The sequence below is a fragment of the Mesoplodon mirus genome (assembly GCF_964341445.2).
Source record: "Mesoplodon mirus genome assembly, chromosome: 3".
Taxonomy (NCBI): domain Eukaryota; kingdom Metazoa; phylum Chordata; class Mammalia; order Artiodactyla; family Ziphiidae; genus Mesoplodon; species Mesoplodon mirus.
In genome coordinates, this window is record NC_138978.1 from 7,327,748 (window position 1) to 7,613,002 (window position 285,255).

Genomic DNA, 285,255 nt, shown 5'->3' on the forward strand with positions numbered 1-285,255 from the left:
AGAACATCACATGACATTTCGTTGTCATGTCACCTTAGGCTGCTCTTGGCTGCAACAGTTTCTCAGATTTTCCTCGTCTTTGATAATCTTGACAGTTATGAGGAGGACTGGTCAGGTATTTTTGTAGACCGTTCCCCCATTTGGGTTTGCATGGTGGGTTTGGGTTTTTTTTTTTTTTTTTCTCATGACTAGACTGGTGTTTATGGGCTCTTAGGGGGAAGACCACAGAGCAAAGTGTCATTCTCATCACATCACATCAAGGGTGCCTGCTGTCAACACAATTACCACTGATGATGGGAACCTTGATCACCTGGCTATGGCGGTGGCTGCCAGGTGTCTCCACTGGGAAGTCCATCTTTGTCCCCCCTTCCCTTGAGTCCTCTTTGGAAGAAGTCACAAGCCTACACTGAAGGGGTCATGAGTTCAGCTCCTCCTCCGTGAGGGCAGGTGAAGCCTCTTCCCAAATTATCTGGTGTTCGGGGCTTCCCTGGTGGCGCAGTGGTTGAGGGTCCGCCTGCTGATGCAGGGTACACGGGTTCGTGCCCCGGTCTGGGAGGATCCCACATGCCGCGGAGCGGCTGGGCCCGTGAGCCATGGCGCATCCGGAGCCTGTGTTCCGCAACGGGAGAGGTCACAACGGTGAGAGGCCCGCGTACCGCAAAAAAAAAAAAAAAAAAAAAAAAAATTACCTGGTGTTCTTCTGTGCAGGAGATTAGTCTCCCTTGTTTATTTATTTATTCAATCATTTACTTATATCAGTCTGGACTCACAGATATTTATTTTATACCTTAGGCTCTTTTTTTTTTTGTCATTCACTTTAAAAATAATTTATTGAATTAAATATAATGACAACTGTTCTGATAGTAAAGATAAATAAAAAATGATCTCTGCCTTCAAAGAATTTAAATTCTCAATCTTTCCTGCTTATTATGATTTAAATACTATTCGTTTTAAATTTAATTTCCTAATTTCTCCTCCCAGATTTATTTTGTAGAAGTATTCATTTGTTTCTTAGAAGTTCACAGCTGTAGTATGAATAATATGGGAGATGTGAATTCATCTTTGAAGGTGGCAACACTCCAGGCAAATGGCTGTAGCTCTGCGGGAGAGTCACACTCTCCTGAGGGCTGTGGTCTCATGGCTGATTATTAACACCCTATAATATGTCCATAAGGAAAGAGCTGGGTACAGATTTTATACCTTGGGTTCTAATCCAATAATGCTTTATTTTGTTGCTCAAACTGTCCCCTCATTGGCCATTAGAAGCCTGTTCAGTTCACTGCCGTGTCCCTAACCCCATCACTGTGGCGTTTTGTTTTGTTGTTTTTGCTGTGTTCTCTTTCTGACACTGTAAGGTGCTCCAGGCTCATCTTGTCTATTTCCTGTCCTCATCAAAGAATCAGCCATTTCTCCAAGGAGTCCTGGTCTTTTTTATTGAGCAGAGTGGGATCAGAGACCCAGATCTGGGTGCTGGCTGTGTGCTCGATGCTTCTTGGGGGTAACTGTTTCTAGAACTTTAGGGTTGGCAGAGCAAGGAAGTATATACGTGTATATTGTAGACTTTTTAACATGTAAATCACAGCCCGCCCTTCCCCCGCTCAGCTGAGAACCCTCCCTCTGCTTCTCATCACTCTTTCAGCCAAATCCCCTCCCCAGACCCTTCCCTTTGCTGTTTGCACCCACCTCACCTCCAGCCTCCCTGGCCTCCTTCCTGGTCCTCCAAGGTGCTCAGCACCTTTGCACTGGCCTGTTTCCTCCGCCCGGGATGCCCTTCCCTCAGGGCCTTCCCTCCCCTCATTCAGATCCTCGCTCTGCTGGAAGGTCCTGGCCGCCAGTGTCCCCTCCCCCACCCCTCTCCCCTCCTAACCTGATGAATATTTCTTTGCAGCATTTAGTACTTCATGACACTGTATCCTATTTTCATTCTTCATAGTTTCTCTTCTCACTGGAGTGTAAGCCCCAGGAGGGCAGGTCTTTGGCTCGTACAGTACTAGATCCCAAAGCCCAGAACTTGCCAAATGAATCAGTGTTGCAAAACCTGGGTCACCCCCAGTGTATGGAGGTGTGGGGGCGGGGGCTGGATCCAGCCTCATGACCCCAAACCCCGCTACTCCCTCCGTCCCCTTTCCACATTTCCCCCACACCCTAGACTAGGAAGAGCTTTAGAGGATTTGTTTAAAGCCAACTGCTGTTTCTGGAACATTGACTGTGCTAGGGGCAGGGTCATCCACTCAGGGAACCCTCCCCAGCGCAGGGTCAGGAGGTGCTGAAGTGACTATCCCAGGGTTGCACGGCTGGGATTTGAACCCAGGCAGCCTGGGTTTTGAGTGTGAGTGGGTTTTTTTTCTTAGATTTAATTTTTAATTTATTTTTGGCTGTGTTGGGTTTTCGTCGCTGCGCGCGGGCTTTCTCTAGTTGCAGAGAGCGGGGGCTACTCTTCGTTGTGGTGCATGGGCTTCTCATTGCGGTGGCTTCTCTTGTTGCGGAGCACGGGCTCTAGGCGCGTGGGCTTCAGTAGTTGTGGCGCACGGGCTTACTTGCTCCGCGGCGCGGCATGTAGGATCTTCCTGGACCAGGGCTCGAACCCGTGTCCCCTGAATTGGCAGGCGGATTCTTAACCACTGCGCCACTGGGGAATTCCCGAGTATGCGTGTTTTACAAAAAGGATAACTCGATTTGTGTTTGGAGCTCCCATCCAGGTGGGTCCAGAAACTCAGTCCCCATCAGTTCAGCCCTGGTCCCACGGGAGCCAGGTTCATCTGGGCCACCTCTGAGTTGTCTGGGTCTTCCTGGGCCCTTCAGTCCAGCTCTGACCTGAGGTGAATGAAGTGTGAGGGCACAAACCATCCACCCCTGGGTCATTCCCCACATGGCAGGCACAGTCTGGAGCCACAGCTTCTCTTCCTCGGGTATTCCCCCCGGCCATCTCTCTGCACTCGCTGCAGCCTGTGTCCTCAGAAGTCAGACTTTCCAGGAATCAAGCCTGACCTTGGCCGAGTTCTCTACCCATCTGCACTTCCCTTCCATTGCCACCACCATTATGTTGTTGTCCCCAGAAGGCAGCAGCTTTCTCGTGGTGTTGACAGGGACCTGCAGTGAGGAGGCATTTTGCATCTTGACTTAATGGTCACCCACACATACTTATAAATGGGGCAAAGAGCCTCAGGGAGGGATACCACCCTTACTATGTGGAATACAATCTGGTATTGTTTCTTCTGTTGCATTTTTATAAACTTGACCTGCTGAATGGAGTTCCAGTACACTAATGTGTTAATATGTCACAACCTGCTGTTACTGCTATTGAAAAATATTGTCCTAGAGCAGAAACATCCAATCCCACAAAGCACAAAGATGCTGTTCTGGAATAACTCAATAACTACCATTTTCTGGGGGTTCCCGCTGTGTCAGGTATTCTTAGGAGCACTTTACATGTATTAACTCATTTAATCCTAAGACCAATTCTAGATGTTGAAAGCCATTATCACCATCCTTGTTTTTCAGATGAGGAAATGGAGGCACAGAGAGCTTAAGCCACTCACCTGAGGTCACACAGCTCCACAGTGGCAGTGCCAGGCACTTTGGCTGCAGGGAAGGTGCTCTTAACTGTGAATCTTCACCACACTTTCCTTGGCCAAGGCAAATGGGCAAGGGTTTGAGCTGGATAATTTTTGCCCTGCTTTGAAGGAAAGGCCCCTCGGCAAAGTGGGCTTCGTGCCAGGATGGGGCGTGGAGGCAGGTGTCTGGAGCCCTATGTGGAGGGGCTGAGGAAGTGAGCCCCTCACTTGTACCCCTGCAGCTGGGTGCTCATCTTGGCTCTGGCTGCGCTGAGTTAACCCCACTGCGGGAATGTGTGGGTGGCGGTGGTGAAAGCACTCAAGGTAGAACAGAGCAAAGACGCTTACTGCACCCGTGAGAAGCTGTGGAGGATGACTTGGCTTTTGGAGGGGGAACTTCTGCAGGACGAGGTGGCCGGCCCAGAAGGAAACTGGTCTGGAGGGCTCTGTGTGCTCCTCTGAGAGGCCCGCGGGGTGACTCCTGTCCATCCGAGCTGTTCTCCACCGACCAGCTGCCCCCTTAATACCCAAGATCTCTTTTCCCTTCCATAAAATGGGGCCAAAGTCTTTCCCAGTCAGGAGGTCATGGGAGTAACACGTGTTGACTTCCTTACAGCCCAAGTGCCACTTTTCTTCTAGGACTGCTATAAATTCTCCACCTTGGCGGGTCCATTTCACTTACAATTCAAAAGGAACTTGAAGTAGCTTCCTCCAAAACACACATGACAACAGTTAAAAATAAAGTGAGAAAGAGAGATCAGAAATCGTAGAGAGGAAAGCAGAAGTCTACCGGGAACTTGAGGGGCCATATTGACTGTACTTGATGCCACAGTTAGCTTGACTTTCCTGGTACCCCAGGCAAAAGATGGGGATAAGTCCTACGGTTTGGTCTCTAAAAGGAAGTGCATTGGGGTTTCAGGAAAGTGAAACTTATTCTTGGACTGGGGCATAAGCAGTGTGACATGGGCAAAGAGTCGAGGATCTGGAAGCAGTTAGACACTGACTGTGTGGCCCCTCAAAAGGATTCAACCTTCCTGAGCCTCAGTTTTTGTATCTGTCAAGTGGGGATGATAAGATTTCTCTTGGGAGGCTATTGTCGAGATCAGAGATAATAGCGTGTGAAGCACATCTGAGCACTTGGCAGGTCTCCCGTCTTGCATATTACAAAGCATGATCTGACTGGCTGTCAGCAAACACGTATTCAACGAAGAGTTCCTTTGGATGATGCAAAAGCGTTCCTGATCTGACTGCTTCTTACAACCAGCTCTGAAAACTAGCAAGCAGTGTTTAAATTACAACCAGGCAAAAGCAGTGCTAGGACAGATGTTCGGAAACATCCACACCTGCCATCAGATTTTCTCTCTGAAATGTCCATTTCTCTTCCAGCTTTTGACAGTATCGCCCTGGAGTGGTCCTGGCCTGGGGTAGGAGTGAGGCTGTGAGCCTCAGATGTTCTGTTGGGAAGGATGTACACTCCTGGGGACAGACCCAACATTCTCTGCCAAAGAGACCCATGGTCCCTCCGGTTCCTCCACAGGTATCATCCAGTTGAGAGATCAGAGCCTGCATCCTAGATCTTAGAAAACTGGGACCACTTAGCAACCCACTCATCTTGCCCCAATTCTCTCCTCTTTCCTGTCTAGACACAGAACCGCCTGCCCTTCCGTTGCTGTAGCCAGCACTGAGCCCAAGATGGTCCTGAGAGGCCAGGGAATCTCTTGGATAGAAAGAGACCCTCCCCAAGCCTCAGTGTCCTCATCTGTCCAAGGGAACCAAACAGGTGTTTTACCTCCCAGGCTGGGTTGGGGAGGGTCCTTTAAGTCATTTGATTAAGCTATTGACTGGCTCATCCCCCCATCACATCCTAGAAGGATCTGAAGCCACTACTGTAATCTGGGGCGGGGCGGGGCGGGGTGGGGGGTCGCGCTGGCCCCCAACCCCCATGCTCTCTACCCATCAAAGCCTGGAGGCCACCGTTTCCCTCCAGGGCTGAGCGGAGTGGGACTCTGAGCTCCAAGCTCCGCCCCACTTACCCTCCCTCCTGCTCAGTTCCCTGCACTTGGCTTTGGGGGCGCTCCTGGCTGCCTCCCGCTTTTCTCCGGCCACTGTTGAAATTCTTTAGTGTGTGAATGTGGAAGGCGTGGGACTCTTATGGGCTCTTAGGACCTTTATTTGTCTTCTTTTATATATAAATACATATAAACTTGTTTTGAAGAAGGTCAAGGTGCAGCTTCCAGAGGCCCTGGAATGATGCCCCTCCACCCGCAGACGGGGTGGGGACTTGGACGGGAGGGGAGGGCGCAGCGGCAGAAGAAGCCGCAGGAGGACCTGTTGTTTTTCCTGTTGCAAGTAAAAAGGAAACAAAGTGGGAAGTGGAGTGTGCGGGCTGTCAGCAGGCGGGGCGCCCCTACCGCGCCCCGCCTCCCTGCCTCGAGGCTCACTCGCGCCCAGCGCCGTCGCTCCCAGCGGCCGCCGGCCCGAGCCGCCCCAGCCCCTGCCAGCCGCGCCGGGACCGGTAAGCGCTCGCCTCTGGCTGCGTCTGGGAGGTGGGGGAGAGGACCGGGGCCGGGGACTTCGGGGGACCTCGGGGAGCCGCGGGACCGGCTTGCGGACTTCTCCCGGCGCGTACAGCCCGTGCGCTCCGGCTCTGTGCGCCCGCCTGCGTCCGGCGAGCCCGGGACCTGGGCCAAGGCTGTGCGCGGGGTCGGGGCCGCCCCCTGAGCGTCCGCCGAGAGGGGTGCGCACAGCTCCCCTGCGCCTGGACTGCTTGCCCCCCGGAGCGGGACGGGGGAGCTCCCGGGCCCGGCGGCGGGGTACGGGCTGCGCTCCCGGCGGCTTTGCGGCCTCGCGTGCACCCACCGAGGCGCGGGGAGACGGACAGCGCTCAGCCGCGTGCGCTCTGTCCCGGGTGCTGGCGAGCGGCACCCCAGGGCGCCCCGGCCGCGCCGCGGGGTGCAGGCTACTCTCCTTAACGGCGGTGCCGCCCCCCTGCTCCCGTCGAGCGGTGGGGAGAGGGGTGTGCACACGTCCCCGGCGCCCTGGCCCGGCGCGCCCTCCCCAGCTCTGGTGAGCGGGGCCCTGGGCTGGAGAGCGGCCGGCTAGGACGTTGCCGGGCGCGTGGACGCGCGGCCGGTCCCTCTCCGGCCCACCCCGGCCGGGCTCCGGCCGCGGGCGCCGCTCACCGCGTGTTTACTGCAGCCGCGCGACGGAGATCAGCCCCCGGATCTGCGGCCGGGCCTGGGTTACGGCGGCAAAGCCGCCTTCAGCTTTGCATTTCCGGACTCTTTTTTTCTTTCTTCTTTTAAATACTCTTACCCGTAATTCAGCCTGAATGAGGCTGCTGCTTCTTCTTTTTTTTTTTTTAAATCGAGTTTCCTGTTTTTATTTAGGCTTTGTCTTCTGCACCCGTTTCTTTGAGATCGAGGAGAGGGGAACAGGGAGAACTTTCTTGGGGACCAGGATGGGGGGCACTGCTTTGCGTCTGCACCCTGCTCTGGTGGGGAGTGATAGGAGGCCCCGAAAAGCGCGCTCCGGAGGGGAAGCGGGTGGGGATGGGATTTCCGGGGTCGGAGTGTGGGGCGGCCTGGGGCGGCCCACGTACCAGGTTCTCGCGCAGCACCCTTGGGATCCCCCCAGTTTGCAGATGGAGCGCTCTGGCGCCCTCGGATGATTGAGCAGCTTTCACTTCGTTCTGGTGTCCCCTGGAAGGAGGGACCTGCGGGGTCTCGAACCCCACCGTACCATCAAGTGGGGCTTCTTCCCCCGGGCTCCTGCAGAGCCCCAGTGGACGCCACCCTCAGAAATGTCCTGCACGGTCACGCGTGTGTGCGGGGCGGTTGTGCCTTGGGGCCGGGAGCGGGTTCCTTCCCCAGGAATCTCGGAGGGAAAGGTTCACTGCTCCAAAGGGACTTTGAAACCGAGGACTGATTCCACTGAGCACTTCCCGAAGGGGTGCACACCGCTGGAGTGACTGACAGTGCCTTGGTGTTCTTGTCAAGTGAATGGTACCACAGGGGACTCTTCCCTTCCAAAGAATTGACTGTTTTTACAGATGGTTTTCGGTTAACCATAGGAGCTGAATGATGTCTCCATTTTCTCCTGACCCACACGTTTACAATTAGCTGATCCAGAATCCCGGTTCCTTCAGATGCCAAAGCGTTTAATCATCTGATGGTGTAGCTGCTTGCAGATGAAGGAGAATGTTTGCTAGTAGTTATCTTGTTGTGGGGACGGGGGACTCCGGGTGTCCTTTCAGAGCCACCTGGATACTCTCCTGTAAAACCCTACTACCGTTACCCACCCGGTTTGATTGATGTGACAAGTGGGGACGAAGATTCTTCTGATTTAGCAGGCCGTCCCCAAACCCAAGGAGACTGCTCTCTCTAGAGCAGAAATTGCCAACCCTTTAGCCTTTCCATGCCCTGCTGTGGCTTGATTTCTTGACTTTGAGATTTTGTCCATCCTGGCTCATGAGAGCACTGCCTAGCACATGCTGAGGTTGATTCTCTTTTGGTGCTTTCACCAAAGTAATGGAAGACACCCTGGAGTGGGGGGATTGGGTGGGAGGATGGGGTGTGCTCTCAAAACCTAGTTGGCAGTTGCCAGCTCTAAAGACAGCCAAGCTTACCTCCTTCTGAGCTCCACTCCCCTCACCTTCTCCACCCATGTTTGGAAACAACGCTGGCCACTCTGCGAATATAGCTGTTTCTGGAATTAGAGCAACTGCCGCAGAGGCCCTCCCGGCCATGCCGATGCCCCTTTCCAGCAGGATAAGCTGCATTTCTGCAGCCTTGGTCCATGCCCGGGGAGCGCACATAAAGCATATATTTGCATGATGCTGCGGGCTCCATCCTTTCTCTTGCTTTATTACTGTTTAGCAAGTGTTTACCGTGATCCCCCGGGGCGGGTTGGGGGGTGGGCCAAGGGGCTGTGCTAACAACAAGGCAGGCAGGCAGGGCGGGTACCAGCCCCAGGGGGAGCTTACAGGGCACCGACGATCCACAAATAGAGACCAGCTTCAGACCCGGTTAGCCTTTGTGCCTGGTCAAGGGAAATAGTGGGGGGTGGGGGTGGTGAATGGGGGGATGTGAGGGGTTAGTTCCTGCTTCACCTTGTTTTTCTTCAATTGCACAGTTAAAGGGAGAAGTGAATGTGCAACTTATGAAGCAATTCCCCTTTGGCTGGCTTATTTTTTCAAAACCATTTTTGTTTAGAGAGCAGTTTCCTCCCTCCAGCTGCTTCTGTGGGTCTGACCGTGGGGCTTGGGGCCCCATCAAATGTTTCCTTACCGTGGGACCTCAGAAGAGCTCTTTCAGTCACTCTCCAGGGGACCAACACGTTTCCCAGCCAAGCTGTCTAAGGGGCAGGTCCGGAGGGCAGTGCTCTGGGCGGGTCAGGGAGTGTCAGTGCCCTGCTGTCTGGGAGTGAGACGCGTGTGGTAATTAACCACCAGCCAAGGATGGCTGGAGCCTGACTGGTTGAGAGGGAGGAAAACATTCTCGTCTTGGTGCCACTGCCAGCGTTTCATAAATGACAAAGGTTGCAAAACTCCTCTCTCCTTACAGCGAACGCTAAAACTGGATTTTCTATTTGGTTGGTGGAAATCCCCTGCAATCATATCAGAAATGCTGCCAATTTCAAGATGGAAAAAAAAAATTTTGAAAGCCCAGGAACCTTCCCTCCTCACTCTCTCCTTGCAGACAAACACTGACTTTCTTTGGGTCCTTCCAAAATATGGCCCACTCTCCCCTCCCTTGGGGTCGGCCCGGTCCCTGGGGCCTGAGGTTGGCGCTGCACCAGCTTGGTGTGCAGGTGTGCAACCCTCCACTCCTGCCCCAGACGTGGTGACCTCACCCATTTAGAGAAGGCTTTCAGAGCTTCTCCTAGAAATGGGTGCTTTCCAAGCCCACCTACTTTCTGAGCCGAGAGGGAGAGTGTTGGGAGTGATGGGTGTGGCTGTTTCTAAAGTGGTATTTCAGTTCGCTTCTGTTTCCCTCTCTTTGGGGGAAATTGCAAGCCTCAGAATCCCCAGTTGTAACATTGAAATAGCAATATTACCGCCAGTCTTAAAGATTTCATATATTCATGTGTAAAGTGCCAGGCACACAGTGAAACACATAACGTCTGTAAAGGAGCTGGTGTGTAGAAGGTGATCTGTAAGTGATTTATTATTTTCCCACTATCCCAACGTAGCCACTGCCAATTTGGGTATCTTTTCCTTTTTTAAAATGTGCATTTTAAATTGTGACTAGTAGGCATGTGCTTTTTTATCTTAATTTTTATGTTTCAATTGTGGTAAAATATACATAAAATTTACTATTTTGACGTACATTCACCTTGTTATGAACCGTCACTACCATCCACCTCCAGAATTTTCTTGTCTTGCCAAATTGAAACTCTTTACCCCTTAAACCCTAATTCCCTATAGCCTTTTCCACCCACCCCCTGGCAACCACCATTCAACTTCCTGTCTCTGAATTTGACTACTCTTGGTATCTAAGTGGAATTGCACAGTATTTGTCTTTTTGTGACTGGCTTATTTCACGTAGCATAATGGCCTCTAGATTCATCCACATTGCAGCATGTGTCAGGATCCCCTTCTTTTTTAGGGCTGAATAATATTCCATTGTATGGATGGACCACATTTTGCTCATCCAGTCATCTATCAATGAACACTTGGGTTGCTTCCACTTTGGGGTTATTGTGAATAATGCCACTTTGAACGTGGATATACAGATATCTGTTTGGGTCCTTGCTTTGAATTCTTTTGCATATATAACCAGAAGTGTAATTGCTGGCTCATATGGTAAGGTAATCCTATACTTAATTTTTTGAGGGGCAAAGCATGTGCTTTTGTAACTTGCTTTTTCACTTAACATGGGCACATTAGCATTTTTCCACATTGCTTCATCACCTGGCGTCCTTTTATTGGTAGTATAAGTGTCGTAATGCAGGGACACCATCATTTTCTTGGTCATCCTCCATTGTGGGACATTTATGTTGCTTCCAGACACACACACACACACACACACACACACACCCCACTTTTGAAATACTATAAGGGATATTTTCAGGTATCTGAGTTTTCACAAATTATCACATTAAAGGCATTGACCATTTTTATGGCTCCTGAAGCTAAATGTTTTTCCAAGAAAGATGGGACCAGTTTATCCCAGTGATATACAATAGTTTCATGACACTCTTGCTGGCATTTAAAATAATATTGGAAAAAATGTTTTACTAATAGGCCTAAAAGGTAGTCATTTTTTTTTTTTTTTTTTGTGGTACGCGGGCCTCTCACTGTGGTGGCCTCTCCAGTTGCGGAGCACAGGCTCCGGACACGCAGGCTCAGCGGCCATGGCTCACGGGCCCAGCTGCTCCGCGGCATGTGGGATCCTCCCAGACCGGGGCACGAACGTGTGTCCCCTGCATCAGCAGGTGGACTCTCAACCACTGCGCCACCAGGGAAGCCCCAAGGTAGTCATCTTAAATGTGCTTTGTTTTCTTTCTGTTTTTTTGTTTGCTTGTTTGTTTTTGCAATGAGACTAAATAGCTTTCTTTTTGGTTGCTAGCTGCATGTACAGCATGAGGTTTGCTGCAGTGTAATACAGTAGTTAAACCCTGAACTCTGGGATCGGATGGAACTCTGGAATTTAAACTGTTGTTTCTCCACAACCCTGCTGTGTGACCTTGAGCAGATTACTTACCTTCTCTGATCCTCAGTTTCCTCTTCTATAAAGTGAAGCTAAAGGGACCTATTCTTAGGGTTGTGTTAAGGATTAAGTGAGATAAACTATGTAATGAACACCACCTAGCACATAGCTGATACTCAGTAAACACTAGCTGTTTTCGTTATTATCGTTATTTTAATTTAACAAGTCCCCATTCACTCTCACGATTCACCTTGTTTCTGCAAGGAGAGATGGTTTACACTTAAGCCAAAGGGATCCATTTTTCTGCTGTAAAGGTAGCCGATCCTAGGAGGAAGCTGACAGCCCCTCTCTGTGGAAATGGATCCTTTCCGCCGGCTGTCTGGCTGGCTGGCTGCATTTGGGTGTGAGCCTCCCTGGGGCAAATACATGAACCGATGCCAGGTGATGCTTAACCCCGCTGAAAGGCAGGGCTGTGAGGGGCTGCAGGACCCCGTGCCTCCATAGCGTGGAAGTGGGGGTAAAGACTTACAAATGGTGGAGTCCAGAATTCATCTTGGTGACTGTTCTGCGTCCACATCCTGATGCTCCTTCATGCAGTTTGGGAAACTGAGGCAGGTGTTTCAGGTGTGGGACTCTGGGGGCTTTGGCACCAGCTTGGGTTGCTGCCCATGAAGCAGGCTTTTGCAGCCCCTTGGAGTAAAGAGGCCTCCATGCTCCTCTCAAGTGGGCATCAGGTAGCCTCAGGTGAGGGGGGGATGTATGTCCATCACACAGATTATTTATCCATGCTTAATGCATGCATTTTCCTCTTTGCTGCTGATCTGTGTCTGAGGAGGAAGTTAATAAAACCAGGGTCGTGGTCTCAAATAAACAGCTTCATGAGAAATTTCTTCTAAGGGGAAAAAACACACAAAAACCCCTAACTTTCCCCTTTATCTGCCCCTCTCAAAAACCTCCATTAAAAAACACTTCTCATGTTCAGGGCCAATGAATAGGTGAGCAAAACCACACCTCCTGTTTCTGATGGCTCTTGGGTCCAAAAGCCGACTCACTGGGTCATGAATCTTTTTTCCCTATTGTGTGGTGTGATGAATATTTGAATACTACAGGTCATCTACTGTCATTGGGAAACCAGTGATGAAGCGTGGTCTATTTTTAAATTAAGTGCAGCAGCACATCTAATATGTGGCAGCTTCGTAAGATGTGTGTGGCTTTATATTTCCAGTGGGAAGCACAGTGGGAGGCACAGTGTTTAGAGAATGGGTAGAAAGGAAGCCTTATGTTCGTGTTTAAAGCAAGAACTTTGGGACTTCCCTGGCGGTCCAGTGGTTAAGGCTCGGTGCTTCCACTGCAGGGGGCACCGGTTCGATCCCTGGTCAGGGAACTAAGGTCCCACGTGCCACTCAGCCAATTAAAAAAAAAAAAAAAAAAAAGAGCCGAGCTTTAAAATTGGACAGAAGTTCAGATCTTGGCTTTGTCCCCTAACATGTCGTGACCTGGACGAGTTGCTAACCTCTCTGAGCCTCCAGGTTTTCACCTGAAAACTGGGATAACAGTAGCTCTTTTACTGGATTGTTGTGAGGATTAGAAATAAGGAAAAACCTGTAGTTGGTAATGGGCATCCAAAAGTTGCTGTTTTTGCCAGTGGATGAATGAATCTTTGCAGCCCATGCTGTAGGAGTGAATGGATTTTAAATGACAGGTATCTTTGTCCTAAGTCATTGAGCTTTGCTTGCATGCTAAGGTTTATTCAACCACTGTCTTATGTGACCCTCCCATGAATGATCTTTTTGGAATGCACAGGGTGTGTATTAATAAATACCACCATTTTACAGATAAAGGTTGGAATCGCTTTGTCCTTTGTTATCAGCCTGCTCCTCTCAGATGTGCCAAAACCAGAAGGTTTAGTTTTTTCAGCTTTTTCTAACCCTTCAAGGTCTGAAGGAGCTTGGAGGACAGGGGCTGAGGAGAGTGGAGGTGAGGTCTTCTAGTGAGGTCTGCCATCAAGTGGCCTTGGCCTGGGCAGTGGGCTCTGGCTTGGCCCTGTCACCTGCAAGCTGCAGCAGCGAGACGGGGATGCCCAAGTGGGCAAGCTGCTCTGGAGACAGCTGTCCCAGAAGCCCTTGTGCTGCAGGTTTGTGGGAAAGTGGTTGGGAGATGGCTGGGCAGCTGGCAGTGACCTTGACCCTCACGGACTGTGCTTCTCCAACTTTCCCACCCGCTCTTCCTGCCAGAGGAGATGGGATTCCGACCCTAGCCTGCAGCAACCCACCCCAACCGTGACCTTGCTTTGAAGCTTCAAGTTTTATTTTTAACACTAACATTAATTTTACATTCTATTCCATGATAATCCATGTTTGTTTTGCTATGAGGACTATTCCTCCCTTACTTGAGGCAGATGGATGCTCTGGGAAGATGTTTATGTTTTCCCTGTGGCTTCCCCTACTCCCAGCCCAGTGCCTTCAACTATAGCTTGAAAAACATAGATTAAGGCAAAATAGCGATTAGATTAGACGCAACTGTGACAAGAAATGTCTAGCTTCATAAAAGCCCTTTTATCCTCTGTGATTCATTGGTTGAGTAACTGAAACTTTGGTTTACGTAGCTAATTAACATGCTATACCTCGCATCTAAGCATTTTATTTTAACTTAAAACATCGATGTACGTTGATGTACTGATGTAAGGCCAAGAGCTTTTGTTTGATCGGTTCATCATTCTTACGTAAGGTGTATCGACCTTGTCAATTTTTATTCTTCTCCCCTATCTCTCTTTTTTAAAATATTGATTTATTTGTCTGCACTGGGTCTTCGTTGTGGCACACGGGATCTAGTTCCCTGAGCAGGGATCGAACCTGGGCCCCCTGTATTGGGAGTGTGGAGTCTTAACCACTGGACCACCAGGGAAGTCCCTTTCCACTATCTTTTACAGTTTCTTTGCTCAGTCTCGTTCAACGGAAACTTTTGTTTCAGTGGCTTGTCTTTATTATTTCTAAAGCAGTCAGTTCCGTCTTCATGGAAACAGCTCTTTCTTTTTTCACACCCGGATTTCTTCCACTTATCCACTTACCACGTTGTGTCATTACAAAGGTGAACAGCTGGTGTGGGTGTATCTGGGCACAATCACAGCCAGCTCTTGCAGAGACCAGAACCTGGCAGCCTGGCACCCCGCGTGGTCAGCATGAGTGGTCAGGATGTCTTCAAGAGCAAATGCAGGGCTTCCCTGATGGCGCAGTGGTTGGGAGTCTGCCTGCCGTTGCAGGGGACACGGGTTCGTGCCCCGGTCCGGGAAGATCCCACATGCCGCGGAGCGGCTGGGCCCATGAGCCATGGCTGCTGAGCCTGCGCGTCCGGAGTCTGTGCTCCACAACGGGAGAGGCCACAACACTGAGAGGCCCGCGTACCGCAAAAAAAAAAAAAAAAAAGAGCAAATGCAGAGCACGGTTCCCCCATTTTTGCTAGGGAGAAGTCAGGTAAGACGTCGGAATCACAGAGCCTGGGCGAGAGGCGGGGTTTGACTCAGAACTCCCATCTCAACGACACCAGCCCCTCTGAGATGAGCACAACAAGCTCTAGAAGGGAGGCCTTTCACACCAGTTTCTTTTTCTGCAGATCCAATCAGCAGCATTTGTACTAATGAACCTTGCTATTGGCCAGCTCTGAATTGCCACCTTCATTGCTCTAACTTGCTCTGTCTTCGTCTCATAAGAATAACAACACAGACACTTCTGTAGCTCCCCCCCACTCTGCTAGGCAGTGTTCTGGGCACTTTGAAAATACTGATTTATTCTTTTAAGCACTATTGCGATCTCTGTTTTACAGAAGGGGGAACTGAGGCGCAGAAAGGTTTAGTAACTTCCGTAGGTATGACTCAGGAAGTGCTTAGGTATTACCTAGGCACTTCCTGGGTATTGCCCGAGGAAGTGGCAGGGCCTGTTCCTAACCTCTGTCCTGTACTGTCTCCAAATGTGGCCACCTATTTCCCAGGAGGAAGCATTTATTTGGGGCAGGGGAATCTGGGTCCCAGGTGGGAGGAGGGCTGAGGCCTCTGGGAGTCCCCTGGCTGTGCAGAGGGGCTGGGGTCCAGGCAGCCTTTCTTTTCTTGCTGGTCCTTTGTCTCTGGTGGAGTGTCTTCCTGGGATCTGTTCCTCTACAGAGAAGTGCCAGGAGGATGCAGCTTCCGGTACCCAGCGTGGCCCCAGCCTGCCCAGGTGGTGCCCATTCTCCCCCTCTGTCCAGAGGAAGCAGGGCCTGGCCTCTGAAATCTCAACTGCTTCCTTTCCCAACTCTTGAACCTTTTTTTTTTTGCGGTACGCGGGCCTCTCACTGCTGTGGCCCCTCCCGTTGCGGAGCACAGGCTCCGGACGTGCAGGCTCAGCGGCCATGGCTCACAGGCCCATCCGCTCCGCGGCATGTGGGATCCTCCCGGACCGGGGCACGAACCCGTGTCCCCCGAATCAGCAGGCGGACTCTCAACCACTGCGCCACCAGGGAAGCCCTCTTGAACCTTTTGTGGGAAGTCCACCTAAGGGTCCTCAAGCTAATGAGTGACACAATCAGGGCATCGGTACTCAGGTGTCTTCTTGACCAGTGGCCCCAGTCTGGTTCCTTTGCCCTGACCCAGGAAAGGCAGTGTGGTACACTGGTAAGAGCAGGGCTCTGGAGTCAACCTGGTTCAGATCTGCCTCTCCCATCACTAGCTGTGCAGCGTAACCTCCTTGAGCCTCACCCTCATCCTTTGTGAAACAGAGGGCCTGCCTTCAGGGCTACTTGTGATCATTAAATTCGAAAATGGACCTAAGGCACCTAAAATGTGCCTTATCGTGGTAGGTGCTCAGTGATGGGAGCTGCTTGCTGTAGCCCCAAAGACGGGCCTGATAACTGATGAAGAGGCTGTTGTTCTGAACTTATCCCAGAGGCTCCCAGGGCAGGAGCAGCCTGGAGACCTGGGAGTGGAAGGAGGAGGCATGGGGGCACCTGCCAAGGAGAGATGGACCAGGCGATGGCTGATGGAATGAGATGTTCAGAGTTCTCTGTCATCCCCAAGGCCTACAGGTTGTCTGCAGATCTAGGGTTTCATGACAACAGGAGAGAAGGACACGTAAGCCCATGGCTGGGTGGAGAAGGAGGCTGGGGGCTGAGCCTGGGGAGGGGGTACCCAGGAGAATGGAGTAAACTGCCAAGTAGCTGGCACCCTTATGAGGGGCACCCAACTCCATTGCCATCCTGAATGTGTGTGGGGGGGTGTGTGTGTGACTTGTTTGGGATCAGGAGAGAAGAGAGGAAGTTGAGTTTGTAGCTTTAAAAGATATTAATTTCTTGGGGGTCTTGAGATTGGGGGGGTCTACATCTTCCAGGTATCATAGGTTGTGATTTTCCTAGATTATGCATGCACGTTTTTAATATATGTGCTCTATGTTTTATAAGTGTGTGTGTGTGTATACTATATAGATTTAATTGTACAGAATCAATACAAGCTAGTTATGAAAAGTTTGTTAAAAATACAGATTTGCCAAAGGAAGAAAAAAAAATCTATCATCCACCTGCCCTAGAAATCCACCACTCAATCGTTTCTAACCTTTTTCAGATTTTAAATCCTTTTGAAAATCTGCTGGGACTTCCCTGGTGGTCCAGTGGCTAAGGCTCCGTGCTCCCAATGCAGGGGGCCCAGGTTCGATCCCGGGTCAGGGAACTAGATCTCTCATGCTGCAACTAAAGAGTTCACATGTCGCAACTAAAGATCCCACGTGCCACAATTTAAAAAAGAAAAGAAAAGAAAGGAAAATCCACTGAAAAATCTCAGACCTTCTCCCCAGAAAATGTTCCTAGGAGAACATTTGTGTGTATACTTTCATTAGGTTCCCCAGGCCCCCAGGCTCACCCTAGACTCTGGGAGGGTGCAGTGAAGAGCTGTTTAGGTCCGACCGCTGGCTTCTTCACATTGTGAGACTCTGACTCTGAAACCAACCTCAGAGGCCAGAGAGAGACGGAAGATTCTGACCACCCCAAGGCCTCTGTGAGACACACTTGTTCAAAGTCTGCTTTGAAGCTGTTTCTGTTTCCAGTCTTGACCACCTCTTAGATACGATGTACAAGTGTGCTCTGTGTCATTTAAGTCCTTTTCTTTGCCCTAAATTCACTGCTCCTTTTGGGGGCTTTCAGCCAGGACCGGCTTTCCTGCATCATTGGGTGACTCCCCTGTAGGATCGGTTCATTTGCGGAGCCTGCCTGTCCTTTGGGACAGTTGCAGCTTGTGGGTTTGTGGCCCACCCCACTTCTGCGTGAAGGGCCTTGGCTTGGGCAGGTGGAAAAGCCAGCCCAGGAGAGCTGGGTGTCGACCATGGGTGGGTGGAATGGTCTCTGGGGGATGGGAAGTCAGGGACATGTCCAGGCCTTGCATGTTGGGCTCCAGGCGGCTTGAGACCCCGTATGATGAGCACACAGACCCCCTTTCACTGAGTGGGTGGGCTGGTGTAGACCACCCCACCCCATGGTGCCTGAGGCATTGGTTAGCCTCCCTGAGACCTTAGCATGTTCTCTGCTCCAGGCATTGGGGGGGCCCCTCCACTTTTGAGAATCCCAAGGCTTTTCCTAGTCCTGTGGGGAACCAGCCTCCCTTGGTGCCACTTCCCATTTTGGACAGTGACCTCACCTGGTTTCCTCTCACCCTTTTTTTTAAAAAATTATTTATTATTTATTTATTTATTTTTGGCTGGTCTTCGTTGCTGCGCGCAGGCTTTCTCTGGTTGCGGCGAGTGGGGGCTACTCTTCCTTGCGGTGCACGGGCTTCTCATTGCAGTGGCTTCTCTTGTTGTGGAGCACGGGCTCTAGGCACGGGGGCTTCAGTAGTTGTAGCACACAGGCTTCAGTAGTTGTGGCTCGTGGGCTCTAGAACGCAGGCTCAGTAGTTGTGGTGCACGGGCTTAGTTGCTCTGCGGCATGTGGGATCTTCCTGGACCAGGGCTCGAACCCGTGTCCCCTCCGTTGGCAGGCGGATTCTTAACCACTGCACCACCAAGGAAGCCCTTCTCTCCCCTTTTTCTAATACAACAAGCTTTATTGAGATATAATTTACATGCCATAAAATTCATTTAAGGTACACAACTCAGTGGTTTCTTAATATACCCACAGAATTGTGCAACCATCACCATAATCTTTTTTAGAACATGTTCCTCACTCAAAAAAGAAACCTTGTACTCACTAGCAGTCACTCCCCAGTTCTCCTCAACCCCCCCGCCCTAGGCAACCACTGGTCTACTTTCTGTTTCTATGGACTTGCCTGTTCTGGACATTTCATACACATGGAATCATACAGGATGTGGTCTTCTGTGGCTGGCTTCTTTCACTCGGCCTGTTGCTGATTCTTTAGGAACGTGTCTGACTCATAATTACAGTGGAGGAGTTGTTTGTACTGACTGTTTATTCAGTCACAGGTATCGGATGGAACCTCTGCTATACTAAGCCTGGAGCAGGTGCTGGGCCACGCAGCAAGGAACACGGCAGCCATTAGTGTATTAGTTATCTCTTGCTATGTAACAAGTTATCACAAAACTTAGCTTAAGCAACAAACACTTACCATCTCGGTTTCTTTGGGTCAGAATCTGGGAGCAGCTGGGGCTGCAGGTGTATGTGGCTGGAGGTACCTGCCAAGGTTTTGATGTGTCAGTTCCTTGCCATGTGGGCTTCTTCCTAGGGCAGCTTGAGTGTCCTTACAACATGGCTGCTGGCTTAGCCCAGAGTTAAAGATGAGAGAAAGAGAAAAGAGAAAAAAAATAGATGAGAGAAAGACACAAAGATTGCCCAAGACCGAAGCCCTATGGTCTTTTATAAGCTAATCTAGAAGGTGACATGGCATCACTCTGCCATATTCTTTTGGTCACAACCCTGCTATAATGTGGCGGGGGGGGGGAGCTGCACAAAGGTGTGACTACCAGGAAGGGCAAGTACCTGGATGTAGTTTCATATAGAGAATGGTCCTTATGAGATCCAGGACCCAGCGGGCTCATTCATGAAGGGCTTACATTGCTGCCTCTGAATGAGCTTTGGGTCAGCTCTGAGTTCTCTGGGCTCCATGCTCTATTGAGGCGTCTTCCCTCTCCCCCTACTCTGTATTTGTAATTAGGGAGATTGACATGTAATTATATATAGACTTGAACTTGGTTCTACCAGATTTACCCACTTCTGTTAGAATAATTTTTACAGATTCTTTCTCCAGGTATTTGTGAATTCTGTTTGCATTTCTGTCAAATGGGTGAGCCAGTTTTTGAATTTCCTTTCAATCCCGTCATCAAGAAGGGTATTGACTAGAACAGGCCCAGGACTCATCCTGGTGGTTTTGACCACTTCCCACCAGGGCACTGGGTCACGTCATCTAACAGAGTCTCTGGAGGCCCCTCCTTTTCCAAGTGGTCCATAAGATTGTCTTGAGGGGCAGGACCGGGTCATGATGAAACGGGCATATATCATGCATAAAAAAATCGACCCTTGTGCCCTATAGGAGGTGGACGATTCATTGTTAGAAGCAGTTTTAGCTGTTGGTAGGTGTGGGTTCTGATCCCTGCTCTGCCACTTATTGTGTAACTTTGGGTACGTCTTGGGCCTCAGTTTCTTTAAGGAGATGATAATACCTACTTTGTGGGGTTGTTTTGACGATTTGATGAGATAAAGTCCCAGGTATGTACTGCTGTGCAAACCACACCAAACTTCGAGATATAAAGTAACAAGTGTTTTTATTATGGGCATGGATTCCGTGGGCCAGGAACTCAGACAGGGCTGGACAGGACAGCTTGGCTGTGTCCTGTGATGTCTGGAGTCAGCAGGGAAGACTCTCAAAGGGCTGCGGATTACTTGAACATCGGGTTGGGGGGGTGCTGGAATCACCTGGAAGTTTCTTCACTAGTCTAGTTGCCTGGGCAGGGATGACTCAAAGGCTGGGCTCAGATGGGACTGTCAACCTGAGTGCTTACACTGGCTTCTCTTTCTGGCTTGGGCTTCCTCACAGCATGGCGGCTCTGGGTCACACTTTCTTGATGCCAGAACTCCAATAACAAGCATTGGTGCTTGGTTCCAAACCAAAGTGGAAGCTGTATGACCTTTTATGACCTAAACTCTCAAGCCACTTAGCACCACTCCTGCTATACTCTCTTAGTCAAGGAAGTCAAAAACCCACCCAGATTTAAGGGGAGGAGACATAGATGCCTTTTCTATGAGAATTGGCCACCATGTTTTATTTTTTTTTTTTATTTTTATTTATTTATTTATTTATTTATTTATTTATTTATTTATTTTTTTTGCGTTACGCAGGCCTCTCACTGTTGTGGCAGCACAGGCTCTGGACGCACAGGCTCAGCGGCCATGGCTCACGGGCCCAGCCGCTCCGCGGCATGTGGGATCTTCCCAGACCGGGGCACGAACCCGTGTCCCCTGCATCGGCAGGCGGACTCTCAACCACTGCGCCACCAGGGAAGCCTGGCCACCTTGTTTTAAAGCCTTCATGATAAATGTAAAAACATTTAGCATGATGACTGCCATGTCGTATGGGCCAGAACATGTTAGCTGCTGTTCCCTCTGCTGCTGCCCACTTTTTTGTTTTCACATCTTTATTGGAGTATAAATGCTTTACAATGTTGTGTTAGTTTCTGCTGTACAACAAAGTGTACAGCTAGGGCCTCCCTGGTGGCGCAGTGGTTGAGAGTCCGCCTGCCGATGCAGGGGATACGGGTTCGTGCCCCGGTCTGGGAGGATCCCATATGCCGCGGAGCGGCTGGGCCCGTGAGCCACGGCCGCTGGGCCGGCGCGTCCGGAGCCTGTGCTCCGCAACGGGAGAGGCCACAACAGTGAGAGGCCCGCATACCGCAAAAAGAAAAAAAAAAAAAAAAAAAAAAGTGTACAGCTATATGTATTCATATATCCCCATATCCTCCGTCTTGAGCCTCCCTCCCACCCTCCCTATCCCACCCCTCTAGGTGGTCACAAAGCACTGAGCTGATCTCCCTGTGCAATGCAGCAGCTTCCCACTAGCCATCCATTTTACATTTGGTAGTGTATATATGTCAGTGCCACTCTCTCACTTCATCCCAGCTTCCCCTCCCGCCCCGCCCCGTGTCCTCAAGTCCATTCTCTACGTCTGCGTCTTTATTCCTGCCCTGCCACTAGGTGCTGTCCACTTTGGTATCTCCCAGGTACTGACTGCTGTGGATCTGATTGTGTGACTTACGTAAGCCCCCTGCCCCCCGTCTTAACTAAATGATCTTTAAGCTGCAGCTCAGTAAATATGTTTAGTCTAATATTTCCAGATTCATTCTTTTTACCTTCTTCAAGTTTGGACCCAACTTTTAAAAATTTCCTAGCCCTTAGTTGAATTTCCTTACCCTCAACGGCTTCTCAAACACATCTAGAGGTTTTCACAAGGAGATTCTAGAAGGTCAGTTTCCTGAGTCCCCCGGGGTATCTTTCGTGAGCTTTGATGTGTGATTCACACAGTCCCCTGATGTTCCAGGCACCCTTTTTATCCCCTTACTCTAATTTTCTCAGAATAAAAATTAACAATTGACCTTTTCCAGAAACAGAGGAATAGCTTTTCTTCTCTAAAATGTATAAAAAAGTCTAAGACCTCATGTCCTCCCACAAGGATCACATGCTAGAATTGGAAACCTAAGACTCACAGGAAACCGTGGTGGAATGCAGGATATAACCAGGTGCCCCACCGCGAGGCCGGGCTGGAAGCCCCCTACCTGTGCTGTCCCATTGCTCCTTACCTCTACTGGCCAAGTCTGGTGGCTCCTCTTTTACAGGGGAGGATATGGCTCTGGAGAGATTAGGACAGTCATCCAAAGGCAGATCTAACTCCAGGGCTGGTGCTCCTACCTTTCTTGGGGAGATTCCCTGCAACCACGCACGGTTTTGGGTTGACATGTTGCATTGCAGACATGAGCATCACTTTTTAAATCTGTGCCTCCCCTCCCCCACCCCCAGATCACAAACTCTGGAAGCCTCAGTTCAGACAGACTTTTTTGGTCTAAGCTTGGGGAATTAGCAAAAGAAAGAAGGAAGCTCCAGATTCTAATTAACTTTGCTTTTTAACTACAGATGAGCCACTTTTTGAGTTACCTGGGGGTGAGAGTCTCAAAGATAATGAAAATATGTAAAGATGACAGGCACGCAGGAGCCAGACACTCCTGTAATTAGGTTCCCTCACCCTTGGGCCTTGAGAGTAAAAAGATCAAGGGAACAAAAGGACAGGGGAATTATGTGAATAACTGTGGTAACTATCTTCCGCCTTTGAGGAGGATTATTTTTCAGAGTCTTCCTGTTTTTCCCAATAGAACTTAAAACAAACATTTAACTGTTTTTTTGTTTTTTGGTTGTTGTTAGTTTCATCTTTTTTTTTTTTTTCAACTGTAGCCTTTTTAGTCTTGTCCCTACTCAGCTTTCTTATCTGACCACACCTAAAAATGCTATAGAGAAAGAAAAATGGTTTTCCCTCTACCCTTCTAAGTTCTTGGCTGAGGCCTCCCCACACCTGCCCTGTAATAAAAAGACAGATTAACAGGAGAATAACAAATTTAAACACATACATATGTATGGAAGCCCCCCAAAGATATGAGACTCAAAAGAAGTCACCAGAGCAGAAAGCTTTTGTATCTTTTAGACAAACAATTAATTTGTGAAGAATTGACAAGACAAGGGGTTTGGGCTAGGGGTAGTAGATGGTGAAGAAGTTAACAAGGTTTGGGACTTCCCTGGTGGTGCAGTGGTTGAGAGTCTGCCTGCCAATGCAGGGGACACCGGTTCGAGCCCTGGTCTGGGAAGATCCCACGTGCCGCGGCGCAACTGAGCCTGTGAGCCACAACTACTGAACCTGTGCTCTAGAGCCCGTGAGCCACAACTATTGAAGCCTACGTGCCTAGAGCCCGTGCTCCACAAGAGAAGCCACCGCAATGAGAAGCCCGCGCACCGCAAGGAAGAGTAGCCCCTGCTCGCTGCAACTAGAGAAAGCCCTGAGAGCAGCAACGAAGACCCAACGCAGCCAAAAATAAATAAATAAATTAATTAATCTAAAAAAAAAATAAAAGAAAGTTAACCAGGTTTGTTTGCACAGCCTCCTTGGCCCTAAACTCCCTGTCTCTGGTGGTTAGGGATGCCTTCTACCTCCTGGAACAGGGAAGATCCCTTTCACATGGGAGATTTACTTCCTGCTTTTAGGGGATAAAGAAGGTTCAGAGTGTCCTTTGTGCACTGGCTGTTTATCAACTCCTTTTAATTCAAAATAATCAATATGCCAAAGTGGCGTATTTAGGGTTGACACATTCTGACCCCCTGCAATGCTGAGTGCCAGGTTTGAACAGGAAGAGCCAAGCAGAGTTCCAGGAATGGAGCCTGGGATATCGGTGGGCAGCAGAGAGAAGCTGACATTTCATCACAGCAAGCTCACGTGGAAGTATCAGGATGGGGAGAAGAAGGAGTGCCTCATGGAGCAGATCAACTCCCCTATTTTTTTTTTTTTTTTGCGGTACACGGGCCTCTCACTGTTGTGGCCTCTCCCGTTGAGGAGCACAGGCTCCGGACGCGCAGGCTCAGCGGCCATGGCTCACGGGCCCAGCCGCTTCGTGGCATGTGGGATCCTCCCGGGCCGGGGCACGAACCCGCGTCCCCTGCATCGGCAGGCGGACTCTCAACCACTGCGCCACCAGGGAAGCCCCTCAACTCCCCTCTTACAGGTCTGTTGAATGTACCAAGCGTTCTCATGGGTGCGAGCAGAGGCTCTTCGGATTTCTTGCCTCAAGCTCGGGAGCTTATAAAGAGGATCCACTCCTTCTGGCAGTCGCTAGTAGAGGACTGGGAATCGAATTTCCCTATTCTTTCTAACAATGGTGAAACGAATTTATTTATCCACTAAACTAATTTCTTTATACCCTCACTAGTATTTCAAAAAGGACTTAAGATCCCTTAGCTTGGAGCGAGGAGATCAGGAGACTTTGATTTTTCTTCCCTCTCTGCCAGGTTGCTGCATCTCTTTGTGTCTGTTTCCCATCTGTGAGAGCCAACACTTCTGAGTGGTTAGTGTACACACCGGGCACTGTTATAGAGACTTTCCATGTGTCTGTATTAGTTCACTTAATTCTCTCCCAAACAACTGATTACATTATGTATCTTTTGGGAATTTGTCAGTGCAGTTCCAGTACATCTGTGAATACACGCAGGATGACTTCTGTGGCTTTTGCCATTTCAAAGAATCTTGGGTTTTTCTCTTGGCTCCAGAGGAAAATAATACCCCAATTTGAACAGTGCTAATGGGGACCTTGTCTTTGAGCTTGACTTTCAACCAGACCCAGGCTGGAGAGAAAGGAAGTCTTCAGGATAGGGGGCCTGGGGCCGCCTATGGAGATGGGAACAGCCAAAGCCTGTCTGCCCCTTGGAAAATCTCTTTGGTGGCCCGGCCCTGTGGGGTCGTTATCCCTTCCTGGTTGGGGGTTGTTAGGGATACAACCCCTCCCCAGTCAGGATGGCAGTCAGAGAACCCCTCCCAGCCTCTGTCTGCCCATCCAAGGTACAGCTGTGACCCTGAGGCTTATTTTTCATCCTGGGAAACCCCCTTCCTGTGGGTCAAGGGCGGTCCTGCCTCCCCCCACCCCCACGAGGTACCCCTCCCTACCCGGGCTGAGTCGGGGTTCGAGCCGCCAGCGTCCCCGGGAGTGAAGGTGGAGGTGGAGGAAGACAGCCGTTGGAGCCCTAGGTTGGGTGCGGAGCGGTTCCCACCCAGTGGCCAGGCTCCGCCTTCTCCAGAGATGGTCGGCAAAGTGCACAGCCCGCTGCGCTGTGCGGGTAGAGAGTGAGATTGAGTGTGAATGCGCACGAGTGCGTCTGTGTCATTGTGTGTTTACATAGAGTAATTGTGTGTGTGTGTCTTCGGTCTCTGTGTCTGAGTACTTGTGCGGGAGTGTGTGACTTCGTGCGTCATTGTGTGTGTTGATTTACGTAACTGCCCGAGTGCGTGTGTGTGAACGTGCATGCTAGTGTATGTTTTTGTGAGTGTGTCTGTGTGTGACATCCGGGGACGGGATACGGAGGGGGATCCTCCCATCCTGAACCCCCTCTCTCTTCTCCTCGAGGTGGCCGGGGCGCCCGGAACCCCGGCCCTGACAGGGGTGCTGGGGTTGGCGACGCAGAGCTCACAGAGGGTCCCGGGACCTCCCACGGCCGGGCCGCCTGGTCTGCGCATCCCAGGCTTCTTCAACATTCCCGGGAGCTCCTGGCCGAGTTTTTCTCCTGCCCTCTTCGCAGGCTCTAGGCGACGCTGGGGCGGAGGGAGGCTCTTTGGGCTCGGATGGGCGGGCCCTGCCTTGGGCGCCTCACCTGGAACACTGGCTGGAGGCGGAGGCGGAGACGGCGGAGCAATTGGGACCACCGCGGGCTGTGCCTCAGGCCACTTTGTTCTGCCCCACGTCTGCCCCGCCCGGGTGGGACACCCTGGGGTCGCTCTGAACCTCGCACTCCCCCTCCTCCTCTTGCGCTCCACTGTGACATGGGTTGAAGTCCAGCTGTGGACCCGAAAGAACATTCGAGGGGACCTGGGACTTTGCAGGGCAAGAAGGGTGTGGGCCCGGTACCGGTCCAAAATGCTTCCAACGCTAGCTCTGCTGCTAAGAGGCTGTGGGATTGGGTGCGGACGTGTGTGTGTCTGTGTGTGTGAGAGTTCCCTGCCCTCTGAGCTTCGGCTTCATTTACAACCCAAGGGAGAACAGTACCCACTTTACAGTGTGATGCCTGGATAAGGATAAAAACTGGAGCAAAGTGCAGGGGGATGACCGCGCTATTGCACGCACGCTATGCCGGCACGCATAGTTCGTTGTAATGAATAGGTGTGTCGTGAAAGTCCCGGGTTAACCCATTTATTTTCTAAATCCGACATGTGAGGGGAACTCCGACGGAGAGGGAGGCCCAGCGGCTGGGGAACAGCCCGCACACTGGATTTGAGCACAGAGCCAGGGTTGGCCAGTTTCTCGGGTGACTCCGGCTCCCCACAAGTGACACTGGTCCCTGGCCCCGCCCTTTCTGGTGATTCCCTGGGAACCCGGGAGGGGAAAGCAGTTTGGCGGACGACCGGCCCTGGCTCACTTGGCAGGTGGCATTTTCTATCCTCTGGTTACAAGGCAAAAGGGGGGCCAGGGCCAGCGTGCGCAAGCCGTCCGGGGTCCACGGGCGACTGAGGTTCCCGACTCCAGGCGCAACCCCACCCGCCAGCAGGGAGCAGCGGGGGTCCAGGAGAATTTGCAGCGGCGTCCACGAGGCGCGCAGCGGACGCCTGCTCTCCAGAGCTTCGCCTGGCTGGGGCTGTGAGAATTTGCCGACGGTGCCCGCGCCGCCGCTGGCCCCGCCCCAGCCCCGGGGACGCCCCGCCCCCTGGCCCTGCCCGCGTCCGCCCGTTGTCTGGGCCCCGCCCAGGACCGCGCCCCTCCGCGGATGCCCCGCTCACCCGCTCCGCACCGCGGGCCTGCCCTCAGGCCCCCGCGGGCTCCGCGCCGCCGCCCAGAGGCTCGCGCCCTCCCGTCGCTCCGGGACCCGCCCGCCGCGTCCCTTGGGCAACCGTCTCCAGGGAGACCGGGCCCCGCCCCCGGCACCGACACCCGGTACGGAGCCCACCTGTGCGGGCGTCTGCGGGGTCCCAGTGCCCCCCCACACCGCTCACGCCCCGCCACGCCCCGCCCAGCGCCAGGCTTTGTCCGCCTGGGGAGATCCGGGGCCCGGGGGCGCGTGGGGTCTGGAGGAGGAGGCGCGTTCCCAGGGCGGACCGGACCCCGCTGGGGAGGCAGAGGCAGCGGGCCGCTCTCGCGCTGTGATTCTCTGGTGTGGGCTGGTTCATACTCTCCTTTTCTGATCTCATTGCATCCCTTTTATGCCTCCCGGGGGCCGGGAATCCGGGGTGTCCCGCTACCGCCCTAGATGGGAATGAGCAGGGCCCTCAGCCGGGCTCCGGACGAGGACGCACGCCTGTTCGGGGGCAAGCTGTTTACTTGTCAGGGACCGAGCAGTTGCCGCGCGAGCCCTCCCCTCCCCCTGCCCCCGATTCGGGACCGAGCATCCTGCGCTCTGGCCATTCCTAGCGTTGCCTCCCAAAGCTTTGCCCTTGAACCCAGAGGGCTAGAGGGCGGTAGACCCAGCTCTTGAGGTCCCGGCCAGCGTGAGGGCCAGAGCAAAAGACGTCCTCCCTGGCCCCCTCTTGTGAATTCTGTCCCGGCTCCCTATTTCCTGACCTGAATTCCTAAGGACTAATTTTTCTCTTATCTTTCATTCTCTCGGCTCCATCATTCTTTTTGCTTCCTCTTTCCTCGTTTCGAAAGTGCTTTCTCTACGATCCTGTCTCATTTCCCTGTGACTGAGCTGTTGTTTTTTGTTCTCTTGTTAATTAACTCCCTTGGTCAGAATGGAAGTTCTTTCTTTCTTAGCTCTTGTCGCTGACCTCCCTTTTCTCTGGTGACAGTGCTTTGGGAAGTGCCTTGCCATCCTCACCTGGATGCTAAATGGAGAGACCATCCAAGCCCATGTTCCTGGGCTCCTGCAGCAGGGTCCATGGGGTATCCTTCCAGGGATTAGGCTGGCAGCCGGGAGAATTCCAGCTTGGACCTTGGGAAATGTCTTCTTGGAATGACACCTTTTCCAACGGCTTCCTAGGACTGGGCTTTTTGTCTCATGGAGAAACCGGTGGTTTAGGTTTCCTGCTCTTCAGGAGCCCAGTGGGTTCCAGGCAGGAGAATCCTGCTGTGCAGGTAGCTGGGGGAAAGGGGCGGGGGGCAGGTCCTGCTGCTGGAACCCAGCCGCCTGGGCTTCCAGAACTCAGGTGTCTTTCTGTCTCTGGGGTCAGACTATTTCCAGGAGCCGCCCACAGTAGCGAAAGAAGCACCACAGATGCAGTGAGTGGGCCGACCCCTCCCCACACACCCTTCCTTTTCATCTCCAGCAAGCAGGGATGAATCTTCCTTTATGATGCAATTTGGGTCTTGAATGGGGACCTCAAGTTCACAGACCTGATTTTGCAGCCACTGAATGGAACTTGAACCCAGGCTTGACTCAGATCACTTACTTTGCTTTTAAAAACCAAACAAAACAACAAACAACTCTAAAAATGATCTGAGTCATCTGTACGTATATGAATTCCTGCTTCAGGCACTGGAAATGTTCCTGTGGTTTGCTTCAGTACCACCAAAGGGAGCTGGGGGTGGCATTGACACAGATGGTGAAAAAGGCCCATCAAGCACAATGTGACTGGTTTGCAAAAAGGAAACCTTGGTGAAACAGTTGCTTTTGAGCTAAAGTCCTCTAAGAGAATGCACAGAAGTTTTCTGAGACTTTCTCTTCTTAAAGATTTCTTTCTTTCTCTTTCTCTTTCTTTTCTTTTTTTTCAGACAGATAAGGAGCTCAGAGTCAGGCAAGGGCGGAATGACGCTCATTGATCCCAAAGCATCTTTAATCTGCCAGGCAGAGGGACCTTTGCTGCTGGTCTTTCTTGGAACATTCCAGAGAGGTAGGTTGGGCAAAGGAAACAAGTGTGGGGGGGGAAGAAGAGATGTTATTTTGTAGATAGGTTAAGAATTTGAATGGAATCCACCCTCCCTGACTAGCCAAAGGAGAACTTCGCTTAAGGACTAGAATGCTAAAAGGAAGAGAGTGACCCAAATTGGTGCTCAGAGCCTATGAAGGGGGATGTGAACTAGACCCCAGCCAGCTTCCCAAGAGAGGGATGCTGCTACCTGGGAAGGAAGGGATGGCTGTGCTCCCAGGAGCCCTGGAGCCCATTATTAAACTGCAGCATTTGGTATTTGACTTGCTGCGTTCATGATAGAGCTGGGCTGACCTATTTGATGAGAGAAAAATTAAAACCTTCTTCCGAAGGAAGTGGATTGGATTTTCATAACTTGATATTGCTTCTCAAGGAGTCCTTAGTTGGGGACATTCTGTTTCTCTAGAGAGCTGGCAGTCACTGTGTCAGTAAGAGGATGCTCCTTGGAACTTCTGGGACATTAGCTTGGAAGCTGAATGTAGTCCCTTCATTGTGCAAATGAAGAAATTGAGGTCAGAGACTGACACTGACCGAGCCTTGGCTGAACACCTGCCTTTGGTATCTGGGGGTAGCTGGGTATGATTAGCAAGTGTGCAGATTTGTCCCATTTGCAAGCTGTGTGGGTACATATGTATTCTGTGGGTGCACAGCACCATCTTCCTTATACGGTTGCTCGAGCAGCTACTGTCATTTCTGATGGTTCAGGTAGGGCACGAGGTTACATGATGTCATCCTTGGAGGCTTTTCCCCACCCCACCTCATTTTTTCTAGGTCTTCCTCGGTACTTTCCACACTTCTTTGTTAGTGTGGACCTCTTTAAAAAGATCAAAATATTAAGCAGAATTTTAACCTATAAAGCAGATTAAAAGAGTGCCACTGTGGTACAAGTAGAGACTGGCCCAGAACTCCCCCCACTGCGCACCTGTCCTACTCCTGCCACCCTCTGAAGGCCTTGGGGTGCTTCTGTGGAGCCCCAGGACTCCCTGGCACATAGGTGAAAACCATGGATTATGTAGACCTGTGTAGAGGAATTAGTTTCTTTTTCTGCTACACACCTGTTTACACTATCTTGATTTGTGTTTCAGAAGATGCCTTTAAATAATGATTTTTAACCCTCCTACTTTTTGATTTGTAAAGGATACCTATTTACTGTCGAAAGTTTACAGAATACAAAAAAATTACAAGCATCACTCTTCTATAATCCTACCCCCCTCCCGAAAGAACCATTGTTTCCTTGTTGGAGTATCCTCCCTGGAGAGTCTTCTGTGTGTGTATCTTTGGAAACTTGATTTTTATTTCTTGGTAAATATTATCATGAACTTCCACAAAAACATAACTGAATGCATATGTTTATCTCTGCGCTGTTTCAAAAGTCCACTAAAATGAGAGTAGAGGAAGAAAAAGGTATAAATCCTTAAGAAAACAGAAAATGATGATAGAGGGGGAGGGATATGAGCAAAACTTTTGAAAGATGGGAAGCAGGTGGGTGAAAGAAAAGCAAAGCTTAGAATGTTGAATGTCCTGGCTGTGAGGGAAGCAAGCTGGCTTGTACACACGACCCACCAAAGGCTAGAGAATAGGGGCCACAGAGTGTTCCCAACGATGGGGGCGGGGAGCGGGGCTGGAAGCAGGAATATTGGTTTAAAGTGTGTGTTAGAGCCATAGACCCCTCTCTCAGCCCAACGTAGCCAGGCAGCTCCCTCCTCCACCAGCAGAAGATGGCTAGTTTCCTGCAGGCAGTATTGAACCAGAGCAGCAGAAGGCAGGGGAGGCTCTATATTGAGAACTGGAAGATTCAGTGCAAGTTTGCATGCTGAATAGACAGACCCTCTCCTAGCTGGTTCCCGGAACATGGCAGCCTGGCTTCTACCCATCCTCTAGGCAGGGGCCTTGAACTTCTCTCTAAGGAACCCAACCTCATATGAAAAAACGCTACTTCTCAGTGACACCTACCAAGCAACCGGCCCTGCACAAGCACCTTTCAGTGCCTCTCTCTTAAATTTGAATGGGCAGCCTGGATCGTCACATGCCGAATGAGTCCTCTAACATGAAAGACAGAGACCCAGAAGTCATAAACATGGTTTTTTTTTTTTTTAAAAAGGCATATTTATAAAACAATAATAAGCTCTTGGATATCAAAACTAGGATAGTAGAAGTAGAAATTTCAATAGAATAGAGTTAGAAGATTGAACAATGAATTTCTAGAAAGTAAGACAGAAAGACTTGAGGGACGGAAAATAAGAAAGAGAAGATAAGAAAATTAGAGCAGTTTGGGAGGCCCAGTATCCACCTTATAGGAGCTCAAGGGAGAGAAATGGAGAAGGAAAAGTTATTAAACTCCAAGAAAAAAAAAATCTAGAACTCAAGAGTTTGCATTAAGAATCTCTGTGTAGGGCTTCCCTGGTGGCGCAGCGGTTGAGAGTCCGCCTGCCGATGCAGGGGATGCGGGTTTGTGCCCCGGTCCGGGAAGATCCCACATGCCGCAGAGCGGCGGGGCCCGTGAGCCATGGCCGTTGAGCCTGTGCTCCACAACGGGAGAGGCCACAACAGTGAGAGGCCTGCATACCGCAAAAAAAAAAAAAAAAAAAAAAGCATCTCTTTGTAGCACTCAGCCCAACGAATAATAAGATACAGTACATCAGGGACTTCCCCGCTGGTCGAGTGGTAAAGAATCTGCCTTCCAATACAGGGGACGCGGGTTCAATCCCTGGTCAGGGAACTAAGATCCCACATGCCGCGGGGCAACTAAGCACACGCACCACAACTACTGAGCCCGTGCGCTTCAACTAGAGTGCCCGCATGCTGCAACTACAGAGCCCACACGTTCTGGAGCCCACGCGCCACAACTAGAGAGAGAAAACCCACACGCTACAACTAGAGAGAAGCCCATGCACCACAACGAGGAGCCCACGCACCGCAACAAAAAGATTCTGCGTGCCTCAATGAAGACCCAATGCAGCCAAAAATAAAAATAAATAAATAAATATATTTTAAAAAGATACACTACATCAAAGTAAAAGATGTTCTGTGGGACATCAACATGAACTTCCAAAAGTCCAGAGACAGAGAGAAGTTACTAAAAGCCAGCGCAGGGAAAAGGGGACACATATAGAAGATCAGAGCACAGAATGGCATTGGACTTTACAAAATTGACACCAGAAGCTACAAGACAGTGGAGCAACTCTTTCAAATTTCTGAGGGAAATTAATTCCCAACCCAGAATTCTGTAATCATCATTCAAGCAAAATAATAGGATGAAGACATTTTTCAGACATGTAATTTTTCAAAAACTTCACACACACACACACACCCTTTGTATCCTTTTTCAAGGAAGCTACTAGAGGATGTGCTCTACTAAAATGAGCCAGTAAACCAAGAAAGAGGAACAAGTGGCACAATATGCAGTTGTCTCTTGTTTCTCATTTGGTTCAGCCACCAAATGACTTTCTGTATTTCAGCTGTTGTCTTACTTTGAGCCTTGGGAATGGGGAGGGAAAAAAACACCTACCCCACCATGGGAACTGAAAAGTACTCTCTTCCAAGCCTCCCCTGCAGCCAGCACCTGTGATATGGGCTCCACTGATGAAATGTACCTATGTTATATTTTGACAGAGAAGAGAGGGATGAAACGTGTGTTGTTTCCATGGTTATGGTGGTGATAGCGGGGATGGGCTTCAAGGTTGAGTTCTTGGCACAGAAGTGGCAGGGGTACAAAGTAGCACCCAGTACTCAGTGGCAATACCAGCAATTTTGCCATCAGACATGATTCTGTATCATGGAGTCCACATAGTATACTACAGTTATATTTCCTTTCTTGTTCAACTTTTTGTTTTTCCTGGAGTTGATAGTTGCCTCATATTTTTATTTGCTTTGTTTTCAATGTACTAATCACGAATTCTTCCTCAAACTCTCCAACAGAACTATTAAACCCCTCACAATGCACCAAATATGTCAGACAACCTGTCAGCTCCTTCCCTGCTCAATCAGTGAGAGTCAGCTTCTTTACTTGCAACCAAGAACCCTGACTGGTGGAGAGAAGGGAATTCCAATAATGATAGTGAAGAGAAGTTCCAATATCACAGTTGTGCAGCTGGTCTAGAGAGCAACCAGCCCAATTTGGAGCAAGATGGCTGAGGGCCCCAGGAGGAATCTCTAAGAAAAAAATGGAGCTGATGGATTATCTGACATATTTGCCATATTATAAGGATTTTGTAGTGCTGTTAGAGAGTTTGAGGAAGAATTACATATTCACACACAGAAAACAAAGAAAATTAAAAACAAGGCAACTGTAGGAGTAGCAAAAAGTTGAACGAGAAAGGAAACCATAGTATAGTATGTGGCTTAGCTTTGAACAATATTTACATAGTTATAATAATGGAAGAACTAAAGTTTGATTCACAGAAAGTGATCACATAACTATATCCAGGAAATGGGCGAGAGGATCCATGCATGTGTGTATGTGAAGGAAAGCACAAACTCATCTTCTCAGGTAAGAAGTTAAAAGTTGAAGATCAAGAAATATCAGTGTTGGGCTTCCCTGGTGGCGCAGTGGTTGAGAGTCCGCCTGCCGATGCAGGGGATACGGGTTCATGCCCCGTCTGGGAAGATCCCACATGCCGCGGAGCGGCTGGGCCCGTGAGCCATGGCCGCTGAGCCTGCGCGGCCGGAGCCTGTGCTCTGCAACGGGAGAGGCCACAACAGTGAGAGGCCTGCATACCGCAAAAAAAAAAAAAAAAAAAAAAGAAATATCAGTGTAAACCTGTTATTTAGAAATGCAGAGATAAATACCAAAAGATACAACTGAAATTGGGGGTGGTTTGTTTGGATATGGAGGTCAAGGGACTGCTCATTTTTTGCTGCAAGCATTTTAGTTTTAATTAATTTTTAAAATTATGTGCTTGCATAACTTTCACAAATATTAAAATTTAAAAGTCATGAGTATGATGGCCACATCCACCCATAATATAGCTGTTTTCATTTTCTCTATGCTTTCTGAGATGTTTTGTCCACAAACACATGTTGCCATGATAAATATATGTGCATTATTGGTTTCATTTAAGGTGGGGGGTATTTGCAGTGCCGTGTCATTCTAATGACTACATTCACTCTTGTTGTTTGTGTTATCATTTCCTTAGACATTTCTTTATTATTTTTGATTTATGGGTTTCACAGACAATACTACAATCAATATCTTTGTGCATATAGCTTTTTCTTTTTCACTTTTGAATTGCTTCCTTAAGACAGTTTCCAGATTCCCCAAATTACCAGATATGAGACCATGGATCTTTCTCTTGACTTTGCTGTGTAGTATTGAGGGACCCTGCATGGTTGCAGGCCCAAGGCCCCCCTGGGTGCACCATGAACTGAGCATCATAGGAGATCATTGGGATAGAACTTTTGTAGGGTAGTTGGCTCATTTTTTTTTTCTGATGGCAGTAGCAGGAGTCAGTCTCTCTCTCTCTCTTTTTTTCCCATATAGAACAGAATTTCCAAAGACCTACACGTCTCCTTCTCTGATGTCTGTCTTGGTTTTCCCCCACTGAGGATTTTTTTCCTTTTTAAAATATTCAAATTAGAAGTTACTGTCCTATTGAATAATATGGACTCAAAGGAGACACATTTAAAATGGGAGAGAGTGAAAAAAAAAAAGAAGAAGGAAAAAAAAAGAAGAAATGAGGGAGGCAGAAGTGGGTAGACTAGGAAACCAGGGAATAAGGTAGTTCATGTCCTCAGCTTACCTTCCAAGCAGATATTGGGATGCCTTCTTCTGCACGGTGTCACATGACTTTGTTATTTTGTCCAATCCCATCCTTCACCCCTCTGACCTCTTTTTCTCCAGGTGGCAGGAGCTGGGGTGTCAGACAGCCCTCCAAACAAGCCCATCCCTCCTCTTCCTGGGATGGTCTTCAGGATGTCCTACTTGCCTGGACTAAAAAAAAAAACAAACAAAAAAAAGAAAGAAAAAGAAAGCATTTGTATCTTGGAAGAATAGCACATCTATCCTAAAACTGTACCTGTTGAGGGCCCTGGGCCATGCAGTTCCCTCTGGCCTATGGCTTCATTCTCTTCAAGAAGGTGAAGGCTGCAGGCTTCAAGGCTGGGCTGCTGGGATGCCCGTTCCTCAGCTCCTTAAGAGCAGAGGATTGGGGTGTTTCGTGGCCTGTAGGGCCCAACCCCTTCCCTCATTCATCTGCTCTGCCAGCTCTGACCTGGGGCCCTGGCCTCATCGCTTTCCCCGCTCCATTCTTGCCTCCCTTCCTTCCATTTTCCTCACAGCAGCCAAAGCGGTCTTCTTCGTAAAGTGTAAAATCAGGCCATCTCCGTCCCCTGCTTAAAACCCCCCAGTGACTTCCCACTGCAGTGGTGACAAAGCCTGGCTCCTCACCGAGGCTCCAAGGCCCTGCAGGATCAGCCACATTGTCTCTCCCCAGTCTCCCCTTCTGCTGTGACTCCCATTACCTGGTCTTCTGCCTCAGGGCCTTTGCACTTCCCGTTCCAGCTGCCTGGAACCCTATTTCATAGATCTTTCCTGGATCCTTCTCGTCATTTGGGCCTCATCTGCCATATCTCACCTGAGGACCCTTACCTGACCTGCCCTCCAAAGGAGGTGCTCCCTGCAAACCTGTTTTATCACATTCTAATCCTATACTCTCTGAAATCATCTTGTTTATTCAGTTGTTTCTTATTTTATTTTTTTTGTCTTTTCCCGTTAGACTAAAAACTCTGTAAGAGCGGGGATGGTGCCTGTCCCATTCCCTGATGGACACATAGAAGGCGATCAAATAAATATTTGCTGAATGAATGAATGAGCGAGTGAATGAATGAATAGGACTTGGGACCTTCAGCCATCTGGGTCAAGGAAGGGCCCCTCATTCTTTTTCCTGAGGGTCTCCAGGAGGATGTGGTGGTTGAAGGATCTCCTGGCAGCCAGAGCAGAGTGGTGGTTTCTGGAAAGCTCCTTCGGGGTAAACATCCAGGAGATTCACCAGGTGGTGGCCCCTCCAGGTAAAGCATCTTCCACTCTGCTTCTGAAGCGCTCACTTGCTCTCACTTTCCACCTAAGTTGGGCAACAGGAAAAGTGTCCATTTCATTCTCCGTGGGAGACTGACTGGAAACAACACTTGATTAGAAGGACTTTTTGAGGCTGAGAAGTCCTGAAAATAAACCCAGGTCAAGAGGCCCAGTGTGAACTCTGCTCTGTTCAGCGTGATGTGGAAGGCCGGCCCCTGTGGCCCCCTGCCCCTTGTCACGTGGCTGCTGGGCTCGCATCCTCCCAGCCTGGGTGGACGGTAGATACTTAGACTGTGTGCGTAACTACCTTCTACAACTTTCTGTGACTGAGGCTCCTTCCCTTGGGCTAACTAGGTTGTAACTTTGGGCTCTGAGATCCAGGCATTTTGTCCTCAGGTTGAGGACGTGAACATCTCTCTCTCTATGCAGGTTCATAGGAGCCGTCCAGGGGGACCTCTAGACTCTTGCTTTAGAACACCATCTGAAGGTACAGGGCATGTTTTGCCCAGGGCATCCCCTCAGGGAGGAGGATGTTTATCGCTCAGACAAGCAAGACACAACTTCCCTTCTTTTCCCACTGCCTGTCCCCTGCTGAGAGTGACTCATGTGTTCCCTTGGGAAGCTGTTCCCCAGGATATGTGATGGTTCCCCAGGCACCAAAAAGCCTGTCTTTACATTGACAAAGGCTGGGCAGCATCTCCCGGTCAGTGTGTCAACCACATTTGTGACGGCCACTGGAAAGAGGCAGAAGTCTAACAGACTCGGGAGACGCCAGCTCAGAGCTCCCAAATGGTGGAGTTTCAACAGGAATGAAAGGGAGCCTTCGGCAGTCCCAAGCTTGGGACAAGCCATCAGCCAGCTGGTCTGCCAGCCCAGGGGGACTATATGGGCTGCAAGGTCACTCCTAGTCCCGAAGAAGCATTTGTGGGATTCTACATCTGGGATTCTACACCCCTTGCTTGCCCTTTTCCCTTAGAAATAACTTGGGGCCCCCTGAGGCGTTCCCTGCTGCCAGTGGGGGAGGATGGTGGCGGCAGATGTCCTTTTATCAAAATCTTTAGAGAAACTCCTCTGCCGGCCGCTCAGGACTCAGGAGGTCAGACCCCTCAGACCTTCACAGCTGAGAAACTGTTCTTCAACCTCAGGCCAGAGAAGGTGCATCTACCTGGGAATGTCTAGGAACAGCTCGCAGAGGGCTGGTGACAGAGACACACACACACACACACACACACACACCCCAGCCAGGATGACTCTGCTGCCGCGCAGCTGTTCTGTGGATTGTGCGGGCCGGAAGTGGGAAGATGAAAGGAGGAAAGCTCCTTGCCCAGTTTTCTTGACTATTTTATTAACGATTCAGACGTGGACGGACAGAGGAAGCCTCTCTCGAGATTCTGGATGACAGTGAGAAGGATTGTTCATGGTTCTTCTTTGGTCCATCCCACTTCAGTGCCTTGAGGGTGGTCGTGCCCCTTACTTACCTTCCTGGCCCCGTGGCTCCACATCTGTGTGCAGTCTACTGATCCCAAGTGATATCTCTGTGGCCCCTAAGAGCTCTCCCCTGAGCTCCAAACTGGGACGTTGCCCCTTGGCTCTCTCCGTTGGGATGTTCAGTAAGCAGCTCAGATCCAGTATGTCTGAAATGGAGCTCCTGCTGTTTCAATTCCCTGCCAATCTGTTTCTCCCTTCCACTTTCCCATCTCAGTAAATATCCACCAGCCGTGCAGTCTCCCAAGCCCAAACCGGCCTGTCATCCTTGCTCCTTCCCTCACTGTCCCCCATCTGACCCCCCCACCCCGCACCACGCACCCCGCCACCAGCTCGTAGATATACCTTGATTCCCTCCCTCTCCAGTTCCATCTCCTCCTCCTGGGTCAAGCCACAGTCATCCGTGGCACGAGCTGCCCTACATTCTCGCCTGCGTGCTTGCAACCCTCCAGCATCATTTCAGATGCAAATAGGATCTGGTGGCTCCCTTTCCTAAAACGCTCTAGGGCTGTGCGCTCACTGCATCGCTCCTAGAGTGAAAGCCAGGTGCGTCCCCTGTAAAGGCTCTGCGGGCCTGGTCCCTGCTGACCTCCTCAGCCCATCTCATCCCCCACCCTCCCCTACGCTCCAGCGGCAAGGGCCCGCCGTCTGTCGGCTCAGGACGTGATGGCTCACCCTGGCCCTCTGCCCCAGTGTCCTCCCCTCAGAGGGGCCTTTCTCGGCCTCCCTATATGCAGTAGCGCCTCCTGCTGTCCTCCATCACGTGGTCACTAGACACTGTCCTTCACCGCATTGATACAGCGCGGGAGCATCCCTCTCGTCTACTGTGTCTCCCCTACTCCCTTCTGGGGAGGGACCTTCTGTCTCATTCACCACTGTGTTCACAGCGCCTCGCACGATTCCTGGCACTTAATAAATACTAGTCGAATAAACTAAAATATCTCAGGCTAAGTGATACATACACAATGTCAAATCCAATAATACATGAGTGCTGATTATTTCCATGAGATGAAACTACCAAGAATAATTGTGAGTTCCTACATTTAGATTCAGGAAGTTAGTGTCCCTGTACAGACTGGGAGATCCTGGCTTACTGTGAGAAATATCTGGAGGGTTGGCAGCCAGCAAACTTGGTGATGTGGCCACCAAAGAACTTTCGGTGGGAAGGGGAGGCGGGGGAGGGGAGCCTGATACACTTTTAGGCCAAACAAATGGGAGTTTGGTGACTAGAACATTCTTCTACAGTTGGCCTGCTGGGCCCCATCTGGAGCATCTTGTTTTCTTGGAGTGCCAAACTTTGGCAAAAGAGTCTAAATCTGTTCTGTAGGGAGAACAGGTGTTGGGGCCACCATCCTGCAGGAGAACCATCAGATAACAACTCCATGTGCCTCTAGGTGGCAGCACAAAGGACGGGGCTGGCTCTTCGGGGTGGGCCAGTGTCCAAGGGAAGAAATTTCTAACACTAGAAGCTTCCAAAAATGGAATGTGCTGCTCTATTAATGGAGATAAATACTTTCAGCTGCAAGTGACAGAAAATCCAACTCAAACTGCTCTAAGTTAACAACAAAAAGGCGGGGCTGGGGCGGATTTTTTGGCTGATAGGACTGAAATTTCTAGGGGTAGAGTGTAGCTTCAGGCATGGCTGGATCCAGGGAGTCAAAGGCTGTCCTCAGGATCCTGCTTCACTTTCCATACTGAGCTCTGCTTTCCTCCACGTTGGTCCTTTCTCAGGTTCCACCCCTCAGAGCAGCGGGTGGTCACCAGCAGCTCTTGGTAGATATTCTATCTTTTCTGTTCTCCCAGGAGAAAGTCCCCAAAGAAGTCCAGATGTCAAAACCCATGGGATTGACTAGATAGTCACATGTCCATCCTAGAATCACTGTAGCCAGAGAAGTACGGCAATTGGCTGGGGCTACATCCCGTTCCTGCTTCCAACCCAGTCCCTGTGGCCAGGGGAAATGCAGGGCTCTGATAGGCTGGGCCTGGGTCTCAGGCCACTCAGGGAGCCAGGAGAGAAGTCAACCCATCTGAGCCACTTGGACTGAGGGTGGAATGAGTTTGTGGAAGGTCCCCAGCTCCCAGATCAAGAAACCGAAAGTTACCAGCACCCCTGTGCCGCTTTCCCCCAGGGTAAACTGCCTTCCACCCGAGGTAACCCCTATCTCTTCTTCTGCCAGTGCTTGTTCTCCATATAAATGGGATCTTGAGCACATACTCTTTTGTGCCTGACCTCTTTCTCTCAGCTTTATATGTGTGAGATTCATTAATATTGTTGAATTTATAGATCATCCACTCTCACTGCTAATACAACATTCCATCGGGAGAGGAAACCACAGTTTATTTTTCCATTCTACTGCTGATGAGCACTTGGGAAGTTTGGGGACTATTATGAATAGCGATGCTATACTCTTTTATGCTGCTTCTGGCGCACCTGTGCTGGCATTTCTGGTGAGTGTATCCCTAGAAGTGGAATTAATTGCTGGGTCATAGGGCATATGTGTTCACCTTTAGTAGATACTGCTAAACAGTTTTCCAAAGTGGTTGTACCAATCCGCATTCTTGGAGCAGTTCTAAAGCCTCGGGATTAGCTGACATCTGTGTCCCATACATACTGAGAGTGACAGGTCTGGGCTTCACGGAGAGTTGGGGCTTGTTAGCAGCTGCATCCTGGGTCCTGGGCCCACAAAGAGGGAAGGAGTTCCCATCTTTCTCCTGTCCCCTCTCTGGCATTTGATTCTGTCTTGCCCACACTATCCTGAGTCTTCCTCTTTTAGGAATGAGTTTTTAACATCAAAGTGTTTCCCTGCATCCCAGATGGATGAGTGTAGTCGAAGGCTTCATTTCCACAGCGCTGAGGTAGCCCCATCCACCCCTTTGGCTAGAGTCCTGGGGAGTTCCTGCTGCATGTGCTCATCTTAGCCTCAGGACTGAGTGGCCAAAGATGCCTTCCTGAGCTTGGCCAAAGCATTGTAAATGGATTTTCCAGAATTCCTGACTGTCCTCCACATTTTGAGTCAAAAAAAAAAGCCTTTGGCCTGGCCATTCTCAGAAAGAGGAACCCAAAGTAGGATGTGGTTTTATAATCAGAGGAAGTGGATCCCAGCAGTGGTAACATGGTAGCACAGGGTAACATGCTGCCCTGCTGCTCAGAGCAGCTTCTGCATCTAACTAAGGGTGAGGCCTGGAGCCAGCTGGCAGAGCCACCAGAAGAACATCTCTCTTAAACTAAACACTTCCTTTCAACTATTTTTAAAAGTCACTTAAATCTCGGAGGATGTGACCCTAGGGTAAGGAAGTATTTGTCTAAAGAATAAAAATGATAAAACATGAAGGAAAAAGATTTGCCTACATCAACATTCAAAACTTCTGCTCCTTAAAAAGACACATAAAAAAAGTGAAAAGATAACTCAAATCAGATATCACCAACTCACTCAAGCAACAAAAGAACTGAATCTAGAGAATGTAAGAAACCCTGCAAAGCAGTAAGAAAAAGACAGCCCCACAGAAAAAAAATGGGCAAAGTTTATAAGCTGGATATTTGCAGAAGGTAAACATTTTATGGATAATCAGAGAAATGCAAGTTAAAACGAGAGCATTTTGCGCCCACCAGATTGGTAGAAATGAGTAAATTTGACAGTACCAAGTGCTGGCAAAGATGCGGAGATTAAAAAGTTAAGGATGTGGTTATATCTGTTGTAGGTTATACTTATGATCTGACAATGCCACTCTTAGGCATATACCCTCCACCTGCACTGCCCAGTATTGCAGCCACCAGCCACATGTATTTCTTGAGCACTTGAAATGTGGACAGTATGATTGAGGAATGGGATTTTTAAACATTTAATTTAATTTTAATTCATTTAAATGTAAGAATTCATACTCGATTTGGTTATTGGAAAACTTTTAAGTATATTTGGAACAACTTGAGTCTGTGAACCTACTTTTTTAACATGTTAATTGTATGAAATCTACATAAGATGAAATACTTCTGATGAATACCTAGCGTCCGAATTGTCCTGTAAGTGTAAAATACACACCAGATTTCAAAGACTTAACACCAAAAAAATGTAAAATATCTTGTAATTTTTCTGTACTGACAACATTGAAATGACCATAGTTTGGATCTATTGAATTAAATAAAATAGATTACTAACTGAATTTTATCTGTGTCTTTTTACTTTTTAAAAATGTGGCTACTGGTAACTTTGACATGACACGTGTGGCTCACATTATATTTCTCTTAGACAGTGTTCACCAAGACTCTCACTTGTACACAAGGAGATGTGTGCAAGAATATACGTTGCAGCATCATTTGTAATAACCAAAATGAGTAGACACAAACCTTGAGGTTCCTTAACAAGAGAGGGGGGTAAATAAATTGTGGTTTATTTACACAGTGAAATATCTCCGAAGAGTTAAAATGAATGAACTAGAGCTACGTGTATCAGCATGGATAAATCTAGATTGCAGCGTTGAGTGGCAAAAACAAGTGCAGAAGACCCACTAATCATACAATGCTTTAAAGCATAGAAAAATATTAGGAGTTGTTTGTGGACACATTTTAGTATAATAAAAGGATAAAAACATGCATGGAAACTATAAACAACCAGAATCCAGGTGGTGGTAACCCTGAGTGGGAGAGAGACTCAAAGACCTCTTATTGTGTCTGTAACATTTTGTTACTTACCGGGCAGTGGGTTTGGTATGGCTGAGATATTTCAACAGCTTGTTTGATGGCTAAAGCCATTTTCAAGCCATTTGGTTTCTGGTCAAAAAGTTTCAAAGAACTTCAGCCTTCGATCCCTCTCCAGTCTGGGGTTGTCTGCCCAGTGATCCTGCCATTTTCCATCTTTGCTGGCTGGTGGCCATGGTGAGGTCTCCCACGTGTGTGTGTTCCTGAGAAAAAATGATTTGGCATGGGTTTGTTGGTGGTTTAAACTGGGGGCACCGCCATGAATGGTGCAGACGGAGTGCCTGCAGCTCAGCCTAGACAGTGACCTGGGCAGCAGGAGCCACAAGCCACCTCCCGGCTGGGACTCCATCCCAAGCTCCCTGCTGACAAAAGTCCTGAAATCCTGTTTTCCAAAGGATCCTATGAAAGGACTCACCCAGCACACCTTAGGGCCTCACTTTGCCTTTGCTTCCTTTTCAGGACGATTGGTATCCGAGAATTAAAAGAGCAGGATGCCCCCCGGGGTTGACTGCCCCATGGAATTCTGGACCAAGGAGGAGAATCAGAGCGTGGCCGTTGATTTCTTGCTGCCCACGGGGGTCTATCTGAACTTCCCTGTGTCCCGAAATGCCAACCTCAGCACCATCAAGAAGGTACGATCTTGACCTTAAAACTAGTTCTCAGAGCTTGGAACTCAGAGAAGCAGACAGATGGGCTCTTGCAACTCTCAGATTTGAGATCCTCAGCTATGAATTTTAAAAGATATGGTGGGGGGGGGCTTCCCTAGTGGCACAGTGGTTAAGAATCCGCCTGCCAATGCAGGGGACATGGGTTCGAGCCCTGGTCCAGGAAGATCCCACATGCCGTGGAGCAGCTAAGCCCGTGCGCACAACTACTGAGCCTGAGCTCTAGAGCCTGCGAGTCACAACTACTGAAGCCTGCGCACCTAGAGCCCGTGCTCCGCAACAAGAGAAGCCACCGCAATGAGAAGCATGCGCACCGCAACGAAGAGTAGCCCCCACTCGTGGCAACTAGAGAAAGCCCGCACACAGCAACGAAGACCCAACACAGCCAAAAACCTTAAAGAATAAAATATATAATAAACCAAGTAAATTAAAAAAAAAAAAGATATGGGAATTCCCTGGAAGTTCAGTGGTTAGGACTCCACGCTTTCACTGCCCGGGCCCCAGGTTCAAGCCCTGGTCAGGGAACTAAGATCCCGCAAGCAGTGTGGTGTGGCCAAAAAAAAAAAAAAAAAATTAAAAGATAAAAATAATGTCCAAGAATTGTTTAAAAACTCACAGTTGAAATCCACCTAGTTTTCCAAATTCAGCTCCCGCCTTTATCATGGCACGTTTACCCTCCCTAGATTCCTGTGAAGGCTTCAGGGTGCTGGTTCCCATGGTGGCCTTTCATTCTCTCCATGACTGTGCCATCACGTTTGAAACCACACCCCATCCATGGCCGCTTGAGTTTTACCGGTCTTTTGTCTTCAGAGCTGTCATCATAGTCAACATCATCTTTGGAAATGGTTTTTGGCTTTGTTGAATAATTTTCAGCGTGGATTACTGAGTCAAAGGATGAAATATCTGGATGGTATTTGGTAGATCTTGTCTTGTGACCTTTCAAAGGGCTTATCCCGCTTGCAAAGTGTGGGATTTAATGGGTCATGGCAGAGGACAAGGCCTTAGCCCTGAATTTGAAAAGCTATACTTGGAAGCAGAAAAAAAGGAGAGAAGCAATGGACCATCCTTGAGTTTTGTTTTGTTTTGTTTTGTGTTTTAATCTTCCCTTCCTGGGTGTTTCTTTAAAAATGAAATTTCTTTTTTTCCATTTCAAAAGTACTATGGACACATTGAAATTTAGGAGAATAAGAAAAAGTAGAAGGAAAAAATTACCCATGATCCAGCCATATGAGACAACCACGGTTAACACTTTGGCTGTTTCTTATTTTCTTTTCTATGTAGTGTTTTTTTTGTGATAGTTCTGATTATGAATTTTTATATCTTTTTTCTGAGTTAACATTATAACATCCTTTTCATGTTATTAACCTTGTGTAAATATCATTTTAATCTTTTTTTTTTTGCTTACAGGGCTCTACATGCATATTATTAAAATTCCAAATACCACAGAAATATAAAACACATTGGTCTTAGCAGTCTCACCTCATATCCCAGTTCAATTGCAATTTCTTTTTTTTTTTTAAGATTTCTTTTTCTTTTTTCTGATGTGGACCATTTTTAAAGTCTTTGTTGAATTTGTTACAGTATTGCTTCTGTTTTTATGTTTTTTGTTTTTTGGTCAAGAGGCATGTGGGATCTTAGTTCCCCGACCAGGGATCGAACCCACCCCCTGCATCAGAAGGCCAAGTGTTAACCACTGGACCGTCAGGGAAGTCCCCAGTTTCAATTTCTTAATACTTTAATTTATACCAGGGACCAGACAGTTAATATTCTAGGCTTTGCTGGTCATATGGTGTTTGTCACAACTACTCAACTCTGCCCTTGTAGGGCTGAAGCAGCCATAGACGGTGTGTAAGTGAATGGGTGTGTCTGTCTTCCAGTAACTTGGCAGACTGTAGCTTGCAGTAGTTAATACGTTTATCATCGTTTTTATGGGAATGGGCTTGAATTACAACTGCTGTTCTACAGCTTGGGGTCTTTTCCCACTTAATGCTGTATCTGGGAGCCCTGTGTGCATTGGTACAGGTATCCTTAGATTCTGGGTCACACGCCCGTGCTATCCCTTTGCATTGATGGACCGTAATTATCCATCCCCCGTGGAAGAAAAATAGAGCTGTTCTCTCCTTTTCCATCTTCTCTGTGACTCAGCAGTGAGCACCTTGGCACTAACACTTGGCGCCCCCGTGGCGCTCCTGTGATCCCTGGGGACTCCTCACCCCGAGGCCACACACTGGACGCAGCCCACAGAGGCGTTTATGTCCCCCTCGGTGTGTGAAACTTTTCTGAATTACTTGCCACCATTTAAAGACCAGGGTGATGAACCAGGAACGATTAGCTGGGTGCCTGGAGGTCAAGTCTGGCTGGCCATCTCTCAGGGTAGCCTACAGGGGAGACGGTAGGACCCACCGCTCCGCTCCAGATTTAGCGCCTACCTGGCCCCCTTCATAGAAGGGCAGGACGGAGACTGCCGGTGACCCTGTGGTCAATGCTCAAGGGATGGAGAGTGTAGTGGTCCCCTGCCTTTGCCGCCTTGTCAGGGTCGTGAGACCAGCCTCCACCCGCCTCCCGGCTCCCTGTGGCCCCGCCCACCTTAGGGAAGGAGCTGACCGGCCACTTTCCCTCCCAGGTGTTGTGGCACCGAGCCCAGTATGAGCCGCTCTTCCACATGCTCAGTGACCCCGAGGCCTACGTGTTCACCTGCGTCAACCAGACCGCGGAGCAGCAGGAGCTGGAGGACGAGCAGCGGCGGCTGTGCGACATCCAGCCCTTCCTGCCCGTCCTGCGCCTGGTGGCCCGCGAGGGTGACCGGGTGAAGAAGCTCATCAACTCGCAGATCAGCTTGCTCATCGGCAAAGGTGCCCTGCTGAGGCCAGGCCGTCCTACCTCCTGCTGGGCCTGCCCCCTGCCCCCGCCCCGCCCCGCCCCCGAGCCCCACGCTGACCCGGCTCCCCTCCCCCTCAGGCCTCCACGAGTTTGACTCCTTGCAAGACCCGGAGGTGAATGACTTCCGAGCCAAGATGCGCCAGTTCTGCGAGGAGGTGGCCGCGCACCGGCAGCAGCTGGGCTGGGAGGCCTGGCTGCAGTACAGCTTCCCCCTGCAGCTGGAGCCCTCGGCGCGGAGCTGGGGGCCGGGCACCCTGCGCGTCCCCAACCGGGCCCTGCTCGTCAACGTCAAGTTCGAGGGCAGCGAGGTGAGCGGTGGCTCACGCCGGCCCGTGTGCTGCATGCAGGCTGCCGTGTCCACGGGGGACACTTCCCCTGAGAGACTCCCGGTCACCCACCAGCCTCCCCAGTTGATCCTCCTCCCAGCAACATCGGGTGGTATTTGTAGGGTATCCATTGCATACGAGGGGCTTGGCCAAACGTCCCACCAGACGAGTTCCACAAGGCAGAGTGACCAAGAGGCTTTGGTCCTTGGTCCACTCACGCATCCAACAGGTATTTCCTGGTGTCGGCCATGTGCCGTCATCAGAGCCTGCCGTCGTGGAGCTCACGTTCAAGGGGCAGGGGGCGCCTAATACTTGCAGATGGGCCAGCCCACCCCCTGTGCCACAGAACCCCGTGGGCTCTTCGCAGGCATGGAGGGCTGACCCTCCCTCCTCCCCCTAGGAGAGCTTCACCTTCCAGGTGTCCACCAAGGATGTGCCCCTGGCACTGATGGCCTGCGCGCTCCGGAAGAAGGCCACGGTGTTCCGGCAGCCACTGGTGGAGCAGCCCGAGGACTACACGCTGCAGGTGAACGGGAAGCACGAGTACCTGTACGGCAGCTACCCCCTCTGCCAGTTCCAGGTGAGGGCTGCGGTCCGGGAGGGGCTCCTGGGTTCCCTGCAGTCCTGGCCTGGGGCCTGGGTTGCGGCAGGGGGAGAGGGGGGAGCTGGTCCTCAGCCCCTCTCGAGCCCGACAAGCCAGACCTTGGGGGTCACGGTGAGAGTGCGCCCTTGCTGGGCTGGCTCTCCCCGTGAGCACAGGGAGGTGGGTGGGGGCAGTAAGGGCCAGCAGGAGAGGCCCCAGAAGGCCTGGCGTGGGCAGGGGCCAGCGTGGGGCATCCCTGGGTAGCCGGTCATCCAGGGAGCAGTGGAGCCGCTCACCCCGCCCCCCATCTCAGTACGTCTGCAGCTGCCTGCACAGCGGGCTGACCCCCCACCTGACCATGGTGCACTCCTCTTCCATCCTCGCCATGCGGGACGAGCAGAGCAACCCCTCCCCCCAAGTCCAAAAGCCGCGCGCCAAACCGCCCCCCATTCCTCTGAAGAAGGTGAGCGGCGCCCTGCGCTTACCTCCCTGCAGCCCTCCTTCCCACCTGAGGTCCAGCCCTGGCGCCTACTGGGCATCGCCCTGGACCAGCCATAGGTCCAGGGGCCCCTTGTCTCATGCCTTCTGGTTGCTCGGGGTTGAGAGTTGGGCCTCTGGGCTGGGGTGGACTCCTGTCTGGACTCCCGGGGCAGCCTCTAGGCCTGGCGCTCGGGCCGCCTGCCCCTCCTGTCTCCCGTGCTGTAGGCAGAACTCCATGCCCTGCAGCGCTCGGGGGTCTTGGGCCCCCTGGGGCGCCCGCGCGGCAGGTTTTCTGGTAAAGGATGGCGTTGCGGGCAGGAACCTGCAACACCCTTGCTGCCACGGTGGCCACGCGCCCTGGCAGAGGCCGGGAGCGCAAGCCTCCCCTCAATTCCCCTGCTTTAACGCCCCCGCTTCTCCCCTCCACCCCGCTCAGCCCGCCTCGCTGTCCCTGTGGTCCCTGGAGCAGCCTTTCTGCATCGAGCTGATCCAGGGCAGCAAAGTGAATGCCGATGAGCGGATGAAGGTAGGGGCTCCTGGGCCGGGAAGGGCCCGGGGAGTGCGTGTTTTTTGCACAAACACGGTGGCTGTGGCCTGGAGGGGTGGCGGAGGAAGAAGCGGGGGGGGGGGTCACACGAAAGCCACCTGACCACATTACCCAGCATCCCTGCCGGGGGTGGTGATGAGCTGCTTCAAAACAGGAAGGGGGGAGGGGAGCAGGCCGGCCGGCCAGAGAGGACAATTCGGAGAAACCGGGCCCAGCGAGTTCTGGGTATTGACTTTGGTGGAGGTAGTGGGGCCAGGCCCAGCCCAGGGATAGAGGAACTGCAGAGCCTGGGAGGTGACAGGCGCAGAAGGGGAGCCGCTCCAGCTGGGCTGGGGCCAAGGCCACGGCCACCTCTGGGTCGTTCACACGCCCACCTCCTCTGGCCTCAGGCCTGCCCTGTACGGCCCTGTGAGGTGCAGGTTTCCTCGTCCCATTTGCAGGACGGGAAACCCGGGTCCAAGGAGGTCGGGGCTCTTTGGGGAGCATTTTTTGGTTGGGGTAATTTCACAAGCAGGGCAGGCGTGGGCTCCCGTGGATGAATCCTGGAGGGCTGGATGGGGCAGCTTTCTGGCCGGGCGATGAGGAGGCAGGACAAGATGTGCAGGCGGCATTAAGTCCTCCCCTGCCTACAGGGGCTCACACCATTCTGAGCAGTGGGGGCACCCTTGGGTGCTTGAGCTAGAAGGGCCCCTGGAGTTCCCGAGCCCCGATGGGGAAACTGAGGCCCAGAGCAGGGAACCAACACGCCCCAGGGTCCCGCAGTCAGTGGGGAGCACAGCCCACGCTGCCCTCCCCTTCCCCGCAGGACCACTCCTCCCCCTCAGGCGGCCAGCCCTCCCTTTTCCAGACCACTTTCAAGCACCTGGCGGGGGAGGGTTCAGACCCACGTGAAATGAGGACCTTTCAGGAGGAGATTCGAGCCTTAGGTGGGAGGGACACCCGGGCGGCAGAGGGAGGCTGGGCCTCTGCCGCCTGCCACCCGCACCGTGCCTTCCCCAGCTGGTGGTGCAGGCCGGCCTCTTCCACGGCAACGAGACGCTGTGCAAGACGGTGTCCAGCTCGGAGGTGAGCGTGTGCTCGGAGCCTGTGTGGAAGCAGCGGCTGGAGTTCGACATCAACATCTGCGACCTACCGCGCATGGCCCGCCTCTGCTTTGCGCTCTATGCCGTGATCGAGAAGGCCAAGAAGGCTCGCTCCACCAAGAAGAAGTCCAAGAAGGCGGTGGGTGGGGCCGGTCGGGAGGCACTCTGTGATGGGCCCAGTCCAGTCCTGCAGCCCGCCCTGGGGCCACTGCTCTCCCGTTCCCAGCGTCCCAGCTGGCACGCAGCCTGGGGATGCGGTCCAGGAGGGCCTGTGAACCCCAGCCTCTCCACACCACGCGCGCGCACACACAACACACGCACGCACGCACGCACGCTGGCCACCACCCCTGCCTGCCATGTGATGGTGCTGGGTTCCTGGGCTTAGGAGCACAGTGACTCGGAATATCTGGGCCTGGGCCTTTGGTCCTTGCGGGAACCCGGAGGGAGCTCCCTGCCCTAGAAGGACAAATGCAGTGTCCTTGCAGGGAGCGGGGTGGCCTGAATCAGCAGCCAGTTGGAGACAGAGTGGTGGTCGAGCACTGAGTCACTGGGCCCAGGATGTGACTGACCACCGAGCCACCCTGACTCACTCGTAGCTGAGCTGGGCCAGCTCCCTGGGGCCTATGTGGTTTGTTTGAGGCTTTCTCAAGAAGCCGAGAGTGGGATGCGTCCGGGAGCAGAAGGGAGCCGAGGGGTGACTGACTCTGCCAGCTGCTTCAAAGGGAGTCTGGGCGAGGGTGGGAAGCATGGTCTGGCTGGGCCCATCCTGCAGATGAGCAAACGGAGGCTTTTTGGCGACTGGCTGTGACCTGCCTGGTTTCTCTCCCAGGACTGCCCCATCGCCTGGGCCAACCTCATGCTGTTTGATTACAAGGACCAGCTCAAGACCGGCGAGCGCTGCCTCTACATGTGGCCCTCCGTCCCAGGTTGGCCCAGGCCAAGAGGGAGAGGCAGAGGCCGGGGGGTTGGGGAGGTGGGTCCCACACGTGATGACATCCCCCTTGCATCTCCGTCTGTCCTTGTATCCAGACGAGAAAGGGGAGCTACTGAACCCCTGTGGGACCGTGCAGAGTAACCCCAACACTGAGAGCACAGCCGCGCTGGTCATCTTTCTCCCTGAGGTGGCCCCCCACCCTGTATACTACCCTGCCCTGGACAAGGTCAGTGAGGGGGCCCTCGCCATTTGGGGTCCAGGACCCACCCTGCCCAGAAACCTCGAAGCTAAAGGTTAACTGTCCTGACCCTGCCTCCGGGGCTCCCCAGGACGTGGTCCCTGCACCCCGTGAGTTGCCCGGGGCTGGGAGCTGGGTGCCCACACACGCTTGGGGGCTTCCTTGACTCTCTGGAATCCTCATGTGTCCTAGAGCAGTGATTCTCAACCGGGGGGCCACTTTGCCCCCCAGGGGACTTTGGGCAATGTCCAAAGACATTTTTGGTTGTCACAACTAGTGGGAGAGATGCGCCTGGCATCTCATGGGTGGAGGTCAGGGATGCTGCTAAACGCCCTACAGCATGCGGGAGAGCACCCACCACTGAGAGTCACTGGCACACAAAGTCAGCAGTGCCGAGGTGTTGACGCCCGCCCCGGGGGCCCCCCCGGCCAGGCTGGCCCAGGCCCCGGGGTTGCCGCTGACAGCAGGGTCGCTCTTGCAGATCCTAGAGCTGGGGCGGCATGGGGAGCACGGGCGCTTCACGGAGGAGGAGGTGAGCTGGGGGCCATGGGCGGTGGGGCGTGGACCTGGCTGCAGCCCTCACCACCCGCCCACCTCCACCTGTGCCCCTCAGCAACTGCAGCTGCGGGAGATCCTGGAGCGCCGGGGGTCGGGGGAGCTATACGAGCACGAGAAGGACCTGGTGTGGAAGATGCGGCACGAGATCCAGGAGCACTTCCCCGAGGCGCTGGCCCGGTTGCTGCTGGTCACCAAGTGGAACAAGCATGAGGACGTGGCCCAGGTGGGCGGCAGGGCCAGGGCCGGGGGAGAGGCCAGAGTCTGGAGCCAGACCGCAGCCTGCGCCCCCTGCCCTGACCACCGGCACCCCCCAGATGCTCTACCTGCTGTGCTCCTGGCCCGAGCTGCCCGTCCTGAGCGCCCTGGAGCTGCTGGACTTCAGCTTCCCTGACCGCCACGTGGGCTCCTTTGCCATCAAGTCCCTGCGGAAACTGACGTGAGTCCCGCGGGCTTCCTCATCTTCAGAGGGCGGCTTTGCCCCAATGGCCCGGGCCTAGGCGCTGGCTGGGGACCTCTCCTGGGGGCCTGCTCAGGTGAGGCTGGCCTCCCGCCCCTACCCTGCCCCCTCGCCAGCTGCAGGCCCTCTCCCGAGCTGTGACGCTCCGGGCCCCAGCCAGCCTCCCTCCTCTGCAGGGACGACGAGCTTTTCCAGTACCTGCTGCAGCTGGTGCAGGTGCTCAAGTACGAGTCCTACCTCGACTGCGAGCTGACCAAATTCCTGCTGGACCGGGCCCTGGCCAATCGCAAGATCGGCCACTTCCTCTTCTGGCACCTGCGGTAGCTGGACTCACCTGGAAGGCCACGGGGAGGAGGGGCCTCTTGCCTGCGGGCCTCGCGTTTCCCGCCGCCCAGCCCGGGTGTCCTCGGTGGCTGGGTCCTGCCGGGCTGGGAGGGGCTGTGCGGCCCCGCCTGGCGAGGCGAGGCTCAGCGCCTTCTTCCTCCCTCCAGCTCCGAGATGCACGTGCCCTCGGTGGCCCTGCGCTTCGGCCTCATCATGGAGGCCTACTGCAGGGGCAGCACCCATCACATGAAGGTGCTGATGAAGCAGGTGAGGCTCGGGGCCCCCGCACCCCTGCCTGGGCTCTGCTTTGGGGCAGAGTTGCCCCGGCCCCTGTAGAACCGTGTGGGCCAGGCTGAGGCTCGGAGCCTGCCCCTCCTGGCCTGCCCACGCTGCCCTCCCATCCTGGCCAGGGGGAAGCGCTGAGCAAGCTGAAGGCCCTGAACGACGTCGTCAAAGTGAGCTCCCAGAAGACCACCAAGCCCCAGACCAAGGAGCTGATGCACCTGTGCATGCGCCAGGAGACCTACCTGGAGGCCCTCTCCCACCTGCAGTCCCCGCTCGACCCCAGCACCCTGCTGGCTGAAGTCTGGTGAGCCCCAGGCCCCAGCCGGGGCCTCCCCACCTCCTCCCCTCCCCCCAGGCCCTGAGGAGGGCCCGCTGCTGACTGCTCTCTGGTCCGGCAGCGTGGAGCAGTGCACCTTCATGGACTCCAAGATGAAACCCCTGTGGGTCATGTACAGCAATGAGGAGGCGGGCAGCGATGGCACCGTGGGCATCATCTTTAAGAACGGGGACGGTGAGCAGGCTGGGCCCCGGGGAGGGACCCGCTGAGGCCTTGGCTTCCCCTCGCCCTGCCATACTACCCTCGGTGGGGGCACCTTGCAGTGGGGGCCAGGGGTGGATCTCCTGGAGGGCGAGCTGACCAAAAGACAGAGTCTTGGGACTCTGGGGCCTGGGCGTGGCTGGGATTGGAGAACCCACCAGAAACTCATGCCTTTCCTCCCTGGGGGCGGCTGCGCAGACCTCCGCCAGGACATGCTGACCCTGCAGATGATCCAGCTGATGGACGTTCTGTGGAAGCAGGAAGGCTTGGACCTGAGGTGAGAGGCCCTCCCGTCATCCACTTGTGCCTGCACCAGGCCTAGGACCGTGCCCCGTTGGAGGGGTCCCCGTCAAAGCTGACATTACCACCTCAGCTGGAAAAAAGACTGGCTCTTCTAAGAAGAGCAGGGACCAGTTTGAAACTTGGGGTCAGGGAGGTGATAGGGCCGCAGGATGAGGGTGGAGAAGGCCAGCCCCGGCCCTTTGCCTCAAGCAGCCCTGGCTTCCTGCCCCATCTTCTTCCGAGCCACCTGGATTTTTCTCTCTGAGCAAACATGAGTTCAGCCAAGGTGCTGACTCTTCCTCTCTGCATCTTGGGTGCTGGTGTGACCTCTCCAAGGAACCTTCCCTGGAGCCCTGGGAGTCAAGGGCTCGCCCCCAGTACCTGCCTCCTCTTTTCAGCAACTTGAGTAGCATCTCCTGCAGCCTTTTTGGGTTAAGCTCCTCGGGGTCAAGAAGCCCCTGGGACAGCCCTTGACCACTGTGTCCACCTGCCCCTCCTCCCACCTGGCTAGGATGACCCCTTACGGCTGCCTCTCCACCGGGGACCACACAGGCCTCATCGAGGTGGTGCTTCACTCAGACACCATCGCCAACATCCAGCTGAACAAGAGCAACATGGCGGCCACGGCTGCCTTCAACAAGGATGCTCTGCTCAACTGGCTCAAGTCCAAGAACCCTGGGTAGGTTTCGGGCCCAAGGGACAGGTGCCCTCTCCTTCCCAAGAGGCAGACCTCGGGAATCAAAGGCAAGGAGGAGGGACTTTGACAGTCTCTGTGGCTTCTTGGCTCAGCCGAGGACCATCCCATAGATGCTGTGGGGTGGGGGGTGGGGGAGTGGGTCAGGTCTCTGTTCCCACGTGTATCAGTTAGTTATTGCTGCCTAACAACCACCCCGAACTCACAAACCTGCACCTTGAGCTGGCTCAGCTGAGTGGCTCTTCTGCTTTAACCACTCATGCAACTGCTCTCATCTGGTAGTTTGACTGGGCCTGGAGGGTTGCACGTCTGGGGCTTGTCTCCATGTGGCCTCTCATTCTAGCCTCAGCTTCCTTCCATGGCAGTAGGGAAGGTTCAGGAACTGCAAGGTGTCTTAAGGCCCAGGCTCTGGAAGGAGCCCAGCATCACTTCCTCCACGTTCTGTTGGTCCAAGCAAGTCACAAGGCCAGATTCAAGGGCAGGGGACATAGACACCACCTCTTGGTAGAAGAAGCTGCAAAACGGTGTGGCCGTGGTTTCCATCCCTGCCCCCCAGGGAGACCCTGGATCGAGCCATTGAGGAGTTCACCCTCTCCTGCGCTGGCTACTGTGTGGCCACATATGTGCTGGGCATCGGCGATCGGCACAGCGACAACATCATGATCCGAGAGAACGGGCAGGTAGGGGTGGTGTGGAGCTGCCATGAGCATGGTGCCTGCCGCCCGGCGCTGACCTGCTGGCCGTTCTGCTCTGCACGAGGCTGCTGGCAGAGCCCCCTATCCAAGCCCTTCCAGCTCCCTCTCCCTCCCCAGGCTCCTCTGGGTGAGGCACCCTCCTTTTTGACTCCTTTTGGGTCTCTGCTCTTCCCTCCCCTCAGCTGTTCCACATTGATTTCGGCCACTTTCTGGGGAATTTCAAGACCAAGTTTGGAATCAACCGTGAGCGAGTCCCGTTCATCCTCACCTATGACTTTGTCCACGTGATCCAGCAGGGGAAGACGAATAATAGTGAGAAATTTGAAAGGTGAGGGTGCCTCAGACCCCCGAGATGCCCCTTGGTGTTGGGGGCCCCAGGCGGGGTGCACTGGGGGCGGTCAGTCAGAGGACGCTGGGGCTTTGTGGGCACGGCTCCTTCCAGGGTGAAGGCGGGCTGGCCGGCTGGCTGGGGTGCGGGTGGGCGGGAGGACCCAGGCCCCCCTCCCTGACCTCCCACTACAGGTTCCGGGGCTACTGTGAAAGGGCCTACAGCATCCTGCGGCGCCACGGGCTGCTCTTTCTCCACCTCTTTGCCCTGATGCGGGCGGCAGGCCTGCCCGAGCTCAGCTGCTCCAAAGACATCCAGTACCTCAAGGTAAACGGAGACCAGGGAGCCCCCGACTCCAACCGCCGAGCATGGTGGACCCACAGGGCCCTCCTGACTCGTGTGTGCTCACACCGGCCTGGGACCCGGGTCTGGCGGGAAGCCACCGGCTCTGACCCACCCTCCCGTCCTCCGCAGGCTGCGGGTGTTCCCACTTGTACAAGAGGGTTCCCTCCATGGTTAAAAACTGTCTTTTCTTCCTGCGTCTTTTCAGTTTATGGGACGCTGGGGCGGGGACTGAGGGGGGGGCCATGGCCCCCGAGTTCCTGGGAAGAAGCTGCTCCCCCTCTTCTTCCTCCTGCCAGCTTCCAGTGGAGAAGGCCAGGCCGCCTGCCTTTGGGGCCAAGACCTCCGGGCTCGAGTTGGCATCTTATTTTGAGGATGGGGCGGGGCGGGGGCCGCCTTGGTTGGGGTCGGAACGAAGAGCTCTTCCCAGGGGAGGTGTTGGGTGGCGCCCTCCTGGCTCCCTTGGTGCGGTTCTCTTAGGAGGGAGCGTTACCTGCCCAGAGAGGGTGGAGGTGCAGGGAGACGGGGCTCCCTCCGTGGGATGCCCATTGCTTCCATCTTGCCTCAGGATTCTCTGGCATTGGGGAAGACGGAGGAGGAGGCTCTAAAGCACTTCCGGGTGAAGTTTAACGAAGCCCTCCGGGAGAGCTGGAAAACCAAAGTGAACTGGCTGGCCCACAACGTGTCCAAAGATAACAGGCAGTAGCAGCCCGTCCAAGCCCTTGGCCTGGAGACAACCGAGCTGTCAGTCTTGGGAGCTGGGCGCCCTCGGCCACCCTCCGGGGCCTGAAAGGCTGGATGGCATCCTTGGGAAAGAACCTACACAACTGCCTTTTGTTTACACTGGTTATTTATTTATGACTTGAAATGTTTCGGGAACTAAACAGCCATACGTGGAAATGCACCCTAATGCGGGGAGGGGCACTGTCCTCCCGCTTCCCCATCCGAGCCCTGGGCTTTGATGGGAAGACACTGTGAACCCGGCACCTCGAGGCCGCATCTCGCCAAGGATCTGTGACCTCAAGTCTTCCAGCTGGTGGGTCTGGAGCCGGCAGAGACGATTCTCCCGTGCGGGAGCTGCCTCCTCCCCAGGCTCCCGCCGTGCTGCACTGGTCTTGGTGCCTGGCAGTGACCCGGTGCCTGCTGTCCAGGCGGGGCACCCACGCCCGGTCACCCCCTCCACCTGCGTGCCCTCCATTGAGTTCTGGGCAGCCCCCAGAGGAGGCCTGGGTACCCTCTAGATTCAGGGATGATTGCTTTCCACCTTTAAAGCGACTCCTGGGTACGGGAATTCTCTCATCTCTGCTGTAAAGTGATTCTGTTTGCGGGTGAGAAAAAAAATAGCCAAACTACTTTACTGAACCTCTACGGCTCGGGAGAAAGGCCCCAGTGCCCATCACGTATAGCGCACGCTGGTCCTCGAGACACATTAAAAAGGCCTGAGCTTGATTTAGCTCATCCTGGCCATGGATCAAGACGCAAGCAGGTGCGAGTACTTTGTGCAATTGTATGTAACCTCCCTCCTCCTAAAGCAGGTTTTAGGTCACGAAGGTCCTGATCTCCTCCAGAACACTCACCTTTGAGAACCTGCTCCCAGTACCCAGGCAGCAGAAGCGTGAGGGTTAGGGGTGTGGTGGCATCTTTTCCTCTGACGGTACTTAGCTTGAAATGATTCAGGCTCAGCCTTAGGTGCATCTGAGGAGCTCCAGAAATGCAGGTTCCCGGGCCTCCCTCAGCCTTCTGGAGCCAACTCTGGAGATGGGGCTAAGAATCTGGGCTTCTGGAAGCCCGCAGGTGGGCTTCATGTATTAGCAGCCGACTCGGGACCCACAGGGGCGACACCACTTACCTCTCAAAAGGCTTTGCACGGCTCAGCAGAGCCAGAAGTAGCTGCCCTCTCAGCAGCCCAGGTGCACGGCTTCCAGAAGAGTCCAGGTGCCAACTCTGTTTCTTGGTTCACGAGAGGTGGCCGAGAGGCACTGCCCATAGCAATCCATGCCACCCACAGAGCCCCACTGACCAGACTCTGGTTCCCAACTAAGTGCTGAATTCATCAGACCCACCCACCTGTTTGGAAACAGAAAAAGCCGAGTGTATGTCTACCTGTTATTTATTTGAACGAGTCTGTGCTTCCTGGTGTGGGCAGCACACTGCATATACACAGCAATAGCTGGTTGGGTGCACGGCCTGTGTGCCTGACGAGAAGAGTATTTTCTATTTTTTTTAAACCCTTTGCTGTTTCTGTATGGGGAAGATGAGTTCAGCGTTAACTGATGTAGGTTCAACAGTCTGAACCCTTGAAATGAGGTAAAAACAGATTAAAATAAATAAAAGCCTTGGTATGTCATGTTCTTGGCTCAGAAAGAAACAAGAGAATGCAGGATTAAGACAAAAGACCAAAAACAACCCACTCTCCCACTGGAGTTAGAACAGACTTTATTGTATGTATACACTTTCTGACCTATCATCAATATACACATCTGAAAAGTGATACCACGGCGGCTACAGACAGCGCGGAGGGTCCCGTCTACGCGTTAGCGTCTATCCACGGTCTAAACAGAGCAGCAACGGTGACAGTACATGGAGGGGTGGCCACACACGACACAGGACAGCTGGCAGTGTCCTCGAAACTAGCAGTTATGATCACAGAACAGTGTTCAGAATTATTTTCCCCCAGTTTTAGAAATCTAAAAATTTACATGTAAATTAAAAACCACATGCTGTAGGGAGGGGTTTTCGCTCCTGAGTGAGGTTCTCTCCCTTCACCACCTACTGGGCATGGGTTTCACCCCCGGGGGCTCTGGGGAGGAGGGGCGCAGGTGCTCGGGGAATCGAGCACTGCCTTCAGGCCACTGGGCGTCATTTCCGCCAGGTTCTGGGCACGGATCCCCCAGGCCTGTTGCTGTCTCCAGACCAAGTGGTCAGAGGGTCTGCACCATCCACGTGATCGAAACATATACTCTCACCAGCAAGGAAACCTGCATCTATTCAGTATGGACCCCAAGGCTGCACCTAAGTCCAGGTTCCTGCGCGAGGAGCTGCCGGTCCTTGGAGAAGGGAGCAAACATGGCCAGGGACCCCAGGTCCCCGCAGCCCTCAATGGGTAGAATCCCAAAGAGAAGACCTGGCCGTTTCCAGCCTCCAAAGAGGGGTCCCTGATCCGGTCCCCTCCTGCCGGGCAACAGAGCAATGTCTGTGCTCCTTTCTCTTCATCTTGGGGTGGGGTGGGGCGGGGCGGGGGGGGCAGGATGGGCAGGGTCTCCGTTCCCTCCCCTCCCACGCTCAGTGTCTCCGCTCCACTTTGCATCTAGCCCCGGATTATGCTAGCACAAAAGACACGAGGAATCCCAATTTATTTACAAAATATTAAAAAGTCAGTTCATCATCTACATATTAACCCCATTCTGCCATTTTATACATGCACTAGTTTGGAAAAAATAAAAACTTTTTTTTTTAAAAAAAAAAGAAAGAGGACTACCAGGTAGGAGTGAGCAACTCTAACCCTCTGTCAAGGAGTCCAGTCACTGCAGCTTTTCTGGAGTTGACGTCAGCCACAGAGCGAGCGTCAGCTCCTCACATAACTTAAGAGCGAGCAGGGCGGACAAAGGGAGGGAGCGAGGGGGGGCCTATGGTCCTATACACCAAGCGTGGGCAGAGGTCGGCGACTGGGGGGCTCTGCAGACCTACCGGCCAGAGTGACTCTGTACGTCGTGGACCCTCGGGGCGGGCACAGGGATGACAGCAGAGCCTCCCGAAGTAGGAGAGAAGGCGATGGCGGCGCGGCCGCGGCTCAGTAGCTGAGGGTGGAGTCGTCCCACTCCAGCTGCTGCTGCCGGTTCGCAGTCTGCCGCTCTCCGTGCTCCCCACCCTCCTCCTCGCTGCTCTCCGACTCGGCGCTGGTGATGTCATCCTCCTCGTCCCCGTCCTCGCTCTCCTCCTCCTCCTCTTCCTCCTCCTCCTCGCTGCTGTGCTGGTCCTCATACGTCTGACAGAGACACGGCCCCACCAGGCGATGAATCCAGCCCCTTCCCCCGCCCCAGCTGTGACCCAGGGTTTGTCCACCTGCTGGAAGCCACATCCCACGACCCAGCAAGAGGGGCTTGACTAGGTTCCTCACCAAAGACGAAGGGAAACAAAGCTCCGGTCAGCAGCCACAGCAGGACCGTGACCCTAAAGCACGCCCCCCCAGGCCTCAGTTTACCCAGGCGGGGTCATGGTGCGGACCACGCGAAGCACGTGAGCGCGAAGGTGAGCTGAGCCTCCCCGGGGCCCTGGCCTGCGGGGGTCCTCAGTTGGGGCGTCACCGCCCTCGCCTACCTCCATGGGGTTCACGGTGATGGTCAGGGCAGAGTCGTCCCAGTCCATCTCGTTCTCTTTGCCGCCGTCCTGGTCCCGCATGGTTCTCTGGTGAGCAGCCCGGATCCGGAACACTCCCAGGATGATCATGAAAACCAGGAAGCTGACGCACACCACGATGACGACGGTTGCGGTGCTGGGGACGACTGCGGGAAAGAGGAGACGGGTCCCGGCTGTGATGACGAGACCCGACCCGGCCCGCCGTGTGCCCTCGGCCTCCACTGCTCGCTCCGTCCGCCCCCAGAGAACGGGCGGAGCTCCGAGAAAAGGCTCAGCAGGGGTTCAAGTCTGGGTTCGGGCCCTCGCTGCCCCGTCCGTGCTCCGCTTTCCTCGTGTGACGTGGAGTAACAGCCAGGCCGCCGGCGGCTGTTCTGAGCGGCGGTGAGGGAAGAGGGGGGCTGAGCTCACGGCAGGAGTCGGGGAGGGGCGTCCCAGGCCTACCTGCGAACGGGTGGGGGTTGGCCAGGTTGTGACCCGAGAGGTCAATGAAGGCGCGGTGCTCGGGGTGGACGAACTGCGGCTGCGCGGCCATGTGGCTGGCGTGCTCCACGGGGCTGGCCGTGTGGATGACGCTCACCTGCAGCGGAGACACAAGGGCAGCCTGAATGTGTCCGTGGATGGGACGGACACGCACTTGACCAGCACCACCGAAGTGCGCCCTGGACCGGTGCTGGTGGGCGGAGAGAAGAACAGAAGCGGCCAAGGAGGCTGCTGTAACCACGTCATGCCGTCACACAGCCAAGCACACCCTGCTGTTGGAACCACTCACTTTTACTGTTTCTAATAAACTAATTCATCCACCACAGAATGGAGAAGGCGGCACCACCAGCGGCCCTTCACCACGGGTGGCTCGAGAAGCCCGGGCACACAACATTGCCCCTCTTTTCCCAAAGCTACAGCCATGTGAAAGAGAGCACAAATCAGAGCCCTTATTTCCTTTCAAATCTGCTACCCTTTGGCTCACAGAAAACACTCACGGGCTCTTCAGCCCTGTGAGTTTAATTCTGCTGCTACGGGGTCACAACGGAAGCGTTCAATTGCTGAGAGTAACTTTGGGTCCATTTCTCCAGGGCACAGAAGCTCTGAGTGATATGAAAGGTGTCCGAGCAGGACGAGTGCCCACGACCACGTTCGGTGGAGAGCAGCCCTGCCGGTGCTGGCGGCAACCCTCGCCCTGGGCCAAGGATCCGTTCACGGCAGGGCCAGCCATCTGCAAAGAAGCCCTGGCTCCCCCGGCGAAAGCAGTGTCAGATCTCAAGAAACCACCTCGCCCCTCAGCCCGGGGCCCGGACCGCCACTCGGTCCTGACCACCTCCCTGAAGAGGCCCCTCCGACTCTCGGGCTAAGGCAGCCTGTGAAGGGGGGCACCGTGCTGTGCCCCAGCCCACCCCGTGTATAACCTGTCCCCCCAAACCTCTGCAGGTCTAATGGGGAGCAGCCCCCCGGCTGGGAAAGGCGACCGACCCCAGGATGAACCCAAGCAGTTGCCACCACGAACGCTCTAAAAATGGGCATTTGCAAACATCAGGGCCGTGAGCGAGGCACCCGGTCACCACGCTGCTGGCCCTGCTCAGCAGAGCCCGGCACCCACCTCCACCTGGAACGCGTTGCTGACGTAGCGACCGTTCAGCTCAGAGCAGACGAGCTTGAACTTCCGGTCAAGCAAGGACCTGCTGTGCCAGTTCCGATAGCGCAGGAGGTGCAAGACCTCCTCGTAGCTGGCCATGGTGTCGACCCCTGCGGGGAAGACAGCGGTGGCTGAGCTTGGGGACATGGGCCGAGGGCAAAGGCAGGCTGCAGGCGGGCCCCAGAGCCACCCGGCCGCGCGCCTGGCTCGCCAACTGCAGGGGCGTCGTCCCCTGCTGAGGGGCAGGTGCCACACGCGCCCAAACCTCCACCCGTTTCGAGGACGGGGCACCAGGCAGAGCTGTGCTTCCGTTCCCGCCTGGGAGAAGGTGTGTGGCCACCACTCATCCTTTCCCACCTCCTCCAGGACCCGCTCCAACCGCTGAGCTGGGAGGAGGTGGGCGCTGAGCTCTGAGCCTTCACTCTCCCAGTCTTCTGGGGTGTGGCCTCTCACCTGTGAAGACCACGCCCAGGTCAGAGCTGCTCACTTCGATGCCCTTCTGCTGCAGGCGGGCTGCATCCACTTCCAGGCTCTCCTGCTCTCGGTTCAGTTCCTCTCCCTCCACCGTGACCTCGCAGGTGTCTAGGTCGTGGACAATCTCCTCCGACACCAGTGACTCTTGAACTGCAAAAATGGCCCAACCGGAAATAGCAGAGGCTGTGGAGCCCAGGGAGGTGCTCACAGCGACAGCCTGTCTGCTCATCCTCAAACTCACAGAGGCCTTTTAGGGACCACGGACGGAGGTACGGGACAGTCATTTTCAAGAATTGGGGGTGCTTTATGTGTCTAGGAGGACTGGCCACCAGGAAGGCCCGAGAATGGGGGGCCAGCCAGCAGGAGCGCCCCTACAGCAGCACCCCCTGCCCTCTCAACCCACAAGAGCCATCCCGGATACTGACGTCAAGCTGGAAAAAAGATGAAAGGACCCTCCAGGTGGGTTTCCAAAGATCATAATGAGCTCTAGCCCACGGGCCAGATTCCAGAAGCAGACCCAAGAACAGCACTAAAACATTCAAGTCTACAAAATCAGAGGAAAAGGGCCAAGAAATAAGTAGCAGCAGTGGGGTTTCAGCCGCCCACTTGTGGGCGACTGGCCTAGGCTGTCACCTGTGGGGTCCTCGTCCCCTTCTCCTTCGGGCTCCACCTCTCTCGTGATGGTGCTAATGATCCGGAGCTCGGGGAAAAGGAAAACCCCCTCCGAACTTTCAAATTCGGAAGCCGCTCGAGCAAAATGGTGGATGCCGCTCAGACTGATCTTGGGCTCTTCTGGCTGCAAAACCATCACGTAGCCATCCAACGGGGGGACTGAGAGGCAGGTGGCCTCGTTAAAACACCTGCCAACAAGGAAGGGGATGGAAGGGTCAGGGCTTTAAGAGGCGGCTTCTCAAACCACACAGACAAAGGCGCCCGGAGGTGGACCACAGGACTCCACAACCACCTAGGGGACAAGACGCCGGCCACTCCCGGAACGTGCTTCCAAGCATCACTCAAACTTTCTGGTAACGAGGGACGGATCGCCTTTCCTTACAGAAGGGAGGCTGGGTTGACTTAAAAACCTAAATACACACATTTTCTTCTCAAGGGTCACTGAGCAAAGACAGGTTTATTGTTAAAAGTCAGCACATACTTGACCACGCTGGTGATTCTGAGTCTTCGGATCCCGGGTGTGGGGAACTGTCGTGAATTCAGGTAGGAAATGTGCTGCATGGCCTTATCCAACTCCCCTACATCCTCTCCCTCCAAGGTCAACACCGACTGACTGGGGTTGGCTTGGATCTGAAACGGCACCAAAACAGAGAGGCAGGAACAGAATAAGGCTCTAACTGCAAGAAGATGAAACCAAGAACACTTTGACAAAGAGGATTAGCTTGGGATTGATTTGAACGGGTGACGTGGAGAAGAAAAGCTCACATAATTCCAGTGACCGTGATCCTATTATATGATGGTAAATATCTAAGGCACAGACAGACCTGTGATATAGTAAGAAATATATATTTGGTCTTTGTCCCTGGTTTCTGGCACAGAGCTCCTAAAATTTTTGGAATTTCCTGATGGATAGGGGCATCTTTTTTTTATTCCTAATAAGTCCCTTTCAGCCACCCCAGAATTTACCTTAATGAGGTGACTCTTGGATGCGGGCTGGTTGCCAAAGAAACCAACCACGTGATTACACTGGACCTTCAGCCTCACCTCTAAACTCTGGGGAGGGGAGAGAGACTGGAGATTGAGTTAATTAATCAACAGTCGTCAATGATTTGACCAATCGTACCTACATAACAGACCCTCCACAGAAACTTCTAAACGACAGGGTCTGGAGAGCTTCTGGGCTGGCGGACACAGCGAGGTGCCGGGAGGGTGGTGCACCTGGAGGGGGCGTGGAAGGCCCGTGCACCCTCCTCCACTCCTGGTCCTGGGCCTCTCTTCCACCTGCTTGTTCCTGAGTTGTATCCTTCATAATAAACCAGTAATAGTAAGTGAACTGTTTTCTGAGCAGTTCTAGCAAATTATTGAACCTGAAAAGGGCGAGGGATTGTGGGAACCGTCGACTTTTTTCAGCCGAGTGTGGGTACCGGAGGCCCAGATCCTTGCAGCTGGCACCAGAGGAGCAGGCATGTGGGGGGCAGTGGGGCCTGGTGCCCAGTTAGTGTCAGGACTGAACTGGATTACAGGACGCCTGGGGAGTTGGGGCCCAGGAGCTGGAGAATTGGTGTGAGAAGGACACCCCACATGTGTGGTGTCGGAGATGCTGTGAGTAAAAGCAGCTCAGGACCAATCACCGATCAATCCTTATGCCAACAGCCTCCGCACTTGTGCTTGAGGAAGTCGTGGGTGCCGTGCAGGTGGGTGCTGGTGTTACCTTGACACCGCTGCCGCTGCCTTCGGGGATGTGCAGGTCTAGCCCCTCTTTGCAGGTGTACAGACAGTCAATCACTTTCTTATCTGTGAGCTTCCCGGAACGGATCGTCAGGCCAGCCAGATCACCTCGGAGAAACTGAGTCATGTGCAGGTCACCACCTGCAGAACACGGGGGCGGAAAAGCAGAAGTTGTGAGTGCAGCCCAGGGCCTCCTGCTTCACTTTTCAATGTGATGTTACCGGCGGTGGCAGCCTGATGGGTGGACATGCGGGTTAGTTCCTACCAGATCCTGTTAGCCTTGCAATCGACATGGAAGCACAATGAGGAAATTAAATGGTTTATGATCATGCATGTGGCCCGGTGAAGAGAGGAGCTGGGGGTCCCTCCCCTGAAGCCCAGAAGCCAAGAGGTCCCATGAGTGTCCCCACACATGCGGCCACTTCCTGGTAAGGGTGGCCCTCGCTGCACCCGTCATCATGGTACGCAAGTGATGTCCTACCAGCGCCAGCCTCTTCAACCACTGCCTTCTCAATCAGCTGGATCAGGCGCTGGGTTTCTTTTTTTTTTTTTTTTTTTGGCTGTGCCGCGACCAGGGATCAAACCCCGGTCCCTGCACTGAAAGCGCCCAGTCCTAACCACTGGACCGCCAGGTAATTCCCCTGGGTTGCTTTCTCTAACTGAGCATACTCAGGGAATACGTACAAACTTGGGGATGAGCGTACACAGGCAGGAGTAGAAAGATAGAAGGAATGCTAAACTCCCACCCTGCACAAAGCCTAGTGTCAAGGCCGCCTACACGGCTGTGTTGTTAAGTCCCAGTGTGCCTGTCTCCTACTACTGAGGATAACTGGGGAGAGGGAAGACGTTACAAGAAAAAGCCAGAAGGTGGCCCTTGACAGACTGTAACAAAGAGCCAAAACCAGGAGGTACTGAACCCTGTTCTTACACTGGAGGGGGAGGAGAGGCCAATTGTCAGCAGCACGCCTCACTCCGGATAAGGGACGTTAGACACTAAATCGTCACTAGGGATTGAGATTTCTAAGAAACATTATTTAAAACTTAGTATCAGTCAGGACAGAATATCTAGCCATGAGTCTTTTCCTGTCTCCCGGTTCAGACACACGAGAAGCAGGAGGTGGCCTCCCAACCAAACTTAGCCTGTGAGATTTCAGCAGGGCGCCTCACGCAGTGGGATGGGGTAAAATTGGATGAGGAAAAAAAAATTCCCATTAGTACATTGCATTAATGAGTCATTTGCTCTCACTTCAACTGGGATCAGAACGGGCAGAAAAGGGAAATGCCATGATGCAGTGGGGTAGCATAAGGCAAAGCAGCAGCTCAAATAGTGTCTGGGACCAAAATGCAACTTGGGTGTCTCATGCGAAATGCACAATGAATGGATGTCTCGTCTTTAAATGAAACACAATAGTGAACCGTAGGCAAGTAAGTCCAGCAACCTGCAGAGGCCATAGGCACAGGCTCAGTTTCATTGTCATTTTCAACTCCTGAATACTCTGTAGAAAAGCAAGACAGACAATAGAAAAGGACCAAGAGGTTAGGCTCTTCAAACTGGACCTTGAAAATTAGTTTTGAAAAGCTACCAAACACAAACACCAAGAGAAAAATTCCCCTTCCATCCCTCTTGGGGACACACTCCACACTGGATGAAAGCTGTACTTGGTCACCTTTTCCCAAAGGGATATTTACCACCCCCGTGCTTCTTTCCATTCTTTTTTTTTAAATTTATTTAAGTATAGTTGATTTACAATATTGTGTTAATTTTACAGCAAAGCAATTCAATTATACATATATATTCTTTTCCATTATGGTTTATCACATGATATTGAATATATTGTAGCTCCCTGTGCTACACAGTAGGACCTTGTTGTTTATCTCTTTCCTCTTTTATTCCACCTTCCCGCAGCCTCCTTGCCAAAACACAGGTCGGACTCAAAATGAGATGAGTAACAGCTGTGCACTGAATTCACTCATCTCCTCAACCTGTCCAGGCAGGACGCTGCGAGGTGGCAGCTGGCGCTGACGGCAGAGATATACCTGGTGCAAAAGGCACCCACCCTGGACCACAGCGCCGGCCTTTTTAACGGGGAAGACACGTGTCACCGTCCAAAGCCTGGTATGTAGTGAACATGTATGTCTTTTTTGAAAGCTCAAAAGGAGTTCACATCGGTTTAGACTTTGACTTCCAACTGACAGAGGAAAGAAGGCATTTTTAACCAGTTTTTCTGAACAGAAAGGGAGAGTCAGAGGTTAAGGAACTCACCCAGAGAAACGTAATCGGTGACGGGCCTGGGGACGGTGGCTGTGGTTCCCGACCAGTGTTCTGGGTCGAGGCACCCGCCCAGCGATGGAGGACAGAATTTCCACTCTCCAGACCACGCGGTGGCTGCACGGCTTCCCTCTCCCCGCCCCACCCCACGGTGCAGGCCTCACCACCTTTCCTGCTGCGGCCACACGGGGACGAGGCCAGGTGTGCACAGGTGAGCCCCGGAGCCCACACAGCTCCTACATCCCCCTAACACACAGTTACAACTGACGTTTCTGTTGATCCCATGAAGCGGGCCTCCAGCCCAGGCTCCCCACAGTGAACTTGAAGGGAAAGGGACTTCAAATCCCCTGAAAGGAAGAAAGGAGATCTTCTTCCCCCATTAACTAAAATTTTTAAAACTTGTGTTTGGTTTGGAAATTTAGGCAGATTCTTCTGGCTGAGGATGCTGAGAGGGCTGAGGTAGAAAGAGATGAGAAAGGATGAAAACTGATTGCCATCTGATGGCAGAGACACCGTGACATGAAGAGGAAGGCAGGGTGGGATGGGGGGGTGGGGTGGGGTATTTTAACCCATGTAACAAAGTTTCCAGAATAACATTTAGGTTCACACTTATATTCTTTTTTTTTAATATGTAAATATCACGCCTCTTTAAAATTTTTATCTACCTATCTATTTATTTATGGCTGCATTGGGTTTTCGTTGCTGCGCACAGGCTTTCTCTAGTTGTGGCGAGTGGGGGCTACTCTTGGTTGCGGTGCGCAGGCTTCTCACTGTGGTGGCTTCTTTTGCTGCAGAGCACGGGCTCTAGGCGCGCAGACTTCAGTAGTTGTGGCACGCAGGCTCAGGAGTTGTGGCTTGCAGGCTCTAGAGCGCAGGCTCAGTAGTTGTGGCGCACGGGCTTACTTGCTCCATGGCATGTGGGATCTTCCCAGACCAGGGCTCGAACCCGTTTCCCCTGCACTAGCAGGAGGATTCTTAACCACTGCGCCACCAGGGAAGTCCCCACACCTGTGTTCTTATTCTTTGTTTTTTTTGGCCACGCCATGCAGCATGTGGGATCTTACTTAGTTCCCTGACCAGGGATCAAACCCGTGCCCCCTGCAGTGGAAGCGCAGAGTCTTAACCACTGGACATCCAGGGAAGTCCCTTGTATTCTTATTCTTATTTTTAAAATCATTACTCAGAAATTATTGTTTAATTTGGGAAGGAAGTTTGAACTAAAATTTTAAGGGTAACAACTAAAAACTTTCTAATAACTTATTCCTCATTCCTTGGTCTCACGTTCTACTTTCTCACAGATGGACTGTCACCAGTAATAAATCTGGGAATTTGCTGAAGAAGTTCACTGTGAAATACTGTCTTATTCTTTTTCATCTGAAAGGATCTGCAGGAAAATTATGAAATTCAAATTCTCCTAAAAGCAGCAAAACTGTCTTGGCAGTTAGGCTCTTTCATAAATTTCTAACCTAACTCAAGGTATAATGTTTCCAAAGGGAAGGAAAAAGAAGGCCTATTTAGCAAGTACATGTAGTGATGATGACACCCTGAAGTGACACAACACAGAGTCAAGGGCAAAGTTGGAGGCGGTGCCCATGAACCTTGAGGACAGACCAAGGGGTCTGGGAAAAATCACGTGCTTAATTTTTACTAACTTCTAAAATTTAGTTTTCCCTTTGGTTATACATGTCAGCTACAAATCACAGGAATATTAGAAGAAACTATGACTGTGCCGACAGGTCTCCTGTCCTGCCGGCTGCTCCGCTGTCGGTTCACAGCACGTTACAAAGCCCCTCCCGCTCTGCCTCCTGGGAGTTAACGGAGGTGCCTGAGCTTCATGAGTTAATAAAGCGGCACAGGCGTTACTGCTTTACAAAGTTATCCTTTTAGTACTTTGATAACTATTTCAGTTTAATTGGTCACCTTTGAAATCCTATGTATTTTGTTTTGTTTCATAGACTAATAAGAAATCACCCTGAGAAAGGTCCACAGGCTTCACAGACCACCAGAGGACTCCGTGGCACAGAAAAGCTTAGCACCCCTGGTTTGGTGGGTCAGAACGCGGGGCCTGAGTGCACCGGCTCCAGTGGTTCAAATCCTAGCACCATGTAACCAGCTGGTAACACAGCTCACTACTTCTCTGAGCCCCTGTTTTTCAGCTATGAAATAGGGATAAAAAGAGTTGCTGCCCCGCAAATGTATTATTAGGATCAATGAGATAATGTATGTGAAGCCACCGGCACACAGCCTGCCACTCAGAAAACAAGAATAAAAGGTATCGTCTCGCTGGTGGCTGTCATCACATCCCGACCCGGTCTTCCAGCAGAGACGGCCACGGACTCTCCCCCAATCCTCGCTGAAGATGCTCCCGCCAGGTTATCAAGTGCTAATCACTCTGACGAGCCCTCCTGGCCAAAGCAACTCACATATCTGTGCCTGATGGCTGCCTCTCTGTTTTTGTAAACTTTCCAACGAACAGGTTAATTCATAAATAATTTATAAACAAGGTCCTCAATGACACTCTCTCTCCCTCTGCATATCTCCTCCTGGACCCCCGGGAAAGGAGTTCCCATCCTTTAACGCCTTCATCAAACATCGTAAATAGAGCCCTCCTGGAGCCTGGCAGCAGCCGTGCCCCCCAGAAAGGCTACACCGGGCAAAGGAACGAAAAGAGAAAGGAGAAGACAGTAAGGGATGTGAGACTCTGAGAGGAGCCTGTTTCCACCAACAGAGCAGAGAAGAAGTACTGAATTCTCGAAGCCTGGAGGGGACGGGGTGCCGATGACCGTTACCTTGCCAGCAAGCTCCCACCATGAGCTGGGTTTCGATCTTGGATGCATGAAGTGGGTAGTCTTCCATCACAGAGAAGGGCTTGTGAGAGACGCCGTCCACATAAAGAGTCACATTTGGGATTTCCACGTTGAGGACATAGTGATGCCATTCCTCGTCACAGACCTACAAGGCCAAGAGGGTGAGTGGTTAAGTGTGAAACGTCCACCTTCCCTCTCACCCAAAGACGCAGCCATGAGAGTGACATAACTGGACACGAGAACAAGTCACCCAGAATGAACCTCTGTCTTCCTAAAAAGGAAAAGACTTAAAATGACAACAACAAAATACGTCTCATCCCACCGCATCTCACCTCAAAAGGTCAAGGTGACACTACCATCTCTAGGACACTTCAGACTTGGGGGCGCTACTCATTCATCATGTGACAGGACCCCAGACAGGGAGCTGCCTGATTCCCTTCTGCCAACAGCATGACACCAGGAAATTCTAGTATCGGCAGGATGGACACCACCCAGGGGGCTGGCCATTCCTTTTCTGGATCGAAATGAAAAATGTGGCACTTCCCTGGTGGCGCAGTGGTTGAAAATCCGCCTGCCAATGCAGAGGCCACGGGTTCGAGCCCTGGTCTGGAAAGATCCCACATGCCACGGAGCAACTAAGCCCGTGCGCCACAACTACTGAGCCTGCGCTCTAGAGCCCACGTGCTGCAAGTACTGAAGCCTGCGCACCTAGAGCCCGTGCTCTGCAACAAGAGAAGCCACCGCAATGAGAAGCCTGTGCACCACAACGAAGAGTAGCCCCTGCTCGCTGCAACTAGAGAAAGCCCGCGTGCAGCAACAAGGACCCAACACAGCCAAAAATAAATCAATAAAAATCTTTTTAAAAAATGAAAAATGCCTCCAGTTTCTGAACGAGGCCCACTACAGCACACGTGCTTTCCTTTTCAGTTCAAAGGTGATGGTCTAATAAATACGAACATACAGCTCAGACGGCCAAATTCAACTGAGCTCCTCTCCTACCGTGAAGGAGCAGCTCCCCAGTATCTCCCCTGCTGTCATGTGGGGTGCTGGCCTGCTGTCTCCAAGGCCTGGCTGCTCTGGCATTCCCCGATTTCTGGCTTTAGAGGAAGAGGCAGACATGCAAGAACAGGGACAGGCAGAGAAGGAGGCGCTATGGGATGAAATTTCTAAAACTGTATTTTTAAAAAGCCTGCCCAGGGCTTCCCTGGTGGCGCAGTGGTTGAGAACCTGCCTGCCAATGCAGGGGACACGGGTTCAAGCCCTGGTCTGGGAAGATCCCACATACCGCGGAGCAACTAGGCCCGTGGACCACAACTACTGAGCGTGCACGTCTGGAGCCTGTGCTCCACAACAAGAGGCCACAATAGTGAGAGGCCCGTGCCCCGTGATGAAGAGTGGCCCCTGCTCACCGCAACTGGAGAGGGCCCTCGCACAGAAACAAAGGCCCAACACAGCCATAAACAAACAAATAAATTAAAAAAAAAAAAAAAAAGCCTGCCCAGGGACTTCCCTGTGTGGTCCAGTGGTTAAGAAATCTGCCTTCCCTGGTGGCGCAGTGGTAGAGAGTCTGCCTGCCGATGCAGGGGACACGGGTTCGTGCCCCGGTCCGGGAAGATCCCACGTGCCGTGGAGCGACTGGAGCCATGGCCACTGAGCCTGCGCATCCGGAGCCTGTGCTCCGCAACGGGAGAGGCCACAACAGTGAGAGGCCCGCGTACCGCAAAAAAAAAAAAAAAAGAAATCTGCCTTCCAATGCAGGGGATGTGAGTTTGATCCCTGGTTGGGGAACTAAGATCCCACATGCAGCAGGGCAACTAAGCCCGCACACCACAACTACTGAGCCAGTGCACTTCAACTAGAGAGAAGCCCCTGCGTCACAACTAGAGAGAAGCCCATGTGCCGCAACGAATAGCCCGCGTGCCGCAACTAAGACCCAACGCAGCCAAAAATGAATATTTAGAAATAATAAATAAATAAATAGCTTGCCCAATTTACCTTTAAACTCTAAGAAACTGAACCAAGGAGAAATCAAGAGCTAAAACAGACCAGAAACATCAAAATAAATGAAGAAATTACCAAAGATTACCCCCAAAAGAAAAGCAGCTGCTCTTGATAAGTCTGAGGAAAAAATTGAAATCTCTAATATTGTATATATGTTTATTATATATGCATAATGTATGTGTGTATAAATGTATACGCACATGTTTCTAAATAAAGAAATTGCACAGTAATTCACTTTTGAGACAGATACGATCTTAATTTTAGTTTCTTTATTTAAAACAAGTTCTGTAATATATGCTGCTTCAGAAAGTGATTTATATTACACCCCCAGTTTTTAAAATAGTACAGGTTTCTTGGGAAATACCAGGAGCATATTCTGAGAAGAGAGTAGGAGAATTAGTATAATTTTTTAATTTCCTTAAAAACACGGTGATTAGGGTAGTAAAACCCCAAACCACAGACAACACCCACGACAATACTGGTGACAAAGTAACTACATGAATGAATGCTGAAACAAGTCGGGTGGAGGAAAGCAACAGGGCTTCTGACCCAGGTGATTCCAGAGTGTGTGAAGCCACATTTTTAAAAAAATACTTTATGAAAACAACAGAAGGGAGAGATCAAACCCTAAAGCTAGGGAAAAAAAAAAAAGTCATGTTTTTCAAAGTGTAGGAAAGCTAATTTCATGTAAAATCGAGGGGGGGAAAATGATCACGACTCAATCCCCAAAAGTTTTTAAAAGAAAAAAAAAAAGACAACCAAAGGGAATAACCTCCCTTCAGATAATGAAACCATACCTGAAAGACATACCTAACAAAAGAGATGAAAATGATAATCTGTTATTTCAAAACACACTAAAAGACATGAGGAAAATGACAAAACAGAAGAACATAGTTTGTAATTAGAGCAACTCAGAAATGAGGTGACAAAGCACAGGAGTGATTTAAACAAAAGGGAAAGATACAGAAAACAGGTAAAGGATATCAACAAAAGATAAGAGGAGTCCCCAGAGCGGAAAACCAAAGCAATAGAAGAGAATACTAAAAACTATAACAAAAACTTTCCTGAAATACCAAAACGTTTGAAACTAGATACTAAAAAGCATACCGCATATTTGGGAAAACAGACCTAAAACAACCAAGACATATTCGTAAAATTAAATGACCTTAAAAAAAAGAAGGAAAAAAAAAACACAACACATCCCATGGTCATCCAAACAAAAAGACTGAGTGTTTTATAAAGGAAAGAAAATCAGGTTGTTGTCAGATTTTAACAGCAACATTTTACATCAGAACTCAATGGAGAGACATTTTCTGTTCTTGGAAATCTTACATCGGAGCCAGAGATGTTATATCTAGCCAAAGTGACCTTCAGTATAAAGGCCACAGACAAACTATTAAAACAACATGTAAGAACTCAGGAATGAACTGTTCCCATGAGCCCTTCCTGAGAAACACTTCCTACGACCCAAGTGACCAGAGATCAAGTGCCACAGGGTGGTGACACTGACCACTGACGGCTGCTTAAATCTCAAAGAGAAACAGCTCGAGGGAGCTTAAACAGATCAGAAACATGCAAACCCCATTCTGATCAAGCCTTTACAGCCCAGTCCCAATTTACAGGGTCTAAGGAAGAGAGAGGAGCGTGTTAAATGACACCACAGAGAGAGGAGCATGTTTTGTCACCAAAGAAATTCCAAGAGAGAAGAGGAAAATCTATAGATTAAAATAAACTCAAAAGGTCTATCAGCCAATCCCACTGTATGGTGCCTTATTTGGATCCTGATTCAAACAAACAAATTTGTAAACACGAAAACATCTATGAGACAATTTGAACAAAAATTATTAATAGTGGAGGTTAACAATGAAACAAGGTTGACCAAGAGCTGACAATTATTGAAGCCAGGGTGTGTAGAGTTGTTCCTTACACTAATCTGTCCACTTTTACCTATGTGTGAAATTTTCCATGATAAAGTTTCTAAAACATGTAATCAGAAGAAACTGAATATATAAGTGTAGACTGTGGTTACTAAAAACAAAACTATACCTAAAATGTCTACCTACACTGCAAAATTTTTTTCTGGATGATACCTTTCTTAGTTTCTTGAAAAAACTGATGACAAAAGTTTCCGAGAAAGAAAGATCTATGTAAATAAAAATTACAACAGTAAGAGATGAACGCTGCCAACTGGACAGTCACTTCATCTTTCCACCGTCACATACTTTTTTCCTTTCTCATATGTGCTCTTATATCTATCTATCTATCTTGTAACTGTTTCAGACAATGTTATATTTTACCAACTACAGGCACATATAACACTATGTCAGCTCTTATCCACAAACTCCATGAGGCAAATAAACTAAGCTCAGGTTTCCTTCTTGTCCCAACTCTAAATCACAAGAGGAAACGACCTGCTGTGATTTTAATGCAAAGGCTTTCTCAGTTTACAGCATCTCCTCATTTCCTGTAACACATTGATTCTTTGCACATGACACTTGATTTTTATCTCAGCAACTGTTAGGAAATCAGCTTTGCAAAGATATGACACCATCACAAGAAGTATAATGTGCTCTAATGTTGAAACTATAAATTCCCACGAGCTAAATAATAGTTCATGTGATGTCTGAAAGGTGTCAAGATTGCTGGTTCCTTGAATATTTAAAATATCCCATTGCACCCCCGAATTTGCTGAGGCACCCAGGGTCCTTGGCACAATTTGGGAGCCAAGGCCTTAAATAATAAACAAATACAAGGACCTCAATCCCAATTTTTAAGCAAGTGCTGCTTATCTCAATAAATTATAACACGATTTTTGGGATTTAAAACATATCATTTCTTTATACAGGCAGACCTTGGAGACATCACAGGTTTGGTTCCAGACCACACCAATAAATCGAGTATCACAATAAAGCGAGTCTTACGAATTTATTTTGGTTTCCCAGTGCATATAAATTTATGTTTACACTATACTGTGGTCTATTAAGTGTGCAACTAACTGCATTATGTCTAAAAAATAACAGTGTACATACCTTCATTAAAAAATACTGCTAAAAATGCTAACATTATCTGACAATGCAGGGTTGCCACAAGCCTTCAATTTATAAAAACTGCAATATCTGTGAAGCGCAATAAAATGAGGTATGCCTGTATTAATACTTTATGTATAAAACACATACATGTAAAAAAACAAACTTAGGCTTTCAGTAAAAAGGAGTTCAGTGGATTTAATTTGCTGTCCTATTACCCACAGACACAGAAATCATAAAATCTTAAATAAACCCTGCCCATAAACAGCTGGTCCTGTTCACGGTCGCAGTGCCCATTTAATCTCTCTGAAAAACATCCATAGCAGTGAGTTTTCCATGCACTCACCTGATTCAACTTCCAGTGGAATTCTGCAGGTTTGTATTTCTTCTCTTCTGAAGGATCCTGACGGAGGAGGAAAATAAGCCGGCAGCCGTGGACATAGAGTGAATAATGGTGTCGGTTCATATCTGCGAAGAGTAATTCTACTAGTAAACTGCCGACTTAAGACCCAAAGGAGAAATAAAAGCTATTTCTTTAATGGATCTTGAAGACACAGTTTTATCAGCACGGATGAACTCTCCATGGTGGGCCAAGGCAGGGTTTAGAAAAAATACGCTTGGGCTTTACTGAGAAGAGGGGCCCAATCCACTGAGTAAAGCTAACAAACGCCCAGAGTCCAGTGCTGTGTCTCGAGCACAGAACAACGTGTGTCACCAAGAGCGTGTGGGAGCCTTTAGGGTTAGAATAAGGTGCCCGCCTCCAGGCACCACTGCAGCAGACGCCCCTTACAGCGAAGCTCACCCACCTGTTTTGTCTGAGCTGCAAAGGACCGTCTCCTTCTTCCTGCCAAACGGCCCATGCCTCATCCACACAGAGATCGTAAAAGGCTCCTTGGGGTTGACAGAAACGACGCCATCTGGGACCCTCACCCCTTGAGTGCCATTGAACTCGAAGATCTGGTCGCTGTCGTGGCCGTTGTCAGTGGGGAGGCCGATGGTCCAGTTCAAGGAGCCGCCCGGCGAAGGGAGCAGCTCAGCTGTGCCAGATGCAGCGCCTAAGCAACATGGAGACACTCGCTATGCATCATGTGACGAACTCAAAAGGGATAAGCATTTCAAAGCCACACTAAGTACCGTCTTTGTTTTTTTGTCTTTTTTTTCATTGAACTAGAGTTGATTTACAATGTTGTGTGAATTTCAGGTGTACAGCAAAGTGATTCAGTTATACGTACATATATAAATATATATACTTTTTTTTACATTCTCTTCTGTTATAGGTTAGTACAGGATATTGAGTATAGTTCCCTGTGCTATACAGTAGGTCCTTGTTTATCTATTTTATATATGGTAGTGTGTATATATTTATCCCAAAGTCCTAATTTATCCCTCCCCTCCCCCCCTTTGGTAACCATAAGTTTGTTTTCTATGTCTGTGAGTCTATTTCTGTTTTATAAATAAGTTCATTTGTATAATTTTTTTAGATTCCACATATAAGCGATAGCATATGATATCTGTCTTTGTCTGACTTTCTTCACTTAATATGATAATCTCTAGGTCCACCCATGTTGCTGCAAATGGCAATATTTCATTCTTTTTTATGGCTGAGTAATATTCCACTGTGTGTGTGTATACATATACACACACACATATATATACATAACTTCTTTACCCATTCATCTGTCAATGGACAGTTAGGTGACTTCCATGTCTTGGTTATTATAAACAGTGCTGCTATGAACACTGGGGTGCATGTATTAAGGTACCACGTTTATCTTAATGGTTATACAGTTTGCTAGTTTCAGTTTACTTCTCCTCAAAAATAAGGGGTTTTATTATTTAAAAGATTCATAAATAATAACCATGGACTTTTTTTAAAAGGAAGAAAAAAAGAGGAGTATAACCTTTAAAAACTTTGAATCACTATGTTGTACAGCAACTATACCTCAATAAGAAAATAAAGAAAAGAGAAAAAAAGAAGAAGCATTACTTGTGATCCCACCCCAATATATCCACTATTAACATTTGGGTATAAACACTTCCAGTCCTTTCTTTATGAATGTACACATATTATTAAAATATGTAGGGCCTCCCTGGTGGCGCAGTGGTTGAGAGTCCGCCTGCCGATGCAGGGGATATGGGTTCGTGCCCCGGTCTGGGAGGATCCCATATGCCGCGGAGCGGCTGGGCCCGTGAGCCATGGCCACTGGGCCTGCGCATCCGGAGCCTGTGCTCCGCAACGGGAGAGGCCACAACAGTGAGAGGCCCGCATACCGCAAAAAGAAAAAAAAAAATGTATAATATGTATGAATATATGTTATAAAATATGTATAATATGAATATATTATAAAAACGGAGTCCTGCTATGTACATACCGACATATATTCCCAGTAATATTCTTTACAGCATAATTTAAAATGTCTGAATAGCATTTCATTGTATAGAATTTGTGCTGTGATATATTTAACAGATCTGTCCTGTGCACACGGAGTTGTCCCTATTTTTTCTCTGTGACAAACCTTGCCTTGACTTCTGTGTGTCTGTCTCCGTGATTATCCCCTTAGGATAAACTCTTAGAAATGGGATACTAAGCCAAAGAACATGAAACATTTTCACAACTTTTGTTACACATTGCCAGCCTCGATTTTCTTTTAAATTCATCCACAGAGGATTTTGCAACCTTTCACAGCCACTGGGCCCTTGACTTCTCTATTCCTAGGGGCAGCATGACTTGGCTGGGACAGCTTGGTCTTTTGAGTATCATACGATCTTGGTCCAAATCCCAGCTCGGCTACTTCCTAAAAGTGTGACCTTGGGCAAGCGACTCAGCCTCCCTCGGTCTCAACTAATTCTTCTGTAAAGACGAGGCCAATGCTACCACCTTTGTAGGCCTGATGGGAAGATTAAATGAAATAACACATGTGGAAGGACCTAGCGTACAATAAGCACTCAAATAGAAAATTCTTTCTACCTTTAAACTGTTCTGCTGAGAGAATGTTCACTTAATACCATAAAAAACAATGGCATTACGAGAAAGTACGTTTTTTACACTATACTACATAGTATAAAATAGAAAATGTTCCAGACCTCTTCACTTACATACATTTAGGTACATGATTATGAGTATTTGGATTCAGAATCAGGATGAGCCAGCAGAGAATATACTTTTTCCCTTTTGCTTCTTCTTCATATGACAATTTCCAATTATGAAAGAAAACTGGTTGCCTAAATCTGTCATTATCACTTAGTGGAAAGACAGATGAGTACTGGAAAACGCTCCCTACAAAAGGCCCTTCCGAGCATCAAGAGGCCACTGAAGTTACCGGTGTTTTACCACTGGCCAAGTGGAACATTCCTCCTCAGCATTTTCGCCAAGAGGCATCCATACCTCACCTTTACCTCATTCAGACAAACCAGAAAAATATCCAAACTGACGGTGAAGATGGAGAACTAGCCTTGGGTCAGATGCGCGATCATTCTGTCTCTCAGCTGCTCCACACCTTGTTTGTGGGACATAAAGACTATAAATTCGATGCAGGTTTCCTTAGTTTCCATCTTCTACTTCATGTTTCCCAAAAGCTACTGCATTACCTATAGCTTTTTTTTTCCTTCAGTCCTTACATAAACGTCTCATTTCATTTAAAGCTCACTCCTCTTGTAGAATGCCTATCTTGATGATTCTCAATGCATGTTAGAGAAATACTTGCTTCAAATCAGTGGTTCTTAAAATGCACAGACACACACACACACACACGCACACACACTTCTGAACAGACTTTTAGGGGTTCAGGGTCCCTCTCTTGCCTCCTTACCACAGAGCCGGTGAAGGGACTTCTCGGAGTAGGTGTCGCGGTCACAGCCCTTCCCTATGTGGCTGGTCTCCAGCTCCACCGTCACCTGCACCGAGGCCACCGATTCATCACACGTCTCCAGGTGGACGTTTGGGAAGAGCGCCAAAGCACCGGTGCCAGGCTCATACTCGACCCTGTTGTTCCATCCTGTGTGGGTCCACACACGGGCGGCGGGCGGGAAGAAAACTCCTGTTAGGTCTCCGTGGGGAACAAATTTTCAGAGCAGGTGTGACAGCAGAGAGACAGTGAGGCTCACCTTGCCACCCAGGGGTGCAGGTGGGCTTGATGCTGATCTTCACCAAAACATCTTCTGTTGCCCTCTTCTTCCCGCAGTCGTAGGCCGTGACCGTCAGCTTGTACTGCTGTTCTTTCCTGTAGTTCAGCTTCTCTGTGTTTTTTATATAACCTTCCAAGAGGAAAAACAACAGTGAGAACCCAAACCCATTCTGCTTCTCGCTTCTGACTTTTTTTTTTTAGTATAGTTTTTTGAAGTATAGTTGATTGTGTCAGTTTCAGGTGTACAGCAAAGTGATTCATATATATATATATATATATTTTTTTTTTTTTTTTCCCGATTATTTTCAAACCCACTGTTTTTGACTTCTGTTGTCCTGTGCTGAAACACAAAATGCACGTGTTTCAGCCCTGGCAACACTGACACAGAAATAAACTGATGCTTGAGATAATTAACATTCATGCTCTCCAGAGCTTGAACACACACTAAATCCACCTTGAAGGACTGTTTAAGCAGAGGAATGAGTCTACAGAATTCAGCCTCCATTTATTCTTATAGTTGTATTTGGTTTTATATTTAAGATTTAATAGTTAACATGTAAGAGAATAAAAGAGACAAAATAATTCAAGTATTTCAAATATTAAATACAAGATGGAGGGCTTCCCTGGTGGCACAGTGGTTAAGAATCCGCCTGCCGATGCAGCGGACACAGGTTCAAGCTCTGGTCCAAGAAGATCCCACATGTCGCGGAGCAACTAAGCCCATGCGCCACAACTACTGAGCCTGCACTCTATAGCCCATGAGCCACAACTACTGAAGCCCGCGCGCCTAGAGCCTGTGCTCTGCAACAAGAGAAGCCACCGCAATGAGAAGCCTGCGCACCACAATGAAGAGTAGCCCCCGCTCGCCAAGACTAGAGAAAGCCCGCGCGCAGCAACGAAGACCCAACAGAGCCAAAAATGAAAACAAATAAATAAATAAATTTATAAAAATACAAGATGGAGCTGCATTAAATACTTCTTGCTATAAGATTTACTTTGTTAGAGAGAGATTTCCTACCCTCAGCCAGTAGAACAGAAGCCTGCTTTTTGAACATGAGTGCAAATATGTCTGCAAAGCGTTTGCAATGTCCATCATTTCATCGAAGATTCTGGACTGTGCATTAACAATGGAGACACGACAGCATCATCAAGAAGCCGTAACCTAATAAAGAAGCTGTGCTCCAGAATAAGTTAATTCTAGTCAATTACTAAGGATGGTGGGGTGTCTGGCAGCGAGGTATGACCTTCATCTTCAAGACGAGGCAGAAAAGCCAAATCTGATGGAGAACAGAAAACGAAACTGACTAAGAGGCAGTCTCATTCGGACGCACACTGACTGAAAGGTAGGGAGATGAAAAAATAAAAACACCTTGGGCGGGGGATTTTTATTAGATTTTGGTGGGAAAGGAAAAAAGAGGATCACCCTATAAGAGAACACAAGATTTAGTGCCAGAAAAGAGGCTTTCAGGGGACAGAGTAAAAACTTAAACGTGACCTAAATAGACATTTCTCCAAAGACATAGGTGGCCAAAAGGTACATGCATGAAAAGATGCTCAAAATTGCTAATTATTAGAGAAATGCAAATCAAAACTACAATGAGGTATCACCTCACACCAGTCAGAATGGCCATCATCAAAAAGTCTACAAATAATAAATGCTGGAGAGGGTGTGGAGAAAAGGGAACCCTCCTACACTGTTGCTGGGAATGTAAATTGGTGCAGCCACTATGGAGAACAGTAATGGAGGGTCCTTAAAAAACTACAAACAGAGCTACCAAATGATCCAGCAATCCCACTCCTGGGCATATATCTGGAGAACACCACAATTCAAAAAGATACAGTGCAATGCACCCCAATGTTCACTGCAACACTGTTTACAATAGCCAGGACATGGAAGCAACCTAAATGTCCATCGACAGATGAATGGATAAAGATGTGGTATATGTATACAATGGAATATTACTCAGCCATAAAAAAGAATGAAATAATGCCATTTGCAGCAACATGGATGGACCTAGCAGTTATCATACTAAGTGAAGTAAGCCAGACAGAGAAAGACAAACATCATGATGTGCCTTAAATGTGGAATGTTTAAAAAAATTATACAAATGAACTTACATACAAAACAGAAATAGACCCATAGACATAGAAAACAAACTTATGGTTACCAAAGGGGAAGGGGGGGAAATAAATTAGGAGATTGGGATAAACATACACACACTACTATATATAAAATAGGGCTTCCCTGGTAGCGCAGTGGTTAAGAATCAGCCTGCCAGTGCAGGGGGCAAGGGTTTAAGCCCTGGTCCAGGAAGATCCCACGTGCCACGGAGCAACTAAGCCCGTGCACCACAACTACTGAGCCTGAGCTCTAGAGCCCATAAGCCACAACTACTGAGCCCACGTGCCACAAATACTGAAGCCCGCGCTCCACAACAAGAGAAGCCACTGCAATGAGAAGCCTGCGCACTGCAATGAACAGTAGCCCCTGCTCACCACAACTAGAGAAAGCCCACACGCAGCAACAAAGACCCAGTGCAGCCAAAAATAAATGAATTAATTTTTTAAAAAAGTTAAAAAAAAATAGATAACCAACAAGGACCTACTGTATATGTATAGCACAGGGATCTATAGTCAATATTTTGTAATAACATATAAGGGAAAAGAATCTGAAAAAAATATATATATATAAAACTGAATCACTTTGCAGTATGCCTGAAACTAACACAACACTGTAAATCAACTACACTTTAACTAAAAAACAAAAAAACTTAAATGTGACACAGACACACACCAAGTTAGGTCTTGCTATGGACTGAATGTGTGTGTTCCCCAAAATTCTTATGTTGAACTCTTGACCCTCAATGTGATGGTAGTAGGAGGTGGGGCCTCTGGGAGGTGAGGAGGTTTAGTCAAGGTCTTGAGGGTGGAGCCCTCATGACGGGACTAGTGTCCTTACAAGAGAAAGAGACTAGAGCTTTCTCCCTGCCACGAGAGGACACAGCAAGAAGCAGGTCCTCACTGACGTTCGGCACCTTGATCTTGGACTTCTCAGCCTCCAGAACTGTGAAAAGTAAGTGTCTGCTGTTTTGGCCCCCTAGGTTTATGGTATTTTGTTAGAGCAGCCTGAGCGGACTAACTGTGAGTTTCACCGAAGTGCAGACAAAGTTTGGGTTTGCAGCCGATTGGCACAGAGGGGCTGCCTACCCCATCTCCCCCGCAGTGAGGAAAGTACGCTCCCAGGTGCTCACCATCTTTGTCGACAGCAAATGGCACATCCGGGGTGACAATTTCATAGCTGCAGATCTGGCTGAACTGGGGGGAGCAGTCTGCGTCCACCGCCTCCACCCTCAGGATGCTGCCATACTGCTTGCCCTCCACCACCGTGGCTTTGTAGGACTTCTCCTTGAATACAGGTGCGTACTCGTTCACGTCGTTCACCTGAATATGGACAGTTGCTCTGGAAGAAGGGGGAGGGGAAAGGCTGTGTGTTTTGCTTGTTTTTTTTACCCCAAGAATAAAATTCCGCCCTATTCTTAAATTTCCTTTAACTTTTAAAGTTAATATAGGAATCTGGTTGATTCTTTCAAGTCCTAGCGAGTAAGAGAGCTGGCAGTAATATGAAATAAGAGACTTGGGGGCTTCCCTGGTGGCGCAGTGGTTGGGAGTCCGCCTGCCGATGCAGGGGACATGGGTTCGTGCCCCGGTCCGGGAAGATCCCACATGCCGTGGAGCAGCTGGGCCCGTGAGCCATGGCCGCTGAGCCTGCGCGTCGGAGCCTGTGCTCCGCAACGGGAGAGGCCGCAACAGTGAGAGGCCCGCGTACCGCAAAAAAAAAAAAAAAAAGAGAGAGAGAGAGACTTGGGATTTTCTTGACAATGTGTGGCAGGGCTGGCAGAAGGGAGATAAACTATATCAGACATCTGTTTGCTCTCCCATCGAAAAGTTAAAAATATTTTGTTGCAAAATCCGGAAAAAAATTAGGAAGAAGGGTTAACAAGTACAGATAGAAGATGGGAAATTATGAGCATTAAAACCAGTTCTGCCCTGCTTCTAAGGAATAGAGACCATCCGGAACCCACTGCTGGGACAGCATCCACTGCTGACCCAACTCATGAAGGACCTCGACTTGCCCTTCCTGGTTCCATGTTCCGTCTCCCCGGCCTGGGCACAAGAAAACTAGGGCATCATCAGACCAGGCTACAAACAGAAAACTGTCAGTCTCATGTGCTACTTACTGACCAGGGCATGTTTCTGAATCAGACAAGGTCCCTGACTGAAATGAGGTCTTTTTCAAGGAAAATGATAATATCACATTTTGTAAAAAGGATGAGGCAGGATTCACTGGCAGGCAGCACTCCCACTGTTCACCAAGACCCTCCACATCCCAGTGCTACCCATCCATCCTGACCCTCACAATGGGTTACGCGACCTCACCTCACCTATGTATCCTCCTTCCTTAGCCAATACACTAAGGAGAAACTGAGACACGACAAAGTTAAATTTGCCTAATGTCGAAGGGCTAGTAAGTGGCGGAGAAAAGACTGGAAAAGGGCTAAATCCAAGTCTTGTTCCATCTTCTCCGTGACACCAGCAGTTCTCAACTGGCAGGAGCGATGTGAGCACACCCAGGACGGGGTGCAGAAGTCAGCTTTCTTCCACCAGCTCAAAAGCGTTTCATGCCCTTTAAATTTGCAGGAAAAAAAAAAAAAGATACACATAACAACAAAATATCTTCCTCTGGGAAAAAGTAGGCTTTTTGAATTTTCAATGTAAGGCCCTAGTTTCTTTACTAGGGTATCTGGTGGGATAAAATTACTCATTTGTTCATTTATTCAACACCTACTGTGTGCCAGGCACTTGCTGGGAGCCATACACAAGGGTAAACAGGATACCTGCCCTCAAAGAGCTTACAATCTCACTGGGGACGACTGGGAACTAGCCTCTACCTCATGTTTCAAAAACAAGAAGTCTTGGGGCAGCGGCAACTGTCACCACTTTCCTCACACACACACGCTCTCTGTCCAGCTCACTTACTTATGAGACTTTTTCACGTTGGCCCCATCAGGCCCCTTCCCGCAGTCGTAGGCCTGGATGGTGAATGTGTAGTCCTTCTGGAGTTCACAGTCCAGTTTCTCTTTTGAGCGAATGATTCCCTCGCCGGTGGATTTATCCACCACTACTGCATCGAAGGGGACATTCTGCCCATGAATCTTAAATCCACAAATCTCACCTAGGGAGTCAAAACAGCGTGGGTTAGAATTTCCACCACACAAACCCAGGGCACACTCCCCTCCTCCCCCAAAGAAAATAAACAACCACAATTTGGCAGCCAGGGGTTTAGGGAGTCTGTGAACAAAGCAAGGGCACTTGTGCTTGGACAGGGGGTAAGTTCTGGGGCTTTAGTAAAAAGAAGCATGTTCTGGCTTTCCAAGCAACTTGTTTAAACTTTGCATCCATTCATGCAGGAATACAAAAGAGAAAGAGAAAAAATATAGACAGGCATTTCACAGGAGTACTTAAGAGAGCTCCAGGGCAAAGTAGTTTCATTAGCAAACAGCCAAGGCCTTGATAACACGGAGGAACTGCCCAGCTACCTGGGAGGGCTGGGCAGCTATTTTGATTTGGACCAGAGAAGGGGCTAGAAGGCACAGTTAAGTGTTGAGAGAGGAAGAAGCGTGAGGCATAGGTTCAGCACCGTTATTACAGAAAGTCTGTCAAAAAAAAAAAAAAAATCGAAGAAACAAGTCTTCCTGTGCAATGAGCCTGGCTAAAATTAGGGAATCAAAACAAACTACTGAATGAGAAAAAGGTAGAAATACCAACTTTTCAGGCATCCATTTCAACAGCTATCAGCTACAATTAAGATACAGTTTCCATTCTCGGGAGGGATTTGCTAGACTTGCCTTCGTTTCGGACTTTATCCTATCAGACCTGAAAAAGAAGCCTGCCTGGGAACGTAAGCACATCCAAGTTGGTCTACAAGCTTATTTAGGAGTTAAAATCTAGGTTTCCATTCTGGCCCACAGGAGAATACATATAAATACTTTGATGTATGTATAAAACTTCACAGAGTATATTTCACATAAAAATAAAACTGAACTCTTCCAAAATTACAACTAGTAGAAAATGGTTACAAAGTGAATCTCTTAAATCCAATTTTAAAAAAAGGAACAGGATTATCCATATAGTTCAAATGGATGTCTGATTTCCAGATATTTCTAACCAAGGGTCTGGTTACATACAATTTCCATCAATATACTTAAAAATAGAAACAAAGTAGGAGAATAAATAGGGATAAGAGAACATGACAGTTTCTTCTGTTTAAGGGCTGATTCCCAATTTTATAAACAAAGTTAGTGGGTTAATGTTCGTAAGAGGCATAGAAAGAACCCTTTATCACCTTCTTTGGTGACTGTCACCTCAAAACTCTCTAAAGGGAGAAAAGATAAACCCATGTCAGTAATACAGGAAAGAAGGAAGCCGAAACAATAAGGAAAAAAAAAAGTCAAAGATGCACATATTACACAGAAAAGCTTGACATAATTTAACAACAAATTCAGTAGCCAGCTTTAGCAAAACTGTATCTTCAGTAACAAAACATCTCTATGAATCCAACTTACCACAGATTACACTAGCTTAGTGATGAAATACTGCTATAAAGTCTCCTCACACCCTCAGGTGTCATGAGGATTTTTCTCTTCATGACTGCTTTGATGATAACGGTTTCTAAGTAAGTCTACTTGTTATTTTACAGTTTTCGGATTTTCATTTTCAAGCGAAGTTCTCAGTGGCTGGATTCTGGTAACTTTCAAGTCGTCGTTAGATTTAGCAAAACAGTTGGAGGAAAGGATTTCACTTTAACCCTTTGTTCTTGAGCTGAATAATAATCTGTTCTCACCTAAAGTACCCAACCAAGGCAACAAATACAAAGCCCTCTTCTAATGGAACATATACTTAAATGCGAACTGAAACCAGATTCGGTACTAACTGTAGCGATGCTACAGCGATCATGGCTTTTATTCTGTGAAAACAGCTGTTCTCCCAAGTCAATATAAATCCTGCTCACCTCACCCTGCGACCCCTACAGAGTAGAAGTCCCTTTCCCCGGACTCAGCGTGGCCTCGCCGGGGAAACCGTCCCTCCCCCAAGAGGTTACTCAGCCTCAATTCCCTGCCTTTTTTTTTTTTTTTAATGGTTTTACCACATATTTGCATATCCCTCAACAGTGTTGTTTCATTTTGTTTATTTTTGAGTTTCAAAACATGGCCATCCTACGGTGTGCAATTGTTGTGACTTGCTTTTTCACTTGACCTTTTCCAACCGTGTGTGTCTGAGAGGCCTTCGTCCCTGTTGGCATATGCAGTCACATAGTTCACTCACTCTCACTAGCACGCACAGGGAGAACCCAATGAGTTAAAACATAAGGGCTTAAAACATTGCCCGGCACAAAGAAAGCGCTCCGCGAACGTCTGCCGTCACTGTAATTATTTCCCATTGTGTGAACACACCGTAACTCCAGTGGTTTGCTGTGTATGAACAAGGCTACGGTGGGTCCTTCTGTCCTGCTTCCTGGGCACATACACAGGCTCTCTCCAGATCTGTGCTGCCCGGTACAGGAGCCGCTAGCCACGTGGGGCTGCTAAAAATTGAACTAAAACTCATATTTTAGTGCGCGATATTAAAAACTCAGTTCCTCGGTCGCAGTGGCTGCATTTCAAGGGCTCAACGGCCACACGTGACTAGTAACTACTGAATGGAGACGTGGACAGGGAATCCCACCACCATCACAAGCTCTACGGGACAGCACTGCTCAGAGTGGTGGGGGCAAACCTGCAGGTCAAGTCCAGCCAGGGCATGATTTTGAACGGCCTGCGAGCTGAAAATGGCTTCTGTGTATCACTTCGTGACATAAGAAAATTACATGAAATTGAAACTTCAGTGTCCATAAGTAATATTTTATCAGGACACAGACCTACTAATGTCTTGTCTAGGGCTGCTTTCCCCTCCCCCGATAGTGGCACAGTTGGGTCACTGCCAAAGAGACCCTGTGGGCTGCAAAGCCTCAATCTCTCACTACCAGCTTTTAACAGAAAGGTTGGCTGATCACTGCTCTAGAATCCACCATGAGCAGAACTGCTGGGTACCAGCTGTGTCCAACTGTTTTCCAGAATGCTAAGTCACTAGATGACATTCACACTTTTCGGGTGTATACTAATACAGCATAGTACATGTTAAGATAAATCAAGTTGCCCTGCTTTAATTCAGAGGTAACGTCTCGGTTTTTGACTTGGAGTTTGCTGTTCTGAAGAGAAAATGGTGAGGCCGTCCCATATCACTCACCGTGACAGCATGTGCTTTCCCGACAAGGCGGCTGTGTAGGGAAGTAAGATTTAAGACCCTGGGATGAAGCGTCTGACCTGGGTGATGCCACCTACTTGGTGCATTGCTGAGTAAGAGTTTAAAGACACTCATCATTCAGGCAATGTCCTTGAGACTGTTTCTGAGGTTATGAGGAAAGTGGAACTGTTTGCCAAAAGCTGAAACTCCCTCAGTCACTCCTTCGGGCTATCAGGCTAGGAGGAGGGGGAGGGAGGATTCCGAGGGTAGGAAGGCACTGGGGTGTTTCCAGTCTATACTTCAGGTGTCCGGGGAAGGCTGCATTGATAAGGTAACGTCAGAGTAGAAACCAGAGGAAACTAAGGGAGCAAACCACAGGCTCATCTGGGGAAGAGTTCCACACAGAGGGAACAGTGAGTGCAAAGGTCCTGAGGCAGACCTGGGCCTGGCCCAGCTCAGGAACAAGGAGGCGTGTGCTGCTCAGTGGCTGAGCACAGGGGAGGACAAAAGACGAGGTGAGACACAGACAAGCAACCTGAAGCTACGGCAGCTACTACACAATTGCAGCTTCTCCCCCAAGTGAGGAGGGCGTTGACTGGAGAGTTCTGAGCAGAGAAATAAATAAATACGGCTCATAGTCTGAAAGAATCCATCTGACTGCTGTGCTGAAAATAAGTCTGTCAGAGGGCAAAGGTGGATACTGGAGTGACCCCGGCAGAGATGCTGAAGGACAGAGCAGGGAGGACATGGGACGGTGGGAAGTGGTCAGATGGGCTTTGAAAGTAAGGCCAAGGCCGAGGGATTCCGAGTGAGAAACTGCAAAGGATGAAGTTGCCCTCAGCCGACATGGGAGAAGCCATGGAAGGAAGGTCTGGAGGGAGGAATGGGGGTCTGTACTTCTGCTTTGAACACGTGCCTCTACCAAGATGTGTTACGGAATAACACCTCAAACGGATGATTATCAAATCTAAGAATAGATGTTATTTTGAAACTCATGTATTTCCAGGCTGTTCTCTAGAAGACAGGATCTATTTACAATGAGAAGAGCAAAAACGTACACGTGTTATCTTCCCCACATACCCCACCGATTGTACCTAAGTCACTACTCAAATGGGCTACATCATTAGGATCTGGTGCCTCAGATCCACGGTGCTCATTACACAGCTAGGTCAACTGGGTCCTTTTGCCTGGAATGACTTAAAAGCCATCTCGCCGGCTGGCAGCCTGATGCAGCAGGAGCAGCACGAAGTTCACCCCGGGCAGACCTGCGCTTTCCGCACCACCTGCGTGGCCTTCGTGTCTCTGCTGGGTCTGCTAAGCCAGCGTCCGCACACTGGCCAGTCCACGCACTTCTCGGGGTCCATCTACTCGTCCAACCGGGGACCCCGATTCTAATGAGGAAGACGGATCCGACTGGAGCAGGCGAGGGGCGAGTGAATGAGTTAAAGCGACTGCAGTATTTCAGATGAGATCTGCTGAGGGCTAGACTAAGGCGGTGTCAGCAGGAAATATTTAAGGGATTTTAGGAGGATGGACAGGGCTTTCCAGCCCACTAGGCAGAGAGAGTGAAAGGGTTGGGAGGAACGCCCGGGTCTTCAGCTGATGGTGCCCTTTAGGGAACTGAGGGGCAGAGAAAAGAGGAAAAGATTCACAAGAAAGGTGTTTGGCCTGTTTATCCCAAGCAAACTGCTCGCTTGTTTGTTTGCTGGAGGATTTTAAAGCCCCACATTCATCTCTTTCATCCATACAAACTCCACTGGATGCAGATAAAGACCTTTCTCTTTAACAGAACCACAGTCACATCTCACAGCCAACAAAGTGAACAACAAGCCCTTGGATATTCTCATAGGGGGTATCCTACTGCTTCTCATTCGGTTCATGATTTTCCTCCTCCAAACCAGGGACCAATTTCTGTCAATAATTCTCCTGGGAGCTGACCTTTCTAAACTTTCAAGTGGTCATTGATTCATTCTTCTCCCGTCTCCTTCACACCTGTGTGTACAGTTCTCCTAGTGACATACATACGACCGTTACATACACGTGGTTACGCAGGAGCCGCATGTATCAGGTGGAGCTGCACCACGGTGATGACACAGAAAGTGCACCTCTGCCCTTTGCATCCTCAGGCTGCTCTCCCAGACTCAGCCCTCTCCCACCCTCAAAATCACCCTCGCATTCTGTTTTCTTTCTGTCCTGTTCCTTCGCACTCAATCCAGACCACGTACCATTGCTCCGCTAGATAAATCTACCTACAACCCCGCTCCCGTCACATCTGAAATGCCCCACCAGGTTTCCTGGACGACCCCTCTAGCTGTGATGGCCTCAGAATGGACCAAACCCTCCCCTGTCTCTCTCCACTCTTCATTCCCTTAAGATCATCTAAAATAGTCAAAAGAATTTTTTAAAAGCAAAACATAAAAATATAACAATGGATGAACCCAGCAAAGCAGAGACAGGACTTCTCGCTATCCAGCTGCATCCAGGTTCTTGGCTGACAGTGTTTTCTCTTCTGTCCCTGTGGTTTCTGGCTGGCCTGGCATTCTTTCTCCGTCTTCTTCCAAAACTTAATTTGGTCTCAGACTCTTCCCCAAATGAGAGGGGTGTCTCTAGAGCCTCTCCTGCAGCCGCAGCAGCTCTGGTGCTGTCCTGCCCTCACACCACACTGCTAGTGGAGATCATGGGCGCCAGCTCCAACACTTAGGGCTCAGGGAAGTCCCTGGAGGTCCAGTGGTTAGGACTCCATGCTTTCACTGCAGGGGAAAACAGGTTTGGTCCCTGGTCAGGGAACTAAGATCCCACAAGCTGTGACGCGGGGGGGAAAAAAAAAAAACCACTTAGGGTCCTCTGGTGGCAACAGATATCCATTCCAGCTAACTCAGCGAAAGGACCTTCACTGAAGAGCCACTGGGAACTCATGGAATTGACTGCAGGCCAGAGAAAGGGACTTAGGAAACTGTCAGAAACCAAGGCAGCTTGAGAGACCAGCAAAGAAAGAGGAGCCACAACAGTCCCAGAGCAAAATGGTCTGGACAGGAATGAACGTGACACCTGGTATCAGCACCTTTGTCCCTCTGCTGGATATTCACATCCCAAGAGGGAGCATCTGGTCGGCCCTGCTAGGGTCATGCATGTGCCTGGCTGGGGAAACCAGGGTAATGGGTTGTAGAGCCACCCATCTGGACCCAACAGGAAAGAGACCAGGGGCTGTTAAGAGAAAATGGACATTTCCTGAGCAGCAAGTGTCCACTACAACGTCCCCGCTAATCCAACTCTCCTCCCTAACCCACTTCTCTCTCCTTGGCGTCTCTCCACACCCACCCGCTGGACATCCAGGCTGACTCTTATTTATGGTGACTTTTGACTTCCTTGTTTACTGGTCCAGGCTTGCTTCTAGAACAAGCTCACGTGTGGCTCTAATCAGAACAGGTTTTCAAGATACCTTAAAAGTACAACAAGCATACACCCAAGGGTTACGTCCTCCAAGCTCCTCAGACTACCGCAACGGCTCTCAGATTTCAGTGTGCCAAGAACTGCGTGAGGAGCTCGCTGACAGTGTAGTCTGCCAAGCCCCAGGCCCAGAACTTCTGACTCAGCAGCTCTGAGGCAGGGCTCAGTAATCTCACAAGCGCTGCCAGGTGGCTCCAGTGCAGATGGGCTGCGGTGCGTACGTGAGAGACTGGCCCATCAGGGGTTTCCTAACCTCACGGGCTGGTTACAGATTTCTAAACTGTGCTCCTGCAAGTACAGACTCACGCAGGCAAGAGTAGAACAGAGGAACCTGCACTCAACGGATGGGCCCCAGGCCCATCTGGAGGAATGTATTAGGTTATGCCATATGAAAATGCCATTTTTGTATGCTGAAAATGTTGAAAATGTCAAAATATTTGAAAAAATGGAATGTCAGAAATTTTATGTGATTCAGCCTAGTATAAGGCAGTAATCAGCTGAGCAGCCGTTTTAAATAAGTAAGGATCCGGATGTCAGGACAGAAACTTGATTAGAAAACCAGGTGCAAGGTAACACCCCGTCCATTCAGCTTAACAACAGAAACCGTGCAGCCCTGAGCTCACTTCCAACCCTCTGCTCCTCCACAAGCCACACGAGCTAGTCCCACCTCTTTGGAAGCCCTGCCAGCTCCCACCTCTGCCCCAGCCTCCCCTCCGCCCTTCACTGCCCTTGCACTTCCTTCCCATCCTTGACAGGAGCTCAAGCCTGCCTTTGGAAATCACCTCCTTTCCTTTTTTTTTTTTTTTTTTTAATTAATTTATTTATTTTTGGCTGTGTTGAGTCTTTCGTTTCTGTGCGAGGGCTTTTGCTAGTTGCGGCGAGCGGGGGCCACTCTTCATCGCAGAGCGCAGGCCTCTCACTATCGCGGCCTCTCTTGTTGCAGAGCACAGGCTCCAGACGCGCAGGCTCAGTAGTTGTGGCTCATGGGCCCAGCTGCTCTGCGGCATTTGGGATCCGCCCAGACCAGGGCTCGAACCCGTGTCCCCTGCGTTGGCAGGCAGATTCTCAACCACTGCGCCACCGGGGAAGCCCCCCTTTCCTTTTTTAACCCCCATCACCTTGCCTTTTCATGAACTCCAGTCCACACCGCGCTGCCTCTCTCACCTGACACTGAACTATAAACATCCTGGCAACCCTGCTTAACTCTCTGACAATGCTGGTTTTGCCTTCCCACCTAGGTGATCAGTGTTTTGAGAAATGCTTTTTTGCATTCTCTGGAAGACTTAGCAAAGCTACCTCACATTTAATGATTATTGATCTCAAACCTTTCCTGGAGGCAAATGCATCCAACATGAGTTCACTCAGTAACTGTTAATAGGAAGTTTCTGTCCTGACATCCGGATCCTTACCTATTTAAAACGGCTACTCAACTGATTAATGCCTTAGGCTAGGCTGAATCACATAAAATTTCTGACATTCCATTTTTTCAAATATTTTGACATTTTCAACATACAAAAATGGCATTTTCATGTGGCTTAACCTAATACACCCAACTCATTGCTGCAAACACAATGCCAGCCCAGTTGCACATGCTGAAAAAGCAAAACTGGGCAGAGATGTGTGGTAGTGAAGCCCTATGGAGAAAAGGAGCACAGATCTGAGTTGGTTCTAATATCAACAAAAGTAAAGTTCCCGTTCTTGCCCTGAAATTTCTTTTGGATTCCATTCGTATCATAATTGTTTTAACTAATCTTCTGGAATGTCTGTACTCAGTCTAGGAAGGCAGGAAAAAGAATGCTTCTGGAAACACCTACTAAAGGGAAGAGCTTCAAAAAGGGGGCCAGGGGGCTTCCCTGTGGCGCAGTGGTTGAGAGTCCGCCTGCCGATGCAGGGGACACGGGTTCGTGCCCCGGTCTGGGAAGACCCCACATGCCGCGGAGCGGCTGGGCCCGTGAGCCATGGCCGCTGAGCCTGCGCGTCCGGAGCCTGTGCTCCGCAATGGGAGAGGCCACAACAGTGAGAGGCCCGCATACCGCAAAAAAAAAAAAAAGGAATGAAGGACATGCCACAACATGGGTGAACCTTCAAATCATCATGCTAAGTGAAAGATGCTAGTCACAAAAAGCCACATATGTATTTATATGAAATATCCAGAATAGGCAAATCCATAAACAAGTAGTAGACTAGTGGTTGCCAAGGGGAGTGACTGCTAGCAGGTGCAAGGGTTTCTTTTTGGGGAGACGAAATGTTGTGGAACTAGACAGTGGCCGATGGTTGGACAATCTTATGAATATACTAAAAACCAGTGAACTGTATACTTTAAAAACTATATATTATGGTACATGAATTGTATTTTTAAAAAAAGAATACAAGAGCAACTGTGCTCCCCTGTGAAAATCTCCAGAAGGAAAATACTTACTTTTTCTGGCCACTATGGCAAATACAATCAAGTTACCACTATACTTGGCTCTAAAGTGCTTCTCTACATAGTTTTTTAAAATCCCAATATATAACTTTGGCACATCAATAAAAAAATACCTGAGGATCTCTAAAAACATAAAACTTTATAAGTATTATTTCATTCACAATAATACATTAAGTTTTGATAAATGACCCAATAAAATTAAATCCAACGAGAAAGAAAAAATAAGTAACTTTATTAATATGACTTCAAAGTTAGTATTCAATGTACATTTCATTTCCTACTTCCCTTCCTTTGTACCTTCCTGGTGCCATATACAGCATCACAGTGAAGAGCCATCCCGCCTGGGCTGGAATCTGGCCTCTGCCACATACTAGCTGTGACCCAGAGCAAAGTTAGCTGCTCTGTGCCTCGGCTTCCTCTTTTTAAAGCAGGGGTGGCAGGAAGCGTACTTACCTCAAAAGGTTGCTGTGGATTAAACACAAATGCGTATTTGTAAAGCACTTACAACAATGCCTGGGACACGAAATGCTTTGTAAGTGTTATGTATCACGAGTGATGTAATGGGACAGAGCTCCACCAGCAACAGGACTGGACACAGATGAGAATTCATAGAGAGCGGCCGGGGGGAGTAAATACAAAACTCCTGACTGCAATCACTTCTCAGAATGCATGAGATGTCAGAGATGTCCAAGTCCCCTCAGAAACATGAGCTAGATAACCCCATTAAGGTTATTTACAAGGCACTGAAACGTCACACCCATAAGGAGGAACTGCATATAATAACCAAAGGTGTTGCATGCAAAGTGTGTGTATATATGTATATGCAAACACTCAAGAATCTAGCTATTCACAGAGGAAACCACTAGGTAATGCTAAAAATGATTTTAAATCGGGGGCGGGGGGGGGACAAACAAACAAAAAAATCCCCTTGGCTACCAGACAGATACTGTACGCCTAGCACAGAGTGCTTCCTCTACCATCCATCTAACTGGATTTCTGTCTAAAAACCAATAAACAAGTAAAACTAACTGGAAAGGTCTGTCTCTACCACTGACTCCAACACCATAAGCTGCTTCTCGGGTTACTTTCCTGGAAATGGGATGTGGCACTTGAACAGAAAGAACAAATTCATGTTTTAAATAGCTCTTCAGAGGCAGCCTCACATTCACTGCCGCCACTTACCACACTAAATTTAATGTATGGAATGATCTACCAGAGCTACTGAATTTTTCTCATTTGTCCCAAGGCAAACAGAACAAACAGAAATTTTGTTCTGGAAAAACATCATGCAGAAACCACTCTTTGAAAATTAACTTCGCGATGTCAATTCTGACGATCATAATTGATAGTCAATTCTGACAAAGAAAGGGTGAAGCAGCCCGTTCCTCCACCAGTTAAGGAAGTTACTATGGCCCCGACGTAAAGCAAGGACAGTTCTGATTTGCGAAGTGCTACTGAATGCTAGCAAAGCAGCAAATCTCCAAAGCAACCCTAGAGATTTGTCCCTATAAACAGTTAGCTGACAATCTTACGAAGTAACTCAAGTTAAAAATTTACTGAAAGTAAAACCTAAGCCAAAAGAATTCATTTATAAAAGATTGCTCAATGTTTTTAAATAAGTCTTTTCAGGTAAGGGCAAGGAAAATCTTGAGCCGTAATTACCTAGATCCTCGCCGTGCATGGACCAGTAGCACCAGGGAACAGGTTAGAAAGGCAGAATCCCAGGTCCTCCCAGACCCACTGTATCTAAGCTTGCATTTTTTTTTTTAAGGTTGCATTTTAACACGATCCCTGTGCTCTGCATGAATGCTAAAGTTTGAGATGCAATGGTCTAGATGCTCTCTCTCTGGTTACATCCAGACAAGGAACGCAGTGATGCAATTAAATATTTTGCTTTTCAACAAGTACAGGCTTTTGGGGGGGTGAGGTACCCCAACTCTTAAAATTAAAAGGAAAAAAAATGGTATGTGGGGGCCACACACAACCCTTCGCTATCAAGACATTCTCAGAAAGGCTCAGAAACAACCCAAAGGGGATGTGTGAAATGCTTCCCACAAGCCCAGACTCATGGGGAGTAAACAAAGACACACTGGTACCTGCAAAGCGCAGAGGTGCATCTTTGTCCAGGGCAATCAGTGGTGGGTCGAGGAGCACGGTGTTGTCACTCTCCGTAACTAAGCCGTGATATGTGGGCTCCAGCCATGGCTTGTGCTTGTTGACTGTGTTCAAAAACAGAAAAAGGAGAAAGGACATAGGCCACGTTAGAATTATTATTTTCAACTCGACTGCTTTTGAAGACACACATCCATTATTAAAACAATAAAACTCGGGCTTCCCTGGTGGCGCAGTGGTTGGGAGTCCGCCTGCCGATGCGGGGGGCGCGGGCTCGTGACCTGGTCCAGGAGGATCCCACATGCCGCGGAGCGGCTGGGCCCGTGAGCCATGACCGCTGGGCCTGTGCATCCGGAGCCTGTGCTCCGCAACAGTGAGAGGCCCGCGTACCGCAAAAAAAAAAAAAAAAAAAAACACAAAAAAACCAACAACAAAACTCTCATGAGTTTGGAAGGCCATGCTGCTATTTTTTGTGGCAAAGTTTGGTATCAACGTCCAAATGGGATGAAATCCTAAATTCTAAAGTGATGTATAAATTATCTGAGGCCATGAAGCAACCAAAAATAAGAAATAAATTGCTCTAGAAATTGAAAGAAAGAAGAAAGACTCATGGTTATGGACGGTATCATATATTACTACCTCTGTTTTCAGCCTATCTTAGAAAAGTTACAAATAAAATATGTTGTTTCTTGGATTAAGAGATACAAACTAAACAAGGTCCTACTGCATAGCACAGGGAACTATACATTCAATATCTTCTAATAAACTATAATGGAAAAGAATCTGAGAAAGAATAATATATTTGGTTGGCCAAGAAGTTTGTATGGATTTTTCTGTAAGATGTTACGGAAAAACCCAAATGAACTTTTTGGCCAACCTAATATATAAAGAATATATATATAAAAGAATATATATATATATATATATATATATATATACACATATACACATATATATATAAAGACAGACTCACTTTGCTGTATACCAGAAACTAACACATTGTAAATCAACCATACTTCAAAAAAAATTTTTTTAAGACATACAAACTACTACGTATAAAATAGATACGCAACAAGAATATATTGTACGGCACAGAGAAATATAGCCATTATTAGGTAGTAACTTTATTTTTTTTAATTAATTTATTTATCTTTGGCTGCTTTGGGGTCTTCGTTGTTGTGCGCGGGCTCTCTCTAGTTGCGGCAAGCAGGGGCTATTCTTCGTTGCGGTGCATAGTCTTCTCACTGCGGTGGCTTCTCGTTGTGGAGCACGGGCTCAGCAGTTGTGGCTCACGGGCTCTAGAGCACAGGCTCAGCAGTTGCGGCACACGGGCTTAGTTGCTCCGCAGCATGTGGGATCTTCCCAGACCAGGGCTCAAACCCGTGTCCCCTGCATTGGCAGGCGTATTCTTAACCACTGCACCATCAGGGAAGTCCCTAGGTAATAACTTTAAAGGAGTGTAATCTAAAAAATACTGAACCACTATGTTGTACACCTGAAACTAATATTGTAAATCAACTACACTTCAATTTTAAAATGTTATTTCTTTATGATGATAATACATTATTTATTTAAAATTAGCATTACAAACAAAAACATAAAAGAGGTATAACAAGACTTATGAATATAAAATTACAAATATGAGGTATTAAAAGAAAATGAAATGCAAAATTTCTGAAAAACTTGACTGAAAACGCAGTGTTCAAGAAAAAAACCCTTTCGGGATTTCCCTGGTGGCACAGTGGTTAAGAATCCACGTGCCAATGCAGGAAACACCGGTTCGAGCCCTGCTCCGGGAAGATCCCACATGCTGTGGAGCAACTAACCCCGTGCGCCACAACTACTGAGCCTGCGCTCCAGAGCCCGCGAGCCACAACTACAGAGCCGTCGTGCTACAACTACTGAAGTCCCCGCGCCTAGAGCCCGTGCACCGCAACGAAGAGTAGCCCCCGCTCGCCACAACTAGAGAAAGCCCGCGCGCAGCAACGAACACCCAGCGCAGCCAAAAAGAAGAAAAAAAAAACCCCTTTGGGATCGGGCCAGCCTGGACTCAGAGTCCAGCTCTCCTCTGTTATTTACTGCGTGACCTGGAGCATATAACTGACCTCCCCTGATCTCAATTTCCTCTTTTATGAACCAGGGACACCCCAAAACCCACAGGGCTGGGGTGGATAATTGGAGAAGTGGTGTTTTTCCTACTCAATTAGGCACCTAGCACTGTTACTTCTGCTTTTAAGGTAAGAACTTCTGCTCTGGCAGTCCGCTTACCTGGGAAAATGAATTTGTAGTTTCTGTCCATTTCGTTCTGCCCCGGGCTTTGCCCCCGGGGGGTCTGTGCTGCGACTTTCCCTGGTTGTGGCCACCAAGCCCCTCCCCGGGTTCCTATCTCCACCAGCTTGTTTGGGCTCATCTCACAGTTGGAACCTTTCCATTTTCCTTTTACTTTCACCTTCTGAATGTTCACATTATAACCTCAGGATACGTAATTAACCACAGAACGACTCCTGAAGCTGATATGACTAAAAGGAATGTTATGAAACTTTATTTCCACATAGTTGGTGCCTATTTCTTGAATTAACTACCCAGATTCTCTTCCGTAAGTTTAAGTCAACCCAGAAGTAACTGAAAATAAATTTAAATGTTTAACCATCTTTAATCTTTAATACAATGTGACCATGATGTGATATTACTTTTTTTGCTATTATGTGATGATGGGAGAAGGTGAGGGTCAGAAGCACCTGAGCCTCACCTGCACTTAACTCCCTCGTGACCTACTGGAGGAGCAGTGCGCTCACATGTGAAATTCCAAACGAGTAGGCATGTGTGGGCCTAGGTCTGCAAGGGGGAAAAAAAAGCTACCATCTCTCTACTTAATGACGCATCCACCAGACATTTTACACATGCCGCATCCAAACCAAGAGCAAATCCTTCTGCCTTCATTTTCAAAGTAAACCCAGACCCACGGGGAGTTGGTTAAAGGGTACAGAGTTTCGGTTTTGCAAGATGAAAAGAGTTCCAGGGGTTGGTTGCACAACAGTATGAAAGAACAAGCTCAACACTACTGACTTGCACACTTAAAAATGGTTATAATGGGAAATTTTATGTTACGGGTATTTTTCCACATTCTTTAAAAATCCACACCCACAAAATAAACCCAGACGCAGCCATTTCTCATCCTCTCTGCTACCCACTTAGATCCACTACAGAAGCCAAGTAACCGCTTCAGCCTTGCCTCCTGCACTGACTCTTCCTTCCCACGGTGGCCGGGGGACCGCTTCTCACACGGGGGTGGCTCAAGGCATGTGCTCTCAGAACCTGTCTACACCAAAGGTACTGAGGACATCAAACAGCTTTGCCTTAGGTGGGGCCCATCTATCTATCAGTATTTACTGTGCTGGAAGTTAAAACTAAGAAAAATGTTAGTATTTATTAAGTCATAAATTGACCACTGTAAGTTATCATAAATAATATTTTAATGAAAATAACTATTTTTTTAGAAGAGTTTACTAAGAAGACTGGCAATGTTTTATACTTTTACAAACCCTTTCACCTTCTGGCTTAGTAGAAGACAGCTGGGTTCTCACCGCCACTCCTGCAGCCAATATGCTGCTTATGACACGTCATGCAGCCTCTAGAGAACTCCGCTGCGCACTCGTGAGAAAATGAGGAAAAGGCAAGTCATATCTTAATATAATTAAAATAGCTTTGAGGGCTTCCCTGGTGGCGCAGTGGTTGGGAGTCTGCCTGCCGATGCAGGGGACACGGGCTCGTGCCCTGGCCTGGGAGGGTCCCACATGCCGCGGAGCGGCTGGGCCCGTGAGCCATGGCCGCTGGGCCTGCGCGTCCGGAGCCTGTGTTCCGCAACGGGAGAGGCCACAACAGTGAGAGGCCCGCGTACCGCAAAAAAAAAAAAAAAAATTAAAATAAATAAATAAATAAATAAATAAATAAATAAATAAAAAATAAAATAAAATAAAATAGCTTTGACCTCTCAAATGCCCTGACAAGGTCCCTCGCTTCAGGCCTCTGTTCAAATGTTTCCTCCTCCAATTACAACTGCATCTGCTGCTCTGCCCTCTAGCCCCCCACTTCCTTCTTCTTTTCTCTGCTACTCCTCCCGACCACAGGCAGTCAGCCTGGGACGTGGGGCAGATTACCTGGATTCCCTTGGCCTCAGTTTCCTCACCCGTAAACTGGGGACAGCAACAGTACCCACCTGGTAGGTTCCTGTGTGATCAAACCAGTCATGTGTAAAATGCTCAGGACACTGCCAGGCAGTAGATGCCACAAAGGGGTTGTGTTGTTGTTACTTCTCTTGCACACGTACCAGTACAAAACCAGAGATTCCAGGAGGGCGTGCCCTTTGTTCTCTGCTAATTCCCAGTACCTCGGGCCACAATAGCATCTCACTCCTCAGGAACTAGTTGGTAAGTGAGTATATAAGGAACTCCATGTACAGTACAAATAAAATCAGTGCCCTGGTTTATAAATTCTCTCATAGAGAAGAAAGTTTTGGTGCTGAGGATTTTTTTAAAAAAAGGTACGATTTGGTGTTTTAGACATTGGGAAGATGTTTTTTATTTTTTGTTTCTGGAAGGTGGAGGTTCTAAGCAAAGGAGACGAGAATCCGGAGGCATCGCATACATCAAAATACCGAGGGGTCTGCCTGGAAAGTAAGCTGAGCCCAAATCCAGGTCACAAAGGCCAGAAGTTTACAGTGTCTCTGGAAAACATCTCCCCTCACAAGAGCTGCTCCCGGGACAAGGGATTTGGTGGAGAGAGTTCAGCTGGTTGTGGTACACCTGCCCTTCTCCTCCAGAAATACCGCCCAGGACAGTGGTGAGTTAACTGGCACAGTGCTCCGCGCAGGCCACACAGCTGGCTGCAGCCTTTGAGCTGAGAGGGCTGCAGTGACCACAGAAAAGAGTCTCGCTTTGCAATCAGGTGGAATGTTTTCCCTAACTGCTGCAAGTCCCCGTCCTCTCCAGGCCTTGTTAAACTATCCTACGAGAGAGGCTGGAACACTGCCTGGAGTTATGGACCTAATACAGATAAACAGGCCATTTTAAAGAAAGTACTCCAAAAGCAAAGGAGCTGTTACAGAGGAGGATTCCTGGACTGAATGTCAATATTATGACACAGTGTGAGTGTGTTTCGTGTTTGGTAATTGCAATCATTGCTGCTTTTGTTGTGGTCATCCATTTGCAATGCTTGGTGTCAGTTTATTTATCTCGTAAAAATAAAATACAGTGTGTGGGGGGGGAGGGGTTGTGGAAAAAAAAAAAAAAAGACCATCAAAGAAAACTCCAAAACCTCCGTCGTTTGTCACTAATTTTGAAACAGAGAGGCTATTAGTTCAAATCACTACTGATAATGTACTATTTACAGCAATATTCAATTCCAATTTATTTTCACATTTAAGATTTTATTAATAAAATTATAAGCACAGCAAATACAACTGAAGAAGACTATTCCAATATGTGAGTCCATAAAACCCCTGAGACTTAAACTAAGTGGATTTATTTGGCCTAGGAGGAAAGTAAAAATACTAGGCAAAGCAAACTGCAGAAAACCTGTGATGCATTTCTGCCTACCCTAATGGAAAGGCCTGTAGCTGAAAATGGCTAAAGGTTCAAGGGGAATAATAATTGAATAGCTGGTCCCCATCCTTTTATTTTTCCCCACTATTCTAATTTTATAACTCAAAATTTCCAAATTGCTCCTTGAGCTGACAGTAGAATGAAGAGATTTGGCCAGTTCCATTGACTGAGCTTTTAAATATTTAATAAATGATATTTTTAATATTTCATCACATTCAATTGGCATTATAAAACATTTATGGAAACAAATGACTGATGTTTCTGTAACCATCCAAAAAAAGTCATAAAGAAAGACATGAGACTACCAGCCATAAGTCTAGGAGCAGGTCACCCATGTTCAGAGCCTTTACCCAATTCGTTTCATTACATTCTAGATCATAAAAAAGCCAACTAAATTTTGAATGGCATAGCATTAACCAAAATCACAGAATAGCAAGGCTAAACCATATGATCATCTCAGTAGATGCAGACAAAGCTTTTGATAAAATTCAACACACATTTATGATAAAACTCTCCAGAGGGCTTCCCTGGTGGTGCAGTGGTTAAGAATCTGCCTGCCAATGCAGGGGGACGTGGGTTCGAGCCCTGGTCCGGGAAGATCCCACATGCCGCGGAGCAACTAAGCCTATGCGCCACAACTACTGAGCCTGCGCTCTAGAGCCTGTGAGCCACAACTACTGAGCCTGCGTGCCACAACTACTGAAGCCTGCACACCTAGAGCCCGTGCTCCGCAACAAAAGAAGCCACCACAATGAAGCCTGTGCACCGCAACAAAAAGTAGCCCCCACTCGCCACAACTAGAGAAAGCCCGCACACAGCAGTGAAGACCCAACACAGCCAAAAATAAATAAAAATAAAAATAAATTTAAAAAAAAAAACACCTCTCCAGAAAGTGGGCATAGAGGGAACCTACCGCCACATAATAAAGGTCATATATGACAAACCCACAGCAAACATCGTACTCAATGGTGAAAAACTGAAAGCATTTCCACTAAGATCAGGAACAAGACAAGTATGTCCACTCTCACCACTATCATTCAACATAGCTTTGGAAGTCCTAGCCTCGGCAATCAAAGAAGAAAAAGTAATAAAAGGAATCCAAATTGGAAAAGAAGTAACACTGTCACTGTTTGCAGATGACATGATACTACACATAGAAAATCCTGAAGACGCTACCAGAAAACTACTAGAGCTCACCAATGAATTTGGTAAAGTTGCTGGATACAAAATTAATACACAGAAATCTGTTGCATTTCTATACACTAACAACAAAAGAACAGAAAGAGAAATTAAGGAAACACTCCCATTTACCATTGCAACAAAAAGAATAAAATACCTAGGAATAAACCTACCTAAGGAGGCAAAAGACCTGTACTCAGAAAACTAAAAGACACTGATGAAAGAAATTGAAGATGACACAAACAAGATGGAGAGACATACCACGTTCTTGGATTGGAGGATTCAATATTGTCAAAATGACTCTACTATCCAAGGCAGTCTACAGATTCATTGCATCCCTGTCAAATTAACAAGGCTAGCAATCAACCCTATAAATGTAGGCTATACCTGGGGAACACACCTATCATTTTAAGACACGGCTAGTTTCGGTGGCTGTGGTAGACTTTAATCATTAGAAATTGTCACCAATTTAAAAATCAAAATGAAAAGAACATGAGTCAATTTCAGGATTAACTTGAAATATAAAACTTTCATCTCCCTAAGTACATCCCAACTCTCTGGACTAAAGAGAGGATGGCCCCTTACCCAGGACACACAAATCATAGACTCAGGCAAGGTGGTTCCAAAGCCTGTGTGCAGTGGCGTTGACATCAATCCAGTTTGCCCCTCCGCATTCCAGAACACTTAGCTTGGTCATATCGGGACAATATTTATATCATAATAAATAATGACAGGTGATTTCGTTTTAAGGGATTATAGGCATTTTGCTGGTATATCTTAGATGCTGTTCCATGTTTTGTTTGCAGATTCAGTGTTTAACCTCAATCTGCAATTAAGGAACACTGACACTAGGTGGCGACAGGTGCCTCCGATTCCATGCTGCAAATTACCGGACTTTGATCAAAAATCTAGCTCTTTACTTACCAAAGGAGCAGAATGTAATCTGAGTTAGCAGGCCCTTTGTTAAAGATGATATGTATAGAAAAGTGTCTTAAATTATATACATATAAAATCTCCAGCCTATTTTTTTCTCGAAAACTATAATAAAATATTCATAGGGCGCAAAAGCAAAATATAAAAAGGCATACATTCTCTGGGACTCTCTCAGTACTGTCCCGGTTGAATACTCTTATTTAGATCAGACCATCCCTGATTTTTCAAAGCAGCTTAACATCAAAGGTCCTTTCAGTTTCACATCACCACTGCCTTGGAGTTTGTTCCAAGAGATCTTCCCTGAACACCTGCTATGCATAAGCACACGCAAAGGTGCTGGGCTCTTGGGGAATCAAGGCACAATCTTTGGAGAACACAAACATGTCAAAGACCGTCTACGTTCTAAATGATGTGGCTACAACTAAGGGGTTATGAGGTGTGCCAGGAACTTCATCAATCAGCAGGGACCAAGATGACCAAGGAGCCACCATCCCAAATGTGGCCACGCCCCTTGCCAGAGGGAAAGAGAGCTCTGGAGGGTCTCCCAGTGGGAGCTGAACCTTCCACCCAAAAGGGACACAAGTCACTTTTGCTCCTAATTCATGGCCAGAACTAGTCACACGGCCTCACCCAAATTCCCCAGAGTGGGGAAGTGCCATTCTATGTGTCTGGAAAGAGCGCTGGAAATTTCTGAGGTCAACTCTAGGGACTGCCGCAAGTCCAAGTGGAGACAGCCCCAGGGACATCCCTAAAAGGGTAAGTGAGGTTTCTCAGCTGTGAGGGAGTATTTTAAACAGAATAAGAATACATATAAGCGTTTCTTAAAAAGCTAAAAGGAGAGTTGCCATATGATCCAGCAATCCCACTCCTGGGCATATATCCGGAGAAAACTGTAATCCGAAAAGATACAGGCATATCGATGTTCACAGGGCCACTATTTACAATAGCCAAGATATGGAAGCAACCTAAATGTCCATGGATATGTGAATGGATAAAGAAGATGTGGTGTATATATACAATGGAATATTACTCAGCCATAAAAAAGAATGAAATAATGCCAATTGCAGCAACATAGATGAACCTAGAGATTATCATATTAAGTGAAGGAAGTCAGACAAAGACAAGTATCATATGCTATCGCTTATATGTGGAATCTTAAAAAACTATACAAATGAACTTATTTATAAAACAGAAATAGACTCACAGACATAGAAAACAAGCTTATGGTTACACCAAAGGGGAAAGAGGGGAGGGATAAATTAGGAGCTTGGGATTAACAGATACACACTACTATATATAAAATAGATAAACAACAAGGACCTACTATATAGCACAGGGAACTATATTCAATATCTTGTAATAACTTATAATGGAAAAGAATCTGAAAAAGAACATACACATATATATATATACACACACACATATATATGTATATATAACTGAATCACTTTGCTGTATACCTGAAACTAACACAACATTGTAAATTAACTAAACTTCGATTTAAAAATAGTTATAAAAAATACATATAAAGGGCTTCCCTGGTGGTGCAGTGGTTGAGAGTCCGCCTGCCAATGCAGGGGACGCGGGTTCGTGCCCCGGTCCGGGAGGATCCCACATGCCGCGGCGCGGCTGGGCCCATGAGCCATGGCCGCTGGACCTGTGCGTCCGGAGCCTGTGCTCCGCAACGGGAGAGGCCACAACAATGAGAGGCCCGCGTACCGCAAAAAAAAAAAAAAAAAAAAATACATATAAGGTAGAAAGGTAGAGAAAGATGTGGCTCATTCTGGGACTAGCAAGACTGTGATGAACGCATGGCTCTAAGCGTATAAGGAGGTGCAGCTGGACGGGGGCTTGGTCTGTGATTTTAGGGTAACATGGGGAGCATCCCTCTTCTGTGCTACACCAATGAGCTCTCTCAATTCTTTAGACAGTAAGAAGCTGTTAAAAGCTATAAACAATGTGGTCTAGTAGAAAAGGCAGGAACTTTGGGATCAGACGGAACTTAGTTAATGAATAAATTCTGTTTCTCACTCCCTCTGTAACTAGGGGCAGATTATTTAACCATCCTGTGCCTACTTCTTCATCCTAAATAGGGGATGAGACCACCTTCCATAACCTTGTTTGGAGGATTATAAATGAGGTAAGCAAAGGGCCCACTCTATGCTTGACACATGGGCGTTCAACAAATACTTGTTGTTAAGTTAATCATAAGCAATAGCTATGTTTTAGAAATAACTGTGAGGGCAGAAAGACCAGAGTTTAGGAGACTCAGGAGGTGTTTCCATGACGACCTCCCTATCATCATCTTCCTGAATACAACCTACAGCAAAAGGAAATCCCTACAGCCTCAGACCCTGCATTGGCCTCATTTTATCCTCTTTATTTGGCAGAAGAAAAGAGAGAAGTAGCATTATACAGAGTGATACTGTTAAGTGTAAAACAAAAAGCAAACCAAAAAAACCTGGCTTTTTTTTTAACCAAAAAAGGAAACTTTTTAATCAACCAAAGTTACACTACATGAAATTTATACACAGCTCTCCTTTTCATCTGAGGTTATTCCTGGTAATGGTTTTAGCTAATACAGCATTAGTTTCCTCTGACTTTGTAAAATATATTTTGTATTACTCTTAATTTTTTCTAAAACTGAATACATCCCTGGAGAAAACCGTAATCTGAAAAGATACATGCACCCCAATGTTCATTGCAGCACTATTTACAATAGCCAGGACATGGAAGCAACCTAAATGTCCACTGAAAGAATGAATAAAGAAGATGTGGTGTATATATACAATGGAATATTACTCAGCCATAAAAAAAGAACGAAATAATGCCATTTACAGCAACATGGATGGACCCAGAGACTGTCATGCTGAGTGAAGTAAGTCAAAGACAAATATCTTGTCTTTGACATATTTGACATGTCTTTGACATGATATTTGACATGTCTTTGACATGTACTTATATGTGGAATCTAAAAAAATGGTACAAATGAACTTATTTACAAAACAGAAATAGAGTCACAGATGTAAAAACAAACTTATGGTTACCGGGGGGAAATGGGGGAGGGGAATAAATTGGAAGATTGGGATTGACATATGCACACTACTATATATAAAATAGATAATAAGGACCTACTGTATAGCACAGGGAACTCTACTCAATACTCTGTAATGACCTATGTGGGAAAAGAATTTTAAAAAGAGCGGATATATGGGGCTTCCCTGGTGGCGCAGTGGTTGAGAGTCCGCCTGCCAATGCAGGGGACACGGGTTCATGCCCCGGTCCGGGAAGATCCCACATGCTGCGGAGCAGCTGGTCCCGTGAGCCATGGCCGCTGAGCCTGCGCGTCCGGAGCCTGTGCTCCGCAACGGGAGAGGCCACAACAGTGAGAGGCCCGCGTACCGCAAAAAAAAAAAAAAAAAGAGCGGATATATGTATAACTGATTTACTTTGCTGTACAACAGAAACACAACAGTGTAAATCAACTATACTCCAATAAAATATTTTTTAAATAAATAAATAATTAAAACTGAACATGTCCAAAGAATCTCTAGACAAATTCTGTCAGCAGTCTTAAGGGCCTCTTCATCACAATCCCAAATAAATTTAATGTCAAAGTGTTGGAAAAATCTATACGCATTAGATATTGTTTAGATCAGGGTTTCTCAACCTCAGCACTGCTGATATTCTGAGCCAGATAATTTTTAGGTGTGGCCCATCCTGTGCACTGTAGGATGGTTAGCAGAATCCCTGGTCTCTATCCACTAGATGCCAGTAGCACCTCCCCAGCTGTGACAACCAAAAATGTCTCCAGACTCTGCCAAGACTCCACTGGGGGCAAACACCCTCTCCAGCTGCCCTAGAGCCACTGACTTAGATCCACCACCTTAAGGAAAACCAAGATATTCCACATTAAAATCATTTGAGGACTTCAAAAATCATTTTGAGGGCTTCCCTGGTGGCGCAGTGGTTGAGAGTCCGCCTGCCGATGCAGGGGACACGGGTTCGTGCCCCGGTCTGGGAGGATCCCACATACCGCGGAGCGACTGGGCCCGTGAGCCATGGCCGCTGGGCCTGCGCGTCCGGAGCCTGTGCTCCGCAATGGGAGGGGCCACGGCAGTGAGAGGCCCGCGTACCGCAAAAAAAAAAAAAAAAAAAAAAAAAAAAAATCATTTTGAATTATTTTTTATAATTTGTGTATTACATCAATATGAAATTCATTTTTAAAATAAAATCACATTTCAGTGTAAAATAAATCCTTAAATTAAGCAAACGAACAACCTTTTTAATGGTACAGTGAAACGTTGCTTGTGTTTATTCACATTTCACCTACCATGAACATGCAGCCCTACGTGCTAAGCGGTGCCATTTTACGAGAGGAGGCTGGTGACCTGCCCGTGGTACCCGCAGTTCCACGTGTCAGGGAACAGGATGCGTGTCACTAGGTGAGACCAAAGAGTAAGGAAGAGTGAACAGGGAGGAGCCTGGGTGCCCTTCTCCCAAGTTCAAAATGCAAACGCCCTCCCCAGCTGCCCCGGAGCCACAGACTTAGACCCACCACCTTAAGGAAAACCAAGGTCTTCCACATTAAAATCATTTGAGGACTTCAAAAATAATCTGAATTATTTTTTATAATTTGTGTATTTTATAATTTTATAATGTATGCGTATTACATCAATGTGAACGGGGGGAGCCAATGCAGATGGAAGCAAAGGAGAGACCTCATGGGGCGCCTGAGGGAAGACCGCCTGCCTCAGGGTGGAGGTGACAGGAGGGGGCAAGAATGGAATCAGAGAAATCAGTAAAAGACGTCAGGACAAGATAAGAAACAGTAAATGGCTGAAGGGGCTGACCCCAGACTGTGGTTTGGTGTCTAGGCTTCCATAGCACATGGCTGATGGGACAGCTCTTCCCATCCTGGACTGAGAGACGACAGGCTGGGGAGAATCCAGCAAAAGGCGCTTCTTTCTTTTCCCTTCCTTCTATCCACAGTCCATCCATCCATCACCCACCCATCCACCACCCATCTGTCCACAGTCCACCCATCCATCATCCATCCATCCATAGTCCATCCATCCACCATCCATCCATCGTTCATCCATTCAACCATCCATCCATCCATCATCCATCCATCCACCGTCCATCCATCCATCATCCATCCATCCACCGTCCATCCATCCATCACCCATCTGTCCACCGTCCACCCATCCATCATCCATCCATCCACTGTTCATCCATCCATAGTCCATCCATCCACCATCCATCCATCATCCATCCATCCACCGTCCATCCATCCATCATCCACCCATCCACAATCCATCCATCCATCATCCAGCTATGCACCATCCATCTATCCATTATCCCATCCATCCATCTTTATTGAACCCCAGGTAGTCTTCTAAGTGCTGAGGATATAATAGCGAAGAGAACACTCCCTGCCCCCCGTAGAGTTTATGTTATGGTTGATACGTTTTAAGTACATGCTGCAAAAGAATTCATTCACAGGGAGCAAAATTACATTTTCTACAATTCCAACTTTCCAAGCTGAAAAGGAGCCTTCTATTTATTCCTCCAAATTCCAAATTTTTAAAATTGCCGTAAAGTACACAACTTAAAATTTACCATCTTAACCTTTTTAAGTGTACCGCTCGATGGCATTAAGTACATTCATCTCCAGAACTGTTTTCGTCCTGCAAAACTGGAACTCTGCCCCCATTAAACAATGGTTCTCCATCCTCCTCATTCCAGCCCCCAGCAAACACCAGCCTACTGTCTGTCTCTTATGAACCTGACTACTCTAGGGATCTCACATAATCAGATATCTGTCCTTTTATGACTGATTTATTTCAATCAGCATAATGTCCTCGAGGTTCACGAATGTTACGGCACGTGTCAGAATTCCCTTCCTTTTTAAGGCTGGATAATATTCCACTGGATGTACAGACCACATTTTGTTTATCCATTCATCCATCAGTGGACACGTGGGTTGCTGCCATCTTTTGGCTACTGTGAATAATGCTGTCATGAACATGTGTGTACAAGTATCGAGACCCAGCTTTCAATTTTTCTGGCTACATACTCGGAAGTGGGATTGATGGATCATACAGTAATTCTGTTTTTAACTTTTTGAGGAACTGCCATCCTGTTTTCCATAGTAGCTGCTGCATCATTTCACATTCCCACCAGCAGTGCACAGGTTCCAATTTCTCCACATACTCACCAACACTTGTTACTTTCTGGTTTTTGATAGCAGCCATCCTAACGGGTGAGGCGAAACAAGTTCTATATCATGTAATTTTATCTTTTTACATTATGTAAGATATAAAAGTAGACAGACTAGAATAATGAGCTCCATGGAACCATGATTCAACCACTACAATTATCAACAAAGGGCCAATCTCGTTTGATTTATACATTCCCATTCCTATCACCAATTTCAAAAATTCTGACACATATCCCAGACATGATATAACTTCACCCCTCAATACTTCAACATACATCTCTAAAAGATGACTCTTTTGGAAACCAACCATAATGGCACTATCACCTAAAAATTCACAGTAATTACTTAGTATCATCAAATATCCAGTCAGGATTCATACTAATCTGTTTTCGTATATCAAATAATTTAACTCAATACATCTCTCTGTCTGTGATGTTTCATCATGAATTTGACTGCTATGAAAGAAAAAAACTTTAAACCATTGATCACCCTCAAACAATAAAGCTTTAATGGTTTCCACAACCTCCCAATTTTTGTTTCACCATTAAGTATGTTTATTAAGTAGGTTTTTTTGTAGATGTTATCAGGTTGAGAGAGTTCCCCTCTATTCCTCACTTGCTGGAGTTTTTACCATGAACGAGTGTTGGATTTTGTCAAATGCTATTTCTGCATTGATTTATATGATCATGATTTTTTTTAACCTGTTGATATGGTGGATTACTGATTTTTTAATGCTGAAACAGCCTTGTGCACATTTGGTCATGGTGTATAATTTTTTTTGTATTGATATATTGTTGGATTTGATTTGCTGATGTTGTACAGAGGAATTTTACTGTGTATTTGTAGATGTTTACTGAGTCTGTCATTAAAAATTTTTTTCATCAATATATTTCAATTTGCTTCTGTTTTGACCTGAAAATTCTACTGGCTTGAATATATCTAGTTTTGTAGATTCAACATCAAATACAACACTTATTTCCTGAGCACTGACTATGTGCCGGGCACTGTATATGCTCAATTTTACTCACCACTGAGACTGATTTCCTAAAAGATGTAGCTACACAATGGGGCAGGAGACAGCAACAGTCACAATGCTGTTTTTGAGCAATCAGGGTGTGATGATCTCAAATGTGCTTTTAAAAAATTAGGATTAAAAATAGCCAAGTGGAATTTCTGATATTAAATCTGGCTTAAACATAGCATCCCCACACACCTAAGAGACAAATAACTGAAGGTCTGTTAGTAAAGAGCAGGTCCTCCTAAAACAACGTTCAGGACCTTTTCAGATCATGGACTTTTTTGAGAATCTAATGAAAGCCACGAACCCCCTCCCAAGGTAAAAATGCGAAAACACACGTGGCACATGGCAGGAGGTTTTAGGGGCTTCATACGACTGCTGACACCAGTCCAGGTAAGAATCACTATTCCCAAACACAGTGAAATCTCTATTAGCTGACCCTCGGAAACCTGGTGTCTTCACCTAGCACCTTGATGTAACTGGAAATCCAACCATAAAACTACATTTCTTTTATGCTTGTGGTTCTCAAATTGTACTTGTATTTCACAGTCTTCAGCAGTAATATCTTAATAGCTCATGGAGACATCCCCACATGACCTCAGGAGAGAACCAAGGAAGAAACACAAATTAGGAAAGACACTTGCCGCATTTCTAAAGAAAGTAAAGGCTAGTGACACAGAGAGGCTGAGTGTAATAAAGAAGTTAATTTGAAGCTGAAATGATAGAGTATGCTTTGAATAATGGTGAAAAGCCCAAGTGATAAAGACAGAAGCCTTACGCTTTTATTGAGAATAATAAAAAAAATAACTTCCAAGAGGGCTGCTTCCATCTTGTTCCCCTAATTAATTTTACAGAAGAGCATCTTTGTTACACTAGTCAGGAGGTTACATAATTAAACATTCTTACTTCACTGTTATGAGAAAGATGAAAAGGAAACTGGGTGGGTGGACGGGCAGATGGGCAGATGGATGGATAGGCAATAGAATAAGGATATCCTTCTTTAAACAAGTTCCAGGTCTGCTCTCTAAATGGGTCCACGAAGATCTACATGTACCATCCGCAACACAGTATAATAACCGATCCGAAGCCATTAAGGGAGGTATTTAGCATATTTTACTCACAATTATCAGGAAAATGTGAATATTTTAAAGCAGCCTCCAACAATTTTTTTTTAACATTTAAATAGGCTACCTAGGGACTTCCCTGGTGGTCCAGTGGTTAAGACTCCACGCTTCCAATGCAGGGAGCACAAGTTTGATCCCAGGTCAGGGAACTAATAAGATCCCACATGCTGCACGGCGTGGCCAAATAAATAAATAAATAAATATGAGGCTACCTACCCTTCAGTTGCCCATTATCTCATTTTTCTAGCACTCTGATTCTCATAGTAAGTTGGAGTTAACACTCCAAAGTAACAATATCACATTCACAGATTTTCTAGTAAGCAAATGGAAACACTTCCCTAACAAGAAGTGAAATCGATTACTTTTCTAATCAAATTCTGTTTTACTCAATATTGAGATTTACCCCATCCCATGAACAGGCCAGGTACCAACCTAAAACATAACCCGCAGGTCTAACTGTAATGCCTGTGTTCCATTGTTGTCTCCTGAGCTTCATGGACAACTATCCCACGTGCTGAGAGCCTCTCCTGAATGTCACAAACATGATGCGGCAGCCACTCCAGCGTGGGAGCCTCGTGTTCAGCTGCAACACAATTTCCAACGGCAAAAGCTCTTGCCCGACTCCTCCAGAAGTTCCAGGTGATGGGCAACATACACAGGGAAGACAGTCCTCAAACTTCTGGGAGGTCAGGGGTCTCCCTCAGTGTTTGCATTGGGAGGGGTCCAGGCGGAAGTGCTCTGGGCTCACAGGATTCCTCCGGGGTCCTGGTCATGAATACTCTGCAGCCCCTTGTGCGGGGAGCCCTGCCTTCAGCTGCAGCATCCCTGGGAATGGAGGAGGCACCTGGCCCGAGTCCCACAATACCCCACAGGTGGGCGGTCTGCAGGCTGACATCCCCAGGGAACCTGGGGAATCTTCTCTGACCAGCGAGGTGGGTGCTCGGGTTAGGTTCAGGGGGCCCTATGAGCTTTTCTCATGCTCTGTTCCCGCTGGTGGTGACTATTCATGCATGATTATTGAGATATCTCAGAATGCGGCTTTGTGACGGGAAGAAGAAGTGGGAAACTGGAGGTACTTCTTAAAATCTGTATCCTAACAGACGAGGGGAGCTCAAACCACAGAGGGCAAGGAATACACTGACTTCATGCACCACAGCAGTGCTCCATAACCAGGGCGCGGGCCACATCTTCCAGACCTTGTCTCCTGGGCTGCACCCTGGAATCTGAGCCAGTCAGACTGACCTGGGGTTGGGCAGGTTTGGAACGGGACGTTCTCCGGAGATTCTGCTGCACTCCCCAACAATGAACGAACGTATCATACGAGGCTCATGAATAGAGGCATTCGGAGAGTTCTCTTAAAGAGAAACTGGGCAATTTCCACTTTTGCTCTCTTAAATGCTTTCCTGCCCTCTGTACGCACCCCTACGCCACCCAAACCCCACCCCCAGAGAGCTATTTTGGGAGGCAGCTGTCTTTGGATTCACTCTTCTAGGATCCTTACAACTGGTACCACCTATGGCCACTGGTTTTGTCTTAGCACAAGAGTCCTCCTTAAGCAAAAGCATCTCATGCATGACTTCATTCGCTGAGATGTAATAGACAGCATTTTTCACAGGTGATGCCATGCAAAACTGGGAACTTTATCTTCGGGTCACTCCACTGCCTTTCTGCACATGCAGGGTTCCAACGTACACACCTGCCTCCCTCCCCACCCCGCAGCCACCCCCGTCAGTGTGTGCTTCCAGCTTTTCCCGACCCCTTCATTTGTACCAAATCTAAACTCACCTGCTCCAGCTTCCCACTTCCTCACAATCCTGCGAGGACCGGCCTGCTAGTCTGAGAAACTCGTTTGAGTTGGGTGCAAATGAAGGATGACGAGATACCCACACCCGCACTGTGCCAAGGATTTCAATGATTTAATACAAAAGTAGAAACTGAGGTAAGAAACGCAGGCGCCCTGCCAGCTGGTGGAGGAAAATATTTTTGGAACAGAGCCCTTTAACACCTCTCAGTTCACACCTTAAGTGCATGGAAGTTATTCAGAGGACATATATTTTTATGCAGTTTCCTACAGAATTAAATATGCAGCATGACAGGAACAAATCTACTGTCAAACCACTGTTAGAGCATTTCAAGTTGGTGATTTGTACACATCCATTTTTCAATTAACGCTTACAATGCAAGTCAATCAGAAATCTAGTTGTGCAAAAAAGCACCTGTCATGATTTCCTTAAACTTCCTTTTTTTGCTATGTTACCAGAAAATACAGGCTGGGTTTGCCCTTTTCTTTCCTCTTATCGTTATCGCATTTGTCTTGAATTAAAATAGGACAGGGCGCTGTCCTGAATCGTAACATAATAGTCCGGTGGCAATTTCCAAGTTCTGTTGTGTTTTTTTAGTCTCCTGACCTTCATATACAATGGAAAATTTTATCATATATAGTTCAGAAAAGGCCACACAGTGTTCAAGGCCTTCTGACATTCACTATCAATACAACATCCTTAACAGCTGTTACCCAAAGTACTGTCATTAAGTTGACGAGAATTGCCTAAAAAACCCATGACAGCTGACCGCAAAAATATAAAAATCCTGTTCTTGCTCCCCGATTTTTTGCTCCTTTATTAACTTACATTCCTACAATACCAACGATAATAAGATAAATGCTTCTCCACAGAATTCTTACCCTATTTAAAATAAATGTAAAGGTTTTGTGATCAACACAGAAAATGAAACAGCTCAATCTTATTTTGCCACCAAGTCTCTCAAGAAGCACATTTACATGAAGAAGAGCAGAATCGGGACGTCCCTGGTGGTCCAGTGATTAAGACTCTGTGCTCCCAATGCAGGGGGCCTGGGTTTGAGCCCTGCTCAGGGAACTCGATCCCACGTGCCACAACTAAAAGATCCCGAGGGCCACGGCTAAGACCTGGCGCAGCGTAATAAATAAATAAAATAAATAAATATTTTTTAAAAAAAGAAGAGCAGAATCAATATAATCATGAGACAGTTAAAGTCCAAGACTGGGGAAGACATGAAGGAAGACGACAAGGACATAATTCCCCTAAGTTGTTCTGGGTGTTTCAAACCCCAGGACATTGAGAAAACTTATAGATAGAATTGCGGGGGTGGTGGGGGGGGGGAGAATTTCGAACCTACACTGTGGCTGACCTTTTTTTTTTTTTTTTTTGATTTTTGGCCGTGCCACATGGTTTGTGGGATCCTAGTTCCCCGACCAGGGATCAAACCCAGGCCCCCTGCAGTGGAAGCGCAGAGTCCTAACCACTGGCCCGCCAGGGAACTCCCATACTATGGTTGATATTTAAGGAATCTGTGAAAGATGATAACCTGGTTCAAGAAAGGGAAGAAGATGGACATTTTTAGGTATACTTCCATGAGTCTGGCACTGACCATGGAAAAAATTCTAGATTGGTTTCTGTGCCTTTAGAGAAGGAAAGAAAAATCACAAAGAGCTGGTGACATTATTCACAAGAACAAGGTATTAAACATTTTCTCTTTTCAGAGGGTTATTAGGAAAGTCACAGGAAAGCTGGAAAAATAACATCGGCTTCTATTTCCAAAGTGCCTTGATAAAAACTTTACTTACCAAGACCCATTTGAAACTCTAGCAATAGTGTATTAAACCTTGAAAAGGCATTTGAGGAGGCCTCTCCTCATTTCCTTTTGAGTGGCAAGATGGAAACTGAATGGAAATAAAAGTGGGTGGATTTACAATGGCCATCCCGAACGGTCACTGAATAATTCACCCAGGAAACCTGGACCAGACTCCGGTCATCTTTCAAAGGCTCATTCTTGGTTGCTGCTCTTCATCCTTTATATCAAAGTTGAAAATCACAAGAAGCTAGAATGGACAGAGAGAAACTGTGGCGTCAGGATTCAAAACTACCTGACAGCATGGAGAGGCGGGTCACGTGCAGCAAGAAGAAATGTAATGAAGACGAATGTGAACACCTGCACCAGTGCAGAGCATCCGGTTAGGGTTCAGCACCAAAGTGGGGGGTCCTGGGGTTCAGGTTAATAAAGTCGGTGCGAGGGGGGCAGCTGAGCGGCTTGGACAAGGGGTACTAGCTACACGCCACCCCAACTCTGCTGCTGTGTGCGGAACTCTATTAAACCTTCCACCCTGTCTGAAAGGTGGTGTCTACACCATGGAGCACCCAAGGACAAAGAAACCAGGCAGGCTGGCAGAGAGATTTTGGAAATACATCACATGAAGAACAAGTTGGTATATAAAAAGTTGGTGTCGCGAGGGGAGGGGATGGTAACTCCCCTTGTGGGCGGGGATGCAAAACGGTTCAGCCACTGTTTGGTGGTTCCTCAATAAATTAAACAGAATTACCATATGACCCAATAATCCCACTCCTAGGTATAAACCCCTAAGAATTTAAAACAGGTACTCAAAAATTACCCATGTGTGCATATTCATAACAGTGCTATTCATGACAGCTAATAGGTGGAAACAATCCAAAATGTCCATCAACAGATGAATGGATAAACAAAATGTGGTATATACATACGAGGAATATTATTCACCCATAAAAAGGAATGGAGTACTGATACATGCTGCGATGGGGATGAACCTCAAAAACATTACGTTACGTGTAAGAAGTCATACATAAAAGGTCTCATGAAATATTCATAATAATTAAATCCACTTACATGAAATATTCATAATAATTAAATCCACAGAGACAGAAAGCAGAGGAGTGGCTGCCAGGGACTGGGGGGAGAGGTGAATGGGGAGTGACTGTTTAAAGGATATAAGGTTTTCTTTGGGGTGATGAAATGTTTTGGAACTACCCAGGGGTGGTGGCTACACAACACTGTGAATATACTATATGCCACTGAATTACCTACACACTTTAAAATGTTACGTTGAGAATTCGCGGTTTCTGGTCCAACACGTAAGGAGCTTAGAAGTCACCACTCTGGGGCTTCCCTGGTGGCGCAGTGGTTAAGAATCTGCCCACCAATGCAGGGGACACGGGTTCGATCCCTGGTCCAGGAAGATCCCACATTCCGTGGAGCAACTAAGCCCGTACGCCACAACTACTGAGCCTGCGCGCTAGAGCCCGTGCGCCACAACTACTGAGCCCATGTGCCACAACTACTGAAGCCCGCGCACCTAGAGCCCGTGCTCTGCAACAAGAGAAGGCACCACAGTGAGAAGCCCACACACCGCAACAAAGAGTAGCCCCCACTCGCCGCAACTAGAGAAAGCCCATGCGCAGCAACAAAGACCCAATGCAGCGAAAAATAAATAAAACTTTTAAAATGTTTAATATATTAAGAAAAAAAAGTCATCACTCCGTGCTACCAAGGGAAAAGCTGAACTGAAACATCAACAACTCTTCTTAGATCCATCAGAGAAGGGAGGTCCCAGGGCAAACTGCTGCCCCCAAAATGGCAGAGACAGACAGCAGAACTACACAGAGAATCACAACTTACCAGAGCAGAAACCCATGGGCAGAAACCTCCAGCAAACCAGTGCCAGGGGAGGAAAATGCAAACTGTAAACTGATGAATTGCTGGAGGCTACCATGGACAACTCTGAGGGCTAAAACCTCCAGAGGGACCCAGTCATCCAGGGTCCCCCACACTTTTGTTTTACCTCCAGGAGCCCTGCCAGGTCCTTATAGTGAATGTCAGGGGAAAAGTCCCCTTGTGCCTCCAGCAGAGGGAGGGGAAAAGGAACCATTCTGAAATAAGCCAGAGCATTCTGTTCTTCTTAACAGGTTAGCTATATAACCAGAGCCTAACTAACCTGCTGGGGTTGTATCAGAGCCTAACCTACTTGGGGGAAGGGAAATACACAAATCCACTCTAGCTATCCTGTCCCACTTAAGGATGGGAGGGGGCCTGAGAAGCCCTGGTGAAGTTCACAGACCAAGGGCACAGGTTCACTGAAAGCCCAGGACCTAATCACAGGACTCTAGAACACTGACTCTCCCACAGCTTTACTGCTGTATCACTGAAGGCCGCTTTACCACAGTTCCTTCCACCCAGTACATCATGTCCACCTTGCAACAAAAAATTACAAGGCAGGGGATCCCTGGCAGTCCAGTGGTTAGGACTCAGTGCTTTCATTGCCATGGCCTGGGTTCAATCCCTGGTTGGGGAACTAAGATCCCACAAGCCACAAGGCAAAACAAGCCAAAAAAAAAATTACAAGGCATACCAAAAAGCAAAAACACACTTTTAAGAGACTGAACAAGCATCAGAACCAGAGTCACATATGGTAGGAAAGTAGGAATTATCAGACCAGGAATTAAAAAAAAAAACAAAACTATGATTAATATGATAAGAGCTTTAATGGAAAAACTAACATGCAAGAACAGAGGGATAATGTAAACAGATGAAAGTTCTAAGAAAGAATAAAAAAGAAATGCCAGAGATCAAGAACTCTAACAGAAATGAAGAATGCCTCTGATGGGCTCATTAGGAGACTGAACACAGCTGAGGAAACACTCTTTGAACTTGAGCATATGACAACAGAAACTCCCAAAACTGAAAAGCAAAGAGAGAAGAGACTGAAAAACAAAACAAAACAAAAAACCCAGAACAGAAAATCCAAGAACTGTGGGAACTTATACAACTACAAGAGGTATAACATATGCATAAATGAGAATACCTGAAGGAGAAGGAAGGAACAGAGTGAAGCAACAATGAAAGAACTGCCCTCAAAGGAACGTCAGACACCAAACCACAGATCTAAGAAGCTCAGAGAACACCTACCAGGATAAATGCAAAACAAACAAAAACTACACCTAGGCATATCACAGTCAAACTGCAGAAAATCAAAGTTAAAGAAAAAATCTTGAAAGAAGCCAGAGTGGGGAAAAATACCTTACCTACCAAGGAGCAAATATCAGAATTACATCTGACTTCTCAGAATCCATACAAGCAAGAAGAGAACGAAGTGAAATATTTAAAGTGTTGAGGAAAAAAAAAAAAGCCAGCCTAGAATTCTGTACCCTGCAAAATTATCCTTCAAAATTGAGGAAGAATTAAAGACTTTCTCTAACAAACATTGAGGGAATCTGTTGCCAGTAAGAAGGAACATCATGTCAGAAACTCCGATCTACATAAAGAAGAGCGCTGGAGTATGAATAAGTGAGGGTAAAATATTTTTCTTATTTTTATTTTTTCTTATTCTTAATTGATCCAACAGATAAGTTTGTTCAAAATAATAACAGCAACAATGTACTTGATACTGTATACTTATGTGCATAGATATGTTCTTGAAGGCTTATGTATATAACTGACTCAATGACAACAATGATACAAGGGACAGGAGGGAAGAATCAGGAATATTTTGTCATTAAAAGGTACTTGCCGTACCTGTGAAGCAGTAATAGTGTTATCTGAAAGTGGACTTAGATTAGTTGTAAATGTCCAGTGGAAACTCCAGGGTAACCATGAAAAAGAGTAAGAAAAAGAAGTATAATTGATATGCTAAGAAAAGAGAGAAAATGGAGTCATATAAAATACTCACTAACACCACAAAAAAAGGCAAAAAAACATGGAAAACATGAAGAGGAACAAAGAGCAAGCGCAACAAACAGCAAACAGTAACAAATATGATAGATGTTAAACCAACTATATCAACAATTGCCTTAAACATCAAAGGTCTAAATATACCAATTAAAAGAGATTGCCAGATTAGAAAAAGAAAAAAAAAAAAGACCCAACTATGTGTTTTCTACAAGAAACCCACTTTACATATAAAGACACATATAGATTAAAAGTAAAGGGATGCTTTCCGGACCTGGCTAAGGAGGAGGCACCATCATGGGAGTTGACAGCCGCCACAACAAGGACCGAGACGTTCGACGCAAGGAGCCCAAGAGCCAAGACACCGACTTAAAGCTGCTGGTCAAGCTGTACAGGTTTCTGGCCAGACGAACCAACTTGACCTTCAATCAAATTGTACTGAAGAGGTTGTTCATGAGCCACACCAACCGGCCACCTCTGTCCCCTTCCCAGATGATCCAGATGAAGCTTCCTGGCCGGGAAGGCAAAACAGCTGTGGTGGTGGGGACTACAACCGATGATGTGTGTGTCCAGGAGGTGCCCAAACCGAAGGTGTGTTCTCTTCGAGTGAGCAGCTGTGCCCAGAGCCTCATCCTCAAGGCCAGGGGCAAGATCCTCACCTTCGACCAGTTGGCCCTGGACTCCCCCAAGGGCTGTGGCACTGTCCTCCTCTCTGGTCCTTGGAAGGACCGAGAGGTGTACAGGCATTTTGGCAAGGCCCCAGGAACCCCGCATAGCCACACCAAACCCTACGTACGCTCCAAGGGCCGGAAGTTCGAGCACGCCAGAGGCAGACTGGCCAGCCGTGGCTACAAGAACTAACCCCAGATCCTACCTTGTTATTAAAAAGATGTTGGATGCTTAAAAAAAAAAAAAAGTAGGGGGCTTCTCTGGTGGCACAGTGGTTGAGAGTCCGCCTGCCAATGCAGGGGACACGGGTTCGTGCCCCGGTCCGGGAAGATCCCACATGCCGTGGAGCGGCTGGGCCCGTGAGCCGTGGCCGCTGAGCCTGTGCGTCCGGAGCCTGTGCTCCACAGCGGGAGGGGCCACAGCAGTGAGAGGCCCGCGTACCGCAAAAAAAAAAAAAAAAAGTAAAGGGATGGAGAAAGATATACTGTTAACACTAATTAAAAGAAAATATTTGCAAAAGACACGTCTGATAGGGGCTCCCCTGGTGGCGCAGTGGTTGAGAGTCTGCCTGCCAATGCAGGGCACACGGGTTCGAGCCCTGGTCTGGGAGGATCCCACATGCCGCGGAGCAACTGGCCCCGTGAGCCACAATTACTGAGCCTGTGCGTCTGGAGCCTGTGCTCCGCAACAAGAGAGGCCGCGATAGTGAGAGGCCCGCGCACCGCGATGAGGAGTGGCCCCCACTTGCCGCAACTAGAGAAAGCCCTCGCACAGAAACGAAGACCCAACATAGCCATGAATAAATAAATAAAAATTAAAAAAAAAAAAAAGACACGTCTGATAAAGGGCTGTTATCCGAAATACACCAAAAAAACCTCTTAAAACTCAACAATAAGAAAACAAACAATACAATTTTTTAAATGGGCAAAAGATGTGAACATATACCTCATCAATAAAGACATACAGACGGAAAGAAAGTAATGAAAAGATGTTCAACATCATATGTCATTAAGGAATTGCAAATTAAAACAACCATGATACACCACACACCTATTAGAATGGCCAAATTCCAAAACACTGGTAACACCAAATGCGGGTAAGAATGTAAAACAACATAACTGTCATTCACTGCCGGAGGGAATGCAAAATGGTACAGACACTTTGGAAGACAGTTTGGCAGCTTCTTATAAAACTAAACATAGGCTTATCATGTGATCCAGCAATCGTGCTCCTTGGTATTTACCCAAATGAGTGGAAAACTTAGGTCCACACAAAAACCTGCACACGGATGTTTACGGCAGCTTTATCCATAACTGCCCAAAACCTGGAAGTAACCAAGATGTGCTTCAGTAGGTGAATGGATAAATAAACTGTGGTGCATCCAGACAATGGAATATTACTCAGCACTGAACACAAATGAGCTACCAAGCCATGAAAAGACACGGAGGAAACTTAAATGCATTACTGAGTGACAGAAGCCAATATGAAAAGGCTACATGCTGTACGATTCCAACTATAGGACATTCTGGAAAAAGCAAAGCTAAGGATGGGACTTCCCTGGTGGTCCAGTGGTTAGGGCTCTGAGCTTCCACTGTGGGAGGCACGGGTTTGATCCCTGGTGGGGGAATTACATCCCACATGCATGCTGCAATTAAGAGTTTGCGTGCTGCAACTAAGGAGCTGGTGAGCCGCAACTAAGGAGCCCACGGGCCTCAACTAAGATGCAACGCAAATAAATAAATAAATAAATAAATAAATAAGCAAAACTACGGAGACAGTAAAAGGATCGGTGGTCACTAGGAGTTCAAGGGGATGGAGGGATGAACAGATGAGCACAGAAGATTTAGGGCAGTGAAATTACTTTGTATGATATTACAATGGTAGACACATGTCATTATACATTTGTCAAAAACTACAGAATGCACAACACTAAGAGTGAACCTTAAACTATGGACATGGACACTGTGTCAATGTTCCTCAATTGAAATAAACATACCCTCTGGTGCAGGATATTAATAATGGGGGAGGTTGTACGTGTGTGGGGACAGGGGTATAAGGAAACTCTCTGTACTTTCCATTCAATTTTGCTATGAACCTAAAACTGTTCTAAAAAATATAGTTTATTAATTTTTATTATTTTTTTTGAATGCAGTGGATTCTCGAAGCATCTTAGCATTTAATTAATTCTGTGCTTCTAAGCAGATCCATGTTCCCTAAACTTATGCACCAAGGCGTCCCTGCAAACGTACAGGGGAGACATAGGATATTTTAAATTTGAAGGAAACAAGTGATACTTTGAGTCTGTCAGGTACCAGACAAACTGCTAGCTCAAGGTAGTTCACAGCTCAACATTAGACTGCAATGCATTCCTTTTTATGGTGTCACAGCTTTGCAAGGCTGAGTTTTTAGCAGTTGCTGTGACCCAAGGAAGTGGCCTGTGAAAATCAACACGGAATAGGAAAGAGGGCATCCATGTCCGATCTTACTTCAAGCTTTGAGAAGTCGTTGCTGTGCTCAACAGGGGCACATATCCCATGAGTAAGTTCCTGTGATTATTTTAAGATGAATTAAAAGTATTATTATATTATTTTTTCTTTCAACTTCTTTGTGTTTTTTTAAACAGCTACTAAGTTATTAGGATATAAATATTAAGATGTTAGGATATAAATATTAAGCTGTTTGGACCTAAGGAGTTAATTAAACAGAATTGCTGGGCATTTCTTTTAGCTTGAAGGCTCTGTGAAAAGATTACTGAGGCACCCAAGGTACTGTGAACAAAGAAAGTTCAAGAAGCTCTGGAGCAGACAATGAATAGAGATACATTCATGATGTGAGTTAAGGCTAAAAGGGAAGCGTTCCAGACTCAAACATTCAGGCAGAAGAGACTTTCTGGCTCAACTGAAGGCTAATGAGATGCAGTAATAATAAGCACTTAGGTTGGGTCAATACTGAAGAAGGCTGACTTCATTTATTTTATATCAAATGCTATTCAGGTTGGAGTTCAGGGTGACAAAAACCTCTAGGCTTATCTGCAAGGCCACTGTTAACTCTCCACATGGCACACTTGTTATACATTCTCTTTGAGTCCATTAAAATATAACCATAAAAGTTTATTAATGTTTAAAAATGCTATGTTCATTTTATGCTATGGGAATTTCACCTCAAATTTTAAAAAGGGAGGGGAGAGTTCTATGGATTTGAGTTAATAAAACAGCAAACACATAAGGTATACTCTAGTGTTCTAAACACTGACAAAATCTGTTTAATCTTATAGGGTTAAACATATAAACACCAACAGGCTCCTTAATCTCTGTGTGTGAGTTTCTTCCTCTGTACAAGGCAAATAAGGGAATAGCAGAGCTGGGATGTGAACCAGAGTTGGCTAGAGAGTCCATGTTCTTCACCATTCCACGACACTCCTAGGGTGCCAGCACTTATTCTGTGGGGATCCAGAGGCAGAACCAATACCAAGGTCTTTCTGACAATGAAGGCTGCCCTCCAAAATGGAAGGAGTTCCCCGATTAGATGAGTTCCAGCGGGGACTGGTCAACTGACGGCAGTGCTCAGACAGAGAGGATCACATCCAAAGCTGCACGAGATCATTTCTAAAGCTCCTTTCAAATCCAAAACTGATTCCAGCACAGATTTCTGAGCTATTTGCATAAAAAAGTGATACAAAATTTAAAAATGTAACTCTGTCAATACAATGTACCCTTTCTTCAGAATTTTTAAACCTCTACTCCAATTTTATCATCTACCCTGACTCAACTGCACATGAAGGGTTCATAACAAATCACCCAAATGTATGCTTTCTGAATATTATTTATTATAGAAAGAAACAGGGTTGAAGGTACTCTTGGCTGGTCTCCACTATGTTTCCTACTTTTCATATTCTGAGCTATAAAAATATCATACTCACAATAACAATAACAACTTTCACTCGTTTCCTCTATGGTAAAATGGGTGGATTAAACTAAATGAAATTAGATTTCTAAAATACCTTCCTTTCTAGAATTCTAGCCATATTAATGCAGAAACTGATTTTTGAAGATAGATTAGGAGATTTTTTTAAATTTAGTGGTTTAAAAGTACTTAACGTTCTAATGCAATGATATTCAAGTAACCAGACATTATTTAAGTGGGAAGACAAACTGCCAGATTTTAAAAGTAAAGGACTTTATCATACTTGATCATAAAAGGGGAGACGACCTCTCAAGAGGAAACTGAATTTATGGAATGTAGTCTAGCTGAGAACTAGCTCACCGGTCACCGAGGGAAATGCAAAAACAAACCATTCCCCACCAAGACAAACAGGACACGTACATGCCCATGCACAAATTACTCCAGATTCTGAGAAACCACCAAAAGATTTTTCAGGAAAATAAATCAGACTTCTTCTATTGTGGTAGTTATAAAAAACATTTTTACAATAAAATCAGCCATTTAAAGGTCTCAAAAGGGCCATATCATGTGAGGAAAAACAAAGAGAGTAATCTCTTTAAGTACTGAATTTTTTTTAAAAAGACTTTTTCCCAGATCTCATCCTACAGAAAATACTAATGAGTAATTGTACACTACCAAAGAAAAAGCCCAAATAAATCTGATTTTAACATCTACTTATACTTTGTCACCTATTCTTGCCTTCTCCCTCATTAAAAACGTGTCCCAGTGAAATTAAAAAGAAAACCAACATAATAATCCACAAGCACACAAGATGCTGACTCAGTACTGACTCTGCCCACTTACAAGAGTCCCTCGCTGGCTGCGGAATGTGCTGCACACAACAGGCAAGTCCAGGTCTATAATGAGGGCTGTAACTCCAATCCCATCTTCTGCACTCAAGAAAGCAAGTGATAATGTAAATAAGAGACAGGATTATAGGAATTAGTGAATTAACTCTAATTACTCTCTTTTTTTAAGTACATCATTTGCAAGCTTTGCTTTGCTGCTTCAAATATTATTTAGAAGCAAAATACTGTTGGCATATTCCCCAACTGTATTTTGACATTGACATCAACCACTGCCCTAGAGAAGCAGTTATCAGAATGTGGTCTGAAGACTCCTGCGGAGGGTCCCCAAGCCTCCCTTTTCCAGCTACATGTCTTTGTGAGGCCAGATTTTCTTCACCTACTTCAACCAATCATCAGGCAGCAACAGGTTGAATGCAGAATCCCACTGCCTGTGGTTAAGAATCCACCTGCCAATGCAGGGCACACGGGTTCAATCCCTGGTCCAAGAAGATCCCACATGCCGCGGAGCAACTAAGCCCGTGCGCCACAACTACTTAGCCTGTGCTCTAGAGCCCGCGAGCCACAACTACTGAGCCCACGTGCTGCAACTACTGAAGCCCGGGCGCCTAGATCGGGTGCTCTGCAACAAGAGAAGCCACCGCAATGAGAAGCCCGTGCACCACAAGGAAGAGTAGCCCCCGCTCGCCACAAATACAGAAAAGCCCCTGCGCAGCTACGCAGACCCAACACAGCTCTCGCCAAAAAAAAAAAAAAAAAAAAAAAAAGAATCCCACTGCCTTCTCTTAAACCCACATTAAGAGGTAACAAAAATGTAAAGCAATGCCAATCTTCTTACTAAATTGTTTTTTGTTTTGGAATATGTTGTTATTTTTAATCAAAAATATGTTGTTACCATCTAATGAGTTATTAACTGCTATTTTAAATTAATAATTAAATATTTTAATAGGTTCTCAGTTTAATTTCTAATAGAGTAACATTAATAGATATAACCCACATAAACACAAGCTCTTTGAGGTCCTCAGTAATTTCTGAGAGCATGGGGGTCCTCAGTCTAAACAGTCTGGAAATCCTAAAGGACTAGTTAAATAGATCGCACTATATCCCTCTAACGTATCATTATACCCACCACACCTAGGACAAATGTTTAATGAATGACACTGAGAGAGTTATGAAACACTCTGAATAAAATAAACTCATTTTGTTTAAAACTTTGGCTATGTAGATAAATTTTTACAAGGGGGAAAGAAAACTAGAGATATGTACAAAAGTGTCAAGACTAAGGATCTCAAAGGCAGTATTTTCGGTCATTTTAACTTTTTCTTTTTTGTACTGAAATGTATTACAGTGGGGGGGGGGGACAATCTGGAGCAGCATTTCCCAAAGTGTGTTCTATGGAACACCAGTGCCACAACACGCTCCAGGAAGGGCCCATGGTCAAGTCACCTGGATAAGTGTGGATTATATCCCCGCGCGGCGATTCCTCAACACGCACGACTACACTAAAGGTTCTGAGAAGCCCTACAGTAATGAAACCTGTTTAACAGCATTTCCCAAACTTAGGTGACCAACAGACACCTTTTACCAAGTAACACCTATCCATGTAACATCCTTAGGGAAACACTGTCTTAGCAATCAACGTATCCTATATAACAGTCTGAAGAGGAAGCCTACAACTGATCCTTTATCATTACTGTTAGAAATCACCATGTCACCATTATTTAGAAAGGATGACCTCTAGTAAATGACACCTACAAATCCACTTGAGAATTTGGGGGGTTATGTCAAATACATTTTTTTACATTTGCTTTAGTAAAATAATTCTACAAAGGTATAAATTTAATTCATATAGATTCAGGGACTTGAAAAATTCAAGGAAAGGTTTTATTATTATTTTTTTTTTTTGGCCACACTGCATAGCACGCGGGATCTTAATTCCCCAATCAGGGATTGAACCTGTACCCCCTGCAGTGGAAGCACGGAGTCCTAACCACTGGAACGCCAGGGAAGTCCCAAGGAAAGGTTTTATTTACTTTTTAAAAATACTTATGTATTTGGCTGCACTGGGTCTTAGCTGCAGCATGCATGTGGGATCTAGTTCCCTGACCAGGGATCGAACCATGGGCCCCCTGCACTGGGAGTGTGGAGTCTTAACCACTGGACCACCAGGGAAGTCCCCCAAGGAAAGTTTTTTTTTTTTTTTTTTCAAAGGAACCCAACCATTACAATTCCACTCATTCATTCATTCATTCATTCATTTATGGCTGCATTGGGTCTTCACGGCTGCGTGCAAGCTTTCTCTAGTTGCAGCGAGTGGGGGCTACTCTTTGTTGCGGTGCACTGGCTGCTCACTGCAGTGGCTTCTCTTGTTGCAGAGCACAGGCTCTAGGCACGCGGGCTTCAGTAGTCGTAGCAGGCGGGCTCAGTAGTTGTGGCTCGCAGGCTCTAGAGCACAGGCTCAGTAGTTGTGGCGCAGGGGCTTCGTTGCTCCGCGGCATGTGGGATCTTCCCGGACCGGGGCACGAACCAGTGTCCCCTGCATCGGCAGGCGGACTCTCAACCACTGCGCCAACAGGGAAGCCCTTAAATAGCAATTCTTAAGTAAAATTTTCTTTGATGAAAAACATTCAGTACATCGGACCATAAGTCGTTCGTTTAAACGATGCACATCAGTGAGTATTCTCTTGAAGGGGCGACCTGCACATACAGGCAGCTCCTGGCGTGGCTGACACTCCGCCTGCTGAGGGCCTGCTACACCCCTACCTCTCTTCCGCCCCGGCCACCCCAGGCAGTGCTGTCACCTGGGCACCAGGGGGCTTGCTGGCCCGGGTCTCCTCTCTTCCGCTGCCTCTCTTTCTTTGTTGGGGTCGCAGTGAACAGGCCTCACTCCCTCGGTCTCCTCGCACAGGCTGGATCACGCAGATCATCGGGCTCCTAGTCCCCTCGACCTTTCTCTTCCTGGAGGCTCCTCTCCATTCCAGGCCTAAGCCAACACGCCTCACACATTCTCTGAAGCTGCTCTACTACCCCAAGACCTACTTACCACACAACGGGAGCCAGCATTTCGTTGGTTTATACAATGATTAATATTATAAGGCTGTGTGTGGGCTGTATTTTACTGCATATTTGCCTGATTTTCAACTCGTAATGGGTAAACTGGTTTCTGACCATCACTTCTGGAGCTTTAAGCAGTTTGTAACAATGTTTCCAGGGGAAAATATAACTTGAGTTCCAATCTGAATTCCTAACAGAGTGATATGAATTGCCTTTTCAGGTCATCTGGGAATCAGAAATGGGTCCCAGGAAACAACACATCAAGACAAAGCCAGGTTAAGGCAGCTGAAGAACAGGCACTAGAAGACAGCACAGAGCTGGGGTGGTCTCACCTGGGCTGAGTTCCCCTGACTCAGGCAACCTGAGCTCAGAGAAATAAAACGTGCCTGAGCGTTTCAGGAGACAAGATTTCAATCCGACCAGGACTAAACACGGACTGACTTTTGTCAGCCACCACTGGGGGTTTCCTCAGGTGCCAGGGTTCCACCACCGCCCACTGCACCAGCCTGCCTCAGTTCACCTGTCTGTACTTGGGTTTCCAAAAGATAAGCAGGTACAGTCAGGACTGCTCTATTCCAAGGCAAAGCTTCTGCTCCAAATCCCCATGGGCTCTCCTATACCCCTGAGATGAGTTTCTAGATGAAACAGAAACTTCAGGAAACCCTTTTAGCCTTCTCCCTTCAGGCTTAAACAACCGAAGCCTGGCCTGAGTGGCCCATGTTTGCTTTCTCGTTGCCCCTGGTTCACTCTGCCCATCAGCACTGAAAACCACAGAAGCATACACCGTTTTAAAAGAAAAGAAAAAAATGCAGTGAAGACACACTTGCCTTATGCACTACTTTTTAAAAGTAGTGATAAATATATCAAACCTTTCAATGCTCAGAAAGGACTAATTCTAGAAAAAAATAGGGTGAGTAAACTTTATTAACTGAATAAGCAAATATATATTAATTACCGGCACTTATGACCTTTCTAAAACATTTCATCAAACAAGTATTAATGTTGCAGTTATTATTAATTGAAGTCACAACTGGGGGAGAGGCTATGTTATTAAATTATCCCACTGGTACATCTTCCTCCGATTAGAAAAGGTTTTTAAATGTCAGATTTCATATAAAAGAAGCATTTAATTCGTTTTCCATTCTAGGCTTTGAATGTTTCTAAGATACAAGTTGCTTCCCTTAATTAAGCAAGAGAAGGCTTCGTACACTTGGGCATGGACTTTTTAAAACCCCTGCCAAATCAAAGTGCCGTATTCAGGAATCATGTGCAGATATGAATGGATATTTACAAACAACTCAGAAGCAAGATCAGAAATGTTGCCAACTTGGGGCTTTATAATTCAGGCTGGGGGATTATCAAGGGACCCTACCATTAGCACAGCACTAGCAGATGAGGTGCTCAAAGGCTGAGAATGGCTGCTGCCTACCTTTCAGCCCTCCCACCGTTCTTCATGACCGTGGCCCAGAGTGAGAGCGGCCTGGGGAGAAAATTAAGTTCAAGCCAGTGCATTTTGCTACTTACTAGCTACTCTGATAAACATGTCAAACGCACGGCAAAAAGCAAGATTAGGGATTACCCAAGAATTTTAATTATTTCTGTTATCCTTGTTACTAATTCCATGAGTAATAGGAAACTGGCATGAATTAGTCAAGGCTTTTTAAAGGTAAATATAATCTGCTTGACGGAAAGGCTTTAATCCCCCAAATCAAAAGCTACCCTGTTCCTCAATTAGCCTCTACCTCCCATGTGCTCGCATTGTCTATTGTGAACTGAGTATGCTCTGTCCTCCGCCAGGTGCTGGGGGACAGAGCAGAGTGTGCAGGCTCCACCCCGAGGCCACCAGTGAATAAGTCTTCCAGTGGCGGCGGGGGGGGGGGGGGGGGGGGGGCGGCATCAGTGGGGAGGGGCCGCTGAGGAGGGCTGGGCCTCAGCTGCTTCATCTGAGAGGTGCCCAGAGGACCAAGGGCTCTGGCTAAAATCTCAGGGTCAGGCCCACATCCTATTAGTCTATCAATACTCAGGACCAGCTTCCTGGGCGTGCCGGGCCCCATGCTTGGTTTAATGCTCTGCTGCCATCTTGAAATTCCTAATAATTTCTGAACAAAGGAGCCCCACACTTTGACTATGCAGCTGGTCCTATCAATATTCATCATTAACTACGTCTGAGATACACAAAATTAAATGTGACTGGATTCTGCATTTCAGATGGAATAAATTTTGCTCTTTAAAAGCCACTTATCAGACAACCTCATACAAATCACTCAAGTTTTACACTATCTACAATTTGAGTTTATGACCTTCAATTTTTTTTTCTTGGTGGTCCTTAAAATGAAAGTACTGTATTAGTACTTTTAAGATTTAGGAAGAGCTCAGAATAGATATGTCTTCACTATACTTTAAGCAGGTATTAAAGATGACATTCATTTTTACTGTTTTAAAATTCACTTTCAATCTAAAGACATTTCTAAGTGTTTTATACTATGAATTGAAGATTGGGTAAATAACAAACAGTTTACTTAAAGAATAAATCAAAGGACCAGACAAACTAATTTACTTTAACAAAGTACTTTTTAGCCAATTAGTATTAACAAAAATGTAATGAATGAAGAAATGTCACTTTCTAAACTAGCCATAGTTTAAGAATTCTAGTGTTTCTTACAATTCCTTTCATAAAGTTAAGCCCTAGATATTTACTCTGCTGTGACTAGGGTGTCCCCCAATCACTGGGTCTGCAGCATTGTACTAGCTCATTCCTCAGACCACAGGCAGAAATCAGGGCCTGGGGGATGGATGCTTGGCCACAGATGCTCTCAGCCTTTCTTCAAGTGAGAGGTGACAAAAACAAAGAGCTGCATGGCTGGGTGCCTGCAAGGGTTTCAGGGATTGATAAGATTTAGTCCTAAGGAAAGCTGACTGAAGTCCCAAACAATGTTTTGAAGAAAACGGTTTCTTTGTGAGCTAGCAAGTGCCCAGGCTGAATGATCAATTGTCAGGGACGTGTGAAGAAACGTCTCTTTTACAGGGAAGGCTACTTAAGTGCAGAGGACAGACCTTTCAAAGCTCCTTTCAACTCAAAGTCTAATGTCCTGGGTAGAAATGATATGGGAGATAGGGGTGAAGGAAGGAGTTGGTTGGATGAAATGCCAATTTATCCTGAGAGCAGGAAAAAGAATCAGCAGCTTAAACCTGTCATAAGAAAACACTTAGACAACTGTGAAATATGTATCTAATTAAAAAGATGCTCCTGGGAGTGATTATGGAGGTCAAGAGTGAATGTAGAATGGTGTAGCTACTCTGAAAAACAGTTTGGTACCTCCTCAAAATGTTAAACATAGAGTTATAAGACTCAGCAATTCCACTCCAGTTATACACCCAAGAGAACTGAAAATGTATGTCCACACAAATATATGTCCAAGAGAACTGCACATGCATGTTCACAGCAGCATTATTCACAGTAGCCACGAAGTGGAAAACAACCCAAATGTCCACCAACTGATAAATGGATATATAAAACGTGGTCTATCCACATAGTATGGAACATTGTCTTAGTCTCCCTGGGCTCTATAACAAAATACCATAGTGTTTTGGCTTACAAACAACAGAAATTTATTTCTCACAGTCCTGGAAGCTGGGAAACCCAAAATCAAGGTGCCAGCAGATGCAGTGTCTGGTGAGTGTCCATCTCCTGGTTCATAGCCATCTTCCCGTTGTATCCGCCGGTGGCAGAAGAGGCAAGGGAGCTCTCTGGGGTCTCTTGCACAGAGGCACTGATCCCATTCGTGAGGGCTCCACCCTCATGATCTAATCACCTCCCCAAAGCCCCCACCTCAAAATACCATCAAATTGGGGATTAGGTTTCAACATATGAATTCTGGAGGGACACAAACATTCAGTCTATAGCAAATATTATTCAGCCATAAGATGGAATGAAGCACTGATACCCACTACAACATGGATAAATCCTGAAAACATCCTGCTAATTGAAAGAAGCTAGTCACAAAGGCCACATATTATAATGATTCCACTGATATGAAATGCCCAGAACAGGCAAATCCACAGAGATAGAAAGTAGATTAATGGTTGCCAGGGGGGAATGGGAAAAAGGGGAATTTGGAGTGATTGCTAAGGGATAGGGGGTTTCTTTCAGGGGTGATGAAAATGTGCTGCAATTAGATATTGGGGATGGTTGCACAACTCTGTGAATATACTAAAATCACCGAACTGCATACTTTAAAAGGGTGAATTTTATGGTATGTGAATTATATTTCAATAAACCTGTTTTTCAAATTAAAAAAGAGTGGATGCAGGAAAGGAGTCTTCTTTTGCCCTAAAACAGTAAGTTCTAGAAAGTACAGATCAAGGTAGACTTGAAGAGTAGCAGACTTGATAGAACAGTTCTTGTCACGAGAGAATGAGACTGGTTCAAAACATATTCGTGGGCTTCCCTGTGGCACAGTGATTAAGAAACCACCTGCCAATGCAGGGGACACAGGTTCGAGCCCTGGTCCAGGAAGATCCCACATGCTGCAGAGCAACTAAGCCTGTGCGCCACAACTACTGAGCCTGCGCTCTAGAGCCCGCGAGCCACAACTACTGAAGCCCGCATGCCCAGAGCCCGTGCTCTGCAACAAGAGAAGCCACCGCAATGAGAAGCCCGTGCACTGCAACGAAGAGTAGCCCCCCTCCCTGCAACTAGAGAAAGACCACGCGCAGCAATGAAGACCCAACGCAGCCAAAAATAATAAAAAATAAAACAAAATTCAGACATAACTGCTGCAAAGGAAAATTCCAGGAAAAAAAAAAATTCATGTCCGACCAAAGGTAAAAAAGAAACACCTGCTTCTTCCTCCACCATGCCACTGCATACTTCTCACTGGGGTTCTGGAATAGAAGGAAGTTAACTTTCCTATGTATCTTATTGGTTTTTAAGAAGTTCTAAATTCCATGACTTTGAAGTAATTGAATCTTTGCCTAGAACTTTAAAAATAAAAAAGCCTTAGCAACAGATCTTGTGGAAGTTTTTAATCTAATATCATCCTACAGCTAAATGAGAAAATGAACAAAAATCTCTCTAAAACATAGGGAAGAAACGACCTATCAAATAGGGGACAACTGGATGCTGTGCCCCAACTCCTAGATGGTGGTGACTCTATGGAAAAACGGGCACCTTGCATCACGCTGACATGCGGGCAGGGCAGGACTGTCATAGTCTGAAGCTTCCTAACTCTGGCCTTTGCATAGCCTCTACTGGTGTCAAAATGTCACTTGTGAGGGTTTGGGGTTTTTTAAACAGTGCAAGAACATGACAATGCATAAATCATTTCCACCAACTTTGAATCTACATTCTGGAGATAGCTCTACTAAAATCTAATATCACAAATCAATATCTTAAATTTCAATCATAAAAGATAAATTTCTTAAGTACCTCTGCTCTTACCAAATCATGACCAAAGTATATTTTTAAGAACGTAATGATCTAAAACCTCAGTTAATCAGAAGGGGTGAGAAATAAGACTCAATGATTTTCAGAATAACCAAATCTCCTATTTTGTTTCAACTATTATAAGCAAAAACTCTATCCAAAATATTACATTTTCCTATCTTAGAAAGCAGTAACAAAAATAATTCAATCCTTTTCTTTCATGTCTTAAATATTTAATATCCCTCAGGTTCCTCATTTTATATGTTAAGAATTGGTTGAGTAAGCTTAACCAAGTCCTAAAACTAGTATCATGGAATTATAGCATTTTCTAATTCCAATACAAAAATAATGTTATCATATTTCATAAAAAATTCATTTATTGGTCATATTCCTCATACCTAAAACTTAATTAACTGCTTTTTTTGGCTCAAAAATCAAATAGTACTGACCCAGATAATGTATGATATGAATGCCTACAACTTCCTTTTAAAAAAGAATTTCTAGGAAACTGTTTGGTTTTATGTTTTTTTTCCTGAAAGCAGTATGCAGCCAAAAGCTGGATTCCAGTTAACTGAGGGTTCCAGTTAATCGAGTCCCAGCTCTTAAATCGAAATACATTCAGGATTATTAATATTTTATTATTTCTTTAGCAGTTATAGGTCTCGTGAAATAAATTTACTTTCAGCAATAAAAATGTTAAATTAAGTGTAATATTTAGGTCTACAATAAAATTATTTTTCCTCAAAGTTGCTTGTGAAAAACAAGGTAAAAAATTAAGCTTTCACAAAAAGCTGAGAATTACAGTTTTTTTGAAAAATGAACTCGAAGTGGTAGCCACAGAGCTACAGCCGTCAAAGGCTGATACAGACTTTTATGATCTAATACTCCAATGCTGCAATCAACATAATGAATCCTTGAAAAATTATCTACTAATGAAGTCTTATATCCGTGTTGTAGAATTCAAGCTCCTTTATACTCTGTGATGCTTTTCTCAGTACCTAACACTTATCTGTCAGGTAAAAATCAGGATGTAAAAACACTAAGCTGCCTAAACTGGAACAGAGTTATACATTCATTCACAAAACACTGTGTGCCTACTGTGTGCGGATACATATGTGAACAACACAGACCAAAATACCCTTCCACTTTGGGGCATAGGTTCCAGTGAGGGGAGACAGGCAATAAACAGAATAAGTAAATAACAGAGCGTGTTAGAATGGGGTAAGTGCTACGGAGAAAAGAAAAAGTGAAGCAGGGGAGGGAGGATTCAGGGGTTCCGAGAGATGAAATTTCAACCAGGATGGTGAGGAGAGGCTTCACTGAGAAGTTTGTGTGCAAACAGAAAAGTAACAGTGAATGTTATTTATTGGCTTTGAAACGCATTATAAGATTGCATTTATTTTTATTTAATATTCATAGAAGCTTTCTATTTTCTTGATTTCAGTTATCTATTTCCCGATCACTGACGGACTGGAGAGAAGGAAGGCGGTACAGGGCATGCCAAGGAAATTTCTCCTAATATTTTGGTTTACTTGATTTTTTTTGAGAACTACAGCTACAATTAAAGTGAAATTTAGGGTTCTCCATAAACAACGAATTAATAGTCACAATGGAATTTATATTACAAAACCTCACATCTCTCCTTGTTTATACGTTTCTTTCCCCCATTATTTTTAGAGGTAGCTACAGTATGAATGAACAACAGTTACTAATGTCACACTGTTTTGCAGGATTAAAAATTCAGGTATTACTTGAAATGATCATCTTTTACAATTAGCCCACAGAAAGTGTCTCCACAAACTGCCTATTTAAATACAAAATTTATTTGTAACATCTCAAAATGAAATCGTTTTATTAGCATTTCATGGAACATTCATGAGACGTTTTTCTAACCTGCAAGCTGGAAGAAAAACAACAAATGCAATAGAATAACTGATGTTTAAAATGTGTTTTTATTTGGAAGACTAAGATTCTTAAGCATTATAAAGGTACCAAGAAAAGCTTAGAGAAAGTTAGCAAATTACAAAGGACTCAAGCCCTCAACACGTCTTTCACATAAGATTTCTGTTAGTCCGCCATAATGAAGACATGTGATAGCTGAAATCTTCAGTAACGCTAACGGGCTAATTAATTAGCCCATTTGCTAATTCAATACTGAACACCAAATGCAGGTGAATGGACAAACTTAAGAAAATGTGGATTTTAACAAGAAATATTATCACTGACTAAACTAAATATACTTGAACTATTCCCAAAATACCCAATCCAAGCACATATTTTTAAGCTGTGTGGGTTTTCCCCAAGAGAAGCAAACTTTGACATTTTTTCTTGGATCTATGAGACTTAGGGACCTCCATCCCACATCTGGAAAGAACATTTCAAACTTACCTTGATGTAAAATCAAACTGAGAGCAATTAGATACTTAGTGACTGAGACCTGAATTTGACAGAGTCAAAAGAATGTTAGAAATGAGATAAATGAAAGAAGTATTCCAAGTTTATCATCCTGGATGTGAAGAAAGGAACATACAACAAAACATGCACTTGCCTCTCCTGCCCTTTCATTTGTGAGCACCATACTTCTCTTGATATGTCATGCCCAGAAAGAGAAAATGATAATTATTTTAAAAGCTTTGCTAAATTGAAATATGACCATTTCATTCGGCCTTCCATCAACCCTCCCTCTCTCAAAATTTTTGATTTAAAAAATCAGAACAAGTACTCTATAGACTACACCTAGATTACTTTGCTCCAAGGCCGAGGAAAATGTTTATGATTCCAAGATCCACTCGGAAGCATATATCTGCAATGCGTAAGCTTTTCGTTGGCAAAGATCAGTCAATATCAGAGAGCGTGTAACGCTGAAAAGGTTAAGCGGTTGAAGGTTAAAACAACAACAAAACAATCGATTCACTAAGTAATATGTTTTTGCCAAGTAACCATAAAATAATCTCGGCCCTAAGCAATCAAAGAGGGGTTTCTCGTTTTTGCACGACCTAAATTACTGTCAGAAAAACTGCACCAAGGCGTCGGGGGTGGAGGAGAGGAAGATTTCTGACACCGGGTGAGACGACGGTCGTAAACCTCATCACAATTTCACCTTTGGGTGAAAAGGTGGGAGGAGAGCCAGAAGTTTCAGCCTCGGCTCGTTCGAAAACACGCTTAAAAGACCCTGGAAGGAGGCGGAAAAGGGCGAAGACGCCGCATCCGCGGTAGAGCAGCAGCAGATAATCGGAATCTGGGAAAAGGATGCGGAGAAGTGGGCTCTTATATAAGCACACACCAAAAACCGTGCGTGCACCCCCGGCCTGATTCACATCTCGGCACACAACACACGTACCCGGTATCTCACCCCAGGGATGCCTCCCCAGCCTGCGGGCGCTGCCGAGGAAGACTGACCGACGCTTCGGCCCTTCTGCACGTCCCCCCAGATCCGTGCAGCCACCAACCCGGCGCGGGTGCGATGCGGGCGGCCAGCTTCCCCCAGGCGCCTGCAGCGCCCCGACCCAGAGCCGCGCGCCGGGCCCCGAGCCCCGCGTCCCGACCCGGCTCCCGGCGCTCAGCCCCCGCGTCCCTACCCGGCCCCGACGCTTACCTCGCACGGCCCAGACCCCGCCGCTGCATAGCAGCCCGGCCAGCAGCAGCCAGGCGGCCGGGGCCAGCGCGGGAGCAGGGCGGCGCAGCATCGCTCCGGCTCCCGGCGCCGCGGCCCGCCCGAGGCGGGAGCGACAGGGACGCGCGCGGGGCTCCGAGCGGGGCTCTCGTGGCCCGAAGCCGGCTGCTTGGCGCCGCGGCGAGCACTGGGGTCCGAGGAGGCGCCGCCGCCGTGACGCTGGGCCGCGCGCTCGGGCCGCGGGCGCCCTCCCCTCGGCGGAGGAAGCGCTTCGCTGGAGGCAGCGGCAGCAACTAAGATGGCGGCGGCGCTCTCTCTCGGGTCCGGCGAGGGTACCCGGCCGGGGGCGGGGTGGCGGCGGGAGGGGCGGGGAGGGGAGCGACGGCGAGGCGCGCGCGCGGCGCTCCGGGGAGCGCGCGGGGCGTGGGGTGGGGGCAGGGCGCGCGGGCCTCCGAACCCGCCGGCGGGGCCTGGAGCGCGCGCCCGCGGGGCCGCGCCGGGGGTTGGGCTCGAGAGAGGCTGGGAGAGGCCCCGCGGGCTGCACCCCGCTGTCGGCTGCCGCAACCGCGAGCATCAACTCCTCATCCCCACGCGCGCTCACAGGCCCCGGAGCCGAGCGAGAGCTACCCTGGGGCCCGTGCCTCCCCTTTCTCCCCCTTCCCAACCCCCACCCCAAGGAGTGCAGACCCCGCTGGAGGGTGCAGCCCAGGGCCGCTGAGCGCCAACACCCTGCGCCACTTCGAGCAAGTCACGTCGCCTCCCAGAACCTCGGTGCCCTCTTCTGCCTAGTGGCAGTGCTGAGAGGGAGCTTGCGGGGTCGTGAAAGGTATTCAAGGAGACGAGGTCAGCGAAACGCGCTTTGTAAACAATCAAGGGCTGCGCAGCACGTGCTGCAGTGGTTCCAGCGCTGGGAGGGAGCTTGCTTGTCCCAAGTCCGTCCTGAATTTGTAACTCAGGATTCCTCCATTTGCTGAAGAAATCAGTTTGTGGCTTTTTAAAGGCGGGTTGTGCAGGTGACCCTTTCTAGATCTTAGTGTGATGCTAACGGTCCCTTAGAAATGCAGAAATCCAAATGGATGAAGAAGCGTCCCTTCAGGGCTCTTGGGTCCTCCTCTTTTCTTCCTGTCCTGGGGTCCCTACCTCCCCCCGACCCCTGGAGGTGCCTCACACTAGAGGAAAGGACCAGAACAGTCATGGATGGTCTCCTGAGTGCCAGGCACTGTGCCCTATGAGCCGACTTTATTGGCTTCATTTTGCAGAGAAGGAAACTAAGGCGAAATGACTTCCCTAGTTGAAACAAATACTGTAAAAAGATCAGCCCTCAAGGACAGGGCTGGCATTAAGGAGACACCCACAGCAAAGGTTAAACAACGATTAAATGTTAATTATTCAAGACTCTACTGGAAGAGCTATCAAAGGTGATTCACCGCACAGTGATTGTCCTGGCCCTGTTTGCTGAGAGGTTCTGGCCGGCTGGTGGGCTTTGTGGAGACGGCTTTGTCGAGACCAGCTTGGGATGGGGTGAAGGAGGGTGGGCAGGCAGCCTGGGAGGCTGGGAGGAGAATGAGTCACTCAGTTTGTGGAGAGCGGAGGACTTATTTAGGAGAGTAGTGGGTGAAGAGCCCAGAAAGGTAGATCGAAGCCGTTGTGAGGTGCCTTAAATGTCAGGATGAGGGACTTGGACCTAATCGTACAGGCCACAGGAAGACCTTGGACAGCAGTGAACAGAGGTGTGATGTGACCTTGGAGGGAGTTTCAAAGCAATCTGCGATGGAACATGCTCTTCCCTGTCCTTTGTCCCTCAAAGTCATCCTCCACCAAAGCCTGAAGACTCCACATCTCATCCCCCCGGCCCACCCGCCCCTGAGTCCAAGAGGACTAGACTCCCTTGGGTAGACCCCTCCCCCTGGCACCTGCCTGGCCCCTGCCATCTCCAAGCCATGCCCCCCACTCCTCGCCAGCACTGCAGAGTCATCCTCTCCGGGTGTTGCTATTGCTTCCGGGCCTTCCTGGTTCCCAGTGGCTCCCTGTTGCCACCTCATCAGGCCCAGACAGCTCTGCTGGGCTTCCCACCCCTCATGCCTGGGCCCCACCCAGCTGACCTCCGGGCCCACTGTCTCACCACTCTCTGAGTTCAAGTTCACTCCTTCCCAGGGGCAGCATCACATGGCACACCATCCCCAACCTTTGCCCTGAGCCTCAGGTCCTAGCAGTGCACTTTCTGGGCTGCCTCCTCCAGGAAGTCCTCTGGACTATCAGGCCCTCGCTCCCCAAACGCACATGCTCTTAACCCAACAATCCAGGCTTCATAATCTGCTACTTTGTGCTGTTGATTGACTACTCCACGTGTGTCCTCTTCTTCTCCACACTATTCTAGTGGGAAGGACCCAGATGGTACAGTCAGACAGCACTGGATGGGAATTCTGGCTTCTGCTACTACGAATGACCTTGGACAAGTTACAGAACCTTCTGAATCTCTTTCCTCACCTGTGAAATGGGATAATGATACCTATTTCCTAGAGTTGTGAGAATTAAATGGGATGATGCAATTAAAGTGCCTCCTAGAGACTAATATACAATAGGTCTAAACCTATGGTAGTTTGTTCCTTTCCTTTGAGCTCCTAGTGTACTGCTAAACATACAGTAGGTCCTCAATAAACACTCGGTGATGAACTAAATGAATTGCTGAGTTAGTTTTTTATTATTATTATGCAGATCACATCTCAGAGAGTAAAAAACATAGCCTGTAGGTTTCCAGGGACCTTGGAGATTTACAAAACATAAAATCAGAAAGGCATAATCTCAGCACTATGTTTTGAGTCAATAGGCTGATGCCAAGAGGGAAAATGTATTCAGTCCTATAAGCAACACAAACTAAAGCTCTTTGGTGTCTGGAATCCTGATCCCTTTATCTTCTCACCCACTCTGTCCCTTAGAGAAACAGAGAGATAGATCTAAGCAGGTCCAGCGGCAGGTGGGCAGGCAGGCGGCCCCAGAGCTCAGTGCAACCTGCACACACTGAGATATTGCCCATAGGACAGTTAGTCCAGCTGCAAGGCTCAGCTTGAGCATGTTGGAAGCCAGGGAATCCAGTGAACTCAATCTCTGGTTGGCCTGACAATAGCCTCAGCCATATTGGCATTTTTCAGAGGTCTCCATGTGATGGATTAGTTAATCCTCAAAATGGCCCTGAGATGGGGATCGATCCAAGCTGAGGCTATGGGTAGCAGAGAGGGTCCTTGCCTGAGCCAAGCCAGCTGCTGACTCAGCAGCAGCTCTGGGAGCCCTGGAGCAAGGGAAATGAGGCACCACCCAGGCCCATCCTTAGGCGGCGACTGGGAGGTTGAGCCGGTGGCTTTGTGAGCCAGGCAAGGAAGACTTGATCTTTTGAACGCATAGTCAGCCCGTCTGTGCAGTAAGTAGAGAGGACACAGAATTTCCACGGTGCTGCATCTTTTGAAATGGCTTTTGCTAATAACAATAGCCTAAGCTTTCTACCTGGAAGTAACATGTCACTTATGCCTCCAGCAACCCTTTCCAGAAGGTACTTTTATGGTTCCAGATGAGAAAAATGTAAAATTTGCTCAGCTCATTGCCAGAAAGAAGGACACCTGGGATTCAGTTTCATGTCTGGGCCCAAACGATGCCTTCGCCCCTACAGGAAATTACGCCCAAGATGCAAAAAAAAAAAAAAAAGCCCTGCGCGGGATCCCACAACTTGGAGCCAGCCTGCCCCTCCACGTCAGACCCTCCAGCTGTCCGAGGCCCTGGGAGGCATTCCTCATCCAGGCTGGGGTTCCTCACTGGCTTGTTCATTCCCAAGTCCAGAGTAGAAACGGATGAAATGAAGGCTCGTGCAGGAAGGCTCTTTGCCAGAAGACCGAGTCCTTCTCTGGTGGGCGGGTTATTACTATTAACACAGCATATGCTGCTCGGCCAGTGTTTGTGGAACCCAAGCTGGAGGCAGGTAAGCCATCGTTGTGGCCGCCCTCCTAATGATGTTCTTGGGGGCAAACCCACTTCAGGGTTGCGCGGGAGAAGGTTGTGAGAATCTTGATGAGAGCGACAGATTACAGATTCCCTAAAGGACTAAAACCACAGCCTCAGCACCACCACCAGGGTTCTCCGAGGCCCTGGAAGCCAGGAGGTCTGGCCCCATCGCTGCCTTCTGGTGGCCTGGCCAGGTCACTCCATTACTGTTAGAAGGGATAATTAATGAGGGATGAGATGATGTGTGCTTAAGAGCAGGAACTCTGGTGGGACCTGGGTGAAACCCATATCTATCCGCTTCCTTCCCTTTTATAATATTTCCATTTAATCTTTTTTTTTAAATTTATTTATTTTTGGCTACCTTGGGTTTTCGTTGCTGTGCACGGGCTTTCTCTAGTTGCAGCAAGCGGGGGCTACTCTTCGTTGCATTGTGCGGGCTTCTTAGTGTGGTGGCTTCTCTTGTGGAGCACGGGCTCTAGGTGCGTGGCACTCTAATAGTTGTGGCACGTGGGCTCGGTAGTTGTGGCTCACGGGCTCTAGAGCGCAGGCTCAGTAGTTGTGGTGCACGGTCTTAGTTGCTCCGCGGCCTGTGGGATCTTCCCGGGCCAGGGTTCAAACCCATGTCCCCTGCACTGGCAGGTGGATTCTTAACCACTGCGCCACCAGGGAAGCCCCTCCATTTAATCTTATATGATTTTATTAAATATTGGCATGGGTCCGAAGTCAAATCTAGAAAGCAAGATGCTCAGAGAAGTCTAGTTCCATTCCTGTCTCTTCCTTCCTGTCCTCTCCTCCCCTTGAAGATTACCATTTTGTCTTTTCTGGCTTATCCTTCTATTGTGGGATTTTTTTTCTAATACAAGTGAACAGTTAGATATGTCTCTCCCTTTCTTAGATAAAAAGCAGCCTATCACGGGACTTCCCCAGCGGCCCAGCGATTAAGACTCTGCACTTCCACTGCAGGGGGCACGTGTTCGATCCCTGGTCAGTGAACTAATATCCCCCACACCATGTAGTGCGGCCAAAAGAAAAAAAAAAGCAGCATATCGCACCAGATGTTCTGCATCTTGATTTTTTTCACTTAGTAAAATATCCTGGAGATGGTTCCATCTCAGTATACAAACAGAGTCTTCATTCCTTTTCATAGATGCATAGTACTCCCTCATGTGGCAGAATATTGTAATATAATAAGAAATCCATATTTGGCCTTTGTCCCCAGATCCAAGCACAGAGCTCCTAAATCCCTTGGAATTTCCTGGGTGACAGGAGCATCTTTTGTTCTCATGAGGTGGCTCTTGGTGGGCTCCTGGATAATTTCAGGATGAGGGCCAGTCACCAGAAAGACCAAAGCATGATTAGGAGCTTGGAAATTTCAGCCCCACTCTGCCCCAACCTCAGGGAGAAGAAGGGGGCTGGAGGTTGAGTTAATAATCAATCATGGTGGCACAGTGGTTGAGAATCTGCCTGCCAATGCAGGAGACACGGGTTCGAGCCCTGGTCTGGGAAGATCCCACATGCCGCGGAGCAACTAGGCCCGTGAGCCACAACTACTGAGCCTGCGCGTCTGGAGCCTGTGGTCCACAACAAGAGAGGCTGCGACAGTGAGAGGCCCGCGCACCGTGATGAAGAGTGGCCCCCGCTTGCCGCAACTAGAGAAAGCCCTCGCACAGAAACAAAGACCCAACACAGCCAAAAATAAATAAATAAATAAATAAAATTTTAAAAAAAAATCAATCATGCCTACATAATGGAGCCTCCATAAAAATCCCTGAACTACAGGATTCGGCGAACTTCTGGGCCAGTGAACATAGCCACTTGCTGAGAGAGTGGTGCACCCCAACTGCACAGGGACAGAAAGCAGCTCCTAGATCTTGATCTAGGTCCATCTTCATCTAGCTGTTCATTTGGATCCTTTATAATATCCTTTACAATAAACTGGGAAAGGTAAGTCGGCTGTTTCCCCGAGTTCTGTGGGTCATTATATCAAATTATTGAAACTGAAGGGGGGGGTCACAGCCAGGTCAGACAGAAGTGTGGGTAACCTGGGGACCCACTACCTGTGATTTGCAAAAGAAGTAGGGGCAGGTGGGGCTGAGCCCTAACCCGCGGGGTCTGCACTAACTCTAGGTAATTAGTAGATTAAGTTAATTTGTAGGACACCCAGCTGATGTCCACAGAGAATTGTTTGGTGTGGAAAACCCCCACATTTGGTGTCAGAAGTGTTGTGAGTAGAGGGACTTCCCTGGTGGCACAGTGGTTAGTCCTCCTGCCGATGCAGGTCCGAGCCCTGGTCCGGGAAGATCCCACATGCCGCGGAACAACTAAGCCTGTGAGCCACAACTACTGAGCCGTAACTACTGAAGCCCACTAAGCCTAGAGCCCGTGCTCTGCAACAAGAGAAGCCACCATGATGAGAAGCCCGCGCACCGCAACGAAAAGGAGCCCCCACTCACCGCAACTAGAGAAAGCCTGTGCGCAGCAACAAAGACCCAATGCAGCCAAAAGTAAAATTTTTTAAAAAAGAGGTGTTGTGAGTAGAGAAAGAGTTTTCCTTCCTGCAGACACACTGGAGTTTATTTCATCAGTCCCCTAATGATGGGTTGTTTCAAGTCTTTTGCTCTTACAAAGAGTGAGGCACGGGCTTCCCTGGTGGCGCAGTGGTTGAGAGTCCGCCTGCCGATGCAGGGACACGGGTTCGTGTTCCAGTCTGGGAAGATCCCACATGCCGCGGAGCAGCTGGGCCCGTGAGCCATGGCCGCTGAGCCTGCGCGTCCGGAGCCTGTGCTCCGCAACGGGAGAGGCCACAGCAGTGAGAGGCCCGCGTACCGCAAAAAAAAAAAAAAAAAGAGTGAGGCAGTGAGCCTTTTTGTATTTTTGTTAGTTGTACTGGTTTCTCCTTCTGTGGCCTTGGGTAAGGTTCTCCACCTCTCCAATCTCTGTATCTCCATCTGTAAAATGGAGATAAGTCAGTGCCCACCTCCCTGGGTGGATGTGAGGGATAGAGGAACCAACGTATGACATCAGCTGTTATCATTATTCATTTCTCTCCATGGCTCGGGGCTTTACGTCTCTCTGGCAGTGGCAGAAACCCTGACTTAGGAAGGGGCATTCCTCTGGTCTCCAGAGAGTCAGGTTGGGGCATGTGGGTTTGGGTTAGACTCTCCCCAAAGCTTTCTATAACTCCCCATTTGCAAAGGAAGCAGGAATTCCCACACGCGAAGCATCGGCTATCTCTGGCTGGTGAAATTTTCCAGGGAAGGAAAACTCACCTTGACACAGAAGCCAGGCAGCTCACTTTTGCACCCCCAAAAGGGACAGAAATTGAGCTTTCCTGCTTATCCTCACTCCCAAAGGTAACACACAGCCTTTTCTCCTCTCTTTGGATGGGCTGCCAGGGGATGCACACGTGCCACTCACTTCTGTGCTGTGGAGAGGAGGGGTGGCTATTTTATTCTGCAGCACCAGTCATACACCCAATGCACTATACACACACATCACATATGGGCAAACGTGGTCCCTCTGAGGGCACACAAGCCAAATATGATGTGCCCTGTCTGCATACAACACGCTGATGGAAAGGACTAGACTGGGTTTCCAGGGAGGAGGGAAAGGTGAGGGCAGAAACTGCCCAGAGAAAACACGGCCACTGTTTGGGCACAGTGGAAACAGCACCAAACTTGGGTTCTATCCTAGCTCCATCATATTTCCTAGAATTACGGGGGAGGTTGTAGAATAAAGTGGTTAAAAAAAAATGGGAAGATTGTCTTACTCACACGGTCTTACTTCAGATATACCTGGGTTCCGATTACTAGCAGAAAAGACCAGACAACCTAGATACTCTGAGCTTCAGTTTCCTCATCTGTAAAATGGTCATCATCACCATCGTCATCCTCATAAACCTCCTTTAGATTTTTTTTTTTTTTTTTTTTTTTTTTTTGGCCACGGCATGCAGCATGCAGGACCTTAGTTCCCTGACCAGGGATCAAACCCGTGCCCCCTGCAATGGAAGCTTGGAGTCTTAACCACTGGACTGCCAAGGAAGTCCCATACCTCGTTTAGATTATTGTGAGGATCAAGTGAGAGAATGCATATAAAGCGTTTAGCTCAGCCTGAGACACATATTAGATGCTCAGTTAGTGGTAACTGCTCCCACGATGATGATGATGGTGCTGATGATGTATATGAATGTACTTGAGATGTCTAAGGAGTTGATGATGGTTATAATAACTACTTTCATTCAGCCCTTTAGATTTTGCATCTGTGTAGCATACTTCCTTTCTCAAGGGCATCTGATGCATTTGGGACTCACAACAATCTCCCTCATAGGGCTTTTTTTTTTTTTTTGGCGGTACACGGGCCTCTCACTGTTGTGGCCTCTCCCGTTGCGGCGCACAGGCTCCGGACGCGCAGGCTCAGCGGCCACGGCTCACGGGCCCAGCCACTCCGCGGCATGTGGGATCTTCCCGGACCGGGGCACGAACCCATGTCCCCTGCATCGGCAGGCGGACTCTCAACCACTGCGCCACCAGGGAAGCCCAGGGGTTTTTATTTAACTGATGGGAAGCAGTTCAGAGAAGCTGAGTGACTTGCCAAGACCGTGCAGCATAGAATTAGCAGAGGTTCCTCTGGCCTTTTTGTGTTTTTTCCTGGACCAGCAAATGACAATAAAAATCAAGAGCCAGATTTCAGAAACTCTGGCTCTTTCAAGCCTCCAGCTCATTTAATTGCTCAGGGATACCTTTTTTCCCTCCTTCCTCATCTGTGTAGCAGGGATTAATCACCCCCAGAAATCAAGAAATAACAAGCATGACTCACAGAGCGAGTGTTTGCTGTGCACGAAGCATTCTGTGCATTATCTGATTTCAATGCTAGCAGCAATCACGCGCAATGAATACCATGATTATCCTGCTTTTACAGAGGAGGAGCTGGGGCTGAGAAAAGTAAAGTAATTTGCCCCAAGGTCACAAAGCTCAGTGGTAGAGCCAGGATTCAAGCCTAGATCTGTCTGGCCATAAAGCTGCAGCTCTTACCCACAACATCACTAGCTCCCAGAAACTGCTCTGATGGTGAAAGTTTCTGCAAGACCAGGAAAGTCAGCGGGGCATCCAGACGGGAGAACTGCTTGGCTGATCTCGGTCCTGTCCAATACCTCTTCCAGCTCTGGGAGCTCCTGGTATGGTGGATGCATGATCAGGATTGGCCCTGGGTCAGAGCCCTAGGCATCTTCAGGGCCCAGAAGATCACAGCAAAGCCACAGGGCTGGTGCTGCCCCCTTCCCTGTTCAACAGGCAGGAGGGACCAGGGGAGGCCTAGGGAGGGACTTCTGCTGCCGCCCCTTTGTGCCCTCCTTAGGGCCTCTTGTTTCCAGTCACCCCTGGGCCTCAAGAGGCAGCAGGAAGCCCTTTCTCCTCTCCCCTGCTGGCCTCAGTTGCTGCGCTGGGCTTCCAGCATCTGAAGCCATTGATTTAGGGGATGCAAATGAGGAAGCTGACTGTCAGAGGCAGACAGTCTCCCCGACACCAACCCATGGACCAACCGCAGAGAGGACCCAAGATTTCTCAATGAGCCCTGCTGTGGCTGGCTTAGCAGGAGCCAGGCAGGAGGTCCAGCACAGCCTGGGAAAGGCAGGCAAGCAAATTTCAGGAAGGCGCTGGAGCGAGAAGGGCCTCCCTCGCCCTCCACCCAGGCCCTGGGGGGCAGGGGCACCCTAGTGGCCTGGAGGGGAGGGGAGGGGGCCAGCTGAGGAGTCTGTTAATCCGACTCCCACCCTGGTCCCCCCAGCTGCACAGGCCCAGCTAGGAGCCCGGATAGATGGGCGAGGAAAGACTACCTGAACCGCAGGCCACAGGCTCAGTCCGTTCCTGTGTCCCTGGGGCAAGACCTGGGAGCTGGAAAGAAGGAAGAAGCAGATGGGGCAGCCAAGGATGAGGACAGGGAGCCCCAGACGTATGGTCGGGGGCGGGGAGGTGGAGGCTCTGCGGGGCGCTGGCTGGGCCAGGGATGCCACGTGTTAGGACAGAAGCTCCGGCTGGCTGCCAACAGGCCCGAGCAGGGCACCTTGCAGCTGAAGGAGGCAAGCAGGGGCAGAGGAGGCTCCAGAAAGCTGTCCCTGGGGCCGAGGAGACACAAGGCCGTCAGGCCTGCGTGCAGAAAGGGCAGAGGAGCTTGTATGTGCCCTTCCGAGGAGGGTTGCCATCTGCCCCCGGACTTGACCACCACCTCAGCAATAAGGACAAGAGATCCCAGCACCGGGCCTCGAGTTTCCAAAGCCGAACTCATCCTGCCCCAGGCCCAAAATAGTTGCCACTTGCGTGTGAGTCATGCCCTAGTCACCAGACTCTCTGCCAACCTATTGGGGGGGGTTGGTCAGCCAAAGCCCCAGTGTCAGGACTTGTGGAAACCTCTGGATTCCTCACTCCTTCAACACCCTCATCTTGCCCACAGCTCCAAAGGCCAGCCTGGTGCCCGGCTCTGGACGGGCTCCAACCTGGGTGCCTGCCAAGCATCCCCCCTCCCCGAGTTTCCCCCTCAGCTCCCCTCGGAGCAGGGTGAAGGGGAAACGGATGTTAATTTGCTCGTCTTTGCTAATTTGAAAAGGAGCATAAACAGCGGAGCTCAGTCGCACGGCCCTGCTGAGGGTGTAGTTTAGGTCCAATTATGTGCTATTCGTGTATTTGCTCTGTGTTCCCATGGCATATTAATTGCAGATTTGGTGTTGTGGCAATTAACACAATTATGGGCTCCATCTCTCTTACAGGAGGCCACAATCCACATGCTTTTGGCCAAGGACTTGGGCTGGTGAGATGCAGGGAGAGTCCCACTCGGGAGAATGCCCGCCATTATGGGTAGAATGTGTCTCTCCAAAGTTCGTTATGTTTAAGTCTTAACCCTTAGTAACTCAGAATGTGACCTTTGGGGAGGGGGTGGGTCTCGACAGAAGTAACCAAGTTAAAATGATGTCATTGTGGGTGGGCCCTAATCCAATATGACTGCTATCTTCATAAAAAGGGGAAATGGGGCTTCCCTGGTGGCACAGTGGTTGAGAGTCCACCTGCCGACGCAGGGGACGCGGGTTCGTGCCCCGGTCCAGGAAGATCCCACATGCCGCGGAGCGGCTGGGCCCGTGAGCCATGGCCGCTGAGCCTGCGCATCCGGAGCCTGTGCTCTGCAACAGGAGAGGCCGCAACGGTGAGAGGCCCGCGTACCGCAAAAAAAAAAAAAAAGGGGGGTAAATGTAGCCACGTAGAGGGAAGATGGATGATGTGAAGAGATGTGGGAGAAGACAGCCACCTACAAGCCAAGGAGAGAGGCCTGGAGCAGATTTCTCCTTCACAGTCCTCAGCAGGACCAACACTGCCAACACCTTGATTTTGGACATCTGGCCTCCAGAACTGTGAGAAAATGAATTTCTTTCTTTCTTTTTTTTTTTTTTTTTGGCTGCACCGCACGGCTTGCGGGATCTTAGTTCCTGACCAAGGATCAAACCCATGCCCCCTGCAGTGGAAGCATGGAGTCCTAACCTCTGGACCGCCAGGGACTTCCCTAGAAAATGAATTTCTCTCAAGTCACTTATGGTGTTTGTTAAGGCAGCCCAAGCAAACTCATAGACCCACCTCTATCCTATGCAGAGTTCCCCATGGAGGACAAGGAAGGCTCGGGGAGTGGACACCAGTGATGCTGTCTGATTAGAAGCCTTGAGAAAGGCTCAGCAGTGGTAGCCAGTACCTCCCTCCTGCCCAGCACCTCTTCCCAGGGTTTCCCATCACTGTGGCCTCTGTTCTCCTGGCCCCTGAGCCTTTAGTCTCCACAGCACTGCTGTTGGAATTCCTCTTTACCCACCTCTAATTAGTCACCTGTCTGGCCAATCCTGGATGCGTCACCTCCTTTCCCTTTGTCATCCCCTAATCTTAATGACTCAGGATTACTTACCTTGTAAGGTAAACAGAGTATGTGTTATTTCCCCGGTTAAACCGGAAAATGGTCAGGTGTCTGCACAGCGCTTTCAGGCTCACAAGATACTTACCAAAGACCTGTTTCCATTCCACACTTGAAACCACCCTGTGGGGGTTGGTATTATCAGTCATTTCACAGGTGGGGAAACTGAGGCTTGGAGAAGTCACACACAACCCACAAGCAGCAGGGCTCAGAACTTGAGTTCTGTGTTCCAATAGGTGAGGGAAAAGCTAGATGAAAAGCTAAATGAAATGGATGTCTTTATTGCAGGACTTCTCAGAACCTTTAGTATACTGCGACTCTCCAAAAGCATGTGTACAGCGTGTAGCATTTTCCGGCCTCCTTTTACTCTTGTGGGACACCTGTCATCCCAGGTAGGGGCTACATGACACCACAGTGCTGCTCTAGGATGGCAAAACCAGGTCTACATGTGGAAGAAGAAAACCCTGATCTCAAGGGGCAGGTCCCCTTCCTACCCCCGTGGCAGGTTAGCTGAGCACCCAGGATTGATGTCGCCATGGGATTTCTCACCCCCTGGGGTTCAGCCAGCACCAGAGCCCAGTGGTGGACGGCTTGTCCCCGATCACACAGCATCATTCCCTTTAGGCACCACTGCTGTTCTGCATGTGGCCCTGGTGGCGATGATGCTCTCAAGAGCCTGTCCCACCCCAGTCACAGGAAGGGGATGTGGCTAAGGCCCCAGCAAGTGTGATTGGTCCAAAGGTGGCACATTACCCAAGCAGGGCCAATCAGACACTGCCCTGGGATTGTTTGGGGCACCGAGGCTGCTGTAGGAGGAGGTCAGTCTGAAAGGAGATGAGAAGACCAAACGGTGAAGCAGAAACAAGCAGCGATGGACCTAGAAGAGGAGAATCCCCTCAAAAGCACTGAGTCTCCAGTTCCAGTCCCTGAGGCCCTGGTTCCTGCAGCAATTGCCTTCATCCTACAAGCTTACCCCCAGAGCCTCCCCAGTGACGGGATCCAGTTGGAGATGGGTTTCTGCTGCCTTCAAGTCAGAAGGTTGTGACCACTGCACGTCCCTGAGCCTGGAGTTGCTTTACCAGCCAAGACAGGCCCAACAGGGCTGTGGGTGTGGGTTGCCACACAGGTGTCAGGGCCCAGCCCCCCTGAAACGTGCCCTGAGGCCTCAGCCAGAGAAACAGACAATGCCCTTCTCTCTGTAGGTCCCAAATTTCCTTGGTTTTGTTCAGAAAATAGGGTCACTGTATCTGTGGGTCACAGAGGGCTCAGCAGAGGAGGTATTTCAAGGTCAAGGCTATTCACTCATTTAACAAATCTTTACTGAGAGCCGACAATACGTCAGGTATGGAGACATAGCAGTGCAGAGGTCAGACGAGGTTCCTGCTCCCATGAGCTTACCTTCTAATGGGAGGGATGGGAGGTAAACAAGCAAAGGGAGGAATTCATAAATAAGGCTTTTCAGGTAAAGAAGATAAAGAGCAAGATGGGATAGAGCATGTCAGGGAGGAGAAAGTAAAATAGGGTGGTCAGTGAAGACCCTTCAAGGGGGTGCTATGGTCTGAATGTCTGTGCCCCACCCCCCCCCCCAAAAAATTCATATGTTGCAATCCTAACACCCAATGTGACGGTATTAGGAGGTGGGGCTTTGGGGAGGTGATTAGGTCACGAGGGTGGAGGCCTCATGAAGGGGATCAGTGCTTTTATAAAAGAGACCCCACAGGGCTTCGCTGGTGGCGCAGTGGTTGAGAGTCCACCTGCCGATGCAGGGGACACGGGTTCGTGCCCCGGTCCGGGAAGATCCCACATGCCGCGGAGCGGCTGGGCCCGTGAGCCATGGCCGCTGAGCCTGCGCGTCCGGAGCCTGTGCTCCGCAACGGGAGAGGCCACGACAGTGAGAGGCCCGCATACGGCAAAAAAAAAAAAAAAAAAAAGGAGACCCCACAGAGCTCCCTCCCCCCTTCCACCTCGTGAGGACACCGTGAGAGCTGGTGAGACCAGAACCTGACCATGCTGGCACCCTGATCTTGGACTTGCAACCTCCAGAACTGTGAGAAATAAATTGCTGTTGTTTATAAGCCACCCGGTCTGTGATATTTTGTTATAGCAGCCTGAACAGACTAAGGGAGTGACATTTGAGCTGACATCTGAAAACTGAGGATTCAGCCATTTGGAGAAGAATTGCAGGTAGAAAGAAGAGCCAGCACACGAGCCCTGAGGTGGGGGCAGGCTCAGCGTGTCTGGGTGATGAAAGGAGACAAGGGGCTGGGTGTGGAGGGCAGGGAAGAGTGGCAGGAGATGAGGTCAGAGGTTAGCAGGAGCCAGGTCACCAGGGCCTTGGGCTGCCTACCCAAGGAAGGGGAGATTTTTATCCTGCGTGCAAAGGGCAGCCACTGCCTTGCAGGGTACAGGGTGGGAATGCGGGCAGCCTTACTTGTGTTTTCTCGGGTACCAGAAAGGCAAGCAGCTCCCAGACACAAGGTTTCAGGGGAGCCTTTGGCGGGTGAGCAGAACAGAGCCTTCTCTGATACAGCAAGAGTCAGAATGCCACTCAGCCTCAAAGGCTCGAGATCACCCGTGTTATCTAGTGGTCAGGAGAGGCCAGGTGATGCTGCAGAAACAAACAGGCCCAAGACCCTCAGGGCACAAAACAACAACACACTTCTTTCCTCATTGGTAGACTGGCACAGGGGCTCTGCCAGGGCCCAGGATGATAGGCCAGACACCTCTGGAACATTACCAAGCAGCTCTTAAAGCCTCCACCTGAAATGGCCCAGCACTTCTGCCCACGTTTCATTGGCCAAAGCAAGTCAGGGCCACGCTTAACTGAAAAAAGAGGGCGAGGGGGACACAATCCTTTTGTGTGCCTGGAAGGGAGAGAGCTCGGGAGTGTTTGGGGAGCAGCACCAATGACTCCTACAAGCCCCTGCTTCACAGGTGGGAAACTGAGGCTCAGACACATGGGATGGAATCACTCAAGGTCAGTGGCGGAGGGAGCTTCAGCACCCAGACCCTGGGCGCCGTCCAGTGCTCTCTCTGCGATGCCCCACCCCCTCCCCACCCTGCCCCAGCCTCCTCTTCTGCCTAATGACCTTTAAGAGCTTAATCTCATAAGCTGCTCTTGCCCTCCACATACAAGCATGAGCTCATCCTCCCAACGTCTCAGAGGAGGGACAGGGTACTAGGACGCCCCCTCTCACCCTCCTAGTCCCCCAGGACAAATGTTTGGGCCCTGAATAGATCACACAGCCTGGAGAGGGGGCGGCCAGAGCAGGCCCGAGCTAGTGCTGGCAGCTGCCCACCCAGCAGCGGCAGCAGGAATCCGCCAGGCAGGCCAGGGCGGTGAGGGTGCATTGCCAGCTCTCTGGCAACTGCCAGGCTCCAGGCTGAACTCCCGGGCTTGCCCCGGCGCATCGCCCCCAGACGCTTTCTCCTTCAGAAGCAGTTTCCCGGGCTCCTCCAGCTGCCCTCTCTGGGTCTGGCTGCCGGAGAGAAGCCAGAAACCAGTGACCCCCCAGTGGAACCGCAGGCTTCTGCCACTGCCCTGCCCTGATGCCCCGCCCCACCCCCTGGGCCACACAACAGGGAAGGAGGACAGCCCCACGAGCAGGTGCCGGAGCCCCGAGGGACCCTTCGGACTGCCTGGGCTCCTGGCAACAGGCCTGAGTCCGCCTCCTCCGTGACAAGGGTTTTGCTCCCTCCCAGGACACCGTGGCGTGTTTCCAGATCAGTCTGCCAGGGCGGCCTCCTCCGTCACCACAGCGCACGGCTGGGTCCCTCTCGTCACCCGCCACCTTCCAGCTCGCATGCAGGAGGTCCTCAGCCGGTGTTTCAGGGGCCCAGCTGGGGCAGCTGGGCCAGCTGGGCCGGGTTAACTCCCTGGAAGTCTGGAGAGGTCTGGGGGCCAGCCAGAGGTCTCAGGGCTCCCCTCTACAGCTGGCCACCTGAGCTAGGGGGAACTGTGGGAGCCACCAAGGAAGGTTCTAGACAGAAACCTTGAGGGGCCAGAGTCCAGGCTGCCGCTCCCAGGGCGTGGCCTCCCTGTGGCCTCAGCAGTTTCAGACATGGTATGGGCAGGTGACTCAGCCAGAGGAAAGTCCACAGATCACCTTCCCCTGGGATGCTGGAGCAGTTTCCCAGGGGGGCAAGCGGGCAGCAGCAGTCTGGCTGAGAAGGGGGTGGGTGGGCAGGGGCAGCCAGCCCCCCGCCTCCGGCCTCCCCCGGCCTCCTCTGGGCTGGAGTCTGGGGGTGAGGGGCGCAGAGTGTTTCTGAGGGAGCACAGCAGGGACTGCACAATAGGCCTGGCCAGGAGGGGCCACGCCAGGCCAGGGAGGCCCGGCAGAGGCTGCCTTGGGCACCGTCGGGGTGTTGGGAGGGTCTGTGGAAACAGCTGAGGGTGAGGCTGGCGCCACCGGGGACCTGTTGGCCGTCCCCTCATCCAGGCCCCTTCCCCATGCCCGGGCCTGGGCCTCTGGCTCCCTGGGGCGGTGGGTGTTTCTCTTGTGAGCCAGGACTTGGAAGGATGTGCAGGCTTCAGGAAACAAAGGCTAGTCTTATTGCCTCACCGTTTCCTCTCCCATCGTCCCAGCTCCCGGCCAAGCTACACCTCAGGCCTCCTCCTCTCATGGGCTAGGCTGCCAGGTGCCAGCGGCTCAGCCATCACCTCTTGCTCGCAGCCGCCTTCAACAGGCTGGGCTGCAGTTGAGGACAGGAGGCTGTCCCTGCGCTGCCCACGGTGGCCCCGAGGCCGGGGAAGTGCACGGAGGGCCCCGGAGCCGGGCCTGGGGGGCCCATCACCTCGGTGGCATCTCATCCAGAGTCTTGAGTGCGGCCTGCTCAGAAGAGGCCGCCTGAGGGGAGGTCAAGTTGCTGGTGCGTGGAGACAAAAAGAAAAAAAAAAAAGCGGACAAGAACTTTAGCCAGTTTTACTGTTTTGAACAAACACGTGCCCGACCCCAGGCAGGCTGCTCCCACGGGTGTCCCACCCTGGGCCCGCCACTGCTGGTGTCCACGCACTGCATCCAGACCACAGCCCAGAAGGCAGGTGCTGTTATCACCCTCACGTTCCAGAGTACGAAGCAGAGGCTTGGCGCCCTTCGGTGACTCGTCTGGGTCACGCAGCTGGTAACTGGCAGAGCCTGGGTTTGAACCCGGGTCTATGCAGCTCCCGAGTCCGGAGTCCGGGAGGGCCTCCCCCGCCAGCGGCCACCCCAGGGACTGACGGGGGCTTTGCTCCACTCCACAGCTCTGGCCGGGGGACCTCAGGCCTGGGGGGTGGGGCGTAGGGGGGATCTCTGATGAGGGAGGAGGGGCAGGAGGGGGCTGGGCGCTCACAGCCAGCGGCTCCATCTTCGGTTTGCTCTCAGGCGGAGCCAGCCGCTGTGGGAAGGAGCCTCCGGCTGGGATGGGCTTTTCTTTAACCACTTGATCATGATCAAGGATTTAATTTTATCCCCTTCCCTGGCTGCCTCTGATTCTATTTGGAGTTGAAGCACGAGCCAGTGAGGGGGAGGGTCCTTGGAACCCTGGCAGAATGGCCCACCCCCAGGCTCCGAGAGGCCTCTCCCTGCCTGTCCAGCCATGACAAGGTCCATCTGGGGGACCCCCCTCAGCTCTGCGGGCTCCGGAAGGCTGAGGGACTCCGCTCCAATTACAGCTCTTCCTGCGTGCAAAGCTGCTTAGCAGAGGGAGAGGCCCTGGGGGGCGGAAGCAGGAGGCAGCTCTGGCCTCAACAAGGGAGCCTCTCAGCTCTTTCATCCTCATCAGAAAAGCGTTCAACAAGCACCTGATCGGACCTGAGGCTTGTTCCCCCCACGCACGCCGGGAGCTGCAGACGAGGCCTTGCTCTTGCGTGACTTATAAGCGGGGAAGATGGGGGTGGAAGACACCATCACGGTGACTTAATGATGACCACATGTGCTGACCACCCACTGTGGGCGGGTCACTCGGCTAAGCTTGTCATGTGCATTATCTCGTTAATTCTCAGCAACAGCCTTAGAGAATAGATGCTCCGCTTTATTCTGTCTTTCCAATGGTGGGTCATTTGGCCCAAGTCACACAGCTGCTTCAATCCCACCAGGTGGCCTTCAGAATTCTTGCTGTGGACACTTAATGTCTCCCCAGCTCCCAAAGACATAAAGACGTAATGATTGATACTATGGGAGTAAACAGCATAAAATGAGGTCAGGAGAGAACCATGTTTGTCCAGGGCTTTATTGGGTTCAAAGCATTTTCATGTAGTTTGTCAAAGGTCCACTAGTTTCTATTATTATTGCCATTTTATAGATGAGAAAAATCAGGCTGAGACCTGCCCAAAAGTACAGAGGGTCACAAACCCGGCCCATTGTCCCCAGATTCAGAGCTCTCCTGCTGCCCTCACTTGGACACGGGTGTGCTTCAAGGTTGGACTGCCAGGTGCTGGCAGGGGTCTGTGAACAGGAAGAGTTAGGGCAAAGTGGAAGAGGAACTTATTCTAGAGAAACCAGCTTAGCCTGGAGAACTGCCAGGTCCGCACGAGGAGGCCTCAGAATGGGTGAAAGGTGAGAAGCAGCCGTCAGAATGGACAATTTGGGACAGCAACTTCATCCTGGAGATGAGGGCTGTACCGAGGACCCAGCAATGGGTTAACCCGCCTGACAAATACCTGTTAACAACCTACTAGAGTCGCACACAACAACGGGGCTTGGAGAACAAGGGCAAACACCAGAATGGCCCTGGGGAAAAGGTACTGGGCTGCCTGGCGACGCAGGATTTACCCCCAGTCCCCACCCGCCCCCTCCTGTCAAAGCTGGAAGTAGTGGCTATACGCATGGAGTCGGGGGTCAGACAACCTGGGTCCAAGTTCTGGCTGTACCATGCCAGTTTAGCAAACTATGTAACCTCCGCTCCCTCATCTGTAAAATGGGGATAATAACATACTTAGCTCACACATGACTGAAGACGGTGTACATAAAGTACTACGCACCGGTACACACTAACACCCACCTAAGACACATTCACTGTGTTATTAAGACTGGGACACCAGGACTTCCCTGGCGGTGCAGTGGTTAAGCCTCCACGCTGCCAATGCAGGGGGGCACGGGTTCGATCCCTGGTCGGGGAACTAGGATCCCACATACCGTGCGGCCAAAAGATTAAAAAAAAAATCCTTTATGCGGGTGTCACCTGCATGAAAGATGTTTGCGAAAACCCACCTTCTTCCATGGCCAAGGCTGACGGCCCAGAGGAGGAAACTGTCAGAGGCTCTGGGGCTGTGCAGGTGCGGCAGGGTTCCCACAGGTGTGCCAACAGGGCGGCCACCCGCTGCACACTCTCCTTCCTCCCTGACTTCTCCGCCCCCGCCGCTTGGAAACCATCCGGGAGTTTCGGTTCCAAGCCAAGGCGATGCACTGGCTGCTATTCAAAAGGCGTTTTACTGCCCTTGCCTTTGATGAGGACTTTCTTTAAATTAGGACTAGCAGTCATGGTGCCCCAAGCCCCCAAGTCTTGTAAACACCACTCGTTGCCCCAGAAGAGAAAGTTGCTTCATTGGATGGAGAAGTGTTTTTGGTTTTTTTTTTTTTGGGGGGGGGGGTGTTGGCAGGATCTCAGTCCCCCAACCGGGGATTGAACCCGGGCCACAGCAGTGAAAGCCTGAAATCCTAACCACTAGACCACCGGGTAGCTGCCAGAAGTGTTTTCTAACCATGGCCTCAGGATAGTCTAGGCCTAGCTCATCCTCCAAAACAGGAGTGGGCAGCCAGGAGCGAGCGAGCGAGCCAGAGAGACAGAGAGAGGAGGGAGGGAGGGAAAGAGACTGCGCGGGCGGGGCAGGTGGGTGATGGGGGGGGTCCCTTGGGGCCCAGCGAGCTCCCCTGCTCCGGAAGCCGCCACCACTGAACCAGGTGCCCAGGAGGGATCGTGTTGCCTGTCACAAAGGGCCCTGCTCAAAGGCAGGAGCAGCCTGGAGAGCACTCACAGGTGCTATTCACTGCGGGGCCAGGGAGAAGGCTTCATTCATTCTCCACCACCCTCCCCCCAGGCCTGGGAAACACCAGCAAGTGCAGGTGCCCTGCCTCCCTCCTCAGCCCACCCTGGCCTCCCCCGAGGCTCAGCCTGGCCCCCAGCTGTCTCAGGCCTCAGCAGTCCCAAGCCTGAGGTCGGGGTCTTTGCTGGCCCCTGCCCCTGTACCTAGGAAGGTGGACCCAGAAGGTTGCCTGCTGTGTGGGCTGACGGACCCCGGGAGACCCAGGCCTGCCCCACCGTGTTCCCCCTTCCCCTGCTGAAGTAGCCTAATTCCCATCAGACAGCTCTGGGAGACTCCTCCCTCCCAGCTCCAGTGCCAGGCTCTCTGCTGGGGGCTGGGCAGGTGGTATCAGGGCCAGCCAACCCCTCCCTCTGCACGATGGCCCAGCTTAGAGGAGCTGATTAAGTCCAAGGTTAGCTACCGACAGTGCCACTCAGAACACCGGCTGGGGGTGGGGAGATTCTATACATCATTTACCTAACATGAGTCCCTTGATATGTAGCTTTTGGCTAACTCGGCTGTCTTTTTTTGTCTTTCTCTCAAGAACTGTAATTTCCTTCCTGGAAAAGGAAGTTACAGAGAAGGGCAGACCAGCTAAATATAAGGCTGAAGATAAATTACCTGAAGGTAAGAATGGGCTCTCTTGTGAGGTAGTGAGTTCCCCAGTCCTATAGGGTATTCAGGCAAAGGCCAGACAAGCCCTTTCTGAGATGTTTCAGAGGGGACTCACACATCTGGCTACTACACGGGCTGCCAGACAACCTCCAACACCTTTTCCAACCCTAAGATTTAATTTTGTCGATTGTGTCATCAGTCCCCATGTTCTATAAACCTCATAGCACTCAGCACCCAGTGAAACTCTTTGCAAAGGAAATAGAAGCATTGAGTCCATGTAAGCAGAAAAAAATAATAAAGACCTAAAATGGGACGATGAAGGGTGGAAATGAAAAATTCTAGAAAATGCTTCCAAAGCAAAAATTCCTCAAGCAGAAATGACTTTAGCTTCCGAACCTGAATATACAGCCGAACAGCAACGGATCTTCTGTTTCTGGGACAATGGACGGGACGGATACTCTGTTTGGACTTTTGTTACAAGCATTCTAAGACCACTGCCATCATACAGGATGTTGGGGTGTCTAGGATAGACGGGGTGCTCAGTGCCTGCTTAAGAGCATGGAGTGGGGAGGCCACGTCTGAGGATTACTGACCTCAGCCCAACTAGGACAATACTGGGAACCTCCAGGTCACAAAGGGGGCTCACCCTTCCTACAGACGTGTCAGCTGGGGTGGGTAGATCTGGGAATTCTCTCAAACCCCCAGCTCCACTCCAGGTCATAGACAATTCAACTAACAAACATGGTGTTTTCGCCCCTCGTTGGGGAGGGTGGGCCCCAGCAGCAGAGTCCACGTGATGCGGGGAAATCAGCTCACGAGCCAAACTATTAAAAATCTTTATTGTTAATTATTTTCTTCAACAGAAATATTTTTAGTTGAAATACGAAGCCACAGCAACATTTCCACTTTTCTTCTGCAGAAGATGAGACAGACCAGGGCCATCGCAGTTACAAGAGGGAGGCCCATGACCCTGACAAGGACAGACTGGGGCAGGAACACACCATCAGCCAGGACGCGGACCCTTGACGGGAGCTACAGGTACAAGGAGAGGCGCCAGCCGGCAACACTGGCAATGACAGCTGATCACAGATGTTACAACCTGGGTGGTGGGGAGAGACTGAACAAAACTCACCTTTCCCCAGGGGCTCAGCTGGAGCTGCAGGCCACTGAGCTGGGAACGAGTACAGACACACATGGGTGCGTACATGCACTGCCCCTCCTGGAGGAAGATGCTCTCAGGCCCCTGCTGGGGGCCACACAGTCCTCGTCCCCTGGGGATCAACGGCCTTTTCAGACTAATGGCCAGCTAACCAGGGCGGGGGCCCGTGTGTGTAGGAGGATGGGGTGTCCAGGTCGTGTCAAGTCCTCTGCTGGGGCAAGGCTCAGAGGAAGCTCAGAGCACAGTGTGAATGGCCACGGGGCCATGGGGCTCCCGGGGGCTGGGGCCCGGGACACGCTGGCGTTCAGCTCCCTTGCTCCACGACAGTCCCAAGCCCTGAGAAGGGGGAAGTTTGGCTCTGAGCGTCTTCTCCTGGCTCTGGGCGTCTTCTCCTGGCTCTGGGTACCTGGGGTGAGAAGGAGGCCTCAGCCATCTACTACCTCCAGGATGGGGGTGGGAGGTCACGGTGGGGGCGTGGGGAGGCTTCCCCTCCCCAGGCCCGCATCTTCCTCCAACTCCCCACCCAGATTCCACTCCTGCGAGAGATGCAGGGAGCAGGACAGGCCGCCTCCAGGGGGAGGAGGGCAGGTGGGAAGACTTGGGGCTCCTGCAGCCCTTCAAAGACCACTGCTCTGCCATGTCTTTCTGAGGGCGGGGTTGAGGGCCAGCCTGGTGGGACCTGCTCACTGAAGACCCAGCCAGCGGTCCCAGTGGGCACTTCATAAATAATGACACTGTCCCTTCCAGGCTGCTGTGGAGAGAGACCCTTCTGAAGGCAGTGCGGTGAAGGGCACGGCCTCGGATGAGAGAGCTCCCAGGGCTGGTCAGGACCCACTGCGCTGGCAGCACACACCTCGGGAGGAGGCTGGGGGAGGTGGGAGGGTGCATTTCGCGCCAAAGGCCTCCTGGCCCTTGTGAGCCAAGCTGGAGCCTTTGTGTGGGTTCTGGGCTCTCGGGCAGAGACCTCTGCTATGTTTTGGGGTCTCTGAGCTGGGAGCAGCTCCTGCCCCTTATAAGAGGAGGCCCCCCGATGAGGCCTCAGGAAGGAGAATATGGAGGGAATGGCTCAGCGCGGGCAGGCTGGAGAGGCCCGGATGACGCGTGTGAGCGATTCCATTCTCACCAAGGGATGCTGGCTGGTTGCCAACTCATGAAGTGATGTGTGTAAATCCTGGCTAATGGTCACCTCTAAGCTCTGGGCTGCTCGTTCAGGACAACACAAACCTCCTTGGGGCCCTGTTTTCCAGCTGTGGGCCCTGCTTGGCGTCCTAGGGGTCCCCTTGCTAATGGAGCCTCGTGTGGTCATTAAAGCAAAAGCACTCTCTAGGTGGACCCCCGGGCTGGAGAGGGCCTGCACGCAGCAGGGGGGTGGGCAGCCCATGGCAACAGGAGTCATGGGTGAGCCAATGGGAAACCAAACACACATATCGAAAGCCAATCAAATGCAAACACAAACAAAAACACGTCAAAGCAGCAGCAGCAAGCTCTTTGTGTAATAAATATTGCAAAGCGCACTTGGTTTCTTTCTTTCTTTCTTTTTTCAAGTCAAATATAACAACCAACGTCCCAAACCCTGTTTTCAACATTCAAAAGAGAGGAGCTGTTGCCATCAGCAGAACACCTGCAGCCAATCAAAGAAAAAAACCGTTTCCCATTAGCCAGCCAATCAAAATCCTTTTCCAGTTTAAGCAGCCAATCAGACCTCTTCACGTTCCTAAAAAGTGACCGAAATAAAGCACCAGAGCTCGGAGAGCTTCCTGAGAAGCCATACACCGAGGCGCAATTTAAAAAAAAAAAAAAAAAAAAAAAAAAGAAGAGTCAGAAATAAAAATAAAAAGGTTTGCGTTGGTCGAGATTTAAAAATAAAAAGGTTTCTTCCCGCAGCCAATCATGAGTCCGTCCCTTTAAGCCAATCGTAACTGCACCACTGGTGTCTCCCTCGAGGATTCTGAGTGGCCGTGGGGCGGGACGGGAAGGGATGGGGTGGGGGGTCGGGATAGGGAAGGTGACCCTCTGCCACTCAGCCGGTGAGGTCCACACAGATCTCCTGGCCTTTGCCAGCCTCCAGGGTATTCCAAGGGGGTTGCAGCTACTGCCGCCGGTCCTCCGTCTCCGACCTGGAAAACGCCATCACCACATCCTCTGCACCTGCAGACCAGGGCGAAAGAATTGCTGCTGGATGGTCCTCTGGCCCTGGGCTGCAACCTGGGACAAGGCGAGGAGGCTGCGGCCCCCGATGCAGTGTCAGTCCACTGTAGCGGGGTGCTTTCCGAGAACAAAGTGCTTCTGGGGAAGCCCACCTCCCCTCTGGGCCTGGGCCTCCCCTACAGCCGGCCAGGGTAGGCCAGCAACCCTGCTGCACGGCTGTGGGCTGCAGGCTGCAGGGGTGAGGCTCAGAGGCTTGCTCAAGGCTACACGGTGAAGAGGTGAGCATGCCGAGAACACAGGCTGCTGTCCTGGAGCAGGGCTCTGCTTGTGACCCTTGCTCCAATGTCACTAAAGCTGGGGGCCCTTGGGAACCTCTCTCTTCCTTCTTAAGACTCCTGTTTTGATCCCTTTGGAGGATCTTGCTCATAATTCCTAACAGGCAGTCCTCTTTGCCCAAATCCAACACCTGCTCAGGGGAGCACAGCCAGGCCCATTTCCAGCCCGTGGTCGGCCCGGCTCCCATGGACAGATAATGGCCATAATCTTTTTGTTGTTATTTTTAATGGTGGATTTGAGGATTCTGGTCCAGGCACTCATGAAATCACTTCCTTTGTCTTGTTTTCCATAAGACAGGCTCTGACATGCAGCCAGAAAAGGCAGGAAGGAGGAGGGAAAGAGCCTGAAATGCTGACCTGCCTCCCCCACCTGAAGCTGCTGGGCAGGAAGGACTGAGTGGCAGACCCTGCAAGGCAGGTGAGGTGACCTGCAGGTCCCATCCCACCTCCTGGGCCCGGACCCTGCCTGGGCCCAGCCACTTTCTCCCCTTCCCCCCACCTTTTTTTTTTGGCTGCACAGCATGTGGGATCTTAGTTCCCCGACCAGGGATCAAACCCGTGCACCCTGCAGTAGAAACTCAGAGTCTTAACCACTGGACCACCAGGGAAGTCCCGCTCTCCCCTTTTTCTAAAGGATGGTTCTTGGTGGCACCCTGAACGTGAAGTTACAGTCAGTTGCCCATGGCCTTTTAGACAAACTTCTCTTCTGTTCTGCTGGAGGAATTCTTCCCGGGGAGGGGAGGATCAGAGCAGCAGAAACAGGAAAGGCCACTGAGGGGGGCGCAGGCAGCCGGGCGTGGTGGAGCTGCTGACATGTGAAATGGAGTCAGGGAGAGGGCAGGATTCCACCACGGCCGGCCCCCACCCCGGGGCGTGGGGTCGGCCACCTCCGTCCACGCTACAGGGAGTCACCCCTTCCCACTGGCAGCCTCGTCCTGACCTCCTTCCTAACTGCCCTGCCACATGGAGGAGACATGTAGCCACGGGTGCTGTAGAAGGAGGGCCCGTCCACAAGGATGTAACATTACAGACGTGTCCTTCGGTTTGGCAGCAGAGGGCCAAGGTGCTACCCAGGGGAGTAACCCTGCCACACATGCCCCATCTGCCTTGATGGGGTTCTGCTGTTACCAGCACAACCTCTACTCCTGCAAAGGGGAACGAGCTTCCAGAAAGGACCTCAAATCGTCCGACTCTCGGGATTGGGCTCCTTTGCTTGGGAAGCCCTACCAATCCTTCCCCTGTCGTCCCGGGAACATTCTGTTCTCGCCTCAGTCCTCGGACCACGCAATATCACTGCAGGCAGAATTTTCCTAGCAACCACAGAATCCAAGGTTACATCATACCCTGCACGGCAGCTGAGCTGGTTACCTAACAGATGCCGGCTTTTCCCGAGTGCCGCCTCTCCAGCTCGCTGAGCAGGAGGGGGCTGGAGAGAGACCACGAAAGGGGACTTGTGAGCAAAAGATGCAATGAACAGGGACAGCCCACTCACTTCTTTCCTTGCCTGTCTCGTGGGCTTTCTCAAAGGGACCTTGGGCCTCTGTGCTGAGCTGCAGGCACAAAAATAGCACCGGCTGCCCCAGGAGGGAAGAGTCAGTCTGCAGAGGGAATGGCCACTGGCTCCTTGGAGGAGCCCAGACTCAGGGGCTGCCCAGTGCGTGTAGCTGGGCTACACCCTGAGAGGTGGAGAAAGAAGTCACCTCCTCAAGGTCATGCAGGGACGCCAACAACTATTTAGCAAGATACCTGAGGCAGTGCTGCAACACCAGCTGGTGGCCCCCATCCCTGGCTGGGGTGGGGAAGGCTAGGAATCTGCAGCTCCCATTTATAGAGCCTCCCACTCTGCTGCTAACTGGGTGCGGAAAGGGCCCACAGAGCTGCTGCCCATCCATACTCTGTTCTGTTCCTAAAGGACTTGCTGTTTCCCAGGCCTCACCACCAGGGATCTGCTTTCCTCTGGGGCCCAAGAGGGGGGCAGGCTCTTCCAGAGCATTGTCTGACCTGTCCTTATCACTGGCTGGCCTGGTACTCATCACTCAACAAGGGCCTGACCTGAGCCCCACAGGCCTCCCAGCGAGGATGCTGCCCTTCCCTTTCCTCTTTTCCACGGAACTTGGGCCACTTACCTAACAGGGAGGGTGAGCTGCTTAGTTAGTTATTAAGATTCAAGCTCTTAGAGCTTGAGAGCCAGGAGGGGTCTCCAAGGTTAACCCTCATGGTCCCTCCTTCTCCTTTAAAGGCTAGGATGTGGGGGCTCCCTCAGATGCTCTCACTGTCCTGGAAACGCAGGGCTCACAACAGGAAGATGCTACAAGGAAGCCAGCAGGCCGAGCCCACTGCCTCTGTGCCGTCAGCTAGGTTTACTATCCCGTTTTACCGACAAGGCTGGTCCACCCCACTGGTACCTCTGCTGACGCTGTCTGGACTTGGGTTCAGAGTTTGTCCTTTCTGTTTGTCCTTTCCCACCAGATGCCGTGAGCACAGGAGGAGAGAAGATGATCAGTCTCTCCTGTTCCACACTCTCTGACCCATTAAAAGATAAAGAAAGCCAAAACCGGATGAAGACATCGCAAGGAAAGAGAACTACAGACCAGTGTCTCCTATGAATATAGATATTCATAATACCTATGATGTGCAAAAATACTCACAAAATACTAGCAAACGGGATACATCAACATATAAAAAGGATTATATACTCTGATCAAGTGACATTTATCCCAGGAATGCAAGGTTGGCTTAATATCCAAAAATCAATTAATGTAATATATCCTATCAATAGAAAAAAGGACAAAAACCATATAATCATCTGAATAGACATAGAAAACACATCTGGCAAAATTCAATACCCCTTCATGATAAAAACACCCAACACACTAGGAATAAAAGGGAACTTCCTCCATCTGATAAAGGGCATTTACTAAAAACCCACAGTTATTATCATACTTAATGGTGAAAGATTGAAAGCTCTCCCCCTTCAAGATTAGGAACAAGAAAACAAGGTCCACTCTCACCATTTCTATTCAATACTGTGTTGAAGGTTCTATCCAGGGCAATTTGGCAAGAAAAAGAAATAAAAGGCATCCAAATTGGAAAGAAGTATTGATAAAACTGTATTTGTAGATGACATGGATCTTACATATAGAAAATCCTAAGGAAGCCACTAAAAGACTTTTAGAACTAATAAACAAGTTAAAGTTGCAGGATATAAGGTCAATGTACAAAAATCATTTGTATTTCTATAAACTAGAAATGAATAACCTGAAAATGACATTAAGAAAACAATTTCATTTACAGTAGCAGCAAAAATAATAAAATACTTAGGAATAAATTTAACAAATGAAGTATGAAATTTGTACTCTAAAAAGAACTAAACGTCAATGTCTAAAACATCGCTGAACAAAATTCAACACAATTTCTATCAAATCCCCACTGCCTTTCTTGCAGAAATTGACAACCTGCTCCTAAAATTCATATGGAAACGCAAAGGATCCAGAATAGCCAAAACAATCTTGAGAAAAAAGAACAAGAAAAAAGACCCACGCTTCTGAATTTCAAAACTTACTACAAAGCTACAGTAAACAAGTTTGGGTGGAATTGGCATAGATCAATGGAATAGAATTGAGAAGCTGGAAATAAACCCTCCCATTTATGGTCAATTAAGTTTTGACAAAGGTGCCGAGGGTTCAATGGGAAAGAACTGAACAAATGGTGCTGGGACAAGTAGATATACTCACATGTAAAAGATGAAGTTGAACCCTTACCTTGCACCATATACAAAAATTAACTCAAAATGGAGGAATGACCTAAATATAAGAGCTTAAGTTATGAAACTCTTAGAAGAAAACACAGGAGTAAATCTTCATAGTCTTGGGTTAGGAAATGGTTTCTTAGATATGACACCCAAAGCACCATCAACAAAAGAAAAAAATGAATAAATTGGGCTTTATCAAAGTTAAAAGGCTTTTTTCTTTTTTTCCCAATTTGGCCACACCACATGTGCGATCTTAGTTCCCCGACCAGGGATCCAACCCGCACCCCCTTCATTGGAAGCACGGAGTCTTAACCACTGGACTGCCAGGGAAGCCCCCAAAGTTAAAAGCTTTTATGCTTAAAAAAACACTATCAAAAAAATTGAAAAGACAACCTACAGAATGGGAGAAAATATCTGCAAATCATACATCTGGTAAGGGACTCCTATCTAGAATATATAAATAACACAACTCAATAATAATAAAAAGTCAAACAACTCAATTTTTCAAATGGGCAAAGAACTCGAAGAGACATTTCTCCAGACAAGATACATGAATGGTCAACAAGGGCATGCAAAGACGCTCAACATCATCAGTCATTATGGAAATGCAAATCAAAACCACACTGAGACACCACTTCATACCTAATGGACAGCTGGAATCAGACAGACAGACAGTAACAAGCATTAGCAAGGATGTGGAGAAATTTGAACCCTCAGACTTTGCTAGTGGAATGTCAAATGGTGCAGCCCCAAGCCTGCGCCACCTGCAGCCTTCCCCATCTCAGCCGATGGCACCTCCATCCCCTGGTTGCTCAGGTCAAAAACCCTGGGGTCTTCCCGATTCCCTCTCTCACACACACACTCTACGTATAACACATCAGCAAATCCTGCTGACTATACTTTTAAAATGTATCCTGAATACATGACCATTTCCCCTAATACCACCCTGGTCCAAGCCACCACTACCCCTCTCACTAGCCTCCTGTACCCTCTTTTCCTGGATCTCCCCTCTCTGGACCCCAAGGGTCCATTCTCCACATAGCAGTCAGAAGGAAGTTCTTAAAAGTATGAGTCAGGGGGCTTCCCTGGTGGTGCAGTGGTTGAGAGTCCGCCTGCCGATGCAGGGGACACGGGGTTCGTGCCCTGTTCCGGGAAGATCCCACATGCCGCGGAGCGGCTGGGCCCGTGAGCCATGGCCGCTGAGCCTGCGCGTCCGGAGCCTGTGCTCCACAGCAGGAGGGGCCACAACAGTGAGAGGCCCCCGTACCGCAAAAAAAAAAAAAAAAAGAGTCAGATCCTGCCACTCCTTCGCTCAAAACTCTCCAAAGGTGGTTTATTCTAAGATTTCTCATCATACTCAAGGGAAACTCCAAACTCTACACGGTGGCTTCAAGACCCACCACGATCTGGCCTCTCACTGTCTTTTCACCCCTTTTTATATGCCTCCTCCCACCCCTCACTCCGCTCCAGCCACATGGGCTCCTGGCTGTCCTTCGGGCACAGGAACGTGCAACCCAGGACCTTTGCACCTGCGGTTTCCTTTGCCTCAATGCTCATGCCCCCAAGTCTATCTCACGGCTCTCGCACTTCATGCCAGTCTGTGTAAAATCACCTCCCCAGGCCCTCCCTGACCACAGTGTCTAACATAGTGATACAGGATGAATCGCTATAGATGAGGAGCCTGAAGCTCAGAGAGATGAAGCGACTCGGTGAATCAGAGGCAGAGGGAGGGCCCGACGCAGGCTCTGAAGACCAGGCTACACTACACGTTTGGTCATTTTCTATTAGGAAAAGGGAGTAACAGTCCTGCTCCAGTTACCCTGAGCACTGAGGCTGCTCAGGCCTCCTGGCAGAGACTGCAGTAATCCATCTGCTCCCATCAGAATGGAACCAAGACCCAGGATTTATAAAGCAACACCAGAGCAGCCCTGGGGTACCTTGGAGAAAATTCAACATGGAATCCAGAAGGCCAACCTGGGAGGAGCCCAGACACCCACCCCCTGCCCCCACCTACTGTTCTGCCAGGTGCCCCCCTAGTCCCATGGCTCCCCTGCCACGGGGAGCAGGGCCAAGGCGCTGGCGAGGGCACAGCTCTCTGAACCAGGGCAGGGCACCGAGGGGGCCATCCCACCCCACGGCCCGTGCCAGCTCTGCCCCTTTAATGGAGTCCAGTCAAGTGACTGGGGAGAGAAAAATGACAAATATTCAGGAGCTTAGAAAAGGGAGGCTGGCCCCTAGCTGGGGGCGGGAGACAGACAATGGGGTCACTGGTCTGTTTGCAAGCTCAGGATGAATTCACACCAGCAGAATCACAAGCCCAGCCCAGGCTCCACACACCAGCACCACCCTCAGCCCACGTCCCGCTCACCGAAGGGAACCAGCATGCTGCCATCGGGAAGCCAGCTCACTACAGGGTGCTGGGGCACAGGGGGCAGGGAGCAGTGTGGTTTGGAGAAAGGCCCAGGAATGAGAAAGAACAGGAAAGAGGAACAGGGAGATGGCTGCAGCCCTAAGGTGATGGACGGAGTAAGGGGACGCCCAGCATCTATTTCTCAGACCTGGCCGGGGACATCCTAGTGGAGCCCTTTGCCCTTTTCCAGGAAAGGCACAGACCCTGGAGCTCACATGGAGCTGGGCCCGGTTCCAGGGCGGACGAGGACCGCTCCAGACACCACCACCACGCCCTCTCCAGGAGGGACCCTGCGGAGAGAGAGACCAGGCAGCGGAAGGAAGGGATGAGGCCTCCTCAGGCAGCAGGGATGTGCTAACCGTGCTGGTCCAGCCTACAGCCCAGCAAAGCACCTGGCTGCGGGGGGACAGGCTGCGGAGAGCTCTTCCAGTTCCTGCAAAGTCCAGCCGGGAGGAGGATGCTCACAGGTGGCTGGAGAGAGGCAACAGCCCTGAGGGTAGACCCTCCCCAAGAAACCAGCACAAGGTACAAAAGCCTGGGCCAGCTTCCAAAGCCTGCCAGCCCCAGCGCCCCACAGTTCAGGACACAGCCCAGGACAGATGTCACCAGAGAAAAGGGGGGGGACTCCCAGCACCAGCATCAGCCACAGGTGGGGACACCCACGTCACCCGATTCAGGGTCATGGGCTCCTCCAAGGGTGGCAGCCCCCCAGCCTCTCTGAAAGCCTCACGCCCACCCCTGGCCGGAGCTGAGCAGGGCTACTCCATTCTGGACTCGGGGATCTCATGACCTCCTGACCTCCTAATGGGCCTAACACCTTCCAGTGAGGGCAAATGACTGGGGCCTGGAAAACTCCAAAATATGACCCCGACACCCCAGAGTCTCCCAATTCCTGCTGGAGGTTATCTCTGGAAGTTAACGCTGGCAAAGTCACCTTTGCATAGGGAGTTAACTTTGGCAAAAGTTCTTCAAAACTGTCCAGGGAACCCGACCTGCCAAGCCCGGGTTATCCACCATGCACACGGCTGACTGGCTGAAGAGGAAACACGGCCACATGCACCAAAGCGTCCAGGGTGATTCCCGTTCCCGACGTCTGCCCTTTGTCTGACCACATGATTTTGGGCTTTGGTACTTCCTCTTTGCCCCCTGAGCTCACTATCTTGCCGTGCATACCAACCAGCATCTGCTACTTGGCTACCCACCTACCCGAAAACTGCACGGCTCAGCTACTGGCTCTGGAGAGATGAGCCAGGCAGCGAGGCTCCCGGAAAAACAGGTCCCAGACAGTCCTGCAAGGGCAAAAGTCTCCCCGGGGGTGAGACTTGGGCACCAACCTGGACTAGGTCTCCCCCCAGACCAGCCCAAACCTGCTTGGCGGCATGTGCTGCTTTTAGCAGCCGTGGCCTAGGAGCCCAGGGGTGCTATACAGCTCAGCTCTGCCGCCCAAAGTTCCCAGAGGATGGCATTTACCCAGAGACAGACACTGGTCGCCATGGGGACAGCACCCCGGATCCACCAAGGTCGCAGCAGCCAAGGCAGGCTCCAGGCTTGGTGGCACCTACTGGGCCCAGGTGTGAGGCGGCTCCTGGCAGAGGTCCTGGGCCTCCTGACAGACCAACGAGGGCCTCCCCAGGCTTGGGCTCCCTTGGTGGATCACGGTACCTGGGCCTGGGTCTGACCCCTGCCTACCCGTGCGACACTGGGCAAGTCCCTGCACATCCACCTCCCTTTCCTCACCTGCAAAACACACGTATCCTGCCCATCTGACTGACCTGGATAATGTCCGCAGCATAAAGCATCACAAAGAGCATCTTGTGGGGTCACCCCTCAGGGTTCTAGTACACCTGCTCTGATCTAGTCCCACGTGCCCCAAACCCACCTCACCCCCCCATACCCCACTGAGCCCAGCACACACATCCTACCTCTGGGGCTTTCTAGGGGGGTTCCCTTCCCTCAGGGTCAGTCATCCTGTGATCTGCACCCAAAATTCTTTACGTGTCTGCCCTGCTGGGCTGGCAGCTCGAGGCTGGGGACCGTCGCCTGGCATCCAGATCAATGGGCTACTGTGAGCGGGACTGTGCCATCGCTGGCCCAACTGGCCCTTGATGCTTTTCTCCGGGACAGAGGTCTGCCTCTTCTGGGTGTCAGGAGGTGGGGGCAGAGGTGCACAAGGGCTTGGAGGCCCCTGCTGTCAGCTCCACACAGTAGAACCCATCACGCTGGTGAAGGAGGGTCAAGGCGGCCCTTTACCGGCCGGAACCAGAGGCTGAACTGAGCAACCGGCCCTGCTCTTCAGCTCTTTCCCTTTCTTGGGATTATTTTTTTAAATTAATTTTTACTGGAGTATAGTTGCTTTACAATGTTGTGTTAGTTTCTGCTGTACAGCAAAGTGAATCAGCCCTACGTATATATATCTCCCCTCTTTTTTGGATTTCCTTCCCATTTAGGTCACCGAAGAGTATTGAGTAGAGTTCCCTGTGCTGTACAGTAGGTTCTCATTAGTTACCTATTTAATACATGGTATCAATAGTGTATATATAGTGGTATATATGGTATCAGTAGTGTATATCCCAATCTCCCAATTCATCCCCCTCGACACGGGGTATTTTTTTTTCTTTTTCTGTGACACAAGTTATCACGTACCAAGTCTTCTGGTTGATTTTTCAGTCGGATTCCATGTATATGAGATTTTTGGGTTCAATTTTATTATTATTAGGTTACAGGTAATTCTCATGAAAGTGTTGATTAAAGTTTAAAAAGATTAGCTTCCCATCCCACTGACTGGAATTCTCCCGGGGCCTGACAGTAATTTCAGTCCAGAGTTGGTTATCAGCTGGAGCCTCTGGGAGAGAAGCCTCAGAGCCTCACGTGAGCAGATGGGGGTCCCGGGACACCGGCAGCTGGTCCGCACAGAGGGGGAGCCTCGGTTTACACAGGGATCTGACAGACCCCACTCTGTGCCAGAGCTGGACCACGGGGAAACGTGAGACTGCGAGCACAGCACGGACCCTGGCCCCTTGGGGCTCCTGACCTGACGTGATAACCGCTACAGGGAAGGAAAGATCCACAGGCAGCTCAGGAGTCAGAGGAGGAAAGCGGGCCGACGCTGGAAGGGCAGAGAGGGCGGCAGAGGAAGTGAAAGAGCAGAGGCCAGATGGTGTGGGAAAGGATTCCAGGAAGAATGCTGGCTGTAAAATGGAGATTGTGCCAGCACCCCACTCGAGGGCCACTGAGAGGCTCAAGTGGGGTGATGAGCAGAGGGGTGAGCTTGCTTGGCCCCTGGAAGAGCCGTGCACTGGGTGGGTGGGCCCTCCCCTTGGGCCGCTGGCTCCCTGCTGCGTTGCCCATGACCACAGCTATTTTAACAAGGTTCTCAGTGTAACCCTGAGACCAAATGACCTATTTTAGGCTTGCTGGCAGCGGACCCTGAGCCCGCAGCCTTGGCTTCCGCAGGGGAAAGCCGGAAGAGCCCTGGGACCGCCCAGCTGGCTCAGGCTGGGGACCTTCCCTGGAAAGTCTCTTCGAGAAAGAGTGTGATCAGACGGAGGCTGGAACAGGCCTGGGGAGCCAGCGTGCCAGCACCGCAGCTCCAGGGCCAGGAAGAGGGGAAGAGAAAGGACGAGGGCTTCCTTAACAAAATGGGCCACATCAAGACAGGGTCCCTCCAGCCCTGGGACAGCTGGACAAGGGTCTATATGAAGCATGACTCGAGGATGGTAGTTCTGCAGGTGACTGACCACGAGGAGGCCTTTGCCAAGTGCACCAGGGGCCTGGAACTGGCACTCGCCGCATCCGTCCCGGGTGTGGTGCTGGGGCAGGGAGAGACCTGGAGCTCAAACAGAACCAGCACGTTCAAAGGCACCTGGAGGTGAAAGGCCCAGAAAAAGAAGGCAGCAGGAAACCCTTCCAATTTTCTCAGGCCCTCCTGGAATACCATGCTAACTGCCTACAGCACACCTGCTCCTCCGGTAAAACACTGTCCTGCTTAAAAATGCACATGGCCTGTAAGCCACTCCTAGACGGTCTTTGTTTACCACACCCTGGACCCACATGACCCGTTCTATGACCTTGAGCATCTTACTCAACCTCTCAGGGCCTGTTTTCTCATCGTGAAAGTGGGCCTGTGACAGTGGCTGCCTCACAGGGCTGTCATGAGGATTCTCTGGGATAACTTTATATGCTACTTGCCACGGAACCTGGCACATAGGAGGAGCTCAATAAATTAAATTAATTATAATTAATAGCAAAAATGAAAAACAAATATCGAGTAGGAAAGGATCAGGGGACTTCCCTAGTGGCGCAGTGGGTAAGACTCCTCACTCCCAATGCAGGGGGCCTGGGTTCGATCCCTGGTTGGGGAACTAGATCCCACGTGCATGCCGCAACTAAGAGTTCATGCGCCGCAACTAAAGATCCCGCGTGCCGCAACTAAGACCCGGCGCAGCCACAAAAAAAAAAAAGGTAAAGGATCGGTCAAAAAATGATAGTACAGCCACATGGCTGCATATCATGCGACTGCTAAAATGTTTTCTTGAAAATCGTTTGAGGACATGGTAAATTTATCATAAGTAAAAAAATGGATGTTAAAATGGATATTACAACGTTTACACTGTATGGTCTCAACTCTGTAATGAAAATACATGCATTTTAAAAAAAATCTGCTGGGAAATTAATGCAAGGGAATAGTGATTCTGGCTACATGATAGGAGTCAATCCTCTAAGCTTTTCTGCTGTCTTTCCCAATGACTTTCCACGATGACTATGCATTCTTTTATAGCCAGGAAAAACGATCGACATATGTTATGGAGAGAATAGCACTGACAACATGAAAGGCACGAACTCAGCATTCTGTTGAGCCTGCTTTGGAAGCTACAGCTCTCCGCCCCCGAGCCTACAGCTGGGGCTTCTCAGCAAGGCGACCTTCCCAGAGAAGCAATGACTGCCTTTGGTTCAAAGTCAGTCCAGCGAGGATGTCAGGTCTGCTCGGCCACCCCGGGGACCAGGAGACAAGCGCTCCATGTTCCTGCCTTTCGGGGGGACTATGGGCTCCCAGACCCAGAGCCTGGTCCATTCATTCACCCAAGAATATGCTGGCGCCCTGGGGGGCCCAGCCCCACAAATACAAAGAGGGAAGCCACAAGGGGCTCAGAGTTGGTCAAGAGATGGACCAGGAGACAGTGTGCGGAGTAGCAGGGCCGAGGTACACGTGTGTGGTGGGGATCACAGGAAGGCCTGGCCCTGCCTGTGGGAGGCAGGGGGGCAGTGGGCTCAGGGCTGGGCTCCTGGCAGCCGAGAGGCAAATGCAGGGATGGAAAGGCGTGAACGCACGAGGCCTGAGATGGGAGCTGAAAGCCATTCACTGTGGCTGTTTGTGGAGCATGAGGTCCTGGTGTCGGGTGGGCAGGGGTCCTGCTCATCACGCTAAGGGGTTTGGATTTTATCCTCAAGGCAGTAGAGAGCCACTGAAAGATTTTAAGTCAGGAAGAGACCCACTGATGTAGCCTTCGATACTCACTCTGGGTACAGGGTAGAAAGTGCACGGAGAGGGCAAGACGAGAAGTCAAGGTGCCAATTAGGGGCTGTTTGTGGTGATCGAGACAAGAATTAACACGGGCTCAGACCAAAATGGGGGTTCAAACCAAGATGGAGAAGACAAAGCAGACGTTGAGGAGCATTAAGGCGGGAGAATCAAGAGGACTTGGTAACCTCCTAGATACCTGGGGAAGACAGGAGTCAGTGGTTGGTCCCCAGGACACTGGGTTCATGGGTGGCACATCCTCACAACAGAGAATGCAGGCGGGAGCACAGATCCCGGGGCAGGGAGAGGTTACGACCCTGGACCTGCTGAATGTGGGGCGTGTGCGGCCAGACGGCCAGTAGAGAGGGCGCATCAATCTGGGGGTCAGCAGGGGGTCTGGGCTGAGGGGGTGTATTTGGAAGGCGTCGACCAGAGCTCTGCTGGAGTCACGGGAGTGTATGTGACCTCCCAGGGAGAGCGTGTGACACTGAGGAGAGGATAGAATATGGAGAACACCAGCATGACCATGGTGAGGGGAAAGGAGGTGCTGGGGGGGGGAGGCAGTGAGCAGAGAGAGGCAGAAAATGGGGAAGGGGGAGAGGGGGGGTCTCAGGGAAGACAAGGGAGGGAAAGGAGGGCTTCCAGAAGTAGGCTTTCGAGGGTGGTCTTGGAACAGCACAGGCCAGGCAGGTCTACCCACTGTCCAGTGCAGTACTGGGGGGCCTCTGGGGCCCTCTCCTGGAACCATTTAGTGAGGCCCTATGGTGCAGGCCCGTGCACCAGGGTCTCCAGCACCTACCTGGTCCCAGCAGATACTGAACACGTGTTCACCGAGGGAAGAATGGGATGGGGGGCGGCCAGGAGGTGTGGGCTGAGGGATGCCCAGCCTGCCGCTCTCCTATCTGGGTCTGGGGAGGGCAAGCAGGGCTCCCGGTACCAGACCCCTCCAGCCCCAGAGGGGAAGCGTGTGCGGGTCCAAGGTGGTGGGCAGGACCCCGGGACGGATGGCCAAGCACTGACCCATTGGTGGGGCGGCCTCAGGCCCTCTACTGAGGGCAGCTGGAACAGCATAGGTCAGAGTTGCGGGAGCCAGCGGAGCAGCGCACAGGCATTTGCTGAGAGACAGTGCCGCCTAGTGGCAGGAGGCGCTCACACCAGGCTTCTATGGGACGGTCCCGCCCATCACCCCGAATGCTCCCAGGCCTTTCTGGGCCTTTTTCATGCTGGGGTCCTGAGCACTGGAAGCAATGATCCAGGGCTCTTGCCACCTGGGTGGCACCTGAGACTCTGACAGCAACATGCCCTGTGGCATCAGCTGAGGTCGGCTCTGCCAATGGGGAAGGTGGGCAGGCTAGAATTTTATCAAAGCCCCATTTGGCCCCACGGCGTGGGCAGAAATGTAGGGTCCTGCTCTCAGGCTTGAACCTCCATAGTGGGAGAGACTGGACTGCTTGCTGTTTCGTTGGCACAAAGAAAATACAGTAAGCCTGTGAGGCTTGTCGCTGGAGGTGACTGTGGGGCGAGAGGCAGGCTGAAGGGCGGCCCAGCAGCAGAGAACCATCTCCCCAGAGGCTCTCACCCGGCTCCAGGTTCACTCCCAGGAGCCTGCTTCCCGGAGACAAGTACCCAAGGCCAGCCTGTCTGTCTGTGGACGCCCCACACCCAGGAGGGCCTGGATTCCAGGGCCACGAAATCACAACCACATGCCCACGGCTCACTCCTGACTGCTCAGCAGTTTCAGGCCAGGTGAGGTCACCGTGACCGCCTTAAAGAACTCAGCAGAGCTCATTTTTATTTTCAGTTGTTGGTTTAGCTGAGCAAGACAAAAAGAGTTCTCTTAAAAACACTTTTTAAAACTTCCCCTTTAAACAACAAGGTCTTACAGTATAGCACAGAGAACTATATTCAATATCCTATGAGAAACCATAATGGAAAAGGATATTTAAAAAAAGAATGTATATATGGGTAAAACTAAATCACTTTGCTGTACAGTAGAAGTTATCACAACATTGTAAATCAACTGTACTTCAATTTAAAAAAAAGAAAAAGAAAAATAGGAAGCCAAAAAACCCATTCAGAATCTAAAAAAAAAACTTCCCTTATTGTAAAAGAAGTGTATGCGCAATGTTAAAACAATTAGTTTTACAAAAAAATGTGTGACTTGGAAAGTCAAAGTCCCTTATGTGGTTCCACCCTCTATCAAAATTTTCTATAAACAACCTGGTAAATATTCTTGCAGCTTCTTTTGCTCTATACACATACCTCCGTGCGTGTGTGTATATGGGTGGGGGGTGGGCAGTGTATGTGGTGGTGTTTTCTATACTGACATACAGTTCTATAGCTTCTTTTGATTTTTGTCCCATTAACAGCTTTCTACTTAGAGGCATTCTTACCCCTGCAGCTCAAATTCAGGTTAACCCAGTGACCCAAGACCAGGCTGGGAGAAAAGGTGATGCCCCAGGGACTCAGAAGCCTGAGGGTTTCAAGTGAATGCGGTTGGGGAGCAGGGGAGAGGGACCCACGCTAAAACCCAGATCAGCCCTGGAGGAGAAAAGACCTCTCCCGGAAGAAATATCCCAGGATGGGCTTCGGGGGCAGACTCCACACCCTTTATCTCCTCCTCCCCAGCGGTGGCTGGCGCAGACAGGCTGCGGCACGAGGGTGGCCCTGGCGAGCGGCTGTCCCCGGGAGCTGCTGGGGCCACGGGAACACCCTGTACATTTCTGCTGACTTGGGCGCACAGGCTGGGTCACACCCAGCGTCAGAGCTCGGGAACCGGGCCCTGCGCCAGGGCAGAGCCCTGCGTGTGACATCCAGGAGAACAAGGGCGGCCTCAGGAAAAGCGGTCCCGTGTGCCAGGTCTGCTCACCTCCCTGGCCTCAGGGATCAGCAAACACGCCCATCAGCACTCTGCTCCTGGGAGCCCACTCACACCAGACAGGCCACCGGCTGCACGATTCAATGGCCAAGAATTCCAAGCAATTGGAAATTGGTGGTCAGGGTCCTGGGCTACAGGGTCAGGATAAGGCTTCCAGAAAGGGAGAGCCCATTAAGTGCCCAGCAGCTTCCTGTGGCTCCAGGACAGACAGAGACAAACCCAGCTCTGCAATCGGGCTGCAGGTTTGCATCCTGGGCCCCCCAGCAACTGGCTGCAGTGGTTTATTGCTTCTGAACCCCCATTTCCTTGCCTGCTAAGTAGAAGTAATACATCTGGCAGCTCGAGCCTGCTAGACAATAAACACTCAGAATCCCTTGGGCAAACGGAGACCTCCAGGGCCACTGGGGCCACCTTCCTGGGCACAGCCAGGAACACAGCAGCCACCGTGCAGCCCGCACCTAGAGCAGGCCCTTGCACACAAGGGTGGTTTCCTTGTCCCTGAACAGGGTACTGGGGGAAGGGGGGTGCAGGGGGCAGGCAAAGGCTTAAGAAATACAACCACCAGAGCCTCTGCAGCTACGGGGCCCCCAGACACCTCCGTTTCTTCCTCTTCCTCCCCCAGGCCTGGAAAGGGATCCCCCCCCCCCGCCATTACCTGATTGGGTCCTTGGCTCCTAGCTGGGGAAGGAGAAGGGACCAGCCTGGAGGCTCTGCAGGCTCCACGTCTAGAAGCTGCCGCCACCCGGGGCTCAGCTCTGTGGGTGAGGGAGCTGCAGCCCCGAAATCTCTCTCTCATGGACCACCCACCTGGAAGGGCTGGAGCTACGCTTTCTAAAGGAACCACAACTTGCTGTCGCTGGCCATGCAGGCCCTCGACTCACCCTGGTCGATGGACTCACCCTGGTCGATGGAGTGCGGGGGCAGCTGGCTGAGCTGGCTGTTGACCACCCCCGCGTAGGTGCGCAGGAACTCCTCCTCGCTGGCCGTCAGCTGCAAGGGCGAGAGGGCTGGGTGAAGGGTGGCCCGCACCCGCTCCCTGGGCCTCTGCTGTTGAGAACTGACCTTTTAGTTCTCCCCTCTGCTCCCACCCCTGAAACTTGGTCCATGGGACCCACAGGCCTTGTCACCGGGATCAGACTGGGGACGGGGATTCCAGCGTAGGGCAGGCCCTGCTTGGGGAGCCCCTCCCTCTCCTGTTGAGAAGGGCCACTGCACATCTGCTGCCCTCTCAGTGGCTGTCCTGACCCCTGGTCACCCCTGGAAGAAAAGACTCCCAGGAAAGGGGAGGAAAGGAAGGTGAGGGCCTTTAGGATCCTCACCCACTTGGCCCAAACTTGGCACAGGGGGTGGGAAGACTACCCCAGCAGGGCCTGCCGAACTGGACATGCTGGTGCCTATGCCCGGGAGGGAGCCTGAATTAGCCACAGTCAAGCCAGAGGCCTGGCATCCCCTTCCCCAGACCACAGCTGCTATAGAAGGTGGTTACAGCCCCTCTGCCCGCCTGCATCAGGCACCCTCCCTGGGGGGCCTGCTGCTCGACGCCCCGAAGGCACTCACGTTGGAGCCCATCTTCCTCAGCATAAGCAGCACTCGGACCTTCTGCTGAATGTACATCTCCTCCGGACTCTTCCCGGGGGCCCCCTCGCGGTTCATCCCCTGGCCAGCTCTAGGGACTCCTGCAGAGCGAGGAGAAGCATGGGGTGGGGCGGTGACAGGACGACACATACCCGCATACCGGCACGAGTTGTCAGGCCGCCCATGTTGCATCAGGGGCTCGTTTCTGAGAGCCCAGAGCAGGTGGCGAGTTGCCCGTTCCTCCCTCATGACTGCTGGCCCGACAGCCAGACTGAGCAGGGATCTCCCCGGAGCAGGCGCTGGTGGCCAGCCCCCTCTGTGTGTGGAGCTGTCAGGCCCAGGTGGCTGAACTGACCCAGACTTCTGGCCAGCTCTACCTTCCAGCCACCCCTCAGCAAGGCTCCTGCTATGAGCCCAGGAGATGTGCTGCATGAAACCCAAAGTGTCCCCGTCTTTCAAAGCCAGCAACTTCCATGAGGAGCAAAGTGACGTGATCGGAGGCAGCCGGCTGGGGCCTGTAGCTGGAGAAGCCATGGGATCAGTACCCAGCCCCCAAACACCAAGACAGCTCCCTCTGCAAAAGTCCCTGACGAGCTCAAGAGGCTGCCTCCTGGGCTGGGCTCCAAGGAGTCCCTCGATGGGGACGGCGAGCCCGGGGCTGCGGGCACACTCACCCGCCCGGGCTCGCTGCCGCCACCCTCACAAGCCCACCCACCTGTCACAGGGTGGCTCTTGCACGCGGCAGCCGCGTCCAGGTGCAGCAGGGACCCGACCTGCAGAAAGGTCCCAGGAGAGAAGTCCCAGGGTTTCCTCCCTCCAGGAGGAGCTGGTGGGGAGGAAGCCGGGCGTGGAGGGGTTTGGGTTACACACTTGTAACTCCTGGATGAGTCAGAAATAACGCAGCAGCTGGTGGGGGTGGAGCCCTGGCAGCCCTGGTGCCAAGGAGCTGCGCTTGGAGGACCAAGGGAGCCGGGCTTGCGGGCCAAGGACACTCCTCACACCGTCCATCCCTCAGGGGCCAGCAAGCCTTGGACCAGCAGGCTCTCCCAGGTGAAGGGCCGACTCAGAAAGGCGCCAGAGCCCTGGGCAGCAGCCTCCCTGGAGGCTCCTGTCAACCGCTCAGTCCCCAGAAGCTGACAGGGCCTCCGGCCCTAAAAGCCTGCACAATAGGGCAAAATGTGTATTGCGTAGCAATGCAGCTGTGTACTCAATGCAGTGCCATCTCCTTACAGGGCCTTCCTTTCCACCACCAAAGCCCAGGCTCCCGCTTCTACTGTCTGCTACCCCGTCACCTCCTCCTGGTCCAGAAAAGGGTCTAATTAACCACTGGTAACCAGGAAGGAGGGGTGAGCTGCCTGCAGAATGACCTCTGGTGAGAGGCAGCCAGCCGTCCCCTGGGGCCAGGTGCACGAGCACAGCAGACAGCCCTCAGTTCCCAGCACAGCTGAGTGGGGAGGCTCGGTTCTGGGGGATCACTCCTCCTCCTGTCCACCCCTCTCATTTCCTTCCACTCCACCACCCAGTGCAAGTAGCCGGAATGATCTTTTTATTTTTTTTAATTTTTTTATAAGTTGTTTGTATTTTTTTTATTTTTTGAATTTTACTTACTTTTTTATACAGCAGGTTCTTATTAGTCATCAATTTTATACACATCAGTGTATACATGTCAATCCCAATCGCCCAATTCAGCACACCACCATCCCCACCCCCCTGCGGCTTCCCCCCCTTGGTGTCCATATGTTTGTTCTCTACATCTGTGTCTCAACTTCTGCCCTGCAAACCGGTTCATTTGTACCATTTTTCTAGGTTCCACATACATGAGTTAATATACGATATTTGTTTTTCTCTTTCTGACTTACTTCACTCTGTATGACAGTCTCTAGATTCATCCACGTCTCAACAAATGACTCAATTTCGTTCCTTTTTATGGCTGAGTAATATTCCATTGTATATATGTACCACATCTTCTTTATCCATTCGTCTGTCGATGGGCATTTAGGTTGCTTCCATGGCCTGGCTATCGTAAATAGTGCTGCAATGAACATTGGGGTGCATAGGTCTTTTTGAATTATGGCTTTCTCTGGGTATATGCCCAGTAGTGGGATTGCTGGGTCATATGGTAATTCTATTTTTAGATTTTTAAGGAACATCCATACTGTTCTCCATAGTGGCTGTATCAATTTACATTCCCACCAACAGTGCAAGAGGGTTCCCTTTTCTCCACACTCTCTCCAGCATTTGTTGTTTGTAGATTTTCTGATGATGCCCATCCCAACTGGTGTGAGGTGATACCTCACTGTAGTTTTGATTTGCATTTCTCTAATAATTAGTGATGTTGAGCAGCTTTTCATGTGTTTCTTGGCCATCTGTATGTCTTCTTTGGAGAAATGTCTATTTAGGTCTTCTGCCCATTTTTGGATTGGGTTATTTCTTTAATACTGAGCTGCATGAGCTGTTTATATATTTTGGAGATTAATCCTTTGTCCGCTGATTCGTTTGCAAATATTTTCTCCCATTCTGAGGGTTGTCTTTTCGTCTTGTTTATGGTTTCCTTTGCCGTGCAAAAGCTTTGAAGTTTCGTTAGTTCCCATTTGTTTATTTTTGCTTTTATTTCCATTACTCTAGGAGGTGGATCAAAAAAGATCTTGCTGTAATTTATGTCAAGGAGTGTTCTTCCTATGTTTTCCTCTAAGAGTTTTATAGTGTCCAGTCTTACATTTAGGTCTCTAATCCATTTTGAGTTTATTTTTGTGTATGGTGTTAGGGAGTGTTCTAATTTCATTCTTTTACGTGTACCTGTCCAGCTTTCCCAGCACCACTTATTCAAGTGACTGTCTTTTCTCCATGGTATATATATCCTTGCCTCCTTTGTCATAGATTAGTTGACCATAGGTGCGTGGGTTTATCTCTGGGCTTTCTATCTTGTTCCATTGATCTATATTTCTGTTTTTGTGCCAGTACCATATTGTCTTGATTACTGTAGCTTTGTAGTATAGTCTGAAGTCAGGGAGTCTGATCCCTCCAGCTCCTTTTTTTTCCCTGAAGACTGCTTTGGCTATTCAGGGTCTTTTGTGTCTCCATACAAATTTTAAGATTTTTTGTTCTAGTTCCGAAAAAATGCCATTGGTAGTTTCATAGGGATTGCACTGAATCTGTAGATTGCTTTGGGTAGTAGAGTCATTTTCACAATGTTGATTCTTCCAATCCAAGAACATGGTATATCTCTCCATCTGTTGCTATCATCTTTAATTTATTTCATCAGTGTCTTACAGTTTTCTGCATACAGGTCTTTTGTCTCCCTAGGTAGGTTTATTCCTAGGTATTCTATTCTTTTTGTTGCAATGGTAAATGGGAGTGTATCCTTAATTTCTCTTTCAGATTTTTCATCATAGTGCATAGGAATGCAAGAGATTTCTGTGCATTAATTTTGTATCCTGCAACTTTACCAAATTCATTGATTAGCTCTAGTAGTTTTCTGGTGGCATTTTTAGGATTCTCTATGTATAGTATCATGTCATCTGCAAACAGTGACAGTTTTACTTCTTGTTTTCCAATTTGTATTCCTTTTATTTCTTTTTCTTCTCTGATTGCCGTGGCTAGGACTTCCAAAACTATGTTGAATAATAGTGGTGAGAGTGGACATCCTTGTCTTGTTCCTGATCTTAGAGGAAATGCTTTCAGTATTCACCATTGAGAACAATGTTTGCTGTGGGTTTGTCATATATGGCCTTTATTATGTTGAGGTAGGTTCCCTCTATGCCTACTTTCAGGAGAGTTTTTATCATAAATGGGTGTTGAATTTTGTCAAAAGCTTTTTCTGCATCTATTGAAACGATCATATGGTTTTTATTCTTCAATTTGTTAATATGGTGTATCACATTGATTGATTTGCGTATATTGAAGAATCCTTGCACCCCTGGGATAAATCCCATTTGATCATGGTGTATGATCCTTTTTATGTGTTGTTGGATTCTGTTTGCTAGTATTTTGTTGAGGATTTTTGCATCTATATTCATCAGTGATATTGGTCTGTAATTTTCTTTGTTTGTAGTATCTTTGTCTGGTTTTGGTATCAGGGTGATGGTGGCCTCATAGAATGAGTTTGGGAGTGCTCCTTCCTCTGCAACTTTTTGGAAGAGTTTGAGAAGGATGGGTGTTAGCTCTTCTCTAAATGTTTGATAGAATTCACCTGTGAAGCCATCTGGTCCTGGACTTCTTTTTGTTGAAAGATTTTTAATCACAGTTTCAATTTCATTACTTGTGATTGGTCTGTTCATATTTTCTGTTTCTTCCTGGTTCAGTCTTGGACAGTTATACCTTTCCAAGAATTTGTCTATTTCTTCCAGGTTTTCCAATTTATTGGCATAGAGTTGCTTGTAGTAGTCTCTTAGGATGCTTTGTATTTCTGCGGTGTCTGTTGTAACTTCTCCTTTTCTATTTCTAATTTTATTGATTTGAGTCCTCTCCCTGTTTTTCTTTTTTTTTTAATAAATTTATTTATTTTATTTATTTATTTTTGGCTATGTTGGGTCTTCGTTGCTGCGCGCAGGCTTTCTCTAGTTGTGGCGAGCGGGGGCTACTCTTTGTTGTGGTGCGCAGGTTTCTCATTGCAGTGGCTTCTCTCGTTGCGGAGCACGGGCTCTAGGTGCCCGGGTTTCAGTAGCTGTGGCATGCAGGCTCAGTAGTTGTGGCTCGTGGGCTCCAGAGCGCAGGCTCAGTAGTTGTGGCACACGGACTTAGTTGCTCTGCAGCATGTGGGATCTTCCCGGAGCAGGGCACAAACCTGTGTCCCCTGCACTGGCAGGCAGATTCTTAACCACTGCGCCACCAGGGAAGCCCCAGGGAAGCCCCCTCTTTTTCTTGATGAGTCTGGCTAATAGTTTTGTCAATTTTGTTTATCTTCTCAAAGAACCAGCTTTTAGTTTTATTGATCTTTGCTATTGTTTTCTTTGTTTCTATTTCATTTATTTCTGCTCTGATCTTTATGATTTCTTTCCTTCTGCTAACTTTGGGTTTTGTTTGTTCTTCTTTCTCTAGTTCCTTTAGGTGTAAGGTTAGATTTGAGATTTTTCTTGTTTCTTGAGGTAGGCTTGTATAGCTATAAACTTCCCTCTTAGAACTGCTTTTGCTGCATCCCATAGGTTTTGGATCATCGTGTTTTCATTGTCATTTGTGTCTAGGTATTTTTTGATTTCCTCTTTGATTTCTTCAGTGATCTCTTGGTTATTTAGTAACGTATTGTTTAGCCTCCATGTGTTTGTAATTTTTTCCCTGTAATTCATTTCTAATCTCATAGCATTGTGGTCAGAAAAGATGCTTGATATGATTTCTATTTTCTTAAATTTACTGAGGCTTGATTTGTGACCCAAGATGTGATCTATCCTGGAGAATGTTCTATGCGCACTTGAGAAGAAAGTGTAATCTGATGTTTTTGGATGGAATGTCCTATAAATATCAATTAAATCTATCTGGTGTATTGTGTCACTTAAAGCTTCTGTTTCCTTATTTAATTTCATTTTGGATGATATGTACATTGGTGTAAGTGAGGTGTTAAAGTCCCCCACTATTATTTTGTTACTGTTGATTTTCTCTTTTATAGCTGTTAGCAGTTGCCTTATGTATTGAGGTGCTCCTATGTTGGGTTCATATATATTTATAATTGTTATATCTTCTTCTTGGATTGATCCCTTGATCATTATGTAGTGTCCTTCCTTGTCTCTTGTAAGATTCTTTATTTTAAAGTCTATTTTATCTGATATGAGTATTGCTACTCCAGCTTTCTTTGGATTTCCATTTGCATGGAATATCTTTTTCCATCCCCTCACTTTCAGTCTGTATGTGTCCCTAGGTCTGAAGTGGGTCTCTTGTCGGCAGCATGTAGATGGGTCTTGTTTTTGTATCCATTCAGCAAGCCTCTGTCTTTTGGTTGGAGCATTTAATCCATTCACGTTTAAGGTAATTATTGATATGTATGTTCCTATGACCACTGTCTTAATTGTTTTGGGTTTGTTTTTGTAGGTCCTTTTCTTCTCTTGTGTTTCCCACTTAGAGAAGTTCCTTTTAGCATTTGTTGTAGAGCTGGTTTGGTGGTGCTGAATTCTCTCAGCTTTTGCTTGTCTGTAAAGCTTTTGATTTCTCCATTGAAACTGAATGAGATCCTTGCCGGGTAGAGTAATCTTGGTTGTAGGTTCTTCCCTTTCATCACTTTAAGTATATCATGACACCCCCTTCTGGCTTGTAGAGTTTCTGCTGAGAAGTCAGCTGTTAACCTTATGGGAGTTCCTTTGTATGTTATTTGTCGTTTTTCCCTTGCTGCTTTCAATAGTTTTTCTTTGTCTTTAATTTTTGCCAATTTGATTACTATGTGCCTCAGCGTGTTTCTCCTTGGGTTTATCCTGTATGGGACTCGTTGCGCTTCCTGGATTTGGGTGGCTATTTCCTTGCCTGTGTTAGGGAAGTTTTCCACTATGATCTCTTCAAATATTTTCTCTGGTCCTTTCTCTCTCTCTTCTCCTTCTGGGACCCCTATAATGCGAATGTTGTTGCATTTAATGTTGTGCCAGAGGTCTCTTATGCTGTCTTCATTTCTTTCCATTCTTTTTTCTTTATTCTGTTCCGCAGCAGTGAATTCCACCATTCTGTCCTCCAGGTCACTTATCCATTCTTCTGCCTCAGTTATTCTGTTATTGATTCCTTCTAGTGTAGTTTTCATTTCAGTTACTGTATTGTTCATCTCTGTTTATTTGTTCTTTAATTCTTCTAGGTCTTTGTTAAACATTTCTTGCATCTTCTCGATCTTTGCCTCCATCCTTTTTCTGACGTCCTGGATCATCTTCACTATCATTATTCTGAATTCTTTTTCTGGAAGGTTGCCTATCTCCACTTCATTAAGTTGTTTTTCTGGGGTTTTATCTTGTTTCTTCATCTGGTACATAGCCCTCTGCCTTTTCATCTTGTCTTTCTGTGAATGTGGTTTTTGTTCCACAGGCTGCAGGATTGTAGTTCTTCTTGCTTCTGCTGTCTGCCCTCTGGTGGATGAGGCTACCTAACCGGAATGATCTTTTTAAAAGCCAGAACGGATGACATTTCTCCCCACTCCAAACTACTCCAGGATACGCTTCACGCCCTTGCCAGGATCCCACATGGCCAGCCCTGCCTCTTGCTCCCACTCCTCCCCTCTGTCTCGCCGGCCCTTGGTCTGTTTCTAGGACCTGCCAACAAGCTCCTCCCCAGCAGCCTTTGCACTGGGGTCCCCAGGTTGGAACTGGCTTCTTTTCCGCTCGCTTAGATGCCATCCTGGTGAGCCTTTCCTGACTGCATGACCGAAGCAGGTCATGTGCCCCACCCAGGCCCTCTTGGACACACGGTCCCATCACATCCCAGTTTCTTTTTCTTTTGTTTTTTTTTAGGCCGCACCATGCGGCACGCAGATCTTCGTTCCCCGACCAGGGACTGAACCCGTGCCCCCTGCATTGGGAGCATGGAATCTTAACCACTGGACCACCAGGGAAGTCCCTCGTCCGCTTCCTAGAGCACCTGCCGGGGTGCTCGCTCACCGTCTTCCTGCACCTGCTGGAGGGCCGGGGCCGTGGCTGCTTCGCTTGCCCTGTCTTGCCGCAGCCCTGGCCCAGTTGGCTGAAGAGAGAACCCAGACAGCCTGTGGGGTCTGGACTTCCAACCCCTACCATCTCCACCTCACTTACAGTCAAATGCAAGTCCCTAATCCAGTCTCCATAACCAAATTTAACTTTTCCAAAGACTCTCATTCTTGAGTATTTTGTGTGCCTTGGGCTGTCGTGTTCTCCGAGGTCATCTGAAATGCTCCATGAAGCCTTCAAATTGGGAATTAGGGCTTCCAGGGGTAAAAGTCTTCTGATTCTGTCTTGTGTCCAAGGGCTAATGGTCAGTTGGCCCTCTCCTTGTGGAAGACAAGGGACTGGCCACTAGGTGTCGCCACACACAAAAGAACCAGAGCTCCAGGGCCACACCCACCCGTTCCCTTACCCCCGTGCCACTGCCCCCTCACCCCCACCCCCCCCTCGGCCCCCAACACATGCCCCCCAAAGGCCCTTCTGGTCCAAGGCTTCATAGTGGTCCTACTGTCACAAACCACCCCCAGCCCTGGGTCCCAGAGCAAGCTCTATCCCCCTATTTAGGGGTCAGCTCTACCCAGGCAAGGGTATGTCTCTGGTTTTGCTGTGCGTCCCAGGACCTCGGGACGCTGGCTTCACAGAGGTTGAGAGCCCCTTCCTCACTGTCCTTTCCTGACCAGCCAAGCTTCCTCCAACAGGGGTATGAGGGCTCAGAACCCACAGGAGTAAGTGTGTGTGGGTGCCCGTGTCAATCATTTTACACGGGGTCTATTTCACAGTACTTTGCTCCTCCCAACAATCCTACCCTTGGCGTCCTGTACAGACCGGTGCTGTTGCACTGTAGCTCCACTATCCCTGGGGACCCACCACACTCACAGTGTGATTACCAGGGGGCCTCACACACCCAGCCGTGGGCCTGGGGTGCCGTTGGTCCCTGAATGGGTCTCTGGGGCCAGGTCACTCCCTGTTCACACTTCCCTGGCAGAGACCAGTTCTTAAATTGTTTCTCTTTGCATTGGGAGGACTCCTGCCATTCCCCAAAATTCTGGTCTTCTAGGATTCTTCGAGCTCTAGTGTGAGCTGACTCCACCCTGCTGCCTGACAGACAGAACACCCAGGGATGGGTCAGGGCCGACTGCGGCGTGAACACGTGTTCCTGCCCTCCACACTCCAATCCTGATGGACGAGAACCTTGGGACCTGTTTACATAATTCCGTCCTAAACAGAAGCTGCATCAAGGGTGCCAATGTGAAGGAAATAATTGAAGAGAATAAATCACAATCAACCCAAACAACAACGACCTTTCAGTCGCTGGTATGCTGCAAGTGTATTACAGTGTGTTTGAGTTTGGTGCCTATACAAGCAAACATGTGGTTAAGGTTTCATCACAGTTGTGACACACATCAGATTAACTTCACTTGAGAATTCTTATTCTTCCCTGTAGGGATCAAGAACTGGTCTCCACTAAAATGTGTCTAAATTACCTAAGTCCAAACCGCAAAGAGTTTGGACACAATAATTATTCATTCAGTCCTCACCTGTGAGAGCTGAAGGTAAGGTAACATTGCTTCTCATTTATGGTCTCCTGGCGACCCCATAAACACACCACCGCCTAAGATGGTGGAGCTTCCATCCTAAATCCTAAGAAAATCCCTCAGTGTTAACTGCCCAAGTCAGAGACAGACCTGCTCCCTCTCTTAAGATATAACATTCTGGAAGCTAAACAGGGAGAGGCATACATGAGCCAAAAAAATAGAAAATGGAAAGAAACAGGCAACTATCAACTATGCAAACGAAAGGCGAGGGGAGAGGCTTGTGGCTAAGTGGATGTTGTGCCACAGATATCCACGGCTTATGCGAAAGTGGGCGTGATTCCAGAAAATTACACCTGATTGGGACAAATGCACTTCAGAGAAATGGAGGTCCATACATTCACTGCAGACACACAGATGCATTCACCCCCCCACACCCCTTCCACACACTTCTGTTGGTTCTGAGCCTGCATCTCTGTTGAAGGAAGGTTGGTAGGTAAAAGAGAGTCAGGAAGGGGTTCCCAAGCACTGGGAAGGACGCATACAAAGTGACAAATGTGGCTCGTGGCCTGGGAGGCCGCACCGCATTTTCTGGGAGGCATCGAGGTCGTCCGTAAGATACCACGTTCCTGCCCAGAGATTAGAGGGACCTAATCTCTATGCACATGAGTTCCAGCTTGGAAACAGCTGATCTCAGTTTGGAAGAATTGGGAGGTAGTGCAGGAAAGACCCAGAGAGCAGGACATGCAGAAGTCAGACCCATTCTGATAAACGACTTTGAAAGCTGGCCTCCCTTTGACAGGCGGGGGGCTGGGGGTGGGCGCCCAACTACAAACACAGCCACCTGCACTCCTTTTTATTTATAAACTTAAAGCTAATGCTGTTTAACACCCACACTTATGTAAATTGGAATATACATTTATACCCAGGGTGGTCTACCACCTGCTTGTAAATGCTGCCTGACCTCAGGCTTGGCCAGACAACGGGGGGGGCCTATAGGTACACAAGCCACCTCTCCCCCATGGGTCCCAGCACTTGGCTTTTGTCCATTAAAAAAAAAGTGATATATTTTAAATGTTCATGTTTTAAAATGTACATTTTCATCTGTACAATGTTTACATTGCATGAAAATACAATGCCATATAACTGTGTGATTCACAGAGCTTATATAAAATATTAATTCAGACCTTACACATCTTAACAGCCTAAAAGACATCAGCAGAACCACAACGCTCACTGTTAAGAACCCACACAGCTGAAGCAATGAGCATTATCAGGGACGATGAAGAAAAGATATGAGATGTGCTAGCTTCACGGTCAGCCCTAGAGCCGGTACCCAAGGCCCTCTCCTCAACGCCGTTCTATGGCCACTCTACCAGACGTCCTTCCCCTGGGGTCCTTACCTGCTTCTGGAAATCACCTTCAGGAAAACAGGTGCTCAACTGTGACGGGCAGGTTGTGGCCGGGGAGAAGGAGGAAGGTGCAGCCCTGTGGAAACACAGAACCCAGGTCACGGGAGGCAGGAGGAGCCCACGGCCGGTGCTGTGGGATACAGGCGGATGGCGGGAAGCTTGTGGCCAAGGGCCCTGCACGGTCCAGAAATCTCTGTATGTCTGGCCAGCCCAGGAACTTGCACCAGCACCCTGGGATAAGGTGCTGACTGCAGCTATGCACTGTCATTTCCAGCCAAAGCAGGTCACCACACACCCTCCTCCCCTTGGGTTAGTCACCGAGGCCGATTGAGAGCCGTGCTGGGAGATGTCGAGGACCAGAGTGAATCACTCCCGGGCAGCTGATGGGCAAGTCCTGCACCTGCCCGAGAAGGCGTCCCACCCACCAAACAACACAGTGAGCCAGGCACAGCTACCTCGGCACTCCGCCCACTTTGTGCTCAGACTTGCATGGTGTTTGTGTGCTTGGGGAACATCTGTAGTTATATATGGAAACATAAGTTTACACACACACACACACACACCCCCCACAGATGCAGATAATTTACAACCTCCTAGTCTGGCCACAGGTCTGCTTGCCCCAAACACCCCTTCTAGGAATCAGAGAACATCCTCTTCTCTTCTTTGGCCTTCCACACACACCCTCACCGTCTGGGTCCTCTGCAGGTTGACCGGGCAGGAGGGAGGCTGCTAATGGTGGGTGGAGGTGCAGGTGGCAGGGGCTGGAGTCTCGCCTGCCCGCGGCAGCCCAGCCACCCCTCCGCTGAGGCGCATGGGCCTCGGAGCACTTGGTTTAAAGGTGGACTCCTGGCTCTCAGCCCTGTGGTGAGGACAGATGTCTTTGGATAATTGAGAAACCTATTCTAGGGGACCAAGGGGAGCTCTGCAACCCATCTGTCTTCAGCAATCTCTGCTACTCACTCACCCAAGAGGCTGAGGAAAATGTGCTTTCCAGAGGAAGTGAGATTTAGAAGCCTCCCCTACAGTGGGATGCTGCTCTGACCCTGGGTCTCTGGTCTGCAGAGCCCTTTGACCAGTGATGGCCCTGGGATGGAAGAGCAGTCACCCACCACTGCCACCCGCCCCCCACCCTCAGCCTACCCTACAGGAAAGACATTTACAGCAATTAATTGCTCTTTCATTCCTCTGGACATCAAAGCACTGAAATACCAAGGATCCCTGGGGAACCTTCTACCCAAGTCCCCACATTCCTTCAAAAAGAGATGAAAAGAGACAACCTTCTCCCACTTCTGAGGGGCTTTAATTTCTCCAACTATCACAACAGCCAATTAGCCTCCTACTGTCTACAGGGCTCGGACTGTCCAAGAAGCAGAGAGGAACCTTGGCTTCACGACTTGAAGGAGAGGGCGCCTATGGGATGTGGTGGCTCCTGATGGGACCATCTGGGGACTCACACCAGCTGTTCCATTTGCCACCCGATGATCAGGCCAATGTTCCCAATTTACAGAGGAGGAAACCGAGGACCAAAGCTCCTGGGGCCCCAGAGCCGGTGGAGACGGTGAGCACGCTCCTGGAGCCAGACTCTGTTTCCGGTTCTACTCTGTCGATGGTCAGCTGTGCAACCTGAGGTCAGTCACTGCCCTCTGAGCCCTCCAGTCTGCCACTGATCAAAAGGAAATCAGGACCTCTACCGTGTCCTCCCTCGGAGGATGCAAGGAGATGAGGGCTGGCTTCATGAGCATGAGGCCTGGGCACCAGCACAGGTCCGAGCACTCATAAGGGCCCTACTCTTGGTTTAATGCTCTCCTGTTGCCGTCTTACAATTCTGAATAATTTTTTAACAAGGGGTCCTGCATCGGGTGCCACAAACTATCTAGCCAGTCCAGAATGAGGGAAAGGATGTCAAGCGCTCTCAACTGCCAAGGGGCCCGTAACCTTAAGTAGACATGACATGGACTCAGGAAAGATTTACTAGAATAAAACCTCTCTAGGTGAACACAGCCCTGTGTCAGGCTCAGGGAGCAGGAGATACAAAGGTGGGGCTGTGACACTAAGCCTGCCTTCCAGGAGCTACCAGAATGGCTGAGGAAACCACACTGCACAAGGCAAATGGAAAACAACACAAATAATACGTAACAATGAACCAAAAAGATAGGTCAGGTTAAAAACACAAACACTTCCAAGAGTGCCAACTGCATGTAACGTGCCGTGCCCAGTACCTCCCCCTGAGCAGCTCAGAGGTGAGAGGAAAAAACCCAGGGCCTCGACCCAATGTAGTTAAAGTGGCAGAGTAAGGGGACATGCAAAGCTCTGTGACAACACAGAGGAAGGGGAGGGACCAGCTCCCAGCAGAAGACCCTGAAACTGGGTCTTGAAGGATGAATAGCAGGAGTTTGCTGGTAGAGAAGATGGGGAAGGGCGTTGCAGGCAGAGGGAACAGACATTCTTTGAACAAACAATTACTGAGCATCTGTTTATTATATGCCACGCCCTGTGCTGCGCATTGAGGACACACAGGCGAGCATGCTTGTGATGATGGCTCCCAGTGAGCAGGAGAGACAGGCATGAATCAAGTCACATCCTGGTAAACAGAGCCTCAGATGGTGATAAATGATGGGGGTCGGGGGTCGGGGGTGGTTAAGTGCAAGGTGCCCTAGGACACGCAGCTGGGAATCTGACCTCACCCTGGGGGCAGGCACCCTTGGAGGTGACTTCTGAGCTGTTACCCAGGTCAGGAGGAGCTGGGTTGGGGGACACACACACACGCACACACACGTGTAAAGGTCCTCAAACAGGAAGAGACTGGGCCTTTGGGAAAACTGGAGGAAGAAGGTGTAGCTGAGGCCGGGGAGGCAGGTGAGGGGCTCAAGGTGCTGGACCACATGGGTCTCGGGGAGGTGAGGAGAGGTTCAAGTGGGAGAGTCGGGTAAAGCCTGAGACCCCTGTGGCTGTGGCGTGAGGGCTGCGGTGTGAGGAGAGATGGGGAGAAGCTGGAGGGGAGGTCCCTGCTGGGCCAGGTGAGGGCCGGGGCTTGGGCTGCGGGGTGACGGAGAAGGGACGGTGAGGATGGGAGGGCTTGGGACACTTCGGCAGGTGGAACTGCGGGACAGGAGCAGTGTCGGAGCCTGGACTGCACTGCGGTTGCGGGAGGGGGTGTGGGTGTGATGTGCCAGCTGCCGGTCTGCTGGTGACGGCCCTGAGGACAGGCCAACAGCTGGGGCTGGGCTCCCAGGGCCACGGAGAAGCCCCTGGGTGGAAACAGAGCAGGCTTGTCCTTCAGATGAAGTCGGTACCACCGTGCACATCCACAAAGTGTTCTGGAGACGGAGTCAGGACGTGGTGACTGACCAGATCCGGGAAACGTCTGGGGCACTTCTAGGAGACGCTGCGCTGGATGGGGCGGGGGGCTGGGGGGGCACTTTGGGAAGAAGGAGCAACATGGGTGACAGCGAAGAACTGACATCCTGGCATGTCACGTACCAGCCGTGTGGCCTTGGGGAACGCATTCATTCATGCAATCAACAGACGTTCTGAGCACTTACTGGGACTGCGATACAGCAGTGCAAAAACAGGCAAAAGTCCCTATGTACGTTCTAGGGAGAAGGGAGGACAGACAAGACGAAATAAACAAGAAGCAATCAGTGGGTAAGTAACCCAGTAAGGAGGAAGGAGATGGGTACTCTGATAAAAAACCGAGCTGGCTGAGAGGAAAAGGAGGTGCCAGTGGTCAGGTGAGCGGGTGAGCCAGGGGAAGCCGGGGGGAGCTGGACTGGGGCCCTGGGCGCAGCGGGAGGGACACCAGCGAGGGGAGGAGGGGGAGGGGAGCGGGTCAAAGGAGGGATAAGGGTGGGGGTGGTGCGGAACAGGACCTCCTTCCACGTTCCACGTGCTGCCCGGAATGCTTGGTTTCTCAACCTCAGCACTAGTGACATTCTGGACTGGAGAGTTCTCTGTTGCGGTGACTGTGCCACCCATGGGAGGTTATTTAGCAGCATCCCTGGGCTCTACCAGCCACAAGCACCTCCCCCTTGGTTGTGACCAAGCATGTCTCCAGACTTTGCCACGTGCTCCCTGGGGGGTAAAATCCCCCCCAGGTGAGAACACTGCTTTAAAGAAACAGCTGACATATATGCTGGCTTGCTGTTGGCCAGGCGCTGTTCTGAACCCTCCACGTATATGAATCATTCAGTCTTTGCAGCAAGCATCCCTATAAGGTTTTACAAATGCAGGCACTAGTCTATGCTCACCCAGCTAGCCCGTCCTAGTCTGTTCTGGGGCAGGATTCAAACCCAACGTCCAGGCTCCCCCCCATGCTACACTGCTCTCCAGTAAACACGTAAGTGGACGGAAACGCGCTCAGCAGAGGGAGGCAGCCCTGAGCCTCATCTGCAGCCCGGGCTGTGAGTCCCACTTGGGGCGGCACCTCAGGTCCCCCAGCGACATCAAAGCTGGGGCACCAGAGAGAACTTCCACAAGCTCCACTCTCAGTAATTAAACCGCAACCTCCCAGACTCTAAGGCCTCGTGAGCAACCACCTTAATTAATAAATTCCACATTTCGGCCTCCTCCACCTAGACCCAGGCTCGGCGTTCTTGAAGCTCACTCCACCAGCAGGAGCAAAACAGGTGTAATGACGGCTCTGCTGCTCAGGCAGTTTGCAGGATGCAGCACCATTCTTAGGTGATGAGCTTGGGATAAGGAATTTGCCCTGGGGTCACCAACCCAAATTCCAACCTGCCCCAAAGCTCCTTCCTGCTCTGTGAAGCCAGGTGAAGCTGCAGAACAACAGTGATAATTACTGTGGTTGCTAGAGCATTCCTAAGGGCCAGGCACAATGTCAGGCCTGTTCAGCACATGGGCTCCTCACAACAAGCCTGCAAGGCAGGAATTATTCCCATTTTATAGACGAGACAACCATGGCTCAGAGAAGGTAAGTAACCTGCTCAAGGCCATGGAGCTAACAGGTGACAAGCCTGGATTTGAAAATCCACGCTTTCTCTCCATCCTATCAGCCCCATCCAGTTCAGAAGCTGATAGAAACATTAGCCATTTTATTTTATTTTTTTGGCCACGCCCCATGGCATGTGGGATCTTAGTTCCCCAACCAGGGATCGAACCTGTGCCCCCTGCACTGGAAGCACGGAGTCCTAACCACTGGACCGCCAGGGAAGTCCCATTAGCCATTTTAACTGAAATTGAAATGAAAACCCACTTTACAGGGAAAAGGCAAGCCAGAGCCCAAAATAACTGCTAATCAGAAAATGAAATAAGGCAGTATAAGAAATAAATACAGGGAATGGTTCTTGATGGAATCCAGGGAGGGGAGAGGTGAGGGAGTCATAGGCTGCTATTGGGCAACTGGAGAAAATTTAATAGTGACTATTTATTAGATATTAGTATTGTATTAATGTTATATGTGTTGAATGTGATGAATATATTGTGGTTATGTTGGAAAACAACCTGGTTCTTGAGAGATACAGGCTGAGTATTTAAGGGTGAAATGTCTCAGTGCTTGCAACTTACTCTGAAATGGTTCTGGACAAAAAGTGTGTGCATGAGTGTGTGTGTATATGTATGCATGTGTGTATGTGTATGTGTATATGTGCAAGCATGTATATGTGAGTGTGTGTGTGTATGTCAGTGTGTATGTGTGAGTGCTGTATGTATATATGTGTGTATGTGTATATATGTGTATTAGTGTGCATGTGTATATATGTGTATGTGTGTATATGTGTGTGAGCGTGTATGTGTATATGTATGTTATTGTGTGTATGTGTATGTGTTTATGCATGTGAGCGTGCGTGTATGTGTATGTGCGTATGTGTGTATGTGTATATGCTGAGTGTGTACATGTCTGTATATATGTGTGTTTGTGTTAGTATGTGTATATGTGTATGTGTTTATGTGTGTATGTGTGTGAGCGTGTATGTGTATATGCATGTGTTTGTGCTACTGTGTATGTGTATATGTGTATGAGTGTGTGTGTGTGTATGTGTGTGAGTGTGTTTATGTGTATATGTGCGTGTTTGTGTCTGTGTGTATGCATGTGTTAGTGTGTACGTGAGTGTGTTTGTGTGTATGTGTGTGTGAGCGTGTACGTGTATATGCATGTGTTTGTGTTAGTGTGAGTGTGTGTGTGTTTGTGTGTATGCGGAAATGTGTGTATGTGTGAGTGTGAGTATGAACAGAGACACAGTGCGTGAGCAAATACGGCAAAGGTTAACACTGCTGAATCCAGGTAAAGGGCACAGGTGTGTTCACTGCACTATTCCAAGTTTCCCGTAGATTTGAAATCAAAATTAACGGTCAGGAAAACGTTAAAAAGCCCCTGGGAAGTGGGGTCGCAGCAGGAGAGGCTGCGGTTGCTCTGGAGGCCCCAGGGCGGCCCTCATCCGCGGGGGAGCAGCTGGGAAGCTCAGACACCAACAGGCCCTCCTCCCCGGCCGCAGGTCTGCTGCACAGGAGATTCTGGAACTCTCAATCTCAACACCCACCCTCCCAACACCTCCTACCTCAGAGCTGCCACCTGCCCCTTCACAGCAACAGGGCACTTTCTCTTCCAGGTGTGAGCCGCTTTGATGAAAGCCCTTCGGTGAACTTCTCTCAAAGCGTGAAAATCAAATCCACATGACATCATTCAAAACAGCCCAACATCCAGAGCGCAGCCACCCTGCCTGGCTGCCCAGACAACAGGGGGAAAGGCATCCACACAGAAAACCACAGTCAGCCTGGGAAGGGGGCTTCGGGGTGCACTCTCCTTTCCGTGGCCTGACTCCCCTCGGAGAGAGCCTGCCAGCCACTCTTGCACATGGAGCGTCACACAAACCAGAGGACACGGGAGCAGGCACAGACCTGCACGCCAGATAGGAAGGGGCTCCCTCCACTGCACCCTCGGGCAGGGGCGGGCAGGCAGCCCCTGGCCACCCACCACGGTCCCTGCTTGGCGCTGGTTCTCAGATAGGGGCACTTGGCAATGTCTGGAGAAAGGAGGATTTTTGATTGTCACAACTGGGAGGCTGCTCCTGGGAAGAACCACCTACAGTGCACAGGACGCGCCCCGTCCCCCCCAGCCCCACGCCCATAGCGCCGAGGATGAGAAGCCCTGCCGGGTGGCCACCTTCATTGCCACTTGCACCAGGCTCATTCAGCATCTCCGGCCTTCACAGCTGCTGTACCCTCAGCCTAGAATGTTCCTCCCTATTTACTGTTCACTGTTCGATCGTTACCTTTTTGAAGCCTGTGTTTGCACACTCACCCAAATTTCCTCTACTCAAAGCACTGCACAGGCACTGCACCTGGGTGTCTGTGCCTCTATTTCCACCTCCAAACTGGAAGCTCTCTGAGGGCAGGCCACAGGGTGGTTTAAGTCCTTCGTGGGCCCAGGCAGCCTTATTCTCACAGACATATTAAAATGGACCCAGGGACCTCCCTGGCGGTCCAGTGGTTAAGACTCCGTGCTCCCAATGCAGGGAGCCCGGGTGCGGTCCCTGGTCAGGGAACTAGATCCTGCATGTCGCAACTAAGACCCGGTGCAGCCAAATAAATAAATAAATAATAAATAAATAAAATGGACCCATATCTCTCATTAAATAGAATTCTCATATAACTCCTATGAGTAGAGGGAGCAGATACTTTTTCTTTTCAGGTCTCCAGTATTTTTGTGGACCCTCGAAAAGCTTGAAGACTGTAGGCTCTGTGCTGAGGAATCTGGTGGGTTCCTGCTGCTGTCAGTCACATCTGGAGTCCCATGCACAGTTAAGTGAATGAACAGATTTCAGATTCACCTGGGAACCACGAAGGAAGGCCCCAGCCTCAGAATGTCCTCACCTCAGAGAACCTAAGACATCAAGGAACTGAAGGAGCCTGCATGTACAGACTATAAATGTTGATGTAACTGGATTGGTGAAAGGCGTCTGTTTAAAACTTCTGGGGGGCCTCCCTGGTGGCGCAGTGGTTGAGAGTCCGCCTGCCGATGCAGGGGATACGGGTTCGTGCCCCGGTCTGGGAGGATCCCATATGCCGCGGAGCGGCTGGGCCCGTGAGCCATGGCCGCTGGGCCTGCGCGTCCGGAGCCTGTGCCCCGCAACGGGAGAGGCCACAACAGTGAGAGGCCCGCGTACCGCAAAAAAAACAAAAAACAAAAACAAAAAAAAAACTTCTGGGGACTTCCCTGGTGGTCCAGTGGTTAAGACTCTGCGCTTCCACTGCAGGGGGCCTGTGTTCGATCCGGGGTCAGGGAACTAAGATCCCACATGCAGCGTGGCCAATAATAATAATAATAATAAAAACAAAAACTTCTGGTTAAAAAAAATTTTTTATCCTGTGATTTTGGCCTGATTGGTAGAAAAGGTTACCCAGAGCTCACTGTCTCTTCAAGTCCTTTTTACAGCTAAGCAAGAGTACCTGGCAGGCCTGCTCTGACAGCCTCTGGGTTCAGCCAGCACAGTGCAAACAGGAAGGGAACGCGGAGCCAGGGGAAGTTTCCTCGGCTGCACTGGGATACTCGGATCCCGGGCGAAGTCCTTAAGCTCTGTAGTTCTGACCGAGGGACGTGCAGGTGGTGGTTTTATCCCTGCACCGTAGGGGGACAAGGACAGGAGGAAAGAAAGGCATCTTCTGACCTAATTTAAAAAGAGATTCTTTTTTCCTTCACAGAGAACAGCTGGAGCCCTGGAACCTGGCCAAGCCGGAGCCTGAGACCTGAAATCAGGAACCAGTGCGCCTACAAAATCCGGCTCCGGATTTTCCTCTGATTCAGTCTGACCTTTGGCCTCTTGCAGGTTCCAAGGGGGTGGGTAATGCAGACTCCAGAGCCCTTGTCTATTTATGAGTGGATGTAAGGGCAGGCACTCCCACTCCTGGGCAGGCTCTCTCAAGCTGGACGAGCTTCACCGCGGGCTGAGCAGCACCTGGCGGTGTCAAAAGCTCACCTGTGCAGGCTGGTGGCAGAAGGACGCTTTTTCTCTCCTGTGACCTAGATCAACATCTGAGATGCCCCCAGCATGCTGACAACCCACCACCGCCCCCCCACAAAGGGAAAACTCAATCTGCATTGCTGGTCAGCCTTCTTAGGGATTGGGCTGAAGTCAAATTTGGGCCGGAAGGACCAGTTCCAAGCCTAATAATCCCAGGGAAGGAGCCTGGCCACGTTTCACAGACCTTGGGTCACCTCCAGAGAAAGAGGCCAGAATGGAAATTTTAACCCACGGAGGCTCCATCAACCCCACTGCCCACAGCTATGCCAACTCTTGCAGGGTCACCATTTAAAACGTTAATTAAATTGGGAAATTTAAAAGTTGCTGTTTTTTGGTGGCGGGGCTGTTTTTTTTTTTTTAAGAGGAAGGGGGAAAACCGACACAGTGCTGTTTATTTATCAGGAGCTACATAAGGTCCCTTCACTCACAGCCACGTGGGCTCGTTCACACCAGCCTCCTACCGAAGGGGACAAGCCTTGTTCTCAGGGGCAGGCCCAGACAAGGCGGCCCAGGTCTTCCGATGCCTGCCAGCAGGTGGGTTGCTCAAGGACCACCGCCCTCTCCAGCTCTGCCCCCACTCTCCCTCCATCCCTTCCCTCCGTTGAGGTCTCCTATAATTGGTTCAAATAAATCAGTTTCCCGGACCAGGCTCACTGCATCCCCTCAGAATGGGGCCAGAAAGGCCTCCAGCTTCCTGTTGCGAGAATTAGGTCATGAAACCAATTGGGCTGCTCGCAGGGCGAGGGCTCAGTCTCCCTGGGGTGGCCTCCAGAGCCAGCCCCCTCCTCACTGCCCAGCTCCGGGGATGGCTGTCCTCAGGACCCAGCTGAGAGGCCCCAGGCCTGGCCTCCTGGGTGAAACTTTTTGTAAACTCTTAAGAACATAAGTTTTAGGATTACTGCCTCCTCTTTCCTATAGGCTTTCAGCATACAGGTATGTGCTAATGTGCATAAAAATAAAGCTACGTTTGTTTACCTCGAAAACATATCTATACTATTGCAATACACTGCAAGCGTTCATTACACCCTCATGTCACATAAGCCGCACTGTTTGTTTGTTTGGATAACTGCTTCTGCTCCGTGACACAGGCCGTGACCTTCCCTCTCCTTTCCCTCCAGCCACCTCAGAACAAAAAATAATCCAAGGAAGAAGGAAACCTCCCCCTAAGAGGCTGCTGAACACACAGTTTCCTTCCTCCCTAAATGTTTAACAAGCTAATAATCAAAATAAAAAAGATTTTAAACAGAGGCAACTTCAGAATCTACATGTGTTCATTCCATTAACTTGCTGGGGAAGTAGCATGAAGATGAGAACTTCTGATGGGTCACAAAACTCATCCAGTCTGGAGACAATGACGCTGGAGGCTGGAGGGGAAGGGAGGGAGGATCAGGGAAAATGCACAGGCTCTGAGGAGATGGGAAAACACAGCGTCCCAAACAGCAGGAACCCACCCACAGTCACCTGCTCAGGGCCAGGGCCACTGTGGAAGAGCTCAGGAGAGTGGGCAGAAATGGATGGGAGGCCTTAGGGGCCTGTGTGAAAGCTCTAAGAAAGAAACTACCCCCAGTTCCAATGGGCTGCACACAAACACCCAGACCAGTGTAGGGGAGGAAAACTTCTCCCTTCTTCCCTTTAAGGTCTTTGGTTGGTCTAATAATTAAACTGACAGGAGACATTAACAAGAGAAAAACAAATTTAATTTCGTACATATGGGAGCCCCAAAGATATGTGGCTTGAAGTAGTGACCAGAGCAGGCATCTTTTATATCTTTTAGACAAAGAAACGATAAATTTGTGAAGAATTGACAAGACAAAGAAGCTTGGGCTTGGGGTAGTAAATTAGTGAGGAAGTAACAAGGTTTGTTTATACAGCCTTCTCAGCCTTGAATCCCCTGGCTCTGGTGATAAGGATGCCTTCTACCCCCTGGTACAGGGAAGGCACCTTTCACATGGGAGATTTATTTCCTGCTTTCAGGGGGATAAAGGAGGGTCAGAGGGCCCTTCTTTCGCTGGCCGTTTCTCAGGAAACTATAATTCAAAATAATCAATATGCCAAAGTGGTATATTTTGGGATGGCATATTCTGCTCCCCACCCACTCAGCACGCCCAGATAATCCAGTTCAGAAGCCAAAGCCCCATCATCCATTTGTAATGACATCCTCCACCCCCAAAGCCACGAAACCATTAGTCACCAAGTCACAGAGAGGGAGAAGAAGCTCCCAGCAAAACTGGCCTGCAAGCGCTCCCCTGGCAAAAAGACTCCTGGTTTTACAGGCCAGCTATTCACCTCAGACTGTCAAATTTCATAAAATGAAACCCAGGACCTGTCACAAGCCCATATCCACAAAATGCAAGCAAAATCTGACCTCTTGCAAAAACTCTCAGCTGAGAGGAAAAAGCTTATATGGAGGTTCGGGAGAGAGAGAGGTTAGTTACACTACACATTAGTTTGATGGTAGTCCTGAGGATTAAGACTTTAAGTCTCAGAGAACTAAACTTCCTTGCAAATTTACCGGAGCACATGACACAATGTTAAAACAAAACAAAAACAGAAAATATAGGCACCAATGCACACTGCTTCTTACCTGCTTCTAGAAAAGTCATGTAACTCTGCCAGAAAGATACTCAGTCATAAGACTTCCAAGTCCCAAATAGAATAACTCACCCAAAAAAGAAGTTCCAGGACTTCCCTGGTGGCACAGTGGTTAAGAATCCGCCTGCCAAGGCAGGGGACATGGGTTCGATCTGGTCCGGAAGATCCCACATACCGCGGAGCAACTAAGCCCGTGCACCACAACTACCGAGCCTGCACTCTAGAGCCCACGAGCCACAACTACTGAGCCCATGTGCCACAACTACTGAAGCCTGGGCGCCTAGAGCCCGTGCTCCGCAGCAAGAGAAGCCACCGCAATGAGAAGCCTGTGCACCACAACAAAGTAGCTCCTGCTCACCAAAACTAGAGAAAACTCGTGCGTAGAAACGAAGACCCAATGCAACCAAAAAAAAAAAGAATTTTTTTAACCAGTTGCTGAGCATTTAAATTTTCTGTCTTTTATTACTGTTATTGTTTTTGAATATTTTTTAAATTTTATTTTATTTTATTTATTTATTTTTGGCTGCACTGGGTCTTTGTTGCTGTGCATGGGCTTTCTCCAGTTGTGGTGAGTGGGGACTAATCTTCGTTGTGGTGCACGGGCTTCTCATTCTGGTGACTTCTCTTGCTGTGGAGCATGGGCTTCAGTAGTTGTGGCATGTGGGCTCAGTAGTTGTGGTGCACGGGCTTAGTTGCTCCACAGCATGTGGGATCTTCCTGGACCAGGGCTCGAACCCATGTCCCCTGCATTAGCAGAAAGATTCTTAACCACTGCACCACCAAGGAAGCCCAATTTTTTTTTTCTTTTGGCTGCAGGAACTCAGTTCCCCGACCAGGGATTGAACCTGGGCCATAGCAGTGAAAGTGCCGAATCTTTTTTTTTTTTTTTAATTTATTTATTTGGCTGCTCCAGGTCTTAGTTGTGGCATGTGGGATCTTTAGTTGCGGCATGCATGCAGTATCTTAGTTCTCTGACCAGGAATCGAACTCAGGCTCCCTGCATTGGGAGCATGGAGTCTTAGCCACTGAACTGCCAGGGAAGTTCCGAAAGTGCCGAATCTTAACCACTAGAGCACCAGGGAACTCCCTCTCTTTCATTGCTATTAAGAAGCTGTATTTTCCTACATCTTTGTGCTTTTGTCTGTCTATAGGATAAATCCCTACAGTCGTAGTTGCTACAGCAAAGGGTGCATGTGTTTAAATGTTTAGTATTTTGCCAAGTTGCCCTCCATGGACATAGTGACCTTTTATGTGCCCACCAAAATTGTGCAAGAACACCTGTTTTCCCCCATACCTTGGCAGAAGTTGATTTGTTGCTAATCTGATAGGTGGGAAGTGGTATATCATTATAGTTTTAATTTGCATTTCCTGATGAGGAAATAGAGCATCATTTCAGATCATTGAGAGCAATCTGTTATGTTGTTTGCCCATTTCTTTCTTGGGTTGGCAATCTTCTTCTTGTTGATCTACAAGTGTTCTTTATATATTAAGGCAGTTTGTCTTATGGCTGTGATATTTGTTACACGTATTTCCCCAATTTGTCATTATTCTCTCGATTATATTGTTTCATCCATGTAGAGTTTTGATTTTTATGTAATCAGATTTTAACATCTTTTATTTTATAACTTACAGATTTCATTTCATATTATTTCCTTCTCCCACTGTTTTCTTTTAATATACTTACTATTTTGTACTTTTAAAACTTTGCTCCATAACTGAGTGATCCACAAACCCAGCCTCACCAGAAGCGGGGCAGGTTGGCACTGTGTGTCTCCAGTGGGACGTGGACAACGTCAGCTACAATCATTTCTCTCCAAAATGTTTACCCTTACTCCAATTCTAAGGAAAACCAGACTAATAGTCAGTGGTCCTGGACTCTAAAATTACGTTAATGTCGTGATAGACAAAGAAAAGCTAGTGAACACTCTAGGCTAAGGGAGAGGAAAGAGCTTGGGAACCTAGTAAAGTTGAGATCTTCAGTTGGATCCCAGATTAAAAACTGGTGCAGGCCAAAGTGAGGGGCGTGGTTGGGAAAGTTGGATGTGGGCTGTACATCAGAGAACACTGCTGGGTCAATAGTAAATTCCCTGGGGCTGAAAATAGTATTGGGATAATGTCGGAGCATGGCCTTAGGAGGTGCAAAGTATCTGATACCTGCAACTTGCTTTTTTTTTTTTTTTTTTTTTTTAATAAGGGCAGCTCTTCAGCTTTCTTTTTTTTGTTAATAAATTTATTTTTGGCTGCATTGGGTCTTCGTTGCTGTGCGTGGGCTTTCTCTAGTTGCGGCAAGCGGGGGCTACTCTTTGTTGCGGTGCGCGGGCTTCTCATTGCGGTGTCTTCTCTTGTTGTGGAGCACGGGCTCTAGGAGCACGGGCTTCAGTAGTTGTGGCACGCAGGCTCAGTAGTTGTGGCTCGCGGCTCTAGAGCACAGGCTCAGTAGTTGTGGCACATGGGCTTAGTTGCTCCGTGGCATGTGGGGTCTTCCCGGACCAGGGCTCAAACCCATGTCCCCTGCATTGGCAGGCGGATTCTTAACCACTGCACCACCAGGGAAGCCCATAACTTGCTTTCAAATTGCTCAGTATGAGTATAACCAATCAAAAGAATGCCAGGGAACCACTAAAAGGAGTGGCGTAGCTGTAAATGACCTCAGTCATTAACTTAATGGCTCTGGGTCTCAGTTTGCTCATCTGCAAACTGTGGACAATAACAGTCCTTAGTTCACAGGTTTGTTGTGAGGAATAAACACATTAACATAAGCAAAGCACTTTTAACAATACCCAGCACAGGGGAAGTAAAGCGGTGTTAGCCAAATGATGACGACGATGATGATGGTGGAACAGAATGAGTTCCAGTATTTACCGTGAAGTGAAAAAAGTAAGGTGCACAACAGTGTGTATTACAGTGTGGAAAAAAAACAGTGCATGTCGGGCACGTGTGCAGTCAGCGCGTACCTGATGCACTTGTACGTGTGTAGGAGGTCCCTGGTTAAGATGCACAGGACATCCACTAACAGACGTCTTTTTCGAGGCGTCTCTTTCAGGGAGGGAGGAAGACTTAGTTTTCACCAATTAGCCTTTTGAGTTCTGTACTATGTATATATTACCTACTCCAAAAAATCCCAACGGTGTATTTTTTAAAGGCCGTGGAACGGGGTCAGAAGAGGAGAATAAAAGATCTCCTCCACTTTGGCGGCTGGTTGCCGTGGCTGACGTCGAGCATCCAAGCTCTGCCGCCATCGCTCACAGGCCTGCGAGAGCGCTGCTTCTCCTCCTCGGAGACGGGAAGTGAGGGTGGACAGCCAGCGCCTGGGGCAGACGGGAAGTGATGGCTCTCGGGTGTCAGCAGCAGCTTCCCTGGGGTAGGGATGAAGGACTCCGCCCCTGTGCTGGCTGCCTCTGCCCCACCACGTCCCACCGTAAGCTCCGGAAGGCTGCTCTGTGTAGGAAAGTAGAGCCAGGGCCCTGGAGAGACCCCCGTAAGACAGCTTACCAGCCTGTAGGCCCCACCGTGCTCCCCCTAAAAATCACCAGCACCCCATCTTCCTGCAACTCCAGCAATCGGCTGTGGAGCACATGGTGGGAAACGGCGCTCACAGAGGTCTGAGATCACAGCTTAGTGGACCTGACCTTGGCGGTTTCTCTATCACCTCTGCTCCTTCCTTAGTAAGTAAGACTGCGTCATTCAGGGGCTCAGAACTACACCCTTACCATTTAAAATCGCCAGATCATCTCGGCACACAGCCTCGTGTGTTTAAACCGTCTTCCTCCACCACCCCCCTCCCACCAGCCCCGCCACATGAGAAACATAAAATTATAAATGGAAAATCATTCAAATGCCCTCTACCTGGAGAGAATGCAAGAAACCTAGAGGGTCCGAAACACACTTTAGTTCATATTCCTGCAGCAGAAGGACATACTGTGAGGACAAGGGTCAGGATGGATCGGTCTGTCGGAAGCCAGGGCTGCCTGGGGCAGGGGGCGGGGAGGCCTTGGTCTGGGCAGGGAGGTCAAGGCTAACCCACCTCTTTGGAAACTGGGCCCCTGGTTTGCCAGGTGATTTAGCTGGAAGAACAAGAGTGGGGCCCACACTGTGAAAGATGTCTGAATCCAAAAGGGACCCTGACCTGCGAAGGAAGCCCCGCTTGCGGAAGCCCGAACTGCAGAACGACAAGGCGGTAACTTCATCTGTTTTGGAGTTGTTATTCAGTTCAGGGACACGGACCACAGGATTCCAGCAGCAGGAAACATGTGGGTTGGATACTCAGGAGATACTCAGGCTGAAAAAGCCTTAATTGGAGCTGGTCTCCAAAAGCCTCCCACCCAGCTCTCCACGTGGGAGAGGAGATGGAAGTGGGTCACATTCTCCCAGCTGAACCGGCATCACCGTGGGCTCCAACCACACATGAACAAGTCCAGGGACACTGAGTGACCTGGTCTCCTCTCCAGGCCGGCCTTTTCCTCCTGATCAGATGCTGGATGGTTCTGAGGTCTTCCAGACTGAAAGGGCAGCTGGTCAGCACCAGGAAGGCAGTGACACTGCAGGGGCTGGTGAAAGTAACATTGCCCGGGAGCGGAGCCCTGTCCTGGCACCTTCCTCTCACTCTGGATGTGGGCAGGCACCTCTGCCAGCCCTGTGCCCTCTCCACCCCAGCTCTGGCCTGAGGGCGAGTGGAAGAACACTGGGTGCTTTTGCAGAAACTGCTGGGCCTCCTTGACCACGCTCTTTGGAGGGACCCTGAGGCCTGTGGCTGGACAGACCTGGGGAAAAAAGAGCCCCCCCCCGCACTCTGCATAAACTGACCCCAACGGGGGCTCACAGACACAGGTGTCCCTGGCATCATGCCGAGAGCACCGATGCAGCCAGCCCCACGGCCTGCCTGCCTCCGTATGCCTGCTTTCCAAAGTTGGCCAAGGGAGACCTGTCAGGCAGGCAGGGAATTCCGGAGAGACAAGCACTGATGGTCTTCTCATAAGAAAGGCACTGGATTGATGGCATAACTTCAGAAAGCTGTGGGGACTTCCCTGGTGGCGCAGTGGTTAAGAATCCTCCTGCCAGTGCAGGGGACACAGGTTCGAGCCCTGGTCTGGGAAGATCCCACATGCTGCAGAGCAACTAAGCCTGTGCGCCACAACTACAGAGCCCACGTGCCACAACTACTGAAGCCCGCACGCCTAGAGCCAGTGCTCCGCAACAGGAGAAGCCACTGCAATGAGAAGCCCACGCACCTCAACAAAGAGCAGCCCCCGCTTGCCGCAACGAGAGAAAGCCCGCGCGCAGCAACAAAGACCCAACAGAGCCATAAATAAATAAATAAATAAATAAAATTTATTTGGGAAAAAAAAACAACCGTGGAAAGAGCTCAATGCCATGATCATTCTTCCCTGACCTGAACTCAGGTAACAAAGGGTTAATAAGCCTTTAAGTGGAAACGTAGTTCTTACTAACTGGGACTGCCAAGGTGCTAATTGTTTCTACAGATGCCCACGCTAGCACAGCTTTTGTTAAGTGTGACACACAAGGGCTCTAATCTACTGACTCTTCCCCTGCTCTTCTGGGAAGCCAAACACACCCCTCCACCGTAACGTCCGTCCAGGGCAGGTACCCGTGCGGCTGATGTGGACATCTGGAAATTATATCCTGACTCTCCTCCTGAGAGTTCAAAACACTCACCAACACGTTCTTGCTTTATTCACACAACTCCAACTAGATAATAAGCCTCTTGGCCCTAGACTCTAAGTTTTGTATGATAAGAACTAATTCTACCCTGCTCACCAGAGTATTCCCAGGGCCTACCATGGGGCCCAGATCGTAATAAAAGTTCAGTAAATATTTATTACTTGAATCAGTGTGTCATTAGAAGGAAGGAGGAAAGGAAGGATGAATGGAAGATAGTCATCACTTCTTGTTATCTCTATGTTCTTGGTTTATATTACAAAGACATCACAGCCGGGATTAGAAACCAAGCCCTATAACCCCCTTCTCTGCCCTGCCATCAATGGTCCTCGAACCTGTTATGATGCACAGTTTACATGCCTGCTTCCAGAAGCTTCTACAGAACAACACGAACATGAAAAATGGAGAAACTTTCATGACCTTCAATCCTTAAGAAACTTCGGAAGGAGGAAAACGATGTTTGTTCCAGCTATGCCCACCACAGAAGGACACCTTTCCCTCTGGGGACTGCTGTCTTCCCCCTTTAACAAGGCTCTGTGGAGGATCAGGACATAATCGGTCTTTGATAACAGAGTATAACAGCAGTTGGGGCTCAATGCCCTTCCATAAAAGAAATTCAAAAGCACTTTGGCCCAAACATCACAATGCCCCTGGGAGCTATTAAGGCACAAGGATCATTATCCCCATTTACAACTGAGGAAAGTAAGGCAAAGGGAGGTTACTTAGTTTGCCCAAGGTCAGATGAGACAGGGAAAAGGCATAGGATTCAAACTCTTTGCAGCAGCCAGTGCGCTAACTCTGGCCACCCTCACAGTGTCACCCACGCTGGGCTTAAGGGAGATGTCTTTTCTCCTCTGTTGTTTCTGCTGAAAGGCAGCATCTAATATGGTGCCCAGAACTCACACACAGGAGTCCCACCAACTGGGTCTGAATCTTGACTTTGTTCCCAACTATCTTCACTTCAAACAGCTTATTGTACTTAACCTTTCCAGGCCTCAGCTTCTGAATATGCAAAATGGTAATAATGCTACTTATCTCAGAAACTACAGTGAAGACTAAATGAGAAAAAGTACAGAAAATGTCATCATTCATTTTCTCATTTTCTAAATGAGTTCATATCACTCTCATAATTAAAAAGACAAAAACAAAAAAAAGAACAACAGTAACAAGAGAAAAAGGTTGCACCCACTCCGGGTTTAGTTTTTACAAGGAGACAGGCGACACATGACTAACAAGCATTTCCGATTCGGCCACTGAAACACGCCAGAACCCTGAGAGTGACTTGCAGCACAAAAGTCCTATTTGACTCCTACCAACTCTCACCGGCCTCTCAAGGTCAGCAGAGCAGGTTGGCATCACGGACACTGACAGACAAGGGGATGCCTGAGTGAGGATTTGAAAGGCTGGCCAACTGCCCTCAGTCTGAAGAGGCCAACTTTGGATTCCTGGTGAGTTGAACTCCTGGGTTTGAAACTCCATTTCTGCTGAGCTTCCAACTCCACTCAGCCCAGACTAAAGACAGCCAGTGCTTTCTAGGTACCACCATACTTGGATCAAGTGATGTGCAGGAGTGTAGATCCAATAATGATACAGGAAGTGTTCAGAGGTGACAGTGTGGCCTGGTGGTACTCAGCAGGGGACTAGAAGAGAAATGGGGATGGGGTCGGGGGTGGGGGAGGAAAGCTGCCCAGTCAATCTTGGTACACTTCCAACAAAGACACTGTGACAGGGAATTCCCCGGCGGTCCAGCGGTTAGGACTCCCGTGCTCTCACTGCCGGGGGCCTGGTTCAATCCCTGGCCAGGGAACTAAGATCCTGCAAGCCAAGCGGTGCAGCCGAAAAAACAAAACAAAACAAAACACTGTGAAGACACTGTGACATACAGGTATGTGGGGGTCCTTGATGCACATAAGAACAGCAGCAAAACTCCAAGGTTATGCCAGAGTCACTACCATGACAAGAAGCTTTTCCTTATGCAGAGAACCTAGGACAAGCCGCTGTACAGGACAAGATGCTAAGAGCTGGCGATGCTCATTCATTCAACTCAAGAAACACTGACCAATTACTTACATACTCAGGGGGGAAAGATGGCTTGATGGAATCTGCAGGACACACAGACACACACACCTGGACCTTCCTTAAGCTAGCTGATGGATCCCATATCTCCTGGGTACCTAGGTCAGAGACACGAGAAACCTGAGGGGAATAAATGCAACACTGCAGGCCTCCAAAAGCCTTCCCAGGACAAGGAGAGCCTGCTCACTGCTCTTCCAAGTGTCCGGGTCTTTCTCCTAGGATGGACCCCCAGGAAAGGTTCCTGTGCAGTGACCTCCCACTGTTCAGAACTGAAGAGTAAAATCCAAACTCCTCACCGTGGCCACAGACCCAACTCCTGCCACCTCCTCACTCAGAACACTCCAGCCGCCACAGGCTTCTTGCTTCTACTGTCCTCTCTGCCCATCAGCTGGGTCTCCATTCAAAGTTACCTCCTCAGAGCTCGCTAAAGTTATGACCCAGGCACTCTCCATCTCATTGCCCTGTTTTATTCTCCGTGCATCTCTTTTCACCATCCTACATTATTTTGTTCACTTGTATGCTTGTTTACCGTCTGTCTCTCCCACTAGAATGTAAACTTCATTAGATCACGTAACTCTGTGATCTTGTTCTTGGCTGTATCCCCAGCATCTACGACAGTGCCTGGCACACAGTAGGTGTTCAATAAGCCATTCAATTTAAGAAATATTTATTGAGTGCCTACGAAGTCTAACTGTAGACCAAAAAAAAAAAAAAAAAAAAAGACAAAATCTCTGCCCTAAGAGAGCTTAAATTCTGAAGGGAGATAAAAAGCAGATAAATAAATAATGGTGAAATAACAGCTACTACTTCAACCAAGCCATACCAAGGTGCTCAGTGCTGTTCTAAGCATCTAATAGGTATTACTTAATTTAAGCCTCCCAACAACTCCATGAAGGAAGTATTAATATTTTGTAGATGGGGAAACTGAGGCACAGAGAGGTTAAGTTACTTGCTGAAGGTCACAGAGCTCATGATGGCAGAACCAAGATCCAAACCCAGATAGTCTTGGTACGAAGTCCATGCTGTGATTAAGAGCTATGCTTCCTATCTGCCGAGTGTCGAGTAACTACTTGGTCAGCACCCTCAGCAGCTGTTCCTTGTAGGCAGAGCTGGAGAGAGCAGACCCATCAAGGAAGGGCTGTGAGCTCGGTGACATGGAGTCTGCCGGGTTGACCCCCGTGGTGCACTCTGGTTGAGGAGGAATCTAATGAAAAGACATGGACAGGGTCAGGATTCCTGCGCTCTAGTTTTAGGTGCTGTGAGACACCCAGGCAAGTCAACCGGTACTTGATGAGTGTACTTTTGGGGCAGGATCTAGATGCTGTGAGGGATGGAAACGCTGAATCCAATAGAGACCCTGGCCTCAGAAAGCTTAGGGTCATGCAAGTGCATACGAAGCTGAAAGAGAGGTAGACAGTGACGGATGCCATTAGCAAATGTACAAACTGCTATGGGATTTCCAAAGAGTTACTCACTCTCTAGGGACCACAGGTGTCCAACCATAAGAGGGGCCCGGCCCCACGGTCCTTTAGCTCGGGTGTGTTCTGACAGCACAGACTTGGAGCAACGTGGAGATCAAGTTTTATTCTGGTTAATGGTTCAAGTTCATGGCCACTGAGCTGCTCTCCCACCCACCATGAGATCAGTCCCAATATCTCTGGGCAACATCTTACAGCAGAGGCAAGGCAATAACGCTCTCATTTAAATAATGCAGCCGGATGTGGGAATGAAGCCCAGTGTGTTCTGCCCTCCACCTCGAACTGATTTTTTTTTTTTTTTTTTTTGCGGTACGCGGGCCTCTCACTGTTGTGGCCTCTCCCGTTGCTGAGCACAAGCTCCGGACGCGCGGGCTCAGCGGCCATGGCCCACGGGCCCAGCTGCTCCGCGGCATGTGGGATCCTCCCAGACCGGGGCACGAACCCGTGTCCCCTGCATTGGCAGGCGGACTCTCAACCACTGCACCACCAGGGAAGCCCTCGAACTGATTTTTAAGCCTACAAAGCCTCTTCCCTCAAGGAGGGGGTGGGTGACGCTTCTGTGAGCACCTTGTTAGAACATGGAGACTGCTCCCCATTCACCCTGTTCACAGCAGTATCTCTAGAGTTTAGCACAGTACCTGGCCCACAGCAGGTGCTGAGTAAGGTGTGCCGAGCTAAACCTGAGCATGGTCAGGTCTAGAAATTCTCTGCCAAAAGTATAACTCGAAGTCGGTGTTCCCTGAAGTTTTGCTTTAAAGCTCTGAGCCTCTCTCAGGGGGAGCAGACTGGTTTTACCTATTCACTTCTGCTACCCCTACTCTGGTCCAAGCCACCATCATCCCTTTGCCCGGAAGCGGCAACAGTCTTGTCTCCCAATTAGCATCCCTGCTCCTTACAATCCAGTCTCAAAAGAGCAGCCAGAATGATCTCTGAGAACAAATCAGATCTTCTCACCTCTTTACTTAAAATCCTCCTGTGGTTTCTAACTGCGCTTGGAATAAAATCCAAACTGGCTCTTCCCACCTTCACAGCACTTACCATGACTAAAATTATTTTGTCCACTTACTTGTTTAATCCCTCCTCTTCAGAAGGTCAGCTACAGGAGGGCAGGGGCTGTGTCTCTCTTCACCACTGTAGCCCCCGGTGCTTGGAAGGCTGCCTGACACATACACAAGGACCACTCACTCCACCAGGAAACCATGAATGACACACTGGCATTTAACAGCCAACACCTTTATTTATAATTCAAAGTCCTGCTTTAAATCAAAGGAAACTTGGTCTCTCTGGACACTTTAATGGCCCAAGAGATCAGTATCACTTAGAGTCTAAAGCCAGGAACTAGAGCCCAGTAGTTGTAGCAGGGAGCTAAGAGCCAAGATTCTTGGGAGCAGAACCTCGGGACAAACTCTGACTTGCCTCCAGGTCCCTTGCCCACACACCCTGTGCCTCAATTTACCCAGCCGTCGGCCAGGCACACTTCCCTAAGTAGTGTGGGTGACAGGAGACAAAGTAATTAACAGCTATAGTGTACTTAGATTCTCAGATAGGAGGTGCTGCCAGCCTCACATCTCATTATTCATAAAACTCTTCATCTGCGGCCAACACAGGCCTCCTGGGCCTTCCCGGGGCTAACCTGACAGCAGGTACTGCTCAGACAAGTTCAGCACACACGAGAGAGGCAGGCATGTGGGGCCTAACAGAGGTTGGGTATCAGACCTAAGTGTCTCGGTTACCAGGTTCAAGAAAAAGGAAAGTGGTCGGGGTGGGGATGATGGAAAGGAGGCGAGAAGTGCAGTCTGGGGCTCTGAGTGGTTAATCTTGCAGGTTCACATACACACGCCTGCCATACAGGTGAGACGTATGCCTACAATGTGCACCGTCTAGGAACACTCACTAGGAGAGGTGGGATGGGGACACGACAGTTCAACCAGACTAGGGAGAGGAACCGTGGCCCAGTGACCAGACTTTGGCAGCATTTAGTTTGGGAAAATATGGGAGGGCTCTATACAGAGGGTCAGGATGCTGAGAGCAGGGCGCAGGTGAGGGAAGAGACAAGAGGGCACGGGACCTGGAGTGCCGACAGACGGTGACAACCCCGCCAACGCGGTGGGGTGAGCGACAGAGTGGATGGCTCGGACACCTGTGGAGGCGACCCCCGGGGTAAGGGGGGTTGAGGACCGCTGGATGGTGGTCTGCCGCGGGGGCGGGGGCGGCGAGCGGCAGGAGCAGCGGGGGCCAGGTGGGGCAGGAGGCCCGGCCCAGACCAGGGCGCCGTGCCGGGGGTCCGGCCGGTGGGTCCGAGCGGGGTCGGGGGCGCCCTCCACGGCCCCTCCCCGAGAGACAAAGGGCCGGCGGCTCCCCCAAGCCCCGGCGCGGCGCGGGCCCAGGCGCTGAGAGCGAGGGCCGGCCTCGGCGCTTACCTGGGCCGCCCGACCCGGCCGGGCGGGCGGGGGCTGCGGGTCCGAGAGCGGCGCGCGGCGGCCTGTTCCGGGGCGCGCACAGCCCGAGCAGCCGCGGCGGCAGCAGCAGCAGCAGAAGCAGCAGCGGGAGCAACCGCCTCAGCCTCCGCCTCCCGTTCAGTGAGTCACCGCGGCGGGGAGGGAGGGAGGCGCCAGGCCGCCGGGGGAGGGACCGGCGGAGGGGGCGGCATCTGGCTCCGCTCGGGCGGCGGAGGCGCGGCCACGGCAACGCCCCGGGGGGCCGGGCGCCGGGGGCGTGACCTGATGATGTGGTGGGCGTGGCCAGGAACACCCTGTGGCTCTCATTGGTTATATCGACCAGAGGGCGGGGATTCCAGTTGAGTTGGGGGGGCTGCGGAGGGCTCGGGCACGCTCATTGGGCTCCTCGGAAGGGGGCGGGACCAGTGACCCCGGGGCGGAGCCACGAGATAGGCAGGTGGAACCCGGTCGCGGGTAGTGGCTGAGCGGCTCTCAGAGCAAAGGGGTGGAGCGGGTCGGGGGTTGGCAGGGGAGGAGGGGCGGGGGCTCGGATGAGGAGGCGGCCTGAGGGCGGAGCCCGGGCTAAGGATGGACCCGGCGTTGCGGTAAGGCAACTCTGCCTGTCCCTAGCTGCTCCAGAAGCACAGTGATCCCGTAAAAATAATGGCCTCTCCCACGCACGGGTCTGTGTTTAAAAATGGGAGCAGCCAGATGGGGCGGAATCCTTGGTGAGACCGATTTACCCAGGACCCCTGAAAAATCTGAAATGGACGAGGTTGCAAAACATTTAGAGGCGTGGTCTTCCTGCGTCTTGGAGCTGGGAGTATTGCTACCTTTGAAGCAGTTAGGCCCACTCTTGAACTGGGGGCCTGTCTAACCTGGATCCACCGAGCCCAGAGAGCCCAGGGATGGTCCTCTGTGGGTTAAACTTAGAATACCGTTTGTATTGGTAGTGAGTGCATTTTTCTGGGGAGAAGGGTGCCCTTGACTAAAATGTTTCTATAGAAAGTCTGACTATGTCTGCTAATCTGGCTCTGTCTGGAGAGAGTATAGAGAGAAACAGCCCCTTTTAGGCAAAGTGAGAATTGCTCTGAACACCCACCTTCCCTTTTAAAGGGACGCGTGTCTTCAAGTGTGGTCTCACTTTCAACATTTAACTTAACAACTGCATGGGGTGACATCAACCACAGTTTAGAGGCCTTACTGCCCCGCTTTCCCCAGCCTTTTCACTCCTTTTCTGTCCCGTCCTCTTCCACTCCCCTCACTTTTCTTTCCCTTCCCTATGCAAGGATACAAGATACTTTTTTTTTTTTTACTGTATTTATATCCTCCAATGTCCATATTGCTCTTTTGATTTAATAACTGTTTTTAGTTACAATTGAGGAATACTTTAATTTTATCAAAAGTCATGAGATTATGAACTTTTAAAGGCCAGAAATAGATTTTAATGATGTCTGTATCTCCCATCAGCTTCCAGACTACCATGCCCATAACAAGAGCTCAAGCAATATTTCCCAATACAGTTACTAGCTTGTCTCTCAAGTTTTCTACCGCATACCAATACAACAAACTTACATATTCAAGTTATTTTCATGTAAGTATTGATGTTTAAACAATGAATTGGGACTTCCCTGGTGGCAGAGTGGTTGGGACTCCAAGCTCCCAGTGCAGGGGGCCAGAGGTTCCATCCCTGGTCGGGGAGCTAGATCCCACACGCATGCCGCAACTAAAAGTTCGCATGCCACAGCTAGGGAGCCGGAAAGCCGCAACTAAGGCGCCTGCCTGCCACAACTAAGACTCAGTGCAACCAAAATAAATAAATAAATATTTTTTAAAATAATAAACAAATGAATTAAGGGACTTCCCTGGTGGTCCAGTGGTTAAGACTCCACGCTTTCATTGCAGGGGGCACGGGTTTGATCCCTGGTTGGGGAACTGAGACCAGGGAACTGAGATTCCCACATGCGAGGAGGGAAAAAAGAAAGGTATATGCTTAAGGATAAATGTGGGAAAGGAATGCACAAAATGACAAGGTGTCAGTGTGAAATAGTGGATGCTTTTCCTTTTTTCAAAATTTTCATAAATATATTGTTTCTATAGTTCAAAATTACAATACGTTCATCAACATAGCCGGGCCCTTAACTACCCCATCAGCTCAGAGTTGGAAAATTCTGCATTTCTAGATAGCAGTATTACTGCAGGATTAACACAGGATGAAACACTGAAGGCTTAGGAGGCAGGAAACATCTGTTAGTTCTGACAGCCCAGCACTGCCTCTGCCCTTTGGGGAACTGCTCCTCCCCACCGTCTACCCACCAGAGGCGCTGATGAGGTTACCAACTATAGTATTCTACCCTTTCCCCTCAACAAAAAAAAAGCAAACAGGGGAGACATGAACCCAAGCTTGATCAATTTAAGTGCTGCGTTCTCTTGACCATTGGCTAAGAAGAGGATGTGACTTGAGCGGAGCCAATTGGAGTCCTTCTCTGAAACTTTCTGAATTGGAAATGAAGGGAAGCTCTTTCTTTCCTGTTGGATCAAGAGCTGTAAGGATGTGACCTCAAAAATGTTAGCATCATCCTCCACCCATCCCATGGAAAATTCTGAAGGAATGAGGCAACATTAGTAGACAGACACAGAGACCAAGATTTGGAGGGAAGGAAAGTGAAAGGGAGAGAACCTATCATGGTGTGTTCCATGGTTTCAGTAGACCTTGCACCAGGTTCTGCACAAACCATCTCACACTTAATAGGTCCCCAAATCTGCCTTTCCTCTGTCAACAGCTGGCACCACTCCACCAAGTTGCTTATACCAGAAACTTAAAAGAGTATCCTTGACACCACGCTCTCCTTTATCCGTCACGTTCAGTCCATGTTGTTTCCACCCTCAGACCATACCCTGAATCTCCCCACTTCCCACCCTCTCCACTATTCTGCTCCAGTTTAACCCATCATCAGCCCTCACCATGACTCCAGCACTAACTCCCAAGTGTGCTCTCATTCAGGCTTTCCCTACCACGGTCAATCCATTGCCCACACAGCAGCTAGAGGGATCTTCTTAAAATGTACTGATCTTGTCACACCTCTGTTATTCAACGACTTCTCTTTGTTTTCCTGATGAAGTTCAGAATCTTTAGCATGGCTACAAGGCCTTGCATGATCTGGCTCCAGCCTGACCTTGAACTACCTTTGCCAACTGAGCTTCCACCACACACAGGCCCTCTCCCTATTCCTTGATCGCAGGATACTTCTTTGTGCCTTGGTACATATGAGTACCATTTCTCTTCCTTTTACTGAAGTGTAGTTGATTTACAATGTTGTGTTAGTTTCTGGTGTACAGCACAATGATTCAGTTTAACATATATATACATATTCTTTTTCATATTCTTTTCTTTTATGGTTTATTACGGCATACTGAGTATAGTTCCCTGTGCTATACAGTAGGACCTTGTTGTTTGTCTATTTTATATATAGTAGTTTGTATCTGCTAATCCCAAACTCAAGGAGACTTTTCTTTTTTATTTTATTTATTTATTTTTTTGCGTTACGTGGGCCTCTCACTGTTGTGGCCTCTCCCGTTGCGGAGCACAGGCTCCGGACGCGCCGGCTCAGCGGCCATGGCTCACGGGCCCAGCCGCTCCGCGGCATGTGGGATCTTCCCGGACCAGGGCACGAACCTGTGTCCCCGGCATCGGCAGGCGGACACTCAACCACTGCGCCACCAGGGAAGCCCAAGGAGACTTTTCTTTACCTATGCTAGGCCAGCCCCAGTCCCAACATGGCCATAAATTCCAGGAGGGCAAGGAGGTCACTGTGAACCACTTCCGCCTAGCATAGTAGCTGGCAGTGTAGATGCTCAACAAATACTGCATGAATAAATAAATGTGCAAAGTCTGAACCAGGACTTTCCCTCCCATTGATAGCCACTCCTATTTCCCCATCTCCACCCGCACCTCCAATGCTACCAACCCTCTTTTCATGCTTCACTCAATAAATTTAGGATTCTACATTTTACCCTTTCAGCTTTGGGGAGGGCCTCTCTGTGCTCCCAGACATATATGTATCTTTAAATAGTTGCTTTCTGGAGGAAAAAAAATCTCTATCCTCTGTATCAAAGGGATAACTCTAACAGTAAAATATTCAGGCCAAGTATGAAACAACAGTGGAGCCACAGCAGGCTGCAGGGAAGGAAAGCTATTTTGAAGTAGTTATGGCAACAGTGGTCCTCAAATTTAACCTATAAGAGGGCCTCGTGCCTACAAGTTGAGCAGGTACAAGGTGAGAATGGGAGAGAAAGGAAAAGACTCTGTACTGAATAAAGAAGAGGTTTTTTTTTTTAGTAAAGAAAATAAGAACCAATTCTTTTTGTGTTTTGAAAACCAAATTTTAAACAGTAATAACTTTCAATCATATAGAAAGTTCGAAAAATTGTCTTTTGCATTGGTCCCTATGTTTGTCATCCTGTTTACATGTGATACAACTCTAACTTCTCTGAGGATAGACAGTGAGTGACACAGAAGCTAAGCGCGCAGCAGACAAAGCATGCCGCGGTCGTGTGCCATTCTCCTCTTTCACCTTGGCAAGTGACTTGTCACTTAAGTTTACTTTGGAGATAGTAAGGAATTATTCAACACAGTGATGAAAGCATTTTGTAGAGCAGTGGATATACATATTTTGTGTCATGAGTGGGGTATGTGCAGCTTTGAACATCTGGCTCGCCGCCAACCTGTCCCTAGAGTGTTGGTTTCTGCAGCATCTGATACGTACATGCTCCCTACATCACAGAACCTTGTTTGTACTGTGCTTGGGAACAATATAAAGAAATAATTATTCATTTCTTTTGCTGAGTGTTTTGACAGACCAACATGTCTTTTTTTTTTTTTAATTTATTTTTGGCTGCGTTGGGTCTTCATTGCTGTGTGCAGGCTTTCTCTAGTTGCAGCGAGCGGGGGCTACTCTTCATTGCAGTGCGCGGGCTTCTCATTGTGGTGGCTTGTCTTATTGCGGAGCACAGGCTCTAGGTGCGTGGGCTTCAGGAGTTGTGGCTCGCAGGCTCTAGAGCGCAGGCTCAGTAGTTGTGGTGCACGGGTTTAGTTGTTCCGCAGCATGTGGGATCTTCCCAGACCAGGGCTCGAACCCCGTGTCCCCTGCCTTGGCAGGCGGATTCTTAACCACTGTGCCACCAGGGAAGCCCGACCAACATGCCTAATAAGTGTACTTTGTGAGCCTCAAATGTTCAGCCTCAAACCAACATAAGGCCTCAATTTGGATCCAAAGATTCAGCCTATTAGTCTTTAAGCACAGTAGTCTGTTTATCACCTTTTTTTTTCCGGCTGGTTATCATCTAATTAAGCATAAAAAATTACCATCCCTAAAAGCAAAGAACCTCTACTCGCTGGGAATAAATGACAACAGCTATCTTTCCCGCCTGCACAAACCAATGCATTTCATATCTGTAGATATGGAAATGTTACCAGTGTATTTAGGTGAGACTGAAAAGACCACTCCTGACAAGCAATTCCTTCCTCACCCTACTGATGGACAGACTGCCCACCAGCTTACTGTTGCTAACTAGTAGTGGGGCCTGTTATTAAATATTTGTAGCTTTGCTCCTACCCTTCACTGTTCTAAGAGTAGAAATTTTCAAACCTACCTGAGAGTATAAACCCTCCTGTTCCACATTTATATGTTTATTAGCTATTTGCTATTTGTAAGACCGAGGTCAGGCTTTGCAGTAATGTGACAGACACTTAGAGTCTGCATTTTGGTCCAGCAGAGGTTGGTCAATCTAAATGAACTTTGTGGCTTTGTTTTCTGCACACACTGCTCCCCTCACTTTCTTCATTACTGCTCTTCTAGGAAATTACTTCCCATCAGCAGTACTTGCCCCCAGCTGGTTGTGAATCAGATGGGGCTCTTTTTTTATAGTTAATAAACACTAAAGGCTGAGGGCAGCAAATCTACACCCTGGTGCCAGCTAATGAAGAGCCTCACATGAAAGCGTACGCAAAGGGGGCAGGCATAGTGCAAATGTCCTGGGATCCCAGATTATCCACTCTTCTCCCACACGCTGCATAACAGACACTAATGATTATTAATTATTTAAGCAAAGAACATGAGAGCCCACACAGGCGGCAAAAGGAAAATAAAAGAAGCTGCACTCTAGAATCCTCTGTTGAAATCATTTTAATTCGCACAAGTTATAGAGCCAAGGGAAATAGACCAAGATACTTAACAGCTAAAGAATTTTTTAAAATCCTCTACCACTTTTTTCCCTTAAAAAGAAAAAAGGCAACTTAGGCTACATTTGTATACATTGCTGAAAAACTGGAATATGAAAATGAAATGGCTTCCACAGGCTGCCCTCTGTGACGGCAAGTGCAGGCCAGGGAGTGACAGGACGAGGCTCAGCCAGGTCTTCGTAGGCTCCAGTGAACCCTGAGGTTGTGACTCCCAAGTCTCCCCTCGAGATGCATCTTTCTTGCTCATACACACTAAGGGCACTGGAAGTCTAATGCTTGAAGCTCCATCCACCTTGATTTTCTTTTCTTTGTGCTTTGTACTAAAACCTTCGTGAGATTTTCACTTCAAATTACAAACGTCGTATCATTCCTGGTAGGTTTTACTTTTTCTTTGTATATATCAGGATACCTCGAACGGTTTCTTCCTGTTACGTAAGCTGTGACACTATTTTAAAAAGTTAAGAGCTCAAAAAAGGCACAGTTTGATCTTACTTTTAAATTCTTGGACCATCTCCACTTGTTTGAAACTAATTGGCAGTTCTACAGTGCAACCTTTCCAAATTGTCAATCCCCTGGCAGCTAATGACATTTCCTCTTACAATTGGAGTTTTCATTTCTAATTCAATAACATTTAGAGATCTAACGCTCATTATTACTGTAACTAACCTGGCTCTGTGACTAACAAGAGACTGTGTTTTCTTTGCAGGTGTCTTTTTCTGACCTTGTTCCAATATTCACACTACCTTCCTCTAAGTTCTTAGGGGACCTTTCACTTGAACTGATTCAGAACTTCATCAACGTTTCACACGTGAACTATTATGTATCCCCTGGCTTTTGTTCAAGCATAGTCTCTTTAGCCAGTCGCATGTCATTGTGTAAGGCAGGGGATAAAGCCGCAAATCAGACACATACTGTCCTTGCCCTCGTGATGGATAAGACATACACCAATGAATTATACACCTGAATAATTCATTGCAATTATAGTTAAGTGCTAAAAGCTGAAACACAATGGGCTCTGAGACCATATAATTGGGAACCTAACCTTGCATTAGGGTCAGGGAGAGTTTCCCTGGGAAAATAATATAAAAGCTCACACTTGAGGTATAAGTAGAAGTTAACTAAGCAAAGAGTGGGGAGAAGAGGATAGCACACAGTGGGACCGGCCCATAAAAAGGCCACAAGGAAGAAAGGGAGGATGGTGAGATCAAACTACTGAGAGAGAAGGCCGGCTGGCTAGAGTGCAGAGTGATGGGGAAAGAGGTCAGGCCCCTATCATACAGGACTTCATAGGTCATGCTAAGCATTCAGTATTTATCCCCCAAAGTAATGAGAACCACCAAAAGGTTTAAACAAGGACATGACATCGTTGGATGTGTACTTAAATAGGTGACTATGGCTTTTGCAAGGAGAATGGACTAAAGTGGGATAAGAATGGCGTATCAGCAAGTGATTGCTGCATAAAAAAAACCACCTCGAAACTCAGTGGCTTAACAAGCATTTGTGGTTTTTGTTCAGGGGTCTGCAAATTGCCTGGTGTGGGTATACTTCAGGCTGTGGGCCGACTGTGACTCTGTTGGGTTAGGCCGGGATCAACAGGGTTTAGCTGTAGATTGGGATTAAGTCTGCTCCACGTGTCCTCATTCTCCTTGAACCAGAGGCCACAAAGGGCACATTCCTCTTATGATGAATGGCAGAAGAGCAAGAGCACCAAGACCAACTGGGGAAGCACACTGAAGACCTCTCCAGGAATCATATCCATAAACATCCCATTTGTCAAATGCAGTCTAATTGCCAGGCCCAAAACAGCGGGATAAGGAAGTATATTCCACCTCAAGGGAGGAAGGTCTGAATAAATAATTGTTGGGTAATACTCCAATATATCAAAGCAGCTATCATCAAGGCATTTTCCATTCTTGATGGAGAATAAATACATGGTAGTCTGTTGCTTTCTTCGTCCTAATCCACCTTGCTTTAGCCCCCAAACAATTGCTTTAATTTTCCCAAAGCCTTTACCGGATAGAATATAGAACTGTATACTATTATCAGCTTAGACTTATCAGCTTAGAATGGCACAGTAGGCATTCAATTTATGACGGATGAGTCTGGCACAGTGCTAAGTACTCATCAATGTTTAGATTTAATTTATTGTTTTGGGGGGTGGGGGGTTTTTGCATTTATTTTTCTTTTCTTTTTTAAAAAATTTATTATTTGGGATGAAAACAAATCTGTTTTCCCCCCCGAAGTCCTGATTTATCTCACATTCTTGGGCTTAGCTTTAACTGGGATTCATTCTTTTCTTCCATTCTTGCAGTTAGGAATGCATTCACAGCCATAGTCCTGGGTCTTTAATAAGAAGCTAGTCTTGCTGTGGACATCAATATTTTTGGTGGGGTGTGAGGCTGAGGGGAGAGTTCATGTAACTTGGAAGCAGCCCTGGGGAGTGAAACTGAACTATTTTTAGCTGAATTCGAGTGGAGGCAATGCACTTGAAGAATCCAAAGGCTTTAGCAATATCTTAGATTGACTTTAATGAGTAGTTAGACTAAAATAGCTACAGGCTCCAGGGGGCAGACCAAATCTATTGAGAACCTCTCCTGGGAGATAAAAAGGCGCTCATATAGCTCACATCATGAAGTAGTGTCAGCCTCTTCCATGCCCCCAGCAGGATGCTCAGCATGGGAGCATTTCTGCTCATCTTACTAATTGGTGGCTAAGTACAGACAGAACAGAAAGGGACACTTATTTTACTAATAAGTAGAAAAGCTTTCTCAGGAAAGCAGAAGACATGCTCACAGAGAAGAGGAGGCAGGGAGTCCTTAAGCAAGCATACAGGTGACACTTGTGACTTTAAAACAACTTTGAGCAGGCAATTTCCATTTAATTTCTTTTCAGAGAAGATGTATAGAAACAGCATGCTAAAGGGGCTGCAGTGTCTGGAAAAGATAAAGGGACTAGTTTTAATTTGCCTTCCATTTCTGCTGCTAATGACACCCTGCTGAGACAGACTATAATATTAACACACAAATTCCCACAAACCCAATAACATCCTTTCACTAGGATGTCTTGGGTTATTATAAGATCTCTTTAGCACAAGTTATGTCATTAAAGGAAATTTAAAAGTAAATTAATCTCACATCCAGGAAATGAAAAGACAGGAGAAACAGAATTGTAGGCTTTTCCCCACATTAGGTACTCCTAGTTAATATATTTTATGATCTTAATTTCCTGTTATTTCAAATATCTAGATATGAACACAAGCTTCCCTTTGTCAAACCAAACACAATGCCTCCATTTTATTTAGTATTCTTAAAATGTATATTTTAAGATTTTAAATATTTTAATGAAAGTGGCATTATTTAATTTTATACAGTTCCTTACACTGTAGTTTCAAAGCCATTTAACCATTTAATAACTATTCTTCACAAAATATCTACATGAATATTTGGAAGGTGACTTGACAAAATGAGACCAAAATTAAGTATAAAAGAGTGACACAATTAGGATTAGAAATGTAGTGACAGGGTTCAGGGGACACACCACCCCACGATATGGCACCTTGGCATATTGACTATTTTAAGCTGATGGAACTTGAGAAATGGCATGAGTAGTAAGAACTTTTGACCTTCCCTTGAAGCAGGTCATAAAACCCTCATGTGAGAGGTGCCCTGTCCAATATCTGGAAGGAAGGAACATCTTTACCTTCAAAGAAGAGACAGAGAGGAATGGGAACAAACAGATCTGGCTAAGTTTCCCTCAGTTTCTTACACTTAGCTCACCTTTGTTCTATCTCATTTTCCCACAACTTTCCACCCTTCATCAAATCTAGCATACAAGCACTCAGATTTAACAGTTTCTCTGGGTCTTCATTTCCTTATGAAGGTTCCCATGTCACATAACACTTACAGTAAATAAATGTGTGTGCTTTTCTCTTGTTAATCTGCCTCTGTTATAGGGGTCCCAGTTAAGAACGCAAAAAGAGGAAAGATATCTTTCCTCCCCTACAGGAGTATTCCCACTTTCTTTCCATTTAATATTCTCCAAAATGACTTAATAATATAAACACAGATGACTCTTGAACAACACGGGTTTGCATGTGTGGGTCAATTTATACCTACCCAGATTTCTTTCACTAAATACATACCACAGTACTACACAACCTGTGGTTGTTTGGATCCACGGATGTGGAACCGCAGATACCGAGGGCTGTCAAATTGTACATGGATTTTCAACTGCGCAGAGGGTGGGCACCCCCAACCCCCGTGTTGTTCAAGGGTCAAGTGTATTTTAGTGAGATATGCATTTTACAATATTGATTTTATTGATTTTTTATTTTTTTGCCACTTTGCGTGGCTTGAAGGATCTTAGTTCCCCGACCAGAGATTGAACCCAGACCCACAGCAGTGAAAGTGCCAAGTCCTAACCAATGGACTGCCAGGGAATTTCCTACAAGATTGATTTTAAAATGAGGTAAAAAATTATAGACGAAAGAGATCATTTAGATCAAATTGTACAGATCAGAATTATTTCCAAGTGTACTCTTCCTTATAATATGTGAATACACATCTGAAATAATGTTTCTAAGGATCCAGCTAACTATGATGGAGTGACAGATTTGGAAAGAGGGGTAGGTCTATTTAAAACACAATTTTATCATTGTGAAATAAACCTCTTGGTGATGCAGCCAGATATCTAAACTTCCATTAACCATATAAACACTTAAAAGAGTCTTATTTTTTTAATAAAAGGACTCTATTCAATATCCATTTTAGAAAATTTAACCAAAAAGAGCCAAGTAATGTGTCGGGCGTATCTCAGCACTCAATAAATGCCTGATGAAAGAATAAATGACATCACAATCAGAAGAGGTAGCAGATAGAAGCTTTCCTTGCTTCCACATAGTAATTGTTGTTAAGATTTTCTAAAATCCATTCTCTTCACTTTCAAGACCTAATCCCCACCAGAGAAAGTACATTTTGAGTTTTTCAAAGTAAAAGGGTCTAGTGTACACAATTTGTCCAGTGCGTTCATTGTAACAAAATTAACCTGGCACAATCAACCTCCCTCTCTGGCAAGAGCAGCACCGTGGGAGGTCGTAAGAGTACTGTGGGAGCAGTCAGGTTCCCAGAAGAGAGGCACACACATGAATGAGCACACTCACATCCCTCATTTCTGCTCCAGGCCCACAAGTTAAAGACAGAGTTCACATTTTCCTTCCTGAGAATGGAAAGTAGATTTAGGTATGTCTCACGTACTCTTTTATTTGGACTCTTGCTCCTGGTATTTTCTTGCAGAGGAATAAACCACTCATAGTTCTGGAAGACAGGATGAAAAGAAATGCCACGAGGCTGAGGCTAAGGGGCTGAGATTTTGCCTGTTTGCTTGAAAATTACAAATGCTCCTCTCCTGAGTAAATATGAAACAAAATATTTAAATAAATGAGTATAAGCTCAGAGGTCTTGTTTGTTTTGGTGGTTCAAACGCAATGGAAGTTTATTTCTTGCTTCTATGAGTTTAAAGTGGACTCTCCTGATTGGTGGGTGACTCTCTTCCAAGCATTGATATAGGGTGCCAGATTTATTGCCTCCTACAGGCTGCTAACTTTTTTTATAACTTTATTTATTTTTATTGAAGTATAGTTGATTTACAAGCTCAGAGCTTTAAAAACCAAACCTAAGGTATAATTTACCAAGACCTAGAACAAACTTGATGTAAAACTTGAGGTGCTAACAAAGTTAAAAAAAAATTTTTTTAAGGGACTTCCATGGTGGTCCAGTGGTTAGGACTCGGCACTTCCACCGCAGTGGGGAACGGGTTTGATCCCTGGACAGGGAACTAAGATCCTGCATGCCGAGTGGCATGGCCGAAAAAAAAAAATTTTTTTTTAAGATGAATAAACACATTTTCTAAGAACATGGTTAACCATAGGATTAAGACAATCACAACCTAATCCAGGCCAAATATTTACTTTTACCTAAATTACCTATTTTTTAAATTATCATCGAGGGTCACTGCCTCAGTTTTCAACTTGGCCTGGTTTACGAGTATTGCAGGAGTAAGGCCAGGCCTAAAAGAATCAGGTTTTCATACAAGCCAAAAAAATCATTGAACTCTTCTTATATATATGACAATTTAGCAGCAACAAAAAAATAGTACTTGAACTACTTAAGACATTTTAGAATGAACAGACATAATTACGATAACTTAAACTCTTAAACCATGTATTGAAATTATGAATGAAACACAAAATCAGAGGTTCTTGTGGGAAGGCTTCAGAAGTTCAGTCACAGTTGCCAGAAGCTGAGGGCAGAGGACCTGTGACTGATGCATAATCTTAGAAAGGACTCTTACTAGCATTATCTTCCTCCTTTTGTTTTTTAATTAATTAATTTTTGGCTGTGTTGGGTCTCCGTTGCTGCGCACAGGCTTTCTCTAGTTGCAGCAAGCAGGGGCTACTCTTCTTTGTGGTGTGCGGGCTTCCCATTGCAGTGGCTTCTCTTGTTGCAGAGCACAGGCTCTAAGCGCATGGGCTTCAGTAGTTGTGTCAGGCGGGCTCAGTAGTTGTGGCTCGTGGGCTCTAGAGCGCAGGCTCAGCAGTTGTGGCGCACGGGCTTAGTTGCTCCGCATGTGGGATCTTCCTGGACCAGGGCTCAAACCCATGTCCCCTGCATTGACAGGTGGATTCTTAACCACTGTGCCACTAGGGAAGTCCCTGTCTTCCTCTTTCTTAACTCAAAAGAAAATTGGTGGCTCTCCTTGACCTCCTTTATAGAAAATATTTTTTACTTGTTTATTTTTAATTGTAGTCCACTGTCTGAGGCTGTAAGGAATGTGATGCTCTCAGAGGAAAACAACCAAGCATGAGGAAGCTACCAACTGACAGCCTCAAACCGCTCAACTTTCCTGGTCCTCTGCTTGGAACAGCATGGACTTTGCATTGTAAGCTCTTAAGAATGTCACTAACCCCTTGTGTTTGAGGCCCTTTCAGCATTACAGTCTTTCCACCTTGCTATTAGTGTGAGCAGGGAGAGGGGCTTTCAAAAAGAAAATGAGTGAGGATGTCAAAAGGCCATATTCTAGGGTGATATCTAGTAGAGCCATATTTCTAACCTGCTTTTTGCAACTTAATGAAAATATAAAGTACTAGTTTCCCCAGTTTCTAAATCTTTTCAATTCCAGGGCCACACAGACTGGAAGCAATTACAGCTTGTTCACGGGGGTCTGTGGGAGTGCTGACAGTTTTAATTTACATATTAATGCTGAAAAACAATTTGAGAGGCAAAGAAGAGTGTTCTTTGGTCTTAGTAATGAAAAGACAAGAAAAAAAAGTGGTCAGGAAAGTGATTGAAAAGCTCTAGGCAAAATGGTCTGGGTTTATTTTTTCTGTAATAATTTCAAACTATCCACCGGTCACTGTAATAAGATACTATTCCAATGGTGGATTTGCACAGTCTTTTATTTTGCCTAAGATGACCATTCTTTGGCTGAGTGTCTTCAATAAAAGGCCTATCGACCAAAGTTAACAACCCATCTGTCCCAACTCCAACTCGTTCCTGGGAACAACTCATTCTATTGCTTGATTTCTTCCTCTACCTAACTTAACACTCACAGGATAAAAACAAAGCAAAATACTGAAAGAGAAATTGTTTTAAATTATTAGATTTCATTAAACAGCCAGGTTGGACACTTGATCATTGGAATTTATTTCTGCGGCAACCCCAGTTCTTTGAAAAATGCAGGAATCTTTCCATTAAAATATTAGCTTGACCCAAGGATGTCAAAAAGCTGCCTTAGCATTAGTTATTGCAGTTTGAGACCTCCCAAGACATCTAAAAAACTAGAACATTAAATATAGCAAAATATGAACATAAACATAGTTTACAAGTCATTTAATAACTATAGTTGTATAGACTTCTCAAATTATTTTTCTAAATTACCAAATTTGTGAAAAATATATCATATTATGGCCCTTGAAAAAACTATTAAATGGTGGATTAACCCCAATGTAAAGCTTTCTACATTAAGAAAGAGAGGGGAATGCACAGTAATCCTATGTAGTAGTTAGCTCCTATGATCCCCACTGAACAGATGAGGAAAATGAGGCTCAAAAATACTGTCACAAAAAAAAATATATATATATATACATATATATATATATATATAGTCACCTACCAAAGGTCACACGGCCATGACTGACAGTGTCTTGCTAGGCACTGCAAACTTGGTCACTTTGAAATGAAGGTTAATTTTAAATTAAGTACTAGTCATCACTTACAAAATGAATATATTAATGTGATTAATGACAAAATATTTCACTGAGGTTAGTCTTACAGAAAGTTTAAGGGAAACCAAAGTTAAGGACTCCAGATTCATTTAGGCCTCTTTCAAATATAAAATATTCCTAATTTTCCTTGTCTTACTACTACTGGAAGGGAATCTTGCTATGAATTAAAACAAAACAAAACAAAACCCAAACAGCAATTCTGTTCCTAGGTATATACCCAAAAGAATTGAAAAGGGATATTTAAACAAATACTTAGGCACAAACGTTCATAAGGGCAACACTATTCACAATAGCCAAAAAGTGGAAAAACACCAAATGTTCATCAAGAGATAAATGGATAAACACAAAGTGGTATCCATGCAAGGGAATATTTTCAGCCATTAAAACGAACGAAGTACTAATACACACTACAATGTGGATTAAACTAAAAAATATTACGCTGAGTGAAAGAAGCCAGACACAAGAGGTCACATACTATATGATTCCATTTATACGAAATGTCCTGAATAGGTAAATCCATAGAGACAGAGAGCAGAGAGCAGATTAGTGGTCGCTAGAGGACTGGAAGGAGGAGGGAATGACTGCTTAGTAAGTATGGGGTATTCTTTGCGGGGGATGAAAATGTTTTGCAACTAGATAATGGTGGTCATTGCACAACACTGTGAATGTACTGAATGCCACTGAATTGCACACTTTAAAATGATGAGTTTTAAATGGCCATGTGAATTTCACTTTGGTTAAAAAAAACACACAGAATAATGAAATAATGGTGATTGACCATAAAGCCCTAGATGAATAACAGGTAATTTGCTTTTTCTTAGTTTGTCACAATTTAATGAGTTTGTGACCATCATAAACCAATATATAAAAAATTACCCATTACAAGTTCCAAATAAGGCATTAATGTAGCTGAGGTCCCCTCATTCGTCCAGTTGGCAGAGCACCTAGTAGAGGTTATGGTACACAAGAAGCTTTAAAAATGTTTTTAATTGGTATGAAGTCTAAAGAAAAAGAATACTAAGAAAAATGTGAAAGAATATAAAGTGGCCAGAGCCTAGGAAATAAGCTGACGTACATGCATATGGGGAAAATCTATATATCTGAGTGTGCAGAGAGATGTAAACACTCAGGAGAGAAACTGACTTCTTCTCATAACTTATTTTGCGTTTCTCCCAAAACTGAAGAGTAAATAGTAGTTTACAGTCACCACCCTCTGGGTTTCAGCAAAGAGGTCACACACAGGGAGGGCCTCGAGCTGCCACTTCCAATTGCTTCCCTGGTGAAACAACGCAGGAGGTTAAGTTACTTCAGGAGACTCTCAACAGGGCTCCCATTGTTCCAAGCTCAAAACTCAGAGATACAATGGGCACCATTCATACTGAGAGCTTACGGGCTGGGGAATGGTCACTCAGTGACAACTTTTTTGGGGACACTGAATTTTCATAAATACGGACTTGCACCGATATGTGTGAATTATTTTTTTTAAAGCAGCACAAAATAAAGAAATAAAACTCAGTGGACATTAAACTGACAGGACACCCAAGTCTTATCCCCAGCTCTGTCTCTAATGTGACTTTAAGAAAGTCACTTGCTCTTGCTGAGCCTTACTTTCCTTGTTTGTAAAATGAAAAGGATTTTAAGATCACTTAGAACTCTAAAGTTCTGTGAACACATATGAGGTCTGTTGATGTTGCTACATTATTTACTCCAACAAGTGGGGATAATCATGAGCAGAAAAGAATCATCAGTTCACATCTTTTCATTTACTACCAGCACTTAAAAACAAGGAGGCTCAATAAAGACAGGCAGAGACACTATTTTGTTTTCTCTTAAACAGACAAACCATAATGAATAAGGTCCAGTGAGCCCCTCCATCCCAACAAGTCCAGGGTCACGGAAGTGGGTATCCCTACATAAAGCACAATGATGAAGGGCATAAACAAAAGCCTTAAGTATGTTTTTCTGTCACCTTTTCTTAGGTTATTAATACATTTCATGAATCTCTTGACTTCTTTGCCATGACTCAAAATCCCCGGAAGAAAAATGTCATTTACAACAAGAATGCGATCAATGTCCTAAGTTTTCACACCGCGTCATTTTTTTGTTTTTTCAACCTCAAAACTTGCCAAAGCAAGAACTTTGTCGCCAGAGCCTAAGAAGAAAGACACATAATAAACAGAAATGTCATTTCAAATGCATTTATAGTTCCAGGTAAAGAGAGGAAAATCTATCACATAGATGATAAAACAGAAAATGAAACGAGTTTTTATTATCAGCACATTATCCCTGACCCTCCCCACTGCCATGACAATTTCCTTCCCTGCACAAACAACTCAGCCACATAGGGCAATTTACTGGTTACAAATACTTACTTTAATTCAGGTATGAAATAGAACATGTAACATTTTAGTTTACTTTTATATTTACATTTAGCTGACAAATATTTTTAAAGCATTAGGCTATATTAATTTGATTATTTTTAATTAAATAGTATTGGAAAATAAACCCATTAAAAAGAGGTTTATAAAGAAAACAATTCTGGTTTCACCTCTAAACTCAAGAAAAGGCCATCATTTTATCTCACCCATGCCATCTGTCAATCTAGAGCAGTAATTCATGTCCAGCTTTCAGAAATACGAGGGTACTCACCAAGGTCTGTAGAGACTTTCTCAAACTGGCTGAGTATAGCACCTGCGTTTGCTGACAAGAAGGCCTCGTCATCTGCAGTCAGCTAAACAAACAGAACAAAGCCCAGAGGACTGAGTTCAAATGTGAACAAAGTGGCTCTAGGAATCCCTGTTAAGAATGTCTTAGGACCACAAACTAAATCACAGATCAAGAAGTTCTATACCAAATACTTCACACTTTTTCTTTATACCTAATATATTAAATTAAATACAAGTACCTTCTCTCCAAGTTTCCTGAGAGCTGTTAGTATCTCCACTTTCTGCTGAGTATACAGGTCTCTTTCCAGCTTTCCTACCATGAGATCTCTATCCATCTGTAATAGATGAATGCAAAGCATATGGTATTTAAGTTAAAAGCATTCTTTGCATAAAATCAAGCTTTTCAGATGTACTTTTTTAAGAAAAGGTCCTCTACCAATTAATATTATAAAGAACTATAGAAACAACTCAAGGCAAACATGATAGAAATGTTATTACACAGTTCTAATAAATCTTGATACTAATCATAACCATTGTCTTAGTTATAAACTCTACTGAGGAATTAGTAGGTCAATAGCTTCTTTAAAGAGGAGCTATCCTCTAAGAACTCTATTTCATTAAACTGAAGTGTGGTCTAAAGGCCTGAATGAGACAACTGGTAACAGATCTCCTGGAACTTTGGTTAAATATCACCTCTACCACCAGAAACATTGATAGCATGTACTATGCTTTGGTACTATTCTATGTGCTTTACACATTTTACTCCATGTAAACCTCGTAACAACCAATAAGAGGTAGGGACTATCATCATTGCCTTTTTACAAATGGGGAAACAGGCACAAAAAGAGGTTGAAGAAGGACTTCCCTGGTGGTCCAGTAGTAAAGAATCTGCCTTCCAATGCAGGGGACCCGGGTTCGATCCCTGGTCGGGGAACTAAGATCCCACATACATCGTGGTGCGGCCAAAGAAAGAAAAAGGAAGAAGAAAAAAAAAAGAGGTTGAAGAAAATAACTCCCCCAACATCACATACGTCCACAGTAGAACAGGGGTACAAATCCAAACAGTTTGATCCAAATCCATGCTCTTAACCACTATGCTATTAAATTACCAATGGTTGCAAATAACTTATTAATGTCTTAACTATATTCAAGTCTATAAACAGACTTCCTCAAGTGTCAGGTTTATAAAGATGTTTGAAATTCTTAGATGGGAAAGGCCGCACATGCATAAAGCATGGCTGCTAATGAATGCTAGATGGGATTTCAATTCAGAGCTCCAGAAATAAATAGTAAAACTTTAAATGTGGAGTCGTAGCAGAAGCAGTCAGTAGCAATTTAAACTGCCATATGCTGGTTAAACCTCTACATTTGTTATCAACAACAACTGCTCAAAGGACTAATTTTGTCAGAAACCTAGTTGTGGGTTGTGGCTCCAAAGTCAACTGACCAGTTTTTTGAAATAGACTATTTTTTAGAGCAGTTTTAGGTTCACAGTAAATTGAGCAAATGGTACAGAGATTCCTCATACACCCCTTGTCCTCACTCATGCATAGTATCTCCATTATAAACATCCCCACCAGAGTGGTACATTTGTTCCAACTGATGAACCTACACTGACACATCATTATCACCCAAAGTCCATACTTTACATTAGGGTTCACTCTTTTTTTAAAAAAATTCAATTTAATTAATTTATTTTTTAAATTTATTTATTTATTTATTTGGCTCCGCCAGGTCTTTGTTGCGGCCTGTGGGCTCTTTTAGTTGCGGCACGCAGGATCTAGTTTCCTGATCAGGGATCGAACCCGGGCCCCCTGCACTGGGAGCGCAGAGTACTAACCACTGGACCGCCAGGGAAGGCCCTAGGGTTCACTCTTGGTGTTGTACATTTTCAAATGACCAATTTTTAAACTTTAGAATAACATAATGAGCAAATTCTTGGGCTGAGAAAAGAAATACATACAGGGACTGGATCAATTTAAAGAAACTTTACCTCTGCTAACCTTGTCCGAAGCTGACCAGGTTGTTTCTTTGCAAACAATCTGATGACCTCTGGGGTTTTAAAGGCCTGGCTGATAGCTGCCTGGATAGCCTAGAAATACAAGAAGGTGAAAACTAACCAAAATAGTCCAACAAATCAGATATTACAATATTTGATTGTCTTCAATTCTTAATAGGTCTTCTTTGTTCATCAAACAGTATTACAACTTTAGTATCCATTTGCTATTTCTTTCTTTCTTTTTTTTTTTTCTTTCTTGTGGTACGCGGGCCTCTCACTGCTGTGGCCTCTCCCGTTGCAGAGCACAGGCTCCAGATGCGCAGGCTCAGTGGCCATGGCTCACGGGCCTAGCCACTCTGCGGCATGTGGGATCCTCCCAGACCGGGGTACGATCCTGTGTCCCCTGAATCAGCAGGCGGACTCTCAACCACTGCGCCACCAGGGAAGCCCCCCATTTGCTATTTCTATGCATGTCACTGGAGTCAAATATATAACTAGATGAAGATCTGGAAGCAAATGCTGTTTTATCCATAAGTAGATATTCCTCTAGAAGTTAAACCCCAAAAAGGGTACATTTTCTATCTTAAATATACACTGGAAAAAAACAACAACAAAAACCAAACTGTGTCACCAATGTAAGTAAATTATGCTTACCAGTTGCATTCCACTTAGTTCATCAACCAAAGTCATATTTCCGGACATAATTTTCTTTAGTGAATCATTAAATTCACTTAGTTGCTCCAGAGTTTCTTTTTTGGTTTCTTCATATTCATCTGTATCAAGTTCCTCTCTGAAGTACAATGAACATAATATAGAAAAATATAGAGTTCCAAAAGAAAAAAACATTCTTAGTATTTATACACTAAGACTTCAGATACATATATATATATATACAAAAAATATCCTGGGGGAAAAAGGCTGAAAGGAAATATCAAAATACTAATGATGGATGTGTTCAGACATTAGTGTGGGCGTTTTCCTGCAATTCTGACAATTAAACTTTCTTTTTTTTTTTTAAACCAAAATGAGACATACTTAACAAACAAACCACATAATAACTTCCTTTTAAGCAGTCTCTGAATCAATGGTATAACCTTGCAAGGTATTTGACTAGCCAAGTCTCAGTTTTTTTATCTATTGTATAAGCTGTAGATAAGGATAGTACCTACTTTAGAGGGTTGCTATGAGCATTAAATGAAATATGGAAAGTACTTGGCATATAATAGGTACTTAACAAATAGCTGTTATTATTACCATCATTAGCATTAATGGTAGGTAAAATTTTATGCACCTTGAAATACAACAGCAATGCAGTACTTGCCATCTGAGTACTCCAAACAAGCCATTTATTAAACATTTACTACAAAACAGCTCCCATTTATCGAGTGCCTGCTTTGGGCCAAGCATTGTGTTGTTCCCTTCATCTGCAATATTTACAATAGTCTTTCAACGTTGTTAAAAAGGCAATGAGCAGTCTTAGTTCTTTGAGCAGTTAAGGCTGAAGACACACCAGAAGAAGTTCAAGCAGTACCTTCTCAGCTTGATACCAGAGGCAGGGCTACTTCAAATACTGAAGACAAGATGGGTGTTATTATTTCCATTTCACACTCAAGGAAATGGAAACTTAAGGTGGTTAAATATTTAGCCCAAGTTCACACTCACTTTGAAATTAATCTAAATACTTTCATACCCCAGCCTTTTTAACTCCAAAGCCAGTACTGAGTTTATTTCTGCAGTAGACAAAGCACTGTGAAGAACACTACAGGGGAAACCAAAATCACACATGGGCCTGCACACACGGAGCTTATAATCTAGCTGCAGGAAAAAAAGGCCATTTTACAGCATAGCAGCACACAATTATACTATTACCTGCATTCCTCCAGGTCCTGTAATTGCTGCATTAGTCTATCCAACTGTTCTTCTAAGTTCTGCTTTAATTTGCTTGTCTCTGTCTTTCCTCTGGAAGCCATTTTACTCTCTAAGTAGAACGATAAAGCAATTTAAAGTAGGCTATACTCAAAAAAAACCCCCAAAAAAGTGGTGGGGACTTCCCTGGCAGTACAGTAGTTAAGACTCTGCGCTTACCCTGCAGGGGGCGCTGGTTCGATCCTTGGTCTAGGAACTAACATCACACATGCGGCGTGGCACAGCCAAAAAAAAAAAAATTGGCTATACTCTTTCTGAGCTACAGGGGTGGGGAAGATATTTGTGCAAAAAAAAAAAATCTCAATTTATATATAAAAGTTGAAACGCATATAGTAGTAACACCCCACAAAAATGCCTGGGAGTCTTCTTAATTGAATTGACAAATTAATTAGAAGTCTTAACTATTAGTCTATCTTACTTTAAACATATTTGATAGATGAAAATACAGATTTATAGAGAAACAGATCAGGCGTGACTCTGCTTTACAAGATTCTTTTTTTTTTTTTTCGGTACGCGGGCCTCTCACTGCTGTGGCCTCTCCCGCTGCGGAGCACAGGCTCCGGACGCGCAGGCCCAGTGGCCATGGCTCACGGACCCAGCCGCTCCGCGGCATGTGGGATCTTCCCGGACCGGGGCACGAACCCGTGTCCCCTGTATTGGCAGGCGGACTCTCAACCACTGCGCCACCAGGGAAGCCCTACAAGATTTATGTTAACATTCTTTTTCATTCTTAATAAGTACACTCCAGGACTCAGAATAGTCCTAGTATTATCTTATTGGTCTTTATGTGCATTTACCTAATGACTTGTGGGCATGAACAATTTATGATATGAATTTCTTCTTTGGAAATGTGCCCATTTTTCTACTGGATTATCTTTCTCTTACTGATTTATATAACATGGATATAAAGTCTTTACAATTATGTTGCAAATATTATCTCGTCTCCTGGCTTTAAATTTTATTTATGGCATTTTTTGTTATGGTAAATTATTATTTTTAATGGCCAAACCTATGTTCTCCTCTATGTCTTCTTAGTTTTGTGTCCCATGAAAGCAGGCCCTGACCATCTCAAGATTTTTTAAAATATATTATTTTGTTTTTGTTTTTGGCTACACCATGGGGCTTGTGGGATCTTAGTTCCCTGACCAGGGACTGAACCCGGGCCCACGGCAGTGAGAGCACCAAGTCCTAACCACTGGACTGCCAAGGAATTCCCAAAAATATACTATTTTTTTGTTAATGCTGTGAAGTAGGGATCTAACTTTTATTTTCTTTCAAATGGATAGCCAACTGCCTCAACACTGTTTACTAGTATTTATTTATGCTACCTTTAATTGAGACTCAATAGAAACAGACTCAAGTCTGTTTCATTGATAATATTCTGGTCCTAAGGCATTACTTTACTATTTTAATTATTATAGCTTTAGAGCTGGTGTATACTGATGACTGATAAGGAGTTGGCTCTATTATTGTTTTTTTTCCCCAAAATTCTTGACTATTCTTGTACATTTTCCCTTCTAGATGAATTTAAGAATCAGTTTGACAAATTCCCAAAAAAAATTCAATTGAAATTTTTTTTTTAATTTTTACTTATTTATTTGTTTTTGGCTTCATTGGGTCTTTGTTGTTGTGTGCTGTGCGCGGGCTTCCTCTAGCTGCGGTGAGCTGGGGCTTCTCTTCGTTGAGATGCATGGGCTTCTCACTGCGGTGGCTTCTTGTTGTGGAGCATGGGCTCTAGGCACGCGGGTTTCAGTAGCTGTGGCGCATGGGCTTAGCTGCTCCGTGGCATGTGAGATCTTCCCGGACCAGGGCTCGAACCCGTGTCCCCTGCACTGGCAGGCAGGTTCTTAACCACTGTGCCACCAGGGAAGTCCCTGTCCACCATTTCTTACAGGCAAGACTCCAGCCTCCATGACCTTCCCTGAGTTCCAAAGGTTAGATTCCGAACAGTTGCTAATCAAGGGAGGAGTAGCCAAGAAACCACCTGAGGCAAGATTAAAGGGACCAGAGAAGAAGCTCATCCTTCTCTCTCTCTTTTTTTTTTTAAAGACTGGCTAGAACTGTGTTCCTGAGGCTGTTTTTTTTCTTTTTAAAAAAAATTTACTGATTTTTTTTGCTGCATTGGGTCTCTGTTGCTGTGCACGGGCATACTCTACTTGTGGCAAGCGGGGGCTACTCTTCATTGCGGTGCGTGGGCTTCTCATTGCGGTGGCTTCTCTTGTTGCGGAGCACGGGCTCTAGGCGCGCAGGCTCTAGAGCGCAGGCTCAGTAGTTGAGGCGCACAGGCTTGGTTGCTCCGCGCCACGTGGGATCTTCTGGACCAGGGATTGAACCTGTGTCCCCTGCAGTGGCAGGCGGATTCTTAACCACTGTGCCACCAGGGAAGTCCTCATCCTTCTCTTTTGAGCCTGCATTTTCTTCTACCTATCAAGGCCAAGTCATCCATCCTTCATGGTCAAGTTTCACCTTCTCCATAATGCCTTCCTTGGTTCCCTCCCAATCACTACATTGTGAGTTACTTGAGAGTAGGGATTTTACATTTTCTTTATACACCAGCGTCTAGCACAATGCTGGGCAGATAGAAGGTACTGAATAAATAACTGGTAAATGAATAATGAGAATTGATTGCTTTTTCCACTGCATTCTACTTTTTAGTCTCCATTTAACACTATGTCTGCCTTTAATTACATGTGATTTCATCATAGCTTGTTGTTTATTTGTCTGTCTTCCTCTCCAGACTGTAAACTGAGAGCAGAAAATGGGTCTGATTCCTTTCTTAGCCTCTTCAGCACTTAATACAGACTACATATTCGATAACTGAATGAACTGTATAAAGGCCCAACGTACTGTAAGGAGGTAAAGCTATTCTAAATGAATTTTAGGGAAGATGAAGACGCTTTAAAAACTTTACCCTCATGCTACATTATTTGAGATTTATCCCAGAAAGATTAACTCGCGGGCACCACCTAGTATTCAATAAAGGTGATGCACCTTTTACCGAAACTGCAAAATTACTCTCAAAAACTGTAATTTTTGAGAATTAAGGTACTCATTCATGCTCACCTGTCTCTTAGTCCTCTGAACTCTGCTCAGTGCTGACCGGTCTCAAATTGCATAAACATCCAATTCTTGAAGTTCCAAGTGTCTTAAACTTGAGGAAAGCGAAACTGTTCATCAGGACTATAAGGGGCTCAAAGTCCAAACCACCTGGGGGTGGAGCTGGCTGGGAAAAGGGAAACCATTAACAAGTGGTTTTATTTACTATATATAAACGTATACCTAAAGCAGTCCCAATAACTGCCACTTGGGCAGCCTGCAACTGAAACACACCCTCTCTTTCTAGGACGACATCATAGGGGCGGGAGGGGGTGTGGAGGAGGGGGAGAAACCCGTTTTCTCTTTCGACTGTGCCTGTGGCAGTCTTTCTGAGGTTTTTTTCTAGTGAGGCCGAGAGTGTTACTCAGGAAAACCCCGCACCCGGATCTGCCTTGAAGGAAGTTGTCATATCCAAAACCACGGAAAAGGAGCGCATACATTTTCCCGGCTGGAAGTGAGCAGCGTCTGGACCTCAACCATCCGGACGCGGTCAGGGAGCAGCCCCGATCACAGCCCCAAACCACATCTCCCACCGGGGAACATGAAGCTCCCGCATTTGGGTCCTGCGCCGGCCGGCTCGACTAGGCCCGACTGCCACCAGAGGCCGCCGGGAATCCGCTGCCCCCGAAACTCTTCCGCTTTTCCCGACCAGAAACCGAACCACCTCCTTAGGCCCTCGGGGTCCCTTCTCCGCCTCCACCCACCACTCGGTCCCACAGTTCGGAGCCAGGGGCCCCGCCTACCTGAGGGGCCCCGCTCGGCGGACGCGTACAAGAGGAGCACTTCCGTCAGACGCACGCACTTCCAGCCTCCTGGAGCCAATGAGGGCGCGGCCGCTGGTGTTACCCTCATTAGCGTCCGGGCTGCGGAGCGTCTCTCGGAGAGCTCGGGCCGGTCCGCCCTGAGGCGGAGGTAAGTCACCTCCCCGAGCTCTTGAAAAACCCGTCTCTGGTGGAGTCAGCTCAGGACTGCTTAGAGTCTTTGAGGGTAAGGTACAACTGTCCCTGAAGCTAGGTCACATTCAAGTTTGGAACAGGGAGTCTTGCCCCTTTATTGTTTCTGTTTCTCTCAGTGGAACCGAAAACCTCGGTAAATTTGCCTCTGGAACAAGTGAGTTCACCCTGGGGAAAAAAAATTCCTTTTCTAGAGGCTTCTTGGGCTTGGCGGGGCACTTCTCTTTTTTCTGAAATCCTTAATTTCCAAATCTATAAAAGACTAGACCCATGTTCCTGGGAGCGGGACACTCACTCCTCTTGAGAAGGAGACTGCTAGCTGTTGGCAACAGTCCAGAAGTTACTCAGAAATTAGGTGGAAACCATTTTCAGATGTTCCCAGCCCATCTCCTTGAAGTCATTAATCCACAAGACGACATCAGGGTTTACGGCGAAATTGTTTCTCAGGTGTTGTCTTTAAAGTTAATTATATTTCAGCCGCCCAGGACAAACTTCCAAGATTACCGTAGAACTCCACCAGAATGAATTGTTTGTCCAATCATAGAATTTCTTAATTTACCACCGTGAATTGTTTCTCAGAGTTACAATTTGCATGTGAAACCACTGTTCTAAGGCCAACTTAGAGAAGACTGTTGACACACCAGTTGGAATGGTTCCAATATCCTACCTTGCAAAACGCTTCAGATTCACAGAATTTGCTTTGTAAAAGTAAGTGGCTGTCATGTTAATATAATTAGCTCTAATTTTTGACATGTGAATATGTGTGGAAGTGTCAACGTTTTTGTGTAGTATCGAACTCTCAATGACAAATAGGGCCAGTGCCACACAAAACGAAACTGGAAAATATACTTCTTTCATCTTTGGAAGAATTTGCTGAATAAACATTTTCTCACTGTGTTCATCCCCTAACTTTGATGATGATAATCAGGTGTTCTATTTAGGCATTTATGTTGGTTTTAGTGTGTACAGTCTTAGAAGTGGTGGAGGAAAGGCCTCACCATACGTGCATTGTATTTGCGTGCTCTTTCTCGGTGACAATCTGATTCAGCGGTTCTATGCTGAGAGTATTCTTACATACCTTTGAGTTCCGTTTAGAGCTAATGGACAATGGAAAAGTATTCCTAGTGCATAGACAAGAGAAATTGGTTTGGGTTCCAGTTCTCAAACAAAAATAGAATACTAGCCTGGAGGGGGAATAGGGAGGGAAGAGAAGATGTTGGGAAAAGAGGAATGAATATTAGGTAGGTAGTCACAGGAGAGAGCGTTGGGGAAGATAACCTCAGAACTGGGAGTCATAACTGGAAAACCAGATAAATACTCCTTGGCAGCTGGGAAGGTTTAGGACACCTCAACTTGGACTTGGGGTGGGAGTCCAGAGAGCACTAGTTGCTCCAGCTAGGTAGGGAAAATGCAGGGGCAGATGAAACTTGAGTGGCTAATAAGAAGCGCCACGAGCCAAAGGCGCTCTGAACGCGTGGACCTCTTTAATGTCTACCGGTAGATAACGTACCATTGTAAGTCTTGTGTAACGGTTAAGAGCATGAACTTTTAGAGTCAAGGTTGTTACACAGGCTTTGAGATCTTGAGCAAGTTAATCAACCTCTTACAGCTTAAGTTTCCTCATGTGTTAGGAAAAGAGAGATAATAATAGTACCTCCTTCACTGGAGTGTTGTAAGGATCACATGGGTGCTTAGTATATTGCTTGGCGCACAGGAAGAACTCAGTGAATGTTACTGTTATAGCTGTCACCATCACTATAGTTACATTAGCGTAACTGGATATTTATTTATGAGAAACAAGCCCATCCAAAGGGAATGGGTGAATGTATTGCCATTCGGTGAAGAGCACAGGAGAAAAAATGATTCCACAGCAGGAACCCTGAAGCTTTCTGCCCTTCTGTTGTCAGTTTCCCCCGCCCCAGGCAACCACTGATCTGTCTTCTGTCATAGATTAAATTCTTTTCTAGAATTTCATATAACTGGAATCATATAGCATGTTCTTTTTTGTATCTGGCTTCTTTCACTCAAAATAATGTCTCTGAGATTCATCCATGTTATTTGTATCAGTAGTTTCTTCCTTTTTATTGCTCAGTAGTATTCCATTATTTGAGTATAAGAGTAATAAACTTCATTCATTCATTCATTTCTTGATTAACATTTGAGTTATTTCCAGCTTTTGGCTGTTACGTATAAAGCCAAACCATACAATTCTTTGTGTAGACGTATGTTTTCATTTCTCCCCATTATTTTTAAGCTATGCTCTTAATTTGTACCTAAAATCCTTTCTTAAAAAAAAAACCCTTTCTTTGTGGCCTCCTTAAGGACCTTTCTCCATCAATTATTAGCTTTCTTGCAGGTTCTGTGGCTTCCTAATTGTGCTTTTCCCTCAACCAACCAACATTCTAATTCTGTTCTTCAAAAAAAAATTCAAATCAAATAAACAGCCTTCTTTTAACCATGATATCTCCTTGAAGGTAGTCTTTAGTGTCACTGGGTTTTACTGCCAGGTTCTAGTCTCTCTCTTTTTGTCTACCTACTAGATCTCCCTACTCAGATGTCCTGTGTATACCTCAAGTTCAGCAGCACCTTTAAAACTGTAGTGTCTCTCTTTATGCTTTCCCTCCATACCTCCCAACCTGTGCTTCCCCTGATACTCTCTGTTGACTCTCGGCACACCATCTAAGTGGTCTCTTAAGTCAGAAATCTCCCTTCACCTCCTTCCCTCCTCCATTCACTCAGCTCATCTACTCGTAAACCCTTGACACCATCCCTCCTGTTATTACCCTTCATTATCTCTCACCTGGACCAGTGGAGCTTTACAAACTTTAAGATGCATACACATCACCTGGGGATCTTGTTAAGATGCAGATTTTGATTCAGCAGACCTAGGGTAGGGCCTGTGGTTGTGTATTTCTAACCAGTTCCCCGGTGATGCCCACACTGCTGTTGCATTCTGTCTCACTCACTCTCTTCGTAATGTCATCCAGTCTCACGACTTTAAATACCATCTATATGCAGATAACCCCAAATCTAGTAAATCTCTCGTCCTCTCCCCTGAACTGGGCTCTGTTCTGCGTTACCTACTTAACACCACTATTTGCATATTTAATAGATATCCCAAACTTAACTTCTTTATAAACTGAACTACTGATCTTCTCCCCTAAACCTATTCCATGGCCATCTTTCTCTTCTCAATTAAAGGTAACTCTAGCCTTTTAGTTGCTTAAGCCAAAAATTTTTGGAGTCATTCTTGACTCCTCTTTCTCTCACAGCACACATTCCATCCATCAGCAAATCACATTGGCTCTACCTTTATAATATATCTAGAATCGAATGACTTCTCACCACTTCCGCTGCTACCACCCTGGTCCATGTCAACATCAGCTCTCACCCGGGTTACAGCAGTAGCTTCCCATCTGGTCTCCTTTCTTCCACCCTATTTCCCCCTACATTCTGTTGTCAGTTTTAGCAGCCAGAGAGATCCTTTGAAAATATGTTTGGTCATGTCACTCCTCTGCTCAGAAACCCTGCAGTGGCTCCCTTTTACCGCTGATGACATCTACCAATACTCCTTCCCTCTGTTAACTCCTGCTCAGCCCTTCTGATCTCGCTGGAGATCCTGGAACCGGGCAGGCATGCTTCTGCCTCAGGGCTTTTGCACTGTTTCCTTTGCTTAGAACATTTTTCCTTTAGGTGTCTGCTTGGCTCACTCCCTTGTCTCCTTTAATTCTTTGCTCAAATGTCACGTGGTGAGGCCTTTCCTGACCACCCTATTTAGAATTCCAACACTCCTTATCCTCTTGCCTTGCTTTGTTTTACTCATAGCCCCATTATTTAATATGCCATTATACGTATGCATTTTTAAAATAAATTTATTTATTTATTTGTTTTTATTTTTGGCTGTTGGGTCTTCGTTGCTGCACGTGGGCTTTCTCTAGTTGCAGTGAGCCGTGGCTTCTCTTGTTGCGGAGCACGGGCTCTAGGCACGCGGGCTTCAGTAGTTGTGGCACATGGGCTCAGTAGTTGTGGCTCACGGGCCCTAGAGCGCAGGCTCGGTAGTTGTGGCGCATGGGCTTCATTGCTTGCGGCATGTGGGATCTTCCCGGACCAGGGCTCAACCCTACGTCCCCTGCCTTGGCAGGCGGATTCTTAACCACTGTGCCACCAGGGAAGTCCTGAGAATTATTTCTAAAGTGCACTGATATATTACTGCCTATTTAAGCCCTCTAAAACATCCCCGTTCCCTACAGGATAAAATCCAAACTCTGAGCGTGGGGACACCCTAAAACAATCTTCCAACAGTTCCATATTAACTTAGAAAAAATTATAGTAAAGTAGAAAAAGGAAGATAATTCTGTGTTGAATTTTTTGACCCTTCTCCAGTGAAATGTTTAACTATGACATATGTCTAATTAGGAATTCTATTTTTACATATCTTTATTTTTAATATAAGTAGAAAATATATATTGAAGACTAATGGTATATTGAATATACCCAAGCTTTCAGATTAGAGGAGCATTTAGAAATTCAATATTCAATTCAATTCAATTAGTAATTAGAAAGTTTTCACTTCTAGGGTTTAGTAGCTGTGGAAAAAGTAGTGTGAAGACTAACTTTAAATTTGTTTTTTTAATTTTTTTTTTTTTTTGCGGTACGCGGGCCTCTCACTGTTGTGGCCTCTCCCGTTGCGGAGCACAGGCTCCGGACGCACAGGCTCAGCGGCCATGGCTCACAGGCCCAGCCGCTCCGCGGCATGTGGGATCTTCCCGGACCGGGGCATGAACCCATGTCCCCTGCATCGGTAGGCGGACTCTCAACCACTGCGCCACCAGGGAAGCCCTGTTTTTTAAATTTTAAATGGAGAGTAGTGGATGTCAAACATCAAGTATTTTTTTTCTTATAGTAAATTTAATGAGTGTAATGCTTAACGTTTTTATTTTCTCAAACTTCCTTTGACATTCTCCCAGAAAGTTGCTCATAGGTGCACATGCCCAACATTTTGCTTACAACTTCAGAGACTTTGTACCTCTGAAACCCAGGTCCCAAATTGAGAACCACTGAAACAAAGCATCCCCCACGAAGTTGCTCAGCAGAAGTTTTCCACTCGGAGCGAACATGGATTATAGCAGAAAGTGTTGTCAGTCTGTGAGGGACGATTGCTGATCATGGCTGTCTAAGTTATGAGGGGCTAAAAAATAGCAGTTTTAGAATTTTATACTTTTCACCTGTGTGGAGAAAGAGCATGCTTTGTATTTCATACGATATCGGTAGCATAAAATAAATGTTTCTTAATGAAATTAACTCTGATGACTTGGTTTTGGAGGAAATGATAAAAGCATAAAAGGTCATGAAAATTCAGTTTTATAGGTTATGGGTTAAGGTGCTGGTTAAATTATGCTTCAAGTTATGCTTATCAATTAAGAAACAGAATTTCGTTTTCTGGAGTTATGTTAAGAATGTTGCATAATTTCAAGACACAGAAGTACCAAGCAGGGACTTCCCTGGTGACGCAGTGGGTTAGACTCCACGCTCCCGTTGCTGGGGGCCCGGGTTCGATCCCTGGTCAGGGAACTAGGTCCCACATGCATACTGCAACTAAGAGTTCACATGCCACAACTAAGGGACCTGTGTGCCACAACTAAGGAGCCCTGGAGCCACAACTAAGGAGCACATGTGCTGCAACTAAGGAGCCCGCAAGCCCGCCTGCTGCAACTAAGACCCGGAGCAACCAAATCAATAAATTGATTTTTAAAAAAAGAAGTACCAAGCAGCCTTGGTCTTAAGAAGCAGCCTCTTGCACTTCGAAAGAGTCAGTTAAAAATTTCCAACTAGCGAAAAATGGTTGGATTCTGTATGTATTTTGAAGGTGGAGCCATTAGGACTTCCTGATGGGGTGTGGGAAAAGAAAAACAATGCATTTAGGATGATTTGAGGTACTTGACTGTAGCAACTGGAAGGATGTCATCAGCTGAGATCTCCAAGTAGATCAGGTTTGGGGGTGAGGGTCTAGATAGTTCAGTAAAAAAGAAACTTCTGATAAAAATCCTATCTTGAGATAAGTTGACATTCATCTGACATGTTAATATTTGGTTAATGAGTTCTAGAGAATGTAAAAGGCCGTGTTACTTTTAAATAGTTTCTGTTAACCATAGTAAAAGAATTATTTCAGGGGATTTCACTGTTAACCTATGAGTTACTCGTGTTTCTAACTCCTAAGTTTTAGCGCTATGTCTGGAATGTGAAAGGTGCTCAGAAAATGTCAGTGTGGTGGATGGATAGTGTGTTGGTGGGTAACTTCCCCTGCAGCAAGTATCACCTGAACAGAGAAGCAGATGGAAAACAGTCATTCCCATTTGTGAAGATCTGCGTCTGTCATAGATGTGTTGGGAGATGTTTGTATTAAACTTGTTCCTTCTGCCAAGAGATACTGTTCTTCCCCTCAAGAAATGGCATTATCTCCACTTACTAAAGACTTTGAGAGCATCTGTGGGTATCTAGCTCCGACTTAAAATCCCTCAGAATCTGTGCATACACACAGAACAAGTCAAAAGACACAGCATCATGCAGGTCAGTTGGCTGTTTTCTCTAGACAGCAGTTGACTGTCATGATGCAAGAGATTGGTGTAGCCCAGGTAGGGGAGATCGTGATGATTTTTACTCTAAAATCTCCCACTGCACTTTTAAAGAAGTGATAGATTGACCTTGTTCAAATATACAGTCTGGATCACTGTGTTCTTTTGAAACTAGACCTTTGTTCATTACTAAGATCTATATTTTTCTTTTTCCTTCTCAATACTTACTTTTATAGCGGCCATCCAGCTGATGCTACTAACTTCATTGAAACAGAAAAGGAGGTTCAGAAAGCCAAAGCACTAATGCTCTTGAGAGTATCTAATAGGAGATCCTTACTGGGGCTGAATTTGGTTGTGCTGTCGACCCAGTGATTTTGGTTGAATGATTCCTTTTTATCCATTGTCAGTGCTCATTAACGTTGTCCCCTGACAGATTTCTTCCCAGTGCCGGGTTTTGCTGTGCTTTTTGTTGTCGTGGCTCTGATGTTCAGCTGACCTCTTCATCTAGGAGAAGCAGGGTGGAGACGGTCACATGTTTGCTGGCGGTAGTCAGATGACAGGGCTGCTGGAAAAGGCTCAACCTGCCAAGACATATGTCTAAGGCAGGGGACCAGCAGGGCTCAAATGTCAGCTTCAGACTGTTGATTTAGCATCTGGCCTTGGACAGGTTACACTGGCCAGCCAAGTCAGCCCCAGGCTTGAGCAAAGCACTGTAGGATAAAGAATGGGATCTAATTAAATGGAGTGGAAATAATGTGAGAAGGATGGCTTTTTATATCCCATTCTAACCCTCTCTGCTTTTTCTCTGCTTCTAAAACTCTGTAGCTTCTTGGAGCTCCTCCTTTAAGAGGAGCTATACGTTCCCCTTGCAATGTAACAATCCTAGCTGAGCATTTACTTCCCTTGAAGAACTGGTAAGCCTTTAAATAGGTATGGGTTACTTGGGAAGTTTTTGCTTACCTGTAGAAACCACGCTGCTTACTGAAAGCATCACAGACAAGTAGTGAAGTTCAGGAGTCATTTTTTCCTATATTTGGGAGGAAGAAAGCACTGTTAGCAATGCTTGTCTTTTAATTGCAGTACATATTTTAAATGTTTTTGCTGAAAGGGTTTAAACAAAGGCACCAACTTAGCAGGAGGTGGAAAGCTTCCTGCTTAATGTGCCAACCCCGTCCAGCAGTTCCTTCCACTGTTGATTAATGTCTTAACTTTTTTTTTTTTTTAATTCTAGTAAAGCAGACTTCACCCTACAAAAAGAAAAATCTCTCATGGAATTTTTAAACTTTCCCTGTTGAAATGTTTCAACTGTGATGTGTCTACTTAGGAGTTCTATCTCTCCATCTCTTTTCTTAGTGTAAGTAGACAGTAAATGTTGAAGACTAATGGTGCATTGTATAGAGCCAAGCTTTCAGGTTAAGATGAGCCTTTGGAAATTCAGTATTTAAAAACATACACAGTCGGTTGCCAAAAATGTTAACACTGCGGTGCAGACTCCTTCACTGAAGGACCCCACACCAAATACAGAAAACATCCTCTTTAGTGCCTGTGGGACTGGTTCCATCTGAGTAAGCAGCATGGTAAAACCTAAAAGGACAGCGGAACAGCATCAGTTTACTGGGTAGAATTATCTCAGAAATATATTCCTTTTTTTTTTATTGAACTATAGTTGATTTACAATGTCTTGTTAATTTCTACTGTACAGCAAAGTGAGTCAGTTATACATATATGTGTTTCATATTCTTTTCCATTATGGTTTATCACAGGATATTGATTATAGTTCCTTGTTGTTGATCCATCCTATATATAATAGTTTGCATCTGCTAATCCCAAACTCCCAATCTTTCCCTCCCCCACTCGCCCTTCTCCTTGGCAACCACAAGTCTGTTCTGTATGTCTGAGCCTGTTTCTGTTTTGTAGATATACTCATTTGTATCGTATTTTAGATTCCACATATAAGTGATATCATATAGTATTTGTCTTTCTTTTTCTGCCTTACCTTGCTTAGTATGATAATCTCTAGGTCCATCCATGTTGCTGCAAAATGGCATTATTTCATTCAGAAATATATTCTAGAATGCAGACCCTAAATAGAAGGTGTTTCCTCATGTATCTGCTGTGGAACAAAAGTGCTCAAAACCTAGCCAGGCTCAGGTTTTCCTTTGATCGAGGTCATGTGCTTACTGTCGGCAATGCTAGTGATGATAACTGTGACAGGTTTTTTTTAATTCCCCCGTTATTTCATTTAATCCTCACAGCAAAACTGTGAAGCAGGTATTTTTATCTCCATTTTAGAAATGAGGGCAAGAAAGGTCAGAGAGAAGAAGTAGCTCCTGCTGTTGTGGGATGACTGTTTGAACTGGCCTCCCACCAGGGAATTCTCTGGAGACTCTTTCTAGAACCATGTTAAGGCACCCAATAACTTCTTTCATTTTATAAAAATTTAGACATAGTCTTAATTTAAAGTGCACATCACTCTTAAAAGTACATACAAAGGAAAATATAACTAAGATATACTAGTTTAAGGTATTCCTAAAACTTCAGCACATTTCAGAGTCCAACTCTTCTGTATCATTTTTTGACTTCAGTTAGTTGGGGTCCCTGTTTTTCTACCTATATCATCTCCTTAGTAACTATTGAATGAGTGGATAAATCTGATATTTTTATAACTGTAAAGAATTTTATAACATCAGAACAAAACATTAGGGCTTCCCTGCTGGCGCAGTGGTTAAGAATCCGCCTGCCGATGCAGGGGACACCGGTTCGTGCCCCGGTCCGGGAAGATCCCACATGCCGTGGAGCGGCTGGGCCTGTGAGCCATGGCCGCTGAGCCTGCGCGTCCAGAGCCTGTGCTCTGCAATGGGAGAGGCCACAACAGTGAGAGGCCCGCGTACCGCAAAAGACAAAACAAAACAAAACATTAGTATTTAATTTAATTTGGGTTCATATTCAAGTTGTAGGATGACTAAAAGAGATACTAAGTAACTTTTTAAGAATTCACTTCAGGGACTTCCCTGGCGGTCCAGTGGTTAAGATTCTATACTTCCACTGCAGTGGGGCACGGGTTCGATCCCTGGTTGGGGTACTAAGATCCCGCATGCCGTGCGGCATGGCCAAAAACCAAAACCAAAAAAAAGAATTCCCTCCACCTGAATTCTAAATGTGAATTTCTTCTTAGGTTTCAGTCTTTGAGCTCTTGAAGAGCAAGAAGTCCTCTCTTACCTGTTTTTATTCTAGTAGCGTCTGGCAAATAGTAGACACTTAATAAGTGCTTGACAGAATGACTGCACACTTACCAATTGCGAAGAAAGTAAAGATGATATTACCAACCAGGTTGGTGAGGAGAGGTTGACTGCAGTATCGAGACGATCTGGGCCTAAAAATCAATACCCTGGGTCATACGTTAATTGATTACTTATTAGAAGAAATCCACGCTGTTAGTGTAAAACCAGAAGGCACTGACCCTTGAATTCTAATTGTGGCACTAGGTTCATTTGGCTCCAGGCAACTCACTCCTCTTAAGAACCTTGGTTCCTTACTGTGACTGCAAATTAATTCATGCTAGCATTAATAAAAATATTATTAAGAGTTATTACTATCTTAATTAGTGGACAAGGAATGTTTACCATTTTTCTAATTCATGTTAATTTGACATTTTGGTGAAAAAACATTTTGTGGAAATTCTGGAGTAAGGAAATACGCCCTACCACACACAAACCTCTTATAGTAGAAGCTGGCAAGTTTGAATTAGGCTAATTACAAGGAGTGTCACGGTTTCCATTCCTTCCCCATCACTTAAGTTTTCAGATTTTTTTTTAGGATTTTTAGAACTGCAGTTTATTTTGAATGTATCACATTGCATTTGCCTCGTTTGCCTGAAAAAGGTATTAACTGACTTTTTCAGCCAAAACTAATATCCAACATAGAATCTGAAATAACAGATCAAGTCATAATCCGGTTGAGTGTGCCTGTGTCACCCTCAGCCTTGCAAAAGTTAGCTAATGCTGGGCTGTTGGGACTGCTCTCTAGGGAATTCATAAATTGAAACGTCGGTGCTCTCATTTGACGGCTTCTTATACTAGAAGAAATAACTGTTGATTAAAAGTTAAACTCAATCTGCCCAAATCCCAGCTCTCCTCGCTGTACTGAGATTTTTGACTCTTCAAAGAGGTGAAACGGGTGACTACCATTGATAATAGGGGCAAAACAATGGGGCAGACTGCATTTAAACACATAACAGGAATGGCAGAGGGCACCCGAACCATCTCCACAGGTAAGACGTGCATGCTGAGCTGCCAGGGGAGGGGGTTGGCTGGAGAAAGAACTTACCTCAGCAGAACATAGAACTGGAGGGTCAGAATGGTGGTCCCAAACAGGAACACTGTCACTTGGCTGCATGGGACACAGTGAGTTACATTATACATTACTTTTTTAGTGATGAAATGCCTTCAAGAAACCAAATTCAAGTTCTGTTTCACGATAATGTTACATCAAACCACAGAAATAAAAGTTTTAAATATAGCAAAGATGAACTGAGATCCATCCCATTATAGCAAAATTATGTCTAATAATAGTTCAGTAAGAATAATAGTTACCATTTATTGAGCTCCTACGATATCTGTGATTATTGGTCTCTAAGGAATCTTGAGAACCTTGGTTTCTTATTTATTTGTTTATTTATTTCGTTATTGTGGCTGTGCTGGGTCTTAGTTGAGGCATGCGGGATCTTTAGTTGCAGCATGTGAACTCTTAGTTGCAGCATGTGGGATCTAGTTCCCTGACCAGGATCGAACCTGGGCACCCTGCACTGGGAGCATGGAGCCTTAGCCACTGGACCACCAGAGAAGTCCCTGAGAACCTTTGTTTCTTTACCATGGCTGTAAGTTAATGACATAAGACAACCCACAAGCAATAGTAAGAATTATTAATATTCATAATTAGTAGACAAATGTGTCACATTTTTTATTCACTTTCTCACTTAATATGCACACAATCCTATGAAATGGGACTGTGGTTTCCCATTTTATAAATGAGGAAACTGAGGCTCAGAAACATTAAATGTCTAGTCTGAGGACAAACACCTAGTAGTAGTGAGCAGTAGAGCTACAGCAGAAGGTGAGCTACAGCGTGGTTAGGACCCTATGGCCGTGTACTGTGCTCACTCTCCCCCCAGCCAGGTGGTTCACACGGAGTGAGTTAACATACCTCCCACAACTTACACAACCACATGAGGCCTGTGGTTAGCGCTCAACTTTGAAATTCTTTTGAGATTACACGTACATAGTTTCCACACATGTAGGAAAATCTTCTTCCTTAACTAATAGTTCTGTCTCTTCACTGTAAACGGTTATTCACCTTAATTATTTATTTTATTAATTGGATTTAGCACTGAACGACTTGAGGGTATTTGTAGAAATTAAATCTCCCCTCCAAAGACAAAGGTTTACCCCCAGTGAAGGTACTCAAAACAAAAAGCAATTTCAAAATATACCCCCAGGGCTTCCCTGGTGGCACAGTGGTTGAGAGTCCGCCTGCCGATGCAGGGGACACGGGTTTGTGCCCCGGTCCGGGAAGATCCCACATGCCGCGGAGCGGCTAGGCCCGTGAGCCATGGCCGCTGAGCCTGCGCGTCCGGAGCCTGTGCTCCGCAACGGGAGAGGCCACAGCAGTGAGAGGCCCACGTACCGCAAAAAAAAAAAAAAAATACCCCCAGACTAAAGCAATGGCACATTGTTAGAACTAGAATATGGTTACATGTTGAAGGTTACTATTTTAAAAGGAATAGTGTCTCTTTAGAGGTGTAAATCTGAGAAGTTGTCAAGTCAATTGCATTAACAGTCGGTCAAAATAGACTTAATTATATTGAGCATTCTGAAGTGTGACAAGAAAAGCCAAACAGTTTGTTTTTTTAAGTTAATGTTTTAAAAACTGACTTAATGTTTACAAAATGTTTCATTAATGTTTACACATCAATGTTTTTGAAACTTAAAGTCAGTGATTTTAAAGTTGAAAATAAATTTTACTTCAACCTCAGGACAGCCTCAGGAAGAAATGAACTTTTTGCCACAGTGGGCTGGGGAGGGACACTTACAGCCTGAGCTGATGAGATCTTGGCAGCCAGCAGTGCAAGTGGGAGGCTGTGTGAGCCAGACAGAAGTGAATCATGGTGGCCCTGGTCCTTGAGCAGCTGGAGCAAGGCAAGGAAGACCCCGAACAGTCCCCTTAGAGCTTCCAAACCTCTTCTACACTCATTCCTCACCTGCCGAGGCCCCCTTCCCTCCTCAGGAACCCTTCGGGGATACGGAGGAAGTCCCCTCCAATGGAGAGGGGCAGATCCTTGTTCTCTGAAAACCACTCTAAGCTATGATAGATAGAAGCTCGCTGTAACCTAATTCTTCTATGGTTTTGAGGATCTAAAGTCTAAAGCTGGCTGTGTTAACAGTGAATTAATAGAACTGAGCTGGATATTTGAGACAGGTCATGAATGTGAAAAGAGAGAAAGCTTCCTTTAAGCCAAGAGATCAGCTTCCCCCAGCCCCTTCCCCACCCCTTCCCCTGGGGAGGACCGGTAAACCTGAGCTCACCCCCAAGGTCAGGGAGGGGCTTCAGGCTCTTTGTTCCATCCTTCCCTGCACAGCCAGCAGCTCCCAGGGGATCTGCACCTCCTGCTCTCAAGCTTACTGTTCTTCCAGCTCACAGCTTAGTCTCCTTGGGGAGTGGTACCTGAAACTTGAGATGGGTGGGGCTGGGACTGCCGCTGGGCTCCAGCTGAATCAAGCCCCTCCACCATGGTCCTTGAGAGCATGCTCAGTGGCTGCCCAGATACCCTGATTTCCCTGTGGGCCCAGGGCCACCCCATAATACCACAGGTACTTTGCATGGGAATTGGGGGGGCAGATAAGGAGTGGGGGGGAACAAGCCCCAAGTGAATCCTGGTATCATCCTTGGGATGATAATTGAAAGGTAGGACATTTAAATCATTCTAACCAGTGAACTCATTTTTTTAATGCTGTGTGGAACATTATTGACCCTTCTCTCCTTTATTTCCTATTAACAATTAGCAGTGTCCCTGTGATCCCTGCCACTGTTTGGACTAGACCTCAAGTATTTATTGAATAAATGTTTCCTAATTTCCATTCCCACTGACTGTACTTAAATTGAAGCTTTCATTACTTTGTAACTGGCCTTCCTATCGTTTTGCCCCTTCCAATTAATCCAGTAGCATCACCATCATCAGTATTATCACTTTCCTCACAAATAACGGCTACCATTTATTTTAACATTGCACCAGGCACTGTCATAAGCACTTTGCCGTATCATATCATGATCTCTATTTTGCAGATGAGGAAACTTAAGACACAGAATTAAGTGATCAGGTCAAGATCATACAACCATATAAGGATTTTAAACACTCATGTCACCTTATTTTTCTAGAGCATTGTTTTTCTAGAACCCTGTTGTCACTCCATTGCTCAGAAACCTTCAAAGCTTCCTGTTGTCTAAGGAACTGAAGTTCACATTCCGCAACTCCTCAGCCAGAAGGGCTCATTTCCAATCTACACAGCTCCAATTTATCTCGAATTTTTCTTTTTGGTGAGAGAGAACCTCGGAGTCAGGAAACCTAAATTCTAGCCCTGGTTCTGCTACTCACTAACTTTGTCTCATGCGAGCATAAAATCTGAGCAAAAGTAAGTTGGTCAAACTAACAATTGGGTCTGAACACAATTGGACTACAAATAAATGGTCCTGATACAGGTCTTTTGAGTGTTGGCAAGACTTACAGGTACACAGTGAGATGTTTTATAGCCTTAATTTCCAACTCATTCTCAACTTATTATTTCTTCGAGATGTTTGTAATAGTGAAAAATTAGATAAATCTAAATGACCAATGATAGACGATTAACTGGAAAAACTAAATATCTAACAATAGGTTATTATTTGGAACAAACTAAATGTCTTTGGCCATTTTTTGTTCTTTTATGGTGAGAATTAAATTATAATGTGCATGAAAAGTAGTTTGTAAGTTAGAAAGTATCATATAAATGTTAGTTTCCTTTTTTTTTTTTGGCCGCGCCATACAGCTTGTGGGATCATAGTTCCCTGACCAGGGATTGAACCCATGCCCTCGGCAGTGAGAGCTCAGAGTCCTAACCATTGGACCGCCAGGGAATTCCCAAATGTTGTTTTCTTTATTGTCATTCGTTATGTTTCAACTTTAATCATAAAAATACTTCAGGGTCTACAGGTGATTCCCTAAAAGTTCCCAAAACACTTTGAGCAATTTGGCATCCAGGGAACTCCTGAAAGTATTTTATTTATTGATAGTTAATAGGGAGTGTTTATTAAAGAAATAATTAGAACTGAGTGCTTTGAGTTGGAGATAGACAGGTTCACTGAGTCCCAGCACAATGAATGAAAAAAGACCCCCACTATGACGCATCACTATGGCATTTCAGAGCATTGGGGATAAAAAGAACATGCTTCAGATCTTCCAAAAAGACAAAGCAGGTTACATGAAAAGGAACAAGAATCAGAATAGCACCAGACTTTCAACAGCAGTGTTCGGTGCCAGAAAACAATGAAGAATGCATTCATAATTTTAAAAGAAAATTCCAGCCTAGAATTCTCTCAGTTAAGGAAGAATAAAGACAGATTTATTTTATCTTCCATTTGCCCTTTATTATGAAGCTATTTGAGGATATGCTCCAGAAAAATTAGGAAGTAAAACAAGAAAGACAATGACATGGTTCTAAGAAATAGGGGATCTCCCTTAGGAGAGAGATGAAATGTCATATTTCAGAAGGACAGATGCACAGTGGGTGAGAGATTTCCAGCCCAGATTAGAGAAAGAATTTCCGGAAAAAAGCCTCCATGAAAAAACAGATTCAGTAGAGTAATAATAGTTGACTGAACCATTTGAAATTGATTTTTTTTGAAGATCCAAAAGAGTTGAGGGACTTTGCTGGTGGTGCAGTGGTTAAGAATCCACCTGCCAATGCAGGGGACATGGCTTCAATCCCTGGTCCGGGAAGATCCCATATGCCACGGAGCAACTAAGCCTGTGTGCCACAACTCCTGAGCCTGTGCTCTAGAGCTGGAGAGCCACAACTATTGAAGCCTCTGCGCCTAGAGCCTGTGCTCCGCAGCAAGAGAAGCCACTGCAATGAGAAGCCCGTGCACCGCAACAAAGAGTAGCCCCCGCCTGCTGCAACTAGAGAAAGCCCGTGTGTAGCAATGAAGACCCAATGCAGCCAAAAATAAATAAATAAATATTTTTTTGGAAAAAAGTTGAATTACAGCAACATGATATGCAACATAAATAATTGCTATATTCATAGTGTGTTCGTTACTTGCCAAAAGCATCTTTATGTAGCATATGTGTATTGTCTCACTTATTTCTCACAATAATCATGAGGTAGGTAATATTATTTTCTCTGTTTTAAGACAGAAAAACTGGGGCAAAAGGAAGGTTAGGCTAGGGTTAGGTTGCCCAAGGTCATCCAGCTCATGTAAATATTGGAGCTGTGGTTTGAACCTGGACAGCCTGATTTCAGAGCAAGTGTTCGTAACTGTTATGCTATATAGGCAGGAGGTTGGAGGATACTTTTTTGTGGACGCTGACCAGTCCTAGGAGAAAGACCTGTAATACAGCCAAGTTATCATACAGTGAAGCCCACTGTGCAGAAGCCCTACCTACCCACTTAGAACTGCCTATCAGCTCTTTGAAGGAAATTTAAAATATATCATTAATATTGGTAGAGTAATTAGAGAGCGTAATGCATTGGTGAAACAAGAACAGAATACCATAAAAAGGAACATTCAGAGGACAAAGATCTAAAACATTGAGTTTTGGGAATTCCCTGGCAGTCCAGTGGTTAGGACTCAGCACTTTCACTGCCAAGGGCCCAGGTTCGATTCCTGGTCGGGGAACTAAGATACTGAAAGCCTCGAGATATGGCCCCCCCCCCAAAAAAAAAAAACTGGGTATAGTAGCAGAAATGAAAACCTCAGTAGGTGGATTGGAGGATGAATTTGAGGATATTTAGAAATTAGAGCATGAAGGTAAGAGATGGAAAAGAGAAGAGAAAGGATAAGAAAATTGGAAGACCAGTCCCAGTGCTTCAGCTCTAACTCTTAGGCATTTCCAAAGAGAACAGAGAAAATGGAAGGTAGGAAATCATCCATGAAATAACTCAAGGACATTTTATAGAACTGCAGGTTATGAGTTCTGAGATTGAAAGGGCCTGCTCAGGGCCCAGCACAATAGATGAAAATAGAGCCACACTAGAGGACATCACTGTAAAATTTCAGAACATTTGGGGACAGAGTTCTCGTAAGCATCAAGGGAGAAATAATATAAGCCACATTAAAAGGATCAGAATTACTGGAAGTGACTTTGGATTTCTCACTGTTAGCACTGCAGTCTAGAAGCAATGCCTCAGAATTGTGGGAGAAGGTGACTTTCAACATAGACTAGAGATTCTCTCTTTCTCTCTCTCCCCCCCATACATAATCTATGAGGATTAGCTCTCATACACCCTCACAACTCTCTCCCAAACTTCCCAAATATATAGCCTGAGTGTAATGGGGGTGTATGAGCTGATCTTCTTCGATCATGAGAGAAAGTAAGTAGACACTCTTTGGATAAATTAAGAAATAACATTATAAGCACATAATATAGAATTACGATAGATTCGACCAGAAGAAATAGCTGAAAAAGTTAAAAGTGGTCACCTCTTAGGGATTTGGTTGGAGGGGTTGGTGGGTGAGATATGGCCAATGACTGTTGCTTCCATTATGGGCCTTTTGTCACCCTATGATTTCATATCTATATACGTGACTTCGTTTAATTAAAAAAATTTTTTTAATTTTATTTATTTTTTGGCTGCGTTGGGTCTTTGTTGCTGCCCACGGGCTTTCTATAGTTGCAGTGAGCGGGGGCTACTCTTTGTTGCGATGCGCGGGCTTCTCATTGTGGTGGCTTCTCTTTTTGCGGAGCACGGGCTCTAGGCGCGTGGACTTCAGTAGTTGCGGCACACAGGCTCAGTAGTTGTGGCTCGTGGGCTCTAGGCGCGTGGACTTCAGTAGTTGCGGCACACAGGTTCGGTAGTTGTGGCTCACGGGCTCTAGAGCGCAGACTCAGTAGTTGTGACGCACTGGCTTAGTTGCTCTGCGGCATGTGGGATCTTCCTAGACCAGGGCTCGAACCTGCATTGGCAGGCGGATTCTTAACCACTGCGCCACCAAGGAAGCCCTAATAAAAATTTTTAAATAAAATTTTAAAATCAGTTGCCTTGCATTACTTCATTAGGGTTACGGAAGGATCAAATGGAATAACTGATATGAAAACGAGTTTGTCCATCGTAAACTGTTACTCAGTTGAAAGTGATAACATGACCATGTTGACTAAGAGGCAGAATACGGTTTTGAAGGACGGGATGTTGGGGAGTTATATTTGGTGGATGATCATGTCATTGTATCTGTTAACCGCGGCCACAGTAGTGCAGTCGCAAAACAGACATTCATTTTTGCTCATGAGTCTAGGCTCAGCTTGTGGGTTCTCTGATCTGATCCAGGCTCAGCTGATCTCACCTGGACTTGCTCGTGCATCTAAGCAGATTGTCTGGGGTTTGGATGGTCTAGGATGGCCTCAGCCACATAGCTGACGGTTAGCTGTCTGTCAGCAGGAGCACCAGCTCTCTCCTGCAAGTTCTGTCGTCCTCCAGCAGGCTAGCCTGGGTTTGTCTTCATGTCAGGGGCAGGAGTCCAAAAGAGAGTGGGAGTGTACAACACCTCGAAGGCCTAGGCTCAGAATGGGAACACTTTCCCATGTGCCACATTGTTGGGCCAAAGCAAGTCACAAAGGGTGCGAAGGAGATTCCATCCCTTTATCGTAAGAGCTGCAAATTCACATTGAAAAGGAAGGGTGGAGAAAAGGGGCCATTTTTGCAATTCACCCAGCATAGTCACTGAAGCCAACTATTTATTCCACCTATTTGGAATGAGAACATGGAAAGACATCAGAAGACCTGTAACTGGACTTACTTTCTTTTTCCTTTGTAGACAGTAAGAGAGGTGTCAGAGTTTTCCATTTAGATCGACAACTTCAAATTCTCAGCATGGAAAACTCAGAGAAGACAGAAGTGGTTCTCCTTGCTTGTGGTTCCTTTAATCCTATCACAAATATGCACCTCAGGCTGTTTGAGCTGGCCAAGGACTACATGAATGGAACAGGTAGGAACAGTAGCCAAAAGCAGTGATGGGGTTCAGGATGCACTACCCTACAATACAGCACTTTGGCATATTGGATATTTTAAACGGAAGGACTTTGATAAAACAGCAGAAGCAGGAAGGTCACTCTGACCTCCTCCCTCCACCCCTCTTCCCTGAAGCAGATCGTAAAACGTTCATGTGAGAGGTGCTCTCCCTAAACCTGAGAAAAGGAGCATCCTTATCTCTGAAGACAAAGGGAAGTCAAACAAACATTCTTTGCTAAATTCCCCTGAGTTTTCTACACTTACCTTGTACTCTTTGCCCTATCATATTTCGCCATGACTGTTTACCCTTCATCCAACCTAGCATAAAAATACAGTAAGTCCTCTATATAGAACAAGTTCCATTCCAAGAGTGAGTTCATAAGTCCAATTTGTAAGTTCAACAGAGTTAGCCTGGGTACCCAACTAGCACAACTGGCTATATAGTACTGTACTGTAATAGGTTTATAATACTTTTCACACAAATAATACATAAAAAACAAGCGAACACAAAAAATAAAACATTTTTAATCTTACAGTACAGTCCCTTGAAAAGTACAGTAGTCCAGTACAACAGCTGGCATACAGGGGCTGGCATCGAGTGAACAGGCAAGAAGAGTTACTGACTGGAGGAGGGAGAGGAGGTGGGAGATGGTAGAGCTGAAGGATCGTCAGCAACAGGAGATGGAGGGCAATCTTCAATGCCGCTCACGCCTGACGCTGAGGGCACAGGTTCTGGTTCCTTGGTTCCTTGTTGGATTCAATTCCATCTACCGTCTTGAAAAAACAATCCAGTGATGTCTGGGTAGTAGCTCTTTTTTTCTCATCATAGATGACTTGGTAGTACTGGATTGCATTCTGAACGGCTGCCGCAACCTTCATGTACCGTCTACGTTCAGGTCCTGTGCCTCAGTAACTAACAGTGCCGCCTCAAATAAAGAAAATCCCCTTGCCATTTCCTGCGTCGTGAATCTCTTCAGTTCTTCAGTTACTTCTTCCTCTCCTCTCTCTTTGTCCTTTCTCTGGGCCTCCAATTCCATCACAGCTTCATTAGTAAGCTCCTCGTGTTGCACAGCAAGGAGTTCAGTGAAGTCGTCCTCTTGCAAATCTAGCTAGAAATAAAGACACTATACTACTGTACCCTTACAGTCCTGTACAGTAAAGTACACAAAAGCACAACCACTCGTAGAGGATGCAGTGCACGTGACAATGTGCGCCAGACACACGCACTAACTTATGTGATTGGACATGCAAACACACGTTCGCATCTTTGAAAGTTTGCAACTCGAAGGTTCATATGTAGGGGACTTACTGTACTTGGGTTTAACTCTTTCTTGGAGACTTCATTTCCTTATGAAGGCTCCCGTGTCACATAAATCTTACATTAAGTAAATTTGTATGCTTTTCTCCTGTTAATCTATCTTTGTCAGTTTCACACCCCGCCAGGGACCCTAAGAGGGTCGAGGAAAACTTTTTCTCCCCTACATACACACAGATTTATTTTGTTTTGTTACATAAGTGATCATGCTGTGTGCTGATAGGTGGATGGGTGTCCAAACTCACTAATAATCAGGTAACTAAAATAAAAAATGAGATATACTCTGCCCATCACAATGACACAAGTTTTCAAACTTGATAATGTCAAATATCAGGTGTTGGGAAGGAATGGGCTCTTGCGTGTACAAATAGATTAAGGCTTTTTATGAGGCAGTTTGGCAATATCAGTCAAAATTTAAACTGCTGAGGAATGGAGAGTCAGTGTTTGATGGGTACAAAAATTTCACTTGGGGAAGTTGAAAGAGTTCTGGAGATGGACGGTGGTAATGGTCGTACAACATGTCACAGTACTGTACACTTAAAATAGCTTAAATGGTAAATTTTGTGTATATTTTACCACAATTAAAAATAAATAAATAAGCCTGGATCCCTGTGAAAAAAGGAGGAGGGGGGAAATCTGTGATTATGAAACCATATTGATATTTCCTGTGCATAAAATCTAATTTGTTATAATACCTCATATCAAATCTAATTCTTTACCCAGGAAAATATGAAGTTATCAAAGGCATAATTTCTCCCGTCGGCGATGCATATAAGAAGAAAGGACTCATCTCTGCCCATCACCGAGTTATCATGGCAGAACTCGCCACCAGGAACTCAAAATGGTTGGAAGTTGATACATGGGAAAGTCTTCAACAGGATTGGATAGAGACTGCCACGGTGCTGAGGTATCCGTGGTGCAGTCAGCTTTGCCATGCCATTCCTGTGTGAGGTTATCACACGGTAACAGGGCGTGGGTGGTGCTCAGCCTTTATGGCTGTCACTGTGTTTTGAGATGTTTGCACACTTGTTAACTGTATATCCCTATTAAAGAATAGAGGAAGCACACCTGGCCTGTCTGTGCCCCAAGTGAGAAAGGTGAAGTTGTAAGATGATGTTACTGTGGTCAGTCGTCTTAAGTATAAAAGAGAGAGGCAGGTAATTTAAGGAAGAGAAGCCATGATGCTTGATCACGGAGAGAGCTGGTTTTGGGAGCTGCTTCCCTGACAGCATATGGGGGTTGTCACAAATCGCTGCACTCAGAACTCTGAAACAGCTCCAGTTTAAGCGTTCAGAAACCAGAGTGAGTAACATCTAATGATTACTGAATGTTCTCTTGAGTATAAAACACCAGGACTTTTGGAAAAACCTGTCTAATGTCTGTTCTTAGAGTCCGAACCTTCTGGTTCTAACCATATCAGTTAGGGTTACGATAGGAAATAGAAACCACTCTGAGTATTTTAAGCAGGAAGGGATTTTAGGTGCTCATGCAGAAATGTTGAAAAGAAGGGCTGGAAGAGTAGAAGTGGTGACTTGTTTCAAGGTCATGCCTCCTTAGCTGCAGTTGGAGTTCAGGAAACTGTTCCTGCTTCTGCTGCCAACGATGCTGCTCTTAAACTGTCCCAGTCTTTAGGGTCTGGCCACCACACTGACATGGTAAGAGATTACTTGTCGGGGTCCAGTATATACTTGTTTGTTTTTTATATATTATTTGTGTGAAAAGTATTATAAACCTATCACAGTACAGTACTATATAGACGATTGTGTTAGTTGGGTACCTAAGCTAACTTTGTTGGACTTACGAACATGCTCTCGGAATGGACCTCATTGGTATTTAGGGGACTTACTTTCTGTAATCAATGTTAATGCTTGTTTTTATGACACAGACACATACAGCTTAGAATAGTAATAGCTACCATTTGCTGTGCTCCCAGGATTTTCCTTGCTTTCCATTCTTGACAGCCAGAGCCCAGGGCTGCCATATCCTGGCCAGCATCCGTTCTGACCCAGCAGAACTATGTATTCGAAGGCACCCATTCTGAGTAGTTGGCATTGTACCTGTGGTTAAATGTGTTTAACAGCTCCCAGCCTTTAACACTGCATCAGAGGCTCTTAGGCATCTCCAGAGGGATGACGTTTCAGCTGAGCATTGTGAGAAAGAGGAACGTTCTATTGCTTTGTTGCTTTATAGACACCATCAAGAGAAGCTGGAGGCCAGTAGCTGTGATCACCAGCAGGACTCACCTGTACTGGAAAGGCTTGGACGGAAGAGGAAGTGGGTTGAACAAAGACAAGATTTTAGTCAAAAGAAATCACTAGAGCAAACAGAAACAAAAGGTCTGTATGTTTTGCCAGGACTTACCAATGATAGCTGATAAGACTCTAGAGCTGAGCAAGCCCCCTTTGTATTTTACTTTCATATGCAATATGTGTGGGTGCCTGGAAAATGCCCCTTGTTCGTTTTCTTTTCTTTCCCTCCCCCCCTTTGGCTGCACTGCACAGCTTGAGGGATCTCAGTTCCCCGACCAGGGATTGAACTCAGGCCATGGCATTGGAAGCCCGGAATCCTAACCACCAGGCCACCAGGGAATTCCCCACCCCTTGTTAGTTTTATGATGGAAGGAAGAGAGAGTCAGAGGCACCCTGAGCTTATTTATCCTGCAGGAGGTCGACCTTAACTTTTGAGGGATCCTGGATCTCTTTTTAGAGAATCTGAATCTGATAGAAACTATGAACCCTCTAGCCAGAAGAACCCACGTACACATTCATTTTGATGCAGGGCATTATTAAAAAGGCAAACCCTGGGACTTCCCTGGTGGCGTAGTGGTTAAGACTCCACACTCCTAGTGCAGGGGGCCTGGGTTCGATCCCTGGTCCAGGAACTAGATCCCAGATGCATGCCTCAACTAAGAGTTTGGATGCCACAACTAAGAAGCCTGCAAGCTGCAGCGAAGAAGCCCACCTGCCACAACTAAGACCCGACACAACCAAATAAATAAATAAATTTTTTTTTTTTTTTTAAAAAAGGCAAACCCTGAAGCTCTGTTTTCTTCTTCTTCCCAGGTGTGCCAAAGGTGAAGTTGCTGTGTGGAGCAGATTTCTTGGAGTCCTTTGGCGTGCCCAGTCTGTGGAAGGGTGAGGATATCAACAAAATCGTGGGAGACTATGGGCTTATATGTATTACTCGGGCTGGAAGTGATGCTCAGAAATTCATCTATGAATCCGACGTGCTGTGGAAACACCAGAACAACATTCACCTGGTGAATGAATGGATCACCAATGACATCTCATCCACAAAGATCCGGCAAGCCCTCAGAAGGGGCCAGAGCATTCGCTACTTGGTACCAGACCTTGTCCAGGAATATATTGAGAAGCATAGTTTGTATAGCTCCGAGAGTGAGGAGAGGAATGTTGGGGTGATCCTAGCTCCTTTGCAGAGAAAAACTTCAGAAGCTGACACATAAGAAATTCTCCAGCATGGTATTGTGGACTTCCCTTTTGGGAATTTGAAACAGTGTGGGTGTTTGTTAGTAAATGGGGGAAGGAATTGTGATCCTCTTTAATAAATTAAAGTTTAAAAGGTTGGTAAAAATCAGTAATTTAAGATCAGGTTTATCTTTATCAGAAGTTACTAAGATGAATGATTTCAATTTTTTTTTAGGAATATACAAATCCCTTTATCTTTAAAACTAGAGATTAGTAGCAGAGCTAATTGTAGAAGAACATTATAGAAGAACATTCAATATACAAATCCCTTTATCTTAATTTTTTATTATTATTATTTTTATAAATTTATTTATTTATCTTTGGCTGCGTTGGATCTTCGTTGCTTTGCGCGGGCTTTCTCTAGTTGCGTCAAGCCGGGGCTACTCTACGTTGCAGTGTGTGGGCGTCTCATTGCGGTGGCTTCTCTTGTTGCGGAGCACGGGCTCTAGGCGCGTGGGCTTCAGTAGTTGTGGCACGTGGGCTTCAGCAGTTGTGGCACACGGGCTTAGTTTCTCTGCGGCATGTGGGATCTTCCCAGACCAGGGCTCGAACCCGTGTCCCCTGCATTGGTAGGTGGATTCTTAACCACTGCGCCACCAGGGTAGTCCCCTCTTTATCTTTAAAACAAGAGATCAGTAGCAGAACTAATTGTAGAAGAACCTTGTAGAAGAACATTCAATCAAACTAACTACAAAAAGAATTCAAAAAAGACATCCTGGCTTTACCACAGAAAGAGAAGTAAAGTGTGAAAAGTAAAGAGACCATTTAAGATCCTAATTTTAGTTACGAAAGGAACGAACATTTTATGCATGCCTTTTTTCCTGGGCAGCCCTCACTCAGGGTGGCCAAAGAATTCTTAAAATAGTGATCTTGTAAAATGCATCACTGATCAGTCATCTCCAGCTGTGCAAAATACCGGCTGTGAAGTCCTGGCAGAAACTACGCCAGGGCTTGGTTCTCTCCGGCATACATCAGAAGGCCAGTGAAGCTTTGCTAGGCACGCTTGCCTGCAGCCCCACTTGTAGAGGCAGGGAGAGGGGTCTGAGCCCTGGAATGTTTAGAAAGGTACACGGGTGTTTCTGATGTCCACGAGAGGCAGGGAGCCTCTGCCTTCACCATGTTATGCACAGATTCTCTTAGCACAGCTCTGTTGTGGCTCGTGGTCCAGCCCTGGCCATCTGCCATCTCTGTATAGAAGGGATGTCATGCTACCTGACACAGAGAGAACCACAGAGATTGAGAGATCTCACTCAAGGATTTTGTGAGGTGTGAATGCTCTTAGCCTTTACTGGTAGCTTAATCAGATGGTGAAAGGACATGAGAAATGCTGCACTGGACCAGCCCAGCAGTTCCTCTTTCTTTTTGTGGCTGCATTGGGTCTTCGTTGCTGTGCGCGGGCTTTCTGTAGTTGCAGCGAGCGGGGGCTACTCTTCATTGTGGTGCGCGGGCTTCTCACTGCGGTGGCTTCTCTCGTTGCGGAGCACGGGCTCTAGCCACTCAGGCTTCAGTAGTTGTGGTACGTGGGCTCAGTAGTTGTGGCATGCAGGCTCAGTAGTTGCGGCACACAGGCTCTAGAGCACCGGCTCAGTAGTTGTGCTGCATGGGTTTAGTTGCTCCGTGGCATGTAGGATCTTCCCGGACCAGGGCTCAAACCCATGTACCCTCCATTGGCAGGCAGATTCTCAACCACTGCACCACCAGGAAAGCCCCCCAGCAGTTCCTTTAGCTCAGAATTTTGGTTCCTGATGAGTGGCTTGTGGAAGAAATCTCAATCTAAAACTCAATCTAAATCTCAATCTAAAACCCTCGAGTTTCTGAAGACCCCTGCTGTTTCTATTCCAGCCCACTGTGAACCTGCCATTTGTGGATTTAAGCAGAAAGAGTCTGTTTTCTTACACTTTTTCTCTTCTTGTCCGTTTGTAGGAACTTTACCCAAAGTAGAACACCCAAATAATAATTGAAGTCATAACGTTATGCTAAAAACACAAACTTGTTATATGGTTTGCTACTGATTAAAATTTTGTGGAAGTTTTATCAATTAATACAGCAAAAAGACCAGAAATAGCTTTTTCTAGAATAGTTTTATGGTTCATGAAAATCACTCTGTGATAGAAAGAGGACTAAAGTTAAATTTCTAATGAAAATAGAATAGGGACTTCCCTGGTGGCACAGTGGTTAAGAATCTGCCTGCCAGTGCAGAGGACACGGGTTCGAGCCCTGGTCTGGGAAGATCCCACATGCCGTGGAGCAACTAAGCCCGTGCGCCACAACTACTGAGCCCTCGTGCCACAACTGTTGAAGCCTGTGTGCCCTAGAGCCCGTGCTCCGCAACAAGAGAAGCCACCACAGTGAGAAGCCCGTGCACAGCAGTGAAGAGTAGCCCCCACTCGCCACAACTAGAGAAAGCCCGCGCATAGCAACGAAGACACAACACAGCTCCCCAAAATAATAATAATTTTAAAAGAAGAAAGTAGAATAATTTACCTTTACATACCTACATCTAATAATTTACATTTCATACCTACACCACTCTAAAGGATTTATACCTCTGTAGAAGAAAAAAAAGTACTTATACCTGTGCAGTTGGATAGTCAGATCTGAAGCCACCACTTAAAAAAGGAAAATGTTAAATAAACTTGGCAAATGTAAATTCTACAGCTCGTGGCTTATTCTTATAAAGTCAACGGGCCGACTTCTCAAAGACGGAGGAGAGCAAAGCCTGGCACCCAACAGCTTCAGTCTTTTATTTGCTGAACGAATGAAAGGTTATAATCTCAGATTGTAGAGATGAGGATCATTCTTCCGCTCCTCAGCTTTTTGGAGTTTAAGAATTGTAGCAGTACTGAAAAATAGCAATCTAGAAACAGATGAAGTTTTCAAAATTTAACTTTGATTTCTTCTCCTGGAAAACTACACTTAGTTTATATGAACTGCGTGTGAACTGCAGGAAGTTTCCAGTGCTAGAAACTTCTTTTCTACTTTGTTGCCTTCCTGCCTAGAAGTGCCCACAGTCTGCTCAGCTGTGAGTATATTGACCTCAGGGCCCACTGGGGACCCTCCCAGGAGACCTGGTAACAGTGAAATGATCCTGTTGTTGTGCTATTTATGGATCAACAACTTTGTACATGGAAGGAGCTGCTTGCCTTTTTGTCCCAGTACCAGGATGCCGCTAATGCCACAAAGTAATAACGTAGTTTAGGGTATCCTTAAGGACAGAACTTCCTCTTTGGATAATGAAATAAGACAATGAATTTCACAAGGGAATAAATACCAGTAACTGTTGTGGCTTCTGTTGAGGAAGAGGGAAAAAATGCCATTGTTTGTTCCCTACCATACCTTTTTCATACTTGGCTCTTGTAATGTGAATTTAAGAGTTTAGGAAATGTGTAGAGCTGGTGCTTTGTTTGATGCTGGTGTTTATTATGTGTTGTACTCCCTTACCTCTTACATTGTCTAATTTGAAGCAGCAAAAGAACGTTCAGTAGAAGTCCTTTACTGAAGCTTCATTCAGTTGAGTATACAGCATATGGGGAGATCTGTGTTGTTGTTTGCCTGGTTAGTGGACAAGTGTGAACAGCACTTGTTAGCAGTTCCTTGGAACTGGGGCACTGAATGCCTAGTGCGATTGAGCCAAGGGGGTGGTTTAGCTTCATCTGCTGCGTCAAACGATGCTTTTTCTTTTCTGCCCCCTTGAGTATCTCACTACAGGGTAGAAGGAAGCATCCCCCCAAGGTCAGCGTGCACAGCAGTGGTGGGGCTGCTGTCGTCCTTACCCCACCCTCTCCAAGTCACTTCTCTGGGAGCCCAGAAGTTGCTGTATTATGAAATGGGCTCCTTTGACATTTATTTCTGGGTGCCACGGGGCATCCATTCCTCCACCATTCTCATAGTTGCTCCCAAAGGCCTCTTGATCTAAAATGTTCACCATAGCATCCACCTAACCATGAGAATGCATAGACAGAATCCATCTCTAAAGTCTGTACCTAGTTCACCAGGGGTGCTGTTTGAACTTAATAATGTCAGCACTTACTGAGCACTTAATAACTGTGCCTGGCATGTGCTAACATGTGCCTTATATCATAAGGGAAATGGGCACAATTGGGTGACCGGTGTAAATGGCAAAACTGAAGCTTGAACGAGCAGTTTGTCTTCAGAACCTGTGCTCTTAACCTCTTTACTCCTTGTGTAATGTATTACTTTTCAAAGAATGAGGTTTTAGCCAAATCCTGAAATTTGCATCCACCCAAAGTAGATAAATAAAAATAAATAAATCTTTCAACAGTATGGTAGTCTGATGGTGATGTCTGATGTGTTCAGTCCATACAGATGGACTAAGTTGAACTCGCCCAGTGTTAGCATTTCCTTGAAACTGGGGCAGTGAATGCCCAGTCAGAGGAAGGAGGGGCAAGAGCCGCAGTTCACTCTTAACCAACAAAAAGAGGAAGAAGGGCACCCAGCTGCCCGTGCTGGTACCAGAACGTCACCCTGCAGCACTGCTGCCTGTGAGTCAGCAGAAGAAGCTTCTGCCTGGGAGGCGGGTTTCTAGCTCCAGGCATGTCAGTCAGCCTATGGGGGCAGTCACTTGTCTCTCAGATTCCCTTTCTGTAAACAAAAGTGATGTTTTTTGTTTTGGGGGGTTTTTTTGGCTGCACCGCAAGGCTTTTGGGATCCTGGTTCCTGGACCAGGGATCGAACCTGTGTCCCCTGCATTGGAAGCACGGATTCTTAACCACTGGACCTCCAGGGAAGCCCCCAAAACAATGATTTTTGAGGCCCCTTCCAGCTCTGAAATGTTGTAGCCCTGATGGAGAGTTGCCACTCACACTGGCTTCTCACCACTCTCAGCTGCCACCTGTCCCCACCCTTCTGCATGACCAGGAAGTAGTTCTTGGAACACTCATCACTTGAGGTGCTAAAGGGAGCACCGTTCAGCACCTGTCACCAGCCTCTGTTGCCAGGCTGCTTGCAGTTAGGGAGGGCGGGCAGAGAAATGCTGCATTTGGAGCATCAGCAGGGAACTCTGCAGAACCGCTCCTGAAGCCTTCCTCAAAATGAGTACCCAGAGGTCCTGTAGTCAGGAAACCAGGACAGAGAGTGTTCCAGGTGGAACTCCTTATACTACAAATTATTTCTCATTTATCTGAAATTTGAGGAGTCCTGTTTCTGGTCTGTTTTTTTTCCAACTAGGCAGGAGGAACGACCTAAGAGGAGGTATGGAGAAGAACAGGCGTGTGACCATGGGCTTTTAGCAAGGAAGCCAGCCTGACCGAGGCCAGGCGTGTGGGGTGGGATGTGGCAGCTCATAGGAGGGGAGCTTGGAAGGGTCCAGGTAGGGTTTCGGGCCTGCTGCAGTGGTACCGGCGCGTGGTGGGGATTCCCATTCTCTGTTGTGGCTCCTCCTGAGGACGATGGCCCTCCTCCTGCTGAGGGGACTTCAGTGCTGGGATTCTGATCCATTTCTGCCTCAAGCGTCTTACAAGTCTGAATGATACAGCAGACAGTGTGTCCCAAATCAAGTTAAACTGCCTGATAAGTTTTTCCAAACCAGTGAGTATCATGACAACAATTACATTTTAAAACATTAGGGAAATTTTCAAACATAGGTTTAGTGATAAAAGTATAACGAACCCCTGTGTATCCACGTCTTATCCCTGGAACTGCACCGAGCTCCCTGATGGTGTTGCCTCCTTGCGTTAGGGAGGGGAGGGATGGATGGGGTGAAGTTTACTACTGTCCACACCATTCTTCGCTGGACCAGTATCAGACTCCATCAAGTCTCCCTCATCATTCCCATCCATTACTGTCTAGGAGAAGAGGTGCTTGTACACAAGATTAGGACCTCATCTTGGCTCTAATTTTATGGTTTACTTTGCCAGTATCAAATAGAAGGAAAGAAAGGGCTCAAATTTGGCCAGATAACTTTCTCTTTCCTTTCGAGAGGTAACTTTGGTCTTAGTCTAGAAGAAAGATCTTGAAATTGCAGAGGAGAAAATGATTCCTCCTCCCATGGGCAAGTCCAGTCTATGTCCACTTCAACTAAAATTCAACCCTTTCCCTAATAGATGGCCCTTGCTCAAGCTGGCCAAAAGCCATACCAACCAGCACAATTGCTAGAACTATTATTAGTTATTTCTGTGACTTTCATTTTCACGTCAACATTTAGAACAATCAGATTTTAAGGAGAGGAAGGAAATGTGATTTCTCCATGTCCTGTTCCTTTAGTCATCTGGAATTTAAACTGGTTTCATGCTCCAGAAATCTGGTCAGAGTTCTTAGTTCTGTGCCCTTTACGTGGCAAAGTATATTTAATCCCAGGACTTGATATCATCCTGTCATGTTCCACCAAAGGAATCAATGTTTCATACTTATGAGAATCAATAGCCTCATCTGGGCAAGGCAGTGCCACTATGGTTTCCTCAATAAAAATGGTATTTCTCCTTTGGAAAGGTCATAGCCATTCATTCAACAAACATTTATTAAGCACTTGCCGGGCACTGTACTAGGCACAGGGGATACTACAGAGGTAAATAAGATGAACATGGTCTCTGCCCTTGACATTTTAATGAAAAAGGTAGTCAGTAAACAAAGTGAGAAAAGATAATTATGGATTATGATAATCATGAAGGATATAAGCAGAGATGTGATACAGGGTAAATGTTTATCAGAAGGCTGTTCTGAAAAGGTGACTCAGATTTTTGAAGAGATCCAAATATTTCTCTGTTCAACTTCTAAACTAATGGAAAAATAAGACAAAAGAAACAATAAGTGGAGAACCAAAATAGCACCTTTTTTGCCACACCTCAAGGCTTGTGGTATCTTAGTTCCCCAACCAGGGATCAAACCAGGGCCCCGGCAGTGAAAGTGCCGAGTCCTAACCACTGGACCATCAGGGAATTCCCAAAATAGCACCCTTATGACTGATAAAGTCCAGGTTAGAAGTTGTAGCTTAGTGTGAGGGTCAAAAGAGGGATTGGTAACTGTGACAGATGGTGTTTTCCAAGATGGCTATTATGAGAATCTCCCATCTCACGTGCTCCTTTTACAGTGTGACATTGAGGGATAAGGTCCATGTTCCCTCCCTTTGAATCAGAGTGGGCCTTGGACTCTGGTGGAAGTGATGTTATATGACTTCTCAGACTAGGTCAAGATGGCACAGCATCTTCCTGGTTCTCTTGGGATGCTCCCTCTTAGAGCCCAGCTATCCCTGCTTGAGGGAGCCCAAGCAGCCCATGGAGAGGCCCACATGGAAAGGAACCTGGCCCCCAGCCCACAGGCCTGGCTGGGCTCCCAGCCAACAGATAGCCATGAGATGGATCCATTTGGGAAGTGGCTTCTCTAGCCCTCCCAACTGGAGTCAAGTTACCCCAGCTAATGCCACATGGAGCTGAGATGAGCCATGCCCTGTGAGCCCTCCCCAGATTGCAGATTTGTGAGCCAGTTAATGATTTGTATTATTTTAAGCCATTGAGTTGGGAGAGGCAAGAATAAATTATATACTAACTCCCCCAGTCTAGGCAGTCTATCTGAGAGAAAGTTCAGGTCTGTGAAATAGACACACCCTCAAGTCCATGTCAAAAGGGAGAAGAAAATACTGAGATACCCTGTGTTTACAATATTTGATAGACTAACTCTACCTAGTGGATAAAATTCTTCAATGGCTGTTGTCCGTAGGGCAAGCAACTCATTACAGTTTTCCTAGAACTTTTCCAGTTTTAGTAATGAAAATTCCATGCCCTGGGACTCCTTCAGTCTTGAGGAAACCGTAATGGGTGGTCACCCTAGTTTCCCCCAACCAGGTATCTCATTCCACCTCCATGAGGAAGAAATAGGGTTGGAAAAAAAAAAAAAACACGGTGTTTAGGGAAAATTCTTCTCCATGAAGAGCATGGTTAAAAATGACTATTTCCCTAATAGTGACTTTTGAACTGGAAGCCAGAGGAGCTAACCATGCAAAAGCCAGGAGGAAGAACCTCCCAGGAAGAGGGAACACTGTGTACAAAGACTGTGAAGAAAGAAAGGGTTTGACCTCTGCACAGAATCACCACCACAACAAAACTGTTATGATTGGAGTTGCTGAGTCAAGGGAGACAGAGTGTAATGATGTTGGAGAAGTATCCAGAAACCAAATCAGAAATGGCTTTATGAACCATGGGAGGGAGTGCAATTTCCTCTTACGAAAAATGGGACAACACTGAACACTGAACATTTTAAGCTTGAGAGTGATAAGATCTGAATTACATTTCTCAAAAGCTTGCCTGACTGCAGGATGGAGAATGGTTTGGTGGGGTCAGGAGTTGAAGCAGCAAGTCCAGGAAGAGGCAAGACAGGATGGTGGCTTGGGTTAGGTTGGAAGAACCAACAGGATTTGCTGATGGATTGGATATGGGTGAGCAGAGAAGGGAGAAATCCAGTGTCTAAATGGGCTTTGGGCTTAAGCAACCGGGTGACTAGTGGTACAATTTATGGAGATAAGGAAAGCCAAGGAATAATTTTGTTTTATGCTTTCTGCCTTGTATATGTTACATTCGAATGCCTTTAAGTCATCCAAGGGGAGACATCGAGAGGCATCTTTTTTTTTAATATATTTATTTCTTATTTATTTATTTATTTTTGCCTGCATTGGGTCTTCGTTGCTGCGTGGGCTTTCTCGGTTGCAGAGAGCGGGGGCTACTCTTCGTTGTGGTATGCAGGCTTCTCATTGCGGTGGCTTCTTGTTGCGGAGCATGGGCTCTAGGCGTGTGGGCTTCAGTAATTGTGGCTCACGGGCTCTGGAGCACAGGCTCAGTAGTTGTGGTGCATGGGCTTAGTTGCTCCGCGGCATGTGGGATCTTCCCAGATCAGGGATCGAACCCATGTCCCCTGCATTGGCAGGCAGATTCTTAACCGCTGCGCCACCAGGGAAGTCCCGAGAGGCATCTTAAGCAGTGAGAGGTGACACATGAGCTCTGGAGTCAGCCTGCCTGAGATCGAATCCAGACTCTTCCACCAACTGTATGAACATGGGCAAGTTACTTAACCTCTCTGTGTCTCAGGGTTTGTCTCTGTCAAATGGAGATACTAAAGTAACTATTGGAGAGGTAGGATTTTGTGATAAATGATAATACACATAGTAATCACTCAATAAAAGTTGGCTATTAATATACTTGAGTCTGGAGCTCACGGGAGAGATCAGAAATGGACAGATAAGCTGTACACCTGAAACTAACCCAACACTGTAAATCAACTATACTCCAATAAAAAAAAATTTTTTAATAGAAAAAAAAGAAAAGAAATGGACAGATAAGTCTTGGAGCCAGCCTATAGAGAGGGTGTTTGAGGCTATTATAGGTTAGCCCACATTCCCAACACCTTACGCTTTGGCCTTTCTGTACTGACAAGGCTAAAGACGAGATACTAGATTCCCCAGGCTCCCTTGCAGTTAGAATTAGCATAAGACACAGTTTGGGCCAATGAGGGTAAACAGAAATCTGATGAAGGGATAATGGCAGGTGGTGCCCTACCCCTTCTTTCCCACCTTGAATGTGGATGTTCCGGCTGGAAGCCCAGCAGCCAACTCATCACAGTGAGGTAACCGGCAGGAATCACAGAGCCAGGAGAATCAGAGGTGCCACTTCCGTGACAGTGGAGCTGCCGTATCATCACCCGCAACTGCTTATCCCAGGACTGCTTGACAGGTAAGGAAAGTAACCCCCTAATTATTGAGACCACTAGAGTTGGATTTATTGGCATATTATTTGCAGCTGACACAGTAATCAATGCCATGCCTTTGAAGGAGATCCCTTGGTTAGTAACGTGTAGGCAGAGAAAACAGGGTGGCTGTGATCACGGTTTGGAGTTAAAGCAGAGAGGAGGAAGCCCGAAGGAAAACTGAGCTACCTCCAAAAGGGCGTTAGCAGAAATCCAGGAGCGCGTGGCGAAGGAGGCTTCGAGTGGGGAGGACTTCCCGGAGGCCTGTGCTCGTGCTCCCCGCAAAGCTCCTCCCGGCGCGGTCCCTCCCCGGTCCCGCCTCCCCGGCCGCACATTTACCTCCCGAGTCCCCACCGCCCACCGCCAGTGCCGCCCCGAGCCCCGCCATGCCCACCGACTTCAGCGGCACCTGGAACCTGCTCAGCAGCGACAACTTTGAGGGCTACATGCTGGCCCTAGGTAGGGTCGGGGGGGGGGCGTGCGGGGGCCTCGGGCTCCGGCCGCGCGTCCGGGTCAGGGCGGAGGAGGCCGGGTTGGCCTGTGGGTCAGTCTCCCTGTCTCCCCTCACCCTTGTCCGTCCGTCCTTCCGTCCCCCCCGTCTGCCTGAGGATCCGCCGGTTCCCCCGCTTCCCCACCCCCGTCCATCCTCCGTCTCGCTGTCCGTCCGTCTGACCGTCGGTCTCCCACCCCCGTCCGTCTGCCAGTCCTCCAGTCGGTCTGCCTGTCCCCCCATCCTTCGGTCTCCCCCATCCCCTTCCCCCGCCACCCGTCTGCCCATGTCCCGGTCCCTCCCGTCCTTCCTCCTGTCCCCCGTCCGCCCACCCGTTCCCCGTCCTTCTTTCTCCCCCGTCCGCGAGTCTCTCTGCCTGTCCTTCCGTGTGTCCGCCGGTGTCCCGTGCGTCTCTACCCCGCGGCCGAGGTTCCTGTCCTATCGCGGACTTCCAAGCAGGCGGGGGCGCGGGTGGCATGGGCCCACCTCGCTGGGAGGCTCGGGGACACGATGGGGGTCCAGCCGGGTGAGGGGGCGCCCCGGCCCGAAGCCCCTCCCGGGAGAACCTCGCTGCGCAGCCGCTTGAACGCGAGGCTCCGGGCAGCGGCTCTGGGATTCCCCGCGCCCAGTGGCCGTCCCGGGGAGATCCCGGCCGGCCGCATCGGCATCGCCTGGAGCTGGTCCGGGACGTGGATTCCCGGGCCCCAGAGGACCTTCCCCAGCCGGTCTCCGGCCGCGCCCGCGCCCCCAGGTGACTCTGGTGCCAGGTGGAGTTCGGGAGCTACGTTTGAAATCTTCAGTTTTCTGGCTTCTCCTTCCCTCGAGGGCTTGAGGAGGGTCAAGAAACCCAGACCCCTTAGAGGCCACTACCCCGTCCCCCCCTACCCCGGGGCCCAATTCCAGCCGGGAGGACTGTGGGTGGCCGCCTGGGGGGGGTCGCTTCCACCGCCCCCTGCCCAGCTTGGGCTCCGGCGGAAGGGAACGCGGGGACCTCCAGGGTGCGTAGGGGGGCGGCGGGGCCCCGTCCAATGGCCTTGCTTTCCAGAGGGCCTCAAGAGTTTATTTCCTGCCGGGACTGTAGAACGCCTCCCTTCCGTGCCGATTCTTAGTTCGTCCTGCCCTTAGTTTAATTCTTCAGACTTGATGGTTCTGAGCACCTACTCTGTGCCAAGCACTTTCGCCTAAATGACACCCATCAGTGGCGCTATTGACAGTTGGGCCAGAGTTGCTGGGAGTCTAGGGGGCTGGGGGCTGCTCTGGCTCCGCCTCTTCATTATCTGACCTGGGCCTCAGTTTCTCCATCTGTAAACTGAGAGCAGCGGGGTCCATTTTTTTTCTTTTAGTTGTGCTAAAATAAATATAACATAAAATCGGCCATTTTAACCACTTTGAAACGTACGGTTCTGAGGCTCCCTTGTGGTTTTTTTGTTTTTTTTGCGGTACGCGGGCCTCTCACTGTTGTGGCCTCTCCCGTTGCGGAGCGCAGGCTCCGGATGCGCAGGCTCAGTGGCCATGGCTCACGGGCCTAGCCGCTCCGCGGCATGTGGGATCTTCCCGGACCGGGGCACAAACCCGTGTCCCCTGCATCGGCAGGTGGACTCTCAACAACTGCGCCACCAGGGAAGCCCCTCCCGTGTGTTTTTAAGATCTCCCAGCCTGTGGTAAGATTCTCCCCTCCCTTTCTCACACTAAGTAGGGAAGTCTGGAACTTCTCAAGCTAAATCTGATTCATACTGACACAAAACCTCATAGGCAAGGAAAAAGTATTGTTTCTCTACCCATCTTAGGTTCATTGGCTGGAGCCCTGTAAATTAGACTAAAAAAGACAGAGTAGGGACTTCCCTGGTGGCCCAGGTTAAGAATCCTCCTGCCATTGCGGGGGAGATGGGTGCGAGCCCTAGTCCAGGAAGATCCCACATGCCGCGGAGCAGCTAAGCCCCGTGCACCACAACTACTGAGCCTGCGCTCTAGAGCCCGCGAGCCACAACTACTGAAGCCCAGGTGCCACAACTACTGAAGCCCAAATGCCTAGAGCCCGTGCTCTGCAACAAGAGAAGCCACCACAATGAGAAGCACGAGCACTGCAGCGAAGACCCAATGCAGCCAAAAATTAATTAATTTTTTAAAAAAAGAGTAACAAGACACGAACAAAGAGAAGTTAGCACATGCATGGTGAATACACACAGGAACACTCAGTGATGAGCATCTCAGAGTGGTTAGAACTTGGTTATGTGGCATCTTAGTAAAGAGTAATAATTTCATAGAGAAGTGACAAGACAAAGAAAAGGGCTTTGACTTTCTAGGGGTGGCAAATTGTGGGACGATAAATACATGGAGGAACTAATGGAAAATGAGAGCTAGTTAGTAAAGTTTATTATGTAAATTCTGATGCCATCTCTAGGCTGATAGGAATCTAGTGTTGTCTCCCTAACTTCTGTCTGACCTGGTACAGAGAGAGGGGAGACACATTTACACAATTATGTCCTGCTTCTGGGGGAAGGGCAGAGAGCTTTTCTTCCATCTGCTTCCCAATCATCTTCATTTCAAAATAGTCAGTATGACAAAGGGGCACATTTGAGGGTGGCATATTCTACCTTCACCTGAATCTCATTTCCTCTCTTTCCCATTCATAAGAAGGAATAAATGATGACTTTTCCCAAAGGCAGTAAATCCTGATAATGTACTTATCTCCTCACCCCCAAATTAGTGGTGACATGTGACCATAAGTGCTTTCTTCCCTGGTTTCTCTGGCTAGTATCTGGCTTTTTTATGGAGGATAAAGTGCTAATGATCAGGGGATGGCTTTGAATTTTGCCTTGCTATGCTCTTTCTCTTTAACCATTTCCATGGCTGGCATTTATTTATTTATTTATTTGGCTGTGTTGGGTCAGTTGCAGCATGCGGGATCTTTCGTTGTGGTGCGGGCTCTTCGTTGCAGCACACAGGCTTCTCTCTAGTTGTGGCTTGCAGGTTTTCTCTCTCTAGTTGTGGTGCACAGGCTCCAGAGGGCCTGGGCTTTGTAGTTTGCAGCAGGGGGGCTCTCTCGCTGAGGCGCGCGAACTCAGTAGTTGCGGCGTGTGGGCTTAGTTGCCCTGTGGCATGTGGGATCTTAGTTCACCGACCAGGGATGACCCACGTCCCCAGCATTGGAAGGTGGATTCTTTACCCCTGGACCACCAGGGGAGGCCCTCCATGGCTTTTAGAGCAAATTTCTTAGAGAAGAAAACAGGGAATGGAGTCAGGGTCAACATTTCAAGTGTGCGAAGACATCTGTTGTTAAGCCTGTCACGTATCGCAGAGCAGCCTTCTGAGTGTTGTATTTAGTGTTTTTCAAATGTGTATTCATGGAATCCCTCACCTGTCCCCAATACTGTCTTGCTTTTCTTTACGCTCTGCTATAACCCCTTGTTTGATACTTTCTTTTTTGTGATTTCAGTAGAAGCTTATCAATTATCTGGCACTATATTAGATCCTAGAGGCCAACAGAGGCTATTTATTTACATTAGCTATATTCATTTATCATCCAACCCATTTCACAAAGGATTAAGCCATAGAGTATTGAGTCAATATCCTGCCTCACTACTCCTTTTTTTACATTTGGTTCAAGTTCCAGAAAGATACTAGATCCAGACAACACATGAACTGTTATTTGCAGTCTGTTTCCCAAAAGAAATATAAGTGTGCTAAGGATACTGGAGTAGAGGCTAGTTAGTATAACAGACCACCAAACTGGAAACCCAGATAACTAGCCGTTGATTGTTGGTAATAGAATCAAAGTCATATAACCTCTGAGTTCATTTAGATTCCCCATCTGTTAGAGGTGGTTGGATCAGATTTGATATTCTAAAGAGTGTCTAAAATACAAACCAAGGGATCTCTTAGTGTTACCTGAAATCTGGGTTCGCCTCTTGGTGGGTGTCCAGCCAAAAGACACAGCCAAGCCAAAGATCAGGAGAAGAAAGGATTTATTATTTCTTGCAGCAAGTAAGGACAACACTGTGGATCTTTCCCAAAGCAGTGTCTCCCTGAATAGCAAAATTGGTGAAGTTTTAAGCAAGGGTATATGCATATTCATGAAGGGGTTTGAGCAGAGGAGAATTCAGCATAGAATTGGGCAGAGTCCAAGATTTAGTTGATTCAACTCTGGAGGGTCAACACCATCATTATATCCTCCACCTGGGTGGGGGCCTTAGTTCCTGTGGAACTAAGACTGTATCAGATTGTTCTGTATATTCCTTGAGGAGGAATTGTTACCAAACTCAGGTTCAGCTTCTCCTGCTCAAAAGCCAATACTAAAGAGGCAAGTGTTGGTAGAAAGGGAAGTTGCTTTAATCAGAAAAGCCGGCAATCTGGGGAGAAGGTGGACTCATGTCCCAAAACCAACTCCAAAGATTATGCTCAGCCATGAAAGTTTTTAAAGGGAAAAAGGGGGGGGGGAATCTCTGTTAATTATTAAGGTAGGAGGTCAAATTCTTCATCATTTTTCCATTGCTTGAAAACCTGCTGACTTCTCCTGATCTTCCTTTGGATGCTATTTTGCCTGTGTGGTCTGCCTGTAAATTTCCTCAGGGAGTTGCTGGGGGTAGAAAACTAGTCATTCTTTACTTAATTCTTCATTCCTACTTCTTTTAATCTACGGAAAGAATCAACAGGTTAGGCAAGGCATTGTGGACATTTAGTAGAACATAAGTCAGGAATTAGGTTAAATGTTACCTAGTGATCTCATTGTCATAATTAAGGTTTAAGGGGAACAGAAATAGGCAAGCAGGAAAGGGGCAAAAAAGCTGCTTACAGAAGTAGGGCTCTGTTTTATTGCTGAAGTATTTTTTCTTGACTACTTTTCCTTTGTTCCTGCATCACTGAGACCTGCTCAAGGGCACTCATTATGGCCAGGCTTAGATCACAAAATGGCTAGGCCATGGGACTTCCCTGGCGGTCCAGTGATTAAGACTCTGTGCTTCCAATGCAGGGGGCGTGGGTTCAATCCCTGGGGAACTAAGACCCCACATACCACACAGCATGGCCAAAAACTAAACTAAACTAAAATAAAATAAAAATAAAAGACAACACCAAAAAAATAAAAATGGCAAGGCCAAAAATGGTTTCTCTTATGTCGAGAAAGCCATGCCTGGTTCTCTTTCTCTGGGGGACCCCCTAACCTATCTGCTTACATTAGCATTTTATACAGTAGCTGAAATCAGCCTAAAACCTATTGCCAGTTGCCAAAAACCTGGGAAGAAAATGATTTGGCACACATGGCTATTTGTGTGGCAAACACTCTCTTCTGCCTTCCACGTGTAAAAACATAGACTCCAGGGTCAATGCATTTTTCCTGGGCAAAATAGGGGCTCAGATCCAGATGATTGTAGGGTCTTGTTACTCAAGGAACAGCAGAACTCCTTAGAATGCAGACACTTGTGCCTCATCCCAGATCCTGGATCTATGGAATCAGAATCTGCATTCAACCAGATTCTTAGGTGATTCTGAAACTGAGTAGAATCCTGTGGGGCCCTCATGGGTACAAATCCTTTCTGTGTCCCTCCTTTCTTATTTGTAGGAAGTAGTCATTCAGTTTCCTTGATCTTCCCTGAGTTCCAAAGATCAGATTCAAGTTGCTTATCAGGGAAAGTAGGGAATGCAGAAACAAAGGAAGAGCAGTCAAGAAACAATAATGCAGCCTTGGGGCAGGGTCCTTGTTCCTCCTCAAGGAATATACATAACAATACCTTTGAGTTCTTATGAAGGAACTAAGGTCTCCACCCAGGTGGAGGATGGTAACTTCAGACTGAGCACAAGATTCCTAGAACACCACCCTGAAAGTCTGCACACAGTGGAAGATAGCAAAGGCTCTGACCCCCCCTCCCCAAATGATTCTCCCTTTAAAGATGTTTATGTTTTTTTCTTTTACAAATGTATTTATTTATTTATTTTTGGCTGCACTTGGTCTTCGTTGCTGCCCACAGGCTTTCTCTAGTTGCGGCGAGCAGGGGCTACTCTTCGTTGTGGTGTGCAGTCTTCTCATTGCAGTGGCTTCTCTTGTTGCGGAGCATGGGCTCTAGGCACGCGGGCTTCAGTGGTTGTGGCATGGGGGCTCAGTAGTTGTGGCTCAAGAACTCTAGAGTGCAAGCTCACTCTAGATATGAATAGTTGTGGTGCACACGAGCTTAGTTGCTCTGCGGCATGTGGGATCTTCCCGGACCAGGGCTCAAACCCGTGTTCCCTGCATTGGCAGGCAGATTCTTTTTTTTTTTTTTTTTTTTTTTTTGCGGTACGCGGGCCTCTCACTGTTGTGGCCTCTCCCGTTGCGGAGCACAGGCTCCGGATGCGCAGGCCCAGCGGCCATGGCTCACGGGCCCAGCCGCTCTGCGGCATATGGGATCCTCCCAGACCGGGGCACGAACCCGTATCCCCTGCATCGGCAGGCGGACTCTCAACCACTGCGCCACCAGGGAGGCCCCTGGCAGGCAGATTCTTAACCACTGCGCCACCAGGGAAGTCCCCCAGCATCTCTTCTGAGGGGGAAAATTACTCCTTTCTGACTAGGGCTGATCCTGCAACTCCCCAACATGGCTCTGATACTGCTCTTTCCTAGCTTCTGCCAAATTGCAGGGAGAAGAAAGGCAATTTGTCCTTTGGACATTGAAGAAAGTTTGTTTGGGTTCTAAAGACTGGAGGAGCTAGCTCTGGATTTGGGAGTTCTTGGTGGACCCCACAATAGCAAAGGAAGACCCAAGGTGTGAAGCTCTAGGCAGGAAAGAATGCTGTGCTAATGCCTGCAAGGGCTTGACCATCTTGTGTGGACTCCCCTTTAATCCCATGAACATGAGAAGGCAGGGATGTTACCAGCTTGTCCAAGGTCACCACATAAACTGGATTTAAAGCCAGTATCTCTTGGCTCCAAGACCCACATTGCCTCAAGATTAGAAGTGGCTTTGGGATGAAGGGTTAATGTGAATAGATGAGGTTTAGAAAAGTATATGTTTGTGTTGGCCTCTTTGAGATCCTGCCCTAAAATGTATATGCTCACACACATCCTTGTAATAGGATGTGCATCGTTTAGATTGTTTCTTCCTCCTGCTGGAGTGTCTTATTTACTACTTAAAAATCTAATAGTGTGGAAAAGCATGGTTTGACCTGGACAAAAGCCTTATGAGCACTAAAGCCATTTGGTCACTGAGGTCATGGTAAGTGTAGACCTGGCAGAAAATGACCAGAACTTAAGCTAATTTAAATTTTGATCTTTAAAAAGGCCAGCCTTGCAACTGCATATCTGTTAAGTGACAATCTTATAATGTGGTAGTGAAACCGAGTGGGGCCTGTGCACGGAGGCCTTCTTTTGTCCACCATTTCTTCTTTTTTTAAATTTATTTATTTATTTATTTGGCTGTGTCGGGTCTTAGTTGCGGCATGCAGGATCTTTTGTTGCGGCACAGGCTTCTCTAGTGGCGGCATGCGCGCTCCTCTCTGGTTGTGGTGCGGGGGGCTTAGATGCCCCACAGCATGTGGGATCTTATTTCCCCAACCAGGAATCAAACCCGAGTACCCTGCATTGGAAGGCAGGTTCTTAACCACTAGACCACCAGGGAAGTCCCTGTCCACCGGTTTTTTTTAATTAATTAATTAATTAATTAATTAATTTATTTATTTATTTATTTTTGGCTGTGTTGGATCTTCGTTGCTGCACACAGGCTTTCTCTAGTTGCAGTGAGTGGGGGCTACTCTTTGTTGAGGTGCACGGGCTTCTCATTGCAGTGGCTTCTCGTTGCAGAGCACGGGCTCTAGAGCGCAGGCTCAGTAGTTGTGGCGCACAGGCTTAGTTGCTCTGCGGCATGGGGGATCTTCCCGGACCAGGGCTCGAACCCATGTCCCCTGCATTGGCAGGAGGATTCCTAATCACTGTGCCACCAGGGAAGCCATCTTGTTTGTTTTTGTTCCACATACAGAATAGGGTTTAAGGAAAGTCATTGATACCTATTTTAAATTTGGATTGGTCATTTTAATAATCAGATAAATATTTTAAGGGTTTAGCCTCAATGTTTAAACATTGCTGAAAACAAGTAAAGACTGGATCATTTGCATTTCATGCTAAAAACTTGGGTTCTAGGTTAAAAACACTTAAAAAATGTTTTTATTGAAATATAGTTGATTTACAATGTTGTGTTGATTTCTGCTGTAAAACAGTGATTGAGTTATACGTATGTATTCTTTTTCATATTCTTTTCCATTATGGTTTATCACAGGTTATTGAATATAGTCCCCTGTGCTATACAGTAGGACCTTGTTGGTGATCCATCCTATATATAATAGTTTGCATCTGCTAATCCCAAACTCCCAATCCTTCCCTCCCCCACTCCACCCTTCTTGCCAGCCACAAGAGGGGTGTGAGTCTATGTCCGTGAGTCTGTTTCTGTTTCGTAGATATTTATATTTTAGATTCCACATATAAGTGATATCCTATGGTATTTGTCTTTCTCTTTCTGACTTGCTTCACTTAGTATGATAATCTCTAGGTCTACCCATGTTGCTGCAAATGGCATTATTTCGTTCTAAAACATTTACATTATCATTGAGCTGAGAAATGGGTGGGACTGGGAATTCCTTGGCAGTCCAGTGGTTAGGACTCCGCGCTGTCACTGCCCAGGTTCAATCCCTGTTCACGGAACCAGGATCCCGCAAGCCACGTGGCGAGGCCAGAAAAAGAGAAAAATTTTTTAAGAAGACAAGAGAAATGGGTGGGGGCTAATGAGATGCTGAAGGACCCCTACTCCGGGCTTGGCCACGTTTTCTAGGCTGGAAATGGAAGTATGAGGCGCCCAGCCCTGAGAAGCACAGCTAACCCCAAGTGGCAGTCATGTCAGGAAAAACCGAATCTGTTAGGCAAACAAATTAAAACAGGGGTCAACTCTGGGACCAAGCTACCTGCAAGGAGGTACGTAAGTCTCTGCAATGAAGATTCCTAAAACTTTATTCTACGTAATAGGACAATCCCTAAATAGGAGAACCATGCCCTGTGACTCATAGAATTGTCCAGGGTGACGAGCCAGCATATAGCCGTGGCTGCCTGATCATGTCAGATCGTGTCACCTGCTCTAAACGTTCCAGTGGCTCCCGTCTGACTCCATCTTGCTCTGGGTTAAAGTCCGATGGTCCTTGTCCCCTCGCATCTCATATCTAGGTCCCCGCCTCCTCCTCAATCTCCCTCATTCTGCTCCAGCCACCCCAGGCTCCTGGGTGTTCCTGAGACCATCTGTCACGCCCTTCCTGGGATCCTTGTGACCTCTGTCTTACACTTCTTTCCCCCGAAATCTGCACAGTTTACAGCTCACTTCGTCATTTCCCTCAGCTCTGGCTGAAATGGCACTTGGCTTCCCTATTTAAAATAGCAACCCTGTGTCCTCAAGTCCATTCTCTACATCTGCGTCTTTATTCCTGTCCTGCCCCTAGCTGGGACGAAGTGAGAGAGTGGCATGGACTTATATACACTACCAAATGTAAAATAGATAACTAGTGGGAAGCAGCCGCATAGCACAGGGAGAGCAGCTCTGTGCTTTGTGACCGCCTAGAGGGGTGGGATAGGGAGGGTGAGAGGGAGACACAGGAGGGAGGAGATATGGTGATATATGTATATGTATATGTATAGCTGATTCACTTTGTTATAAAGCAGAAACTAACACACCATTGTAAAACAATTATACTCCAATAAAGATGTTAAAAATAAATAAATAAATAAATAAAATAAAATAGCAACCCTTACCTCTAGTACATAATGGGTTGATAGCCACTTAATGGGAGCTGTCTATACCAAAATGCTGATCGTCTCAGTGTTCCATGTTTTGGTGTGTGACTCTTTTTTAAAACTTATTAAAGATTTTTCAATGTATAGTAGTATTTGCATGATTACAATGTTTCTTGAGGTGCTTTTTTTCCTCTTTTTTCATTTTAATTTTTTTCTTGTTTTAATTTTTTAAATTAAAAAAATTTTTTTAATTATTAAGTTTTTGTTTGGCTGCACCACACAGCTTGCGGGATCTTAGTTCCCCGACCAGGGATCGAACCCAGGCTCTTGGCAGTAAAAGCGCTGAGTCCTAACCACTGGACTGCCAGGGAATTCCCCGTTTGTTTTTCTTTTTTGTTAGAGGTGATTTGTTTTGTTTTGTTTTGTTTTCCCAGTGTTCAGAAACTGTTCAAATGCTGTCTTAATTGGAAGTGTAAATGTATAAAGCAGAAAAAGGCAGCTGTGACTGAGGCTGGATTGGGGCCTGAGCCCAGTCCCCTTGGCTTCCTCGTCCTCTTGTCAACCTCTGAGGGGATTCCCAGAACTGTCTCTGCCATGCCCAGCTTCAAATCCATCACCTAACGCACAGCCAGCCAAATGAACTTTCCCTGAAAGCTGTTTAAGATTTTTAATCAGCCTCTGGAAGGAGGTTTGCCAGGATAGCTGACCCTGTAGATCCAATTTTGTCAGGAAATGACGCTGAAGTTGTAAAAGCAGCACTAGCCATCAAATGCAATGATCTTGAGGACATCTGCCAAATTCTTAGCTTTTGCATCTCAAGGAAATGTTGAAATGTCTTCTTTTCTTTCTAAAAAATTATTTTTAAGGTATTGACTTTGCCACTCGTAAGATAGCGAGGCTGCTGAAACCACAGAAAGTGATTGAGCAGAATGGGGATTCTTTTAGCATCCAGACGAACAGCAGCTTCAGGAACTACCTTGTGAAATTTAAAGTTGGAGAAGAATTTGATGAGGATAACAAAGGCCTGGATAACAGAAAATGCAAGGTAAAAATTAAAGTAATGACATAGGCTTTTAGTTTTGCAAGGTTACCTTGGCACCCTCCCTAGTAATACCTGAGGATGTTGCTAGAGCAAACCAGTATTTTCTCCCATCCCTCATGCAGAGCTTGGTCATCTGGGACAATGACAGACTCACCTGTGTGCAGAAGGGGGAAAAGAAGAACAGAGGCTGGACCCATTGGATTGAAGGGGACCAACTCCACCTGGTACTTGCCCTGTTTTGTTCTTTTTTTTATTTTATTGAAGTATAGTTGATTTACAATGTGTTAATTTCTGCTGTACAGCAAAGTGACTCAGTTATATATATTCTTTTTTATGTTCTTTTCTATGATGGTTTATCCCAGGACATTGAGTATACTTCCCTGTGCCATACAGTAGGACCCTGTGGTCCATCCATTCTATATGTAATAGTTTGCATCTACTATCCCCAAACTCCCAGTCCATCCCTTCCCTCCCCCCGCCCTTGGCAACCACAAGTCTGGTCTCTGTGTCTGTGAGTCTGTTTGTGCTTCATAAATAGGTTCATTTGTGTCATATTTTAGATTCCACATATGAGTGATATCATATGATATTTGTTTTTCTCTGTCTGACTTACTTCACGTAGTATGATAATCTCTAGTTGCATCCATGTTACTGCAAATGACATTATTTTGTTCTTTTTTATGGCTGAGTAGTATTCCAGTGTGTGTGTGTGTGTGTGTGTGTGTGTGTATCTTCTTTATCCATTCATCTGTCAATGGACATTTAGATTGTTTCCATGTCTTGGCTATTGTGAATAATGCTGCTATGAACATAGGGGTGCATGTATCTTTTTGAATTATAGTTTTGTCTGGGTATATACTGAGGAGTGGGATTGCTGGATCATATGGTAATTATTTTTTTTGTATTTATTACTTTATTATTATTATTATACAGCAGGTTCTTATTATCTATTTTATACATATTAGTGTGTATACATGTCAATCCCAATCTCCCAATTCATTTCATCCCACCCCCACCCCCGCTTTCCCCCCTTGGTGTCCATACATCTGTGTCTCTATTTCTTTTTTTTTTTTTTTTTTTTTTTTTTTTTTTTTGCGGTGCGCGGGCCTCTCACTGCTGTGGCCTCTCCCGTTGCGGAGCACAGGCTCCGGACGTGCAGGCTCAGTGGCCATGGCCCACGGGCCCAGCCGCTCCGTGGCATGTGGGATCCTCCAGGACCAGGGCACGAACCCGTATCCCCTGCATCGGCAGGCGGACTCTCAACCACTGCGCCACCAGGGAAGCCCTGTGTCTCTATTTCTGCCTTGCAAACCAGTTCAACTGTACCATTTTTCTAGATTCCACATATATGCATTAATATATATTTGTTTTTCTCTTTCTCACTTGCTTCACAGTCTCTAGGCCCATCCACGTCTCTACAAATGACCCAATATCGTTCCTTTTCATGGCTGAGTAATATTCCATTGTATATATGTACCACATCTTGTTTATCCATTCATCTGTTGATGGGCATTTAGGTTGCTTCCATGACCTGGCTATTGTAAACAGTGCTGCAGTGAACATTGGGGTGCATGTGTCTTTTTGAAGTATGGTTTTCTCTGGGTATATGCCCAGTAGTGGGATTGCTGAGTCATATGGTAATTCTATTTTTAGTTTTTTTAAGGAACCTGCATACTGTTCTCCATAGTGACTGCACCAATTGACATTCCCACCAACAGTGTAGGAGGGTTCCCTTTTCTCCACACCCTCTCCAGCATATGTTATTTTTAGACTTTTTAATGATGGTCATTCTGACTGGTGTGAGCTGGTACCTCATTGTATTTTTAATTTGCGTTTCTCTAATAATTAGCGAAGTTGAGCATGTTTTCATGTGCCTATTGGCCATTTGTATGTCTTCTTTGGAGAAATGTACATTTAGGTCTTCTGCCCATTATTTTGATTGGGTTGTTTGTATTTTCTTGTTGAGTGTTCTTATTTCTGATGAGATGGTTAAAGAAAATGCTGAACAGGAAACCATGACCAGCAATCCTACCATCCCAACTCACTGTTTTCAGTTTGGTATCTTACCATCCAGTCTGTTAGAATATTCTGCCTTTTCATTCAATAGAAAAACATATTCCAGGTTTCTAAATAATTTCCCTATTGAATTCATCATGTATAAATTGAATACATATAATAACATAGCAAACTGGCTGCATAATATTCCATCAGGTTCATGAACTCTCATATTAGTAAAACATTTTCTTAATTTCAATGTCCAGGAATATTTCAGGGTGTTTTCAGCTATTTCTTAAATTCACATAAACAGACTTTTTTGCATGCATGGATTTATTCCCTTGGGAAAAATTCACAGAGAGGATCAGTGTTGTCAGAGACATCATTGCCTCCTGCTACTTTTTTGCCTTACTCGCTTCCAAAAGGGTATATCAATTTCTTATGCCACCAGCACTTCAAAACCATACAAATTATAGCTCAACCTAATCAATAATTTCTAAATATAATCTAGAGGGTATAAAATTGTACATCAAGGCTTAATTATGGCTTTTAAAATGAGAATTTCTTTCTGCCATACAGGTATGTTACAATGGCTTACATTTTTTAAAATTAATTAATTATTTGTGGCTGCATTGGGTCTTCGTTGCTGCTCACGGGCTTTCTCTAGTTGCGGTGAGCAACTACTCTTTGTTGTGGTGCGCAGGCTTCTCGTTGCGGTGGCTTTTCTTGTTGTGGAGCATGGTCTCTAAGCACACGAGCTTCAGTAGCTGTGGCATGTGGGCTCAGCAGTTGTGGCTCGCGAGCTCTAGAGCGCAGGCTCAGCAGTTGTGGCGAACGGGCTTAGTTGCTCCGTGGCATGTGGGATCTTCCCAGACCAGGGCTCGAACCCACGTTCCCTGCATCAGCAGGCGGTTTCTTAACGACTGCACCATCAGGGAAGCCCTGGCTTACATTTTTTGAGTGATGATTTTGAGTGTGATTACTTAGCTAAATGCTTTGAGTGCATTTTCTCACTTAGTCTTCACGACAGTCCTGTGAAAGGGACACTATTTTTTCCATTTACAAATGAAGAGGTGGAGAGTTAGAAATTCCCCAAGGTTGCAGAGTAGAGATTCAAATCTAAGTCTGACAAGAATGTGTGCTTCCAACTCTATGTTTTTTTAAGTCTCAACGTACATGTGAAATCTAGGTGAGATCCATGAAAACAAAATGAGAGCACTCATCTTAAAGTTGGATATGGGTGGTATTTGAGAGTCTGGGGAGTCTTTGATTACAAAGACATTGAAGATATTTTGATCCTTAGATTGACAAATCTCACACTCTTCTGGCAATAAAAACAAAGTTAAGAAACTTGCCATCACAAAAATGTAACATGAAACTACAAAGAAAACACAAATTTGTTTGAGGATTCAGATTAGTTGGCTGTAAGAAGTAATGTTCAAACTGCATGCATCCTTCTTTGGCATAGCCAAGAACTCTGCCTAAGCAGAGGATAGAAGGACCCTTGCTCTAAGGATACTCTTGGGATGATTCTTACAAGCTGTGACACAATAAAAATAAATATTTGAACAATCCCATTCACCACTGCAACAAAAAGAATAAAATATCTAGGAATAAACCTACCTAAGGAGGTAAAAGACCTGTACTCAGAAAACTATAAGACATTGATAAAAGAACTCAAAGATGACACACACAGATGGAAAGATATACCATGTTCTTGGAAGGCAGCTATGCTCACCACTATACCACCAACGCACACTATACCATGCTCTTAGAATGGAAGAGTCAATATTGTGCAAATGACTATACTACCCAAAGCAATCTACAGATTCAATGCAATCCCTATCAAATTACCAGTGGCATTTTTTTTTTTTTTCTTTTTGCGGTATGCGGGCCTCTCACTGCTGTGGCCTCTCCCGTTGCGGAGCACAGGCTCCGGATGCGCAGGCCCAGCGGCCATGGCTCACGGGCCCAGCCGCTCCGCGGCATATGGGATCCTCCCAGACCGGGGCACGAACCCGTATCCCCTGCATCGGCAGGCGGACTCTCAACCACTGCGCCACCAGGGAGGCCCCCAGTGGCATTTTTAAAATTTGTTTGGAGACACAAAAGACCCCGAATAGCCAAAGCGGTCTTGAGGGAAAAAAACGGACCTGGAGGAATCAGACTCCCTGACTTCAGACTATACTACAAAGCTACAGTAATCAAGACAATATGATACTGGCACAAAAACAGAAATATAGCTATATGGAACAGGATAGAAAGCCCAGAGATAAACCCACGCACCTATGGTCAACTAGTCTATGACAAAGGAGGCAAAGATATACAATGGAGAAAAGACAGTCTCTTCAATAAGTGGTGTTGGGAAAACGGGACAGCTACATGTAAAAGAGTGAAATAAGAACACTCCCTAACACCATACACAAAAATGAACTCAAAATAGATTAGAGACCTAAATGTAAGACCAGACACTATAAAACTCTTAGTGGAAGACATAGGAAGAACACTCTTTGACATAAATCACAGTAAGATCTTTTTTGACCTATCTCCTAGAGTAATGGAAATAAAAACAAAAATAAACAAATGGGACCTAACGAAACTTCAAAGCTTTTGCAAAGCAAAGGAAACTACAAACAAGATGAAAAGACAACCCTCAGAATGGGAGAAAATATTTGCAAATGAATCAATGGACAAAGGATTAATCTCCAAAATATATAAACAGCTCATGCAGCTCAATATTAAACAAACAAACAACCCAATCAGAAAATGGGCAGAAGACCTAAATAGACATTTCTCCAAAGAAGACATACAGATGGCCAAGAAGCACATGAAAAGCTGCTCAACATCACTAATTATTAGAGAAATGCAAATCAAAACTACAATGAGGTATCACCTCACACCAGTTAGAATGGGCATTATCAGAAAATCTACAAATAACAAATGCTGGAGAGGGTGTTGAGAAAAGGGAACCCTCTTGCACTGTTGGTGGGAATGTAAATTGATACAACCACTATGGAGAACAGTATGAAGTATTTTTATTTATTTTATTTTTTATTTATTTTTTTTTTGTGGTACACGGGCCTCTCACTGTTGTGGCCTCTCCCGTTGTGGAGCACAGGCTCCGGACACGCAGGCTCAGCGGCCATGGCTCACGGGCCCAGCCGCTCCATGGCATGTGGGATCTTCCTGGACTGGGGCACGAACCCGTGTCCCCTGCATCGGCAGGCGGACTCTCAACCACTGCGCCACCAGGGAAGCCCATGGAGTATTTTTAGTTAAAAAACTAAAAACAGAATTACCATATGACCCAGCAATCCCACTACTGGCATACACCCAGAGAAACTATAAATCAAAAAGACACATGCACCCCAATGTTCATTGCAGCACTATTTACAATAGCCAGGTCATGGAAGCAACCTAAATGCCCATTGACAGATGAATGGGTAAAGAAGATGTGGTACATATATACAATGGACTATTACTTAGCGATAAAAAGGAATAAAATTGGGTCATTTGTAGAGACATGGATGGATCTAGAGACTGTCATACAGAGTGAAGTAAGTCAGAAAGAGAAAAACAAATATCATACATTAACACATATATGTAGAAATTAGAAAAATGGTACAGATGAACTGGTTTGCAGGGCAGAAATTGAGACACATATGTAGAGAACAAATGTATGGACACCAAAGGGGGAAAGTGGCATGGGTGGGCGTGATGAATTGGGAGATTGGGATTGACATGTATACACTAACATGTATAAAATGGATAACTAATAAGAACCTGATGTATAAAAAAATAAATAAGATAAAATTCAAAAATTCAAAAAAAATAGAGTATACATACATACATACATACATACATACATACATACATACATATTTGGTCTTTGTACCTGGTTCCTAAAACCCCTGGAATCTCAGAGTTATGAGAGTGTCTTCTGTGTGCTAATGAGCTGACTGGTGGCTGGGGACCCCAGATAGCTTCAGAATGGGGGCTGGTCCCAAGAAAGATCAAGGCAGGATTAGAAAGCTGGAACTCTCAGCACAGCCCCTGAGCTTGGGTGAGGGAAGAGGATCTGGAGATTAAGTTAATGACCAATGGCCAGTGATTTATGCTATCATACCTGTGTAATGAAACCTCCATAAAAACCCCTACATAAGGGGGTTCAGAGAGCTTCCTGGTTGGTAAAGACATAGAAGTGCTGGAAGGGTAGCCCTCCTGGAGCTCTGCCTGCCCTGCCAAACTCCCCCACGCCCCACCCCCGGCGATACCTTCTCCTATGCATCTCTTCCGTTTGGCCCTTCCTGAGTTGCATCCTTTACAATAAACCTGTAAGTACAAGTAAAGAGTGTTTCTGTGAGCCATTCTAGCAAAGTATTGAACCTGAGGGGAGGGGGTTGTGGGAATCCCCAATTTACAGTTGTTCAGTCGGAAGTATGGGTGGCCTGGGACTTGTGATTGATGTCTGAAATAAGGGCAATCTCATGAGACTAAGCCCTTGACCTGTGGGGTCTGCACTAGCTCTGGTCCTCAGTGTCAGAACTGAATTAAATTCTTGGCCATCCAGCAGTGGATAAGACTGCACTCCCAATGCAGTGGGCCTGGGTTCGATCCCTGGTCAGGGAACTAGATCCCACATGCATGCCACAACTAAGGAGCCCTCCTGTAGCAACTAAGGAGCCTGCCTGCCGCAACTAAGGAGCCTGCCTGCCGCAACTAAGACCTGGTGCAAC

General features: G+C 47.7%; 7 protein-coding genes and 1 pseudogene across 22 annotated transcripts in view; 4 read left to right on the forward strand and 4 right to left on the reverse strand.

Annotated features, from left to right (window-relative positions):
* Positions 1-5,946: 5,946 nt before the first annotated feature.
* PIK3CD (phosphatidylinositol-4,5-bisphosphate 3-kinase catalytic subunit delta) lies at positions 5,947-56,525 on the forward strand. 7 transcript variants are annotated; one of them, XM_082613013.1, is made up of 24 exons: positions 5,948-6,069; positions 28,606-28,724; positions 42,410-42,582; positions 45,239-45,467; positions 45,574-45,803; positions 46,222-46,401; positions 46,718-46,867; positions 47,321-47,410; positions 48,431-48,652; positions 49,343-49,439; positions 49,543-49,673; positions 50,167-50,217; positions 50,299-50,466; positions 50,558-50,679; positions 50,877-51,020; positions 51,192-51,291; positions 51,435-51,613; positions 51,708-51,820; positions 52,046-52,124; positions 52,641-52,808; positions 53,380-53,503; positions 53,701-53,846; positions 54,041-54,173; positions 54,757-56,525. In XM_082613013.1, exons 3-24 carry the CDS (start codon positions 42,442-42,444, stop codon positions 54,892-54,894), a joined length of 3,135 nt encoding a protein of 1,044 aa, XP_082469139.1. In that variant the 5' UTR covers positions 5,948-6,069; positions 28,606-28,724; positions 42,410-42,441; the 3' UTR covers positions 54,895-56,525. The 7 variants fall into 7 exon arrangements, with proteins under 7 accessions (XP_082469134.1, XP_082469136.1, XP_082469138.1 ...); XM_082613008.1 differs by having other exon boundaries at positions 5,947-6,069; positions 50,167-50,466; XM_082613010.1 differs by having other exon boundaries at positions 5,947-6,069; positions 28,610-28,724; positions 50,167-50,466.
* An 82-nt stretch (positions 56,526-56,607) lies between these two features.
* CLSTN1 (calsyntenin 1) lies at positions 56,608-135,002 on the reverse strand. 2 transcript variants are annotated; one of them, XM_082613016.1, is made up of 19 exons: positions 134,677-135,002; positions 93,581-93,703; positions 83,676-83,705; positions 82,310-82,505; positions 80,524-80,732; positions 77,253-77,402; positions 76,958-77,143; positions 73,955-74,203; positions 73,495-73,616; positions 68,104-68,266; positions 64,485-64,541; positions 63,029-63,186; positions 61,799-61,947; positions 61,279-61,505; positions 60,625-60,795; positions 60,136-60,281; positions 58,986-59,121; positions 58,506-58,690; positions 56,608-58,173 (listed from the first exon to the last, which is right to left on the reverse strand). In XM_082613016.1, the coding sequence occupies exons 1-19, from the start codon at positions 134,765-134,767 to the stop codon at positions 57,979-57,981; spliced, it is 2,943 nt and encodes a 980-aa protein (XP_082469142.1). In that variant the 5' UTR covers positions 134,768-135,002; the 3' UTR covers positions 56,608-57,978. The 2 variants fall into 2 exon arrangements, with proteins under 2 accessions (XP_082469142.1, XP_082469143.1); XM_082613017.1 differs by lacking the exon at positions 83,676-83,705.
* Positions 117,468-118,115, forward strand: LOC309799660 (large ribosomal subunit protein eL18-like). The gene has a single exon (XM_082613026.1). It carries the CDS (start codon positions 117,483-117,485, stop codon positions 118,044-118,046), a length of 564 nt encoding a protein of 187 aa, XP_082469152.1. The 5' UTR covers positions 117,468-117,482; the 3' UTR covers positions 118,047-118,115.
* A 21,056-nt stretch (positions 135,003-156,058) lies between the features above and the next one.
* CTNNBIP1 (catenin beta interacting protein 1) lies at positions 156,059-175,103 on the reverse strand. Of its 2 annotated transcripts, none has more exons than XM_082613028.1 (3): positions 174,993-175,103; positions 174,335-174,425; positions 156,059-158,543 (listed from the first exon to the last, which is right to left on the reverse strand). In XM_082613028.1, the coding sequence occupies exons 1-3, from the start codon at positions 175,086-175,088 to the stop codon at positions 158,485-158,487; spliced, it is 246 nt and encodes an 81-aa protein (XP_082469154.1). In that variant the 5' UTR covers positions 175,089-175,103; the 3' UTR covers positions 156,059-158,484. The 2 variants fall into 2 exon arrangements, with proteins under 2 accessions (XP_082469154.1, XP_082469153.1); XM_082613027.1 differs by having other exon boundaries at positions 174,317-174,425.
* A 10,469-nt stretch (positions 175,104-185,572) lies between these two features.
* LZIC (leucine zipper and CTNNBIP1 domain containing) lies at positions 185,573-233,113 on the reverse strand (the record flags this gene model as incomplete). Of its 3 annotated transcripts, none has more annotated exons than XM_082613024.1 (7): positions 232,958-233,113; positions 229,838-229,946; positions 228,623-228,758; positions 227,963-228,061; positions 226,209-226,304; positions 225,953-226,034; positions 185,573-185,622 (listed from the first exon to the last, which is right to left on the reverse strand). In XM_082613024.1, the coding sequence occupies exons 2-7, from the start codon at positions 229,936-229,938 to the stop codon at positions 185,573-185,575; spliced, it is 564 nt and encodes a 187-aa protein (XP_082469150.1). In that variant the 5' UTR covers positions 229,939-229,946; positions 232,958-233,113. The 3 variants fall into 3 exon arrangements, with proteins under 3 accessions (XP_082469150.1, XP_082469151.1, XP_082469149.1); XM_082613025.1 differs by lacking the exon at positions 185,573-185,622 and adding an exon at positions 217,436-220,334; XM_082613023.1 differs by lacking the exon at positions 185,573-185,622 and adding an exon at positions 217,436-225,455.
* A 709-nt stretch (positions 233,114-233,822) lies between these two features.
* NMNAT1 (nicotinamide nucleotide adenylyltransferase 1) lies at positions 233,823-260,219 on the forward strand. 5 transcript variants are annotated; one of them, XM_082613018.1, is made up of 6 exons: positions 233,855-233,902; positions 234,523-234,651; positions 252,576-252,746; positions 254,808-254,991; positions 256,275-256,420; positions 257,147-260,219. In XM_082613018.1, the coding sequence occupies exons 3-6, from the start codon at positions 252,632-252,634 to the stop codon at positions 257,545-257,547; spliced, it is 846 nt and encodes a 281-aa protein (XP_082469144.1). In that variant the 5' UTR covers positions 233,855-233,902; positions 234,523-234,651; positions 252,576-252,631; the 3' UTR covers positions 257,548-260,219. The 5 variants fall into 5 exon arrangements, with proteins under 5 accessions (XP_082469146.1, XP_082469144.1, XP_082469145.1 ...); XM_082613019.1 differs by lacking the exon at positions 233,855-233,902 and adding an exon at positions 233,908-233,977; XM_082613020.1 differs by lacking the exon at positions 234,523-234,651 and having other exon boundaries at positions 233,823-233,902.
* On the reverse strand, positions 241,136-246,677 carry LOC309799063 (annotated as a pseudogene). The gene is made up of 6 exons: positions 246,604-246,677; positions 244,842-244,904; positions 243,809-243,888; positions 241,969-242,099; positions 241,476-241,542; positions 241,136-241,225 (listed from the first exon to the last, which is right to left on the reverse strand). The product of its transcript is annotated as an uncharacterized misc_RNA (transcript).
* Positions 260,220-267,612: 7,393 nt separating the features above from the next.
* The window catches only part of RBP7 (retinol binding protein 7), an 18,103-nt gene continuing 460 nt past the window's right edge, over positions 267,613-285,255 (forward strand). The window contains exons 1-3 of the mRNA XM_082615200.1: positions 267,613-267,715; positions 278,349-278,527; positions 278,647-278,748. Coding sequence (XP_082471326.1) covers positions 267,643-267,715; positions 278,349-278,527; positions 278,647-278,748 — 354 coding nt within the window. The 5' untranslated portion in view covers positions 267,613-267,642. The remainder of the gene's footprint in view (positions 267,716-278,348; positions 278,528-278,646; positions 278,749-285,255) is intronic.

What these genes read in the sequence shown, in the direction of transcription:
- PIK3CD (XM_082613008.1), top strand. Translation starts at nt 42,442, where the DNA reads ATGCCCCCCGGGGTTGACTGCCCCATGGAATTCTGGACCAAGGAGGAG. An exon ending in AGAAGAAGTCCAAGAAGGCG is followed by an intron (nt 48,653 to 49,342) that starts GTGGGTGGGGCC and finishes TTTCTCTCCCAG; the next exon opens with GACTGCCCCATCGCCTGGGC. An exon ending in CATCTTTAAGAACGGGGACG is followed by an intron (nt 51,821 to 52,045) that starts GTGAGCAGGCTG and finishes GCGGCTGCGCAG; the next exon opens with ACCTCCGCCAGGACATGCTG.
- LOC309799660 (XM_082613026.1), top strand. Translation starts at nt 117,483, where the DNA reads ATGGGAGTTGACAGCCGCCACAACAAGGACCGAGACGTTCGACGCAAG.
- CLSTN1 (XM_082613016.1), bottom strand. Translation starts at nt 134,767, where the DNA reads ATGCTGCGCCGCCCTGCTCCCGCGCTGGCCCCGGCCGCCTGGCTGCTG. An exon ending in GGTGACAGTCACCAAAGAAG is followed by an intron (nt 82,506 to 83,675) that starts GTGATAAAGGGT and finishes TTGACTCCCTAG; the next exon opens with GTGAGATTTGTGGATTTAAG. An exon ending in AGGGGACGAGGACCCCACAG is followed by an intron (nt 60,796 to 61,278) that starts GTGACAGCCTAG and finishes CCATTTTTGCAG; the next exon opens with TTCAAGAGTCACTGGTGTCG.
- CTNNBIP1 (XM_082613027.1), bottom strand. Translation starts at nt 175,088, where the DNA reads ATGAACCGCGAGGGGGCCCCCGGGAAGAGTCCGGAGGAGATGTACATT. An exon ending in TGAGGAAGATGGGCTCCAAC is followed by an intron (nt 174,426 to 174,992) that starts GTGAGTGCCTTC and finishes TCGCCCTTGCAG; the next exon opens with CTGACGGCCAGCGAGGAGGA. An exon ending in GGGTGAGTCCATCGACCAGG is followed by an intron (nt 158,544 to 174,316) that starts GTGAGTCGAGGG and finishes CCTGGTCTGCAG; the next exon opens with GTGCAGAGGATGTGGTGATG.
- NMNAT1 (XM_082613020.1), top strand. Translation starts at nt 252,632, where the DNA reads ATGGAAAACTCAGAGAAGACAGAAGTGGTTCTCCTTGCTTGTGGTTCC. An exon ending in GAGACTGCCACGGTGCTGAG is followed by an intron (nt 254,992 to 256,274) that starts GTATCCGTGGTG and finishes GTTGCTTTATAG; the next exon opens with ACACCATCAAGAGAAGCTGG. An exon ending in AGAGCAAACAGAAACAAAAG is followed by an intron (nt 256,421 to 257,146) that starts GTCTGTATGTTT and finishes TCTTCTTCCCAG; the next exon opens with GTGTGCCAAAGGTGAAGTTG.